This window comes from Maniola hyperantus, chromosome 2 (assembly GCF_902806685.2).
Source record: "Maniola hyperantus chromosome 2, iAphHyp1.2, whole genome shotgun sequence".
Taxonomy (NCBI): domain Eukaryota; kingdom Metazoa; phylum Arthropoda; class Insecta; order Lepidoptera; family Nymphalidae; genus Maniola; species Maniola hyperantus.
The window spans coordinates 4,970,506-5,258,863 of NC_048537.1; the positions used below are offsets into that span (position 1 = coordinate 4,970,506).

Sequence of the window (288,358 nt, forward strand, 5' to 3'; positions counted from 1 at the left end):
ACTCGCACTTGACCGGTTTTTATTCTGAAGTTAGAAGTTACCTGCTCGAAAAGTAGGTACCTATATTTAAAGAATATTCGTATTTCAGTAAAATCAACGAACAATCAATCAATTTATACATACATATATTATTTTGTAATATACACTTGAGCTTTTTTTTCACTTTAACACAAATCATTATTTCACAAAATTCCCTTAATAAGTATTTCAGGTAAATAATAAACATCACAAATCACAATCATATTTAAATATGTAGATATGGCTTTCTAAGCTACTTCTTTGCGTTGCGTAAAAATACACATAGAAATAAAAAACATAAAATATAATAAAAGCGTCATAAATGACTGGTCATAAAAATAAAATAAGATTTAAAATACAACAAAAAAAGGTAAAAAGTAGTAAGTAAGTACATAGTTTCACTGGACTCAACCATGGATATATCTACCTTTATGTTTATAGGAAGAATATATTCTTAGCATTAATATTTCCAATGAAACTACAAATTAAATACAATTATTAATAAAATATTCATGATTCATCACATATCAATAATTTAATACTACACATTGCACATCTTTACTGAATAGTCTTAACATCACAGATTGGCACTCCTTTGCAAGTCACAAACTTAATCATCTCTTTCCAAATGCCACAATACCTATTTGTCTTTTGTACAAATATCCCTGTCAGATAAAAAATTCAGGCCGGAATATCGATATCAGCGACGATAATATTATTGATTAGCTCTTGTCGAGATGTCGGCCGTCATTTCTGATATATTTGGGAGATACCTTCATTCCTATTACATAGTTAAAAATAGCTTTTATATAAAATGGTTTGGAAAAGTTTTACATTCCGATTCATAGTTCATTCGTAAAGTACTGTCGAGGTATTTTTTTTAATTATCTAATGTATCTAATCACATAATTCTTCCATCGTTTTATACTGAAAACTAAAATTTGCTAACCACGAGACCAAGAAATAGTAAATAACAGTGGTATATTATAATATTTAGTTGCTATTTCATTTATTTTGAGCTAAAGTCATGGTAACTGTACAAATCATAATATCATCAACCATAACATTAAAAGACCATACTTCAATATTCTATGATAAATAATAATTATGTGTATAGATACAGAAGTTATATTTGGAGGTAATACAACACCTGTTGTCCCTTCGAGCCCCCTAAATATGTATGGCAATCTTACTATCAAACTTAGCACTTGTTCATAAACACAAAATCAGAAAAATCTTAATTTATCTAAACTTTAACCCAACCCATGCAGCTATTTTAGCTGCCATTCATAATCAACATTTATGTACAGCGCGCGATTTGAGTGCCACCTAGAGAAAAGCGCTAGCAGTGTGATTCTGATTAGTGACGTAGTTACACGCTAGCATTGCTCGTTATTTAATTTGGCCGATACCCGGGTCCTAATGGCATCAATTCGCACGTCATAGTACACTATCTGTCAATATTTATAATTTTTTAAATGCTTTTTAACATTTAGATAGCTGAATGTCTGTCCTTTTTGCATGGATGCTTGATAGTAATATACGGGATACCCAGTTCGAAATCGTTTCGTGGCCAATACCTTAATTGAGGCTTTTGTTCGGGCCGCTCCTCGGACACGTTAAAGTAAGCAAAAAGAACGAGAGCAGTGTAGCTCGCAATGAATATAAGAACGTGCCACACACCGTGCATATATGGGAAGTCTATAGACAGCCAAGCCTCGCAGAACAATCGGTCTATGATCCAGGAAAATATTGCTAAGAAACAAACTGCTACGCACCGCAGTCCCAGCCTGTAGACACGAGGGCATTTAACTCTGCAACATAAAAAATAGGTTTTAGTTTTTTTATTAATATAAAATATTATAGAATTGCCAATTGCAAAAAAATTTTTTTGTCGTGAAATGTGCAAAATCAACTGGCTCGATTGAGATGAAACAAATGCTTTAATAAAGATAAGACGGTTGATTAATATCCACTCAAAGTCCAGTCAACTCAAATTTTGCGCAACAAAAGATGTTTGGTAAGATTGTTTAATATTAAGTATGTACCTAAAATATAAAAACCTAACTGTGAGTTTGCACTAACGAATCGTTGACATAAAAACACGTAATGTATTAAACTGTGTTTGCATTGTCTTAATATAATTTGTTGAAGAGGAACTTTTTGACAATTTATAGCCATCTTGAAATCTATCAAAGAATTTACCTAATTTGCTGCAGTTCGAACGAAAAGTCAACAAAACTGGTTATGAGATGTGAACATACATCGATCTGTCAAACACTAACTACTGTCTTCACTTCACATGCTTAATGTTTTTGGAGCAAACTTATGATAACGAGTGAAACTTGCGCTACGGCAGCAAATCTATACGGACGGGAAGCGCCTGGGGCGCTTGCTATGTCAAACTAGGCTTATCTACATTTTTATATGAGTTTATAATCTATAATACCTATGTATACATCTGTAAACACTGTCATGGACATCATGATACGGGTCTCTTCTCAGAATGAGAATGGATTGGCCATAGTCCACTACGCTGGCCAAGTGCGGATTGGCCGACTTCACACCTTGAGAACATTGTGGAGAACTCTCAGGCATGTAGCTTGTGGATATAATTATACCTGTAATTTTCTAATTTATACGCACCTATTTAGTTCTTTGCATAAAAACCCGATAGCTGGCAAGGCGAGAGTCATCAAAGCAAACGCATTGGCTTTTGGATGCATGACCAGGAAGCCAGTAGACACGACGGAAAATAAACTGGAATAGAAGGCTAGCTTCCTCCTGAAATTAACAAAAGAGGATCACATCAAATTATGTATAACTAGGGGCCTAACGCCGCAGTTAGGTACAGTGTGATTGTCTGACACTCTCTCACTATTGTCTGAAATGCACTGTTGCAGCAGTGGTAGCATAATTTCAGCCAATCACAAACATTGGTGCAATCCGCAGCTGATTTGGGATTATCCTTTGTTGCGGACCAAACCGCACTAGGTACAAACGGCTCCACTAACCGGATTCGGTAAATGATTCGCGATATCGCGAATTGTGTGGCCGCTGTCAATCGTATGACGTATCATTCCGTACTTGGGTTGATATAAGTTTTTTAATCCCGTAGGATCCCGGGTTTTTCCGGGATATATCTAATTTACATGACAGGGAGGACTATTCGCTGTCATAGAATGTCGCGTCGCGGCCGGCTGATTTATTCGCCAAACCCGAAATATTCGCCGAATGCCGAACTACCGTAAGCTCAAACTCGAATAATTTGCTCAATCCCGATAGTGGAACCGCACCAAGTGATATCAGAGGCCCAAATAATTTTATATTTTTTGCTAAACATACTGATATTTCGGTAGATATTTGAGCAAGATAAATACAGTAAAACTATTGAATAATCTACAAAAGCTATTATATTGTATAAGTAGGTACCTACAGGTAGGTACATATTATAGTCCGCGACAGGTTGAAATGGCAATCGGGTTATGGAGGCGGGGGCACGGAAGCCCCGCACACCCCGACGTCACCTGCGCTCGCCTGCACCGGGTTAGCGAGGGGGTAATGCGGGTGCGGGGCGTTCCCTCCCCGAATGCCATCTCGACCTGTCGCGTATTATACCTACTTAATCAATACCTATCTACCACAGTAGCATAGATACTGAAATTAATAAAATGATAAAAAAAGACAAATCCTTCGCAAGTAGCAACTGAAAACTGGGTGGGTATGCTCGATAAATAAGTATACCTATTCAATAGCATAGTTTTCAAGTTTTTGACAAATCTTTACTCCGTAAAAATGACTCACTCTTTAAAATAAGGACTAAAATCGTACTTTGGACATAAAATTTGACACAAAAAGTTAAAATGGCGCGTGAGGAGTTAAATTTTATGCGTTAAGGAAAAGCTGGCTGACTGATCTATCAACGCCAATTTTTTCCCAATTCTGGGCGAATTGGGAAAAGAATTGGTATGCAGATAGCTTTTATAGCATTCACATCTGATAAGAAAGGATTTTTGAAAATTCAACCTCTAAGGGCGTAAAATAGAGGTTTGGTGCAGCAGTCCACGCGGACGAAGTTGCGGGCATAAGCTAGTTAAAATATAAAATAAATATTTAGGTATTATTTTATAGATTGGTTTGGCATTTATTAAAAACAAATCATGAACTGATTTCCTGTAATCAGTGATAATAGGAGAATACCTTATCAGCCTTTGTGTGGCAACTAATAATTCGAAGGACAAATAAAATAAAAACAAATCAGTAGCAATTATCACGATAATATAATTTAGCACGCAGTATGTACTTATGCACTGGATGTTTCTGCGTAGCCATTCGTCGACAATGTTTTCAAAACAAAGGCACGTTTAACTTTTATACAAAACTATATTTATAAATTATACCTATTGCATTGTAGCGCATTTGTTATCGTCGTTAAAATTATACAAATCACATTTTATTTTTAATTCCTAAGAGCGGTTACGGTGGTTACGCACTCATCCGATCCTAGTCCGTGATAATACGTTCCTTTTTGTTTTGTATGGGAGCTTATGGTTATGTTATGACATAAGTCGTAGATAATCGCTGGTATTCTCACGGATGACGGAAGTGCAGTGCGTAATCGCCGTTAAGAATCCCTAATCTCTATGCATCTAAACATTAGGAAAGAAGACATGACAACAGATGTGACATTATAACTCAATATGCCGTACTGTCACTACTTCCGTCCGTAGCAAATAGGTACATGGACAATATGGGAAGAAGCAATTAGGTATATTCTCTAGTTAGGTTTTGTGCTTACTTCTCTCGTTTTTAAACTTATTTGATTTGCATATTTTTTATTATATTAGAAAACTTAAGGTAGGTAATGAAATGGTTGATAATGATGATGACGATATCTTATTTAAAAAATATATTTTTAAAAATAAAAACGTAAAATTACGATGAGCGATGAGTACATAAATAATATGAAGTTGCCACATTCGTGATAACAAAAATAGGTTGATGTAGAAACAAAGGCGGGATTGGCAATAGGCGTGCCGGCAACTGGCAACGCAAATTACTGAATACCATACTCGTGTTAGTACACCATGACCAAGAGCGTTAATTCATGCTCCTAAGTCATTATCACTGGAAACAGAACTGTGAAGGTTAAGCGCTATAATAAAAGAAAACGGGTTTTAATTTTTTCAAGCGTTACGAATAACGGTTATTTTGTTTTCGCGGTTTATATATAGCAAACAAAGGAACAACAAGCTTACTTTTAACTTTGATATAAATGAATAATCAGTACTTAAGAGAAATTCGCTATGGCTTGCTACTTTTAGATAAATGCTGGAAAAGCAAACTAATTTGTATTAAATAAAGTATGACTGTGACTCTTATGTGTACTAATCTTGAATATAATAATTATTTATGTATTATATTTGTCAAGATATTCTAGATACTTCTTGAACCAACACATACAATTATCAAAAAACTTAAGTAATTTGATTAACTGCTCAATATTATAATATCTCTGCTAGAACTCTTACATCCTCTCCCATTGATCAAGGTCACTGGTAAAGATCTCTTATAGAGATAAGGGTTTCTTTGTCAACAATTTTTAATTTTTCTTCTTTTTCTTACATTGCTTAGACTACTAAGTAGTTAGTAGGTCCAAATCAAATAAAACTTACCTTTTCCCTCCTAGGAATTTGGGAAAATATCTCTTAGGGAAGAACATTGCAAAAGCAGCCATGAAAACCCATAAAATTGCCAGTTCATCCAAAAGTTGTCCTAAAAATAACAAAGATAAATCAGTAAAATAAATTATGCACACAAAACTTTCCATAACAATTTTTTTCATTTACTTTTTTTTCTTTCACTAATGGTAAAAAGATAACTAATATACAATAGCACTTATAAATAATGGTGTAGCATAGTTGATATTTGAATACAACTTCCATCTAGATAATATAAGAGACATCGTAAACATAAACACCTATATAAATAAAAATGAATCGCCAAAATGTATGTACGCGAATAACTCACAAACGATTCTTTTTTTGTTGTTTATAATTGTCAGGGCAAGGTTTGTATGAAAGATTTTTTTTGCTAAATCCATGGGAAAATACAGTTCACGCGGGACTCGGACAAAGTCGCGGGAAACAGCTATCAGTACCCTTATTATAAATGCGAAAGTGTGTTTGTTTGTCCTTCAATCACTTCGCAACGGTGCAACGGATTGACGTGATTTTTTGCATGGGTATAGATAAAGACCTGGAGATTGACATAGACTTTTTATTCCGGAAAATCAAAAAGTTCCAACAGGATTTTTAAAAAACGAATTCCACGCGGACGAAGTCGCGGGCATCAGCTAGTAGGGATTTAAAGAGAGGCATAGTTAACTAGACAAAAGGAGGAATAGGTAGGTACATATGAAGTGTAAAATAATTCATTATTATTAAAAGTGTCACGGTCTAATTAGTCAGCAGTTTATTGTAATAGTTATAATATATGTACTGTGCAACAATTAAGTTTATTTTTAAATGTTTTTTCTGCAATTACCAACTCGTTAAAAACAGTTTATGAACTTATTATACTTACAACCCGTCGGAAATATCTGAGAACCTGGCTTAGTGACGTCATGCAACGCGCTTGCGTTGGCAACGGTACTGGATAGGCGGAAACGGGACGAGCTGCGGGAAAGCGCATTCCAGCGAGGTGCACAGATATTTCCGACGGGTTGTACTTATAGAACTAGATGATGCCTATAACTTTGTCACAGTAAATTCGGTTTTTAAAGCTCCTTTTCCTCCTCCTTCTGTCGTTTTTGATTTTCTGGGATAGAAAGTACCTAAGGTATATCTGTATATACCAGGACGCAAGTAACTTTGTACGAAATAGATGATACTTGCGACTTCATTAGGTTTATTAAAAATCCCAGGGAAGTCTTCAATTTTCCAGGACTAAAAGTAGCCTATGTCAATGCCCCTGGGATTCAAGCAATCTATGTGCCAAATTTTGTCAAAATCTGTGAAAAGGTAGCAGACATTACTAGATTACTAGATGATGCCTGTGATTTCGTTCGCGTGGATTTAGGTTTTTAAAAATCCATGGGAATTTTTTATTTTCCAGGATAAAAAGTAGTATATGTCCTTCCCCGGGATGCAAACTATCTCTATACGAAATTTCCGCAAAATCGGTCAAGCTTAAAAGCTATCAGACACACTTTCGCATTTATAATATTAGCATGGGTATATTTTTTTTTCACTTACCAACTAAGCTCAGTGTAGCATGAAAATAAGCTGAGCTCATTCCAACAACCATCAAGAGTACCCATAGTACATTTATACCTGGGTTAACAAACTTTGAATATTCTTGGAACAAATGTATTAACACTGGTGGCAACAAGAGAAATAAGACATTGCTGATCTGAAACAATATTAACAAAAATAAAAAATAGATCATAAAGTAAAAACAATCATTTACTAAACCTACAAATTAATTCTAAGTTTACATTCTGGAACAAACAAATTTATTGTATTACCTAGACATTTTTTTAAAATATGTTAATGCAAAATAATGTACTATGTATAAGACCTAATCAAATGAGAGGTAGGTACGTAAGTATTATGAAACAAAACAGGTTTTTATACAAATTATACCAATATAATCTTCATGAACAAACTTAATCCCTCCTCTTTAGTGACCTCATAATTAATTTATTGATAACAGGTTTTGTATTTAAACCATGATTATTTGAAGGCGGAAGATTAAAGGGAAAGCAAAGCAAGATAATTATGTGGCAATATGCAAACCAGGAGAAGCCAGGGCTGTAGCAGTTTTAAATGTTTCACACATGTGTGTGCTTATGATTTTCTGATTTATTAATAAATTTTATTATATTTGGATAAAAAGACATGATATTTAAAGATCACCCAAAGTTAAGTAGGTAGGTATAGTCAAAAAATTCAGTATTAAAAGAATGAATGTAGGGCTATCCATAAAATATTATAAGCCCTTAAGTATATAATGGACACAGTCATTGATGAAATTAAATATTAAGTACCTACCTACTCATTATTCAAAAATTCGGTTACACAATGTGGAATCATATTGGGGACCAATAAACTAATATCAAAAGGAAGTTATTTGTTACTTACTGTGTTAACGAATTCGGCAATAACAGGGGATATAGAATAGTTTGATTCACACCAATCCACTGGCGAGCTGCCACGTTCTAAGTGCGACCACATTTTCTGTCCCAACCCAATTTCTTTGTTTACAAGCGGCGTATAATGTCGTTTCGATGAAAATTTTTAACAGAGATAAATAAAGTCACCAAAACTGTAGTGAACCCATAGTACGTATATTCGTGTGAAAAGCCCCGATTTCTGTGATAGGATTTCTTTCTGTAGAGACACTTTATAATTTAGATTCAAGTTCCAAACGCAAAATATGTTATGGATTTCTTTAGTACAACAAAAGAAACATGAGTCTCCAGTGAAAACAAGTTTACGAATGTTTTTAAGGTTTTGCTTTTGCAAAACATTGTACAGGCGGATAGGTACGTCATACAGCAGCTGTCAAACAATCACAGACCGTACCCGTACCGACCGTTGCCAATGTCATTTCTCTGTCACATTTCTACTTGTTAGAGATGTCTTATAGTCGATATTTTTATTGCTTATCGATATTTTCTATCACATTATTTTTATAACCTTACTAAGTATAGTACAATACAATCGGGGTATAAAGCAAGGGAACGCCCCGCACACCCGCGCTCAAAAAAATCAGTATGGCAGCCCCAAAATTAGAATGACAGACTTGGAATAACCTAATATCAAATTTGATACTTAAGACTTACTTATTTTTATTTCTGCTCTATCAAATTCAGTTTTTCCAGGTATCTCATACTAATTTCAGAGCTACTGTACTGGTATCTTCGCCGCGCTTTTCCAGTCTATTCTTTCGTTAGGCAGACTCTACGCACTTGCAACATGCATCATGTAGCAAGTTTGCTGGCACCTCTAAAATCCTTTCTGGCGCGTTTTTAGTTTAATGCAAAACATTCCAATGAAAACGATGTTTAATAAAAATAACAGGTAATATTAAGTAAAATAAAAACTGACGTGTTACTTGTTAACTGTTCTACCAATAATTTACATTTTGCGATCTTCATATTTCTGAAAACCTGTTAATCTTGTTTTGTATAATTAAACAATATGTAAAAAACAAAAGCACCAATCATCTTCTTTTTATTTTGCTTTATTACAAAAGCACCAATATTTGAGTAGTTTTAAGTTGTACCTATTCGAAATAATACCGATATCGATGAAATCAAGTACAATAGCACAACTCTCGCAGTGACGTCACTCACCACAGACCAATGATAAACGTCACATACGAGATCACGTTCCAACTCCAAATCACCAATATAATAATCATTATAACTCATTTAATTTACTGTTTAAATAACGTAATAATTTCTAATAGTTAATTATTAATTTTAAGTATCTCAGGTAAAATACAATTTTTACGTGCAGTATCGATTTTAGGTATTTTTGGCGGTCTGCCAAACCGTGCGGGAAAAAGAGATTGGTTGATCCATTTTTTAACTGGTTTTACGGCTCTGGGTTCTATCCCTTTTGAACTTATTGATTGATCCGCCTCATTTCCGCCATAGACTAACTACTATTTTCCCGTGATACGCTCTCCTACTTTTGGTTTTTTTTCTCAAGTCGATTTCCGGCTAATTTTCTGGTTACTGTAATTCCAACTTGTAAATGATTATATGTCTATCCAAATAGATAACTAACCGTCGCAACAGGTATATTTTTTATACCTACCATCACCCAATACAGATTACAGTCCTAGTAGGTACATTGGTTGGTTGGCCTGATAATAATTTACATCATAATAGGTACGTAAACTAAGTAGCCTAGTAGTAGTAACAGTCTAGTAGGTACCTAAAGTAATTAAGTTAATCGAGTAGGTAGTTTTATACCACATATAACAGGAATATAATAGCCTAATAGGAATCACGATAAAAGCACAGATAGGTTATATCGGTAGTAGTATTAGTTTGCACTTTTCACTCACCCTTCATCATGATCACTGAACCCATCAACGGCTCACTACGGAGTACGGGTCTTCTCTCAAAATGAGAAGGGTTTTGTTTGGCCATAGTCTACCACGCTGGCCAAGTGCGGATTGGCAGACTTCACACACCTTTGAGAACATTATGGAGAACTCTCAGGTATGCAGGTTTCCTCACAACGTTTTCCTTCACCGATAGGTAAAGAAAGGAAGTGCGTGCCCGGATTCTAACCCCCGACCTCCCGAATAGGAGGCGGACCTCTTAATGACTAGGCTATCACGGCTTCTTCTTCGCTCTGGGCTGGTTTCCGCACTTAAACGTTTCCGTCTGTTGTGCGTGGCTATCACGGCTATCACTCACTCTTACCATGACCGTATAACTACTTACCTAATACGTACTATAACTTTTGTGTAGTGTTTTTTATAATTAATGATCTCTTCTTCGTCTTCCGCATTCGTTCATCGCACGTCGCCGTTGCGTTGAGTCGGTTAACTATTTTATGTATGTACTTGAAGAAATGAAAAGATCCGTAGGAGAACCAGAGTAACCGACATAGCACAGCGGCTGGCGAAGCTGAAGTGGCAATGGATAGGGTACATAGTTCGAAAACCGAAAGACGTTGGGATCTCAAGGTGCTGGAATAGCGACCTCGCACCGGAAGGCGCAGCGTTGAAAGATAGACATATCCCTGTGTAAATACACATAAGCACATAGGTAGGTACCCACTTATTTTCTAAGCCTTCGCGATTTTTATTACCATAATATAATTGAAAAAATTACTTAGTTCTATATAAAATAAAAACAAGAAAGTCAAAATTTTTGTGAAATTACACTTAATTTTCAAACAGAACCATGACAAACACTAATTATTACAAGGACTCTGGTGAGCTATTTAATTTAAAAACACTATGAAATCTAAGTGCAATCATGTACATGATCATCATTCAGAACATTACACAAGGAAGAAGTACATGTATTATGCATTCAAATTTATATGTGAAACTAGCTGATGCACGCGACCTCGACCGCCTGGATTAAATTTTTTAAAAATCCCTGTGGAAACTTTGATTTTCCGGGATAAAAAGTAGCCTATGTCACTTTCCAGGTCTACAACTATACCCATGTAAAAAAATCACGTCGATTGAAGGACAAACCAACAAACAAACTTTTGCATTTATAATAGGGGTAGTGATAGGTAAGCCCACCTAGGCGAAGTAGGTGCGGGTCAACTTGTTATAAATGTTTATTTAAGTTATAAATTATTTTAGAAATAGTAAACTGGTCAGAAAATAGTTTAACACTAGCCGCAAATGACGACCTAAATTTTTCAAAGTATTGGACAAATCCACGTATCGATGTTGAAATATCAAAAGGCAAGAAGTTAAGAGAACAAAAGTTGAAATCTCAACCAATTGCACGTGAATACGATGTTGTCGATATTCATTTCGACAAGCTGCCGGGTTCAACGAATCAATTTCACAGCAATACAAGGTATTAATAAAATTAGTACCTATAGTTGAGCCATTACAAACGCGGGAACTTAGTCATAAATCATTTTTATCGGACCTCTCACTCGCACTTAAAGGCCTTATGGAACTCGCACCTGATGTTCTGGTGTTGTGTTTAACAGTAAAAAAATGATTTGTCGATAATAAATTGATAACAAGTTGTAAAGAGCGAGGGAAAGGTTATGCTACCCCAGCTACCTTCATTTGGACGTCATCCCTTTATCGTTGACGAATACTGAGCATTCTCACAACCCTATGATCGTAATGATTTATAACTTCGCACGTTTTTAATGGCTCAAGTATAGGCAAGATAAGGACTAAGGTAGGTATAAAGGAGCTGGTGAATAAAACGGTATAGTTATACTTGTAATCAAAATATATTTTTTAATATAAATCTGTACTCATTTCCATACAAAATGACCTAAAACTGTACTAAAACTTTCATAGAATACAAACTAGAACTCATTTTCAAACAAAACAGCCTAAAACCGTGCTAAAATTGAGTTCAACGTTCAAGATTGCGATCGATATGGTATAATTACAATAAATATTTTTGCTTTTTAATTTTATCTCGTGCGATTTCACCGTTTGATTCGCCAGCTCCTCTTTTATAATACTGAGATCAGTGGTATATTAAGAGTATACCTACTGCTTTACTGAGGCGCTCATGAGGTAGGGCATGAGTAGCGGGATAGTGACGTTTGAAGTAACAATTAAGGAATTTAACGTCGCCAAAGAAATTGTAGTCGCTGTCACCCTGCAGCAACCTGCTTCCTTCACTACGAGCCGTTTCAGTCAAGCGGTACACCTATATTATATTACTTATTAATGTACCTAATACTTATTATGTTATGTCGACCACTCGAATCTAACCAAATAAGCGGCTTCACGCTACAGAAAGAAGAAAAGACGTAAGAGTCCTATGAGGGATTTCAATAAATCGAAACTAGCTCGGCCAGCCCAAAAGAAATGCCCAATAAGAATTGCTGAACTGGCCGTACCAACAAAGCGCCACTGCATTGAAACTTGGAGAAATAAAAGCGAGACTCTTCCTAGTTTTATGGTAAGTACCTAGCTGTGAATAGGAAATTACGTATTCAAAATTTTCTAGATGAAAGGACATTAATTGATAAGAGCAATAAATAATCATACACAATAGTATTTACTAATTGATAAAACCAAAAAAAAAACGCGTTATCTACAAAATTAATGATACTTGTTTACTACATTTAATCATAAGTAACTTTTTAACCAACAGTTGGAAAGACTACGGCAGATAATTATGGATGAAAAACCTATAGTGAAAATACACGACGCAATAAACTGTTTCAGGGCACGAAAACCATCAACCAAGTCAAGGTGATAATTTTATGCAAAGTTCATAATCAAATTTTATTTAATAATTAAAGATAATAAATAAAATTGATGGCAGGTCAGAAAAAATACAACACCCAAATGTACAAAAGACAAACTTAGATCAGGCAAGATTACTATGTGGGATCTTTGGATATAAGATAACAAGAAAATTACTTTCACCACTTAAAATAACACTAAATCCGCAGTAAGTATTTAATAAGTAAAGAAAGCTATGTTTCGCAGAAAAGATTAATGAAATATCATTACTGTATTATTATATTTCAGACTTAAAAACATATCTAAAATAGTAAATGATGAAATAACACTTATTCTATCCAAAAGACGCCGAACAACACATGAAATAAACAGACATATTCAAGCTGAAATTGCAGATAAGGTTAGAAATGATAATTTTTTTAACGAGAAAAAGAATAAAAGACATTTATTTGGTAAAAATTGTTTAAGGTAACGATTTGGATAGCTGATGTTCTCAACGACGCGTCTTACAAGTTATTACTCGAAGATTTCCAAGGTTAAGAATGTTTCAAAAATTGTAATTAAATTAATAAAAACGTTTATAATGGTGATTTTAAAATAATGAGAAAAAATATTTTAGAACTGGAAGAGGAAGAAGGGGTAGTATGGGAATTAATCGATGACTTGGTTGATAATTCTGTGGTATGCATTGTGCTGAGTTATTATTTTTACAGACTTGATATTCGGCATATACTACAAATTGAGACAAGCAAATTCTGTTGCAGATTATTTCTGAACCTGAGAGTTTACCGAGCCTAAATGAATCAAAAAGCATATCAGAGACCTTATCTGATTTACCATTTGGACTACCAACTATAAAGAATAACGAGCCCAGTCTTAATTTTGATATTGAACTTGAACAATCTCACATGATACATGTAATACTAATTAACATTGTAGAAGACGTCATTCAAGATGAAAGTATTACAATTGAAAATAAAAATACATCAATAGAAAATGAAACTTGTGAACTAGATAACAGTAATAACGTTATAGATAAACAAATATCTGAAATAATTACTGAGGACCAAAATAAAACTTTGGACATTAATTTAGTACAGGAAGATGCATTTGTTCAAGAGTTATTGGTAAATGAAGCCAGGGCGGATTTGCAAAATGAACGTTATATTAACAGTCCAAGCGAAAGAAAAAGTAGTGATAGCGCAGATATTAAAACAGCAGTAAAAGAAAACACATTTGATTCGGATTACACACAATTGGCTAAAGCTAAAGATAAATATTCTAGGACGCCATCAGAGTATGCGTATAATACAAATGAAATGCCAGATGCATACAAACATAATCAAAGTATCAATATAAGTACTGTCAATACTGCTAAAGCACTAATAGATAATATAAATGCTGGAGATATTGAACAAACAAATAATGAAAACCGTTTATCTGTAATATTGCCAGAAAAGAAATCCTTGGAAGATACGTTAAATAATTCAAGCACAAATAATCAAATTAGCAGTGAAAATATTAACGAAATAGTTGAAGAAGTAGATGATACTGTGGATAAAAGTCATATCGAAATAGCAAACATTAAAGAACTATTTGCCGAATCATCAACCGACGATACTCTTACTAAAACTGACATAAATGACGAAAATATCGTAGACAATGTTGTTAACACCAACGCTGGCAATATTGAACAGACAATTAATGAAAACCATCTGTCTATAATATTGCCAGAAAATATTTTTTGGGAAGATGCGTTAAATATAAATAATTCAAGCACAAATAATCAAATTAGCAGTGAAGATATTAACAACATAGTTGTAGATGGTACTGTGAATAATAATCACATCAAAGTGGCAAATGATAATGAACAATTTGCCAAATTATCAACCGACAATACTCTTACTAAAACTGATATGAATGACGAAAATATTATTGATAACACCACTGGCCCATTAGAAGCAAACGACTACACTCCTGATGATAGCATTAAAAAAGTAAAATTTTCTGATATAAATATCGGTAATGATTATTTAAAGGGACACTAAAAAATTATAAAATACATTTCTAATTATACAATGTGAAATATTATTATATTATCTAATTCGCTCTACACATAAAATAATTTTTTATTTTTATTTTCAGGTATCTACGGAGCAAATGAATTAAATATAAGAAGGTACGAGTAAACCAATTTAACTGATATAGTATGGACAAATTATTTCTATTAATTGGGTATTATATAAAGTACTTTTTTATCATGTTTTACAGTAACAATCCGATGAACAATGGTATCTCTGAACATGTTGAAAGTGATGCCCATAAAACATCAAAAGATCTAATTACTCTAAAATCTAATATTCATTTCGCACCGCCAAACGACAATTTGCTCAGTAAGTAGTTATCTATATTAATATTACAAATAGAGCTAAAGTTTGTAAGTTTGTTTGTAGGAAGTAATTTCTGAAACCACTGAACCGATTTTGAAATTCTTTCACCAGTAGAAAGCTACATTAATCTTGAGTAACAAAGGCTATATTTTATTTCCAAAAAAATTGAGATCACTACAAAAATTGTAATAAACTACCCGTGCGAAGCCGGGGCGTGTCGCTAGTTTATGATATAGATTATTTATTTATTAGCCAGGAGTATGTTACACTTATATTATTTTCCTAGGTGAAGCAGATGAACTATGGCCAGTTAATTTGTCCTTTTCAATGGTAAAAGTCACTTTAAGTGTAAGTAAGTCAGTATTATCTTTAGGAAAGATAACCGAAACAGAAGAAAAATATATGACACCACCAGAAGAAAAAGACGATATGACACTTACAAACTGTAAAGAACCAGTAGTAAATATCCTACCAGGACAGCAACTACAAAATGTAAACAATTTACTGTTTAATGAGAATAAAGGTACAGATCATGTCGAATCATTTCTTAGGAGTGATGATTCTTCAGAAACCGAGTGGGAATACAAAAACAATAAAGATAACAGCGATACAAAAAATGATTCTATACTAATTTATGACCATTCCTCTGAAATACTCAAAGGAAAGAATATAATTACAGAAAATGAAATCTTGAGCGATATAATAGATTTTAACGACATTTTAAATGAACCTACAATCTTCTCGGACCATTCTACTTCTGTTATATTTAAAGAAAAACATATTATTAAAGAAAATGATAGCTTGAGAGAAACAATGTTTTTTTCAAGAATGACTATTGTTCATTTACCATTTATCGACATAAGTCCAAAGATTTTTAAATATAAGCCGTTCACTAATGAGAAAATAGTGCAAACAGATAAAACGGCTGTTAAAACCATTGAGTTCAGTAAGTAATAGCAGTTTAAGTATGTACAATTACTTGGTCAAAGGATACCTTCAACGTTAACTATATTGTAATGATCGTAATTGTAGGAACCATTGCATTACGAATGAAGGCTGATTTATACTAGACCGTGTCGGGCCCGAGCCGTGCCGCGTCCGAGGCATCAGAACCCCGATTGTGTAAGAAAAACGTATTCATCGTTATCGTAATCGTCAATAAATTCTGCCTTTTTATTGGTTGATTCACTGTTTACATTTTTTCACAGCCAATCAAAGGGCAGAATTTGCTGACGATTACAATAACGATGAATACATTTTTCTTACACAATTGGGGGTCTTATTGGGATTTTGTATGAGGTCACATCAAGCCGGGCCGTGTTCGAGTCATCCGAGCCTCGTCCGTGTTACGTTTCTTCATACAAAATTGCAATCAGTGGATCGTCTGCGCGTCGAAAGTGGCACAGGTCGGGCCCGGCACAGTCTAGCATAAATCATCCCTGATGTGAATTTAAAATATGGGTACGTAACGCAAAATAGTCGAAGTTCATTTATGCTGTTACATTACAGAATTATGCCCTGCAGTAGACAGTAGACTTTTCGATAGGTTGTGGTTACCCAGATTTTAATTGTATACCTCCATAAAATCAATACACCTGGTATATAGGCTCGCATTATAATATGAGCCTATGAGTATAATTATATTGGATAATGATATAACTATTTAATAACAATTGTATAACTTAATTATTAATAAATCAATAATTATAAAATGTATGAAACAGCTGAATATCAAATAGACAAAGTTCGCAAATGGTGTCAAGGGTTGGAGAATGTCATTAATAATTTGGAGATATGGTCATCATGGATAGAAAACACGTGCACTTACATGATGTATTTTAAACTTAACGGTAAGTATAATGTACGCCTTGTTCCTAGAAATAATAGAACATAAAGGCAAACATCCATTGCTGCGCACGGACGCGTTACGCGCTTTTATTTTTTAGGGTTCCGTACCTCAAAAGGAAAAAGGAACCCTTATAGAGTCACTTTGCTGTCTGTCTGTGCGTCTGTACGTCTGTCGTGTCTGTCAAGAAAACCTATAGGGTAGGTACTTCCCGTTGACCTAGAAACATGAAATTTGGCAAGTAGGTAGGTCTTATAGCACAAGTAAATGAAAAAATCCGAAAACCGTGAATTTGTGGTTACATTACAATAAAATGTGTTCATGAACAAATAGTATATTTGAATGTAGATAACGGGTACATACCACGGTTATTTGATGTTTTTATTTGTCGATATTTCAACCTAATTGCACGCGTCGTGGTCACGTCGGGACTGCGGTGCTACGAGAGACGAAGTTCGAGCAGTAAAGGGCAGTAGCGAACTACCCTCTTTTTTGTTCTTCACGAGGTTTCCGGCAAATTACACTCACAAGAGTAGTGATTATATTCTCTTTACTCACACCGTCACTTAACTTTCGATGTCGTATGATGCTGTCTTGGTTTGCATAATTCTCAGACTTTAAGAAAAGTGAGTAATGTTTTTTCGTACCTTTAGCAGCTGATATCTTTAAATTGGTCTTTGGTCAAGCTAGCAAATATGCGAACGTTAAAGGTACATACAAAGACTACTCTACCCCACACATTTTGTTATTTAGAAAATAAGACAATTTAGAGCCTCAATAGCTCAACCGGTAATGGAGTGGACTGAAAACCGAAAGGTCGACGGTTCAAACCCCGCCCGTTGCACTATTGTCGTACCTACTCCCAGCACAAGCCTGACGCTTAGTTGGAGAGGAAAGGGGAATATTAGTAATTTAACATGGCTAATATTCTTTAAAAAAAAAAAGACAGGTCCGTCGCTTCGGGGATCTTGGTCTAATAGTTTGCAGCCCACGCAATATGTGAAATGGTCCGACGCGACAGTTGACGTAAAATCACATACAGTACAGTATAAGTCCCGCAAATTGCTATTGCGTTGGAACCATGTCTCATTAACATCGAAATGACGTCATTTTGACGTCAGCCGAAATAAAAATGTACCTACCATCAGCTCGAAACTTCAGTCTAGTGCTGTCACTACAATGGCGGCCACGCGCATTTGCAATTTGCGGGACTTATATCGAAGTACAGACGTACTCCGTGCAAAGGATGCACAGCAGTAGAACAGCGCCTTTATATTGCAAGTAGTTAATTGAGTATTTTTTATGCAGAATATAAATCCCGAAAAACAAGACCAAGTACCCAAAAATGGATAAAATTTCAAAAAGATGTCAAATTGGATGCAGTGGTGTGGTTTAACTTAAGCAACTATCTTCAAATTGGACTGAAGAGCTATAGAAACTACTATAACGGTTCTAGGGTAAGATAAGGCCAGGAATATATTATTTAGAGATCATAAAGGACCAACGCTTGGTTGCAACCACAGTTGCAGATATTTGGTGCATAAGTAATATGCAGCCTTAGGCACAAGGCACACCGGCAGTGCCGAGGCGCGGTGTCTTTGTTGATAGCAAATCCGAATAAGCTTTATTTACTTAGGCATAGCGATGGCTGAGCGCGGCCTTAGTGTTTTGTTTTATACCAATTTCAACAGTATAGCAAAGTAAACCTGAGTTTAGGTAGTTATCCCAAAACACCAAAACACTTCCGTTGGTTGGCGATGACCCCAAAGTGAAGGTCTAAAAGATGTCTATTAACTCTTGATTTGAAGGAACTTAAAAAACAAGAATTCATAGTGCTATGCCATTTATTAGAAAAAGCAATATTCGCACAGTTCCATCATGTTGTATATTAATAGAATTTACCGTTTACTTACTGACTAACCTTAAATACCTGATGGGTAATAAAACTTAAATAGGATGTTCAATGTTTATGAGTCTCTCTCCTATCTATATTAGGTTTTCAATGAGGAAGTTTCAGTTCCATATAATTTTCATAGATGGCGCTGTTTACTGCACCCACTAAAAACGAAAAAATATAATACCTATATCTATATGATTTAGCCAGAATGTCAGCATTTTCGTTGCCAATTATTCCAGCATGCTCTGGTACCTAGCGTAGAACCACCCGGTATTGGGCCAGGGTGTCTCTGCAGTTTTCAACCAGTCTTGAGTTAACAACCTCAGAGGACAGAGCTGAAAAAGCTGCCTGGCTGTCAGTATGTTTTATTGACGTTGTTGTTTTGCAGGATGATTTACGCACAAATTATTATACCGTATACTTTCGCTCGGAAATTATTTTTTGTTTTTAGTGGGTGCAGTAAACAGCGCCATCTATGAAAATTTTATGGAACATTCTACCTGAAAATTCCTCATTAATACCGAAATTTTATATAAATTCTATACATGCACAATGCACACAGGCTCCTAACAGAATTGATTCAAAATTTTCTGGAGTGTAGACATGAATTTATAGATAAAGATGGATCAATAGCAACTACATTCTACTTATTTCTATACCATTTCGACTATAAAATCATAGGGTCCTTCAAATAGGTATCAGGAACGTTTGATCTATCGTTTGATCTAAAGTTTGATAAACAAGCTTGGGAATGAGTTGCTTAACGTCTTTGTGATAGTTCTAATAAGTTTCAATAATTTTGTTAAGTGGTGATAATAAAAAGAATACCCGGCTGAGTTTGTTGTGGGCTCTTCTCAGACCTGGGCGCGTTTGGAACCCTCGTAATAATTATCACCACTATATCTTACAAAACCAACATCTAACCATCAAAAAGAGTAATTTATTACCTATTTTGAATAAATCATTTGAGTTTGAATTTGAATATCTCTATCTATACATTCGTGAGTGCAGACACCCTGTGAAAACCTCCTTATAACTAACATTCCTTAAAAAATCAGTTCTTGCAATTCAGTCACTTAAAATGCACACTAACTTGGTTGAAATCGTACTTCCTTATATATGAATCGCGACAAGCTGCTAAGATCCATTTTCCATTAAAAGCTAGATCCCTTATTCCATCACAATCCGATCCAGTCAGCTGTACCCTTACTGCAGCAAATTCGTCTTTAATTGATATGACAACACAATTCCCATCTTGCCTTCCGATTACGAACAAGTGGTTTGTTAATGTTGCCATGCAAAACAATGGACTCGCCGATTCGTGTATTTCTTTGATTATTGTGCCATCTTGAAGATTGAGGAGTACAAGCTGAAAAAGTTTGTAAGTTAGAATATGTGCCCATAGATGTAGGTAAAATTGATACTATGCAATATATCGAAATATCAATTGGTTTGATGCAAAAGGCGAAATAAATTGTCCCATCATATTACGCTGGCGAATTATTAGGCTCAGCTCAGGGTACAGGCTACACGACAAGCCGAGTTTCGCTTTGAGGCTCCCGCAATGTGCTTTGAACTTTACAATTTTGGCAGCGTGACAGATGTTTACATCAGTAGCAAAAATAATTAAACTATACCTAATACAATAGAGACAGAAAAAAGCGAATTCCAATTATTTATTTGCAGAAACATATTTTTTACATTGACATTTTTATGGCCTAAGAGCCAGCGCGTGCCATACCTTAAGATTTTTTACACCTTTATTACCTGTTATCTCCCAAAGCCACCAAGTTCCAAAAAACATACAATCAAATGTTCCTCCCAGTGTTGGGGACTCTGCCTATTTTATAAAGTTTCTCTAAACTTTCAGCTTTTATAAAATAAGGAAGGTCTGGCACGCGCTGGCTCTCTCTCTATTAGTCTTAGAGTAAATATTCTTACTCTGAAGTGTTTTCCGGTAAAACCTTTTTACCTAACATAATTACGCAAGCAAAATTCTTATTGATTAAAATTTAAAAATTTATCTAATCTGCAGAAACCGTTAAATAATAATTTCTATTAATTCTAGTTGTACAAATATGAATAAAACAAGTAGTTCTAGTTACCCTTCCGTCTTCGCAACCCATGACAATAGTTTGATCAACGACAGTACAGGCATTACATGCTGATGCCACTTCCTTCCTAAATAGTTCTTGCCTTTTTCCCACATGGGTGCAAATTATTAATCCGTTTTCACAACCAACTACAAGGACCTTGTTTCCCGTTGCTATCTGGAAAGTTCAGGTCACTTTGAAGATGTGTCAGGTCTCAGCTCGACTCTCATAATTTGTGTTTTAAGCCTATTATTTTTGAAACTGATTAGATAGACATTACATTGCCCATATGAGTGAGCATTTTTTTTTTAAATTCAGGTACATGTTAGCCCTTGACTGCAACCTCACCTGGTGGTAAGTGACGATGCAGTCTAATCTGGAAGGGGTATGGCAGTTTTTAATAAGCCCATGCCTTTTTGGTTTCTACACGGCATCGTGCCGGAACGCTAAATCGCTTGGCGGCACGGCTTTGTCGTTAGGATGGTAACTAGCCACCGAAGCCTCCCACCAGACCAGACCAGAAATTTTAGAAACTATAAAACTCCAAATCCCTGATTCCAAAAACCCATGGGTAACAAACTTTTAAATACATAAGAATTTTTTTCAAAATTTTTAAACAAGACTGCGTACCACATTGTATTTTACATTGAAAGTGTGAGAACAATTTTTGTGTTTAAATAGCTAAAATATTACTACCCTACTTAGCCTAAGTAGGGTTAAAAGTCACCTCTCTTTCATTCTCAACTTCCACTTCATCAGTAGAGACTGCAATGGCACAACAATTGATGGGCCCATGTCCTTCTATTAGGTCGCCCAGGCATTTTGACTCACCAATGTCCCATAACTTTGCAAAACCATCTCTGAAAAGACAGATTACTGTTGCTTACTCCAATATTTAATTTATCAATGATTTATTAGTCAGTAGTAGATGCCCGCGACTTCGTTGGCGTAGATTTTTTAAAAATAGAGATAGCGAGCAAACGAGTAGGCGGGTCACCTGATGTTAAGTGATTACAGCCGCCCATGAACATTTGCAGAGGAACTGCCGATGCGTTGCCAGCCTTTCAGGAATTTGTTGGTCTGCCCCTTGCATTAAGTACATTTAGGTTTTTAAAAATTCTGTGCTAACTCTTTGATTTTCCGGGATAAAAAGTAGCCTATGTCATTCTCCAGGTTCTCTTGGCACTTGAATGACATTTATAAGGGGGGTGCTGTTGGAGAACGAAGGCTTAGAATATTCAAACAAGGAAGGGGACACTTGACAGCATTGTTAGTTTTGATGTTCGCCACGCGCCAAGTTAGCCTTGTCGCACTGTATCTGTGAGTCTTGCACCTAATAGCTAGGTTGCGAGCTCACTCATCCCTATACTTCAGATTTTTTTAATTACCTGCTAACAGAGATTACATTCCTGCCTTTTTCAACTATGCAGACATCAGACACTGACATAGTATGGCCTTGTAATGTTACTGGGTTTATTCCAGACTCGGCTGACCAGATCCTGCAAGAGCCATCAGCCCCCGCAGAAATCACGACTATGCCAGATGGGAAAAATCTGCACTTGTAAATTGGACCACCATGGCCGTCCAGGTCCAAAAGAGCTTCATCTGTGAAGAATTTTGCTGTTTAATATTTATAGTTGTTTAATCATGCACATTTATATACCTTCAAGGCAAGAGTGAATAAGCATTTTCTAGGCAAGTGTGCTCCAACCTAGACCTCATATTCGGTTTTTTTAAGCATAGTTATCGTTAAACACAAGCATCTCACAAATAACAAAAAAAGCAAGACAAAAATATTACATTCATTAGCAGTTATACATAATGGGAGTTTAGACAGAAAAGTAATGTGTTGCATCAGTTCAAAAATATTTAAATAAAATTGAATTTCGCTTTGTAATGCATAATGGCATCCCATGGTGTATTATTGATAAAATTTAAATTAATCTAATATGTAAACTATAGACACAGTGATTGTGAAAGCTTCAGGAATATTGTGAATTGTGAAAATTTATGTTTGTTTCAATCAAAAGCAATAATAAAAAAACATCAATGTCATTCGCCAGTAACTATACATATTAATACATATTATACTCTGTCTGAACTATTTATATTTCACCCTGGCATTATTAAATTACCTCCCTCATTTCAAATACCATAATATAATTTAGTACACACTGCAGGAAAAATAAAATTATTGAAGTCTTACTTGTTCTTGTATCCCACACCAAAAGTTTATCTCCCTCACATGAAGACACTGCCAATGCATTTTCAGCCAGTGCAACAGATAACACTGCTTTCTTATGAACATTGTGTGCCTTCGTAGCTGCCACAAAAGCTACCTTCAACCCAGATTCTGTGTGCTTCAAAACCAGGCATAAATTAGATTGAGAAACAAATTGGTATGCCTCAGAGAGATTTATCTTTACTTTCTTATCAGATTTGTTAAGAGTCGTCCATACTTTATCGTGAACACTGTTCGTGTTTAAATATTTTGCCGATATCCAAACTTCATCATTAGGCAACCTACAATACAAAATCGTAAACTGTTATGTATGACCACACAAAAAGATATCTTAACAGCATAACATAAGTTTCACCAGCTATGTGACTACTACCTATTGTATGTATTCATGAAGCTGTTCAAGTATAACAAATGGAAAGCAATAGTTTATATACCTGAGAATTTCGTGCCAATCCCATTGAATAGTTACCACCGGCATTAAATTGGACATCGTAATAAAATGGTGAAGACAGCAGTAGCAAAGTTTTGGTAAAGGGCTGTTCCTCAAAATACAAGTGTTTCTAAAATTTTAGATTATATAGTAGGTACCTTGTAAAAATTGAAATCCCTTGAGTCATTATTCAAAAATTCAATGAAAAAGTGATGAAAAACATCAAACATTGTACACAAACCATAGAGTAAAGTAGTATGTTTCCTTATGTTAAAAGTACTCTGTGGTAGTATGAAACTGACACAAACTGAGTACTTAATTCTATGACTTAATTACTATAGGTACTGGCATTGTAGTAATGCTCTGTGTCAAGACCAAAACAGTTGTCATAGAAGGCTCAAAAGGGTTAGAACCATAGAGATAGTATACATAGAGGTAACCATAACGTGTTGCCGCTCTTGTACATCTATGTGTCAAAGAGGTATTGTTATCTCCGTCTTTTTCAGGGAACCTCCATTCGTGTAAAAGCGATAGCTCATATAAGTCTAGCAACGTCGCTCTATCGGTGAAAATAGTGACCAGTTTAGTTGACAGATGCCCCCTTAAGCAGACAAAACATTGGGGTTTGATGCAATATTTATTAAAAATATTTAAAAAGCACATAAGTCTGGCTCAAAAGTAAGCTTAAAAGTGAAAACAAAATGTGTGACGGTGTGTTTTTTACCTCCAAATCTACGGAAGGAGGCGTAAAAGCTCCAGAATTGTATTTTCATGGGTAAGTCTTTAATAATTATTTAATCGCTACCAATCGCGATTTTTACTCTGAAAATCGCTGAAAATTAAAGATTTGCATATTATAAGTGTAATCATCTCTTGACAAAGTAACAAAATCACGTTTCATAGCGTAATTTAATATTTATTTAATGCATTATTTTAGGCCTCATTTGTAGTGATGTGTGTACATACTTTATCGATAAAATTAAATTTATCGTTTTAATAATATTTGCATACTTTTGTAGATTTCCAAAATGTCATGAAATTAGAAATGCGTGGATCAGGGCCATAAAACTAAAAAACTGGGAGCCAAAGAAATATTCTCGCCTATGTTCAAAACATTTCGAAAATCCAGTTAACTATATATTTGGTTTAAAATAAAGAAATTAGAATTAGATGCAGTACCAGTACATTTGAAGGATATCCTAAATAGTTAGGTACTATCAACCAGTATGTACTAAGCACTTTCAATTTGTATGTAGGTAGCCGGTAGGTGTCTACTACTAGATAAGTAGCACATTGCAATTTTCTTGATTTGACCATAGTTAAACAAAAAGAGACCAACTATTAATTTGCAGTTTTGAGGAAGTAAATTATTCCTTATGTTTTACAGATTTTTTTTAAATTATTGTTAAAAATGCAAAAATCCCTATGACGATCATAAGGATTTTTGCATGTTTAAAAGCATGACAAATAAAATTTTATTTCAGGTTATAAAGAAACTAAAACCACGTCAAGAGCTGGCTAATAGTGAAACCAAAACGAGTCTAACTTTATCTACCTTAGAAGCCTTGGGTCTGCTGATTGTGAATAGATACTAGGCTACCCAGGCTGGCTGCCAGGTAGGTATAAACTTTGTAACAACTAATCACTAATCCAACTCCTCAATGTCATGTTGCAAGAGTAGGCAAAGACTGTTATTGAGGATAATTTTTTATTCAATTATAAACTTTTAGAAGTTCTTACTTTTGAATCGTCAAATGCATCTATTTTTGGTCAGTAATAAGGAAAATAGAACTTACCAGGGCCACTGTAGTTCATCGTGAGTCTTATAGCTTTTTAATTTTATTACTTGTTTTTTTTAACAGATTGTAAAGAGAGTCGCAGGGAGTCGGATGGTGTTGGCGCAAAACCGTGGCGTGTGGAAATCCTATCCTAGAGAGTATCGAGCAGCTATAATATGCCAGCTGATTTCAACCTGATTTGTTTCACGTATAAAGACGATCCTAAAACAAGTCACATTTCTTATCTACCTACATTTGAAGCGGTGGGAAGTAGAACCAATAAATTTGAATTAATAAAAATGTGTTTCCTTTTATACTAAGTACTAGCTGATGCCCGCGACTTCATCCGCGAGGATTAGTACCTTTCCTTTGTTACTTCTCCGTCCTTTCAAATACATCTATGCCAAAAATCAAGTCGATTGATTGTTTAGTTAGGGCGTGAAGGAAGGACAAACACACTTTCGCATTTATAAATAAAAAATATTCGAAGAGATTTACTGTTTTTTTAATGAAAGTGTTCCGTCATCTGAACATAGAGAATTAATTTAGCTGTAATATCGATATCCTTAAAAAATTCGTCGTCCCAACCGTAGATGGGTGCACACAGTGACAAAATGACTCACGCACGCATAAATGAATTGACACGCATTTGAAGCTTAGTATCCATCCAGGTAATCATTCATCTAAGGTTAGAACCCAGAGCCGTATAACCAGTTAAAAAAAAGTTGTCATGGACTGGAAAAAAAATGATAGGGCGATCGCAATCACCTCTGATTGGCCGATTCAGGCCTTCAGTCGCTCACTATTGGCTACAATGCGTTGTTGCAACAAGAATACTATAAATTCAGCCAACCACAACATATCAGATTAGCTGAAATGGCCAATATAATGGCTGAATATTCTCTGATGTGACAGTTTATGAATCACAATATGTCAATGTGACAGTTGACATTGACAGATGACAGATTAAAGCTAAAGTGGGCGAAGCAAATTTTATTGTTTTGCTTTTTGTTCGAGAAAATTATTATTCTTAAAAAAAAATATAATTGTTAAAACAAACATTCCTTGTTAGAAAAGTTATGTCATTTAATCGTAGTTTACACTGTGAAAATGCATTTTTCTATTCCTGATTTGCAACAGTTTCGTGACGATAATGGGAGCACTTACACGGTAAGTAGGTATCTTTATTTCATTAATCATGTAAGATAAAGACGTTCTTTTCGTCTCAAAGACTATACTCTCAATAAATGTTGCTTTAATGTGTTTGACCTTTTAAATTCTGTGTAAACACTTCTATATTTTGTCGAATTTGAGTCAGATCTATATATTTTTAAACTTGTGTAATGTTTTTGATTCTCAAGGGCTTCAACATCTATATTGATGGATTTTTTCACTGTACGGCTCGTTATAAGCAACTGCTTAGTCTTCACGAGCAACTGCAGGCTCAATACCCGCATTTCAAGTTACCACAGTTCCCTCCTAAGAAAATATATTTAACTAGTTCTCAGTTGGACGAAAGGAGGATTCTGCTAGAAAAATATGTTCAGTCAGGTAATGTGTAGTGTGTATAACATTTGGAGATAATTTGTCTATTTTTTTTTACTAATGTATAGTGTTTATTTTTAGTTGGACAGAATACAGTGTTTGCAAACTCAGGTATCCTAATAACATTCCTTTTTTCGGCTCAGCAAGAAACACATTCAGTGAGAGTTCATGTAGTGGACATAGAAATATCTCTAATGAATGGGTACAGAATACCACTGTCTGTGTCATCCACTGACTCATCCAGTACTGTTCTAGATATTGCTTGTAATTATGTGAACTTATCAAAAGACTTTACAAAATATTTCTCCTTATACCTTTTTAATTGGAGCTGTGCTAAGGACAGCCAGCCTTGTATGAAGAAACTAGAGGATTATGAATCTCCATATATTTCTCAAAAATATGTAAGGCCAGAAGACAAAATTGTTTTGAGAAAAAGGTAGCAAATGAATTATAACATTTTTAAATTTATTTTGTATTTTTGTAATATATATTACTTGCTTTTTAATTTATTACTTATTCTAGTTTACGTATACTACTTAGCTAATTGATAATATTTAAGTAAAATATTGTACTTCTTATTTGATTTTTTTTTATTTCATAAAGTGCTGACAACGGTACTTTACTATTATTACAAGCTAGCCTCTCACATAGGCATAATATTATATACTTATAAACTTACTTATACCTAAGAATCGGTCCATTGACTTATCATAACAGATATATTTATTGGAAGACACTTTGTTCTTGTGTTCTTTAAAATTTATTTGAAATGAAGATTTTATGTTTATTTATAAGTAGATATGTAATCAATTTAATGTTTTAATTTTATGTACAACTGTACAAACATAATTTTTCAGCTACTGGGATCCATGTTATGACATTGATCTGATGATAGATAGAGTTTCACTAGACTTATTATACCTTCAGCTCATTGAGGAGTTAGATTTGAGTTGGATGACGGCTGATGCAGAAATTAAGCAAATCCTTTCTTCATATGAAGCCAAGAAACAAAAGAGAGAGGTAAGTTTAAGTTCTTGATGTTCAGATTATAATGTTACTTGAACTCATCATCATCATGATCTACCCATTGCCAGCTGACTACAGAGCATGGGTCTTTTCTCAGAATGAGAAGGATTTTGGCCATAGTCTACCACGCTGGCCGAGTGCAAATTGGCAGACTTGGCACACCTTTGAGAACATTATGGATAACTCAGGCATGCAGGCTCCTCACGATGTTTTCCCTCATATTATGATGTTTTAAAGCAAGTGATATTTAATTACTTATACACACATAACTCTGAAAAGTTAGAGGTGCATGTCCAGTATCGAATCCCCAACCTCCGATTAGGAGATGGACGTCCTAACCACTTGGCTATCACAACTTGAACTGAAGGGAAGTAAAAATCTAGCAAAATTTGTTTCCATAGAAAATTTAGTGAAAAGCTACATTTGGAACTATTAATTGTTATAAAATTATAATAAATATATTATGTACTTAGTGTGTTTTCTAGGGTTCCGTACCTCAAAAGGAAAAACGGAACACTTACAGGATCAATTTGTTGTCTGTTTGTCTGTCTGTCAAGAGACCTACAGAGTTCCTGTTCTTCCCGTTGACCTAGAATCATGAAATTTGGCAGGTAGGTAGGTCTTATAGCAGACATTCGGGGAAAAATCTGAAAACCGTGAATTTGTGGTTACATCACACAAAAAAAATTAAATTGTGGTCATGAACTAAATATTAGTATTTACAACTTTCGAAGTTAGATAACTTTTTTTTTTTTTTTAAATAGATATAGCGAGCAAGCGAGCAGGCGGGTCACCTGATGTTAAGTGATTACCGCCGCCCATGAACATTTGCAGCACCAGAGGAGCCGCCGATGCGTTGCCGGCCTTTTAGGAATTTGTTGGTCCGCCCCTTGAATAACCCCATGTTATAATCTAGTGGGAACACCGCCGATGGGAGTTGGTTCCACAGTTTGCAGTTTTGCACGTGCGTGGAAAGAAGGATCTGGCGCAGCGGACGGTCGAAGTGCACCAGACACCCAGATGGTGAGGGTGAAATTCCTTACGGTGGCGTTGCGGTGCGGTTGTAGAAAAAAGAGGGTGGAATGAGGTCAAAAAGCTCTTCAGAGCACTCCCCATTATACAGGCGATAGAACACGCATAGAGAGCTAACGTCTCTGCGGTGCTCCAGGCTTTCCAACGAGCCGGTTAGTTTGGGATCGTCCACAAGTCGAACAGCCCGCCTTTGGATCCGATCAAATGGAAGGAGTTGGTACTGGGGTGCTCCAGCCCAAAGGTGGGAGCAGTACTCCATGTGAGGGCGGACTTGCGCCTTATAGAGTAGGAGCCTATGCTCGGGCGCGAAGTACCGCTTTGCTCTGTTGAGCACCCCAAGCTTTTTGGAGGCTAATTTGGCCTTGCTTTCCAAATGATCGCGGAATTGAACCTCGCTCGAAATGTGGACTCCAAGGATCCCAATGCTGTTGGAAGGTGTGAGGGGAGTGCTCTGAAAGAGAAGAGGCAGTGTAAAAGGGGACTTCTTGGCAGAAAACGCGCAAACCTGTGTTTTAGTTGGGTTAAATTGCACTAGGTTTTGTGCGCCCCATTCTGACACTCTACCTAGGCAGGTTTCTATGTCAGACACAAGTTTGGCTCTACACTCCTCCAGCACTGCGCGAGAAAGCTGTGTATGTAACTATATCAAGTGGGGTATCATATGAAAGGGCTTTACTTGTGCATTCTAAAACAGATTTATTTTTATGCGTCTTAGTTTTTGAATTATCGTGCAAAATGACGAACAAATACGACTGTAGTACGGAAGCCTCGTTGCGCGAGCGTGACTCGCACTTGGTAGGTTTTTTTTTTCGTTTATCACCACTGCCAGTATAATCATCATAATATGGCCATCTCCAGGGTGCAAGTCTCTGTGTAAAATTTTGTTCATTCAAAAATCGATTCAATGGTTCAGCCGTGAAAAGTAACAGATACGTCTGTTTGTCTGTTTACACAGTTTTGCATTTATAATATTAGCACGGATGACTTATCAGTTCATGAAATAAAAAAATCCAAAACATCCTTAGTATTTTAATCCAGGAATATGATGCGTTTATAATTTCGGCTGTGTACATCATTTTGTTATTCAGTGTATGGCACACGTAGGTATAATATGTTTTGCAGTGGTCATGTGGCATGTTAATCAAGTAATAGATATTATCATATGTATGTTATTGGTGCTGTGATCAATGCCTCCAGTCAGTCGGATGATTCAACAACAAATGAGCTCATACATTATTTCACACCTACTTTTACTTGTTTAGTATTTAATACTTAAATATATTATTATTTGCTTTTAATGATGATATAATGACTTTACATAGTAGCTAAGGAAGCAACTGAATTAATACTTACTAGTCTTTAATATAATACTGGTATCATACAACCCACTGAAAGGTATATTTTGGAGAGTCAAAATAAGGTTGTATTCAAATAAGCTGCAAGCGTGAAATCACACAAATTCCCTAGTCTGGCACTGCTATCGCGTAACTAGTTTGAATCTGGAGTTTTTGTCAACTTCTTTCCAGTATATCGAACTTGCTCGGACTCTCCGCCACTACAGCAGCATACCAGCCGGTGAAGCATTAACGGACGCAGTGAACGTGGGCGAGCCTAATGGCGCCACTATACGAGTTCGAGTCTCCCTCGCCTCCAAAGAGTTGACTCTAGCGAGTGTGACCCACCCGACTCACGAGCAACGGTATAAAGTCACACGGATGAGGTGCTGGCGTATAACTACTTTACACAATGTGAGTATTTAATATCGATGACTTTTATGGCGCAGTTGGTGTATGATGTGGCCTTAATAAATGGGAGGTTCCAGGTTCGACATTACATATTAATAAATATGTAAATTCTACTGATTTTGAAAAAAATCTGGCAGGAAACTCGGCAGTAAGAGTGCTTACTTCTAAAGCATCATTTTCAATAACTTTAACAACCTGATTGTAAATCTGCAATCAGCTTTCTGATTAAGAGTAAGCCTGCACTGCGAATTTTCACCGAGTGATTTTATTCGTAGAATTCTGTGATTTATAGAAATTGCATGGAGCCGCACGCATTTACGAAAAAATAAGCACGAATGGATTCATACAAATTCCATGTCACAGAATTTTGTGGAAAAATCGCTTGGTGCAGGCTAACCATAAGTTTTTATTTTATTCTTCTCTTTCGCTTCGTTTTCTTAGGTTATTCCTTTTGAGTTGACCTCATTTTTCAGGTGGAGCGATCACAAACAAACGGAGATGACTCTCTCCTAGATGAGCCCAGTAAAAACTTCGAGTTGTCATTTGAATATCTACTAAGTAAAGACAATTTAGTATGGGTGACGCTGCGGACTGAACACGCTATTTTTATTAGCGTCTGTTTACAGGTAACAATTAAGTTTGTTTACAAGTTCTTTGCGTATTTTTTTTCTACAAAAATATTGATTTTATGTGCGTGTTTTCAGTCAATAGTAGATGAGTTGATGCGTCAGAAGAACGGAGAAGGGCCAACGTCGCCGCGGTGCAAGCGCGCTAGTCTTACCTACCTGCGTCGCGACGGCTCCACGCATCTCATCACCCCATCCTCCTCTACCGATACACTCAGCTCTGTGGTGAGTGTTGCCATTTGCCGATCAATAGAGCACGCCTTGATGCGTCAAATCCCGCGGCTTATAGACATCTGGATAATACATAGTACACTGAAGTGTACAAACTGTCGGACGTAAGTCGCGGACGCCCGAGCATTATTGCAAGACGATTATGCACACCTATCAGTCGTTCCATAGTCGTCGCATGGACGCGTTCCATAGTTTGTTCACGCTTTACTATGGTTTATTTCATTAAATAACAAAAAATATATTTCATCTTTTTTAGAATGGTGACTCCTCGGGCAGTTCCAGAGAAATATTCTCAGTTCAGAAGCTCACAGAAAAATTCGCATCCGTTGCATTCAAAACAGGAAGAGATTGTGTGGAAAATAACGCTTTTGAAGCTATTGGTGATGAAGAACTTTAAATACACTTGAACTCATTCTCTTATACTTGTATTATCAGGGGGCCTAGCACCAAACTTTGTTAGTCATTTCAGATTTGCTGACACTCTGTAACTATTGGCTAAAGGACACTAACTTCGTTTGCGATGTTCTTAATGTGATAATACTATATTTGGTGCAACGAAAACTGGTATGAAAAATACAACTCTGGGACATACGAATTTATAAGCCAACTAAGTAATATAATGGATGGACTACTCATGAACAATTTGTGTTAGAGATAGAGATAGTCGGCTTGTAATCGGCTAATATTATAGATATATAATAATACTATTTACATAGCACGCTACATGGCATGCCATAGAAAATTGTAGCGCCCCCCACTGAGTGTACCGGGAATTAAAATTGACTGTCAAATAGTCTTTGTGTTCACAAATGTCTTATATCGCTAACATTTAGTTCCGAGCACGCTAACATGACGCTCACCGCTAGTATCAGTGCCAAAATAGTGATAGTCCAATTGCTTCAAAAACATCATCAATTGTATATCTAGTAGTCATGTAAGTCCGTACAAAATGACTCCTTACGTGCTCCGCGCCATTTTAACTCTACTGGGTCAACTGTCATTTGAAAAGCACGTCTTTAAAATAAAGACTAAAATCTAAAATCGTACTTTTGACATGACATTGGATACAAAAAGTTAAATTGGCGCGGGAGTTTTTTAGGCGCAATAAAAAGTATTATTATAAATGTGTATCTATGGCTAATATGGTACTGTATTGGTGGTATGGTACGTTCAGTCTTTTTTTTTTTTTGGTTATTGGATTACACATTAATTGCCAGTGCACTTCATACACAATTCAACTTTTTCCAAAGATTAGGTCACTGAAAAAGTTTGTTGCCAATATTATGATATACTTAATTAATTTAAACTTACTCTTATTATATCTCAAATATTATGTACATACTTTGATTTTTTTACACTTTTTCAATATTATACTTACCTATGTTATAAAATATTGCTATGATTGTTCATATTTTAAAGTCTTTCTTTTCCTGGCCATACACTTGCCATAAAATTTATTAAAATCATAGGAATTAAAATTGTAGGTAATTATGAAAGTTTTTAAATTGATACTGTTATCTGTAAGGAATACCAATATGTAAATAAATATTAATATGTACTACATGGAAGACTTTGTTTACTTAAGGCCAAAATAGAGTAAGTATATCGATTTTTTATTGAAATATGGTATTAGATACGTTATAAAATTTAGTGTTTACAATAGAATTAAATAATCTTTCTCAAAAATAATGACAAATTATTATTATCGCCTTGAGTGTCTATCCACTATGTGGTAATGATTTGTCATTTTTTATTATAAATATCGTATTACTTATATTATGAGTAGAATTTAGCCAGCAGTAGATCATTTTATTTTGTGATCAAAACGATTTTCTATTCAATAGCTACCTGTAAGTTTTTTTAAGTAAATCAATTCTACTCAAAGAATAGCTTTTTGTTTATTTAGGCAAAAGCCGCAGGATCTTAATTAAATCATAAGTTTTATATATGCCTACATAAGATGTACACCTTTTCTTATTTTCTTAGCTTGCAATCAATTATATTATGTTATCAATTCAAGTTATAATCTGTACAAAACGACTTTCATGCGCCCTTTTAAATCTGTCAACTGTCGTCTCAAAAGTAAACCTTTAAAATAATATGGACTAAAATAGTACTTTTCCCGTGAATCTTGACCGAAAAGTTAAAATAGAGCATGATAAGTAATTTTTACGCATTACATTATTTTAATGAATTAATAAATTGTCTTTCTAATAATGATCAGTTTTGTAAGATAGAAACGTAGGCAGGTATAATATGATCTTATTTATTAAATATTATTTATGAAGAATTGGGAATTACTTCATGATTTGGGACCATTTTTTGTAGATTGATTATCTATTTATCTGCCATTTTGGCCATAAACTGTATGCCATAATTTTATTTATATTTTAACACAAATTCTTTTAATAAAATGTTTTACAACTGAATGGTGTTTACTAAATTGTCATTTAAAATAAGTTAGAATGTAGTAAGACAAATTCTATTGGATCGATGACTTTTATTGGTTCGACTTTCTAATGGATTCATTAAAAAAAACTTGAATGAATACAGCTAAGTTTATTAAATAAGTATGTAGTTAAATATTAATTAAACACAGACAAGAGCTAATATTCTTTCTCCCATTTTTCACGCTCTTCTCTTTCTTTCTTGACCTGGTCTACAATTGGTGAAAGGTAAAGTTTGTCCTCTTCATATTTGGTCCACTCTTCTTTGGGCAGAATGATCTTTTGCATTGATAACTGCATAGCGCGGATCATGCGGAAGTTACGCTCGTCTACTACATGGGCAGGAAGACGCCGTAGTGCTTCCTGAACATCCTCCGTCTCGTACAAACAGTCATCACGTTGTAGACCTAAAAATATGATTTTATTCATTAAGTTGATAGCTAGATTGGTTACCCATTTAAGCTTGATGTGTTTTACTTACCGTACTTATTAAATCCTGATAGATTATAAGCCCATTTATTCAGGCTACCTGAAAAACATTTCGTTATATAATAACCAAATACTAAGACAGAGAGGCTATCTATAAAATGTAACACTTACTACGAAGAACGGCAGTGGTTCTTAATGCCATTTTGAAGAAATTATATTAAGTTTCTTTACGTGATTTATGCAGGTATCCAAAAATTTAAAAGTCGCAATTCCAATTCCCAATTTCGCAATAAATTGAGATCACTGAAGAGAGAACTGAGATTGTTCGTAAATCGTTGGCCCTACCGCGGTTGTTTGACAGCTACAATGTCACGATCGCAATCATCTCTGATTGGTTAATGCTCGCTCACTATTGGCCACAATGCATTGCTGCAACAAGAATCGCACAAATTCAGCCAATCAGAACAATTGAGATTGTAATAATGATTGATGCAGGTTTTAGACAATCGCCCTAAATTCAACAACTGACAAGTGACAAATTGACTGTTGACACTTGACAGCTTATTTTTCATGTTCTCAAAATGTTATTTTTATTTATTACCACAGAACCTTTGATGTTTGATCTCAGAATAAAAACCTGTAAAAGTAGCCCTAATGTGACTCTAAGGCCGGCAGTGTGGCTAATTCCGTTGTACACAATCTCTAAACTAAACTAAAATGGCACGTCTAAATCTATTGCTATCCCTTTCACAACGTTGCTTGCGGAAAAGGATAGCACTAGATTTAGACCTGTTAATTTAGTTTAGTTAAGATTAAGTGTACAAGAGAATCGGCCCCAATATACGTCAGGTTTTTAACCGACTTCCAAAAAGGAAGTGGTTCTCAATCGTAGACAGAGTAATAAAGGTAGATACAGGAACGTTTGCTTTCTCATTGACACTAAAAAGAGAGCACAGACAAAGTTACTAATGTGATAAACAGAGACGCAGCTAACCTATTTTTTGTCCCCTATCGTGTAACTGGTATGGTAACTTACATACAAGGCATATAACTTTAGTTGCGAAACAAACTTTGAGAATTCGTGGCGAAACTAATTGTATTTCTCATTAGTTATTTACTTGTTTTCACACAAAAAACGTTTAAAATACAAATATTGTTGATCGGTTAATACAAATATTGACTACTACAAACAATGGTAATAATAGGCTACTTGACTCATATCTAATTTCGTCCAATAAATGATTATTTATCATAGTATTTTGCTTAAGACAACGAAATATATCAATAACAATAATTATTAAAAACGCAGGATGGATATATAAATCCAATTTAAAAAAATACATTTTTTATTTTTATTTGAAATGCAGAAAACGCTGTCAGCCATGATGTGACGTCATTAAATATGTAAACAAAGAAATGTCATCCCTATGTCACGCGGGGACTAACGTAGTATCAATATATATAAAATTTAAAGTCCTGACTAACTTATACATCAACGCACAGCCTAAACATCTAAACAGCTGGTCCTAGATACATGAAATTTGGTGGGTGTGTTCTTTGTAGGTAAAGAGAAGGTATCCACTAGGAAAGGATTTTTTGAAATTCCACCCCTGAGTGGGTTAAATGGGGGTTTGAAATTTATGAAGTCCACGAGGGCGAAGTCACGAGTATAAGCTAGTTTTTATATATTTCTAAAAACTCATAGTAAACGTAAAAAAATATCGTTTTCTCTTTATAAATTGAATAAGTTATTAAGTAAGACTTACAACAAAGTGATCTTTGCAAAAATAAATTTGGGTTGAAGTCGTTAGTCATATAGGATCCCTTTAAGCAAGTCTTCGCGTGTTACGTATATATATTTCACTGGGCACTCTAATCCACAACTTTCCTGTGGTCTTTATCGATGCGTTTTTTACATTCTCGGATGATACAATAGGCTACTTGACACTTTTTTTAAGTTGGTCTTAAATGGTTAATATTTGTCCTATTATATCAAAAAAAATAACACTATATTTTTTTGCGCCCTAAAAACCGTAAAACTTTAATTTAAAAATATATTTTTCTTAGCCACGTGAAACCACTGTCGGCCATGTTTGGCCGATAGATTATCTGTGCTCTGACGTCATGCATTTGTAAACAACAGCATAACCTCCCAAAGTTTAATAAACATGACTTCTATACTAGTTTACATGAAAAATATAGTAATTATCGTTATTGTATCATCCGAGAATGTAAAAAACGCATCGATAAAGACCACAGGAAAGTTGTGGATTAGAGTGCCCAGTGAAATAAATATACGTAACACGCAAAGACTTGCTTAAAGGGATCCTATCCTATATGACTAACGACTTCAACCCAAATTTATTTTTGCAAAGATCACTTTGTTGTAAGTCTTACTTAATAACTTATTCAATTTATAAAGAGAAAACGATATTTTTTTACGTTTACTATGAGTTTTTAGAAATATATAAAAACTAGCTTATGCTCGTGACTTCGCCCGCGTGGACTTCACAAATTTCAAACCTCCATTTAACCCACTCAGGGGTGGAATTTCAAAAAATCCTTTCCTAGTGGATACCTTCTCTTTACCTACAAAGAACACACGCACAAAATTTCATGTATCTAGAACCAGCTGTTTAGATGTTTAGGCTGTGCGTTGATATATAAGTTAGTCAGGACTCTAAATTTTATATATATGGATACTACGTCAGTCCCTGCGTGACATAGGGATGACATTTCTTTGTTTACATATTAATGACGTCACATAATGGCTGACAGCGTTTTCTGCGTTTCAAATAAAAATAAAAACTGTATTTTTTTAAATTGGATTTATATATCCATCCTGCGTTTTTAATAATTGTTATTGATATATTTCGTTGTCTTAAGCAAAATACTATAATAAATAATCATTTATTGGACGGAATTAGATATGAGTTAAGTAGCCTATAACGATAATTACTATATTTTTCATGTAAACTAGTACAGAAGTCATATTTATTAAACTTTGGGAGGTTATGCTGTTGTTTACAAATGCATGACGTCAGAGCACAGATAATCTATCGGCCAAACATGGCCGACAGTGTTTTCACCTGTCTAAGAAAAATATATTTTTAAATTAAAGTTTTACGGTTTTTAGGGCGCAAAAAATATAGTGTTAATTTTTTTGGTCTAATAGGACAAATATTAACCATTTAAGACCTAAATACTATCTGTCCCGGCTTACTCACGTGTGTAGTCGACGTTAGCCCGACTAGTTTCGAACCCATCCGGGGTCCTTTTTCAAGGGAGTCCGTCCGCGCACGCGCCGCGGTTTTGACTGAACCGCGGCGCGTGCGCGGACGGACTCCCTTGAAAAAGGACCCCGGATGGGTTCGAAACTAGTCGGGCTAACGTCGACTACACACGTGAGTAAGCTGGGACAGATAGTATTTATAATGGAAATCACTCACGGTAGTTTAAACGCTAAAACATTTAAGACCTACTTAAAACAAGTGTCAACTAGCCTATTGTCGTGTTATTCATCGTTACGTCGTGCTATCGCTATCTCATACGCGGTTACACAGTACTTAAATCTACCTATTATTCTATCAACGTTCTCAATTCGGACCAGTTTTTTTTTGACTTTTTTTTATTTTTATGTATGTACATATTATGTACATCGATTTTTCCAGGTTTCTGGGTTGGAGGTTGGAGCCATACATTTGTTTGAATGTACAATACACGTCCGGTAACGTCCGTCAGGTAACCTGATCGCTCAACTTTTTGATTTAATTTCAATAAATATTACCTAGTTAGCTAAATGCATCTTTATTAATTAGATAATTATTATGAAGGCTATTCGGGCAGATAAACACAATCAGTACCCTCATTACAAATGCGAAAGTGTGTTTGTTTGTTGGTTTGTTCTTCAATCACGTCGCAACGGTGCATAGGATTGATGTGATTCTTTTGCATGGGTACAGATAAAGACATGGCATAGGCATACTTTTTATCCCGGAAAATGAATAAGTTCCCACGGGATTTTTGAAAAACCTAATTCCACGCGGACGAAGTCGCGGGCATCAGCTAGTATAAAATAAAAATATGTTTACGGGTCACAGGACTGAGCTCAGAAAAGACCTGACGCAAGAAACGGACGTGTATCGCCGTGCCTTCAGGTAAACTGACCGGATCAGACCTGATGAAAAAACCTGACGCATATCGACGGCCTAATACGTACCTACATTCAATTCTTATTTTTTTCACGGATCCGTAAAATTACAGATGAGTGCACAAACGTCCTTAGACTATTCAAACTCTATGGTCCATACATAGGACTTAGATGTCATTTGTCATAGACGTAGATTTTGGCAAGTGTCAATGTCACTGTCAGTGTCAACCGTCAAGTGTTGACACTGACAGTGACATTGAAAATTGACTTAACAAGACGAAAATCCTTTCTTTGCGAAAATTATGGAAAACAACTATGAAAAATGAAAATAACCACGATAATGTCATAATTTATTTCAATATTTTATAATTAACCCTAAAGTAAACTATCCTGGTGCTGAACTTTGGTCTCTAGCGAATAACAGTAAGAAAAAGAATTCTCAAATGTGATAACTTGTGTGTAAACTGCATTGATCGATAGCAAATAGCTTAACTTTAGTCCAGATTATTTTTTTATTTTCCAGATAGGTACTAAGCAAACAGATATTTGTAATGTTGTAGATAAATACGACCGACGGCGAGTGATAACACTGCGTTACTCGTGCCCGTTTCGTGGCTCTTATCAAGCTACTTGTTTGCTAGTCTTCGTGCCCTCGCTCGACCCCCTAGTTCCTTGGCCCGCTTATCACAATCAACATGAATAAAATGAGACGACAGAAGGTAATTATTCCACATTCTGTTGTACGCTCACGCACGATCGCACATCCGTAACTTTCAAATTCGACTTGAGCTAAGTACAACAAATAATTTGTAAGTTTTTCTAAGTTCAAGTTAGTTTTTTAACTTGTGTTGTGATTTTCTCTCCATCCTGCATCCAAGAGGAGGAATGCCAAGTGACTGCCGGGACTGTTTGGGAATTCGTTTTCGAATTAACACCCTGCACCAGACTTGGAAGTGGCTGCATCAGACCATCGCCCTACATGAATACTTGATCTCCCTCTCCTCGGCAGACACTGACGCCGTATTATCCATGCATTAAAGTGCTGAACATTTTAGTGCTTCTGTTTCAATAGACTGTTATTTTAAGAAATTTAGACTTAAAAGACTGCCTGTCAAAGGTTCATACAAAAAAGAATCAGTTTCACAAATCATTAAAAATGGCACAATCGATGATGAGAAAGATTGCCATGGGCAACATGTTTGTTCTGGTTGGATTGACGAGAAGAACTAGTTCACGAAGCCTAGTCACAGGCAAGAACTTGACCAGCAAGAAGGTCCGCAACGAGTTGCCGCCGGAGGGGGAGGTCACAAAATCAGTGTTCATGTCTCAATCGACAGACATCTATACAAATTTGGCTCTGGAGGATTGGATGTACCGTAACATGGACTTCAGTAACCACCATGTGATGATGGTGTGGCGCAACGAGCCTTGTGTAGTGATCGGTAAACATCAGAATCCTTGGCTTGAGGCCAATGTGCCATTTTTGGCCGAGAAAGAGATAGCATTGGCTCGACGTAACAGTGGGGGAGGCACTGTGTATCACGACCGTGGCAACCTTAACATTACCTTCTTCACACCTATCGAGAGACATGATAGGAAGTACAACTTGGAGCTCATCAAGAGAGCACTGTACAGGGGATTTGGAATCAAATCTGTCATCAATGATCGCCATGACATCATTGTACAAGACAAATATAAAGTATCCTTTTTAAAACACATTAATTTTTGACTGTTTTTTACCTAAAACTTCGCGCATGGTTCACTCGATTGAGTTATAACTTTGAACAGTTGTTGTTGGCACTTGCGTGAAGGTGCTTCAGGCCATTGCAATGCAAGCTGGGCATTAGTTAGCTAGTTTCTTATAAATTGAAGTTAGTAGCAGCACTTGTGTTAATAATATTTTTAAATTCAAAAAATCTTTTTGCTATTTTAACATTCAATGTACTGTATTAGTAAATTACCTCATTGGTCTTGTGGTTAGCATGTTCGACTGCAGATTCCTGGCCCTGGGTTCGATTCCTGGGTCGGGCCAAAAAGACTTGTTTAGTGTACTATAACTAAACAGTATTAGTTGATTTCCTTAATGGTAACTGTTAGATCTCTGGAACAGCTGCTAGGTTATCACGTTTGGTTGGATATCACCACTGCACACTTCTAGTCAATGCCAACAAGGCAGATCTCAGCAAGGCGCTAGCCAAAAGAGAGGTGGGTAGTTTGTACATAATAACTCATTTAATTTTATTTTCTTCCTTATCATGAGTGGTTTTTAACCATTATAATCAAGTAACGTATTTAATTTATTAATAACCTTAGGGCTTTCAAGATAATAAGTTAAATCAATGTTCCAGTACATTTTTTTCCTCCATATACTTAGTACTAATAATATTATTATGCAAAGCTTTTGTATTCATAAACTTCATGAATTTTCACGAGTTTTCCAACAAAAACGAGAACAATTCAATCTTTGAATATTTTCTTTTTGCTTCAATAGAAAGTAAAATTAGTGAGTAGTTGCTGAAAATGTATTGTAAATTAAAATAATAGAAATTATAATTAGCCGTTTCCGTGTGCGTATTTAAGTACCTATATTATGTAGGTATACCACCTGATAGTGTAATATTAACAAAATAATGATAATCTAAATATATAAAAAGAAAACTGACTGACTAAATGATCCATAAACGCACAACTCAAACTATTGGACGGGTTGAAATTTAGCATGCAGATAGCTATTATGACGTAGACATCCACTAAGAAAGGATTTTTGAAAACAATCCCTAAGCGTGTAAAATAGGGGTTCGAAATTTGTGTACGCGGACGAAGTCGCAGGGATAAGCTAGTGACTTATCAATGACTTATAATAATATGGACTGTCATCTTTTTGTCGATTTCGTTTCGTGTGGTAACAAATCCCTACTGAACCTGTTAAAGGACGATGTCACTTAATAAGGTATATAGTCTGTTTTTCTGTCTGTCTATTCAACCAATTGAATCAGCGCAAAATATAACTCATTTTTTATGTCACATCTCTTCCAGCGTAGGTACTTGTATTATATATTATGTCCATTACAGTGTCGCCTAAAAGTATTTGTATAAAAAGTATCGTTTATTTACACTCCTTTTTATTTGCCTTAGGCAACAATGTATATTCCTATTATTTCCCAACACTGCTTTGAATTGCTCATGTGTGTCACAGGTCACCCGGCTTCCATATTATGAATCATTTTATTGTCTTTAACTATTTAATATGTATGTTTACATTTATTACTACTTTGTAAAATAATACGGAACCAAGAACTCCTAACATTGGTCTCGGTCAAGTTTGATGTGTTGTAGAATGCAGCGCTGAATAATTATCTAAATAATAATAATAATATTATCTTAATATATGTATTATGGTATTAATAGATATCATTATCTAAATAATAACTAGGTAAAATTAGTTGTTTAGCAATGGAGATCATTAACAGTTTTATCGCGATATTTCCGAGATCATTTTGAAACCTCAACTAAACTAAAATTGATGGCCATTTTAATCAACTAACTACTGTTTTTGAGTAACCAATGATTTGGATCAGCATTTCAGAAGCCTGTGTTTAGTCAATAGTGTAATCTTTTTGATTTATGTTATCTGTGCCACTAACACTACCTGTTCAACTAACATTAACCCAACCTGTTCCTCCCGATACATTATGTTAAGGACACTTAATTTTATATAGCATGGCATACTGCAGACGACTGCGACGCCGTCGACGCCCTCGCCGGTCCGGAACCTGGCGGATGTGGACAACAAGGTGACCGTGGAGGCTCTGCAAACGGCCATCGGGTACGAGTACCTGAGGACGACAGCTCTGCGCTTGGTTGACGGGGGCGAACGGCAGATCTTGAAACAGAGAGGCTTCCAATTCGTAAACCCCACTGATGACTGGTTCCCTGGTAAGTTTTTTTAAGCTCTAACTATTCTGTTATTTAATAAATACTAAAAATTATAACTTTTATACATATAGGTAACTAAAGTATTGGCGGACTTAACAGCTTCAGTAAGTAAGTACCTATAAAGCGGAATAAAACCAACTGAATCGAATGTTCCAACGAATGACGACTACTGATAATAATTATTACGTTTTTCAGTACAAACAGAATTGTCAGTTAGATAAATTTATTCATCCTTTTTATTATTAAAAAGTGTTTGTGGAAAAACTGACCCTTGTGGAAATATTGACTGGGCTGGGCTAGCGTTCGAATTCAATAAATCTATCTGTAATCTGTGGTTAAGTTACCGACGTTGTTATTTCTCGAAAATTAGTCTTATTTTTTGGCAAATTACAAATTTAAATAGTTATGTAACTTATTGAAAGATTAAAGATAGATTGAATACTTATTGAAACCCCACGCGACGGTAGTTGAGACAACCTTCCGTTTTATAATGATTTATGTTTTCGATTTTAAGGTCTTTCGGAGGTAAAGAATGACCTAGAATCATGGGACTGGACGTACGGTCGAACGCCCATGTTCACTGTGAGTCGTTCGTTCCCCGTGCCCGCGGAACTCCTCGCTCCGCCCAGAGTGTACTCGGCTACCCAGGAGCTGGTCATCACCATGACAGTGGAGAAGGGCCTTATCGATGACGTCACGCTGAACATTCCTCCCGGCTTAGTGGAATCCGGTTTCCATGGGGAGGCGTCCGTTATAACTCATCTCAAAGGAAAGAGGTTCACTTCGGAAGCCCTTTCGGCTCTCGAGGACGCGATGTTAACGCGTCGCTCCACCAGAGACGTGAAAAAGTTGGACGACAAAGAGCAGTTTGTCGCTAAATGCTTCGATCAAATCGTTAATACTATCTAGTTTGTTTTGTATAGACCATCCATTAATTATGTCGCATTGAGGCGAAAAAAGGGTCCACTAGTTACTGTGACAAACAATATTTTTATCGATAAGTAGTATAGGAGATTGATACCTACTTTATATTAGGGAGCTAGATTCACTACTAATGAATGAAAGCGAATATTAGTAAAACGATAACAAATTGAAAAACATGTGTATACACGTCAAGTGAAGACTTTGGGTTGTATTTGTAGATAGGTATCGCTTCTACTCTCGTGCGTTTTCTATCTTACTCATCAGTGAGAACTGATTTTATACGCTAGGTAATGACGTCAATGTCCTATTTGCGATTCTGACGAAAACATCGAGCGGAAATGCGAAAACTTCAAGTTTTTCAAGTAAGAATTTAGGAAGCAAGGGATACTATACAAAACTGTGTTCCTGTCACGTGATTATTGGATGGTTTCTTTATATCCAGTAAGTGCTATATTGTGATAAGCTAACTGTAAATACAAATGTATATTATCATCATTGTATAAGTAGGTGCGTTGTTATGCCAGTGGTTGTAGGTACCTACCTAAATATCGCGTAGTGTATGATATTAAGATATAGATGGTTCAAAGGTGAAATAGTCGACTGTAAATACCTCGTTAATATGAAATGTTTGTAAAATAAACAAAAAAAATGTATTTTTGTACTAAAGACTTCTTTAGCGTACTATGTCTGCGACAGGTTGAAATGGCAATCGGCTATGAGGCGGGGGGGACGCCCCGCACACCCGGACCTGCGCTAACCAGGGACCGCACCGGGTTAGCGCGGGAGCTGTGCGGGTGTGCGGGGTGTACCTTCCACAATTGCCATGTCAACTTGTCACGTGTCACTATACCTTTGTTAGTAATATAATTGATAAAAAAGTTCATTTTGCTTGGTTATTATGTGTTCTTTTTGTTTAGAGTTTTATTTTATGTTGTTATGGTACAGCTTCACTATCGGAATTTGGCAATTATTATTCGAGTTCGGGCTACAATAGTTCGGTATTCGTGATTTATGGCGAATGTTTTGTGTTTGGCGAATTTTTAAATAAAATTGCAAATAAACCGGCCGGCAGACGCAACATATGGCTGTGGCGTATATCCCGAAAAAATAAAGAGTTCCCGCGTTTTAAAAAAAAACATATATCCACGTTTAATACATTTGGGTTAGTCGAAGCGAATGTGTCCGAACGATACGTTTCACGGCCACACAATTTGCGATATCACGAATCATTTGCTGAATCCCGATAGTGGATGGTTACCATCAGAGGTGCGTAACGCGGTGTTGCGATACTGCGAATTTGTGATGTTTTAATTAACAGAATTGACACATTCGCGGGGCCGTCGCCTGACGCAATACTGAGTCGCGCGCCTCCGATGACTATTTCCACGGGGACACGGCAATAGGACGAAACTACTGAACTACTGAAATTAATAAAAAAAACAGAAAGGGTACATGCCTAGTACATAAAACGGTTTAAGTACCTAATTGATTTTGAAGCAAACCGGTCAAGTGCGAGTCTAACTCGCACACGAAGTGTTCCGTACTATCTATCGTACAAGATTATGTACTTTTTAAATTACATGGCGGCCATTTTGAAATGTTTATTATTTGTTGTTATAGAGGCAATAAAAATACACTATGAAAATTTCAACCTGTTACGTTTCATGAGATACAGCCCGCGGACAGACAGATAGTTGGATGGACAACGGAGGTTTAGTAATAGGGTCTCGTTGGCATCCTTAAGGTACGGAACTCTAACAAAGAATGATATTTTATCGCGACTTCATATCGCAGCGTCCCGTGTGAAATAGCAACAAATTACCCGCGAGTCGCACGCCTGTGCCGAACGCTACAAGAATGCATCATATCATTTGTTTTTAATTGTATCTATTCATTAATGTTACTTAGAAAACATGTTAGGTATTTAGTTTGTATATCGATTTTATGTTAGACTTCTATCAAACCTAGACCATTTCATCATTCATCTTCACACTAACATCTGCCCGAAACGGGTCCTTTTTTGTATGAAATGGACACACGGCACATATAAATTAATTTATTTTTAGGATTTTTGTGTTAATGCTATTATTATATTATTATGATATTAATTTTGATATTGCAGCCAATATTACTTGCTATGTACTAACAAATTCTATCTCATATTTTATTAAGCTGTATTGAAATAAAGCTTTAAAAGTTACATTGCAGTTATTTTATTAGTACGGATATTTCGATACCTATTTTAAGTTAGAGTAACTGCAAAATAAGTAGTCCAATCTGAAGTTGCAATATGGCTGTTCGGGCAGGTCATATCTGAGATCTGTAGAGCACACCTTAAAGTCAAGGTAAGACTCAGACTTAAGTTTCAGTTAAAACGAGACAGATTTATGCCAGTGACATAACGCTGTCTCGTTCTAGCGATGTCCTAAGACCCTTAAGTCTGAGCAAAGCCAAAATCTCAACCTTAGACTAAAGATTAAATACTTACAAAAGCCCGGCTGAGATCTGCTTCTGTAAAGCGCGCAGTGATAAGCCTTGTGTTCAGATTGGACTACTTGCTTTGCGCGTAGGTACTGTACGAACATTTAAAAGTACCTAATCTCAACGTAACATTTTTGCTTGACATCTCAAGGGGAAGGTTGTTCATTGATGGATACACAATGTGTTGATTACGAAAGATCGTACACTAGTAGTAACTGTAAGTACCTTTAGGTATTATAGCTTGAACAGAGCAATGTAATGTGAAGGATCGTGCGCGCACAAGTACCTACTGGATTAACGAAAATATGCGCATTTGTCCTCGCACAATAAAAACTTGCTTGCGTCTTGCTCTTCCTCTCGCTTTCTGTAGAAGCGGGTGGTGGTCGTTGGCCGCTGCGTGCAGCCAGTTTGCGCTCGATCTCAGTGCGCGCGCACCGTGCGCCATATTGATTTATCACGCGTTGTCATGACAACCGCGTAAACAATATAATCGCGGGAGTTTTTCATTTCAGTGGAGTGTTTGTTTATGTTTGTTCTGAGTTAGTTAGGAAAGTAAGTATTAATAACTTGGAATATAAAATATGAACTGTAAAAGATACGTATGTTCATAATAGTTAAGATAGTAAAAATAAGTAAAAATATCTGCCTAAAAGGCCTTTATTTTTATCACATTATACCTAACAGAATGAATTCAGAGGAATTTAAAAACCTAAATCTAAAAGATCACACAGAATATCGATCAGTTACCTAAGTACGAGTAGGTACCTACCTATATTTTTATTTGCTCCTTATTGAATATCAAGCTCACAACAGCTTTACATTTTACTAAAACTAGATCTCGTAAGCTTGGATTTAGATTTTTAAAAAACTAATTATCCGGGATAAATAATAGCCTAGGGCCTAGGCCCGTATCCGGGATGTAAGCTATCTCTGTCGTCAAAGTCGGTTAAGTGGATGGGCCGGAAAAAGACAAGTAACTAACAGACAGACACACACTTTCGCATTTTTAATATTAGTAGATATGGATGAGGTTGGATAGAATAGAAATATTTTTTATTCAAATAAACTTTTACAATTACTTTTGAATCGTCAAATTCATCTGCCACTGGTTCGGAATAAAATATAACTGCCTACCTATAAAACAAATAAAAATACAATATTCAATTGATTGACATAAAAAACGCAACTTGGGCTTAAACGGTAGAAATTGAGCTTCGGTGCGCGTTGAAGTCTTTTCCAAGCGCGTTTTTTGCGGAGCTTATTTTATCCGTTGAATCGATTTCACTAGCTGTATCAAAGCTTTTAAAATAATATTGTACCTAATAATAGATGCTGTTTCCACAAAAAGACATCAAGTTACAATAGTAATAGTATAGCGAGTTATAAGATCTTGACTATTACTTAATATCGTTTCGGTAAAAGAAATCAAGTTACTAATTGTCTATATCTATACATTGAAATCCGACGCTTATATTTTTTGTTGGGTTTACTAGACTAAGTTTTGACTTACCTAAGTATTTCTATAAGTATAAGTTTCAAGTAAGCTGTGATACCCTAATGGTTAGGACGTCCGCCTTCTAATCAGAGGTTGGGGTTTCGATCCCGGGCACGCACTTCTAACTTTTTGTTATGTGTGTTTTAAGTAATTAAAATATCACTTGCTTTAACGGTGAAGGAACGTCGTTAGGAAAGCTGCATGTCTGAGAGTTCTACATAATGTTCTCAAAGGTGTGTGCAGTCTGCCAATCCGCACTTGGCCAGCGTGGTAGACTGTGGTCAAACCCTTCACACTCTGAGAGGAGACTCGTGCTTTGTAGTGAGCCGGTGATGGATTGATTATGATTATGAGTTTCTAGGTTTGGATATCCTTCAGTAGAAGGCATCGTTGGTCGGTCGAGGTCGATGATTATAGTAGTAAGGTAGACGTACCATCTTACCTACTTCACCAACCTAATTAAGGAATTTCACAACAGAAAAATTGCTCTTAAAGAAGGAAGGAAAACTACGTGTAGGTACATAGGTCTACCCATCGGAAGCCGAGGATGGTAATTGGTACTCACTACTCGTATATCTAAGATATAAAAAGAGCTACATTCATCATAACGATATGAGTTTAAAAATGGCCGGTCCGCATGCCTCTAATGACTAAGTAGATAACCATGAGGTATACCTACCTACCCAGTTGTTTAGAGACGCAACGGTTAAGCAACATAATTACCAGGACATGGTACCCTCTGACAAATCTAGGTTACAATAATAGTCTGTGTAATATCATGTTTTAAAAGAGATACATATGTTGGTAATCCTTTTAATGAATAGATATACCTACTTAAGTATTATGTAGTTAACTTGTTGCAAAAATATCTTTGAAGTGCATCTTATATAAAATACTCTCGTATTACATAGTTGGTATCTACATATTTAAGTAAATATTGTACAAATTAATGCGGTAGCACTTCTCCAGATTGCTACACCGCCATATTGTACCTAACTATTTGACTACTCACGTAGGTGTATGTGTGCATCCTTTGTATGGGCCGTTGAAGAAGCATAAAAGTAAATGTTAAACTTAACTAGATATGTTACATAACATTACCTATCTTGTTCAGTATCGGAACCTGTTTCAAGTTAAGTTTTGTGTTTTTTAAAAGACAAGGTAAAATGAATTTGGTCGTGAGTGGAATAAAAACATATTTTTCTTGTGTGTATCTATAATCGTTTAATTCATCTCTTGATAGCGACTGGCTCTGGTTTCTTCCTCATGCAGATAAACAAAGAAAACTGGTCTTAGATATACATTTATTTATAAGTGGCCGGTCATAATAATTAGATTGCATGCAGATAAAAATATGCAACTATGCTTTCCCTCTTTACTATTGACGCTTTATAGAACTTGCTAGCCTTGAAAGTGTTGTTTGTATTCTTCCTAGTCTAAAAAATCTAGTTTCCATAGGTAGAAATTTAAAAAGACAAATCCAACAGCTGTTTACGAAAGTAATCTTTTTTAATTATAAACCTAGAAGCACATTGAATAGGTAGATATCTAGAGGTATGGTTATCGTGCCTGTCTACTTATCTAAATATGAGCTAGTCTATAAATCAGCCTGTGTACGTCCAGCCTTCCCGAGAGCACACCACTACACGATCCTCCGTTTTTCTCATCCACCTACGTAGGTACCTACTTACTTCCCGCGGTCTTCAGTCCAGTAATATGACCATATAATTATTTACAATTTCTAGGTTGCTCGTTGCTTGCTAACCCATAAAAATATATGCAACCATGCCCTTATGCAAGACCCGTGCAAGCATATCGGCTTCTTTTGCATTATAATTAGTATGATCATTGATCAATTAAGAAATCGCGTGTGGATTATTGGTTTTACCAACAGTATCGTGGGATCTATCGTTGTTAAGAGATATTTTTCCTGCTTAAAGCAAAGTTATACCTATTTTTTTCGCAGTCTTTTAATAAATGATATATAAGCACTTTAATAAATAGAATAAACATTTAAATATAAAATAAAAAAAATATAAACAGAAGCCTCTTACAGTAGGTACGCGGCGAAATAATATAATGTACATCATTTCGTACAATGCCTTTAGAAAGAGATAGGGGTGTAGAGCATTGAATCTGTCGTTGAGACAGACAAAACGTCGCATAGGTATGAGTGACGGAGACAACGAAAGAAAACTTAAAGTTACATTCAAACGTCAAATTTTTTTTTCAAACTTATAATAAAACTAGATGTTACCCGTGACTTCATCCGCGTGGATTAAGGTTTTTGATAATTCTACGAGGACTCTTTGGGTTCGGAATAAAAATATCTATCCTAGATATATAGGTACGTAGGATATATATTTTTATCCATTCTATTTGGTATCTATACCAAATAGATGATGCATGTGACTTCGTCCATTGGATTTAGGTTTTTTATAAGCAAGATTTTTTTGGACTATCCATATGTTTTACAGGATCCGATATTGTATAGACCCAAAATCGTCTCAGCTATAAGTACCTAAGTAGGTGCCTACCAAGTAGGTAGGCAGTTTGCGTTGTATTTAGCTCCACTCCACAATAAACAAGTCAAAACAGCTATAATAATCTGAAATTTACAGCGCGAGCGACAACGGCGTTTTTAAACATTTCGAAACACAACAATACCAAATTGATCATTGGATTGCGAAATCGTCTGACTCGTCTTAAGTTATAACTGTACCAAATACTGAATTGTTTGTTGCAACAATGAATATTCTGTATGTCTTTTTATTTCGTTCCATTGGGGTAACGTTGCGTAAGCTATTACTTTATCGTGATCAGTCCTTACACAGTTTGCATGAGCATAACTAGTACTTACTTTCTATACAGTCAGCAGCCATATCCATATCATGCTATTTTTGGTAACGATCACTCGTCTTTCAGGCGCCATAAACACTTTTAGCAACCACTCAGCGCCGGAAGAGTGGCATATTTAACTTCAGAGAGTTGCCCTCTATCCTTTGAACCCCCCGAAATCCATATCCGTTATGGTAACCATTGTTATTTAATATCTACCTAATTAAATAAACATGACGTAATTACCGAATAAAATAATTATTATTTTATTCGGTAAATACATCTCACATGTAACTCTATACCTAACCCTTTAGACCTATTTATAGAGATCAAGAGTCTAGGACTTTTTTATTAATTTTATTATTCTTATTCCAGGCGCAGTAAAGAAGAAGAAATTGAAAAATGGAAAAGGAAAAGATCGTGTTTAAGGTAAGATAGAAGAACTTCACCTCTTTAGGTAGAAATACCATCTTATAAATATTAATTATAGCAAAGATATTTTAATACCTACTTACCTACCTATGTAAAAAATTATGGTAAGTAATTTGTAGACTAGATATGGAAATTAGAATTCGCTTCGTTCTGGCGATTTGGAGCGTACAACGGCGTACACCAGATGTAATTTTTACGTATTTATCGGTAGGATAAGCAAGTGCTAGCTAATAAGTGCAAGTGCAAGTAGCTAATTCTGTCTTTATGGAATGCAGGTACGCCAATGTACATACGTAGAGTAGTAACGTAGAGTGATCTCTATTGACCTTCTATCAATAGCAAATCGATTTATCGCTATAGTCATCGATTAAGAATCTTTGAAGCAGGTCTTGCGACTCGCGGCGTAGGCGGTGCGAGTGTTATGGCACGCAGCGGCGCGGCAGCCGGCGCCGGCGCAGATCGGTGGCTCACACTGAACCATTGACACGAATTCGACATTATCACACGGTCACATTTGTCATCGAAATACTTAATGTCAATTTATGATCGATATACCAATACCTAAAGTTTATTGAGCGAAAAGATATGGAACACATTAGACAGGACCACCTTGACAGATTTGGGCGTCTCAAATCTGATATAGGTGCTTTACTTATATGGTTAGGCCTCGTTGTTATGAGAAATTTGGCCAAAGGCTGTAAAATATATCTATAAAAGCCGTTAACTGCATTGTATTGGAAATTCCATAAATGAGTCAAGTTAATATGACTCGAACGAACGACAAAAAATTGTAAACTTTAAAGATAAAATACCTATTATATTTTGAACATGTACCTTTAATTTTAGTAAGTTGTTACCTACCTAGTTGGTTGGTTGTTGACCGGTAAATCTAGCTTAGCTCTTATCCGTGGCGTCGCGGCGATAAATTAGATATAGTTAGGTTTAGTTCATCACGACCTTTCGTGGTAAGCTATAAAGGAAGGTACCTAAATAGAAATTTATTAGTAGGTGTATATCCTCAGGTGAATTAATTATTATTGTAGAAACTAAACAAAATGACTCTAGTGAAATTATTTCCCACGGTTCATGAGCTCACCGGAGATCCTTTAGATTCACATATTTTATTTATGTAAATTCTAAACACTAATGAAATGTAACACCTTAGGTGGGACTATTGGCTTGAGGTCAAAAGTTTGGAACGCATCGGAGTTGATTGTAAATATTCTGATATTCGAACTATTGCAAAATTGCGCATTTTCTTGGCGTCAATCAGCAATTGACCTTCGTTGGCCGCCAGACAGGCTGAGAAGATACTCGTACAAGAATGTCGATAACAATGGACCATGTATGAACAAAACCTATAATAAAAGTAATAACATAACTATGTAGACACATAAAATGAATGTTCAAGTTTGCACGGTAATCTAAGGGTTTGTTTAAACTTTAAATCAGTTGAGATTTAGATCACTACTTCTGTGATTGCTACAAGTTACAACTTCCTGAAAAATTAACGACTCTATATCTACGTCTATATATTTTTTTTTCAACTACATGTTAGCCTTTGATTGCAATCTCACCTGGTAGTAAGTGATAATGCAGTCTAAGATGGAATCGGGCTAACCTGGAAGGGGTTTGGCAGTTTTTATTAAACCAATCGCCCTTTGGTTTGTACCCAGCATCGTACCAGAACGCTAAATCGCTTGGCGGCACAGCTTAGCCGGTAGGGTGGTACCTAACCGAAGCCTCCCACCAGACAAAAATATTGTACTGACTCACTAAAAAAAATAGTGTGTCATCACAGTATAAAAAGAGACACAGTAGTCCGACGCCTTTGATCTAGTGGTAAATGACGACCACAACTCTGCCATACCTATAAGTCCTGGAATTATTGGGGCGGCCGTCTCAGATCACACTCTTAACGTCCGATTGCTCTATTTAGTGGCTTCGTCGAACCTCTGTAGGTTATACTTTACTTACTTTATGATCCCATAGAGATATTAAGTAAATTATAAAAAGGCGTGGATTTGGACTGTCACTAGTAATTCATGGCATAATACTTATTGTAATATTTGAAAGGAGCAACCGCTGAGCTTCTTGCTGGTTCTTCTCAATCGGAAGGGCATTCCAAACCAGTGGTAGATTTTCTTGACGATTCAAAACCACTTGTAAAAGTTTGTTTGAATAAAAGGTGTTTCTAAATATACTTGTAAAGGCATTCCACATAAGTCATTTAGGTATGAACAAGTTGCCATGTAAGTGGATATCTTAAACGAATTTAGTAGGCAACGTTAACCCTAGACTCAAATAAACAATAGAGCTGTTTATATGCTAATTGGAAATCGTGAACAGTCGACAGTAGATTTGTCATTTTATCAATATGTAACGCTATATCGTGTCTATCCGTGATCTATTATGTATTATTTAACATATTATTATTTATATATCACTTTGAATAGATAGCAGACAATTTTAATGAAGTCATTGAACAGGCGTGGCACCCGACATAAATCATGTGATTTATATACCTAACTTAGATACATCACAAATGTCTACGCGTGGATACTTTTATAGTAGAGTTGATAAAGGGTAGATTACTACGACATCAATGGTAGTAGGTAGGTACCCTTAGATGACTAGCCCCACCTTCCATTATCTCAAACAAACTTATTAAGTATGTTATTGCCTCTGACTATATTGTATGTACTTCTATCTTTCTTGTACCAACATATTCTTGCAAATAAATGATTAGCACCGACCCACTACTGAGAATGGGTCTACTCTCAGATTGAGAAGGGTATAGGACCGCCACACTTGCCAAGTGCGGACTGATAAAGTTCTGCTCTTCGACAAAAAATCGGCCAAGTGCGAGTCAGACTCGCGCACCCAGGGTTCCGTACTCGGGTATTTTTTTCGACATTTTGCACGATAAATCAAAAACTATGCATAAAAATAAATAAAAATCTGTTTTAGAATATACAGGTAAATATTCATGTGATACCACTTTCATATGATACCCCACTTGGTAAAGTTAGCTTACTTTGAAAATTGAAAATTCGAATTATTTTTTCAGTAACACATTTTTATGTGATGTAACCACAAATCCACAGCTTTCGGATTTATTCCTTTACTTGTGTTATATGACCTACCTACTTGCCAAAGATTCTAGGTCAACGGAAAGTACCCTATAGGTTTTCTTGACAGACACACAGACAGACAACAAAGTGATCGTATAAGGGCTCCTTTTCTTTTCAGGTACGGAACCCTAAAAATACCAATGTTTTATTAGTTTCCAAAAAAACTAAATTAATATTGTTGTGGTCAGTAATTTCGGCGTAGTGCATTGCGCCATCCGTGACCGTGGATTGCCTCAATCGCATTTTTCATAGACGTAGCTTGGTTGGTGTCCACTAAATAGGTACTACGACTGAGGTTATTAGCACCCTAATGTAAAAATGTATGTAAAATTGCGGTAGGATTGCTTGAGCAACATTAATAAAAATTGTACGAACCTAAACCATGTACAAATTACACTTAAATTATCCAATAGCGCATGAAATATAGCATCGTACCGGTACGGTCACGTAGTCTTGCTGGTAAGGTGGTGACTAGCCACGGCCAAAGTCTCCTACCTGACCTACCCGAATATCAAACCCGGAACCTCTTATTTATAAGGACAGCTTACAGCGCACACATCAGTACAGAAAAGTAAGCCTAGCATCTTTTGGCCTATAGTATATACAATGCACGCTATACCACCAGGGCAAATACATCATCATTAAAGCTATTTATTGATTGATATTGAAGTTTTGCTCGCGGCCTTAGCCTGTAAGGGCTTGGACCCACACATAGTGCGGCATAAGAGGACACACTAAATCGCGCGTTTATGTACGTACTCATTATGGTATACTTAGGTTGTACAAAGCACGTCAATTGCGATGGTGTGCAATTTTAGCAGCGCTTTCTGGGTGCTTCGTATTGTGAAAGTCTTCATACTTCACCAGTGCCTTGTATTTCAATTTTGAACTTAAAGCCTCAGCAGCTCCAGCCTCCACGGTCAAGGAAAGGACTGAAATCTGGAAAATCAGCGAATCAAACCTAATCCATTGCACTAATTGGGTATTTGACTACATCAATAATAAATTATTTCTCAGTGATTATTAAATAGAGGGTCTTCCAAAATACGTAAAATCCACGTCCTTTGTTGGTTTTAAGTGTAATAACCATTTTAAATTATCGATTAAACTAAAAAAAGCACGTCAAATGATTGTGACGTCACACAACGGTATTTCATAGAATCGCGCATACTAAGCGCGCGTTTTGACGTTTGATAAAAAGTTACTGATTTGACCAGTTGTCAAATACCGTATTGTCGTACCTACTCCTAGTACAATATTCACGCTTATAGTTGGAGGGTAGTGGGAAATTTTAGGCCCTGTTTCCACCAATCAGATTCGTAATGGATGACGTGTAAAGAATTATCACGTTATCTGTTATCTTTTAAAAATCTGATTGGTCGACTGAAAACATCTCCATGTGCTCTCTTGGGAGGAAATCGGGCCTTAATCACGTTAAATATGGCTATTGGCTAGTGCTTATAATTCAAGAATCTTCTAATAGCCGTTTTGAGGCGTTGTCCGGTCACGGTTTGTATGTGTCCAGGCACTAATTTTGTATCTACTTCAGTATAAAGCATCGAGTGTATAAAGTAACGTTGGAAATCCATTATAAATGATTGTCGACTGGGAAATGCCACTGTGAAGCTCAACGCCTTGGGCTTTCAAATAAATAATGTAGTTTCGTAAAGGTAGCTAGCTAATGTAATAAATGTGCTTTGATGATGATGTAGCCTTGGTAGATTGGAATAGTCAACAGAGTTTTAGGCCTATTGAAATACGCTACGAAAATGTTATAGGTTAAACTATAAGTTACGAATATTAAAGTACCTTTTTATCTAGGTAAGTACTTAAGTACTATTGGGTTATTACCCTGCTCCCTGCCCGTGGTCCCTTGTGCGAAATTCGAAAGGCTGTACAGATACTACTAGTACTAGGTACGGGTAATAGGTAAGCATAGCAGATTTTTTAAAATATTTATAAGACTCTAAATTGTCATCATATTTTATAAGCATGTCAAAGAATTCCTTATTACATAAGGATGTGTAATAAGGAATTCCGCCGGAAAAATAACTTTAGTTTTGCAGTGATTTACCATAAAGTTTACAAAAGTGGAAATATGTGACATTGGAGAATTCCGGAGTGTTAAAATGTTACATTAAAATATTATGTCGAGTATGTATCTACCTTCGATGAAGACTAATAGTTCCCCTTCAATGTATTACCTAAAAAAATTGAAGTTTTTATACTGTCTTGAATTTACACACACAATTACAATGTGATTGTTATAGGGTGCTTACACCGGCTTTTAGTGAATTAAACGGGCGGCGCCAGCAGTTTCTAATGATTTATGTAGTTTTTAAAATGTGTGAAACCCACTTAATCCATGCTAATATTATAAATGTGAAAGTGTGTCTGTCTGTCTGCTTGCTTTTCACGGCCCAACAGTTTAACCGATTTTGGTGAAATTTTGGTACAGAGTTATCTTACATCCCAGGGAAGGACATATGCTACTTTTTATCCCGGAAAATTAAAAAGTTCTTACTATCACTCATTATTATTTAACAAATAGAAAGTTTTATTGTAATATTTCATTAACCCTTTAGATATTTGTAAATAAATTAATGGCCATGGTTATTGGATGAGGATAGGGATTAATAAACGTTGAATGTAAGGTTGTGCCTCATGCGGTGCCTGTGCGGTAATTGTGTATGGAAGATAAACTACCTATAGATCTGCCAGCTAGATCGCAAAACTTAGTCCTCAAGGAAAGAGTGCGAGAACTCGCACTTATTAAGGAATTGAATATCATTATTAGTATATGTAACTACCGAATGCCACAGAAGTGGCTCATTTCAGCCCCAGCTAATTCACTAGATATACCTACTATAATATGAATGAACTGGTACCAAAGACCACATGCGGGTTTACTTCGTGACTACCTACATATCATTCTATCTTGATGTCGTGTTGTCGCGGCATACCTCAGATTCTATGTTCATTAGCCTAAATTCTTCGTAGAGCCTTTGTCAGTCCTGTACGGCTTGCCTTCATGCATTATTGAACTAAAACAGGACCCTCTAATTAATCGATGGTCGAATGTTTTTAGGCTCTACAGTCTACACCCATTATATATTAAAGCTTTTATAATCATTAATTGGTTGGTTATACAATGTATAAATCAACTAGCTTATTCCCGTGACTTCGTCCGAGTTGACTACACAAATTTCAAACCCCTATTTTTCCCTTTAGGTGTGTGGGGTACACCCGCTTCATATCCGGATTGCTATCTCGACCTGTCGCGTACTATACATAGGTACCTTTTTAAAAAAAGGCTGCTACGATACAATGTTGGCATCGCTCGCCTCCACGCATTGTAGCCCTAGCGCGAAACCTTCGCCTTTACGTCGCCGGTTACCTCAATAAATTCAATAATTGATTATGCCTGCTTTGTATAGTGACAATAGCGTTTAATCAATTGATTATGCAAAAAATATTATGTTTAACATCGGAAAAATATTAAAAATTAATATTTAGTACAATATGTACTTAATTACCTTCTTGATATAATCAGCAGAAGAGAAAGGAATCTTTGTATTTATTTACTTGAGATCTCTTTTAGCAATCTCTGCTGAGAATGTGGGAAGAACAAAATTTTAACTTTACGATATTAATATTATCTATTTAGATTATCGTTCTAGATTATTAAAGTAGGTAGGTATCTGTACTAGATTTTTTAAATGTGTATTTAATAAATTAAATATCAATACACAACTTGCAAAGAATAGTTCAAAAACGATGTACCTACTTAGATATATCTATGTAGATTTTTTCGAATACATTTAGACAGACCGATATGATCGCTGTAAAATGTAAAGTACACAATAACATTTAACATTTACATTTCCCAGTTTTTCCCTATCCTAAAGAGATACCTTATACAATAATCACCTTGAATTTAGCGATGATATTCTTTCAGTAAGAGACCAAATGGTTCGAGGTCACGGCTACGGCTAGGGTTGCGAGCGGAAAAGATAAATCTATTAATATAATTATAACATTTATGAATAATATAGTCTTCCCGATCGTACTTCGGCCACGGCGGCCAATCTCCACATACAATAGTCGTCTGCGTGGAAATATTGTAGTGCACAAACACAGGTTCCATCTCTATTTCCTTACTCTCTTAGTCGATGGGATGGCAAATTCGACACGAACGGAGAGATATCATGTGCAGTACCTTTTTGTGCTGTTCGAGGTACGGAGAGAAACATCCCAACTTAGTAGAATTTCTTGACTGAAAAGCCCAACTATTTTTGGCCCTAACAGAGAATTGAAACCAAGATCTCGTCAGCCGCAGTCAAACATGCTAACCACTAGACAACAAGGTAGTTTATCGTAGGTACGTAGGTCCTACCTATTACCTACTATCAGATAAGTGAAACACACTTACTCTAACAAAACCATGCATTTCCATTTGGTATGGAAACCTAATTTCGTCTTTTAATTTGTTACATAAATTAAAGCAATAATAATGGGTAAGTAGGTAATTGCTTATGGTGGTGTGGACTTCGGGATTGAATCGCATTCATAGATAAATAATAATTATTATACTCTTATTTATCCATACTAATCCATACTAATATTATAATTGTGAAAGTGTGTCTGTCTGTCTGCCAGCTTTTCACGGCCCATCCGTTTATCCGGTTTTGATGAAATTAAGTACAGAACTAGCTAACATCCCGGGGACGGACATAGGGTAGGTACTCTTTATCCAGGAAAATTAAAAAGATCCCACAGGATTTTACAACACCTAAATCCACGCGCACAAAGTCGCAGGCATCATCTAGTTTCTATATAACTCTTTTTAACATTTATTAATTAATTTCCGAAAATCTTACCTAATTAATAATTTTAAAAACTATATTCTCACGTATAGGCATAGTGTAAAAAAAGTTACAATGTTTCTGAATCGGCAATTCTTTCTTCGTGAAATGAAGTTGACAACCCTGTATTTTGAGCCGGCGCTATGGGTCAAGGTCCTGTTAATACAAAAATCTCGGTTATATTTTAACATATTCATACATAAGTACCTAACACGAAGCCGGTTACGCCGTTTCGAAACTTCTAAACTAATTAATAAAACAAAAACATCGAATAATAAGCTAAATTAAGTTCGTATATTAGCATAATGGTATAATGCTTGTAATATTTTAATGTAACAGAAAACTTAACATAAGTACCTACACCTATCTACTTAAATAACACAAGATTGCCGTGCGCTACAAAATCTATACTATTTATCACCATCCCATCACCAGCTCACTACTGAGCACGGGTCTCCTCTCAGAATGAGAAGGGTTTGGTCATAGTCCACCACGCTGGCCAAGTGCGGATTGGCATACTTCACACACCTCTGAGAACATTATGGAGAACTCTCAGGCATGCATGTTTCCTCACGATGTTTCCTTCACCGGTAAAGCAAGTGATATTTAAATGCATAAATGCACATGATACTACCTAACTCCGAAAAGTTTGTGGAACTTACCCGGGATCGAACCCCGACCTCCCGAATAGGAGCTGGCTGGGCTTTCAGTGCGTTTTAGGGTTCCGTACCCGAAGGGTGGCAACGGGACCTTATTATTAAGACTTTGCTGTCCGTCCGTCCGTCTGTCAACGGGCTGTGTATCTCATGAATCATAATAGGTAGCTAGAGACCTGAAATTTTCACAGAATGTGTATTTCTACTGCCGCTGTAACAACAAATACTAAACTAAACTAAACGGTGGTACCTATCTATAGATACATTAGTATATAACACAGACGTTTATCCATCGGTGGTATATAAAGATGTTAAATTCGATTAATAGTAATTTCAAATACCTAACTATTATACCTAGTAGGCCGGTATTGCTCACAGCATTTCCGTAGAGCCCGTAATAAGCGGTAGTATATATCCGTGTAATCCATATCCATATAATAATCCATACTAATATTATAAATATGAAAGTGTGTCAATCTGCCTGTCTGCTTGCTTTTTATGGCTATGTACAGACTACAGGAGATAGCTTGGATCGTGGACACGCGCATAGGCTACATTTTATCCCGCAAAAGCAAAGGATTCCCACGTGATTTTTAAAAACTAAATCCATGCGAACGAAGTCGCGTAGTGCATACTAATCCATACTAATATTATAAATGCGAAAGTGTGTCTGTCTGTCTGTCTGCTAGCTTTTCACGGCCCATCCGTTTAACCGATTTTGTCGAAATTTGGTACAGAGGTAGGCAGCTTGCATCCCGTGGAAAGACATAGGCTACTTTTCAAAGAGTTCCTAGGGGATTTTAAAAACTGCAACTCACGCGGATGAAGTCGTGGGTATCACCTAGTATTACATATATTATTGCACTTACTGTATATGTAAACGTATATATTTTTATAGACATGAGGGAAGTAAAAGGCACAACGGATTTAATTAATTTTCAATAGGTGCGTTTTTGTACACAGAACGAGTAAGTAGGTACTATTTTTTTGGATTCTTACTTTGAATTGATCAAATTATTAGCTAGCTGACTCACCTGGCTTTGCATGGGTGGGCTCTTGATTAAATGTGAATCTGACCGTCATAAAAATCATCCTCGTGACTAATTGACAGTAAAAACTGCAAAAAAAAAACTCTTAAAAAGTATATAGAAGTTTTAAGCAAACGCACACATAAACCATGATAGCGACTTTGAAAGTGTGTCTGTCTGTCTGTTAGCTTTTCACGGCCTAGCAGTTTAACCGATTCTGATGAAATTTGGAACAGAGTTAGCTTACATCCCGGGGAAGGACATAGTCTACTTTTTATCCCGGAAAATTAAAGAGTTCCCACGGGATTATTACATACACACGGACGAGTCGCGGGCATCATCTAGTAGGTACCTAATATTTACCTAGAACGTGCCATTTCCCTAATATCGGCCTTATATTATGTACCTTATACCCGCTAGTTTAGGTTTTATTCACGTTTTTGTCACTTTACTTTTGTCTAATTTGTTTCGTCCTTTTATTATGAAGCCCTCGATAGTCGATACGTACCTGCAATATTATACTTGGGTGTCTAAAGACAGTAAAATATTGTAATCAAACCCGCTCACATGGAATTTTGTTTAGGGACAAATGCATACTAATTACACACCACAGGTCCATTACAATCTATTGTATTCTAATTCGTTTGCCTACTCAATTATTCGAAGGTTTCACCCGTCACGATCATCTCGGTGACATAATAATGGCTAATATCGACGTAAGTGTAATAGATTAACAATTGCCTTGACTTCAGGTTTTATGACTAATCCGCATTGTTATTTTAATAAATATGTAACTGTAACATTTCCGGACTTCTCTCTGACTGAATATCAGTGGCGTGCACAGGACTCGAGGGCAAGGTATAGGCCTATAAGAAAAACTAATGCCTGCATTTGTTTTACTGGCAGTTCATAATGAAGAATGAGCATGGAACTATTTCTGTTAGGGTAGGCAGCGCTACTATGCGTCTATGATCTGCACGTCATTCTGAAGTCTGAATATAGACTAATATACTTAGATACCTAAGTAAATATTAAGTTAGCCTATCACACGAAGCACAGTCACAAAAATGAATTTATTATCAAACCTACGAAATCTTAATTCAATAAGTAAGTTTATAATCTTACTAGCTGACCCGCCCCGGCTTCGCTCGGGTGGAATTTAGAAAATAGAGGTGGGGGTTGAATTTCCAAAAATCCTGGAACACGTATTTCTTCATTTATGACCGAAAACCCATTTTTCATGCCCTACTTTCATGCCCTATTTAACCCAGGGGTAGAATTTCGAAAAATCCTTTCTTGGTGGATACCTACTGTTTACAAAGAATACACACTCCGAATTTCAAGACCAGCGGTTTAGGCTGTGCGTTGATATATATTTCAGTCAGTCAGTCAGGACTGAATTTTATATATACAGATTAGATGATGCCCACGAATTTGTCAGCGTGGATTTTTTTAAAAAATCCCATCTTTGATTTTCGGTGATAAAAAGTAGCCTGTGCCCACAGATAAGGGAATGTCTGTGCCCGTCTCTAGAATGTAGGGTAAGCTTGTTCAGTAGTGTGTATCATGTCCGCAATTCCGTTCAGATTAGAGTTAAGACGTTAGACGTTCAGTGTTCCCACGGGATTTTTATAAGCTAAATCAGTTTTAAAAATCTCGTGGTGAACTCTTTGATTTCGAGATAAAAAGACTATGTCCGTCGCCGTGATGTAAGCTATCTCTATAGCTTTCGTCAAAATCGATAAAAAGCATGGACCATGAAAAGCTAGCAGCCAGACACATACACTTTCGCATTTATTATATTAAGTAGGTATGGATTAGTGTAGTAATTTGACCTTTTTTACAAACTTGTTGTGATTATGGCGTGGTCCGTCTGAATATACACGAAATTCATTTTAATAAACTTACATCACATTTTTGTACAAACATGTCTAAGAATCAGTTTTTCCACATGATGGCCCATTTTTATCATTGGAGAGTAATTAAAATAATCTCATTTTCAGTTAAGACAAATATTTTCTGGCGCACAATAGGTACAGTACATAAACTATAGATAAAGTTATCTGAAAATAAATACGGAGCTATGCGAAAATAGCATATCGTAATACTATTATGTTGGCTCAAGACCAACAAGTAAACTCAGACAAAACAAACAATCAAAACTAAAACGTCTAGAATGGATATGATGTATAAAGAAATATAATATAAGTACCCTACATAAGTATTTACTTACGCTCAAATTACGCCGCTTACTGAATTAGCTGAAGTTAGTTATATCTAATTCTAGGACGCACAAATATCTATTTACATACGTAAACTAAATACACAAATTACACCAAAATACACAAATTGGTTTGTCTTAATTACATAAATATACTAAAAATAAAAGTAGATAAAAAAGATATTCAAATAAAATATGTTGACAGAAAAGGCCAAAGAACCTTTGATATAAAAATTAATATTCCGAGCAAATAAAATATGCAACAATAAATCTGAATTTCGCTTTAGATACTTTTAAACGATGCGATAATGGGCTCTTTTACATTTATAAGGTTATGCGACGGCAACATAATTTATTGTAATAATTATCTGTATTAGAAAAGGTCAGTGTTCAATATCTATTCATTTCGGCGCTACAAGTTCCTACTTTAACTACATACATATTATATTAGTTACGCGGCGTCGCGTCGCTATGGGCCTATTAACGACTATTAATGACTTAGATACTGTTAGGCATTTTTTTCACACAAGAAGCTCGTAAATAATGACGAAATTTTAATGTCAGGGTCATATGCTTGAAGGGAGAACGTTACTTATAATAAAAAAGTCGAACAATCGGCGTCAATTATAATACCTAACATTTATAATACAGTTCACATAATAGCAAAATCGTGATGCGTTTTTTTGATGTCTCTTCAACTAAAATTTAATGCTGTTTGGAAAATCCTTTGATTGTTACTATTTTATATTGTACATACTTACTATATCTATTAATATGATTTATTCCTTTACTTGTGGTATAAGACCTACCTACATGCCAAATTTCATGATTCTAGGCCAACGGGAAGTACCCTATAGGTTTTCTTGACAGACACATCAGTCAAACAGACGGACAGACAGACAACAAAGTGATCCTATAAGAGTTCTCTTTCCTTTTGAGGTACGGAACCCTAAAACCTACTAACTAAGTAGCTATTGCCGCAGGGAACTTGTTTTGCTAATAACGTAACAAGAAGTTATAGTTATTTGTTGTATCAAAATGATTTTAGCGTTATAAAAGCATTGCTTATTTTTCATTATGACTTGCCGGTGAATAACTAACTCCCTACCTAACTATTTGCAGCCTACCCTGGCTATAAATTCTGTAGTTGTATGAATTCAAAACACATATTATACACAATATGCATACCGCATACTATGTATATGAGTAGTGAGTACCCACCTTCTCTTTAGGTAAAAATTAGCGATTGCTGTACCTATGCATTTTTTTACATTCCCTATATAATTACATGATCTTACCTTTATAAAGGTGTATAAAATGCAATGATTATTATTACAGCAATACCTAATTATTGCATTATTCATAAGTATTTCATTGGATAATTAAAAAGATACACTTATTCTATATCTATCTTTTTATACATAGTTATAAAATGCCTGGCTTAGTCGAAGGTTAATTTTATTCGGATAACCAAGGGATAACCACATAATCTAATAGGTAGGTAACAAAATTATCACATGACACTTAAAAAAGTAAACATCATGTGATAATGCGCTAATTGGAACTCTGTTTACGAACTAAATATTTTTGTAGTAATTTAGTGTACCTACTTAATAAACAACTTAATAATTTTTATTTTTAAATTATAGTTGCTCATTAAACTTTATTATTATTGCTAAGAGCTATCATCATATAGGTAGGTCATTGCATAATTTGAATGCATTATTGATTCATAGTTTATACTTAGCTGTATAAACGATGCCTTTGACTTGTATTATAAAATAGGTAGGTAAGTCTTTCTGTAGCATATAGCGATGAAAAGTAACCTATGTGTTAATCCAGGGTATAATCTATCTCCATTCCAAATTTCAGCCAAATCCGTCCAGTAGTTTTTGCGTGATTGAGTAACAAACATCCAAACATCCATACTTTCACATTTATAATATTATTAGGATTAGGATTAGGATGAAGATAATCTATTGCACTGTTTGAGCATTTATATCTCTCGAATCGTTTTATCTTAGTACCTAGGTATATGTCGAAAGCGATTTTTCCATCACTGAATAAACTAGTGTTGAATTGAGAAATAAAGCTTGACGATAAAAACAGCCCTAAGTGTTAAGACAGACGGACTGCAAGCCGACTTGCAAAATTGCAACTTTGCAGTCGGCTTGCTATAACCAAACTGCAGAGAAGTCGGTGTGAACTCGGTGTACAGTTTTAGTTCGGGGACTCAACGTGAACTGTACCGTGACTGCAGTCAGCGTGCAGATCTAGTAGGTAGGTACCTGTTCGTGAACACAATGTCAACTGCAGTCGCCGGAAGTCCCTGTGAACTCCGTATACCTACAGTTCAAGTTCGGGGAACTGCAGTCAGCGTGCAGATCTAGTCGGTAGGTACTTAGGTATGTCAACACAATGTTATGAAGCAGTCGGCTGTACTCGCTTTGCAGTCTGTGTGCACTTCTAGTGGGCACGCAATATGAACTGCACGCGAACTATAGCTGCGCAGTCGGTCGTCTGCTGCAGTTGCGATGCAGTAACTAAGACAATTTTATTCCCCGAATATTAGATAATTTAACCATTAGGCACAATATTGCAAGCAGAGGCGGGCAAGACCCGACCTCCTCAACGGGTTATCAGTTATCGCAGTGATAACAGAGACAGAGTTGCGACCCGTTTCACTTCCACTATCAAATTACGGCGACGCGACGGTACAAAGTTTATTTGTTACCTACTTATTATTTGCTATTGGTACCTACTATCTACCTAACATTTTAAATATCCTATCTGAAAGTTATTTTGGAGCTCCTAATATAGTATGTATAACACATAGGTATAACACTTGGTACCGATATTTATTTTGTCAACACATTGATTGGTAACATTATGAAAGGGATAGCAATAGATTTAGATGTGTCATTTTAGTTTAGCTTAGAGATTGTGTGCAACAGAATTAGCCACAATACCTACTCTATTTTATTTTTACTGGAGGAAATCACTGCCCCAAAAGTGTGGAACTGAAAGAAAATGTTCACTCGGCAGTTATTATAATTTGCCTTTGTAGGTACACATATCAAAAAGCGTTCTAAAATAAACCACAAACAACCAGATTCAGGCTTCCGCAAGTTATCTAAATAAAAATTAGATAAGTAACATGGAAAGGCGTGTTTGAAAAAAGTCAAAGTAAAACGCAACAACAATTTGATGAGAGGCTGACCACAATCACGTAACCACGTAATTTAGCATCTCTTGCGCAGCCAAAACATCTCAAAGTATAACCTAGCATACAACAATAGATTGGTACTGACTAGATGATGTCTGAGTTTATCTGCGTGGATTTAGGTTTTTGAAAATCCCGTGGGAACTCTTTGATTTTTGGGGTTAAAAGTAGCCTATCTGTATTTTCGGGGATAGAAAGTAGCCTATCTGTAATTCAGGGTATACCTACACTATTTTTGGATTTTTGAAAAACCTGAATGTCATCTAGTCTTATTTAGATAAAAATATGTATCTTTGTCAGTTCGTTACTTATACGTTCGCATATCGTTCATCCGAAGGAGTTGAATCTTACGGTACCTACCTACCTAATTGTTTTTGACTAAAGGTTCCGTCATAGTAGGCACCATGCATCCAAGATATTATTATAGGAGCACCTGCAGCACCTACCTATCATATACGCGTATATTAGTGTAAATAAGGGTTATGTTAATTAGTGAATTGAAATATTATGTACGTGGTGAGAGCAAGTTAGTGTAAATAATTTCATTCTTATCATTGATCATTGGCGGCAATAACCCTGCTCTGTTATCGAATGACCTAAGCAGACTAATTATATCAGGTGTTCTAAACGTAAATAACTGACAGTGCACATTATAGACGACAAGTCGAGATAGTAATAGAGGAGGGAACGCTTCGAGGGCGTTCCTTCAACAGTGCGGGCGAGCACGGGTGATGTGCGGGGGTTCGCCCGCCTCATACACCGATTGCCATCTCAACCTGTCGCGGACTACAGATGTAAGACACCTACCTACTGTATAGCAGGCAGGGACATGGTAATCAGCACACATAGGCGTAAAATAGTGTATAGTAGACAGGTTAAGTGCAAATCAAATAACTTTGGATTATACAATACTTAATACGTTAAGAACTCGTACAACTACACGATTTATGATTCTAAAACCTTAGCCAATCACAAGGAATGTCGGCAGCGACGTGTTAGAAAGGGGTGGTCCCATCAAGGGGTGGTTTCGACATCCATGATCCCATCGAACGCAGTATTTATGACTTTTGGTGTTGTTTTTATATGACAAGATATCTTCAATATAGCTTATTGAATTTTAATTATTATGAACTCAAAAATGAGCATTTCTAACACATTTTTTATTTTCCTCGATAGTGTAATCTCCATTCCAAACAGCTAAATCCATCCAGTTGTTTTTGCATGATAGAGCAACACATATACACACACACATAACTTAAACTAAACTTAAACTTTTATAAATAACATTAAACTTTAACTTTTATAATATTAGTGTGATTTAATATAAGTACTTACCTACAGCAAATTGATTGATTAACTGGACGCGTCACGGCAGCAGGTGAAATATCTTAGTACCTACAAGGGACAGTATGAAGCTTGTTGGACTGCGGACCTTGCTGCCACACGAGTAGATATAGACACTCATGTGTTGCTGCGTTGTGCAATGTGAAGTCTTCTATGCGTCGCGTACAGTAGTCACGCTTTATGTTTGACTACGACTTTAGTACAAATGTGTCGCCAATTTTGTAATTCACCTCTTAAAAACATATTACGTAAATGGGGTATTTATAGATAAATGTTTAAAATTATCGTAAATTATTTTCTCTGGTATTATACTATTAAAGTAGCTATGTATCTATTATTTATTTTATATTTTAGAAAAAGTTTATAAATAATTTAGATATTTAAATAGGTCCTTAATTAAATTAAAATCAAATTATGTAGCTAAGTAAATAATGATTTAAACTCTTCGTTAGGATTTCGATTTTAAGAAAAAAGTTCGTGGGAACTCTTTGTTTTCCAAGATAAAAGTACTAAAGTAGCCTTTATTTATCTCCGGGATGCAAACTATCTCTGCACCAATTAATGATGACCGCAACCATTTTCCAGGTTTTTTTAAGAACTTTTTGATTTTCCGGTACAAAAAGTACCTGGCTTATGTCCGTCCCAAGCTATTTCTGTACCAAATTTCGTCAAAATTGATTAAAGGATGGGCGCCCCGTGAAACGGTAGCAAACAGACACATTTTCGCATTTGTAATAAATATTAAGTAATACCTACGGATTATAATATTCGCAAGTAGATACACATACTTACACTGTTATATCTAATTAATTACTATCTTCAATAATTTTGCAAACTTTGTTATTGTAGATTTCCATTGCGAAGAGCGACATTTTGACCCTGCTTTACGGAAATGTTAATTAACTAAGCATAAGTATCTAATTTAAGCAAAGTTAAAAAACAATAACATGCAGAGTCACAATGACACCCGGTATTATCAGTTTGTTACTAACCAACTGTTTTTAAAGTGAGTAATAATTTATGAAATACCTACCTACTACCGATAAGTATTTTTGGCTTACAAATCTGCGACCTTATAGTTTTGTACTTTGCAAAGGAAATGAAAATAATTGTGGCTTAGTGCTATTCCTGGCTAATGTTGAATTTTTTGGTGAAGGTTATGGGTACCTATACTTAAGTAGGTCTCTCTATACAATAAATTTCAATAAATGAATAGGTTCTTTTTCATCTATACTTCTATCTATGCTATTATATAAAGAGGTAATGTCGTTGAGTTTGTTTGTAGGGGGGTAATCTCTGGAACTACTGAACCGATTTTAAAAATTCTTTCACCAGTAAAAAGCTACATTATTCCTGAGTGACATAGGCTATACGGGATCTTTAAAAACCTAAATCCACGCGGGCGAAGCCGCGGGGATCAGCTAGTGTTAGATAATCTGGATTTACAGGCACTCTACGCACTATAAAGCTATATTCTTAGTTAATTTTTTTACCTATGTTTTTACTTACAATTACTAACAATTTGTAACTTTATAAGTTGGACTTGCAAAACCAAGCAGTTACCGAGTTAAGTAAGCCTTGGAGAGCGTTCTTTACATAGCTTAGGTAGTCATTAAATAACATGAATTTTAATAATTAAATGCCGACAGTATTCAAATCGCAAATTTCCTCATATTCCAGTAAATAAGTGAAACTACTCCAACTAGTTTAGAGTAGGAATTGAATAAAATACAGACTAATTGCAACTTTCTGATATTAGCAATCTGCGATATACTTAGGGTAGGTAGGTATGTTTATTGCAAACGAGTTCATAAAACATACCGCAAGTAGGTAATCTAGATAATTATAAAGAGTACCTTCTTACTTAACAATTTCTCCACGTTGTTATTGTAAGAGCCATACAAATTCTTGGCCATACCTACCTCAAAACTACTTTTTCTGCCTCTACTAATTGAAGACACACATAGATTTGCACGTAGCTACTATTATACCTATCGTAAATGTGTGGTAAACAGAGTCACGCATTTTCACTCACCAAGACAGGATAAGTGGATGTCTGAAAACATGTTACTCGTGCATGAATATAAGTAGAAATTAGAAAAACTATTTGGTCGATTAATATTAACAGCGAATCGAAGCGAAAGTCAAATATGATTCGACCTTAAGTTCACAACTGTTGCACCTAGTAGATAAGACAAAAGCGCAACGGGTAGGGTCGGAACCTATAACCTTCCGGATTTCAGACATCTTGCTGACCGTTGAGCTATCAAAGTCACAGCCAAAGCCGTTTATTCAAATTGGATAGGTATCATTGTACACTTTTGACTATCAATTGTTGATGTTTTTTTTAAAAGTATATTAAGCATGTTAATTGACTAATATTCCCCTTTCCTCTCCAACTAAGCGTCAAGCTTGTGCTAGGAGTAGGTACGACAATAGTGCAACGGGCGGTTTGAACCGTCGCTCGTCGACCTTTCGGTTTTCAGTTCACTCCTTTACCGGTTGAGCTATTGAGGCTCTAAATTAGTCAGATAATTATTGCTGTAGTGATAATAACTAATTACGTAAACCTAAAACTAAAGCTATGAGGGTTTCGAACGCGCCCTAGTCTAAGTAGAAGCCCATTACACTCTGCCAGGTATTGAGGCTATTAGCGGTAATTGGCCCAAAATACTACAGACATAATAATATACAGCTATTAACATTGTGGCTATTAATTTGCACTAATTGCTATATTGATTTTCATCTTTAATTATAGCCAAATTAAAACTGATATGCAAATTGTTCTGCGTAGGAGGATGTCCGTCAAAATGGAAAATCAAACCAGCAATGCTTTATCTAGGAAGTTCTTATGCAATTATCTTAATTACGCATGATGACGGTATGTATTCTTAATTGCTTATTCATTAGTTCAATCAAGAAACAATCCAATTTATTAAAGCGTCCATTTAATATTTTCTTTTATTGTATTTAATATAGACCGACGAGATCGTTCCACAATTTAGAGCCTCAATAGCTCAACCGGTATAGGAGTGGACTGAAAACCGAAAGGTCGACGGTTCAAATCCCGCCCGTTGCACTATTGTCGTACCTACTCCTAGCACACGCCTGACGCTTAATTGGAGAGGAAAGGGGAATATTAGTCATTTAATATGGCTAATATTCTTTAAAAAAAAAAAAAAACACATACCTAAGTAGGTGCATAGGTATAAGCGAGGCTTCGGCTAACTAACCTAGCCTACACCTACTAAGTACAACTTCGACTGAGCGTGTCTACAAACTTCTAAGACGATTTTAATTGAACAAAAAAGAATAGTCGTGACAGCAATATATGGGATGCCTCGTACGTGGCATGGCTCGCGCTCGCCACGAGTTGGCATAAATCATCCCTAAATGGGTTTACGTTACTTCATTTTTATAAACCTACATTTGCATACGTTATAAAAATTAAAAAATCATCCAAATTAACATGTTATTGACATCATTCACATTATTAGAATAAATATAAATGTAGGTGTTTTTGAAGCAGTATATCATCAGCAGATAATCATAATATTGGATTACGCTACTATGAGAACGCCGACGCAAGATGTGCCCGAGGAATTTGTAATGGCTGTGTTATACTGGTTTCCCACGGTGCGTGATTCTACGGATTACCACGCGGCACGGCCGACGACCACGAACAGCCAGGCACTGCGCAGGCCCGGCTCTGATCCGTCGGCGACGACGGGCGACCCTGCGCTACCACGGACGATACTCTTCCTTTCCGGTGCGGGCTGCTCCGCGTCCGTTTGCAATATCATGCACCGTGGGAAGCCTGATATCTACTCGTGTGCCTGTACTATAAACTTACTTGATTAATATTATTAACCTTTATAAAAGTACACGTTTATACGCTATTACATCGTAATACTAGAGCCGGAAATACTATGTAGATAAGTGACATTTGGAGACTTCAACTTGGTGTGCTATAAGGCTTCGTACAGTATAAATAGATCTCTGTACAGTATACAGTCTAACCGGCCGGCTAAGGGCTAATAGCAATAAAACTTTTTAACAATAGTGTTTTATATTTTGAACAGTCATAAGTCCTAATACGTGGAAGTAAAATTATACATTTTCACGATTTCATACACTTTTCCAATACCTTTTTAGAATATTGGTGAAATGCGGTTATTAAGTGAAAAATTGAATATCTAAGACCTAAGTCATCACAAAAAGTAACTTTAAGCTGCTTTTAAGTAGGTTAACAGACAAACTTGTGACCTATTTAATGTTGTTAATTAAGTTTAAACGCAAAACAAGTAACGGGTATAAAAGCAATAGTTTGTTACCTTGTGGTTTGCGATCATCGTAAGAGGTTGTACATAACATGTTCATTTTGATAATCACAAGCAGCATCTTGAGATCGTCTATGAGTGAGGTCAGACGATTGCGGGTGATGAATGTTGCCCCTCAATCAAGTCTCTAATTTCACTGACAGGTACATACTTAGCAAGTATGTTTCACGCGTTATTTGGCAACTTTGTTTATGGTGAGTAAGTAGGTTCGCTTTTTGTTACACTACTCACCCTTTGAATGGAACTTCCTATCTAATGGAAGGGATAAGAGGCTTCGAGCCACTATACCATTTCAGTGCAGGTTAGCGGGTTACACAAAAATCCCACATGATATATTTGTAATTTGTAACTGTTTGTTTCCATAAAAATAAATAAATTAAATTAAATAAAAAAAAAACAGGAAAGCATTTCTTTAAGAAAAATATTGCGGGTTTTTGAAAACCATTTTTAAATTTTTACTTTTCTTACCCGCGAACTTTGGTGCCATCCACGGAGGAGAGATATATTTCTCTAGTCCGTGGTTCCATCCATGCGCGCTGACAAATGCTAACATTGCCTCAGGATTTCACTTATAAAATGTTTAGAGACTGTACAGACGATACAATTGCGTATCTAGGTACCTATGCTCTTATAGAAACAGCTAAGATTTATAATACAGAAGTTTGTCTATGTATACAATCCAATATAAGTCCTGCAAATTGCTAATGCGCCATTTTAGTGACGTCAGCACTAGACCGAAGTTTTGAGCTGATGGTATATTTTTACTTAAATATACGTCAAATTACGTCAAAATGACGTCGTTTCGATGATAACAAGACATGGTTCCAGCGCAATAGCAATTTGCGGGACTTAATACAATCCATCAGCCTGTATACCGTGTAACATAGGCATCTTCAAGACCGGGCTACCAAACACGGTCCTCCGCCCTTGTCATCCACCCGCTTTTCGCCACCTTGTTCAGGTCATCGGTCCAGCTGCAGCGGGCTGGAGGTCGTTACCACATTGCGCTTACCGGTAGGTGGTCTCCACCCGTCTGCCTCATCGGTTCTGCGCAGACATAACCTGCCCATTGCCACTTCAGCTTGCTACCTAATCCTTTGAGCTATGTTATTTTGCAAACTTCCTCTATTGTATACCTACATATATTCTTAATTATGTTTTAAACAATATGATACCATAATGGCAATATTACGTTACATTGTGGCTTGCCATAATGTAAATGGTCTCATGCGCTTTGCAATAATGATGATGGTAAAGTGTGTTGAGATCATCGAGCGGGGTCAACTAAGTTCAGTGAAGCCACACCCGATTATGTACTATTGAGAGTAGGCCTCGCTATGTCCCAAAGCCAACTTTGGTTAATGTTTAGTCTCTACTTTGTCTTTAAAGTTTTAAATATTACTTAGTTACTTTGTCTGCTTCAAGAATATAATAAGATGATTATTGTTCATGATATGATTTAATGGTAAGGGGGTGTGTTGAATGTTTATTTAAATGAAACAATTATAATCACTACCCATATTTTAAATGCGAAAGTATGTTTGTTGGTTTATTGGTTTGTCCTTCAATCACATCACAATGGGGCCACGGATCGACTTAATTTTTTTAATGGGTAAGTATACAGTTACCTGGAGTGTGACATGGGCTATTTTTATCCCGGAAAATCAAAGAGTTCCAACCACACGGGATTTTTAAACCATAAATCCACGCGAATGAAGTCAGGGGTATCAGCTAGTTTATTATACTTTTAAGATTTACCTAATTAGGTACTAGTATTTTATACTTAAGTAAGGCGGACTACGGCCCTTTTAATTTTGAGAAGGTGCTCAGTAGCGCAGCGGGCCGCCCACCATAGGTTGACATGATGATGCTAAATAATGATCTAAGTAGGTACCTACCTACGTGTATTGGTAGGTTTATTCAAAAAAAATGCAGATTTCTATCGAGTTTTACACAGTTTAAACAAATTGTTTAAACAAGTTTAAGGTTCAGCTTGAGCCGAGACTCACGCGCGCGAAGATGAAGGCTAGAAAATTTTAAGAATTCCAACAATTTAATCATTTTGGACCAGTTTTGATTCTATATTTTATTGGGCGTTGCGTTAAAACGATCATAGAGCAAGTTTGCGTCATTTCGTGACCCGACTCAGCACCCATTGACGCTGATCCGCCATGAAGATTATAATATTATCGTAACCACGTCACGTGTCTGTTTACGCGATCATTTACAAAAATAATATAGATAGTTATAAACAAACAACCGTTATTTGTGGACTTTGTCCAAGATGATTATACAAACATTATAAAAATATTTTTGTAAAAGTAGGTGTTGACTAAATCTTTGTAGATTTGTAACCAGTCTAATAAGAAAAGAGGTAGTCCACAGGTTTCTATAAATTATTGTACCTAACTGTCAAATATTTTATTACATTGTATATTATTGTTATGATATGCTGCCGGAGTAAAGCTTATTTCACATTACGGGATATAAATTATATTATAGTCCGGTCAATATTGGTGTTCCCAACATTCGTACTAATTGTTAGAGTTAAAATAGAGTAAAAGTAGTGTGAAATAAGATTTAAGAAGTTTACAGAAATTAGATTAGACATAAATTCTTTATTATAACGACGATAAAGATATAAATACATACATAAAAGGATAACGTCATATCTATAAAGAACATATCGCAATGCACAACCGGTCTATTTCGATATGTCCTATACAGTTGCAACTTTGAGACACGACCTATGACTTATGTTACCGAAATTCAAAATTGCATCGCAACTAGTTTCGTATTTGCTACGAGGTAATAATTATGAATATAAATCAAGTAGGCATTTATTAATTATTACGAAACGTGTCACCTGGGCACAGAGAGACATACTCGTAGATAAAAGTTTTACTTTAAAACAATACTTGTTTGATGGACTACTAAGTATATGAATGTTCTACGGCGGAGAAGACTATTTACGGTTAGCTTTAAACTTTGAAAAGCAATGTGAATTACATTCCTGAGTCATGATTACGTCCATGATTATGGTTAAAGGTAAAATAGTTCAAAATTTAACAAACCTTGATTTTGTACAGCCCATTTTGCTTTTATTGACAGTCAAAGTTTAACAATAGCCGTAACGTTAATTTAACCGACTGTTATACTTACGACTGTTACTGGACCTAAGTGGTACCCAATACTAAGTCAGGTTGTGTAAAGCAATATGAGTGGCAAGTAGATTGACTGGAGAATACCTGGCCAAAGAAAAACATCGTAGCTCAAGAATTTACGCCAATGGTACGGAAAAGTACCCGATCTTTATTCCGCGCAGTAGCGTCGAAGTGCAGATAGCCCTAAATGGTTGACAACCTCCAATAGGAGACGGCACTACAAGAAGTAGAAGTACTTAGGTTATCGTTATTGCCTATCTATCCATCAGCATGTATGTTCCCGCTGCAGGACATAGGATATTTCGGGAGCGCCCATTGCACAGTCCTCCGCTTTTCTTTGCATCCACACGCTTCCCGCCACCTTCTTGCCCGCGTCGTCCATTCATTACATTGAAGGTCGTCCCACACTGCTTTCCGGTTCGCGGTCTCTACTGCAGAACACCTCTGACCCAGTAGTTATATTTTCTGCGATAGACATGACCTACCTAGGTACTGCCTCTTTAGCTTACCTATCTGCTATATACAGAAGGTTTCGTAATACCAGATCTGCAGGCCTATTCTGCATCTTTGTCATTTTTCAGTTAGTCGATAATTTCTCTTCTTAAACAATTAAGGTCACGTGATTTGGTCACGCTATCCCGTATCGTATTCAGTGACTAAGTAAGTGAGTTAAAGTGACTGGTCAGCATACCTATCGACTAAGATCCGGAACCAGATAACCGAAACATGAGTAATTAAATATTAAAAAGTAACAGTGGATTTAGAATTATAATATGTTACCGTGATATTTAAACCCAAATGTCTGTCAGCCAAATGAATGCGCAGGCATATCCTTGTAGATAATCTTAAGCGTTCTTAATGTCACGCTGTAAATGATAGTCTATTCTCTATATGAGGCAGATCGCGATGGCAAACAGAATAGAATATAAATAGGATAATAAACTGACAGTGCGTTGTTAACTTTAATATGAACCACTACCTATTATGGATGTTGGTATGCCATAATCCATACATCTTCCAGGTGAGCACATTAGGTATATCTTAGAATATTTCGTCATTACTTACTTTAGTACCTACTATCAGATTCAAATTTCAGAGGAGGTCGAGGTCAAGATCAATCGTCGAAGCAAATAAGTATATTAAGTTTTTAAATAAAGATAACTGATAAGCCATGCTATGTTTAAACATAACAGTTTTCCTTTCTCCAGTTTGTACGACTTACCTTCAAAGTAACATTACTACAAAACTATTTTAATTAGAGTCTGCTTGTATTTAAAAAACTTGATGGTACAAATTTAAGTAGGTATAGTTGAACTTTTGAAGTATTTATTTAGTCCTAGTCTAGTATGTTCGAGTACTATTATATATTCTGTGGTTCGAGTACAATTCAATATCAAAGGGCATGTACATTAAATACAAGTATCCACACTTGGTGACTGATAAGATAAGCATCCGTTGTTATATGACGTAAAGTTGTAGTACCTAATAGATAGTTTTTATCATGGGGCTATCGGAGAAATGGTTCGACCTAAGAATTTTCCGCTTGCACTTATAAAGTATGATGTAAAATGCCTAGATAAGAAATTATATTGCAGTCGTATGTTAAGATAGAGCTAACATTGTAAGCACTAAGCATATTTGAACTTCATTACTAACCTATCTGTATCTATTGCTAGCTACTCCATAATATATACCTACCTACCTTTTGGCCAAGTTGTACCTACCGGAACAAAGACCAGAATAGAGGCACTCAATAAATATGAAAAATTGAATATGAACTTTAGAAATAAATTCAGAACAAAACGACTGACGTTTAACTATCTATATAGTTAAAATTGAAGCCTTTTTATCCTCAGACAAGAACTGCTTGGTTCTGGAATTTCTAATTTTATAATCAGTGATAATAAGTGCGAAATCATGGTTCTTCTTTTTAAATTCTTTACGTCAATTTGTAATCTGTCAAATTCAACAATTGACAATCATTTAAAGTGGTACGTGGTACCCATTTTGAAAAAAGAATAAAAGTTTTTGATTTTGACTTTGATTTTAAAAGATAGAAGCTCAAAGCTGTGAGGATAAAAGTTTTTCTTACATAATACATAGCGGTCGTTTAGGAAACTCTTAAATCAAGCTAATAACCGCTCACGGACTATGTTGCCGTTGAAAGCGTGTGTCTTCCTGTGTTTGTAACCTTATCATAGACCAGATCTCGTGAAAGTCACCACAACAATAGTGCAGGAACGACACAGTTGGTTCAAATGAAATACGAGTATGATTCAATAGGAAAGGGGATCTTGATACGCACGATGTGTGTAATAGAATCATTAGTGCGTCTAGAAATTGTGAAAGCACACATTCCTCTGCGAATTCTTTCGAAGATTAAGTCAGAAAATCTCTTAACTCTGGAATAAAAAGGATTTCTTCTTCTTCAAAAAGAACTTCTTGGAGCATCAGTATTCTGTAACCAGCTTTGGCCAAACCTGAAAAACAATGAAATTTCTAGTCAAGTAATATTTTCAACTGTGGGTACCATTTAGCATAATATTTATGCATAACAATATGACTATTATTATACAAGTTTAACAACTCAATGTAGCTAAGTATACCTAACGTACGGAAGTCCTTTTCAATGCTTCAGCGCTTCGGTACTATCAATATAATAATATGTAGTCGGAAACCATATTCCTTGTGCGTATACCTACTGCATAGTGATGCTGCAGTTACATAACAGCTAATCGCGAACCAAGAAGCTAGTAATTGTATGCCTTATTATCGTGTCATGGATCAGTAAGTAGATGGCCAGTAAGCAGTGGCGTAGCTACCTTGGGTGGCACCCGGTGCGGAAGTTGGTGGTGTCACCCCATTGAAAGTAAAAAGCAGTAAATTTTTAACCGACTTCCAAAAAGGCGGTGGTTCTCAATTCAGCCCGTTTTTTTTTTAAATGTATTTTCACCGATTTTTTCGAGGTTTCTGGACCGATTTGCAAAATTTTTGTTTTGATTGACAGGGGGTGTTTCCGTGGTGGTCCCATAAAATTTCTAGATCCAACTCTTCAATCCTGATGCTGGAGGGTTACTGCCCGCTTAAGTTATCAAGATTCAGGAAGTGTTCATAGTGAATTAACGTTGTATTTACTAAGCAACGACCTTATGCTTGGACTCCAAGTCCCAACTCCTCAAAGTTGAGAGACCGGGTGGGTGTCACCCCAAAAAAGGTGACACCCGGTGCGGCCCGCCCCCGCCGCCCCCCCTTTGCTACGCCACTGCCAGTAAGCCGCACTTAGTGCATCATTTGAAATTGTTTCATTGGAACAATGGGGTATTTCTTTCGCCTGGCATGGCAGGGCAAACTGCAAGGCTGCCACCCTTACAGATTTGTAATTCCCAAATCCCATCCTGTCCTGTCTGTGTCAGCAGTGAAAACTTCTTTTGGTGCGTTGGACGATTTTGGGATGAGTGAAAATTTCAAGGTCGCGTCACTGACATGCTAATGTTAATAGTGCTTGGAGTGCCGATAGATATAAAAACTAATCAATGGTTTTAAGTTATAAATTACCTATGCAATTTTAATTAATGATAAGTATGATATTATGTAACAATTAATTGAAAAATAAAAAAAAACACAGTTAGGGTAGATTAGGTTAGAATCTCCACTGATTGCTATTATTTTAAGTATTCTTTGATGCAATGTTATCAATAAAATTCAAGTCAAGAAATTTTGTCGGCTCTATGCTGTGTACCTAGCAATTAGGTTTGGGATCAAAGTTGTTTTGACTATTGATTTGGTTAGTATTACGTGGTATTACGTTTAATACAGATGGCAGCCCTATTAGTCACTCAAATCATGAAAGGTGAGGTTCCGCATGCCTCTTTCCATTTACAACGTTCTCAATTTGCATGCTCTATGTATTGGGTGATATTCGGTAGCGTTAAAAGGATGTTACGCAAAACGTTTACCTAGCGGAATTTCGTTCTCTCAACTTCGAAGCGAACCTATTTCATAATTCAGTCACGCTTGAGAGTGGAGATTTACAAATAGGAAAAGGAAATAAGTTCTGTCTAACTACTTAATTTATCATCATCATCATCATCATCATTATGATCAACCCATTGTCGGCTCACTATAGACCACGGGTCTCCTTTCAGAGTGAGAAGGGAATTGGCCATACTGTCTACCACGCTGGCCAAGAGCGGATTGGCAGACTTAATCCATACTAATACTTATATGATAAATTCCAAAGGATTTTTAAAAAGTGAATCCACGTGGATAAATCTGTTTATCTGCTTCCTTTACACGACCCATATTGAAAGGTACACAATTAGCTTATACTTATATAATTAGCCGGCGACGGACATGCTACTTTATGTCCCGGAAAATCAGAGTCCCCAAAGGATTTTTAAAATGTGAATCCACGTGGATAAAGTCGCGCACATCATCTATTTGGTACAGAGATAGCTTCTTGGATGCTACTTTTTATACCCGGAAGTAAAAGAGTTCAGAAGAATTTTTTTGTTAAACCTGACGGGGTCGAACTGGTAGACATCTGCCACAATATCTACAGTATTAGGTACACCTAATAATATTGCTCTTGACAAGGTATTTTATAAACAAAAGATCAATTACAGACATTTAACACATACCTGATATTAAACTTAGTAATTCCTAGTCTTTGTTATTAATGGCATACCACTGCGACGCCCTTGCAGATGTTAATGTCATGACATTTGTAGTTCCGAGATCGGAACAGAGTTATCGACAATGCCTCTAACCTTATTTGTGCTGTCGTGAAATGTCTGATAGAAAAAGTAACATCATTGTTTGTTAAAATACGAAGTACCTACTTATCTAGATAATTTCAAGGGTGTAAGAATTAAGAAATTAGGCTACGATGTGCTCTATACTCGCATAACGCAATCATTCGTGCTAACATTTCTCTGAAGCAAGCTGCTCATAGTTTCACAGCCTTGCTTCGAGTTGTTCAGCTTTCAAGTTATCTTCCTGAGCTATAGTAGGTAGAATTCAATAACTGCCTTCTACATTATACTTAGGTTTTGTGTAAGGTATGTACAGTGGCGTGCAGGTCATAGAGGCATAAATGCACTGCTTACCCCAGTTGTAATAGCTCAATACAAATTTTACATTATGACCTGCCAGTAAACAGGTCCCTACCTAACTAATGCCTACCCTGGCTTCAAACCCTGTGCACGCCACCGGGTATGTAAAATGTAGATACACGCTACACTTTGCACGGACCGGGTCCGTGCTCCTGACAGAACTTGGTCACAGCTCGATCTAGTATCAAGTCAGGTTCAAGGCTGGGTCGAGCCCATGCTCCATCTGAGGTAGAAACTATTACTATCAGTCTAACGTCCAGCACGGGTTGGCTAAGCGTGAATCATACGTAACACTAAGTGTATTCATTTTCCAATATGGTCTAATTGGTTTAGGTACAATCAGTCAAACTTATCTCTCTAATCAGTGCTGTTATTACAATGATAATATCAAAATGACAAATTTAATTGATAGGTTCTAGACCTTTTGACCACTACTTTATAAACAAGTCAGTGGTACTATGTCTGGTAAAGAACTATGCTTAGTGCTTCGTTAATTATGTACATTTTGAGTCAATTTTGTCTGTAAATATGTAGGTTTTTAAATCAAATCAGTTAAATCTTAGGTAACTTGCTATGAGATAGCAGTTGTACCCTTATCCCTGTTTGATTACCAATTTACTATAGTACCTTGCCCCACGTCACTCAGATGGAATTTTTGATAATAATTTCTTGGCCTACGTCTACGTTATAGGAAAGAAAACTTTCATGCAATAATCTCAAGTTTCTTAACTTGTGGTTTTAGCTTTTACTGCTCTTACGTTGATAGGTATGTGAATCTGTGTGTGTGTGTGTGTGTGTGTGATAATAATTACTAGCAACCCGCCCCGGCTTCGCACGGATAGCTTATTACAATAATTTTCGTATGTTCTTTCAACAAACAACAAATCTTTGCTCTTTATAATATTAGTGTAGAAGTGTAGATATATCTACTTACCTGTAATTTCATTAGGTATCTATAACGGTTGATACAGTACACTTGAATTGCAGAGAACATTATATTAAGTATAAATTTTAGTAAGTTTTTGCGAAGAAGCTCAAGTCGCCGGTATCAGCTATAGTGTAACATATTATCGCGTGTGACCACGTGGGACAAGCAATAGCAGTTACATTTTATATCACGAGGGGCATAGTAACACAGATATTAAGTTGAACAAAACATCTGATAATGATATACAAACAGTGATTTATCTCGGAAATGTAAGATCACGCGAGGTTCACGCGTCTACGCATCACTTTGTATTTTATTTATCTACATTTGCACACATACCTAGGTGTCTACTGAAATATGTTATAGCTACCTTCCTATACCTACTTGAAGGATTTGCGATCAAATGAAACAACTGAAAGATAAAGTAAAAATTAATTAATTCATTTTCGTAATTCGAATTATAAATAAACAACGAATTGAAACAAAACAATTAAAAAACTAAAATGACCCACCGCGGCGAGCCATTGTACTTAACTAAGATGCTGGCAGCATTGGCCCTTTGGATGGTTAAACTAATTCTTTGTCCAAGGTAACTGCCAGCTCTTAGGTCTCCGGTCAACTCGATAACCCTTTTTTTTAAATCGCCTCTAAATGAGCTCGAGTTCCCGGGCCCCACGGTCTCCATGCCAAAAGCTGTGCCAAAAGGCACAAATATGAAGCTTCCATCGAGGCCTTCATATGTGCGCCTCTTGGCCCATTGAGCGCTGCTGCGGTGGCAGCTGCACCCGCCATAGAGAAGGTCGACTGAATGTGGGATGCAGCTAAAGTGTCTGCACACGTTGCATAAAGAAAGTAGGTAATGTAAAATACATAAGTATACTTATTTTATTGAACACCATAACAAGATTTATTATACCATTGTAATGTAATGTATTGGATATGGGTAGTACAACAGGTGACTTTTTGTAAAATAAGATACAACAAAAATACCTATTTTTGACTACCTAGTACTTATACTTAATTCCTACGGTTTCCTCGTTGGCTAGGAAAATATGGAATGCCCTTCCCACTTCAGTTTTCCCCTGAAATACCCTCCACTTTTAATAAAGTTACCTTCATATTATCAACAGTGAATAGGCATCTTCTAGGCAAGTGCGCTCCACCTTAACCTAATCATCACTTGCCAGCAGGTTTAAATGAACAAAAAACCCATGTAGAGAGAGAGTTTATGTCCAAATCCTAAATTACAGCACGACAACTTTTATTGATGGGAATTGGGACCATTCGATTATAATTGGCAGTTTTGTAATATGTTTGCGTGTTTGCAAATGGCTTGATTACATCGTCAAATAAATCAACGACCTAAAAATGGTCACAAGAAGATTTCGTGATATTTTTTTCTCAACTTTTTATCAAGTGCAATTTTAATAATTACTCACACATACCACAGACCAAGTGCAATATTATTTATGTAGGTAGTTAGTAGTTCTAGTAAAGTCTACCTAACGAAAGATGAGACTGAAAACGCGTGGCAAATACGACTGTGTACGGAACACATCTAGCAAAAAAACCGGCCAAGTGCGAGTCAAACTCGGTGCGCGAGTTTGACTCGCACTTGGCCGGTTTTTTTGCTAGATGATGAATGCAACTATCCGTGTGGATTTAGGTTTTTCAAAAAACCAAAAAACTAGATATTCTATTAAATTTTCCGTCGTTTTAGATTATGTTTCAGTTTCAGCTTATTTCGTAATGTGAACTTTATGAAGACTCATCTGAATTAATATTATGATCTCATTATTATGAGGTTGCTAATACTTACTAAAGTACATACTACTATATTTATGGCTCCTGGCTTGGCTTGCATGAAATTAATCTCAACCTCGATCTGTATCTCGAGTTGCGCGATTTTAATTATTGAAGTTGTTATGTACATCTCAATCAATTAGTGGGTTTGTCGTCACTAACAAATAAACTGGATCAACAATAAAACTTTCTTAATAAGTAGAAGAGATACCTCCCTTCTGTAAAGCATGCATAGGTTATTGCATATTTAATTAAAATAAACACAGTTAAAGTTTTTCAACAGTTAGAGACATCTACGTTTTAAGTAAGTAGTTAAATGTCTAAATGGGATTTTAATTTCAAAGAACTCCTGCAATCACGGCGCAATTAAAAATTTTGCTTCACAATGCATTTCTCGAGAAGTTGCTATTCTGCAAGAGTTTCTTCATTGTGACTACTGTCATGTCGCCATCAATGGTTCTGCGTTTATTGACAAACAGCTTAAAAACAAACGTGTAAACTTAGATTAATAATGACTATAAATCTATGCGTGTAATTAAATAATGTAGGAAAATCTTTTACATAAACATTTAAATACTTACAACGAACAATAAGTTAGGTAGGAAAATATCATAATATTATTTAGAGGTAGGTACCCATAAATATTGTATTATCTATACATTCTACACAAAATTGTTAAGTTGTTATTATAATAATATAATTTTTGTTGCATATTTTCCCTATTTTGTAATTTATTTAAAACCATTCTGTTAAAATAAAAGTATCTACAACTAGGTGCCTATAATTAACTAAATGTTGGATGTTTTGGATATACCGGTAATGAGAATTTAATAATAAAGAAACCTCAATAGTTCAACGTTAAATAAGCGGACTGAAATCTGAAAGGTCGGCGGTTCAACCTCCAACCGTTGCATTATTGTTGAACCTACTCCTAGCACAAGTTTTAGGCTTGGTTGGAGGGGAAAGGGGAATATTATTCATGACTAGCTGATTCCTGCGACTTCGTCCGCGTGGATTTACGTTTTTTTAAATCCCGCGGGAACTCTTTGATTTTTCGGGATTGTTGTCGTTGCTTGGTACCTACAATATGAATTCACTATGAACACTTTCTGAATCTTGATAACCCAGGCGGGCAGTAACCCTGCAGCATCAGGATTAAAGAGTTGAATCCAGAATTTTTTATGTGACCACGACGTAAACTTTTTTTGTTGATTTAAAAAAAAAATTGCAAATCGGTCCAGAAACCTCGAAAAAATCAATGTAGAAAAAAGAACCACCTCCTTTTTGACAGTCGGTTAAAAACCGATGACCTTGAAATATTTACGGAACAATCTTTAAAATATCCCCTTTCTAACAAAAAAAGAATGAATGAAATTGGACTACGCGTTAATGAATTACAACTCAGTATACATTTTAACTTTCGTCCCCTCTCCTACGGGAACCATGCTGAATTTCGGGATAAAAAATCCTATATTCTTCCTCATAGTATGACCTCAAATCGTACCAAGTTTCATTGGAATCCATTCAGTAGTTTCAGCGTGATGCGCGGCCGTGATACAGACAGACAGACAGACAGACAGACAGTAAGTAAAGTAAGTTAAGTAGGAGCCCGTTCACTTGCAGGTCATAATGAAAAATATGCATTGAGCTCATGCGCTATTACAACTGGGGTAAACAGTGCATTTATGCTTCTATGAAATGCACGCCACTGGTTGTAGGTATATCCTATTGAAATCTATTATCCTGATGATGGGCAAGCTTGCGCTAGTTTAGCAGCATGTTATAGGTATAATAGCTCGGTTTGTCTGTCATCTTACGAGTTGGTACGTGGTTAGGTACATCAAGGACATCTACTCTTAAAGATGTATTTCTAAGAATCTACTAATAGCCTGAGTAGGTACCTTTTTGAACAATATTCCATTATGTATTTCTATGCTGGTGTTATGTGTTTCATATCACCTTGATCCCAAATACATCCATACTAATTTCTATAAATGCGATAGTGTGTCTGTCTGTTATCTTTTTACGGCCCGATTGGCAAAAAAAAAGCTTATTGCGTCCCGGTGAGGGGTATAATCCTAGATACTTTTTACACCGAAAAATCAATGCTCTCACAGGATATTTAAAAATTCTAAATCCACGCTGACAAAGTCGCGGGCATCATCTAGTTAAGTTGTTAAGGACTGTGTTTGTTTTTAGTAGCTAAATTATAAAATGTTTTGTTTATTATTGTATTTTATTTAAACTGGAATCAATCATTTTATTTATTTTGTTTTGTTTTTACTAATCAATGCCTTACTTTTTTTATTTTATTAAGGGATAGAAAATTATATTTAAAAAACTTAAATCTAAATTAATAATTCTGTTTTATGTTTTTTAAATAAATACTACGCTACATTTAGCATTACGCTTAATAGCCTCCATAGCTCAACAGTTATAGGAGCGGACTGAAAACCGAAAGGTCGCCGGTTCACATCCCACCCGTTGCACTATTGTCGTACCTACTCCTAGCACAAGCTTTACGCTTAATTGGAGGGGAAAGGGGAATATTAGTCAGCAATTTGGCTAATATTCTTAAAAAAAAAAAGCTTAATTTAAGCTAACACTAATAAATAAAGGATATCTATATTATTATGATATGTTGTGCTAAATAATTTTATAATACTTAAGTAATTTACCTACTGTTGAAGCTATAACAACCGCCATATTTCTGGGCAACCGTCTGAGAAACAGTTAGGTAAAACTCGACTCGTACCCACATAAGTTTGATAAAGATTTGTACGTGTTTTTATAAGATATTAGTAAAACATCATCCTTTGAATTTATAATAGCGACATAAGAAATATGACTGTGCAGTTTTGTATGTGAGTCATTCAAGATTGCCGTCATCTTTTATCCGCGTGCAAAAGCAGGATTCCATTAGCATTCATCGCTCAGGTCTCGAAGCCTCAAAGCATATCGATGTGAATGCGAATGTGAATGTCGACCGGCAAGATTATCGGCTTGCGAAATATTCGCTATTGTGTTCGTATCAGGCGCCACTACCATGGATAGTGATGTTCCCATAAATTCAACTAGGTACTAGGATTGTTGGGACTTTTTTTAAAGACGCTTTAAGTTGATCAATTTTATTATTATTAGATGATGCCCGTGACTTCGGCCGTATGAATTTTGATTATTTTAAATCTCGTATTTTACTGTATAAAAAGTAGTAGGTCCTCCGTCTCCGGAATGCAAGGATAATGAACCGTGAAAAGGTAATAGAAAGATTGGTCTGATCGAGACAGCCTCGTGGTGAAGATATATGAAACCTTCCAAAGTAGTTTTCCGTACTGTCGTTTTGCTACCTATTAAAACCAAGTCAAGACGTTTAGAACTATGATTCTTTTCAGACAACTTGAATCACAGATGATCTGTGACTTGAATCAAGGAACTAAAAGCTTTCGTTTTAATCCACCAAAACAGGCAAATCTGTATGGTAATTGGTACAGCTTGCAGCAGACGATAGGTATGCACCGCCCATCCTCCCACTACTAAAGGAGCAGGAAAAGAAAGCACACTACCAACACACAATACCACACCTAGAAGACACTCAACGTACATCACTACGACATACACCGAAGCATCCTTAAGAGATTTAGACTCTAAATAATATCTGTCCACGACTGTACCAACGTGTTTAGTCGACGTTAGCGATAGATTTAGACTCCATTGTGGAGTTCACATCTCCTGAGGATACTTGCAAATCTTGCACAACTTCAATTCGTTCTAGTAAAAATATTTATCCTTTGTCAGTGCTCAGTTGTATCTTACGCAATTAAAATTATACCTACAGCTAAATCTGTGGCTATACCGACCGATGATTTAGAAAAGTACCTATCTACCATTCTCGAATATTTTTAACGCCCAAGTCGCAACACTATTCATTTACGATTAAATCCGCCCCAACTATGTTATCCGATTCAAATAGGCATTCAAACACTAGAAGCACGAAGCCTTGCCGGTGCTTGACGTCCGTCACTCTTGTGATGACTGGTGTTCTGGGTGTTATTGTTCCAGTACATTATACCTACAATCTACATGCATTCCTGTCATTGTTAGTTCGCTTTACAGTTTACACACTAGATTGCATCTAAAATAATAAATACGACGAACGCTTCTAGAAAAGGGAGGTAGTGCCCCGTCCCTTTGTTTGGCTCGCCAAGACGAACAATAGGTAATTTTAATTGCGTTAACTTACTCTATAATACTAGACTAGACTACTAGTTCAAGCTGTGGTAGCCTAGTGGTTAGGACGTCCGCCTTCCAATCGGAGGTCGGGGGTTCGATCCCGGGCACGCACCACTAACTTTTCGGAGTTATGTGCGTTTTTAAGTAATTAAAAAATCACTCGCTTTAACGGTGAAGGAAAACATGGTGAGAAAACCTGCATGCCTGAGAGTTCTCCATAATGTTCTCAAAGGTGTGTAAAGTCTGCCAAACCGCACTTGGCCAGCGTGGTAGACTATGACCAAAAACCTTTCTCACTCTGAGAGGAGACCTGTGCTCTGTAGTGAGCCGGTGATGGGTTGATCATGATGATGATGATGACTCTATAATACACCTATCATTCTATATTATGTTCTATTTATAGCTCTTAAATATCTTTTTTAAGCGTAGAGCGGGAATAAAATTGTTATCTACATTATTATTGTATTTACCTAATTAAGTACCTAGAGTTATTCATAAAACAATAACAGATTTTACTTCTGTAGCTAATGCATTTTCGCCGCTTTATGGTAATTGTCTAATTCAAGGTGAAAACTAACTGCAGTTATAAAAACCTTTCATTGCTTTCGATTCATACTAGGTATTTTATCAATACAGAATCTCTATATCCGATAAATAATAATTTTTGGCTTCAGTTTATTTGTAAAACATAATTTTACATATTCGCAAGTGCGTATCATCAGATGGATTTATCAAAATTACCATTAGATAGTAAATATAAGTACTTGCCTTTTTGGTGTCCAAGTGCTCGAGTACTATAGTTAATTCATTTGTGAGCTTTTCAAGTGTATATGGTGATTTTTAGATTGCTAGCAAGTAGGTATTATGATGATTCAATAAAAGTAAAGCCCAAGAGCGTTACTTGTTGGATAAAAAATCACGTTATTGTTTTGTGATACTTACATTCGATATCTTGGTTCAACAGAACGCGACTCCAGATAAGTGGATATCCCAACTAAATAACTTATGTAAATATTTTGGCCAATTATGTTTTTCTACTAAAAATGTTATTCAAAGGTTAACCACTAGTAGGTACTATAAAATTGAAAAATAACTGTGTCTGTACATACCTAGGTCATAATGACGTCTACGTATTCATCGTAAGTGGTTCTACGTCGGATTTAGTAATTTAGGATTTTTCTCTTTTTCTACAATATAACAATTACATATATAACCAATACACAATATCAGCATCATCATCATCATCATGATCAACCCATAGCCGGCTCACTACAGAGAACAGGCCACCTCTCAGTATAAGAAGAGTTTTTTTTTTTTCAGATTCAGATTTATTTATTTGCTTTCATGTACATTTACATTTATTGATGGTGGGTGCTTAAAGCTAAAAGCTAAATACATGAGACCCTGTCAGGGTATTGCAAATACAATTTTAGGTACAATAAAATGGTAAATATTAAAGATACAATACGAATAGGATTAAAATTATTAAAATTATCATTACTAGATATTAAATATTATTCATTTGCATGCTTATATATTAGTTTGGCCATACCTAGAAAGAAAGAAAGAAGAAAGAAAGAAAGAAAACTTTTATTTGATCACAATACCTACTACAATAAACCTTAAAAGCTAATTAAGTTAATCTACATAATTAAACTAATAACAAAAAAATATAATAATAAAAAATAATACCTATATATATACAAGTACGTGTGACCAAATATAGGTCTCCCACTCAGCATCATGCTGCAGCAAGCTGCAGCGCTGGTTTTCAGTGGGAGCCTTAACAAGTGAAGTCACGGACGATTTACCTAGTACAGTATATTATAAAAATAAAATACCTAGTCCACTCGCGCTGGTTAAGTGCGGATTGGTAGAACATTATGGAGAATTATCAGGCATGCAGGTTTTCTCGCGATGTTTTCCTTCACAATTACAGCGAGTGATATTTAATTTCTAAAAACCGCACATAACTCAGAAAAGTTACAGGTATTTGCCCGGGAACGAACCCCCGACCTACCGAATATGAGGCGGACATCGTAACCACTAGGCTATCACGGCTTATAATATTAATATCAGTGTACCTTACGTATATAAATAGGTATTAATATAGGTACTAATTGAGATAAACAATTAAGCCAAAAAGGCGTTTTATTTGTTTGTTAATTAATTTGTTTATTTTCTCATTTGCCTTGATGGTATCTACGGTGGGAATTGCTTTAACACCAACTGACGGCCACTTTGACCTCAACTGTTTAATAGCAGAGAAAATTGTGTGCAAAAGTCAGTAAGGTATGTGTACAATGTACATGCGATATTAGCGTATAGGTAAATTACTTAGCTTAAAAAATAGGAGTATCCAATAAAAAGTTATTTATAGACGTTGGAACATAATATGCTGGATAATATGATTGTTTGCTAATAAATTTTATATTAATGAAATATTGTATATATAGGAGGAAATAGGAAAATCAAGGCCTCCCATGATTTTCCAGATACCAATTTATTTGAGAATATTAACCAAACAATGGTTTCTTTCCAATGCATATCTAGTAGAATCTACGTAAGTATATTATTTTTATAGATATTCATATTATAGCTATATAGATAACCAATACATATCCGACAAGTTCAATCGATTCTTTGCATATATGCATATGGCATTAATAAAGAGTGCTCTTCAAATGTCACATGAAATGAATCTTTTTATATTTGCATTAATTAATCCATATTAATCTAAACGTACCTACCAACATTAGGCAACAATAATTAATCTGCAACATAATGATTATGTTGAAATTAATTAATTAATTAATTGCTGAAATTAATGTGTGGTATTAACCACGTGTATTAAATTTGAGTGTGTCAAGGCAAAGCTATCTTCCCATTGACTCATCTCAAGGCGTAGGCATTCTTATTGTATGCCCAAATTAGCAGGAGATTCATTATTTTCAAAACACCCATTAGGCCTATTCATATCTAATACCATATAATATATTTTTTAATGTGTCATAGACAGCGATAAATTGTCGAATAGTAATTAATTATTATAAATCCGTGTGGAATGTGATGTGACCCTGCAGTGCAGCGGTGCGAATGCTCACCTTGCCTGAGATCCTCGCATTAGAATAAGATCCTACAACATCATTATATTTATAGAATAGCTGGTTCGCTGCGGCTTCGCTCGAGTGGATTTTTTAAATAGTAGAGCTTCTTCATTATAGCCCGAAAGCCCAAATACATATAGTTAGAACCTACGATATTTTACTTAAAACATCTTAGGATATAACTTGAAAATGACGGACTTCCATACAAATTTCATCGGCTATAAGGTATACCTAATAAGTCCCCTAGGCCCTTCGGGTGGAACAGGGTGGATTTTCCAAAAATGCATCTTAGTGAGCGGTTTAGGCTGTTCGTTGCTATATCAATCAGTCAAGTCAGTCAGGACTCAGGACACAAGTATTTTTACATAGATATCTCAATTCAAACGGCCTATTCGTTGACGTTAGGACGGCAATAGATAAGCCGTTGCCGTATTCGTCTAAATGATGAGATTGCTTGATTTTTGGTCGTACGAATTTGATGGACAAATGATGGATTTAGACAAATCTAAATCTAAATATATAAAAGGAAAAGGTGACTGACTGACTGACTGGCTGACTGACTGACTGACTGACTGACTGATCTATCAACGTACAGCTCAAACTACTGGACGGATTGGGCTGAAATTTGGCATGCAGATAGCTATTATGGAGTAGGCATCCGCTAAGGATTTTTGAAAATTCAACCCCTAAGGGGGTGAAATAGGGGTTTGAAATTTGTATAGTCCACGCGGACGAAGTCGCGAGCATAAGCTAGTCTGTGATAGTTTGAAAAAAACTTATGTTGTAGCACCCAGATACACGTAGAATGTATCTGTAGGCTAACAACAACAACATGATATGGATAGATAAACGATTTTTTTTCATGCTTAATGTTAAACTATACTTATAAAAAAATAAAGTTAATGGCTAACTTACTTATATTTTTAGTAGTATCTACGAGCTTTCCGTATTTCATTGCAATTTATCATAGTCTTCTTGATAAATAACTAAACGTACGTGTAGAGGTCAACAGCTATTTTCCTTTTAACGAACTATCCTATATCAAGGACAAATTATTATTATATTATTTCTACGCAAAGAGATTTCATATTACTAGAGCAGAGATTATAATTCCTCGCCCAGGTAAAACGTGCTCAATAGGTAGGTGTGACACGTGTAGGTAGGTATGTAGTATGTACCTACTTCACTAAAAGATGACTTGTCTAATTCAGTAAATTGGTGCTGGGCCAGCTTTTACTCTATCTGTCCAGAACATCGCATCTTTATGAAATTTTTTTATTCAAGGCAATAAATCCAGTATATTAGATATTGCATACAATCAGACGTTACTTTGCAGAAGACAATGATAATAATGTTAGACGAGGAATGACGAGCTTAATTCGCTATAACCCGTCAAAAAAGACAAATCTGACACGATACACGATATGGACTGTCCACCCTCCTACTACTAAAGAAGCACGAAAAGCAAGCAATACACACCACCAACACTTCACCACACAAATCTTCTAGAGCACACTAAACGTAATATGTTTCTTTCCGACGCTTGTAATTATGTACAATACCTCTGCCGACACCAAAACAACCTCAGGAGATGTAAACTTGACAAAACACAACTGCAAAGTGAATGCAATTGAATTTATCACAGACATAACTGTTACGGTAAGATTTAAAGTCAATTAGTCCCAAACTTATGTCTTTATATTCATTGGGGGGCGCTTTTTTGTCGACTGATGTAAATAATTGCTGCTCCATAGTCTAACTCAATGCTTCTTCTAATAAGGTGCATAGTAATCAGGTGCGGTCTTCAAATATTGCTGTTATTATGAAAATAACTTGACAACCTTCACCTTTAATTTGAGATGCTAAGTAGTTTTATTACTTTAAAAAAATTTGGTTGATATTAGTAGACCCATAAAGAGATAAATGATTAATGTGTGTGTGATTTTCGTATCAATAAAAATAAAAATAGTTAAGCTTGGTAATTAATGTAAGAAGAAGATATTATAAATCCTTACATAATATATTTATAGACAAAAAGGAATATTAAAAGTTTAATAATTATTAATTACTTAATCCTCTTTTGTCTAGACAACTAATGATGAGATGTTGAATAACAAAAAAACTTTTTAATTGAACTACGGACTATAGGACTAGGTACCTACCTACCTCATCGGGAATAGTTCACGACCACACAGTGAATCATCAGTAATCTATCTATGCGTTTATCAACCTATATTATTTCATAAATTTTAATTTTCTTATGATGCTATTCGCGTTGATTATAATTTCTTTTTATTAACAGGAGTAGTACGTACATAAAATATTGTTTTCCTGAGAATAGTGTGAAAGTTAAGGAGTCCTATAGGTTCCCAAAATATCTACGTGGACGAAGTCGCAGTCAATACTTTATTCTAGCAAGTGAGATTGTGAGGATGTTTCAATAATACTTACTCCTGTACATATTATAATCCATCTGTATAATCTTTTGGTGCAACATAAGAAATGATATTTCACTAAGTCACAATTTATTTGTCACTAGCTGATGCCCGCGACTTCGTCCGCGTGGAATTAGGTTTTTATAAAAATCCCGTGGGAACTCTTTGATTTTCCGGGATAAAAAGTAGCCAATGTCACTCTCCAGGTCTTTATCTATATCCATGCAAAAAATCCATCCACGTCAATCCGTTGCACCGTTGCGACGTGATAAGTACAAACCAACAAACCAACAAACAAACACATTATAATAAGGGTACTGATAAGCTTAACTATAGCTAGATACTTATCAGTTACCTAAGTCATGAAAATCAAGTGTTATTAACGATTTAGGATAAAATAGAACGTGTGCGATTGTTGTATGGGTGTTTCGGAATGTATTTATTACTCACGGCAATTCACTGACAATTTGCATGCAACATAGGTTTAAGAACGCTTGTTTTGCAATACAAATATACCTACGAGCAAGTATATATCCATTGCTATCATTCCATTGAGTAAATAATGGAATTGGGCTACGACCCTCAGCCATGAAATCGCTGTCGATAAAAATCCAATTGCTTAATTTACCTAAGTACACTTAAATATGCCATAGAAAGTATGGTTAAAAACTAAGTATGACCTCGAAAATACCCAATTTTCAAGTCACGCATTGTGCCCATTGCTGCAAAATATACCATTTGTGGCACAAAAAGATAGAAAATTTAATAATAAATAAATGATCTTAACAAATTAAAAAGGTGCCGATATTATTAAAATGTCAAAGTACATATCATAGTAAGTAAAAAATGCATCATAGGTACCTTTTGAAAAGCTAAAATATATTAAAGTATTTTTCAAATTATTTCAACATCAGCTACTGCTTCATAAAAGAAAACAACCGTGTGATTTTATAGCACGCCCTTGAAAACAACTTGTTTTGCAGATCATGAGGCGAACGCATCTCAAAGATAATTTTTATGAATTCTAATTATTATCATTATTATTAGTGAAGGCGGGAATTTAAAATAAATAATATAGTCCATGATTAACATTATACCTACTTACGCTCAATATACCAAAGGTTACATACCTACGCAGACAATTTTAAAATAGCTTTAGCCAACCCTGGTAACGGGCCGCCATTTTTTGAAACAGGCTCTAAGGTATTAAAAGGTGGAGCAGAAATCTCAATATTTATGTAATGTCGTGCATTTATGTTCGCGTGTCACATACACAAGCACGATCGTCTCCACTTTTTAAAATACAATTGCATGGAGCTTAGCCTATCTAGAGTTTTATAATATTCAGTTATGTATCAACTTAATTATTCATATTTCACAGTTATTTATAATTCACTCTACTTAATATTATAAATGCGAAAGCGGCGTATCTGTCTGTCTATCTATTTGTTTGTTAGGTTTTGTCAAATTTGGTACGGAGATAGCTAGCATCCCCAAGACGGGCAAAAGCTACGTTTTAGGATTCCGTGACTCAAAAGGAAAAAGGAACCCTTATAGGATCACTTCGTTGTGTCCTACCCGTCTGCCTGTCCGTCGTGCTGTCTGTCTCTCTGTCTGTCTGTATCTCTGTCCGTCTGTCGTGTCTTTCAAGAAAACCTATAGGGTACTTCCCGTTGACCTAGAATCGTGAAATCAGGTAGCGAGGTTTTATAGCACAAGTAAAGGGAAAAATCCGAAAACCCTGAATTTGTGGTTATATAATAAAAAGTACACCAGTCTGACTCGCACTTGGCCGGTTTTTATCCCAAAAATCAAAGAGTTCATAGAGGATTTTGTATTAAACTAAATACTTATACCTACATACGTGGTCAAAGTCGGCTGGATCATCCAGTTTTCTTATAATATCAAAGTAAAAGAGTAAAAATAAATATATACCTTTATAGGAAATTAGTTGTAGTAAAAGCTAAAATAAATATAAACAAAAGTAAGAAATAGAAAATCAAGAAAAGATAAGTATACGATACCTACATAATTGCTCTACACTTACTTACTGTAGAAACCTAAACTCAGTCCGTTTTTCGTATTGTTATGTATGTACCTAAAAAAGATGACTTTTTATGTAAGCCAAGTTGGTCCTGCCAGGTTCTGCTGCCATACTGAAATTTCCAGTTGTCTACATGAAGGAGCTTCATCAGTTACGTAATAAGTTGTTGTCTAGTCACGATTCATGCATAGATGATTATGTAAGGTAAATCAATCAGCTTCCATATCAATAAATATTATACTATTACATACTTAAATAATAAGTATCTCCATAGGTAAGTACTTAATCGTATATCGGTAGGAGCTAAGGATGTGTGCACATTGCTTTGATTCATTCACGCGTTGACTACACAAATTTCGAACATCTATTTTACCTCCTTAGGGGTTGAATTTTAAAAAATCCTTTTTTGGCGGATGTTAACGTCATATTAGCTATCTGCATGCCAAATTTTAGCTTAATCCGTCCAGTAGTTTGAGCTGTGTGTTGATAGATCAGTCAGTCAGACAGTCACTTTTTTATATATATTTAGATTAATTAATTAACTTATTATAAAGTAACAGGAATTGTTTTGTGCGTTTAACATACCTAACCGGATATTTTATTACCTCTACAATAACTTCAAGACAAACGTTACTTAGCTACTACCCACGACTTCTGTACTGTAAGCCTGTGTTATTGTAATCTATGATATCGTGACCTGTCATGTCTGTAACAAATAAGTTAATAAGTACTTAACTATTCTTCCGGGTAGTATAAAACAAAAAAGTATGTATTTCACGTTACTTTAGAAGGAACGTACTTAGTGTAGGTAGGTATGTTCCTACTTAAGGCAGCTTATATTTGCATCTGCACTTAATCTTAATCACCGAAATAAATAAAATAGATTTTGTAAATAATATGATGCATTAAACGTCAATTTAAAAAAAAAAATTTTTAATTTTTTTTTTAATTTTTAATTAAACGTCAATGCGAAAGATTGGTTTATTTTAAACATATTGTATTCCATTATGTGAAAGTCCTTCCTATGATGGTGGAGCTTAAAATCTGAGATTTTTTCATTTTAGTGTCAGCGGGCCCTTAAATATATATTTATTTCACTTTAGTATTAGGTATTCCTGATTTATCGTCTTGGATTTTCAGTGCAAATTAAAAACTAAATAGGTACAGAAAAAACAATCGCAGTCTTAAAATCAAACATACATTTTCATAGGTAGGTATTCTTCGAATTAATAACGTCCTTCTTTTCACTAAAATTCTAGCCAGTCCATGTAATAACCTGCCTGTAGCTATACCAACTCGAACCGGATACTTATTTATAAACAACTTATCCAACTCGAGAGCATCGCCATTTATATCTAGCCCACGATTTCTGTAAAGCCATGTTAATGTAATGTTTTTCGTGACCTGCCATCTGTCGACTGGTAATTGATGGAGCTAAAACAGATCGAAGAATTCGATAATACGCACTCCTTCGTACCATCGTTCATTATGTTAGAATTGCAAACATATGAATTTTTTATTCATGTTTAAAGGTTTCAAATTAAACCTTTAAACATGAATAAAAAATTGTACTTATAATTTTAAATTCATGTTGTATCTACCTCATATCTACCTGTATATATTTTTTACTCAAAACTTAACAAGTAGGTTGTGGTTTTTTATGAGTTGATATACGAAATATTGTGTATTCATAATATTACAACCTCCCTCCCTCATTAGTTTAATTTTTATAATAGCTCTACCAAATTATGTGACATCATATGACGCAACAACGTGTAAAAGACATTTATTGCTTCAATTTTTAATTATATCACTAACTATTAGATGCGGGAAATTATCCTAGTGTTTCAAATTTCAAGTCTTGTCTTTATCAAAGGTCAGTTACTAAGGCTCAACATTTAGTAGGTTTACGTAATATGTATGTATACCAAGGTACCTACGTTTTTTTATTAAACTGTTAGTAACATCGCACGTCTAAAATATCAAGTATTAAGTAGGTATACTTTTATTCTTGTTACAACAGCGTGATGGGCTTCAAAGCTCTCTTGGGAGTGGCAATGCCTTTCCTGTGGATTACTAAGATAATTTTACTACAAACAATAATAATTCGTCGTATGTTTTGTATTCAGTGTTGACTGAAGGCATGCAAAATTAGCTATCAACATCAAATCTGCTTGACAAAGCGTATTTGTTCTGCTGCATGACAAAGCATTCTGTTCATTATACCCAATCAAATTATTGTAAATTGTAAGTTGTAATGTAGTAATTTGTGGGATGATTCACTAAATATAATGTTTGGAGTATGACCGGCCAACAATGCGGATGGCATTCATGAAGGCGTCTAAAAGTTCAACTTTAACCGATATACTGTGCCCCTGCGTATGCGCAAACAAAATGAGAATGTCAGACAAAGGTCGCTCTGATGCCTTTGATGTTCTTTGTCTTATTGTGTTTAAACGTGTGCACGAGCTTCTTAGCACCTATGTAATAATTTGTAGCTATAGTACCTACTGTGCTAATATTAAAGCCTTGTTGGTATAGCCTAGAAAATACTAATGGATCCCTACCAGTAAAACCAGTAGATTTGAATTCTGCTGTGATATCATATCAGCGTTTTTTTTTACTTTAAAAAAATATGTGATCAGTTGGGTACAACAACGTGCTTTGCAGTGAATGAAGCATCTCGAAATAAATTCAAACTACTTAATTTTTGAAATATAGTTAGTTAGGTACTTAAATAGCTGCTGGATATTCACTTATGGACGCAAGTTTTCACAAAACATGGTATTTACACAACACTAATATTATAAAGAGAAAAAGTTTGTGAGCTTGGATGAGGAGGTAATATCCGAAGGTATTCATTCGCGAAAAAATAATTTCGCTAATGGATAGCTACATTATCTCCGAGTGCTCCCGGCTCTAAATCCATATTATTATTATTATAAATGTGAAAGTGTGTCTGTCTGTCTGTCAATCTGTTTGCCTGTCTAAATGAAAGAGTTCCCACGGGATTTTTAAAAACCTAAATCCACGCTTACGAAGTCATGTGCATCATCTAGTTATAATTATATCATATCGCGGTAGAAGTTGCGAGCAATCGTATACTAGTAGCTACAGCTAGTACCTATACAAGAGCTACTATTTCAGCAAATAAATGTAGAGCGTATTATTCAAGATGTTTCTATTACATAAAACCCGATAAGTAGAAGAATTTCTTTTAAGAAAATTAGATTCCAGTCCACCGATTGAGGTTCTGACTTTTGACATAGACGCAAACTTATAATATTGATCAGTGTTACGTTTTCGTTGTTAGTCATCGATGTCTCTGTATATTAGTCAACACCTGCTTATGCAGTGTTAACTGTGTTATGTATATTATTATGTTGATATTATGTTTATTATTTCACGCATCTATCAAAATATAATTACATTCTCATATATTAATATTTATACATAAGTTTATGACTGCACAATTTAATTTAAGATTTTTTAACTAAAAATATTACAGTAAAACTTATAGCTAACTTTATCATGCCCGCTTTGAATGGTGCCAAGAATACTGGCAGTTTTTCCACGCTAGACAGCCCGGCTGATCCTTAGCGCAAAAAAACCAAAGATTATAATGGCTGTTAGACAAGGTTGAGGATTTTATTTGTGGTGCCCTCATTTGAATTGATGAATGCCAATCAAACTCAATAAAAACTAATATTTGTGTCTAAGTATAACTTGCCAGATTTCCGTTAAAATGTATACTTTCAAAGTTACACGGGCTCAAGAATTTATACACAAATCTTTAAACACGTTTAACTTTAAAACTATTTTAGGATTTGTTAAATTATATTCAATCCGATGTGGAGTTATTATCTTTTGGGTACCTATTCCTAGAGATTTCATACAAATTTTTAACATTGAAATCTAGGTATATTGTTTATAAATTAACCAATAAACTTATCTGTAGATGCATCATCATTTTATTATATCAAAAATGATATTTATATTTAACTGTTAAAAATAATTTTATTGAAGTGCTAAGATAAGATAGATTAGATGGTATCAAAATAGATATTTCAAAATAATCTACATAAAAATTGTATGGGAGGTGTGTGTATTTGCAATACTCAAAGGCTAACCAGTTAAAGGTTACGCTTTTAATATAAATAGAAATAGTAGGCGATCTTAAACTTTGTGTAATAATGTAAGTCACCTTTTAATGTTTGCAGGAATGAGTTATGATTTTTGAATTTGAGGTGAAGGCGAAATCAACGTCCGTTATGGAGCACTGTATAGTGCCGTAGACTAGGTTAAGAAATTTTTACCCGGGCCTCATTCACCAAAATCACTACCCATATTATAAATGCGAAAGTGTTTGTTTGTTGGTTCAACAAACAAACGCAATCAATTCCTTCAATCACGTCGCATCGGAGCAACGGATGACGTGATTTTTTGCATGGGTATACAGTTAAAGACCTGGAGAATGACATATGCTCCATTTTATCCCGGAGAATCAAGGAGTTCCCACGGGATTTTTAAAACCTAAATCCACGTGGATCAAGTCGCGGGCATCAGCTAGTCTAAATATATAAAAGGAAAAGGTGACTGACTGACTGACTGACTGATCTATCAACGCACAGCTGAAACTACTGGACGAATTGGGTTGAAATTTGGCATGCAGATAGTTATTATGACGTAGGCATCCGCTAAGAAGGGATTTTTGAAAATTCAACCCTTAAGGGAGTAAAATAGCGGGGGTTGAAATTTATGTAGTCCACGCGGACGAAGTTGCGAGCATTAGCTAGTCTTTATATAAATTAAATTGAATATAAGAGACGGACAGCTCAGACAGATCCGCCACTGTCGGGAGTGAGCAGGAGGCTTTGCAGAACTAGTTATTAAACATAAAAAATGGATGCGCACGCTGATGCACGATCTCACAAGATAAATTGGCGTGAAACTTGATTATACGTGTGTCTAAATATCCGATAGGTATTTCAGAGACAGCTTCTAGATCTATCGATGGTCGCGTCCAGCGCACTATTGCATAATATTTATATAGATATTTCATGCGATACCCTGAGAATACTTCTCGATTATAGTTTGACTGTAACATTAAGTTATATTCACAATACACAATATACATTATTCTGAAATATTTTTATAAGTTACAGACAAAAAGCTTTTAAAAGCTTTTACAAGCTTTTTGAGTACGCTGATGATGCTCTTCTAAGCATGATGCCATCAATATAATATTTAAACTGTTACAATCGCACGATTATATATTCATGTATAATACCATTTATACGGAGAATATAGTAATTTTACTTGACAATGCAATATAAAGATGACGTTTTGATGAATGACTTGTTGATGTCGAGCCGCGATCCCGTTTAACTCTTTTGTACTGCAAAAAGATAACAGCAAAATTAAAAGGTCCGATTTTTCAATCATTAAATCAGGTTTCCGAAAAACGGAACCCTTATAGGATCACTTTGTTGTCTGTCGGTCTGTAAAGAAACCTATAGGATACTTCCCGTTGACCTAGACTCATAAAATTTGGCAGGTAGGTAGGTCTTACAGCAGACATTCGGGGAAAAATCTGAAAATCGTTAATTTAGGGTTACATCACACAAAAAAATTAAAACTGTTAATGAACTAATAATTAGTATTTTCAACTTTCGAAGTGAGTGACTATATCAAGTGGGGTATCATATGAAAAGTCTTCACCTGTACATTCTAAAACAGATTTTTATTTATTTTTATGCATCATAGTTTTTGAATTATCGTGCAAAATGTCGAAAAAATACGACTGTGGTACGGAACCCTCATTGCGCGAGCCTGACTCGCACTTGGCCGGTTTTTTGTATAGGAAATCTGTCAAAATATCAAATTCATTCCCCAGATAAAAGATATTTGACGATTAAAAAATCGGCCCTAAATGAACCTATATTTTGCTAGCTTGGGTCAGTGGGTTACAAAACGAATATATTCATTCAAGATACGACAGACGATGTGAAAATTAAAATAAAGTACCTTGCTAAGATCTTTCTTTAATGTACTCTTAACTTAGTGGCAATCGTTAACACTTACCTTTTAGCTACTATTTTAGCTATTATTTCTTCCGCAACGGACAACGGTAATGTTATTTTATAGGTACCTATCTCTATCTTTATGGTTTTATTTAATTGGATAGGTACGGATCTATTATACCCTTACTACTTCTTTACTTCTTTATTCCTGACATCAGGTTAAGCCACGAATATTTATCAGAATTGCTGAGAAAAATCGATTGCGTTTCTAGTTAATTTGAAGCAATAATAATTGTTGATAAAAAAGTATCTCTATATAAGTACAGTTGTTTACAATAGCGTTGTGCTGTTAGACTGTATGCATGTAAGTAAACCGTTAGCAAATGAATGAACGCTATACTTGTTTAATTCAAGTGTTACAATAGAAGCTTGTGATTAATTCTATCCCGTTTCCATTATTATGGACGATACGTGATAATAATATAAGAACAGTAATCAACTAAAGAAGCTACTAGCTCAATCACTTGGTTAATCAGTTTTGAAGACATAATCAATGCTTAGAAAAATACATGCTTTTTTTACATGTACATAATATAAAAAACGTGACTGATCTTTTAATGCGCAGCCTAAATTTACTGGAGTAGTTCGCTCTTTGCAAGTTATATTAATTGAAAATCGGTATTTGGGCTTTTGATTAAAAATGAAGAAATACATGTTTAAGGATTTTTGCAAATTCCATTTGAGCGGATCCGGGGAGGATCAGTTAGCTAATGGTATCTATGCATATTTCATAACTCAATGATTTTCTTAGCGTTACTAAAATCACTACTTAAATTTAAGATTAATTGTTCAGAATTTTCAAGGATTTTGGTTGCTTTTAGCAACCTTTCATGAAGAGAAAGTAGATTGTTTTAATTTATGAAATTATAATATAAAGATATAAATTTTACATATAAGACCCTTTTTAATAAAATCTTTAATTAAGAAAAGCGGCTTAACTTTTGGAATATTTTCGGCAAAGATAGCAGCAAGACAATAAAATACCACAACAAACATCCAATTACACTTCCGCGCTACATTAACACAGAGATTACTTATCCAAGTAAAGTGTCCGAGGTCAATTGAGACCTCTGTTAAAGAGCGAAGTCGTGCCTTTTTGGTTTTGCATAAATAGAGCACGCAGTACTGTACAGTGAACATGATCACGAATATGCTCTGCATTTGTAATGAGATATTTTATGGAAATACTAAGTTATGGATTTTTTCTGCTGACGTATACGGAAATAAGTAGACGACATTGGACTGAAGATTGAGTGCTGTACACTAATAAAATTTTATTTAGATAGGTATACTAAAATGTTCAGCAATAATAGCAGGATATTAATTTGGTTTAAGATGTTATAAAACGACTACTTAGCGTTTTTCCGAGACTTGTCTGCGTGGATTTAAGTTTTTTAAAGGTAGAACCTGTTTCTCAAAATTACTTCTCAGTATGAGCCTAAGTTTGTGGAAGTGCATACCTAGATACATCTATAGTATAATATCTATGGTGTTTATTCATACACCCAAGTTCTTGCAGTTTTAGCTATACTTGCTATGCCACGTCATTCCTCAGTCCACTTCTTCTCATAAGTGAAGTGGAAGCTTTCCATATCATTTATTAGTTATCTCGATAACAATTTTCAAGCAATATTGCGAAAAGGTTACTCATGAAACCAATACAATTAAAATGAATTACATAACAATAACATCTTTGTCGATAGTAAAAGATCCATTTAAATATGATTTATTAACCAAGCTAACAATTAGAAAAGTTTGCTATTGCATAGATCCGGAGGCAATGGGCACACTGTGCGTTCCCACAATGGGAATTGGAACAACTCTTCAAGTTTGCTCAAGGAAATGAGCATTATGATATTATACGTACTGCGCAATTAAGCAATAGGTACCTACTAGTGTTAATATTTTAATGGAAAAGTTTTATTTTTAACCGCAATAATAAAATAGGTACTTTTACTTAATGGTCGTAGGGGTCTACAGCGTGAGGCATAAAAGCTAGCCAGTTGCACAAATTATACTTATATTATGTTACGATAGCTTCTATTGTGGAAAATAGTAAAAACCGGCCAAGCACGAGTCAGACTCGCGCACCGAGGGTTCCGTTCTACAGTCGTATTTTTTCATGATAAGTCAAAAACTATTAGGCATAAAAATAAATAAAAATCTGTTTTAGAATTTACAGGTAAATAAATCCCTTTCATATGATACCCCACTTGATAAAGTTATCTTACTTTGAAAGTTTAAAATACTAATTATATTGTTTATGAACACATTTTAACTTTTTTAATGATTTTTAATGATATTCGGATTTTTCCCCTTACGTGTGCTATAAGACCTACCTACCTTCTAAATTTTAATGATTCTAGGTCAACGGGAAGTACCCTATAGGTTTATGACAGACACGACAGACAGACAACAAAGTGATCCTATAAGGGTTCCTTTATATAAAAAATAAAAAAACATTCAACATTCCCTGTACAAAAAAACTTCTAAAAAAGAGTATTTTTCAACGTTATTTAAAAAAAATCAAGGTAGAGCTGAAATATCAGCTCAATAGTTTTCTGTTTCCTCGTAATTATATATAGTTACTTATGCAGAAAACGATAGTACATAGAAGTTCGAATTTGGTGTTGAAACAAAAAAAATATGGTTTCGTACTCCAAGGGTGCCGAACTGTTTGTCAGGCGCTATCATTTTATTTGCGATTTATTTTTTGTCGCCTTGATGTAGCTATGGCATCTACATATTATATTGGTAAGTGTTATTTATTTACAACAAGATTTATATTGTGTGGTGTACAGAACCTTTTGTGCGCAAATCCAACTCGCAATTGGCTGGTATATTATTAATTAATTGATTACTTTCTAAAATATCAAATGCCTAGGAACATGTCAAGTGAATTTTAATTCGATTTAGAACATAACTGTGTTTAACTGCACGATAGTGAGTTGCATTTGAAATGTCGTCAAATCGTCGATCAGCGTAATTGAACATAAAAATGTACCAATAATAATAATAATATTGTAAATTAATAAAACTATATGTAATATAGTTTTATTAATTTACCAGCTTTTGCTCCAGACTTCATCCACGATATCCATATCCATACGTAATATTATAAATGCAAAAGTGTTTCTTTCTGTCCGTCTATCTGCTAGCTTTTCTAGCTGCTTTCTTTCTGCTAGCTTTTCCGCTAGATTTTGAAGGGACACTATACAGTTAGCTTACATCCCGGCCGAATAATATAGGCTACTTTTTATCCCAGAAATCAAAGAGTTCTTCAATGGGTTTTTGAAGGGCCATCCGTCTAACCGATTTAGTTGAAAATTTGGTACCTACAGCTTGCGTCCCGGAAATTGACATAGGTAACTTTTTATCCCGGAAAATCAAAGAGTTCTTACGGGTTTTAAAAAAAGAACCTTAACCCACGCAGATGAAGCTGCGGGCATCATCTAGTTGCAAATATTTTCGAATCGTGCACAATTACTATTTGTAATCTCGAAACAGAAGTCCAACAATTAAGTACAAAGCGGTCCACCAAGCTATGTGAACATCCGAAATTATCTCGTATCTTCTGGATATAATGGGTTGCGTAAAAATATTCTCAGGGTACGGTTCTACACAATGTGGTGGTGTAACGGAGTGTCATCTAGCAGTCAGTTGTACGCGCAGGCCCACACTAGCAACTCATGCGATTTTCTTGCGGTTTTCTTGGCCGATTATACGCAGGTGGCGCGCCTATTCCCCGCCCGATTCCATCTATCGCGTTTCCGATCTACCTGTGACAACTTTTATACCTACTGATTCACGTGTTGAATATTTTGTATCTGACTGTATTACTAAATTTGTGATGTGATGTAAATTTATTGTATGTGGCTTGTTTGTTTTGGTTCCCTATTATGTGAAAAAATATTCATTGATTTATCATACTCGAAATACCTACTTCGTCAAATAGAATAAGTCAATAAGTAGGTTAATTATACTTTTACTATGAGCTATTTGTAAGTATTTCTTACAAATAACTCTTTTTACTTATTTAGGATATGTATGTAGGATGGATTGCTAATTTGGAACTGATAGAAAAGGTTAGATTAGCGTTTATTTTTGATACACTCACGAAAGATTGGATTAAGTAGGTACGTACCTACTATCGCACATATTATTTATACTGAAAAATTAATGTTTGGAACGTAGTTGGTTCTTTCTTCCTAATTTTTAATGCTAAATATAAATAGGACTTTTCCCACTCGCAAGTTAAATTTATTATAGCGGCAACAATTTTTTTGTTATGTAGAAAAGTAACAGAGATAATTATATCAGAGATTAGTGAGATAATATATTTATTACGGGACATTTAAATTTTTCAAGAAATATTATAAGCCGTTCATACAAAAGAATTTTTGTTATTTGTCACCGTTCCTCGAAATAAATAAAAAGAAATACGAAATATGATAATAAAGGTGTCGTGTTGCTGATAAATGATTGCGATAACTTGAAAAAAGAATTCCGAATTTTATGTGCGATCAACACTGCGATAGCGTTACATGTCACGAGAATGAATAAAAACAAACAAAATGTCTTAATAATTGAGCTTAAACTTTAATATTCGTGGTTTAACTACCAGCATAACAAAATTTTAAATTACTTTTTCATAAGTCAACTTTTTTTGATTTTCAATTTCATCGTAACTTTTACTAAGTATACTTAATATCTATATCGTTATATATTATTTTATAGAAATAGGTAATAACAAATCGCAACAATCATCATGCGATGTGCCTAAACACCACCTATTCGTATTGTTTTTAATTAAATAAGTATGTTATTTTTTTATTATTTACGTTTTTCAGTTTCTGTGAGCTGCAAGTTATTCAGCTTTATTTTTCGAAAGCTCATCAACGAAATCGCCGAAGCGATTTCCCTTAAAGTATACTCAGTAATCAGTAAATCACTAACTGTCAGCCAATGCTAATAACACGTCACAGTTCAATGCTCTAATAACTCGCAGATTATTAATTACAAGGAAACTGCAATTATGTATGTTTCTGGCTTCTACGCGTAGACAAGTAATGTTTGTATTTTAGACTTTATTGAGCCTGTCATAGTACCTCTTCCTACCTAATATTCATTGCATACCTACACTATGAAACATGGAAGCCAATACTACATAGGTAATAAACAGGATTCTGCCAAGAATTAATTAATAATTATCCATTCGTGATCCATCGTGCACGGTCGTATCGGAAAACTGTCAATGTACCTAATACAATAGTTTTTCTGCTCGGATTGGGCACGGGCTCTATCTACGCTTGCTGTAACTTGCGAAATACATGATTATGTAAAAATATAATATTCATAGTACCAACAATGATTAGTTGGTCATCTGAACACATTTGGACAGCTTAAAAGGTTGTTAGCCCTACTAACATTTTAACGTAGTCACCGCGAAAGGGCATTCTTCGATGATCGTAATTCGAGCAACCTGTCCATCTCGCAACCTTTAACTTATCGCCTTAATTCAGTGGGAACATCGTAATCTTCTTTGGTCTTGTTATCTAATTTTAGATCAGAAATAGGCTTATGCAATTACGTACCTACCTACTTACTTTAATTTACATTGCATGTTTGATGTTTGATGTGAAAAAGATTCGACCGATATGATATGAGCAGAAGAAACTTCTTTTTTTTATAAATTACTGATGTTTTTTGCAAAAGAGATTGCAAATTGATCTAAATAAATAGCAACATCAAATGACCATTGATATTTTAATCAAATTAAATTTTAAAATGTATGTAAACAAACTCAGATGACGATATACTATTAGATTTGATATTCAAATGTATTAGTAAAGGTATACTAAGTTCTGATTATTACTCTATTATAACTCTATAGGTAACATCATACTGTAGTGTAGACACAAGTATATAAATAGTTACAATTTATTTATATCTGTAATCTATGGAGAATAAATTGCCTGCAATAGTTATAACGTAATTTTAACAAATTGTTATTATAATAATTGCCTTGGTTATGCAAGGGTCACCCAAGACTCGTAAGATGACGTCGCCATTTAGGTATATGTATACCGCCGAGAAGTCAAGTTTGATATCTATTCCAAAATATATGGGACACCAACTACTTACTTACTATTAAAAACATCATAGGTAGAGTTACAAATTGTACATATTATAAGTAGCTTATATTATTTCCTTTAGTTCTTCGCGAATGTAGATAAAACTAGTGCAAGCTTTTTGCTTTTAATTGAATCACCGCAGACAACAGTGTTTTTTCCGACAAGTGCACATACCACAACTCCCGTGTATAATATTCTTGTTTCAAATAAAGAAGCGAAGATGCGAACTTCTAATAAATAGGTATGTCTTGCTTTTCGTGGGAAGTATAATTAAGTACAAAATTCGCGGATAAGTCCCTCAACATCTTTGCTCTACATTTATTGAAGAAGTGAACCGGCTCTGATGTAAATGCTATGTTTATTCAGATTTATACACAAACGTGTCAAATTAATTAATTTATTATTTAAATTCGCAGACAAAGTGTTTAATTTTATGTACGAATATGTAAATAAGAATTTACGCGACCGCGGCGTTCGACGAAGCATAACGATGTTACTAGTTACTACGCCACGTACCGCTACCTAGGCGTTGTGGGTTGACGCTCCTCATTAAAGTATTAGACCGACAAACTGCAAGGTGCGATATGCATTTTGATGCCTAATGGCTTGTAACAAACTGTTCGACCCAATAGTCTGAGTATAATGTATCAAATCCTAACCCCGAATTTCACGTGGCAATAATTTATACATATTGAATGTGCACGAAAAATTGAGTGCGCAATTGCGCAGACAAAAATCACAAAATTGTATTCCTTTTTGAAACACTTCCTTGAATTAGGGTTATTTATATTATAATATTATGTCGTTAAATCACGAACTAAGTAAACATAAAATCACTAGGGTTAAAAAAATTGTAAAATCAAAGTACCTTATCGTAATTCGTTACTAAACATACAATTAACATCAGCCGTGAAATTGTGCCACGACTAGGAGGACATCATAATTTACAAGATGAAGTTATAATGACAGATATCGACATACCTATTTACTAAGAAATATTTAAACAAACATTAGCAGAATCACAAGATCTTCTTATAGATAATAGAAACATAATAGTATCATCAAAATGAGTTTTAAGTAAGGGCTTGAAAATTTAATAGAGATAATTTGTAGTTATGTATTCAGGTTTCAATAACACTTTGAAGCGTAGAGGTGCAGCCAAATAATAGGCATACCTTGCTAAATACAAACCTACACAAGTACACGTACATAGATCAAGGACTGCATTTGTTATTTCGATTTGTGTGCACAATACAAGTGATTACAAGAATTTGTAAGCTTTGATTTCATAACCCTATTAAGGTATTTGATATTAAATTTTTTAAAATATCGTCTGGTGTTTGATTTAAGTATCTAATTTTCTTTATTGAGCATTACTTACTTAGGGCGATAAGCACTTTTGGCCGAGATTATCGGTCGGTTGTGTCAACGCCATTATTATAATAGAGAAACATAAATGGACTAAAAGCCAGCGCATGCCAGAACTTCGTTATTTTATAAGAGCTGAAAGTTTATCTGCGTATTGTCCCCAACACAGGGTGGAACGATCAGCGATTATAAAGTTTGGATCATGGTGGCTTTGGGAGATAATCAATCATCAATCAATCAATCATCATCAATATCAATACTTATAATAAAACTGTAACAGGTCAAATTCTGTACATTGAAGATATTTTGAAATTTTTTTTTCGAGGGCACTCTATAATCGATACTGAACCCAAAACTGTAATTTTTTTCATTTTTGTCTGTCTGTCTGTCTGTCTGTCTGTCTGTCTGTCTGTCTGTATCACGGCCGCGCATCACGCTGAAACTACTGAATGGATTACAATGAAACTTGGTACGATTTGAGGTCATACTATGAGGAAGAATATAGGATACTTTTTATCCCGAAATTCAGCATGGTTCCCGTAGGAGAGGGGATGAAAGTTAAAATGTATACTGAGTTGTAATTCATTAACGCGTAGTCCGATTTCATTCATTCTTTTTTTGTTAGAAAGGGGATATTTTAAAAATTGTTCCGTAAATATTTCAAGGTTTTTAACCGACTGTCAAAAATGAGGTGGTTCTTTTTTCTACATCGATTTTTTCGAGGTTTCTGGACCGATTTGCAAATATTTTTTTTAAATCAACAAAAAAAGTTTTCGTGGTGGTCACATAAAAAATTCTGGATTCAACTCCTTAATCCTGATGCTGCAGGGTTACTGCCCGCCTGAGTTATCAAGATTCAGGAAGTGTTCATAGTGAATTCATATTGTAGGTACCAAGCAACGACTTTATTCTCAGACTTCAAGTCTCAACTCCTCAACCCTGATGATGTAGGGTACAGCACTCCTAAACTATAATGTTTCAGGAACTGCGGATGATGCAAAATTATTTTAGGTACCAAGCATAGGCTACATCATTGAACTTCGGATCCTAACTCCTCAATCCTGATGCTGCAAAGTACTGAAGTCCTAAATCGTGGGGATTTTAGAATTTCTGATAGTGAATAGATATTTAAAAAAAAATTAAAAAATTTGAATCGACTGTTAGGCGGAACGAAGTTCGCAGGGTCAGCTAGTAGGTAATAAATGTGTAAAAAATCTTACGTCAAAGTATAATTTTTTTTTTATATTATATTCTTCGGAATACCTACTTAGTATTAGAAATAACGTCATGCATTGACAGACAACCTTCAACTTTAACCATTTTTTAAACTTTAAGGATGTCTGGTAGGGGGTTGCCACCATATTAAGTATCTGGCAATGCATGACGTGATTTCGAATACTATTTCGAAAAAAAATAGACTTTGTACGTTGATATATGATTTTTTTACACGTTTATTACCGGTTATCTCCCAACGCCACCATGATCCAAACTTCATAGTCGCTGATCATTCCTTTCTGTGCTGGGGAATTTACAATGTTGCTAGGAAACTTATCGAGCGATTACAGATAGGTTTGAATATCGGTTTGAATTATTAATTTCAGATTAAAGACGATCTCTCAAACCCTGTCTATGACATTTAAAACTTTTTAATCTTAAAACAGTGACTTGGAGTGCTAAACAAACTTTTGTATCGATCGATGGGCATGTTGTATGTGTAGTGCATAAATTGCAAAACTGACACTAATGGGTTACTTGAAGTACCAGCTCGTTCAGTAATAGTCTTTATTCGTCATTTACGCATAAATTTGACTCTACCCATTAATTACATGATTCAGATGACGGAGATTACTTTCGAGTGATTATAATATATTAAAGTTCGCTTACTCTCATATTCATCAAAGTTTTGCAAGCGATTTTTATCAGTAGGTACGCCTCTCAATTGAGATGATTATTATCGGTAGTTAATCATCTTCACCAAATTAAAAGAGGTTGATTACCAAAATATGGTCGATCGTGGGAAAGACTGAAATTATTAATTGACATTGCTAGCACACTTTATATTTATTGTTTTTAGCTTACAAAACTACAACATCTTCAAATGGTTAGGCCCAAAAATACAGGCAGTATAAAATTAGGTTACAGAGATTTAATGTTAGTGTCCACATCAGAAGTAGGTATAACGGTTCGTTCTTCATTATTGGATTCTATGTATTTATTTTTATTAAGACTAGGCACACATACATCTACGTTGAAGGAAGAACATCCTCAATTAAAAGTTAATCGCTCACGTCATACAATATTTTATTGCGTAACATGGGGTCTGATGGAAGTAGATTACCATCAGGAAACCTACAAATGACCTAAGTTATCAGCGAATCTGTTGCATTAACGGCACATCAGTTGCATAAAACATAAAACACCCTGTCCGTTGCACAATCACGTCGACTTCAGACTTCACTCTCGTTGCCTGTCAGCCGCCATTGTCGCGCACGCGCTTTACCTACTGAGAACGTTCCCGCGTAAACGGGGCAAAAAGCGCGGGAACCGCGTTCACAATAATGGCCGACTTTATACTGCGAATGTTATCTATTATAGTTACCTATACAACACTGCGATTGTTCTCATTATTTGTTTCATTGTACTATTTAGCTTGTTCAACTTTAATATTTTACAAAAAAAAAAAGTTAAATGGTACCTAGCGCATGCAGGCTTGTTTAAAAGGATTTGTTTAAATAAACATGTTAATACAAAAATACATATTTATCAATTTTCCCATTACAATTTAGTTATAAAAAACCTTTAAAATTAGATTAAGTAGGTCGTTGTCGTATAATCTAAAAAAACTGTAGGTACTTAGACATTGTTTAAAAATTCAACGGGAAATTCTGAGTCATCAAACTTGCATTTATTGCCTGTTTACGCATCCTGCAAATTACTACTAAAGAATTTGTTGCAAAGTAACAAGCAAAACACAATAACAAGATTGTTTCTTGTTACAAACAAGCCACATAATTAATCAACGATTCATTCATTGTCAGTGCTGAAGACTGCGATTAGTGTTCGCTGCATAGCCCAAGGTGCACAGACATTTGTAATGGACAATATTGGGCAATATTAAAATAACTACCTATTAACTAATGTGACATAAGCTATAAATCAATATCATGGATTTAAGTCGAATATGCGGTAGTTTTGAAACATCTTATGCAATATAATAAGTAAGAAATTTCTACAAGATGGTTAATGGCAATTACGTACTGTATGGAGACAGACCGTCTTCTGAATCTGAAACAGTAGACGATCACGTGCAAACTCGCACAGCCGAGAGAAAAACTAAACGTAAATCAAGTAGAATCTCAAAAGATTTACACCACAATCATAAGATAGACGATATAGACAATGAGACCGATGCAGTGAAGTACGAGAAGAAAATAAAGGAACCACGTCTTCTCCGTTACGTTCCAACTACTGACGTAGAGCAAAACTATATAACTGAAAAATTCGAGACTTATGATTTGAAGCCCACTGAAGAGCTTCCGAGACGACATGCTTTTACAAAGAAACCTAAGAATCCAACCGATGGGTCGGTGAACTACGCATATTCCCGTTCGAGCAGCAGCTGCAGTTCGCCTAATTTGCCTACGATTTCTGAACACGGTGAACAGTATGGTACATATCGAGTGCGATCACCACAACCGTCTCCTATCAACAATCCGATCACGGGTTACGAGACGAAGCTAGACAAGTATTTCGCTAAACCAAGGGAAGTGCAGACATTCACAGCAAAGGTAGGCTACGACGTAAGTTGTACTTTATATGTAACTGAATGATATTGCATAAGGCGTAACGTTCAAGTTTTCCTTGTTTGCTAAAAAGCTATTGTTGTTCTTGCTAAAGTCGACGTTACATGACGATAAGTAAGTACATTAGAAAAATAATACGTTACTTAGGTAGGTATACCAACGTTGTAAATGAATGCGTGGTAAATAGTACCTAGGTAAATCAATTTTCCTAGGCTAGATATTAATTATAATAACACCACAAACATTGCTAGCTTCTATGATACCAGCATAATTTTCTATCAAAATATTCAAGTAGTTTTAATGAAGGGCTTACAAGTCTATAAGTAATTTATCTCTCCACACGTGTCTAATATGGATTATTAAAGGAATTAAGGTATAATCATATTCAGATTTCAGGCCATAGTTTTATAAAATAAGCGTGTACCCGGTACATGTTATTTACAGTTATGTTTTACAGAATACTGCTAATGGTTTAGTTAAAGCAAAAAAATAACTTAATCTTACTTATAGTCAGAGTCTTAATTTTTATAATATAATCATATAATAATTGGCATCTTTTTTAATTCTTACTTTTTATCTGAATATAATAGGTATTAACATTAATTAAAGCTAACAGTTAACAGCTAAAGATTAGGTATTTTACCGATTAAAATGAAACACTTAACACTTCTTTGCGCCACGGAGGTCATTTAAATATTATGAAAATATGACAATAAATTATTATAAAATATATAGTAGGTGCTCTGTTTACATATTAAAGTAGGTAAACTAAACGATCACATAACATTAAGTATGTTAACAACAATCATAAATTTGGATTTAAACAGTATGACGATATTATCATTTTATCGAGGAAAATAAAAATAAAAAGTTACATTTGTTAAGTCACATCTTGAAACGCTTAAAAAATGTTAAGTTTAGGGTACAGGGAGGTACTCCCTGGATACACTGGAAGGATACACTTATTTGGTAAATATTATGAAAAGTATTCACGAAAGAAAGTAGTGTTAAAAATTATGTGTAAAAACGACTTTCTTCCAAGATCAAGGGTCAACTCCCAAGTCACAGCTAAAAATTGCCGGACCATTACATTATTACGATCTGCATAAATTATTTCGAATTTTATGTATTATATTGGAAAAAGCTTTTTGCTTTCGGAACATGGGTCAATTAACGAAGATTTCACTTCATTCATTTTTCAGGACGTTTAGGGTTCCGTATCTCTAGAGAAATAAGGAACCCTTATAGGATCACTTCGTTGTCTGTCTGTATGTCTATTTCTTTTGTCTGTCGTGTATGTCAAGACCTGTCAAGGGAATCAAAACCTACAGAGAACTTTTCTTTGACCTAAAATAATCAAATTTAGCAGGTAGCAATGTGTATATAGCAATAGTAAAGGGAAAAATCCGAATTCAACAACATAGAAACATCTCCCAGTTTTTCTGTGGTTGGTAATTACAAGGTTCGTAGCTCTATCTAGCGATACCTGAAACATAACTGGAGATTTTCCTATTCGTTGCCCCAAGTATAGTTTCGCACAGCAATATGTTCTTCCAACGTTTCTAGGCTTAATATGAAGTGACAGCAAAGTTGGTTAAAGTAAATAAAACTTATACCTACTTATGTGCAATATTTGTCTTTGTTGCAGGGTTCTCACCCAGACAGCCTGTACCGGGTATCATCGGACAGTGGCACTGGTGCAGACAAATTCATGAGAGCTCTACGTCTTCTGCGATGGCCCCTAGCGCTCTTCACTGTCTGCGTGGCGCTTGCTGTATTCGTCTACTTCCTCATGCCGGGTAAGATTAATTATTTTTCATAATGCACCTAGTTATATACCTTCGGCTTCACCTTTATTTATTAATATATAAATATATAGCCTTGACCTACATAATATTATACTCTTGGTTACCTGAGTTTTTGAGGTACTGAGTAGTTTTGAGTGGAGATTAAACTAAAACTCAGCATTGCTCTTCTGATTTATTTATTGTACAACTCTTCTATCTTATCTGATTTTTTGTGTACTAAGTATATCTTTTCTTCATTATTAAGATTTAGTATGTTAGTACGTTTTCATGTTACAAATTTTTGTCAAACTTAACAAACAATAGTTACATCATACTTGAATGCTTTAAAAATACCTTTACCTTCTAATTTGTTAACAACAATAACTATAGTCTATAGACTGACTGATATTAAAAAAATAACATTATCGTCTTTATCTCCAATCATTACCAAATTCTTTTTTTTTTATTTAAATATATAATATCCCTTTCTATTACTTTCACCACTTTTAATATCATTACCACCATCGTTTACCTTTCGTTAATGTTGTACATACTAAGCAGACTTCAAAAAAAGGGGTTCTCAATTCAACTGTGTGTTTTTTGTATGTTTGTTACGATATTAGTCCGTAAATTATGAACCAATTTGGATGATTCTTTTTTTGTTTTGTAAGTACATACTTCAGAGGTGGTTCCATTTCAATTTGGTAAATATCTAATGAATGACTTCGGAGATGGAGAACGGAACTCCTCAATGGATAAGAGGAATTTGCTCGCAATCAGTGTACTTAATACATTTTTGGTGCTTCCACTTACGCAATTGGTGTTTATTCAACTTAGATGGTAGGTACAAATTATTTGTTACGGTTCAAAGCCCGCTCAACGGTACCACGATTTCTGAACTTGCAATAGATCAATGATAGATATTTTTTTAATAAAAATGGCGAGCAAACGAGCAGGCGGGTCACCTGATGTTAAAGTGATTACCGCCGTCCATGAACGTTTGCAGTACCAGAGGAACCACCAATGCGTTGAGGTATGAAGAAAATGGGCCGTAGGTTTGAATTTCGAGTCTCATTTGTTAGAGTAGGTACTTATAATCACCCGCATTCGTATCAGTAAAAGGACTTACAGGTACTATCTATGAGTCAAAATCATACGTTGAAATAAATTTTATTCATAGGACTGCAAATTGCTTATGGTATCATCGTCTGCCAAGCGTACCTACAGTCAAAGTAGTATATACAACTATTTTTATGTCGCCAGATAAGTAGCAATTAAAAACGAAGAAGGCGTTAAAAAGTTTCAATCAATTGTGTTTAATGAAAATCTCAAACAATATTTCACCGCAATTTCCGATTGTGCCGAAACCTTCGAAGGTGCTAAAAAAGTTTTAATCGTTGAAAGTTTAAAGATAGCCTAAAGCTGACGACAAGATTATTGCACGTTAACAGGTTATCCTCTTAACAATACAATTAAAGTTTTTATAGGAATTCAGAACCAATTAACCAAGAAATTTGCAAGTGACATCCGTTTTATCGCTAACATAATGCTTAAAAATATGATAATTAAAGGAGAGAAGCGCCAGAGCGTCGTAAATAACTTTCTAACCGATTAAATGCTTTTTCATGAGTGTACTTTGTTACCTATGGACCTTTTTGGGAATCATTGATCTCATAATAAATATTCAGACACTTTCTCGGCCTGCACGCGAGGTGTTAAGAGGTATCGGTAAAAATTATAATCATATTTTTTCTCTTACGGCGCTGACGAGATTATATAGCCATCCTCGTATCTCCTTAAAATGCTTTGAATTGGCTCTTTTTTTCAAAAGATTGAGCAAAATGAAAGTTGACCTCTCAACGGCTATTGTGTATTTTTGCAAAGTGTACATAATTCATGAATTTTACACAATGAGCCCTCTGAACCAACTTTCTTTTATTCTTCAACTCTTTATATCAATATTAATTGTCATACCTTCGGTCGTCAATCAATTTCAAAAGCCTTCTTGCAACAGCGAACCTGATGCGACTGAGTAATAAATCCTAGTAAAGTTTGGCTTTCATTGCTTATGTTATTAATTTTTAACTTTCATAGGTACTTAGTTTGGTAAATTAGGTACGTAAGATTTACCTTTTGCATGGCATTTATTTTATTCGTGCCTTAAAATAAGTATCTACAATTTATTTCCAATTAAAATGACTAGCCTGAGGTTTAGGTACCTAATAGGAGCAGTTAATTGACTCACATGTAAGTTGCCTTGTTGTAAATGTTGGTTTAATGTATTAAAGTAATTTAATCGGGCTTGTGTACCAGGTCATAGTAAATTATATGGGTATATATATTGTACTCAACGAGGTCATAATATTAAATATTAATTTATATTCATAGAATCAGATGTAACAACATTGATTTTTAAGCTAAATTTTTATGTAAAAGTTCACTTTAAATTTTATCCATCGTACCTAATAGTTATGTTGACGGCAACTAGAATATGACGGCAAAGAGAATACCTCAAAAATCAACAGCAATATTGTGCTAAACCAAGTAGTCTTGCTGATGCAAGTTTCACTAAAAACTAGAATAAAATCTGGCAACAATTGTGAAATTGATAAGGATTAATGACGATCAGGTCGAGCTCATCTTACGAGGGCGTGCTAGTGACTTTTTGAACCCTGCTTTCACTGTCGAGCCATCTCCAGTCCAAAATTGCTTCCTTTGTTGTTACGTCAACATTAATGTTATATGGCTCTCATATTCTGCATATAGACGTATCACCAATTTATAACTTTGTAGCTGTTCAGTAAATATAAAATTGGGAAAGATATTTCGTCTAGATTGGTCAGGTACCTATTATAGGTCATACAGGAAATAAGTGTAGATACTTATTATAAGTTTGCAAGCAAATAGCAATCATCATCATCGTCAACCGATAGACGTCCACTGCTGGACATAGGTCTCTTGTAGAGACTTCCACACGCCACGGCCTTGCGCCGCCTGAATAGCAATGCTGCCATCCTTTTTCTAAATAAAAGCGGTTAACAGAATATTAGGTAAGCTGTTAATAAGATGTATCGTCAAACAACGAATACATTTAAAAAATGAATGTTAATAATGCTACGCAGGTAGTAGTACTTAGTTAATTTTTTGTTTGGTCCTAACGTAACATTTCAAACTTTTTTAGAAATTACCATGTTTTTGGTGATAAGTAACTCACAAACTACTCTTCTGGGTTAGCCGCTTTTTAGCAAAAGGATGGCCAAAGGGAGTCCTCAGCTCAATCATCTGTTGACTAGCGACCCACCCTGGCTTTGCACGGGTAGCTTATTACAATTTTCGTATGGCTCTTTAATTTGTTTGAAACAAAATATAGCCTATATCACTCAAGAATAATGTAGCTTTCTACTGGTGAAAGAATTTTCAAAATTTATTCAGTAGTTCCAGAGATTACCCCCTACAAACAAACTTACAAAATTTACCTCTTTATAATATTAGTATAGAAGTATAGTAAGTATAGAACTGTCTTTGTTTTAATTAAAATCTGCAAAAAATATATTTATTTACAAATGTTCGAACGAGCGAATAAAATTCGCAGCGCCTAAATTTGTTGTAAGCAAAAAGTAGTATTTTGTTTGCATCAGGTGCTTAATTCTGGTACATTAAATTATTAACTTTAATTGAACTAAATAATATGTACTTAAATATTATAGACCGTATTTAACTAGTTTTGCCAGCAGCTTTATCTGCGTGAAGTTCTGCTCCAGTTGTAGGTCACGTCTCAATCGAATTCTGAGCTTCTGCGTAAGTTCAAACAAACAAATGGACCGTAGGTACAGTAGCTGGCAGAAAGTATTGTCCTTTGATCGATTGAGCGACCTTTAGAAAGAGATTTTGGCTTCGTAGAGAGTTTTCTCTGTCACTCATACCTATGTGACGTTTTATCGGTCTCAACGACAGAGACAACGCTCTACGAAACCTTTGCAAAGGTTGATATGTACAATATTTCCTGCCGGCTACTGTACTTGTTAGGACTTAGAAAGTAAGGATTTACAAGCAAAATACTTTTAGTAACGTATACGGAATCAGAATCACACTCTGTCATTCGCTCTGTTGTCTGTTGCAAACTCTCTCGGGATAATAATCACGCGTGATTGAAAGCAAAATGAATAAAATAATAATTTCTAAACTTCTATAACACAATGAAATTTAAAATTAAAAACTGTTTCTTTCCAGTAAACATGAATGCGGATTTGGATACAGTCAATGCTACGTACTGGGAGGAGGGTGTATCACAAGCGCAGTCACACGGCGTTACAGAAAAGAACCATATAAAATTCGTCGAACAAAGCAAAGGAACAGAAAAATCACGGCCTCGTGGTATGATATCTTTCCTCTATATGTTGCCAAACTACGGGTACCAGGGTACGTTTGAGTTAGCAGAGATAATGAGTTTCATTGTTTGCATTTTGTAAATCATTTACAATGGGTACACGTAATTGGAATTTGGAAGTGTATTTTCGAAATATCATCGGGAAATATTAGTTTTTGGAAACATCGGTATTTTGCCATCTGTAGATGAATGGGTAGTTCACGGATAGTTCACATTTTGTTATCCGTAGTATGTGTTTACTCAGATGTTCTTTGGTTTGGTTGGTTCGTAATTTGTATTTCTTGATTTATTTGATTTGTAAATCTTTAAGCACTATTATTTTACGATTATGATTCTCTTCCCCAAATCAATTTTTATTTATGTAGTTATCTGATGGAATTTATCTGTTGTTCTCACTGTTTTAAGCACATTATATTATTATGTTGAAACCGCAAAAAAGGATTATCTAAAATTGCTCTAGCATAAACTATAATATCTATAAATACAGGTACGAAGACGCCAGAAATCGATTTTTATGATGCTGACAATGGCCAAAACTCTGACCTGACTACTTTAATAGACATAATAACAGAAAGAAGTCTGAAAAGAAAACTTCCAATACCACCTGTCTTCCCTACACATATATCTCTGGAAGTACAATATGGAAACGACAGGGTTGACTCAGTGAAAACACGTTCCCCGAAGTTACTAAAATATACAACCACTGTAACTAGTGATTCAACTTTAAAACCACATATCACTCAAAACCCAGAAAAACCACTCGCTATTTACTTCAAAGACGGCAATGGAGTGACCACAACTAGTACAGAGGCTGTTCCGGTAACAGAAAATTTTGCAAATGCAGAAACTTCGAATGATATTAATGCTTACCTAAAACAACAAACAAGAAAAGGGTCATCGACCAAACCTGAAATTCAAGTTAATGAAGTGCCTTCTACATCTTTACCAGTTTATGAGAAGCCAAAGTATACCAAGCAGAATTATTACAATGCTGAACCCATTCTTCCACCTGAAGTCCAAGAGTTTTATGATCGTCCCGTTATCGACAACGACGTCAAATTTACATCAGGTCACTCAAAACTTTTCGGTATTTCTATAGAGGATGCAGAAAATATGAAAGCAACTACCCAAAACTCATTGTATAACACAAGAGTATCACCAACTTTACCGACTTGGCGAAACAGAGAAGATGCCACCACAAAAAAGTATCCGTTAAATGGTAACTATGACGGTAAGTTTTGAGCTGTTAACATTTATGCAAAGGGTGCTTGCGGTTTCAAAGTCTAGTATACAGGTATGCACTAATTATATTGTATTGTATCTAATTTAGTACTGAGTAATAGTCACTTAGCACAGGGAATATTTCGTTATAGCACTGTTTGTATATTATGTACCTTGTATCAATATAAGTGTTAAATTGTACGTCTTAAAATTCCGTATAGGTATCTAATACCGAACATAGTCTATCCAGATGAGAAAATGGGAAAATAAGCCCAATACACAGGTATAGGTACCTACATAATATCGCCAACTTGTAACGAAAGCTTTACTTATCCAGATAATACCTTAAAAATGCTTACAATCATTTCATTTTAATTTTTAATTAAGTAAAACCATTTAAATTGTCTGTGAACAACCGTAACGGCGGCGTAAAGTAACCTCTTGGTATGCTCTCATTGCAGTTCCACAATGCCGTTCCACACGTCTTCCTTTATGTCGTGGAGTCCTGCCGTATGACTTGGCGACGGGTCCTGCCTCCGTCGGCGATGTCGACGTTACCACACTACTTCCTCAGATCGAGTACCTCGTTAGCACTAATTGCAGTCAACGGGTCCGACACTTTGCTTGTGCGCTACTAGAACCCGAATGTAGCCCACCACCCTATTCGCCGAAATTGCCCTGTTACAACTTTTGCAAAGGTTTGTTAAAAGAAATAAAACATATTATAAAAGTACTTAATGTTATTACAATAAATAATAATCCTTGAGTAATCTAAATATATAAAAGGAAAAGGTGACTGACTGATCTATCAAGGCACAGCTCAAACTACGGGATCGGGCTGAAATTTGGTATGCAGATAGCTATTATGACGTAGACATCCACTAAGAAAGGATTCTTAAAAATTCGACCCCTAGAGGTGTAAAATAGGGGTTCGGAATTTGAGTAGTCCACGCGGTTACAAGTTAATAGTTATTATACAATTATTATAATAAGAATTGCGATTGTTTAGTTCAATATTTTACTATATGCATGTATCATGAAAACGATGATATTATCAATCCATTATGATCATCTTTACCTACCGCCCACTAGGTAGGAACTGAGCAAGAGTTTCCTCTCAGATTGAGAAAGGGAAGACGATGACTATATAACAACGATGCTCATTATAACAAAGTGCAAATGAAGAATTGTTGTGTGTGTGTGTGTGTTTCGCAGTCAAAAACAAAATTTTTAAAAGACTATCCATACAATTGTGGTTGCTACTGTCTTTGTTTTATTATTTTAAGCTATCGTGGATCACTGTGAGAGCCTGATACCCAGGGAGTTGCGGACGATGTTCTCCTGCAGTCAGTACTCCAGCCACAACTGCGCCAGTGCGCGAGCACCGTGCTTTGCACGCGAGCTTGCGTGTGGGGACGGTACCTGCGTGCCTCGGGATTGGATCTGTGATGGTACCAGGGACTGTGCTGGCGGAGAAGATGAGGCGCCTTGTTCCAAGTGCGATAGCAGCGAGTATCGGTAAGGTTTTATTTCATTTATTTAAAAGAAATATAAATTTTTAATATTAAATTTAAATGATCACTCCGGTGCATCAAAAACTTGATCTGGTTTATCCGTACACCGGTGAGTGATATTTAGAAAATACGTCATAATAATATGTACTTACTTAGATGACGCGCCTTGTTCTTAAAGGTTGTGTGAAGTCTGCCAATCCGTATTGGACCAGCATGACAGACTAGGGCCTAAACCCTTCTCATACTGAGAGGAGACCCGTGCTCAGTAGTGGCCTGCCGATTGCTTGATCATTATGATAATGATGCTGTTGATACATATCCTGTAAGAATTTTTGAAAGTAGGCAGATCATTCAAAGTAGCACAGCTTATTTCTTTCTTGCTTCTGAATCTAATTTCATATCCTTGATAAAATCAATTAGGTAGTTACCTACTGTGAAAGTTTTGAACGATTGTTGTTAAAAATAGAAAGTTTTATTTGTTGGCGGCATAACCTGCCTTGTGTCACACCTCATTGACTCATACGCAAACTGAATGTTGTTTAGGTTTTTTATTTCTGATTAGAGTGAAGCTTTTGTAATAGGTGCCCTATTACAAAAGCTTCACTCTAAGGATTTTTATAAATACCCTAATTTATTTGAAGAAGTTATGTTAAAATATATCTTGTTTTACCTATAACAGTTGTACTTCCGGGATGTGCATTACAAAACGCTGGCTGTGTGATGGCTACGCGGATTGTCCTAGTGGCGAAGACGAGCATGAAGAGTTGTGTGAAGGACGTAGACTTGTGAACTTGCCTAGAGAGGAAGACATCAATGAGCCAGGCGAGGAATCAGCCGGTTCAGCACCCGCACCTTCCGTCCGCAAGCCTAATAGACTTCCTATGATATATCGCAACGGTTTGTGCTGAATATGTGTACCTATAGATATTATATTTCTATGTCTTTTAAACATTAACGCGAGAAAAATTCTTGTGCCGAGAATCGAGATTAATAGTAACTAGAATCGATTATTTCTTGAAAAGGGCAAAATGAAAAATGACCAGTTAACCCCTTCCAAACAGCTGTTACAACATAAAATGTTGGATATCTCCTCTACGACGTTGCCCTTTGAACATCACCATAATATTTATATTTAAATTTTGGACATTTGACTCAGATTTTATATTTTGCCACGTGCGCAATTTCACTAAGTACCTTTAATTTAAATTACCCACTACTACTACTACTACTTGAAATTCTTTATTATCTTTCTACTGAATTAATGATTAAAACAGCCTAATTTGTTTCAATTGTGCATCCAGGTGAAAACGACAATAGCAAGGAGCTATTAATGACCAGTGACAGCAATAATGCCTTCAGACGTAACTTCACTCGACGTCCTTCACCGTCCCGACTTTCACCATATAAGCGTCCAAAACCTCCAGCTGATTTCACACCTGATCCCGAAGAACTATCAACAGTCCGGGTTACGCTAAAATCATCACTAGCTAAAACGGCAAGAACACCTAAGCCTAGTATGAATTATCAAAACGCAAAGCAAAATGACGATAAGCAAGATTCATCAGAAGATATCAACATTGGCGACTTAGGGTTATTCGAAGATATTGAAAAAATTAAAACCGATGACAAGGAAAAAAGTAACGATAGAGAAAAAAGCGAAGAAAAAGAAAAAAGTGATGAAAGAGAAAAAAGTGGAAACATTGAAAAGAAACACGTTCCCAGACAAAATGTACGCAAGCAAGTAAACCGAGTGAAGCCAACAGACGCACCCCCTGCTAGTACAGCGCCTACTCGTTTGGATAGAACGCTAAATAAACTTGAACGAGCTATCGACGGAGCTTCTCTGTTAAAGGTAGATATATTTATTTATTTTTTGTTTCTTTTATTCCAAAGTAATATGCATCATATTAGACTTTCTCTTTCATTAAGATCATACCAAGTTCTAAATTATCTTTTACAAAAATGAATATAATACATATGTAGTTTGTAACCTATGCATATGCACATCGTTCATCCGATCGAGTGAAACATTGTATAGTTGTTATTGATATTTCCGTGGAGATTCTGCCATAGTAGCATCAGCATATTATTATTATAAGTGGCGCGCTAGTCACATTGCAATGCTTGGCAGAATTTACTAGATTCTAATAAATTAATAACATTTTTTAATAATTCCAGAAAGCAGCCCAATCTCAGCGAGAAGAAATGCAAGATTCGCCTGAATCTAACAGCACTTTATTTGATAATACAGAGGAATTAGCTTCTAGTGGATATAACAGCGCTCACGCATCGCCCTGCCCCAGCGGGGAACTACGTTGCGTTGACGGCCGATGTATCACATTGTCTCAACTCTGCGATGGAACTATCGACTGCTCTGACCATGCTGATGAAGACAATTGCTATACCTAATGCATTCACATATTCATATTCGTCAAATGCAGAACTTAAAAGGCATTATCATTCTATTAAGCTCTGTCTTACCTTCATGGTTGAAACTTGAAAGTCATATTATATTATCACCGTATAGTGAATTATGATGCAGTTTTGATAGGATATGCTTGCGTTTACCTGAAAAATGAAAGGCACTCGGCATATTTTAAGTTTATGACGTACCAGTGCTTATATGCCGCAATGAAGAAGTAGATAGGTACGACACTGCTTCGTATGAAAGTAGAATTTCAAACATACAAGGAATAATAATAGAATTATTTAAGCTTGTGTTGTTATTTTTTATCTACTTACCTACTTATGTTACTTACGTAAACGAAATTTAATCATTTCACTGCGAGCTTACTTCTTAATTAATTTTAAGTTTTCTTACGGTGCTATAATATTATTTTTACTGCTTTATTTTTTCGTTGCGCTACAGTTAAATTTAAGTAAATGAAATAAATAGTTCGCTTCATTTAAAATTTAAATAATATTAACTTTAGAAATAATTCGATATAAATAATTTGATTAAGTACCTACTTAATGTTAGTAGGTAGATAGTTTTTTTGTTAGCTGTGATAAAGCAATGCATGTTATTGGTAGAATAATAATTATGAATGTTTAAGTTAATTTTCAAAATATGAATAGGAATGTTTTCGTGCTTTTCATTTTGGACACGAATAATCTTAAAATTAAAACACAAATTGATATGATTATTATAGGAGTTATTTTGCGAGCATGTTTTGTTAAAATTAAAACATATACCTACCTACCTATATATTATTTTGCGAGTATATTAGATAATTTTGTGTTTTAGACACACAGAAAAGTAAAAGTAAAATGATTAGATATGTAGGTACTTATTATCTGAATTAAAATTAAGTTTTCCCAACATATTGTAGGTAGGTATATGGAGCTACAAAATTTTTGAAAATATACTTATAGCTTGATATACCCGACTCGTAGGTACTCGTTCTGAGATTTTGGTTAGGTATAACAATAACACACAACTTACGTGTAAAATAACACTTGATATTACTCTGGTAATATACTTATCTACTTATTGTGTAAAACGTCATATTTTAAGTCTATTTTTAATTATATAAGTAATACTACTATAAATAAAGTGTAAAAACGTTAGACTAATTAGTTATAAGCAATTTTGTATTTTTAGAATAATATTTAGCTATAAGCAATTTTGTATTTTTAGAATTTGTAAATTTTTGAAAGGCCTTAAAGGACTGTTATCCAGGGCCGTAAAATAAATTAAAAAAAAAAACCATCTCAGTCATCAATTTCATACAAAAAATTTGCTTCTGTTGTCTTAAAATGTAAATACATACTCTTCGGGATTCCCGTATTAGAGCATTAATACAGGGCCGTAAAATAAATTAAAAAAAAAGAGCATTAATATACCCTTCATAAAGCATCTCCCTACCTACTTTGTGCCTACAATAGCTGTAGACTCCTAATTTATGACTTATTGTTCTGTAGTTGCTGCTGTGACCATTTCAGTCATCCATTTCATATGAAAATTCGCCTGCCTGCCTGTGGCAAAGAGTACCTATATAATCACTACGTGCCTGTTGGTGCCTGTGGCATGGTGAATAGTCTAAAATGTAAATACATACTCTTCGGGATTCCCGTATTAGAGCATTATTATACCCTACCTACTTTGTGCCTACAATAGGTGTAAACTCTACTAAAACGTAATGATTACATACTCCTTAACTCTTTGTCACCTAGCTCTGTAGTCCTACAGATACCTACCCACCTTGTTGAGATTAGTTTGGTTTGATATCCGAGGGTCCTTAAATTATTGGTACACAATCTATTGTACGTACAAGAGAAAATTGAACTATTTTTTTATAAATGCAGAAAAAAAATTATCAACTTCTAGAGAGCGTTCACAAAAGTAAATTGTAAAAGTTGTGGAAAGTATGGCATTAGACCTATCAACTAAGATTAAGCTAAGTTTTAAGTGATTAGTTATTTTATAGTTCTTGATAAGCCTATCTTTGTAAATAATGTTAGAAATATTTATTTATTGTGAGATCTCTAAGTTGATTTGATTGGTTCTTTGTTATATTATTTTTATTTTTAAGTAAGTAAGACACCTATAGCTTAACCAATCTGTCTTTATCTGGGTATTCTCAATTATTCGTTTCATGTACTTACCTAAATACCTAAGTTTTATTTTCATCACAAAAATTACTTACTTATACTTAGTTGCCTTTTGCTTGTGTCTTCAACCCTTTACAGAACTTTCATTACAGTAACAACTTTTAATGAATAAAGTTTTTAGATTTCGTGAATCCAAAGTAACGTCATAATACTATTTTAAAATAATTAGTTGCAAGTATTTCGATTTAAAAGTAGATATCTTTTGACTAGGTGACTTTCTAAGAGAATCCACTTTTTGTCTGTATAAAACAAATGTTTGAATTTAGTTAAATAGGTAGCATAGTATAGTTTTATTGCTAGCTATAGATATACCTACCTAGTATGGAAACTTTTCTAATTTTGATAATAAATAGTATGCCATGTTTTATTACTTATTTTCCTTCGTGAAATACCTAGTCATCCCAAAACGTTGCTGCCACGATAGAAAAAAAATGACAATTGCGTGTTAGTGCACGCAAGGTAGCAATCCGCAGCCATGCTATTTACTTGCTGATAACTTTATCGGTATACTTAGCTACCGCTTAAGAAATAAGTACCTAGTAGGGTAGGTAGCTATACTTAAGTAATTAAATTACTTACTAAAAACTGTCGAAGTCTCATAAAGATTTTAAAATATCTATTTAACAAGGTAATATTATCACTCGAGGAGCTAACTTTTATTTTTCAACTCACGCTTTTCACGTTCATTTGATTTTTTTTCTTCAATATTTATATAAATATGCCTCTTTTAGCGTTTAAACTATCGTGAGTGATTTCCATTATGAATATAGGTCCCTCCATTCCCTACACCTACTCACGTATATTTAGTCGACGTAAGCCCGACTAATTAGTTTTGAACCCATCCAGGGTCCTTTTTCACAGGGACTCGGTTCCCTGCGCGTCGCGGTTGAGACTATGTCGACTAAATACCTACACGTGAGTATAGCTGGAACAACCTATATTTATAAATATGCCTAGGTATGTGTAGTGGTTATACTTAGGTTGCTATAACTATACTTCAAGTACTTCAACTTTTTTTTATCGATTACAAGTTGACTTTGCCCTTGACTGCGATCTCATCTGATGGTAAGTGAGGATGCAGTCTAAGATGAAAGGGAGCTACCAGTTTCCGGTGCGAGGTCGATGTTCTTGCACCTTGCAGTCACACGCAAGACCGTAGCGTGTGGAAGTCTCTGAAAGAGACCTATGTGATGATGATGATGTTGATGAATTATTACCTAACCCTCTAACAAATAAACCTGGAATAGCGGTGGAATAGTTATACTCTGTTTTGTCTTTTTCCTTCAAATGTCAAATTACTGATGACAGAGAAAGACAAAACAGAGTATAACTATTCCACCGCTATTCCAGGTTTATTTGTTAGAGGGTAAATGTCTACCCTGACTTCAAAATCTGTGCACGCAACTGTTAGAGGGTTTCCTTATCTAAAGTGGATAAGTATTGCAAAATAATCCACTTGCAACTCCTACGCGGATTAGTCATCTCGATCTCAATTCTCGAATCACGAGGTCGATGAATCTATAAATAATTAGGTAAGCAAGTAGGTATCTATATTTATAATGAAATAGCTGTAACTGGACGATTTCAATAGGTATATTTTGAGAATTTCAATTGGAAGGAGCACTAAATCTCTAAATATATAAAAGGACTAGCTGATGCCCGCGACATCGTCCGCGTGGATGTACGTTTTCAAAAGCCCATGGGAACTCTTTTATTTTCCGGGATAAAAGAAGGCAGGTCATGCCTGTCGTAGAGGTGATGGCCGTTGGAGCCGGAAAGTCCTTGAGTGGAGACCGCGTAGGTAGGCAAGCATAGTGTGGGACGCCCACCAGCACGATGGACCGACGATATAAAGAGGCTGGCGGGAAGTGGCTGGATGAGGAAGGCTGAGGACCGGGTGTGGGGCGCTCTTTAGGGAAGGCCTATGTCCTACAGTGGACGTCCGCACGCTGATGATGATGGAAAAAAACACGTTGATCCGTTGCACCCCCCACATGTCCCTATCCGCCTTCTCCACTCCTGTCTCGCTGGCGAATAAGTTTGGAATAGAATAGGATTTCGATGAAGTGCGTGGATTTTTGTGAACGGAGTTCAATCATGTAGTCGTGGTTTGGTGCAATAGTACATGGTACAATATTAATTTACCATCAACAGTTCCTAAAAACCCATAGATTAGGAGTGCAGTACCCTGCAGCATCAGTATTGAAGAGTTGGAACTTGAAGTTCAATAATGGTATATATGTTTGGCATCTACAATATTATTTCACAATCAACAGTGGCTTGGGAATGCAATACCCTGCATCATCAGGTTGAAGAGTTGGGATATGGAGTTGAATCATGAAGTCGTTGCTTGGTAGGAACGTAAGCCAGAGATTTTATTTTAGAGGTTTATTCTAAGCGTAACTTTTATACCAATTCAACATCGACTATTCTTTGAAAAGAGCAACCGCCGAGCAACCGCCGAGTTTCTTGCTGGTTCTTCTCGGTAGGAAAGGCATTCCGAACCAGTGGTAGATGCATCCGACTATTCGTAAGTACTTGTAAAAGTTTATTCGAATAAAAAACATTTTTATTTTATTTTATTTTATTTTTATTCCTAAAATAGCTGATTCAAATCTAGAATTACAGTAGCTACCCGTCATCATGATGATGATGGTTGAGAAGTTGGGACTTGAAGTTTAATCATGTATAGAACGCGATAGGTCGAGATGGCAATCGAGGTATGCGCTAAGCCGGTGTGGGGGTGTGCGTGGCGTTCGCGTCCCCAAGCCTCATAACCCAATTGCCATCTCGACCTGTCGCGTACTATATCTAGTCGTTGCTTGGTAGTGTACCTACCTATTAATTCTAATTTTGACTTCCTCCCTGGCACAGTGGTAAGCGCGTAGCACGGTAATGTTGTAGTCTTATCAATGGGAGGTCCAGGTTCGATTCCCGGCAATGTCAGTTACGAATTTTATAATTTCTAAATTTCCTCTGGTCTGGTCTGGCTTCGGCCGTGGCTAATTCCACCCCACTGGCGAAGTCGTACCGCTATGCGATTTAGCGTTCTGGTACGATGCCGTGATCATAGACCGTATGTCTATTCATCTATGCCTAGATAAGTTCGATAAATCGCACACGCCAGCTTAAGCTGAGCTGTACGTTCAAAGATTCTTGTATATTCCGGGTTTCAAGTTAAATGTACCTAATATTGATGATTGTAATGTCTGTAATTCCTAAACTACAAAAATAAAAATATTAAAAAAACCGACTTCTAAAAACACTACAAAGTAAAAAATAACTTTTGTTTCTACACGTGTATATAATATGTCGAAGACGGGCGAGCTTCACACTTTGATTTCTAGTTTCTTTTATTATGCTCGCCCGACTTCATACATTCATACACGTGTAGACTGTAGAAACAAAAGTTATTTTTTACTTAGTCTTTGGAAGTCGGTTTTTTAACATTTTTATTTTATTTTAAGCTTGTTAGTGTAAGTAGTTTTTGCTTGTAGTAGTAGTAGTAACATAATTATTATTATGTTACTACTACTACTACAAGCAAAAAATATTATATTATATTATTATTATATAAGTATATACATATATATATATATTGAAGTATTATGAGTTATGACAAATTAGTTGCCTATACGACCATGTAATATGAGGATATGAGTATTTGAAATTGACTTACTACATGAAATCGTGATAGGTACATTTTGATAATAGATTTAAAGGACAGAGGTCGTAAAGGATATAATTTAACTTTATAATTTATCTACGTAGGTACGTACCTATTTCATTCACAGAATCAACTGGTTACCTCACCGATATCAGTGTTTTTGCGCAAAACAAAATTCGCTTGAATTGCATCTCGATCGCCTTGTTTTGTTTTCGGTGACGGTATTCGATTCGTTCTTGATATTGAGGTCGTACAGTTTCCTCTTCGTGATCAAGTTATACCTACCTAATAGTCTAAAATATAATAATAATAATATGTCACGTTATTAGGAAAAAGTCTTGTCGGTGTGGAGTGTGTGGTGTGGAGTTATTAATAGATCCAAAATTGACATGAAATTCGCTAGGTATTTATTACCTACTCTTATATATGTATCTGATATATGATTTAAGTTTTTAAAAATTCCGTGGGAACTCTTTGATCTTCTGAATAAAAAGTAGCCTATGTCACTCTCCAGGTATACCCATCCACAGTGGCGGATTTGTAGTCGGCTGGCCGCCCTAGGCCCGGGCCTACTGGGCCTTAGAGCAAATCCGCCCATTGCCCATGAAAAAAATCACGTCGATCCGTTGCTCTGTAGCGTCGTGATTGAAGGACAAACCAACAAACAAACACACTTTCGCATTTATAAAATGAGTAGTGATGACTTGAGGTGAAATACCTACCTAGCTATTTTGTTTTAGAATTCCGTATCACAAAAGGCAAAAGGAACCCACAAAGGCTATAAAAGACCACTTCGTTGTCCGTCTGTCTGTCTGTCAAGACCCTTATTTTTCAGAAACACGTGGGCTGTAGAAATCAACCTTATGATTCAAGTCAAACAAAACAAACATGCAAACAGACCGACAAGAAAGCGAGTTAATAAAAACGCATTCATAATTTTTTTATGATAGTGTCGCTACTAGAATACTAGATGGCATTAACAGTCGCTTCAGTACTGAATTGAAATTTGAAATACATATCTTTTTCGTCACCGGGCAGTAAGTCAACCGTGGCCTAGTTGGTCGATGGCGCTGCGGGAGCGATACAGAGGGGAGAGGCAGCTTCGAATCCTGCCCGTTCCGCAATTTTTGCTATGTAAGTACCTATTTGGGTGTGGTGGCGCTCTTTAGGGAAGGCCTATGTCCAACAGTGGACATCCACAGGCTGATGATGATGATGATGAAGTACCTATTTTAAATTACTAATAACTAGCTGATGCCCGCGACTTCGTCCGCGTGGGATTAGGTTTTTATAATAAGGGTAGGTACTGATTAAAACGTGTGAAGTTTTGAACGCCTTCGTATTATTATGCATGCATTATAAATATTGCTATGTTTAGAAGCTATTTTGGAGTCTCTGCCGTCATGTGTTATGACGTGACCAAGGCCTTACATCTGCAGTATTCGAAGCAGGTGTCGTCGACCGCTGGCTGGCTAGAAAGCCGTGAGTCAGCGAATGCTGGTCCCGGCTGCCTTGACGGCATTGACGATGAAAACTACCTACTGGGTATTTGTGCTCCATAGTCCATAGCCTTATAAAGTTTAGGTAGGTAGGTACGATTGGTAATAGCTAGGTATTATGAATAATTAATTAAAAATACTTTTTAACCGATTTTCAAAAAAGGAGTTGAGTTTTTCTACCTCGTTCACCGAAATCTTCGAGATTTCTGGACCGATTTGCGTAATTTTTTTAATCAATAGTAAAATTTTGCGACATTATCCCATAAAAATGGGATACTTTTTCCTGGAAAATCAGAGTTTCCACTGGATTTTTAAATAGGTACCTACCTGAATGCACGCGGACGAAGTCGCGGGCATCAGCTAGTAATTTAATATTACAATCACATTAAAAATTAAAACACAAGACTAACTTTGTGATCCTAGCTCGAATATGTCGGATTCGACTGGATTTGACCTTACCAAGTAATATATACTTTAAATAGGATCATGGAATCAGGTTGTGAACAAGAGCGAATGAAAGTAAATAAACATTGCATACCGAGGTAAACAAACTTCGGGACTGGTTCCATGCCTTGTAGACAACTCACTCAGTACATTTAAAGCGAAAATACTTTCTAAATATCTGCTTGTCTATGTGTGCTATGTGCGTGGTGGTATTTAGGTTCCATATACCTACCCACTTTACATAACAGTTTACAACACTTTAAACCCATGGAACTAGGAATCCTGCTTATAGCTTATTGTGATTTAATTCAGAATTTAAGATACAACATGAGGTTTACAAAAATCAGGGTGAATCTAGGCGTTTATTCTACGACTAATTGTCCTTGGTATCCACAGGAATCCATACCTAGGTACAAAAACTTATCCTAGAGCAGGATTTTCGTAGAACCTAATAGGTTAAGTTCGTATCTAACGAACTGCTGGATTTTGGCCGCCCTTTCTTGTTGGGCTGTGTCCGAACTAAGAATGGGAAAGCCTGGGAAAGCCATTATTAAAACGAGTCAACAAAGATAAGTATTATTTTTGCACGGATGGTTTTTTCTTCTGGCTTTACACAGATTAGCCAATGTCAGGTTGCACGGCATTTTTAGGGTCCCGTACAAGGGTGCCAACAGGACCCTATTGGCACCTACCACATTACTAAGCCTCTGCTGTCCGTCCGTCAACCCGTCTGTCTGTCTGTCAGCGGGCTGTCGTGAATCGTAATAGGCAGAGAGTTTAATTTTTTACAGAATGTGTATTTCTAGATATTGTCACTAACAATAACAACGAATAATAAGAATTTCAAAATAGCCGCAATCACCGCAATGAACAATAAAGTATTAAGTACAGTACCTATTTCTTGTACGACGATATGGTAGGTACCTACCTACCCTTCGTGTGCGAGTGCGATTCGTACTACTGGTTTTTTGTAGACCGTGTAAAAACGTCTATCTATTATATGCGACCTATCTAACTAACCAATATAATATCCTAACCTACTCACTAATCTAAACGAAGTACAGAATATATAGGTAGGCTACTACTAGTAGAGCTAGGTACCTAATCGATTAGGTAGATGGTAGTAGACCTATTACAGATAGGTAAGTAGGTACTTACGTACTTAATTACGTAAAATACGTTTGTATCAACGATATATTATCTCTAACTTTATTTACCAGTTATATTAACGATGTTGTGTTGTAAGGGAATGCGTACTACTTATGGCTTTGCTGAACTGAGTACTCTGGCTGGTGAATCATTTCTCGGAATTGACCTTGCTATGAGTCATTCGTTGGAAGGCAGAGTCGGGGATACCGCGCCTGTCTGCCGGCTGCTTTCTAGACGCACTCCGTTCACTGTGAACGCTTTTATAGATAAAGTATTTTGTGTTAACCAGTTACTCAATTAAATAATTTTAAAATGTGTTTCTTCAAAAAGCGAAGGAAAATTAGATAGTGTGGGGTTCGTACAGGGACTCTGATATTTGTAAATATTTTTGTGAGTTTCCAAAGTTGGATATCATGATAACAACCATGACGTCATTTATATTATTGAAGGTAAGATTAAAGATGATATGTTTCAAAATGCATTTACTTATTAAAATACATGTAAGCTTTATTAATTGTATTTGATGACTAATTCTTGAAAAAAAAATTAATGAGTTTCTTATTTGACTAAATTCGATAGTTGACGTTGACGTTTACCATGTAGTACAAAAATGTACTAGCATATAATTATATCTATCTCTTTTTAATCCGTTGCAAAGCCAATCCTTGTAAGAGAGATAACAATATTGAACTAGAATGTAAAATATTCAGGCTATTTCTTATTGCATTTGCCATAGGTTAGAAAGAAATAGAAAACAAAAAGTTGTTTGTCAGTCTATAGAGTAGAGTTGATCATGTTATTGTGACATCAAAAGTTTTTGAATTAGCTAAATAAACAAAATTTTAATTGAAACAATTGAGAGTGCTATACGTTCAAGCTATTAATTTATTAGACGTGCCTTATTGTATATTCGTGAGAAATGCTACATCGATCATCTGTAGTTAGTGACACTTGTTGAGCAAGTTTTACTTTTCAGACAAACTCTTTCTTGTTGAGGATGAATAGAGAGGATAATGTAAACTGGTTTCACGGAAAGATATCACGGGAAACTGCGGAAAAACTTCTTAAAGAAGGTAGGCTTTGTTTGAGAAATATTTAAACGGTTTGAGATTAGGTGAACCTCTGTTTAAAAGTTGGGTTAATCTATGTTTCAGAGGGCGAGGATGGTGTTTTCTTAGTTCGAGAAAGTAATACTTCTCCTGGGGACTATGTACTCTCTGTTCTACACCAGGTAAACTTAAATTTGATGAAAGTATCAATGTTTCCAATATTGCACTCACATAGGTATTGTTAAGCTATCACAAGTTAACGGAAACCAATCATGTCAATCAACTCTTAAAATGCAAAGATTAGGGAAGTGTTTAATAGTATAAAGTTAATTATTGTAACTTTAATTGAATATTATGCTATAAAAATCAGCTAAAACTTTCAATATTACATACTATCATAGTTCTAAACTAATATTATAAATGCAAAAGCGTCTACTTATCTCTGTCTTTTAATGGCCCATCTGTTGAACATATTTTAATGAAATTTGGTACAGAGATAGCTTGCATCCCAGGGAAGGACATAGGCATAGACTTTTTATTCCGGAAAATAAAAGAGTTCCCATGGGATTTTTTAAAACCTAAATCTATTTTTTATATGTTTTTGTTACAGAAAATCAAGAGTTCCTATGTCATTTTCAAACGTCCTAAATCCATGTGAACATATTCGTGTGCATCATTTATTTAGCACAGTGATAGCTTGCATCCCAGAAACAGAAATAAATAAATAAAATAAAATATCTTTATTTAACAAAAACAAGTTATTTTGGCGTCACACTAGGTTAAACCTGTGATGTGGAGACCCTAGTGGGTTTTACTAGGCTACTTAGGCTACTTATTTATCCTAAAAAAATTATGAACTAAATATTTTAGGGTGAGGTTGTACACTATCAAATAAGAAGACATGGTGAAGATGCATTCTTCTCTATAGAGGAACATACAACTGTGCATGGTTTGGACACCTTGATCCAGCATTACCGAGGAGATTCCAATGGCCTCGTCACTCGGTTGTCTGTAGTGTGCAAAGGTGAACCACCACCGCATGAGTCTAGAACTCAGGGGACAACTAATTTACTACATAGGTGAGTGGTCAAATTTTTCTTTGAAACTCTTTTAATTAAGGCTTGTGCTTAAAATGCAATCACATCAAATAGTAGGTGATAATGCATCCTATGCTGGAACATGCCTGCCTAGAAGATTCTGCCTATTCACTCTCAATATTATAGCTAGTTGAGAAAACCAGGCTTTCCATATTCAAGAGATTCTAGAGGTTAGAAATGAGAAAATCCTTTCATACGAGTCTGAGTTAGTTCGATATGTGCAGCTGCATCCACATATTATAAGAACCTCTCAGAAAACTTTCCATCCCACTCTGTGAACATCAAAAGCATCCAATACATTTAATTTGGCAACATTCTGACTGTGTGGTCTTGTACAAACTGTATGAGTAGCCAGCGTCGTCGGCAACTGACAGACAGGTGATAGGTCTCTTGTAAGGTGTACTTCCACATGTCGTGGTCATGTGACTCCCTGCGATTTTCATTTGATATTGTCCATCCACCTAGTGGGGGCTTTGCCAATACTGCGTTTTCCAGTGTGAGGTTGCCATTCCAGCACCTTGAGACCCCAACATCAATCAGTTCTTCAAACTATGTGCTCCATTACCACTTCAGCTTTGCAACCCATTGTGTTAAATCGGTTACTCTAGTTCTTCTATGGATTGTCTTATTTCTGATTTGATCACCTAGAAGAACTCCGAGCATCTTCATCACCCACTGAGTACTCTGAACTATCTTATGAGACCTATAATATATAAGCAGACTAAAATCAAAAAGCATACAGTAGTGATCCTACTGATACAATAATGCTTTCCTCTAGGTGAAAGCAATCCATTAAATGGTCTTTGTTTTGTCCATTTGACATTAACATCTTACACCACCTGTATTATTATAGTTTTAACTTTTAATATAATATACGAGTACCTTACTTATTATATTTGAATTTACTATATCTAATAATACAAATAGTACAAGTACTTTAGATAAAGGTATTAAACAATAATTGATATAAGCTTGCATTATTAATAGCTTTTTTTTACATTAATTGCAAATAAAACAAAATCTTTGACTCATCCATTTATTATACTGACTACAAAACATAAATAACATCATGTTTACAAATATTCTTGTTTTATACTTTATACTAGTTTATGCTCACGACTTAGTGCTCGTGGACTACACAAATTTCAAATCCCTATTTTACCACCTCGCGAGTTGTATTTTAAAAATTCCTTCCTTAGCCGATGTTTACGTTATAATAGCTATCTGCATGCCAAATTTCAGCCTGATCAGTCCAGTACTTTGAGCTGTGCGTTGATAGATCCGTCCGTCAGTCAGTCAGTTTTTCCTTTTATATATTTAGATAAAAATGAATATATAAAGAAAATGATATCCTTTAGCGTTCCTTCCAAGTACACAAATTGTTTATTATGATGTCAATAGCATGGCAATGATAGCTGAAGGAGGAAGTCCTATTAACCAACGAGCCACACAAATTGTCCTTAATTTTTCTTTGTTGTTTTATTACTTGAATGAATGGAGCCATTTGATATGAGGGTTCTATTGAAATCATTGTATCAAGTGATATAATTTGATCAATTAAAGTGCCTGTAAAGTAGGTAGGTATATAATTTATTATTTTTGTTCTTCTTGTTTTTTGAGATAATTTTAGTTTAACCAACTTTTAACAAAATTAAGTAAATTAAGTTCGTATAATAATAGGTAGGTACCCTACTACTTAGCTAATGTTCACACTGTTATTATAGCAGTGTGTAGTACCAATATTATAATTTTCATATAACAAGGGATCAGCTTATTCCCTGATTTCTTTATATACTAGGCAATAAACTGATATAAATTGAAAGTGGTGATTTAAAAAATGTCATTGTTCTGGAGGTCAATGGCCTTGTGTATTTTGCTGTGTTGCATTAAGTGATGAACTGTAAACAGTGACAAGTTTATTGATAATTTCCTGCTTACCGAGACCAATATGCCCATACAATAAAATATTCACTGAGAAGGACACTGACCAGCAAGATAAGGCCAACTTCATTCCAAATAAAAATATAAGTATTGGAATGCAAAATATATTATAATTTATACAAATAGACTATGTGTTTGAATATGTACTATTTGTTAATTGTCATTAGCCCATACAGGATAATATGTATTCTTAGCTTCAAAGTATAGATATCTACATTTAGAGTGATACTTCAGAAGCTGGCGATTGAGGTGAAAACTGAAACTATTATTACAGACTATTACAGAGTCTAAAGAACCTGTATGATGCTAAAATCTATAGACCGTACGTTGAATTTGCTCAGACTTAGACGCAGTTGAAACGAGACATCTGTATTGTTTTAACTATAAGTAAAGTATGAGCAAAGTATAAAGTACATTCTATAGATAGACAGACGCCTTACATGAAAATGCGGCATTTACTTCACGGACCGGGAGCTTATCTAACAACGCAGACCCGTACTTGAAGGCCTGCAGTCTCTCTCGTGTCTTCCATTTACATACCGATAAAGCCCAACACAATCCGCCAGCTTGGTCCACCCGTAAATAGTTTCAGTTAGCTCCATAGCACAGGAATATAGGTACCAGCACGGATTTAGAATCATGAGCGAAAATAGTAGGAATACTTGCGCACGTACTCAGCAGTCAGTACTTATCCATACACCGTAAAAATGATTGGCGTGTGTGCGGCAGTCTGTACGAAGCGGTAACCAATGCGGGAGGCAGAGTATGACGTCACATATGATATATGACAGCCAACCAATCACCTGTCGCGTCCGCCATTAGCCCCCAAAATTAGTGGTTCTAACGTGTTCTAACGCGTTCAAGGTTCATGCCTTTAAATGCGTTCCAAAGCCTATATACCAAAACCAAAATCCTACCCTGTATATTTGATCTTATTAACGTGGATTTACCAGTTTTTTATGTATCTAAATTCTAAGTATACTACTTCAACATGACTAATTTCCATTTCCTCTTTCAACTAAATTAGAGGAAACACGAACTAAGTACCAAAAAAACGTGTCAACTTTAAAACATGAGTAATGAAATTTTTATTATATTTTGGACCTTGAAAATTACTTTAATAGCCAATAATGGTCCTTAACAGCTTCCACAACACTCGGATATTAATCTAAAGTACAAACACAAACATAAGTGTTAATGTAATTAGTGAATCATTAACATAACATTGTGATTCATCATCACCAAACATTGCACAGATGTATCTCCAATTGTTGCTACCACCAAGTTATTGTCACTTGAAAACATTCCCAAGGTATGAGTAATATTATCTGTATTTAATGTACTCACATGTGAATATTTACATTGTCTGATCATATCGTAAATCGTAATACATAATAATAATAAAGACGTATATTTAACTAGATGATGACTTTTTCCGCGACTTTTTCCGCGTGGATTTAGGTTTTTGAAATCCCGTGAGAACTCTTTGATTTTCCGGGATAAAAAGTAGCCCATGTCCTTCCCCGGTTTTTATTTATTTAAACAACTCAGTACAATCAACAGTAATCAACTCTCTGGAATCCTGACCCCTAAACTATGTATGCAAGCTTTCTCTGTACCAAATTTCGTCAAAATCTGTTGAACGGCTGGGCCATGAAAGGCTAGCAGACAGACACACTTTAGCATTTATAATATTAGTATGGATGTGAAGTAGGTATAATATACCTAAAAGGCCATGGGAATTTCACATGTTTTAATCTACGTTCTGTTACAAATTATATGACTAAGAAGTATGTGTGTTAGCTGTGTATGAATACGAAAGTAGACACATTGGATATTAAGTTGTAATCAGCATCATCATCAGCATCAGCATTCTATGACGCAAAAATATTTTAAGCTATTATTTTATTTGCTTGTCGAAATTTTCTACTATTTCCAACTTCTAATTTACGCTTACCTACGCTTTTATATTGCTGGGCTATGGTGACTTAAAACTACAATACTTTCAATAAAAATAGACTAGAAACCTCTCTTATGACAAAGCGGGCTTCCAAATCTTTCTGAATCAATGAGACATACACACCTGTTATTGAAAATCTACTAAATATGTACATAAACATATGTATATAAACATTTACATATCACACACACACACACACACACACACACACACCCACAAAATCATACACCCACACACATATGCATACACGCCATGTGAATTTTTATTTTATTCTATTTTATTTTACTTATTTATCTTATTTTATTGTTTAATTTAGATTTTATTATTAAGTAATAGTTAGATACTCAATAATTGTATTGTAAATTAAAAAAAGCTTATGTAACAGGGAAGGCACTGGCTCCCATGACACAGTTTATACTTCTTTGGGAGCCAGTGGTCAAAGTCTTATGTGTCAAACCTTTTTTGCAAATAAAGATATATGTTATATGTTATATATGTTATATGTTATATATGTTATATATGTTATATGTTATATATGTTATATTTACCACAAAAACTTTAAACGCGGTTTGAGCAAACGTTAAACACATTTAGCCAATGCAAACGCGCGTGTTTAGGGCTAGTTTGAACATTGTTTAAGTTTTTGTAGTGTATTGTTAGACCATTAATATTTGTTTCCTTCACCAGGGCGACAGAAGCAGGTGACTTCAACATAGTATCTCAACTGCTCGCGTACGGCTACCGTAGCCGGGACGCAAAGAACCAGGACGGGCAGACTGCTGTACATATAGCCGCGAGGGCTGGGCGGGACAAAATCCTGGCCAAGCTTATAGAGAGTGGCGCCACCGTCAATGTCCGGGATTCCTTTGGATACACGCCGTTACATGTAAGATCCTATTTTTAAAGACCACACTGGAAGTAGTTGATTTTAAGACACTTCAACTTTCGTAACTCATTCTATAGACATTTTAAGCTCATAATAACCTTGATAATATTGGAGCTGGCGAACAAAACATAACGTAACAATGGACACGAAATTCAATTTTAAAGGGGGAGCAAAAACCTATAAGAAAGCTTCAACAGCTTTCAGGTTTTTGCGCCCCCTTTCAGTTTCGCTCAGTTTCGCTCTAGCAAGCAGAAATCTCCGCTCTAGCCAGCACACATCTCCGCTCCAGTCTAGCCAGCACGCATCTCCGCACAGCTTTGGTGGATATACCCTTGCTGAAAAACATCTCTTCTCGTCTGCACTTCAGACATCTCCGCACATCTCCGCTCTGGTGGAGTCCGGGCCTTAGGCCGTTCTTCTTGGAAATAATTTTAGATTTGTACTCAGTGGACTAAAAAGATCCAGATTAAAGAAAAAATATTTTGATCAGAAGTGTAACTACACCGTTTTATAAAATAATAAAAAAAATATATAATAGTTATAAAATAGAAAATAGTTTTGTTCGCCAGCTTCTCATTATGGACTTGATGGATAACTGACAATGACAAAAAATAGGTATATAGGTAGAGCTTCCTCCTTTTAGAAGCCACTTAAAAATGCTGGGATTGTCATTTTATCTATCCTCAATATTTCTAGTACACTTGCCAAAACAACTTGCCGAGCACGACCGAGCTGCTGATATCGAAGGGCGGCGCCAACTACCAGATGCGGCACGCGCCCACCGGCAAGGTGCCGCTGCACGACGCAGCGCAGAGGGGCCACATAGACTGTATAAAGGTACTTACTGTGCACTATAATGCGCAACAACTATAGACTGGTATGGTAATGAGCCATGTTTTGAAGCATGCTCGTAGATTTCGTGCTACTCAAAGATGCGTAAGCACCGCGCTACGCGCATGCGTGTATACACAAACGAAATTTGTCTTCACTTTTCAAAATAAGAATGTATGAGCTTTTCTTATCTGTACCTATCTATAAATTTATGATTTTTTTGGGTAATGCGTTTAATACGTCATGTTTAATCAAATAGATGGAAGCGTAGAGCAACAAAGGCGCCAGGTGTGTCTATCACAGAATATAAAAATATCTTCGGTGCATGTTTGGAATATTGTGTTAGTGTTCCCATTCGATGTCAACATGAGGTTACTCAAGGGACAGATCAACAAATTCCTGAAAAGTCGGCAACACATTCGCGGTTCCTCTGGTGCTACAATAATGTTCATGGGCGGCGGTAGTCACTTAATATCAGATGACCCGCCCGCTCGTTTGCTCGCCATTAATATAGAAAAATGGTACAATGTACACATTATAACTTGCACAATCAAAACTTTGCTCACTTCTCAGCTTTGTCAGTATATTTCTGCAATGATTCCTCTTGTATATAATAAATATAATATAAAATATATATATTAAATATCATAATATATAATATATATATAATAATAATGATGATAAAAGTGACATTTTGCTTACAGGTCTTGCTAAAACTAAAGGCGCCAGCCCACCCTAGAACATTAGCTCACGATACTCCTGCTCAACTAGCCAAACATTCTGGACACACAGAATGCTACCAATTACTCAGTAAGTGGTGTTATATGTATGTCGCGATGCCAAAAAAATAATGCTATAAATCATCGATATAAATAACAAGATATGCCCAAACGAACAAAATTTTTCTCTGTCACTCATACCTGTGTGACATTTTGTCAGTCTCAATGATGGAGACAATGCTCTGCGAAACCGCTATCTCTTTCTACAGGATATACAATATTTTCTGTCGCGTACTGTACCTAGTTTGATTTTAGCCAAAAGTAGTTGAGCTACTAACAAAGAACTAGACTAAAATACATCAAATACCCATATTATAAATGCGAAAGTGTGTTTGTTTGTTGGTTTGTTAGTTTGTCCTTCAAGTACGTCGCAACGGAGCAACGGATCGACGTGATTTTTTTAATGAGTATAGTTAAAGCCCTGGAGAGGGACATACTCTAGAGAGTGGCTAATTTTTATCCCTGGAAATCAAAGAGTTTCCACAGGATTTTGTAATACCTAAATCCACGCGTATAGGCCTCAGCTAGTAGAAAATGAATATGATTTTGTTGTTACAGAAAACCACATACCCGAACAGCCAAACACCACGAAGAGTCAGTGGTACCACGGCACGCTCAATCGGGACGAGGCGGTCCGCACTCTAGAGGAGTACTGCAAGCACCACAATATACGCGACAGGGCTTCCGACGGCGTCTTCCTAGTGCGCTACAGTGAGAGGCACACTGGCGCCTACGTGCTTACTATGCTCAGTGAAAACTTGCCGTACCATTTCATTATAAGGAAAGAGGTGAGAAGATTACCTTTTTTTGACTATATTATATTCCTATTGACGCAATAGCAATTTGCGGGACTTATAGTGAAAACTGTGTTTCATGAGGCATTGGTACTGATTCTGAGCACAACCTAATTTTAGAGTATTCGCATTCTTACTAATGTAATATGAAAAGGACAGACGCAGTTTGACAGTTTTAAATTTAATTTTTAGATGGTGAAACCCGTGATTTTAGCGCACAGTCGCGAGCCTACTGTTTAAATTTGTAGCGTGCACTAAAATTTAGAGTCTTTAAATGTTAAGTTCGTGTTCTGTCCCTTTTTAGCATTGTTAAAAAGAAAAGGATGCAGATACTCTAAATTTAGTTAAGAGAAAGACAACGGAATCGGTGCCAGTGTCTTCCCATAATCATATTATCCTTAAACAACAAACAACTACTTATAAATAAAAACATCTTGAAACTGAACAGCAATTGATTCTAAAGTAAAGTGTAGGGTAAAACAAGCACTGCACCTAATATTTGGCCATTTTATCAATTTTTGAACCGAGAAATACAGGCCTAAGGATCAGAGAAACTGAACCGCGAGGAGGCGACCCGTACTCCTAAATGTAACCACATGTGTGTGTACCCGAATACCATGGACACAATTGTACCAGGAAAACAGAACCGTAAAAAGCCTTTCGACACTAGAATTTACGGGAATACGGCAAGCAACAGTGGCGTGCACGTGGTTTAGAGCCAGGGCAGACATTAATAAGTTTTGTACTGGCTAAAAAATAACGATCATTGAAATATTTCAATTATGGTAACTATTTCTAGGGTAAGCAACGCTTTTATGCCTCTATGAGCTGCACGCCTTTGGCAAGAAAGTAACAAGACTCCTAAAGATGGACCTAAAATGAATTAAATAATGCAGATATTTAATAAAATGTTCTTGTTACAGAACGATTGGCTGTTCATAGACGACGGACCTTATCTAGAATCTCTGGAGAGGCTAATAGAACACTACAGTACTGTTCCAGACGGTCTCCCCACCAAACTGACTACGCCAGTGCCTCCCAAGCCTAAACCACCGCTACCTGAGGTTTGTACATAATCTAAATATATAAAAGGAAAAGTTGACTGACTGACTGACTGACAGAGTTGATAACGTCGTTTGATAAACGTGTGTATTGATGATTACCGTCCTCGGCTATCTTAAGTCCCTCACCTAACGGCTCGGGTCTCAATGGCACTTCAGCGGTAATCACCAACATTACACACTTGTACCATAATGTACTATTATATAACTCAGGTCTTAAAATTAATAAGATAATTTTTTCACAGTTTTCCACCATGCCACGGACCAAGAAGGCATCACCAAGTCGAGTAGCGTTGAACCAATCCCTATCGTTAGTTAAACACGACATATTGAACGACAACCAATCGGTTAACAACAACGCCTTCGAACTGTTAACCAGAAACCTCTCGTTCTCGTCGGATTTCAACAACGACAGTATGAACAACAACGACGAAGCACCCAGTGAGTGCGACACATACAAAGTGCCCGTCAACAACAGCGCAGTAGCTACACTGGCGGAGAATTACAATGAGATATCCATTAATTCCGAAGGACAGCTATCCACACTGCAAGGTAACAAGAATTTAAAAAAAAAACGCTTTTTCTTGGGTCTCGCGCTATTAATAAAATAAGTAAACTTTTATTAAAAAAATTAACAATTTTAAATGTTCCAATTTGATGTGGCACTCCTCCATTTTCTTTCAAAAAAAATGAGTTGGGTAATCTTAAATATATAAAAGGAAAAGGTGACTGACTGACTGACTGAATGACTGACTGACTGACTGATCTATCAACGCACAGCTTAAACTACTGGACGGATCGGGCTGAAATTTGGCATGTAGATAGCTATTATGACGTAGGCATCCGCTAAGAAAGGATTTTTGAAAATTCATCCCCTAAGGGGGTGAAATAGGGGTTTGAAATTTGTGTAGTCCACGCGAACGAAGTCGCGAGCATAAGCTAGTATAAAAATAATACCTATGTATTATTTTAGAAGTGTTTACTCAGTCATAATCGATTGATCAAAATTAATTTTAAAAATTATTTGGCCACAAAATATGATTAATTTAGGTTTGTTCCTCAATGCAAATATATATAAAGTTCAGTTTTTAATGAATTTTGGAATAAATTGGAAAAATTATAATTATTAAATGCCGAAACGCACTTAATTTTAACTAACCATGCCGTCACAATCTTACCCTTCCAAATACTAATATAATACGTAGAATATAAAATGAATAGTTAAACTTATGTTTACATCTTTATTTCCAGAGTTCATACCGTTCAACGAATTAACATTAGGCACGGTGCTAGGCGAAGGTGAATTCGGTTCCGTTCTGCGAGCCGTGTACTCGCCGCCGGACCAAGTCCCCATACATGTGGCAGTGAAGACATTACACGTGCAACACACCGACACTAACAAGCAAGAGTTCCTGTCCGAGGCCAAGCTCATGATGTCGCTGCAGCATCGGTGTATAGTGCGGCTTATTGGCGTCTCTTTGGTAAGAGTCATTTATTTTTAAAACTAAATGATTCCTGTGGATTCAGATTTATTAAAAATCCTGTATCCTGTATGTATGTAAAAATCTTTGATTTTCTGGGATAAAAATTTTGCCTATGTCAATTTCCGAGACTCAAGCTATCTAAATATATAAAAGGAAAAAATGACTGACTGACTGACTGACTGATCTATCAACGCACAGCTTATAAACTACTGGACGGATCGGGCTGAGGCATGCAGATAGCTATTATGACGTAGGGATCCGCTAAGAGAGGATTTTTGAAAATTCAACCCGTAAGGGGTGAAATAGGGGTTTAAAATTTGTGTAGTCCACGCGGACGAAATCGCGAGCATAAGCTAGTTTCATTTAAATCGGTTAAACGGTTGGACTTTTAATTTCTAATTCATTGTTAGTCAAAATCCGCCACCTTTCTAAGTAATGATTGTTCAAAATTCGCCACATTTCTAATTAGTTGATGTTTAAAATACCACACTTCTTATTTTATTAATAGTTATTCAAAGTCTACCACATTTCTAATTTAATTAATTGTTGTTCCAGGGCCCTCCCCTCGCTATGGTCCAAGAGTTAGTTCCCCTGGGTTCGTTACTAGATTTCCTGTTAAGCAAAGCGGAGAAAGCATCGCCGGGTTACGAGTTGCGGTTATGGGCGTGGCAGGTCGCTTCCGGGATGAGGTATCTGGAGAGACGGCGATTCGTGCATCGTGATCTCGCCGCCAGGAATATCCTGCTGGCTTCCAGGTTAGTTATTCTAAATGGTGTTGGAAATCAAGTTGTGTGTTTGAACTGAAATGGAATATTTACATCATTCCCTGCAATAAGCAAAGTTCTGGCTGGTAATGTAAATTTTGAAAATCGGGTTGTTTGTGCGCGAAAATATCGTCATGCCTTCTTTATCCACCGCCGGCCCATAACTAAACATGGGTGTCCTCTATGAATCTAAACTTTAGATCACAATCCACCAGGTTATACTCGGCAGGAAACATGAATGCCTAAAGGGCATTCATAGTTAGAGTTGCATTTGCTAGATCGAACCCCGGACCCGCCGAATGAGAGACCGAACCGTCTTAATCACTAAGCTATTACCGCTTTTACCTCCAACACCTCTTATTTATAATCGTGAATTAAAGTCTAACATCTCACGATAAAAACCTCCAACCTTCGCTAGTGCTTGCGGTCCTGTGTTACTGCAGTCAGTCACCTCGACCTCCCACCACTTAATCCGATGGCTGTATTTAACATTTTTTCTACAGACATCAAGCCAAAATCAGTGACTTTGGTTTATCGCGCGCACTGTCCACTGACAGTTCGTACTACAAGGCGAGTCGCGGTGGCAAGTGGCCCATCAAGTGGTACGCGCCCGAGTCCTACAACTACGGCACGTTCAGCCACAAGAGCGACGTGTGGAGCTACGGCGTCACTCTGTGGGAGATGTTCTCGTATGGCAAGCAGCCGTATGGCGAGATGAGGGGCATCGAGGTGAGTACCACCATTGACAGTTTATGTTACAAGGCAAGTGGCCCGATCAACAAAAGGCCTCTAACTTGTGTGGTCCGATGTTAATTGCAGCAATGATATTCAACTACGTATTATTTCCACAGGCCATACAAGTAGTGGAAAGCGGTCAACGGCTCGAAAGGCCCGAAGACTGCCCGGATGAGATCTACCAAGTGATGCTGGACTGTTGGGCGTACAGCCCCGACCTGCGACCCACTTTCAGCAAGCTGGACGACGTGTTCTCACAGAACCCTGAATACGTCAACATCAGCCAGCTCGCGGCGGAGAACGAGAACGTCCATGTTTAGAGAATCTCCTTACATAAGGTCAATTAAATGGTATACGTACCACTAGATATCACTATACCTGCAAATAGATAGAACTTGGACGATCTAACCTAAGGACGCGCCTCGCATGATTATTCCCCTCTGTCAATAGTAATGGATTTTTAATCCACTGCGTTTATAAACACTGTTTGCGGAATCGATTTTGTCATTGTCAGAATCGTTTTCGATGTGTGACGACGTCTTACACGCTGGGTGAAAAATGCCTGTTTGTGCCGTTAGTGAGTGCAAGAACAAATCAAACACATCAAATTTACAAAAATATGGAATTTCATTTCATAAGTAAGTATTTTTGGTGTAATAAACGCTTTCTATAAATTAAATTACATAAATTATTATAATAAAATAACAATCGAGAACTTTACCGATTCAGTAATTGAGTACGTAATAATTCGGTAGAAACGAGTCACACTCCTCACGAGACTATATTTTGTTTTTTCTAAACAATTGCAACCCTCGTTATATACAAATTAGGTTAAAATTTGAATACGCGTGAACAGCATGAAATTACGTAGTAGTAAAAATAACACTAGTCTCGTGGGAAGTGCGGTATACTAAAGACGGAGAGCCAGCGCCCAAAAAACTGTTTGAATTTACTAAGGCTAATTTTTTGCGCATACTGACCAGCTCTGTCCCCATATTCTGCTGTCTAACCATTACAACTTTTATTTATATGCAATATACAAGTTATATATCAATTTTCAGCCTTAGTAAATTCATTTTATTACCTCGCAGGTACGACACCTTTGATAGCGCACCTGAGTCACTGTTCTCAGGTTCACTTGACTGACCGCAGTATGTTTGTGTACGCAACCATTCTAATGAACTATAAAAAAATTAGCCTTAGTAAATTCAAACAGTATTTTGGGCCCTGGCTCTCCGTCTATAGTATACCGCACTCCCCACGAGACTATTGTGTTATTTTTACCAAATTTTTCAGTATTAGATTTAATTGCATAGGACATAAGGTTCGATTTTTAAGAATCATGTGATAGTGATTGTGGTTCGATTATCGATATCGATGAAAACATTTTCTTTATTATTAACGACTAAATTACCGTCTTCAAGTCAAGTAAAGAATAGTTATTATTAATTACCACAATTTTTTCGCTACCTATACTTGTAATAAAACTGGTCGATTTCTGTGATTTCACGTACTTAATACATTTAAAAAAATATTAAAGCAACGCAATTTTAGTGATAGGCGAGAAACGGGGTAGGGTGTCTCTGAACTGGGTAATTTGTAGCTAAAAGGTGTACCTTTCTCAAGGATGAGGATTAGGTAATAATTTATCATAATCGTTTTATTTTTACAGATTTCGATATTTTTACAGAGAGAATCGCCAAGAATATACATAACATTAACCTAATGGTAAATAATGACGTGTTAAAAATAGAAGAGGCCACCGTGTGTGTTTACTAATTTATTTTCATAGTATCATATCTGTCTTATGGAATTTTGCTGTGGGGTAAAAGCGGCAGGTATTGAGAAAATTTTGCATTGCTAATTTGTAAGGGCAATACGTGTAATATTTAATAACTTACATTTAATTTTTTTGGACAAAGAGTACACCATATTGGAATTACCATGTAAACCCAATGTGCAATAAATAAATGATTGATTGGAAAGAAAAAAACATTTTATTGATTGATATACCTACTAATTATGTTTGGTAGGTTTTTGCGCGGTCAGGTTTATTTTGTATTATATAATAATATAAGTCATTAATAAGCACATTTTCACTATCGAAATTTTAAATGAAAATTTCGTTATATAAAAAAATACAAAAGATTAAAAATGATATAAAATAAGTAAAAAAGTATGTGCATATTTTTTAAATAAATATTTTTCTTATTTTTACGTTGCATTATTAGTTTTTGGGATAATTACCTATTAAGTGAGGTGAATGTATGCAAGAATACGCTACGCTGACCAAACACTGGTTTTAAGTAATTAAATACGAGTAATAAATTCTTACTTCTACTTTTGTTTCTGAAAAACTATCGATATATTTTAAAATATCGATACGGTAGCATCGCAAATCAATTTGACTGTCTTACACTCGTAATGTCTTTGTATGTTGATGTATATAACTTATTAGTGTGCGTAAAATGTAGTAGTGTTGAAGATTTAGATATGTGTGTGTTAATAATGACACAAAACTTTGTTGAGTGAGTGTGTCAAGTTGTCTATGTAGTGTTTCCTCGTCCCGCACCAAAAGTGACAGAAATTTTTATTCGTAATATTAGGCGCGTTACAAGTCCATAGGTTAGATCGTCCAAGAGATAGAACTTGTCTTAAGGCTGAGATCAGTAGAGTACTTGAGATTGCTCAGACTTCACAGTTAAAGCAAGACAGTGTTATATCTGACATTTTCATTTTAACTCTAATAGGTCTGAGCAAAGTCAAAGTACGCTCTATAAATCTAATGCTGAGATCTATAGAGCGCACTTTGACTTTGCTCAGACTTAAGATTGAGTTAAAACGAGACAGATTTATGTGAGAGATATAGCTAGCTCTGTTTCGTTTTAACTCTGTCTTAAGTCTAAGCTAAGTCAGAGTGCGCTCTGTAGATCTCACCCTCAGTCTAAGTAGACGTAATATAAATTCGGGTTTGCACCAATAAGATTGTGCTTTGCACGTCGTGTTTGGCGAAAATTATTGTATCGTCAGTACAGACATCTACATGGAAAAAGATTAGACTAAAATACTCTTTACGGTAAAAGTTTTGTTGGTGTGAACGCGTCTTTAAAGGTACTCCAAAAGGTTTGAGTGAATAGAAGTATGACAATTTAATTAATTAATTATTTATAATTAATTGCGCTTTCTGTAGGCTTAGCATAAAATTTTACATCTCACTAACGTTGATAGAATTAGTTTCGAAACATAATAACATCAGAGTAAAATGGGCGTAATTCCCTTGGTTTAAAGTCGAAAATTCAGTACCATTGATTTTATGTTCACAAGGTTTGGAGTGCTGGCTGTAAATGTATGAACTGCCAGCGCTCCAAACCTTGCGAATAGTTAAAGGTCCTTTTTGCTGTAGCGCCAAGTGCTTCGATGCTCGAATTTTACCAACGTTGGAGATGTAATTCCTTAAGCCTACTGTTATCTCTCTATTTTGTCTACATTGGTGGTAAAAGTAAACTACCGTTTGATAAGGAACATGCCATGATGTGCCTGATAAGTGATACCTAATTAAGTTTGTAGTATTCTTAGGGGGTAGTCCGCAATATATTGAATTAAATGTATGGAACGCTTATTCCGAATAAAATGGTGTTCTAAGTTTGTATAAGCAAAAACAAGTGCAGCCCACAAAAAAATTTGTTCGGAAGGACTCGTCTAATGTGTAGAAATACATAAATTGTAAATGTTCAAATCTTTGATCGTGCTTTTATTAATGATGTTTCGTATTTCTTTCGTTTTTTTCTTATACCGCAATATGAGCCCAAATGATTAATATTTAGCTTTAAAATTAAGTATCGTGTTGGACGCACTAACAGTCACAGTCGCATTAACTTTTTTTTGCATTTAAAATTGAACACAAACAATCGACACGTTTAAGGCCGACAACTACAGTGCGTACTTTGACTGTGCTCAAACTTAAGTCGCAGTTAAAACAAGCTAGTTGTATGGCAGACATAAATCTGTCTCTTTCTAACTCTAAGCAAAGATTGAGCAAAGTCAAAGCACGCTCAACAGACCTCAGCCAAGGTAACTTTGTGAATAGGACAGTTTTGCTGTCCTATTCACAAAGTTCCCTGCAGAAAAGGATAGCACTACATTGAGACCTGTCAATCTAGTTAAGTTAACAGATATGTATTCAACCGAAAATAGACACAATCATAAGTAGAATTGATGATGGATGGCTGGAGTGAAGACTTCGGCGGGGAGGGGTGATGCACGCACAACAGACGGAAACGTTTAAGTGCGGAAACCAGCCCAGAATGAAGAAGAAGAAGAAGTAGAATTGATGATTTTCAAGACAAAAGTTGGCTTTACTTAGTGACGACGAGTGCTACGCAATTCTCTGCAGTACTCTGCATTCTATAAACTAATTTAATTTAGCATAAGTAAATAACCAATTTTTTTGTTGATTTTTTTAGATAAATCACTCAATCCACATATGAATTATTATACGCGTAAGTGCACATTTGTGCTGTAAAATATTGCTTTAGGTTTTAATTGGCTTTACATATTGGACGTAATAATATTATGTCCCTTATTATCCAATGGATAGTTGCAAACGCGCAGTTTTTTTCGTGCGGAAAAATATCGTGGCATTAATTTTTCTGTCAAATTCGATGTTTTGAACGCAGCGAAAGTATCCTGCATGAAATATGCCTGAATGAAAATATACTTTTCGACAAAATAGTATTTTATTTATGATCAAAAACGACGGCGACGGAACGTTTGTTTCTTTCATTTAAAACTAGTGTTAATGTTGTTATAGGTATGTTTAATAATATACTTATTATATTACCAATGTTTAATAAACCTTTTGATACAATCTGTACATTCCTTTTTTGTAAAAAATGTTAATTAATGAAATTTTTCTATTTAAACATTTATTCTTATACAATTTATACTTTTCGTTGCAAATCGTACACATGAAGTTATTTTATTTCATAGATTTTTATTCAAACAAACTATGATTTTTGAAAAATATTTATAAAATGTATAATTTATAATTACCTATAGATTTTACATATTTTATAATTACTAGTTCAATAAAGGGTATGTTAAAACAACGAATACAAAGGAATGAGGCCTAACAGGTAATGTGAAATTTTATTGGCTAATTGGAAGTAGCGCAAAAGTGGCCTAACTTCAGAAAACAGAAAAATAAGGGCATGTTATTAAAACGTCTTGAGAAAACTGAAACATTATTTTGAAATAGTGTAGATTAGATTGCTTTTGTGCTGATGGATTCAAATTAAAAATCTTATAAGTATTGTGTGAAATGGAAGCTGTTATTAAATTCGCCATGAAATGCCATAGTAATTTTTGTCGTTCAATTATTGCCATGAGGTTGTGTTATTTGATGTACAAAAGTTTTATATAGTTACCCAAATTATCTGTTTAGTTTATAAAGAATTTATATTAAATTCTATTTTACGAGTCTGACTAAGCGTATGATTTTTTTATAATAAATTAACAAATTTTATAAATCATTGTGTTAAGCGAATGTGATAATGGTATTTATGAAGTGAATAAAATATTCCATATTTTTGCTTCTCATACGAATATTTGTTTTATTTTGATTTTCCAGTGATACATGCATTTGACGATTCAAAAGTACTTGTTTTTAATTGAATAAAAAATATTTCTATTCTATTGTAAAAAAACAATTTGTTGTCCATTTTGGTAATAAACTCCTTGCTCTGTTTGATTAATTAAAATAACTTACAAATCTTATCTTATAATACATTTAATTACTTAGATAAGTACATAATTTTACTAATTGTAGGGACACTCAATTTTATTCAGTCGCAACTCGCAGAGCAGGACAAATACATAATATCACAATATTACGCAATACTTTTCAGTCATTATAGTCCATTGTACACAAGGCAGCGACAGCAAATTGTTTTCGCTTACCTGTCCTAATACTATTTATATAAAAAAAACAGGTAGGTATATTTTTAAATTAGGTACCTAATTAAATGATGTCTGCGTAGATTTAGGTCTTTTATTCAATCCCGTGAGAGCTTGGTTTTCCGGGATGAAAGCCGTCTCCAGTATACACGCTATCTCTGTACAGTACGCAGCAGAAAGTAATATACATCGGCCTTTAGAATGATATTTCAGCTTTGTAGAGCGTTGTCTCTGTTACTCATACCAATATGACGTTTTGTCGGTCTCAATGACAGGGACAACGCTCTAAAAATCTGCTATCTCCTTTTAAATGTCGATGTAGGCATTACTTTCTTTCGCGTACTGTACCAAATTTAGGCAAAATCGCTTTAATAGATGGGATGTAAAAGGTGACCGGATATTCACACTTTTTTGCATTCATAATTTTAAGTTTTAAATATTCAAGCGACATTCATTGTATGGAGGAGGTGGTGTGTCCCCTCGATCCTCGCGTATAGCGTCCACCTGTAGACCAGCGATGCCAAATATGGGAAACGGTGGATTTCGCTCCGGTAGAGATAGCTGTCTTCGATACAGCGGTGGAGTCTCTAAATCTGGGCTTATAACATTATTCCAAAGTAAATTAGCTCGTATATCACATTCAGTTCTCCGGTTCCTACGGCGTCGTTGAGCCTGCGGACGGGAAAACAAACTCCTGCACGAACACGCACATCGTAACCACAAATAGGTCCCGAGTATGCCCAACGCCAAACCGATTTCAACACCAATCACAAAAGCTTGAACGGCGGAAAAGTCCCGATCGAATTTCTGGAACGGCGTCAAAGGTTTTGTATCGTTCGGCTTCGCTGGTAAAGTTTTATTTTCAACAGTTATATTCCATACTTTATCAATATCCACTGACTCTCGTTCGATTACCATGGATATAATTTTCTCAGATTTCCGGAAAGACTTCTTTTTGCATTGCTTTTCGTATTTAATATTGTGAGAATGTATCCACGTCTCGACGGCGATAAAATCGGGGTTGCACTGCCAGTATTCATTTCTTAGTTCTAATCTCTCCAACTTTCGTATGGGTTTCAGTACAGCTACCGTGATGGTGACGATATAATTTTCGCTTAGGTCTAGCTTCTTTAAATTGGGCAGTCTACTGAATAGTCGTTCTGGTAACGATTTAATGCGGCAGTTGTTAAGATTAAGGACCTGGAACAGCAATTATTACAATAAACACCTATCAATTTTATCGTTCCATTAAGTTAAGAATTTCGACTTACGAACTCAATGAAGGCAACACTTATCATTGCTTAAGTTCTAAAAGCATGTATTTAAGTAATTTTTTGCTGATAAGTGATGCCATTCGCTAGAGTCTTTGGGCTAATCGGAAAGAAGTAAACGTCAAGTAGAAACTCAAAAGGAATAAAAAAACAGTCCTAGCCTAGCATAGTAGGTATAGTACACGAGAGGTCGATATGGCAATCGGGGTGCGGACGTCCCGCACGCCCGCACAGCCCACGCACTAACCCGGCGCGGGATAGTGTGGGTGTGCGGGGCGTCCTCCCCGCTTCTTACCCGGATTGCCATCTCTAGCTGCCGCGTACTATACCTATTCCTCAAACAATTCAAACTTCAAATCATGCGTTTTCGCGCTGTCCTGTAAAGTTGCTAATTTAGACTTAGGTAGGTATGTGCGTGATGTAAGAACGGAAGCGACGTTATGTATTTATTTCAAATTTCAACTTACTTGTAACTTTTCATGCATTATAAACGGTTCATTTTTCACTGTCTCAAAAACGTTAGATGACAAATCCAATATTTCCAACTTCGGAGTCTCCCAAAATACATCTGATGTTATAAACCTGAGTCTGTTGTTGCTGAGGTCTAGGTTGGTTAGATCGTTCAACCCGGCGAAAGCGTGTAAACCAATCCAGAATATAAGATTGTACGACAAATCTAAGATCCTCAGTGAACTGTATCCAATTTCCTGAAATCAAGATCAAATTGTTTTTATTAATATTACGCCTAGTAGATAAGTAAACCTCGTCGATTAGTATTTATTTTTATAATTATAAGGAACGAAAACAACCTACCCCAGAGTTCTCCATAATGTTCTCAAATATATATATATATGAAGTCTGCCAATCCGCACTTGGCCAGTGTAGTGGACTATGGCCAAACCCTTCACATTCTAAGAGTAGTCCCGTGCTCGGTAGTGAGCCGTCGATGCGTTGATGATTATCATAAGCACACACTTCACCACAAGCACACCCTGGGGAGTTATTTGCTAACCCAGAATCATATACATCCAAGCAGAATCATCACTGAATGAAAGCCATCAAGCTCATTTGTCATAATTTTAATCCATTGAAGGTATGCTCCGAAAAAAGATTTTTACATCGCTTAGTGAATCAGCAATGTAGAACTAATCAATGTCAAACGTCATTGGCGAATTAAATTGCACTCGTTTGATGCAGTTTTTTTTAAATAAAAATGGCGAGCAAACGAGCGAGCGGGTTACCTGATGTTAAGTGATTACCATTGCCCATGAACATTTGCAGTATCAGAGGAACCACCAATGCGTTGAAGGCCTTTCAGGAGTTTGGTCCGCCCATTGAATAACCCTGTTGTAATCTAATGGGAACACCGCCGAAGGTAGTTGCGACGATTCACCCCGGTCGCGCTGATGGGAAGTTATAATGATGTTTGCCTAATATGGGACGCGTTTGTCTTGCTAGAAGCCAATATTCACTTTTGTTTCAACTACTTTATTGTTGTTGATTATCTACATGCAAACAAATAGTAAGAAAACAAAAACCTACCTTAAAACAAAAGTTGTCCAATTCATTTATAACATTTCGGCTCAAACTGTACACTTGGACCTCTTTAGGCACTCCCACGTCCACGCTGACAATGTTTTGGTCCACACACACGGCCCTGTTTAGCCCATTGTCCATATCACAGTCACATTCTTTAGGACAAACCGTAGTCCCACAAAACCCAAAATGCAACCAACACAACCCAAACAATATTAACCCCCACATGATTTCGTATTAATTACTACCATTGTATGCATCCTGACTTATTCGTAATATCTGGAAATGCACTGACGCATAGAACTGGAGCAGTTTTCGTTTAAACTGATAATAAGTGATATCGCACATGATAAGATAGCTAACGTAAGCAGTTATCTTTGTCTACTTCACTTCTATAGTAAGCAATAAAAATAGATTAGAAATGAAACACGCAATTTTTATCAAGATGTTTTTGTTTATTTTTTGTGCTTTTACATCAATTAACATCTACCTATTGATGTCCAATTAACGAAAAGTACTTATCTTTAGAATCTACCTAATAATAAAATCATATTTTTTCTCAGTTCTGTTCAGCTGTGCATTGTCAATAATGAATTTTAAAAGATTTCACTTTTTTTATCTGTTCTACAAATACCCAAAACGCATGATACCGTAGCCGCCATGTTAATTGCGACTGTGACGTCACATGGATTGAAATTGTAATGTATTTCACTAAGAAAACACCGTTGCTTACCAATCCGTGTGACGGCATGATGGCTCTCAACCTAAGAGGAAAGCGTTTTTATGGCGGAATTTGAAATGCAAAATTTAAATGCATTTTTATTGCACTTATCAACTGAATAAAATTTTTGTAAATATTTGTAAGTTTATTATTAGGTACCTACTTTAGAATCAAATCAAAATACCCCATTCACATTCTACCGTCCTATTTCTAAAGACCGGCCAAGTGCGATTCGGGCCTCGCTCTTTTAGTGTTCCGTACATAATTATAAACAATTTATTTTTAATTAGATACCTATTATTTAATTAAATAAAACTCAAAAAAAATGTTTGTTTTGGTCACAGCTTACAAACTACTTAGGTAATGATATTATGTGATAGATCCCATCACAAAATTGAGACCATTCTCAAACACTAAACTAGTTAGGAATAATATGAAATTTCGGTATATTATGTACCCATAATATGCTGTATTTAAACAATAAATACTGAAGAAATTATGTACCGAACTCTAAAAGAGCGAGGCCCGATACGATTTTTCATTTTTTTATTTAGTTACCTACCTAATAAAAAAATGTTAATAAGTCTTTTTTTTAAACAGTCCCAAGTCCAATGAACAAATTAACTTTTATAAATAAGCAACTTTAAGGTTGTTGGAAAATAAATACAGGTCATTTCGATTAAAAAAAACAAAAACAAATATCATAATATACCATAATTATAATTTAACTGTACAGAATATTTTGCCTATGTTGTGTCGAGTTCGTAGTGAAGCTTTTCTTAATAGTGTAGTCGATGCTTATAACTGCATTTCTTACATCATATACATAAGTATCTATCGTTTCAAACGCCCCAGCCAACCGGTCCACAGCCAAAGCCTAAAATCACCATAGTATAATTTTTAATACTTCCTAATCGTTTTACATAAGAATTTCATTGAATTATCTCTCAAACTTATAACCACTTATAAACAGTAACAAAATGGTAACAAATAAGACTCGTAAATTGACAGGTCCAAATCTAGTGCTATCATTTTCCGTAGGGAGCATTATGAAAGATACAGCAATACATTTATAATATGGGTAGTGATACAAGTCACACATACATACCTGTTTATGTGACGCTCGAGCCATTCTCTCCATAGCTTTGGACTTCATCACCGTCGCTTGCGCCATCTTAGCCAGCGCTGTCGCTTGTTCTTCCATTGCGTCAGTCTGAAAAAAAATCGGTCAAGTACGAGTCGGATTCACACACGAGAGGGTTTCCGTACCATCGTAAAAGTAATAACACTGCTTAATTTTTTTGCGATTTAACCACAAAACTCACGGGTGTTCAGATTTTTCTTGTACTAAAGACATTGCTTCCTAACTGCTAAATATCATGATTGTAGACATAGTAGGTATGCGACAGGTGGAGATGCTAATCGGGGTGGGGACGCTAACGCGGTGCGGCCGAGCGCGGGTGACGTGCGGTTGTGCGGGCAGCGGGGACGTCTACACTCCGATTGGCATCTCGACCTGTCGCGAATTATACACATCACACTTCTGTGACAAAAATACAGACTCCAGGTGACAAAATACTTAGGTACTGAAAAGCTAGGTTCAAATTACCATTTTCTCCACACCAACATGGCTGGCGACGACACAATTTCATAAATAAATCGAGTGATCTCACGTGGATCTCACACATTTCCTGCTGAGTAAGCAAATGAGAACCCGAAATATACATGTCGATGTAGTGTGTATCGATGTACTAGCCGAGACGAGTGATAAAGCTCAAAGACTGAGTTGAGAATGATCCGTCGGAGAACCAAAGTGACTGACATAGCTCAACGAATTAGCCAGCTGAAGTGGCAGTGGGCTGGCCACGTCTGCCGCAGAACCGATGGCCGCTGGGGCAGACGTGTTCTGGAGTGGAGACCGCGTATCGGCAAGCCCAGTGTGGGACCTCCCAAACTCCAGCTGGACTGACGACCTTAAGAAGGTAGCGGGAAGTGGGTGGATGAGGAAGGCGGAGGATCGTGGTGGTGGCGTGCTCTAGGGAAGGCCTATGTCCAGCAGTGGATGTAAACAGGCTGATTGATTGATTGAATAGGCCCATATACTCGTTGAATAGGCCTTTTTAGACCTAATTTATCTAATTGGAAATCAATCCAGGGAAATCATAATAACCACATTGCTTTTTTTAAAAATTTATTTTACGGGCCCTGGCACCGTAGATAATCTATGCCTGGCATGGCACTGAAAATTTCAAACACCGACCAGAAATAAAATTGAAACCAAAGAAAAGAAGTACATATCAAAGAATTTCTAAGTACCTATATAATCACTACGTCAATTTATTATAGGTATTACTCTATTAACTATACTCAGAATAAGGACTGTTAGAAGTAGCCCTATTGTGACACTTACTGTTAGAGCGAGATAGCTAAATGCATTTAAGCTCTTGTTAGAACGTGACAAAATGATTATGTTTTGTTCTTATCACCGTGGCCACTTTTTTTTGTTTGTCAAAATGTATTTGTACGTGAGTAATTGACAAACAACGTGAAGTGTAGAAGGAATGACATTTCACAAGTAAGAAAATCTGCTTGAGCGAGAGGGACTGAGGGGGCCACGCTAGTTGCAAATCTGGACATATCTGTGTAACTATATGATTAACTCTCAATTATAGTAGTCTATGCACTACGTTTTGAAACCAAAGAATTTGCATGAAACCATTGAAACATCACAGTTTTTTTACCATGTGAAACCATTGTGAAACTCACTTTAAACATCACAGTTTTTTTTGTTCTTCATACTCTAAGGGTGGTCTGAGGCACAGAGTACATTGAATATATGGTCTGAGGTCAAAAATCAAAATAAAACGTAGATGTACCTTGGTGTGTGGCCTTGGTACTCTTTTAAAAATTATTGGAAATCGGGAAATGTGTGTGAAACGTGTGTTGTTTACATGTTTTTAAATTGTTTTAAAATTTGATTGATTAGAAAATGGCAGATATTAATAGTTTATTTGAATGCTTTGATGAACCGACGCAAAATGAATCTTCTATTCAGCTACCGAACATCAAGGAATCCTCGTAAGTGGCTTACCTAACCTGTAATTATTCTCATTTTCCCAATAAACCATGATTTTACTTTTTGGTGTCTGTGTATTATTTGTTAGCTATGTATATTTGTATTATTAAAATTAGAGTTACTTTACTCGTAATGTATTGAGAGCTCAGATGTTTCAATATAATATTATTGGAAAACAAAGTTGGAAAAGCACATTGCCAAATTAGAGCATATCTTGAACCTCTAGAGTCCTAGACAGGTAAGTCTGATGTATGTACTGTGTAAAGCTCCTAAACAACTTTGGAACAACCAAGTAATACATAGCTATTTAACCGACTTCTTATATGTATAAATTTCCACTTGTTATTTTACTATACACGGACTACATTATTTTTATTCTATATTTTATACTTAAATAACTAAATTGCGTAGGGTGCCAGATAAACCAGCAGAGATTAGCAATAAGCATCCACATGAAGAAGTAATATATGCAGATACCTCAAAAAAAGTCAAACAGGATGATGACGATGTTGGAGAAATTACCAGTGATATAAAGTAAGTTTTCCTAGTGGCCCAACTGTGCAACTTACATTTACTTTGGTTTTCTTAACAACATTATGGTTAAAACTGGGGTTCCCTTTTACTTTTTGCTGTAATTCTTTGAGGCTTATAAGAATGTTTCATCATAGTTTGGTTTGTATGATGTACCAACACATACAGTAGCCGGCAAGAAATATTGTACATCAACCTTTAGAATAAGATTTCGGATTTGTAGAGTCTTGTCTCTGTCACATACTTATGTGACGTTTTTGTTGGTCTCAACGACAGAGACAATGCTCTATGACTTTTCTTAAGATTATGTACAATATTTTTGATTTCTTTATTGTCGCTTCACAGCTTAGATCTTCTAGCTTCAAGAATAGTAGTACATACTCTAGAAACACACGAAGGCTGTACTCATGAAGTTGCAGTACCACCAAACCTCGAGTATTCACCTCTCTTACCGCTCACAACGGAGCCTGCTAAACAGTACAGCTTCATACTGGATCCATTTCAAAAGGAGGCCATTATGTGTATAGATAACCTACAGTCTGTGTTAGTATCTGCTCATACATCTGCAGGGAAGACTGTTGTTGCTGAGTAAGTAGCTTTAATTTGTTAAAACCTATTTAAAAACCAAAATTCTGTAAATAATACATAATGTAGTGGACATATACTAAAGATAAGATAAGATAAGATGTTTAAAAAAGCTTTAAGAGTATTGAGAGTTATTATTAGATTATTTAGAGTTTAATCAGACTCCAATGGCGCCGATTCTGCTGTTTTTCTCTAAACTAAATTTAGAGTATCTGCATCTTTTTCTTTTTTAAATTGCTAAAAAAGGACAGAACATGAAGTTTACATTTAAAGGCTAAATTTTAGTGCACACTACAAATTTAAACAATAGGCTTGCGACTGACAGCTAAAGTCACAAGTCTGAATTAAATTTAAAGCTGTCAAACTGTATCTGTCCTTTTCATATTACATTAGTAAGAAGAGGATGCAAATACTCTTAAATTTAGTTGTTTTCAGAATCAGTACCAATATTTCTGATAAGACAAAATGCATGTTAAAATTGTAAAGAACTCAATACAACCAATTTTACATAATTAATTTAATTCAAAGTTTAAATAAGTAAATTGCATCTTTCTTTTCGCACCTTAGCAATCTCTATCTTTTATTATTATACTCTATCAGTTACCCTTATATTGAAACACTATATAGCGTAGCAACCACTCTCAATAGCAAAACAATACGTCATTATTTAGACCCCAATAAACATTAATTTCACTGACCTTATACACCATACTGATAGTCGTAAATATTTCGTACATGCACAATGTATTTCTTAGAAATGTGTTCATTTGTATGTTGTAATTGCCCAGCACTTGTTTACTTAGTGTACTCCCTACTATAGTCTTATTGCTACTACTTGCACTAACTACTTATTTGTAAAATTATATCGTTTTCTTTCTCCGTTTGGCGAAAACTCTTTATAACGCAATAAAATAACCTGTTCCCTTCAGTTTCGCTATATAGAGTTTACACTTTAAAAATGGCCAATTTTCAATCTTCCTGCGATAAAAAAACATATAAAAAAATTGTTTCTGTAAAAGAAATGTATAATATTGAATGTCTTCATCAGATATGCAATAGCAGTTTCGCTAAAGAACAAGCAGAGGGTAATATACACTACACCTATCAAGGCCCTCTCCAATCAGAAGTACCGGGAGTTTTCTGAGGAGTTCCACGATGTTGGCCTCATCACTGGTGATGTCACAATCAATCCATCTGCATCATGTCTTATTATGACTACAGAGGTAATCAACATTTTCATGAATTTTTGACTTGTGAAGATAAGACTTTTTTGCATCTGTGTGTCCATTGGGAAAGTGGTGATCACATTACAACAATTTCAATTGATAGGATTGGCTGAATTTGTGATATTATTTCTGCAATAATGCATAAAAGCCAATAGTGACAGAGTGTCAGCCAGTCAGAGGTGATTGGGACCGTCACACTAGCTGTCATTTTTCCCCTGTTGAAAATAGCAGTTCAGTATTATTACTGTTAGTGTCAGATGAAATGTACTCTGGATGTCTTAACGACTGTAGAAGAGATGTATTTGTGTGTACTCTGTGGGAACAGAAAGATTGATGAACCAATATTACAAAGGCACAGACACTTCCCTGCCGCAACAACCAAATAGATAGATAAATTGCACATTGTGCAGGTTCAACATTCTTTTTACTGACATCAACTGTAATTTTGTTACCAATGAAACTTGTGAAGAACTATTAAAAGTGGCTTGTGCGGTACTTGTACTCGGTCAAACTTTGACACTAGATAATTAGGTACTACTAAACGTATATTCACATACACATTTCCTAGTAATTATCTGCCACATTACTAATAAATAGTTATTTTATAATTTGGATTTGATTTATTGTTGATTTTAGATTCTGCGGAATATGTTATATAGAGGCTCTGAAATCATGAGGGAAGTTGGATGGGTTGTCTTTGATGAGATCCATTACATGAGAGACAAGGAAAGAGGAGTTGTGTGGGAAGGTAAAAAACTTTTAACTATTTACTTATCTCTTTTAATTTTCTAAAAGCAACAATTAAATATTTTTTGTATGGAATTAAAGAAATAAAACAATGCAACGCGAGACACTTTTTATCAAAATAAATACTTTCCACATAATATTTCTATGCAAAGCAATAAGCAAAGCAAAAGTTACCTGTCTTGTCTCTAAAATCAAAACTCTAAAATATATTTTGATGTAACAGCATGTAATGGGGTGACAATAAATACTACTTACGTCAGTATTATTCTATAAGAGAGCAGACAAAACGCCGGAGAGACTTCCACACGTAACTTCCCGCTAGATTTGGCTTAATATTCTCCTTTCCCCCTCTAACTAAGACTAACTAAAACTTGTGCTAGGAGTAGATACAACAATAGTGCAACAGGGGTTAGAAGGGGAGAGGAGGAGGGGGTTCGAACCGCTGACCTTTCGAATCTCATTCCGCTCCCTTTAATTGTTGAGCTACTGAAGCTATAAATGAGGTTTCCAGAAACACTGATCCTGTTGCCGGACAACGTGCACTACGTGTTCCTGTCGGCCACCATCCCCAACGCACGCCAGTTCGCGGAGTGGGTGTGCCGCCTGCACTCGCAGCCGTGCCACGTGGTGTACACGGAGTACCGCCCCACTCCGCTGCAGCACTACATATTCCCCGCCGGCGGCGATGGCATCCATCTTGTCGTGGACGAAAAGGTCTGTAAAACCATGTTCAGTACCTAGCAGGAAAGATCACACATCAAACTTTGGATAGAGATAATCGACTGCTTTGGCTTGAGGTTTGTTAGCAACTCGTCCCATTCGCAACTCGACCAATTCGCAGCTTGTCCTATTCGCAGCTTGTCCTATTCGCAGCAAGTCCCATTCGCAACTCGTCCCGTTCGCATCTTTTCCCGTTCGCATCTCGGTCCATTTGCATCTTGTCCCGTTCGCGTCTCGGCCCATTCGCATCTCGTCCCATTCGCATCTCGGTCCATTCGCATCTCGCCCCATTCGCATCTCGTCCCATTCGCAAATAGTCCCTTTCACTACATATTTATATTCGCAACTCGTCCCGTTCTTGGCTCTAAGTTAGTTAGTTTGATCTAGGTAAGGTTTGCTTGCTTACCGGTCGTATCTACATAGGGTATTGGTTTCATCTCTGTCTTTGAAACCGACAAATCAGCGACAAAACGTCATATATACTCATTTGACGACAGAGACAACGCTCTACGAAGCTTAAACTGCCTATTATCTCTTTCTAAAGTTCATATTTCCTGCTAGGTGTATTTTTTTTGTGGTCAAGTTGGATATACATAAGTCACGAATTTGTCTTTATTTGAGGATATACACCCTTATGGCAAAGATGATTTGTAGGGCCAATTCAAAGAGGACAACTTCAACACCGCAATGGCAGTGCTAAGCAACGCCGGGGAGGCGAGCAAAGGCGACCAGCGCGGGCGCAAGGGCGGCATGCGCGGCAACACCAACACTAACATATTCAACATCGTCAAGATGATCATGGAGAGGAACTTTGCGCCCGTCATCATATTCAGCTTCAGCAAGAAGGACTGTGAGCTGTACGCTATGCAAATGGCCAAATTGGATTTTAATACAAGTGAGTATTTTAAGAGTTGATGGTCCGAAGAGGTACGAAATAGGGTGTTGTAGAGAAATCGGAAAGGGGCCTTTGCCCAGTCGTAGGATAGTATACAAACTACAAGCTAGAGGCAAAATAATTATCGAAAATTCTTGTTAAAAAACCGGTCAAGTGCGAGTAGGACTTGCACACGAGGGGTTCCGTATCATACAAGATTATGTATGTTTTAATAATAATAATAAAAATAAAATAAAATAATTTTATTTCAGGCAATGACAAAACAAGTTACAACCCATAACAATATACACACAATATGGAGCAGATTACATTAAATATTAGAATTGAATTGACTAACAATGTGGCTAATTCCTTTGTACACAATCTCTAAACCAAACCAAAATATCACGTCTAAATCTATTGCTATCCCTTTCATAATGTTGCTTGCGGAAAAGGAAAGCACTAGATTTAGACCTGCTAATTTAGTTTAGTTTAAAATTTACATTGCGGTGTTTTTGAAATTGTTATTTATTGTTATAGCGGCAATAGAAATTCACGTTTTCTGAAAATTTCAACTCTACCTATTACGTTTCAAGAGATACAGCCCGTGGACGGACATGCGGACGGATGGACAGCATTCTAACTTAACTTTATGTCACAAATGTTTTTGTTTTGAATAATATTTTTCATAAATTTCCTTTATTGTTTTTAATATTCTAGTCTGTACAACTTATTTTAGGCATCAGTAGCATAACCTAATTTTGGCTGTAAAATTTGGTGAAACAATAAAAGATTTATCCATACTTAATATTATAAATGCGAAAGTGTGTCTGTCTGTCTGTCTGTCTGTCTGCTAGCTTTTCACGGCCCAACCGTTCAACCGATTTTGATGAAATTTGGTACAGCGTTAGCTTATATCCCGGGGAAGGACATAGGCTACTTTTTATCCCGAAAAATTAAAGAGTTCCCACGGGATTTAGAAAACCTAAATCCACGCGGACGAAGTCGCGGGCATCAGCTAGTTATTATTACATTGAAGTCGAGCGAACGTTATGCGTCGGAGCGAACGTTATGCGTCGATTTCTAGTTTCATATTATGATAGAATGATACTAAACCTATTGTCTGATAGACGTTTAAAGAAACTTCTTTTTTGAACAGTTGAGGAAAAGAAACTAGTGGATGAAGTATTCAACAACGCTATGGATGTGCTATCGGAGGAAGACCGCAAGCTACCCCAAGTCGAAAATGTCATTCCGTTACTGAGACGCGGTATTGGCATACATCACGGAGGGTTACTGCCCATATTGAAGGAGACTATTGAAATTTTGTTCGGCTTGGGACTTATCAAGGTATCTTTTTTATACACTAGGTGTTTTATTTGGTGCATAATTTTTTTTATTTATAGGATGGGGTGTGGTAGTTTCATTAAACCCATACCCTTGATCGGTTCCTACGTGGCATCGTACCAGAACGCTTAATAGCTTGACAGCAACGCTTTGCCGGTAGGGTGGTAACTGGCCACGGCAGAAGCCTCTCACCAGTAAAGATCTCTAAAATAAATGAGAAATTCTAGAGTGAATTCGTTATTTTCTGGAAATGGATGGATTAGTTACTTTAGAGTTACATTAGTTAGAGTTATAAAACCAAATTAACTGATATTTTTCTTTACAATTATTGGTACTTTTATTATATTAATTGAATAATATTACGTTAGAATTCTTATTATTTCAGGCACTTTTCGCGACGGAAACATTCGCTATGGGCCTTAACATGCCTGCGAGGACAGTGGTCTTCACAAACTGTCAAAAATTTGATGGAAAAGACTTCCGCTTTGTGAGTATTCCGCACATGTAAAAACCAAAGACGATTTTTTAAAAGACCATTTTCTTTTAATCCAAGATTTTATTATTGTTTTTAAGGTTCCGTACCTTAAAAGGAAAAAAGGAACCCTTATAGGATCACTTTGTTGTCTGTCTGTCTGTCTGTCTGTCAAGAAACCTACAGGGTACTTCTCGTTGACTTAGAATCATGAAATTTGGCAGGTAGGTAGGTCTTATAGCAGACATTCGGGGAAAATATCTGATAACTGAATTTGTGTTTACATTACACAAAAAAAATTAAATTGTACTCATGAACTAATAATTAGTATTTTCAATTTTCGAAGTAAGTCAACTATATCAAGTGGGGTATCATATGAAAAGCCTTCACCTGTGCATTCTAAAGCAGATTTTTTCCTGCATTATCGTGCAAAATGGAGAAAAAATACGACTGTAGTATGGGACCCTCGTTGCGCGAGCCTGACTCGCACTTGGCCGGTTTTTTAGTGTCTGGTTGATTTTATAGATAACCTCAGGAGAGTACATCCAAATGTCGGGGCGCGCGGGTCGTCGCGGGCTGGACGACAAGGGTATCGTGATACTGATGATTGACCAGAAGGTGACCCCCAGCGTCGTCAAGGAGATGGTGCAAGGTAAGGCCGACCCCATCAACTCGGCCTTCCATCTCACGTATAACATGGTTAGTTTGCTGTGCACTCCAGGTATATGACAGGCTTAAACAATTAAAGCATTGAAAGGTTGAAAAATGCATTGAAATATTGATACTTACATTATTTTTGTTTTACAGGTTCTAAATTTGTTGCGAGTTGAAGAAATCAATCCAGAATACATGTTGGAGAGGAGTTTCTTCCAGTTCCAAAATCAAGCGGCCATCCCAGATCTTATAGACAGTAAGAATATTATTATTATCCCTGTTGCCCTTGCACTATTAATCTCTGGCATTTGCAGTTTATTGTATAGACACCTTTATAACAGTTTTATAGCAAAGCAAATAAAATGTTTAGTACCTGACCTACCTAATGAGCTTGCTTGGCAATAATTGACATCATTTCCATATTACATACTCTTATACTAAAAACTTACCATTTGTACATGCCCATGCTTTACTGACTTTTATGTTTTGTCATTTGTACGGAATTACGTAACAGAGATAGCACTATGCTTACTTCTCTCCGTGGATAGAGTATAGAAGACGCCTTCCTTAAGAGGTTTGTTATTCACAGAGGTAAAGGCGAAGCAGAAGGAATACGATGCGCTCACAATAGAGCAGGAGCACTCGATCGCTTCGTACTGCAATGTGCGATCACAGCTCGATCTGTTGGGCGCGCAGTTCCGGGCCTTCATCACGCGGCCGGAGTACTTGAAGCCGTTCCTGCAGCCGGGACGTCTTGTCAAGGTATAGGTGACCGCCGAGGATATTATAAGTCTAGTTGAGCAAAGCTCATTTTTAAGGTTCCGTCCCCAAAGGGTGTCAACGGGACCCTATAACTAAGCCTCCAACAGACATGGCTGTCCCGCTGTCCGTTCGTCTGTCTGCTAGCGGATTGTATCTCATAAGCCGTAATAGGTAGAGAGTTTTTCACACAATGTGTATTTCTATTGCCGCTATAACAAACTAATAAAAAATTCCGCAAAATGGCCGCCATGTAAATTAAAAAAACTAAAAAGTACATAATCTTGTACGATGTTCGGAACCCTTTATGTGCGAGTCCGACTCGCACTTGACCGGTTTTAAAACCCCGTGAGAACTCTTTGATTTTCTGGGAAAAAAGAGCCTATGTAACACTCGAAGTCCTATACTCATGCAAATAATTACGTCGATCCGTGCTCTGTTGCGTGTGATTGAATGACCAACCAACAAACAAATACACTTTCGCATTAATTATAATATAGGTAGTGATTTCAAACGTTGTTTTCAGGTTAAAACAGAAAAGTACGAGTACGACTGGGGCATAATTGTGAATTTTAGGCACAAGACTGGCAAAGGGAAAAAGGGACAGAACGAAAACCCGCTCACAGCAGACACTGTCATCATCGTCGATATACTGCTCCACGTCAAGAAGTCCAAGCCAGACGACGCTGACACCAACGCGCCTTGTCCGCCCGGAGAGGTGAGGGCTATTTTATATTGGTACTGGGTGATAAGTATGCAGACCACGTAGTTACCAGCATGCAAAGTGTGGGACGACCTCGGACTGATGACCTTGAGAAGGTAGTAAGAGGTGGATAGAAGAGGAAGGCGGAGGATCGTGTACAGCAGTGGACGCAAACAAGCTGACTGATTGATTGTTTGACTTGATGATGTCGGCCAGTTTGTCCGCGTAGATATAGGTTGTTCAAAATCCCGCGGGAACTCTTTGATTTTCCGGGATAAAAAGTAGATATATCCATCCACCTGTTGATCTCCGGGATCCAAGCTTTCTCTGTACCAAATTTCGTCCAAATTGATTATGAGAATGGGCTACTAAAGGATAACGGACACAGATATACACACTTTCGTATCTATAGTATGAATTATATTACTTTGGCTTTTGTAGATGTTTTACACCTGTTTACAATCCCGATCAAACTGTGTTGGTCTATTCAGCCAACCAAGTTAAACAGACCATTTTCATCCATTTCAGCTCAATATGTAACTATTCAGCTCAATATTATAGTCCATATTCCTCTTGAGATGCTTTCAGTTGACCAATCAGATCCATAATAGATGACGTGAAATTTTTTCTACGTCATCTTTTAAAAATGTGATTGGTTGACTGTACACATCTTTCCGTCCCGCTTAGGTGGAGATTATTCATTTTACTTTGTAACGATCGCTACGCTTTGACTGTGCCGCAATGTCCTTTGAATCTAAGAATGCCATATTTTTTTAGGCTGGCGATGTAGAAGTAGTACCAGTCCTTCACACTCTGATATACCAGATAAGTTCCCTTCGAGTCTACTATCCCAAGGATCTGCGACCGCCGGACAATCGCAAGTCCGTGCTCAAAACCATAGGGGAGGTAAAGAAGCGCTTCCCTGAAGGACCGCCGTTGCTAAATCCTATAAAAGACATGAAAATCGAGGATTCAGTGTTCAAAGAGTGTGTTGATAGAATAAAAGTTTTGGAAGAGAGGTGAGAAAGAGATTTTTAAATAAACATAGGAAAATATTCCATTGTATGTGTATAACACTAACGACTCTCAAAACCATACCACAATAGCAAGGTATCCTTGCAACTCAAGTTAGTTACACCCCATGCAGCACTTCACAGTTTCAGCTAGGAATGTCACACACAATGCCTTGCCAGCGATAAGAACTTCGTTCACAGCTCCTTAAAGAATTTATTCAAAAAGATATATACGTATTCTACAGTTTTGGATGATTGGATACGTGTAGTCATAGTTAGGACAAGGAAAAGCAGACGATTTCGTCATAATTTGTATTTTTTAAATTCAATTTAGGACCGCACGCTTGACTACAATCACAGCTGATGGGATTTGATGTGGCCTAGATGGGACGCGTTTGCGTAGAAGGTTCCTATTCACTCTTGTTTTAATGATACCCGGATTATAATTGGCAGGAAACATTGATTCTTCTGATCCTCCACTGATCCTGATGTATTCCAAACCCTAGCCATGCGTATAAGGATTGAGGAATGATGTTAGCGTTTCGTACGCGTAGAAGGAATGTTGACGACATAGGGGTCGAAACTCGTCCGACGACAAGATCGAATAGCTCCTGAGAATTCATTCCTCCTTTCCGAAATATAATATTCTGTAAAACATCCGATAGCCCGGCAACCTTGCGGCGGTGATCAAGACTCACCAAGAAGTATTTAACATAAAGACTAATTTGTAGAGCTAATTATAGCAACTTATAAGTTCTTGATTGAAGTCACTTTTATTACGTGTTTTAGATTATATGCGCATCCTTTACACAAAGACAAAAACCGTGGCGCCCTGACAGCCGCATACGATAAGAAACAAGAAATATTCGAAGAACTATCACAACTCAAGTCTGAACTGAAGAAAGCGAAAAGCATACTACAGATGGAAGAGTTGAAGAAAAGAAAACGTGTTCTACGTCGATTAGGATACTGTACTTTAGCTGATGTCATAGAACTAAAAGGCAGGATAGCTTGTGAATTAAGTAGGTAAGTTGAAGGAATGCATTTTTATAATCTCTCCAAGTTGCCAAATCGATTTGATGGTATTATTAGGTGGGTAAAGCAGTTGGATAGTTCAGATGTTTGATGCACGAATTATTGCATTATGGTCAGCCGCATTTGTCAGAAAGTTTTCAGACATGTTGCGTGCGTACAGTGGCCGTGCTTGCCTAGAAGATGCAATTCTTTTTTTTATTCACTAAAGGCATGCGCTTGACCGCAATCGAACTTGATTGAAAGTGATGTGGCCTAAGATCGATGTCTCGCCAGGGCCACCCATGTTTCACTCTAATACAAGAGTACTAGTCGGATGATACACTTAATGAGTCCTTTGAGCTTAAGCGGCATCATGCGATCGCACAGAACATCCGTGAGATACGGCCATTTCGGCCAAGCAGTGCTTATATGGGTTAACATTTCCAATTACCAGTGAGGGACCCGTGATATGCTAGTGGGTAGGACGTCCGCTTCCTATTCGGGCGGTCAGGGGTTCGATCCCGGGCACGGCCCTCTAACTTTTCGGAGTTATGTGCGTTTTAAGAAATTAAATATCACTCGCTTTAACGGTGAAAGAAAACATCGTGAGAAAACTTGCATACCCGAGAGTTCTCCATAATGTTCTCGAAGGTGTAGGTGAAGTGTACAATCTGCACTTGGCCAGCGTGGTCGACTAAGGCCATAATCTTCTTATACTAAGAGGAGACCCGTGCTTTGTAGTGAGCCGGCGATGGGTTGATCATAATGATGAATTCCCAGTGCGGACGAGTTACTGCTGACGGAGTTGATCTTCAACGGCGTGTTCAACACTTTGAGCCCGGAGCAGAGCGCGGCGCTAGTCAGCTGCTTCGTGTGCGACGAGAACTCCAGCCAGTCCTCCGCCACCGGGGACGAGCTGAAGGGAGTCCTGAGACAACTGCAGGTATTGATTTTAGACTTATTTCCTGGGACAATGGGGATCCACACTGCCAATTTATCCCGACAGGTGGCGCCAAAGCGAACCGGCAATAGAGGTAGTATATCATCTATGGAAGGCTATATAGAGCTGTCAAACGCCATAATTTTAATTGTACGAGCATCCAGATAACAACATACATCTTTAAATAATTCATCAAAGGGTCTTGTGTCGATATCAACAATTCTTAGCAAAGCTAGCAAGCAAAACGAACAATGTTGATTTTGACATTGACATTCGCCGGTACTCTTGTGGCGCCCTCTGAGATCAGTTTTGCCTGTGGATCCCCATTTTTACAGCTTTTTATCTCGAGCAGATTCCGAGAAAAAGACTTGAACACGCAAAAATTCAAACTCAAACCATTTATTGAAATTGGGAGCATTGTACTTTCAACTTTCGAAGTTAATGATTTAATTGTAATAATAAATTACGTAAACTTACTTACATTAACTAAAGATCTAAAGTTACAAGTTAGGGTCCCAACCTTCCATTTTGCGGAACCAAAATATTATTCCGCACTTTGCAGGAATACGCGCGCCGCATCGCTAAAGTGTCGATTGACGCCAAGATGGACCTAGACGAAGACGAATACGTGGGCAAGTTCAAGTGTACACTGATGGACGTGGTGCTATCATGGGCCAAGGGAGCCAGCTTCTTGCAAATTTGCAAAATGACTGACGTCTTTGAAGGTGAGTTGTAGACCTTACAAGTCTGACGGCCGTACTTAATAATCAATCTATCCGTAATCTGTCGATAAGTTATTTCTGCCGAAATTAATAATCAATCTATCTGTAATCTGTCGTAAAGTCCGAAATTAATAATCTATCTATCTGTAATCTGTCGATAACTTACGGCTGAAATTAATAATCAATCTATCTATAATCTGTCGATAAGTTACATTGTTATATGTCAAATATTGTATTGAATTTTTTGACAAATTATTAGGTATAGTCCATACAAAATGATTTCTCACGCGCCATTTTAAATATGGTTTAACTGTCATGTCAAAAGGATGGCTCACCTTTTAAATAAGGACTAAAATCGTACTTTAAACATGACAATTGACACATAAAGTTAAAATGGCGCGTGAGAATTTAAAATGTATGCAGTATACAATTTTTTTACTAAGTAACGAAGTACAATTCTTGCAATTCACGAAGGCTAGCAAACTTTACTTGTGGTAACGTTGTTTACATGGTCATTGTGTAAGTGTGCGTGCATGTCGGACCAATCAGTCACGAGCAAGCGCTGTCAAACGCACACATTTAGTGTACCTTACGTATACCGATACGACTTAAACACAAGCATGAGTCAACGGCCTTCGTGAAATGCAAGAACTATAACTTCGGAAGAATGCACAATGCGAATCAATACGCAGGTTTTTGTGAAGCATTGTGTGAGCTCACATATTTTGACGATGCGGCAACGCATCTCAGTTTTGTGTTTTGGCCCTAAATCCACGCGGACTAATCGTGTGTATCAGCTAATGATTTAAAACTGTTCAATGATGTCCTAGGTTCAATAATCCGATGCATGCGTCGTTTGGAGGAAGTGTTGCGGCAGCTGTGTCAGGCCGCTAAGAACATCGGCAACACGGACCTTGAGAACAAATTCAGCGAAGGGATCAAGATGTTGAAACGAGATATCATCTTCGCTGCTAGTCTCTACATGTAAACTACTTGATCAAGTAAATTTTTTTATGTTGGATCTTACAAGGTTTGTTTTATTTATCCCTAATTCTGCATATTCCTTAAAAGTAGCGTTTGCGTTTCTTCCGTCGGTATTTAAAATGGCCGCTAAATAAAACAGCTTTTTAGAGATCGCCATCTTCAATAGAGGATTGTAAAGTATCTTAGTATGTTAGTGGCATAGATAAAAGCTTTTAGTTTTTTTTATTTTTAAGTTTTTTTTACTTTTTCAAAAATGAAACTCCGTGCACGTTTATTTTAACCGCGCGTAAAGGTAACACGCACTATTTTTTTTTTCATAACGAAAATTTAACAATTCATACAGTCAGTTATTTTTGGTCCTTATGTTGGGAAAAGTGTTATGAATTTATAATTAATTATTTATTGTATCGTGAACAAAAAGGAAATTCTATGGAAGATTAAAAAAATATAAGAAAAATAAGATAAGGGCAATGAGTTAACGCAAGGAGAAAGAGAAATATTTTCCACAATGTTATAAGAGAACTTTATTATCGTAATTACTGTTTAAGTGTTTATCTATAGCATGAACTGACAAGTAACAAAAAGAAACAGTATTATACTAGAAATACACTAGAGAACCATGTTCACAGTCGGCCGTGCCCAAGTACACAACAACTATATCGTTTATAATAAGTAATGAACTAATTAATAAGAAAAGATAATTCGAAAACAGCGACATCAAAATTTGCCTCTCACAAGTTTTAAAATTTCGAATAATTCTAATACCTAAAAAGCGTAACGCTTGGGATGATTATAGAGTGATTCGAAACGAGATTCGTATGAAATAAACACTAATTATATCTTGTAAAAAATTGTACATACGCTGATATGAATGTTGAACGTGGCATAAATTTAGAAATCACTGTTCCTTACATAAATTAATTGCAAATACGTATCTTAAAATAGTAATTAAGGGGACCTCTTTTCATTTTTAAAACAGCTAGTTGACAAATAGTTGCACACGAAAAAATTCAGTACAAATTAAGTCATGAAAGATGAAAAGGGATCTTGTATATTGTATAATGAGGATATTATTATACACTTATTGATAATTTATTTTATAAAGCAACATAGTGTTACGCATTGTATTCTGAAATATGCTGCTATGCTTAAAAAAGACGGTTTTTTTGACATTTTGCTAAAATACGCTTAAGACTTTTTCTGCTCCTGCAAAAGGATCTCTGTCTACGTATCTTACACGTTTTTTCTTTCCGTTTTTAAGATCGTAACGATCACGAAAACTAGTCCAAAAACGTGATTTTAGCAAAATTCTAAAAAGCCGTTTTTCTTCCGTTAAAAGGCAATATGGCGCGACTATCCTGCCCGCGTATTCGTGGCGTATTATAAAAACAGGATGGGTAAAAAATTATTGGATTATAAAGTTGACCATGAAATCAAGGTCCCCTTAATTAATGCATTCGAATAATATAAGATCACAATTGAAAATATTCCAAAAAATTGCTTACGCTATAGTCTCTTTGGTGCCTGAATTGATATGTCCAATAACTAAACGCGAAATGAATTCTAACTCGGTCTAGCTATTACGTTTTGCGTAACTAAACGAGGTATTTGTTTTGTATCTATAGTACAACTAAATCCCGCGAAGTGCAGTGCACGCCGCCTATGCTATGATACATATATACTCTATTATTATCGTTTAATACTTAGTTAGTTACAAGTAATACTCGCTCCGCGTTCGACTGCTATGGAAGACTCGACGCTTACTAGAAGCACTTTTCAATACATTATTCCAGTCGTTCGCCACTCACCAGGTGAAACTATAACGCCATACATCGACTCCTTACTGTTATATTTATACAAAATGTACACAATATCTCAAAAGCGTCCCCACATAATATATTTACGCCGGTCGTGAGTATGCGCTCGGTGCGATAAACGTGTAAATGTCTTCAGTATATTGATAATGGTGAATTGATCACAGTAAATCATATTTTAGTATTACCCAATACCTATATTATTCTTTATTGGCATCATTGGCAAAAAAATTACTCAGCTCATTTATAAACTCTTAATTTATATTTAACGTAGGCAGCGCTCAATAATAATTAAAGAGTTTTGAGATAACGCTTTTTAATGATGATTTTTGATGGTGATAATTTTCCGACGAAGCTTGATAGAAATGAAGTGTAAAGCACTTCTTCGAAATACAAATAATTCTGAATAAAACAGAGCACCCAGAAAACATTACTGTGATTAATTACCCTTCGATCGGACCTTGAGCATGCTATTGTCCTCTGTTTTGGTACTAAGGTATTTCGACTATCGGTCCCATGTAACAAAATCCATAAATTATAGACTTGGCTGTGGTTTGGCACAAATTGCGAGACATCTTTACATTTATATATCTCTGTACTATTTCATATAATTGTTTCAATTTCATGACTGTTGAATGGACAACAGCAAGCTCTTTTTAAGATTAAATACACGATATTAAAGTATTTTACGATGAATCTGACTTTAAATTCTATATAACATTTACGATAGGTACAAACAGATTATTTAAACTTTAGGTAAGTATATAGTCCTTACAGAGATATTTAATAGTATGTATATAATGAGCTATAGTGTAGGTACATAGATTGTAAATGCGAACTCGATCGCATCTTACACCAGTAATGTAAGGTGCCATAATGTGAGCTAATTTGGCGATAGATGACTATGAGGCGGGTGTTTAAATTGAACCCTTATTACAAACCATGGTGGCAGTCTAACTACTAGAAAATATTCGCATTGTATATTTTGTTATAATTTCAATACCTTCTATCTAAATAACAAATGGATCACCCAGATTCCTGGAAACAGTAATATGCCCGGACGGGAGATGTTCCATTGATACGTTTCAGTCACTGACTTACCATACCAGCAAGACCCCCAATCACGTTCAACAAAGTGTATAAAGCAACCAAGTGCTCAAGTGATTACAGGATTTTTTTCTGCCGTGAATTTATTGTTATCTGTCGCAATGCCGCATCGTTCTGATGTTTTTTTGAATTTTCTTAGCGATTTTTGTATAGTGTCTTGCTTGTATAGAAGTCAATGGTTTGGGTGTATAGTAAAAGTGGTAGCCGCTACCGCCTCTTATTAATTAAAAAAAAACAAGTCAATGGTTTGAGTGTATAGTATCACTGGCTCCCGCTTCCAAAACAATAAAAAAACCCTTCGCCCGAACCTACCTTTATGTCAGCTAGGACTAAATTAGCTCCTTTATTGCATTGAGATCGATACGATTTGGTTGAATGTAGGACAGAAGAAGTCGAATTCGAACTACATAATGTATGAACATTTGCAACACACATTACACGTTAGAAGTAGGCCCTCATATTAAATATTTACATCAAAACGAGAATTGTTTACAACATCTCAAATACTTACAACATTATTCGAAGATTAGGCGAGAAAATTTGCTAACGATTAGATGAACGGGAGTCGCCAGAGAGGACACCGAGAGATACTTACCTCTTCACATAGATAATAAATATTCTAAGATAAGTTTGTTAATATGAGATTCATATGGCGTCATTTCTAGTTCAACCCTGTATTGCATAATTTAAAATATCTAATTTACAACTAATCATAGTGTATGCTTTCATCAAATAGGAGGAAATGTGGATTTCTGGCAAACTAAACAACATACCTAGTTGATATGATGCGTTTTTGGAATGCGTGAATTTAAAATGTAAGAATCTTAATTCTACATTGTTTAAAACTTAAATGCACTATCGTTTTATGGAACGAACTTAGGTATAGGTTAAAAATACATCAAATATATCTTATGTAAAAATAATAAATTTCAAGGCGGTCGATAGGAATGTAGTCATTTTCACATATTATTCTCCGATCAAAACAGCTTTTATTATCTCAGTATCAACTCTACGATGCTTACTCGTCGACTCGTTAATATTATTCTAATAATGATAATTATACACAGGCACACGTAAATATAGCAACATAAGGTCTACAAACCAAACCTCTCTTATTTACATTAAATAAATTAGTCTATGCAACTAGTCAATAAGTTTGCAATTAATATGCTGAACAAATAGATGTCGAGAAATAAATGTGTTAGGATCAACATAGGTAAATTTTTCTAAAACAGTTTTAAACGATATTATTATATTACAAATATTATCTTTAGATTATCTATTAACATTAGCTATAATTTATAAGATCTCCGAGTTTGTGATAATCCTCAATTAAATTTAACAAGATATTAGTTACCTACCTATTTACCGATTGCGACCTCGTCACAGTTACATTATGAGACTCAACTTAACAGAGAGGAAAAAATATTTTAAACATTATCTTAGCCTAGTTCGAATCGATAATCCTGTCTCAAAACAAGATCAAAAGTTCACTTGGTCGGACCAATACTTCAGTCGGTAAAATTGATCAAAACTTTAAATATCTCGCATACACCACAAAAATAAGCCAAGAAAGGCCTATTCTTCTGAGGCATTCCTCGATCCGCTTTGACACACTACTTCTACACTTGATACAAACACAATTACAACAAATTACTCAGATATAAAACCTTACACATTATAAAACGTATTTTTGTTTATCAACGTCCAGACGCCACTGCTACAAAACGAAGATTTTTATCATTTTCCACATTCATTCAAGTGTACTGTACTCTGAGTGCGAGTCCTCTAGTAAACGAAATTACTATGAATCAATACCTTAGTAAATTACGTTACAGGCCCATATTTGAAAATCGTACCATGGCAGGCGTCCCTCTAAGTCTAGGATTTACTGACAATCGTTTTCACACTCAGGGTACAACTGCTGTGTCATAGCGGTATACGCTTGCGGTAATAACAGTAGGTATAATAATATTATACTATAGTAAGAATACCCCAGCTCGGCCAGGCAATACGAATACGAGCCTTTCAGCACAACTTGCATAAAAAAGTTCACACGAATAGTCTTTTCACACAAAAACATCGCTCGAACACTGCGGTACGGTGACCCGCGAAGCTTTCCGTTTAAAATGTATATAACGGCATTTGGAATTAAACATTATTTTCTGTGATATGGAACTCGATATGGTAGAAAGCTTCATACGGCTGGGAAACCTGCGAGCAGGTATTGGTTTAGAATATGTAGGGGGTTTTGGACAGTCACGTTGTTAGAGATAACAGGAGCCGCAGAGCGAGAGTAGCGAGCACTGCGAACAGAGGCCGAGCACGGGCGCCGCGGCCGCACGATTGAATCTCGATTTCCTGAAAGTAAAAATTTAAGATAATATTTTGGCGATTTTTCGGTTATATTGGAACTGTGTCATTTTCAAGGCAACCATCGCTGTCAATTCAATCCTAATAATTAATTAATTGTGCGTGCTCGCGCGTCAGCAATGAAGGCACGACCAGATAAATATTATGACGGGATGTAAACGTACTTCGGGATGGTATGAGACGCAGGAGGGCGGGCGCCGCCGGGGCAGCGCGCGCGGCGGGCGGCGGCACGCGGTGCGCGCGCCCGCCTCGCGCGCTCGCACGTCCAGCCGCTTGGCGCCGCACGGACACAGGGTGTCCACTACTAGTAGAATTAGGTTGCTGTGAGGGATCTTCTGAACACTGAACGGCCTGTCAACAACAATCTCATATAATGATCAACGTATAAAAAGAACGAGCTTTTATCCAAGCTTGATGTATCAATCAACCATTATTTAATATCGATGAATTAACAGATTAACTGTTTGAATTTTATCAAGGTTTCAAATTCTTTTATCTTCCAGTACCTACTATTTAGTTGTTAATATCTTGTAAATCCTGTTTGATTCTCAATATTTAAACTTATCTAATTGTCTATTCCATTTAAACCAAAAATAGCTTCTTACCTCTCACACCCAGAATTGTGGCAATTCGTGAGCTTTCCCTTCAGTGGTTGGGCAGCATTGAGCCTCGTGGACTGTAGGGTGAATAATTCAGCGCTGGTATCGCAAGGCCGCACGGCGGCGGAGCGTGCGGCCTCTCGCGGGAGCTCCCGCGGAGGCCCAGGGCTTGGAACGGGGACTTCGTGCCGGTCTGCGGCGCCTAAACCGTCGATGATGATTTCGTAGGTGCCACGGTCTCGATCCAATTCATCTTCGTTATCGTCCTCGTTTTCGTAGTCCTCGTAATCTGTTGGGATGAGAGAATTTCACAATTTTTCAAAATTTGCAACGAGAAAATATATGAAAACAGTTTTTTATTTCATCTTTCCCCCCAAACGTACCAATTTCTTCTTCAGGATGTGGTCGTGGTCGTCCGTATACAGTATCCCACAAAGGAAACCACACAGCTAATAAGTTGGCTACGTATCCTCCAAGCCAAGACAAGGGCTTCATAGGCGACAACTTGTTTGAATTTCCGCTAAATGGGTTCCTTGAGTCGGGACAGCGTCCTTGATGATCGTGAACAGTGACCTTTTTATAAATTCTATCTTGAACGAGCGAATCCATGATTGTTCCATCGACCTGGCCAAAGAATCGACCTGTTTGTGACGCATCTTCCGACAGAATTATAAACCCGTTATCGTCCAAAATATAGCAGTCTAACTCGTCGCCTGCGCACGTTTTCTTACAAATACTTCCAGCTGTGCACTGTAAAAAATTTAAGTGTTAGATGAATATAGGACAAAAATTACCTATTCATAATTAACAAAAAAAAAAAAAAAACCGAAAAGGGAAATCAAAACTAACCGTTGATGTGACATTCAAGAAATGTTTAGCAAGAGAGTCCAGTTGGAAATGCAACCCTACTACTGCAGCAGGAGCTCGGTGCCCCCTCGATTCGACGAACACCGCATGAGTTGCCAGGACCAGTGGAGTCTTCCCGCTAAAGTCTTCTGCTTCACTTCCATCACGGAAGGGTACAGAAAAGACAAAGCTTTCCGGTTCAATAGAATGATGTTCCACTGCACGGCGGTACCACTCCGAATCGAAGGCACGTGCGTGTCTCTCGCTAAAGTGTCTGAAAGTATACCATTAATAAATAACTCGATCCAGTTATGCTTAAATGTACCATGCCACGTGCAATATTGCATAGATTTTGAAAACATTAAATTTATTTAAAACTGGATTGTGATTGCTCATGCTTTTAAACCTGATTCTTGTAACTGCCAGTTTGTGCTCTTTGCTTCAGAGCTTTGACACATTTAGGTTGTGTAAATGTATTCTTCATTCATTCATAAGCTGTGATAGCCTAGTGGTTAGGAGTGTTAGGACGTCCGCCTTTTAATCGGAGGTCGGGGGTTCGATCCCGGGCACGCACCTCTATCTTTTCGGAGTTATGTGCGTTTTAATTACATAATTAAATATCACTTGCTTTAACGGTGAAAGAAAACATCGCATCGTGAGGAAACCTGCATGCCCGAGAGTTCTCAATAATGTTCTCAGAGGTGTGTGAGATCTACCAATCCGCACATGGCCAGCGTGGTAGACTATGGCCAAAACCCTTCTCACGCTGAGAGGAGACCCGTGCTCTGTAGTGAGCCGACGATGGGTTGATCATGATGATGATGAAATGTATTCTAATAGAGCAAGACCCCCGTGCTGCCAAACCGTACTGATCTTCTGAGTAACAAAATGTGTGGGATAGAGTCGTGTTCTTTGCGTTCGTACCTTTAAGTTCGCATGTCTGCTAGCTTGTGCCAACGGCCAATTTAAAAATATCAGCTGCAAAAGGTAGGTATGTAAAAATATTACTCACTTTTCTTAAAGTCTGACTGCTGATAATTAAAGTCTTTAAAACTAGAAAGAAGTTTAATCATTTTATTGAAATACATACGGTTCAGAAGAATCAGCCGCCCTGGAGCTATTGAAGTTTTCAGTCCATTTAAGAAGTCCACTTCTAGTTGCGATGAACGATAGAGTCACCACGAACTTGTGGAATCGCCCTTGCCTGCAAAGATACATTGTATGAGACAACAACAATAACTTATGGAGAACACTTTAAAATTTCGGATATGTCATCAATCTTTCTTAGCGTTTTTACCATGTACCGCCAAAAACCTCTAGTTCCAAGTTCGACCTTTTTATATTTATGAACCTAGAAGCAACTGCCTGCTGCTTCGCTCTTGTGGGGATTTTGAAATATCTGGCCGTATCCCTGGGTAATTATAAAGCGAATTTCTGTGCAAAATTTCAGCTTTCTGGGTCCAAGGATTTGAACTGAGCATTCATGAAGCGGTTAGGGAGTCAGTTAGCCAGTCAAGAGTTCTTTTTATTATAAAAATAATTAGATTTGTCCTAAGTAGTCTAACTTTTCACATCCAGAGAGATAGAAGGAATTTTCGAAGATTCAATTTTTTTGAGAGCTATCATTTAAAGGCGTTTAAATATATAAACTTGCCATAATGAAAATGACATAGATACAAGAACTTAAAACAATACCAGCTGAAATTCAGGGTTTTGTACTAGATTTTTATGCTATGGTTTATTTATCCATATTAGTATCATAACGGATCGGCGGGATTTTTCGCATGGATATAGTTAAGGACAGCTGGAGAGTGACATGTGCTACTTTTATCCCGGAAAATCAAAGAGTTCCCACGGGATTTTAAAAATCTGAATTCACGTGGACGAAGTCGTGGGCTCAGCTAGTCCAGTATAAAATTTATTTTGTACTATTTCGTAAATTTCGTGCAACTTTATCATTGTGCATACAAATTAGTACGTCAATAATAGTAAAACAAACAAAGTAGTACATTATGTACAAAGTCCATACTCCAAGCAAGCTAAAACCTGTTAAAAAAATCAATTAAATTTTAAATCTAGTGTACCTGGATCCTTTGCAGCTGTAAATATGTATCATAGAAAACAATATGCATCCTAAGCTAGAAGTTCTTCCTTTATTGAAGTAACTTGTAACTCAAATATCTTAAATTTACTGCTGGTGCTTATTGCTTTCTACTGAGTTTAGTAAATGTTCAGGAACCTTTTTAATAAATTTTGTCATAGCTTTTTTGGCGCTAATTGACACACCAACAAGCGATTGTGCCAGCGAATATCCATTTGCCACACATTTAAGTTTATAACGAACATTTTAATACAAGAAAACCAACTAGGTAACCTCTATTGTTTTGAAATGGATGTTGTCTAGATTAACAGGGGAAATATGAGCATTAGCGCTATTTCAATAAGGAATTAGCACCTAACAGTACAAAATGAAAACTGGTAAATGATGGGAAAGAAACCAAGCTAGCAATTTACGCTCAAATCTGGGGTTTCACTCAAAATTATATTGTAACTGCTAAGGGCCATTAAATGCATCACACATTTCTATTCTACAAATTAGTAATGATATAATTTTTTTATCTTCTAAGTAGTTTTTTTTAAATCTAATATTTATCTACGCGAAACAGTATGGAGTTTTGTTTGTTACGTTACCTTGTTAGAAGTGCCATTAATGTTGCTATCGGGCTATCGTGTGACAAACACATAGACATTAGTGATCAAAATAAACTTAAAAGAAAGTGCGTCGAGATGTTACTTAAAATCTAAAAGTGCAAATTATCATGCAACATTTAGGTACAGTTTTGCCGATCAATGTTTTATTTTATTTTTTCAACCGAAGCCTATCAAATAGTATCAAAGATTTATATATTTTGATCTGCATATTTTATTGAATAATTGGCTTGCGCTTGACCACCATGTCTGATCATACTAACTGGTGGAAAGTAATTTGAGCGCGTTTGCCTAGACCCTAGAAGATCCACCCATCTTGCATTGAAAGTATGCAAGTATTGATGTGGAACTTTTTCCCCGAGAATGTTTTATATCTAACACACATGCTATAGACGGAATTGATACTTACTGATTGTGATGGCTAGCGTGTCCAGTGTGAGCGTCCAATTCTTTAATTACCATTGCATCACGGACCAGCGACTGCACTAATGTTTTGTCACCTGTAATTTAATAAAATGTAACTGTAGTCCTCTATCGTTAACATTCATCTGAATTGCAACGCAAAGAAAATGTGTTCCTAACTGCATGATAATTTTAACAAATATCATGCAGTGATGGAGATCTTATTTTTTGATCAGCTGTAGAAGTTTCTTGAGAACTTTTACGACGTTTAGTGTGCGCAAAACAAGTATCTACCTAGTCCAATATGAAGTTGCAATATGGGGATGTGCGCAAGTCATTGACTAAGGATAAAATTCACAAGCCCGCCTGAAATCTGTTTTAACTGATTGCGGTGAATCCCAAAGGCTTTTGCAAAAACGAGTTCGCTCGCAAAAAAAAATGTTTGGAATGACGTGTCCTTGTGCTAAGTACTACTAGACTCGTCTAAATGTATTGCCATCCTTTTTAGCTGGCCACACAAAATGCTTTTTCATCATCATCAATTTCTTCCTATTTAGTGTAAGCAGTCGATTAACTCACAATAGTAGGAGTCGCGGTCCTGTTTCTTGTGCGCGTTGTGCAGCGTGAGCGCGCGCGGGCGCAGCGACATCCACTTCCAGCCGGGGCGGCCGGCGCGCGTCAGGAAGTGGACCAGCTGCTCCTCCGGCGAGTTGAACGATTGATCCGACGTTGACGCGTATTCGCAGTACACCCTATAGCACATTATCTAGCAAATATTTTTATCACCAAATAACGAAATAAAAAGCGGTGACGTGGGGCACCCGGCATACGCAAAGTTTCTCATGGGGGTAAACATACGCGTTGCCCAGCCAATGAGATAGATTTCAGGGCCACGTGAGTTCGTTTCACTTTTTGCGAATCATAGGTATCCCAAACGTCCATTCTTCAACTTTGCTTCATAAAATATCAGTCTACTTCGTACGCGTGGATTAAGGTTTTTAAAAATTCCGTAGAAACTGTTTGATATTTCGGGATAAAAAGTAACCTATGTTATTCTTCGTCCTTTCCTTTCAACTATCTCTATGCCAGAAATCAAGCTTATTGGTTGCTTAGTTAGGGCGTGAAGGAAGGAAAGCCAAAAAGTGTAAAATCTGCAAAATCCATTTGGCAGGAAAAGCCGTTTAATGAAAAAAATATATACTTTATTGTACACCAAATATAAATATGTAGATAACAATTTTAAATCAATCAAGAAGAAAAATACACTAAAACACAGTAAAAAGAACTTACCAGTCTGGATGAACTTTCCAATTTTCTCCTTTAAAATATTCTGTGACTGCATGCGAGAAAGAGTAATTAATATTAAGTACCAATTAATTTATAATAAATGAATATTATATAAGAAATGAAATTTATGATTTTTATAAATGTCGGCCAGTACTATATTATTTTTTGCTCGTCCAAAATACATATAATATATTGTGAGGGTATCGTACCTATAAACGATACCATTAAAATTCTCTGAGCAAATCTACTTCTACATTAACTTTTAGTTTATTACTAGGGCATTTTCAGTTCTTATGACAGGAATTGAGTCTCGATGTAATGGAAAACTTGAGTCATGATTGCCGTGCGTGCTCAAAAATCGGCTAATGGTGGCGGAATATTAGGTTTTCCCAATTACATAATATACTACCTATTAATTTTCTACCATGTGACTGATACATTTCCACTCAAACTCGAACTCAAATAATTTATTCAGATTGAGTATTATTGTAATACACTTTCTGATTGCCACTTGCTATCCTATCAAAGCTGTTTAGCAAACAATTCTCAGGTTTTCTTATCATTTAATTAAGAAATTGATTTTTCAATAAGTTTACGTTTTATGAAAATTTGAACTTGTTGAGAGACATCTCCAATGTGTCTTCTTGTTATAAAACGTACACAATTACCAATAAATGAATTGCTAACTTTACTTTACACCTAGAGGTGGCCATTACAAGTTTATTTTTGAATGTATAAACTAAAAAAACTGAATGATTCTTCGCTGAATCGTTCACTTACCATTGATAGGGCTATGTTTGATTTCCTGTTCGGCTTGCAATTCATACATGCCGTAGCCGTCTGGTAACACAGCAGCCAGTGAATATGGCGTACCGTCGACAGGACTATAGAAATATCTCTGTCGCCGAGTTGCTACCCGTCTCATTCCCTCATATTGTACTTTAACACCCATCTCTGTCTCGCCTTCTCGCTGCTCTATCATATCGTGACGCAACTGCAAATTAAAGACGTGAATTTTGTTAAGAGCTTCCGACACGGTCGGTTTTGTTTTGCATGATCAAGCTGCTTAACGTTCGCATCGAGCAGATTAATGCGACTGTCAAGCAGCTTAATCAAGCATACTTTTCTCATAACTCGAACACTGCCCAAAAATCGCTTCAATAACGTAAGCACGTAAATGCTTGACTCGCAAACATTGTAAACGGTCAAAATGCTTGGCTCAAGCAAAAATCTACGTGTTTGATGACCGTCTGGGAAGCCCATAATATAGCAATGAATGTAGGAGGTTTTTAAGCTGCCCATATTGAAATATAGCATCACATCAATATTAGACTAGATTGTAAATAATCAAATGTATTTACTTCGAAAAGTAATGAAGTAAGGTTGACTCTTGCATTTTCGTCATAATCCACGAGGAGCTCTACGTCTGTGATATCGACACTGGAGTAAAGAGGTCGTAATGTCTCTGTATACTGAAAATAATTACACATATTACAATAATAGTACCTAATAAATATGAATAAAAATAGTTTCAGGCTACATCAATTTTTAATTCAAACATGATCATCGAAATAAGCTAAGTAGAATTTTCACAGGCAAGAAGGAAAGTTCGACGTTTCAATATTAGAATCCCAACCCAGAAATATTAAGTTTCTCTTACCTCCTCGTTTGTATGCTGAAATAGAGGAAAATGTTTGTATGAAAACTAATTTCAAGATGATTAATAATCGAATACAATTATACAACATTTCTAGACTAGACTCACCAAAGGTCTCAAATCAGGATGATATAAAACATGCCCGTTGTTATCCAGCATAAATGAATAACCATTTACTCCCAACTGAAACAAGCATGACCTATGAAAAAAATGCATATTTTCGAAGACACCTGATCTACCAAAAGTCTTCATGTAGGATGCTACTAAGCATGACAGAATAGAATGAAATAGATAGCTTTTGAAAGTCTTCAATTGAATACGACGATCAATATAGAAGTTTTGCCGCGAAATAGATGTTGTTATATAACAGGGCTACTACTATGTATAGCGGACAACTAAAATTTTAGGCGAACCTCTTTATAATTAGGACCATTGACCGTGGTTCAAAGTGATATGCTAATATATAGAGGAGACATGAACGCGCCAAGAATCCATCCCGCGCAACTCGCAACTTCAATATAAACGGCAAACGAATTATTTTAAATGCATTTTTTTCTACACTGGGGAATGGATCTGTGTACAACTATTTTGAACTATGAATCTACTCAGCTACTCTATTAATGATACGATAAATCAGACGAAAGAAACATCCGATATTACCTTGTAAGGTGGCACGAGCTTCTTTATTTGATCGACAGGAACATCCGTACCAACCACGCCAAGCAAGTTAGCTTCTCTTTGCTAAAAACAACAGGAAATGACGAGATTTAATTAAGCAGGAAAATTAAAATTAAGAATATTTAATTCTTCAATGATAGATACCGTGTGGTTTCTTCTGTCGAAAATAGGAACTGTTACTGATGTCATCAACTGGCCCATTCCATCATCATCTAGGGTACTACTCTGTAAGGTAAAAAATTGTTAACTATGTTAATAAATGAAAAATAGAGTAAGACCAAAGAAAAGATGGACGGATTGCGTGAAAGAGGATACGTGAAAAATCGGTGGATAATGCTTTGACGGATGACTTATGCTAGTGGAAGAAGAAGACATGTGCCGACCCCACATGTCGAGGGATAAGAAGAAAAAAAGCCATCTACATTTATTTATTATGTAGTTAAACCTTTTTTCTGAAATAAGGGCTATTTGATGTAGTTTAGTACTCCCGGAATTATTATAAAAAATAACTTTATTTTAAGTAGGCGGTTGTTGCTAGCAACATTTTCAGCAAAATGCAATTTTTCTAGCCTGTTTTCTTATAAGTTGTGTTCTCACCCTTCCCCCGATGTAAACAGGGCTCCAGTGGACCGGGTGCAACGTCTGGTACATGACCATAGGACGTGCTAGCACTTCGACGAAATGCAGCACTTTGTGGCCAACCTCGTCATGGTCGTTTATCGTCACGTGAAAACCTGGAGAGAAAGAGACGCATTGAGTTAAGAGCCTAAAAGAGTTTATCTGCAAAGCACGCTAAGAGTCTGCCGAGACTTTCGATGCATATTATGTGCTCCTGCGCCACTCTAATGCATCCATCTACGAAAGCGCATTGTACACCTGAGGAAGCTACTTTTATTCCGGTCAGGAAAGTGCTGCTTTACCTGCACACTGCACACCTCCAAAAGGGAATAAAAGAAACAGTGGGTGGGCTGGGCCGGGGCTATCAGTACCCTTATTATAAATGCGAAAGTGTTTGTTTTTTGGTTTGTCCTTCAATCACGTCGCAACGGTGCAACGGATTGACGTGATTTTTTGCATGGGTAGGTATAGATAAAGACCTGGAGAGCGACATAGGCTACTTTTTATCCCGGAAAATCAAAAAGTTCCCATGGGATTTTTAAAAACCTAATTCCACGCGGACGAAGTCGCGGGCATCAGCTAGTTATTAATAAAAGAATACGACTAACCTTTATTATTACATGCCATTTCCTTCATAGTTTTGCCTGCGGCCGCATCTCCCCCTACCCGGTAGGTGAATATGCGTACAGGCATATGCGGCCAGTTCCACGCGCGGAACACGGCTGTCACACCTCCCGCGCCTCCCCCGGCACCTATTACGGCTATCGCTTGATTGCATTGACAACCCAGACCCGTCCGGTTATACTGAAAATGGTGAGAAAGACACATTACCCAGATATCTAAAAGATACCTAGCTACGATTGGAAAGTTGCTTCTTCTTATTTTGCTTTATGGCTTTCAGTAGTGCCACACCGAGCACAATGCACTTCGCCAATGTCACGTAGAAAAAGTTGCTTCTCTTCACGATGCAATAGAATCTTTTGAAAAATATTAGACCACTTTTCAGATCATATCATTGGAACTGGTACTTATGACCTTTCGAATTTCAGTCGACTCTCTGTATTTCATAGAATTATGACTTATGCTATAATACATATTGTGTATCTAAATATCTATGGCATTCAAGGTATGAGGTGGGAGGACGCCCCGCACGTCACCTACGCTCGCCCGGGGCGTTCCCTCCCCGATTTCCATCTCGACCTGTCGCGTGCTATACGTGACGTGACGTGATAGAAAATACATTTCTAATCGTCGTTATTAGTAGGTACCTATTTAAGAAAATATAGTCATAAAATATTAGCTACATTTGCTATGATTTTCAATGTACAAGTGACCATCGAACACGTCGATGGAGGTGTTATTGTATATATCATAAAAGCAATTTTCATACCCGGTAGAGAATCTCAAAGGCCGAGGTGAGAGCGCCGGTTAAATTGGCCGCACCGCCGGTAGCTTCAGCGGCCCACACAGCGCTTTTCAGCTCTCGTATTGTTTCGGGCACGGCCTGGAAAGAAAAGTTATTTTAAAAGAAAAACTTAACACATTTTTTCAGTAACTTTAGATGGTTTAGACACAAGGTCACGATGAGCTGACGCAGATAAAATGTTCATAAAAAATGTTCGTCTATTTATTACTACTTATTACTTTGACTTTTTATTAGGTAGATTCTTGAAACCTTCCTTCCTTGAACTCTATTGTTTACGTAGGTAAACAATAGAGTTCAAGGAAGGAAGTTCTCTCGGATAAGGCTCCTAAGAGCTAGCGCGCACCACGGTAAATTTCCGTACATTTTTTCCTATAGAACTACAAAGAAGTGCGTTCCGTTCCGCGTATAGCGGAATTAATTTCGCACCGGATTTTGATAGATTTAAATTCAAATTTACGGATTTTAAAACGCACGCAACTTGCCGCACTCTGGCGCGCGCTAGCACTTAATATCTACAGAGAATACCCGCGCGAAACCAGGTCGGATTATATTTATTACTAGCTGATTCCTGCGACTTCGTCCGCGTGGATTTACGTTTTTCAAAATACCGCGGGAACTCTTTGATTTTTCGGGATTGTTGTCGTTGCTTGGTACCTACAATATGAATTCACTATGAACACTTCCTGAATCTTGATAACTCAGGCGGGCAGTAACCCTGCAGCATCAGGATTAAGGAGTTGAATCCAGAATTTTTTATGTGACCACCACGAAAACTTTTTTTGTTGATTTAAAAAAAAAATTGCAAATCGGTCCAGAAACCTCGAAAAATTCGATGTAGAAAAAAGAACCACCTCCTTTTTGACAGTCGGTTAAAACCGATTACCTTGAAATATTTACGGAACAATTTTTAAAATATCCCCTTTCTAACAAAAAAAGAATGAATGAAATCGGACTACGCGTTAATGAATTACAACTCAGTATACATTTTAACTTTCATCCCCTCTCCTACGGGAACCATGCTGAATTTCGGGATAAAAAGTATCCTATATTCTTCCTCATAGTATGACCTCAAATCGTACCAAGTTTCATTGGAATCCATTCAGTAGTTTCAGCGTGATGCGCGGCCGTGATACAGACAGACAGACAGACAGATAGACAGACAGACAGACAAACATTAAAAAAATTACAGTTTTGTGTTCAGTATCGATTATAGAGTGCCCTCGAAAAAAAATTTTCAAAATATCTTCAATGTACAGAATTTGACCTGTTACAGTTTTATTATAAGTATTGATTGTAGCAGTAATGAGAGCAAGGCGAGAGTCAAATAAAAGAAAAACCTATTTATTACATTGTAAAACAAAAATGGCACAAAAGTACAACTACAAACCATTACATTAATAGTTAAAACGTTTCACGTTCAATATGCATTAGTATGTACTACCTACACTGCGAAACATAGAGGCAAAGGTGAAGATGGTTAATAGAGTTGCTACAAAAGTGCAACGCGAGCCAGACACTTTATGTTGCCCGTGAAAGGGTCAAGGATTTGTGTCACGAATCCACTTAGATATAAGGCAGTTATAGGTGTCTTGCGACCGGTAGTGATATGGACTTTTAGTTTTGAAACATGTGTGACTGTAGGGATTTACCATCTAGTTACCTGTAGCTAGATTATTAGACAAAAGGGAACTGAAAAAAATTAAGCTGATGTCAGTTTTTTTTAGTTCCTTTTACTTTGAACATGTACAACTTAGTGGGAAACCCTTCCCACAAAGAGTATATAATATAGGTATAACCACTAGTTTCCCATTTTACAAAATATCGCGTCAAAAGCAAAACAGTACTTATAGAACATTATTACATAAATATATTTGTAGCCAAATAAAAAGCTGTCTATGACTTTAGGGAAGGAGGGGAGGTTTCAGGTCAATAATTTCAATCTCGCGACAAGTCAAACTAGTCATATAGAATACGTCGTATGAGAGAGTGTGAGCCAAGTTTCCAACTCGCGATAAAGTTGCGGCCTCACTTTACCTGTCAAAAGCTTACCCGATTTTCCACATATAACGTAGCCTGGAAGTTTTATGAGTGGAGTAGATGAATATATGTAACATTATGACATCTACTTTGCAACTGACTTCAAAATGGAAAAGTTCCCCATAATACACATCCTCGAGCCTAAAGCTTATTTCACACTACGGGATATAAATTATATTACAGTACGGTCAATGTTGGGAACACCAACCAACATTGACTGGACTATTATATAAATCATATCCCGTAGTGTGAAATAAGCTTAACTTAAATATCCGTGGATTTACATGTAGGTATTTCAAATTTGAAAATTAATGTATTTTTCTTTCTTTGTTATTCTTCTATCTACATATTTACATAATATGAAAATACTTGTTCGGACTTTGTACTTAGGTACGAAGTATGTACTTCCTAACTCCATTGTTCCTCCTGAATGGCATCTATCGGCCTCAACCGCTGGCGTTGGTTGGTTTGGGCTTTTGAGGTCTTGAAAGATTTTGGAAATTTCATCTCTAAGGAGCTTAAATAAAGTTGAAAGTGTGTATAAAACTTCATTATTTTTCAAAATATATCCATGAAATAGTAGTGGTACTATTTGAGTTTTCGGTTAAAAATGAAGAAATACATGTGTTTCAGGATTTTCGCAAAAGACATAACCTTACCGCTATTTAAAAATTCCACTCTAGCGAAGTCGGGGCGGGTCAGCTGGTGCAGGTTTAAAATATATTCACCTTTGGTAAAAAACGACTTTCCGACTTCGAGTAGGCGAAGGTGAGTAAACTCAAACGAAAACTTTTCACTTTAAGAAAAGTGTGCTCTTCAAATTCCATCATTAAGGTGTGGAGCGACTGAACGATTGATGAATACCAAGAGATGTTTCCCGCGACACTTCAAGGGCGTTCTTTTGTATTCATAAGACGCCCTCTATTGAAAATATCCCTTTAGTTACCGAAAGCAATAAATAATGAACATAGAATAACGGGAACTTTTCAAGAATAATGTCGTTTTCGTTCTTTGACTTTTGGGTCCATTTGCATGACAAGCGGTTAAAATTGAGTTACGGTTACGAACCACACTTTGACAATAAATAGAAGAAAAATGGGTTTCGATGATTACTTTCGGTCAAAATTACACCTAGAAAATTAATCATAGAGGTGTGAACACTTACTTGTGGTACATTTCATGTTTACCGTAACGTAACTTTAACCGCCTGTCGCCCAACTGGACCTTAATCAGATCAATATAATCCTATTAAAAGGGAGATGCTTATCGGCGACTCGGAACTTTGATGGAAATTAGTTTTGATGATAGAACTTGAAACCGTAAGTTCAGGAAACATGAGATTTCGTATAGACGTTTTCCCTACCTACCTAACTGGGACTACTAAGATAGGAAATGAATATTGGAAAATTGCACCCAAAATTATAACCGGGGTGGTAGATGAGTTAGCTAGTAGATACATAAAATTCTTATATCCAATCAATCCGTAGATGCTAATTATAATAATTTAAAGCTATGCTATCTGACTTAAAATATTTATACTGTAACGGAATGATGGATAAGATGATCGTCAACTTCTTTTTCTTCCGCTAAAAGATGTACCTACTAAATTGACGGTAAATTGATTTTGAGCCTGAAAAATTGGCTCATACATCAAAATAGCCTATAAAAGTTATGAGTGAGACACAAAAAGCTTCCATTTGTCAACGACCACAAAATTAAACTTCGCGATCGAGAAAAATATCGTCTTAAAAGTTCCAAAATTTCACCATTAACGTGCGTAGAGTAGAGGGACTGAGCAAATGATGAATTTCATGAAATGTTTTGCTGGAAAAGGGCGTACTTTTGTATTCATAAGGCGTTTCGGATCGAATATCCACTTAGTTTCCGCAGAATAAATAATACCAAATAAAACGGTCGTTCTTTCAATATAATTTTAAATAAATGTTCTTTAAAAATAAGCATTCGACTGGACTCTCCCTATATTGGACTCTAAAATAATTTTACGTATAGAAGTAGGTACAAGTTTCTAAAAAAAATCAATGAAATTGCATATTACAAAATGTATATTCGTAACACAAAATTCTAGGGGTTGTAGGGAAAACGCTCTACATGATTATTTAACCTATATCTTGAAAACGATACATAAACGAAATCTTATTCAAGGATTCATTTAGTTTAAGCCGTGGCTTACGTGGAACTGTAGAGCAGCTTCTCTCTTGTGCTTACGTGGGTTCCATCTCCGAATACATAATAGGTACCATTTCGAATGACAGGGAGCTATAAAGCCTTCATTTGAGGTAGTAAAGTTAGGGTGAGTCCATAGGTGATAATATTTCCGACGATCTGATCCGACGCGACGTTGCGTATTTTCCCGCGATCATGACTGGTTTGAACGCTTCACTGTATCATTTACCTATATACTCCTGTACCGGTCATTTACTTATTGCCATAATAATACGATTTGACTAAAATGTGTGTCCAAATGTGAGATACTATGTACATACTTATGAGTTGATATGATTATAATTGATTAAGTGTGGACCCACCTTTACGGAATCATATTATGTGTCCCATTTTTAATGGATCTCGGCATTAAAGCGCGTTTGATTGAATCTATTAAGGCGTGTACACACCGATCTGATAAGTATCGGGAACGCGGCACGCAATACTTGCATTTGGTTAATTCCGTTCGTTAAAATGGCCACCGATGGTTTATTAATTAAAAGTGAGTTCGAAGCGTTTAACTTCTTTATTCAAAAGGTCTAATACTTTTGCTATTTCGAAATAATTAAGTCGGTACCTTCATTTTATTTTTTGATACATTTCGTTCGAAGTTTACAAGGAATTAATTTTATTAATTACTAGCTGATGCCCGCGATTTCATCTGCGTGGATTTAGGTTTTTAAAAACCCCGTGGGAACTCTTTGATTTTCCGGGATAAAAATAGCCTACGTCACTCTCCAGGTCTTTAACTATACCCATGCAAAAATCGCGTCAAACCGTTGCGACGTGATTGAATGACAAACCAACAAACAAATACACTTTCACATTTATAATATAGGTAGTGACTTAGTAAAATTAATTATTCATTAGTACTTTTGCGCCGCCCATGCGGCACGCACTTACACATAGATATATTATGTATACATAAGTGCCATCAAAGTTCAAAGATGTCCTGTGTTCATAAACAGTAGGTAACTAGCTCTTACTCAGAGAACACACTTTGCGAGCAAACCACGTACTGAATTCTTTAAGTGCACTTTAAAATCACTTAGCACTAAGTAGTAAGTACACTTTTATGAGATTACTTACTACCTTTTATCTAAAGCTTTGCGCGCATGGTTTCGCATATCCACTAATAAATGGTATTAAAAGGACCATAAAGAACGTTGAGTTTTGTCTAGTAAGACCTAATACCTATTTAGTTTCTACACAATTAGGTATATTCCGGCATCAATAGTTTCTACGCAATCGCATCTATTTCGCAACTTCCACAATCCGTTATAGCGTAGGCACAAAATAATATTATACATAATATCATGGAAATGAAACGCAATAGGTACCTAGGTATAATTTGGATTTTGAAAGCAAAAGTTTTAGAGCAAGGAAATAATTTGAGGAAGCAAGGAAAGCATAATTTATCTGCAGGTACGTAGGGTTGATAAACATTTGAATATTTCGTGAATTAGTCATATTTTTTAAGTGTACAAATATCTTGATATACTTACCTAGTTCAATTTAATTTCAGTAAAATCGTCAATTCAAAATGTACTTAATTGAACGAAATTCTTAAATAAGATTACGAAAAACCGCTAATTTTATAATAGAAAAGTCTCGAGTATTTTAAAGTTTGCCTTGATCTAGATCCTTTATTTTTTTGTGTGGCAACCCTAGCTCTATTTAACTCATTTCTCGTGATGAATTCCACATGACGTATGTAAATCATCCATTGTGTTACACTCGCAGACAAGGGGATATGCAAGTAAGCCCAATTTCAGGACCACTGCGTCTGCTAGGGTGATTAAATATCAGTTTACGCGTCAATTTTATTCAGGTGTTGCAGTGGTAATAAACTCGATTGTACGATTGATTGTACATCGGCTTATCTTGCCCGCTATATCAGCAGTGTCACACACTGCCTCGTTAGTCTAGTAGTTAACATGTTTGACTGTGGTGTGGATAGCGCGGGTTCGATACCCGTATCGGGCAATAAATAGGTATTGGGTTTTTCTGTCAAGAATTTCTCAGTACGTAGGTACAGGCCTCGAGGTAGGAAGTTCATGGTATTTATTCTACCCCGTGCATCGGAGAGCAAAACCGATTCAACGACGGGATCATACGCATCCCGTCGTGTCGGATTGCTGTCCCATTGGGCTACGAGTGTGTGAGAATAGAGAGTGTTTGCCCTTGAGCACTATAATAACGCCCGCGCTGATGGCTAAACTCGGTGAAGATTGGATGCCGAAATCCGGTCAGAAGGACATTATCTTGCAAAATTACCTATCTACTTATTACCTACTTGACAAGCATATCACAATATTTTGTTCGTGCAATTTCATTCCCTAGCTAATCTGTACCTAATCAGCAAGTATTGTTACTATGTCTTCGTCGCGGATCTTATGTCTTAGTTGTGTCCAAAATGTTTTGAAATTATTGCTATATTTACTGGAAAATGAAGATTAGGGTCGGTATCCACCGAAACATTGGCAGATATGTCTTTACCAATCAGAATCTTAATAAGTGCTCAGTAATAATATTTTCAGATATTTTATTTTATTTTATTCATCCTTAAAATGTAAGCAACAGTAGACCTTATTAACTATCTTTGTAATTAAATTAGATTGCTGTTATTATTAATTAATTAATGCTTAAGACGTGCAAAAAATTATCTTGTCATCTTTCAATAGTAACCGCTCCTTTTAAATAGATACCTGGCTGTATACTGAGTTTGTTGTGGGCTTTCTCAGACCTGGGCACGTTTAGAACCCTCGTAGCTTTAGTTTTTAAGTTCGCGTAAAAATTATCACCACTATATCATCTTACAAATGCAACAACGGACTTTCAAAAAGTGTAATTTATTACCTGTTTTGAATAAACCATTTTATTTGATTTACTTAAAAGACGGCTAAAAAGAAGCTTACCTGGGCTAAAATTTTCGTATAACACGGATGGAGTTCTGACACGGAATCGCTGTATCTGTACACGTTGACGAAATCGTTCGGGCCAAGAGTGTCGAGCAATGCGGAGACCGTGGACTTGCCGAGGTGGCGGTTCGACGAGCTGAGTTCGTCTGAGTCGTCTAAAAGTATCACGAGGTCTTTGGGCGACGTGGCAGCTTCGACGAACCAGTTTGACGATCGAAAGTCGTAGAAGTCTCTTGCGTGGTGAGAGTAGCCGTCTTCAGGGGGCCAGGACATAGCTGTTGAAAATATAAAGTTTAATTTGCTTTTATCTCAATATTTTAATATTGTTAATATCAAAATTAGAAAAGAAGAAATTCTGCTTCTATAGGTTAGTATACTAAAACAGCCGTGTTCGATGTTGCTAGTGATTGCTGTAGACGCTCCTAAAAACTGCCTAGTATTTAGATTTAATATAAAATTATTATTTCAACATGCTGGGTATGGCTACGGTTGACGCGACAGTACCAAACAATAATAATGTAAATGTTGCACAACCTGTGCAACATCGACAACAGGGTGTCGCTGTCACAACTCGGCCACACCACCCTTACCAGTTACTTACCAGGATATCGCCTCATGAAGCCAGTGGACGAGGCGTAGTACTGCCACGAGAGGGTCGGATCGATTTCGTAATTGTTCACAAACAAGGGATCCAAGTGTTCCGACCATCCGATCTGATTTTGAACCTCACCGTCTGAATTTATGAAACAAAAAAGTATATTAGTGAACCTAGGTAAAGAGGAAGAAGGGTAGAAGGGTCAAAAGGAGATTGAATAGACACCTTCTGGGTAAGCGCGCTCCACCTTAGGCTGCATCATCTCCTGTTTGGTGCGATTGCAGTCAAGCGGAAGTAAAAAAAAAAGTACCTAAATACTATGTAAGTACCGATAAAAATATTAGTCCTGACTCGCTGACTAACTCACTCAAAAACTTTTGAACCTAAAAAGCTGAAATTTTATGGCGATTCCTTGTAACGTACCTAGATACACAAGGAATAAGAAAATGGAATAAAGCCGGATTTTTCGAAATTCCCACGAGAGAGCGAATAAAGAAAATTAATTATATTTTCGCCAAGCGGAGCCGCGGGCGGTAGCTAATATGTAATTATACATATAGCCGTAGGATTTAAGTAATAGGTAACTTTAAATAGGTATCTACCACTTCTACACGAGCCGGCACTGCAGCTAAATTATGTAATGGTTATGCTACATTTTTGAGCTGTGATTGCTGGCTTATAAAAATAGATTTAACTAAAGAATCTCGTTCGAATATCGTCCCCTTGGTTGTAAAGATTCAAAATGAAAACTTATTTATACTTAAAATATTATAGTTACGAGTATTTACGTAAAGAGCAAAATTTCAAATTCCCCGTCATGGATGTAAGAAATAATAATTCTTATTTCCCAGTAGGTAAAGAGTTTGATTAATACATTTAGACAGTTGCACAAACTTAGCTCACTAACAACTAAAATTCAATGTTGGTTAATTGCGTTAATCTGACTAAAAGCATTGATTTAGAACTGCATACTAACTTTAGATTGGCTATTCTATGAATAGGTATATCTTATAAGTTATATTAATTATTCTTGATGAAACAATGTCAATGTAACAGCAGGAGAGTAGAAGTAGGTAGTAGAGAGAAGCTTCTTCTAACAGATAACTATCCAATTTTCTAATTTTCTATTTACTGGTCAAGAAACTAAAACGTCACCTGACGCACTGAGCACCTGTTCAGAAATTACTCATATTATAGTAACTGCATACCCACAATCGGATATTTTACCATTTTTTGGAAAGTATCTTAATTTGATCCTAAAGTGATATTTAACTACCAAAAAAATTTACAAAAATTTTATTCGATTCGATCGATAAGTGCAACAAAAATGCATTTAAACATGCATTCCCACCGCGAAAACGCTACCCGCCATCTGTTTAGGTACATGAGCTGTCATGACGTCACACGTATTGGTAAACAACGCAGTTTTCTAGTGAAATACATTACAACTTCAATCCATGTGACGTCACAGACGGAATTCATCATGGTGTTATCAGCTTCCTATAATATTATAAACTGATCTTATATGTATATAGGTATATGTATTTTGATTTCTCTCGCTTGGTGTAAAATACCGTATTATACCTGAAACAACAAACATATGATATTTACTTAATAAGCTGGAGGGGAGTTTTATATCAATCTTTGACTTGGTAGTGTTATCTAAAACTAGGTAGGTGCAGTTAGAGAATCCACTTTGTTCATTGATTCTGCTATAGCTTAGAAAAGTTTCCCCCATTACCAACCAAAACTCAATGTAGGTTAATTGAGTTTAGCCGGCTAAAAGCTTTGATATAGTGCTCACTCGTGATAGCTTATAGTCGCAACCCCGAGTGCCTATAATCCTGCAATATGTATTTATAAAGTTGCATGATGCATCTACCTACTAGGTATATACCTATTGCTGTTTTTTTAGGATAGTATATTATCCTTTCTAAATTGTAGTTTTATTGGTAACTAGATGCTTGCGACTTTGTTCACGTGGATTTAGGTTTTTGAAAAATCCCTTGGGAACTCTTTAATTTTCCGGAATAAAAAGTAGCCCATGTCCGTTTCCGAGATGCAAACTATCTCTCTAGTCTGCACCAATTTCGTTAAATTGATTAAATGAAAGGACTGTGAAAATGTAACAGATAGGCAGACACCCTTTCGTATTTATAATATGGGTGTGGTTACAGTAGGTTAATGTATTCGATCGGTAAACCGCCCCCCGATTGTGTAAGAAAAACATATTCATCGTAATCGTAATAGTAATTGACAGCAAATTCTGCCCCTTGATTGGATGAATACTCTAATCGCATTTTTTCACAGCCAACCAAGGGGCAGAATTTGCTACCGATTACGATTACGATGTATATGTTTTACTTAGACAATCGGGGGGCTGTATTTGTGTTCTCGTTCATTCGTGTTCTAGATCATAGATGCTTCTATCTACTATTTAAACAGTCACGTATTTATAAAAGCGTTAACTGTTATCAGATCATAGGAATCTATAATGCAAGTGTTAACAATGACGTGTTAACATAATATTGAGTGAGACGAAGGATCGCATAGATGGGTTATACAACTCAATTTACCTACATCTATCAAAGTTCTGCCACAAATCCAAGTTACATATTTGGTAAACCGTTGCTTGATCGACACGTTTACTCTGTCTTACTTTAGGTACATAACATAATATCCTCTGCTACTGCATATTTGTAATAAACCATAGTACAGGCTTGGAATAGTTCAATATTTAACTGCAAAATCATTTCCAAACTCTTTCGTACTCGTGTAACGCTACGTATAATTTAAAGGCAATATTGACAAACGAAAGCTCTACATGCACAATAACCTATATGTTTTAACAGTCATGATCGATTCAAGCGACTCATTTTGTCCACTGATTGTGTCGGTTGATTTAGTAAATGTCGCTGTGAGTCGGAACTGAAAGCAAAAATAGGCAAGTCCATTTGTTAATAAATCATGTCACTCTAAAGGCTTACGTATATTACAACTGCGGCGAGGGGTGTAGGAACACCCAATTTCACCCGGGTCCTGCTCCATATTAGAGATGTGTTAGATCAGAATCTTAGTATAAAATAAAATATATTAACGATCTTCTGACTGACAGACAACGCACAGCCTAAACATACTTACAGATATACATTTCTCGAGTGACCAGGGTGTACCTACTAAGGATTTCAATATTCAATACTCCGATATTTAAGGCACGTAAATCCACGCGAACGGAGTCACGGGAATAAGCTAGTGCCTTGTAGGTAGTATGATAAACCTTCGACCAACGTACATATATTTTTAGATTGTCCGTCCAAAATGTCGTGTAGTATTTCGTTAATGTACAGGCGCATAACCCAATATTGACGCAATTTTTTTCATTTTACCTATCGCCGAAAAAAAAAGCTAAGTATCATTCTTTCCAACATGTTTCCAACGATTTATGTGATTTATCTATGGATTGTCAATGTCCCCATATCAATAATGTCACTCCGAATATTGATCCTGCACATCATAATAGTCCATTATGACTATTATGATGTACAATATCTAAGAGACCATTGAAATCTCGTATGCGATTTAATATACATACTCGTAAGTAGGGCATAAATTGTATGAATATTGTAATATTTGTGTTACAGCGTTTCCTCTCGCCTCTATGCGGGCGAGCCTTTAAGCGGTGGCATATACCCCTCCACCCCGGCCCACCCTTGCATGTCAACAATATATTACGTGTCATTATTTAAGGCGAAAGCCACTGTCACTCTGGCACCCGTTACTAAAAGCAACTGGTGTTATTAAATATTACGGATAGGCAAATTGCTTTTCCATTAAAAAGCTACAATATCTATTAATATGACCATTATGACCTATCTATTGTATAATTTATAATTACTTAGTAACTCACTCACGATTTTACAATCATCTTTTTTGTACGTATGTTTACGGAAATTACACCCTTCTAGTATTATACTAGCTGACCCGCTCCTGCTTTGCGCATGTGGAATTTCCAAAAATCTTGAAACATATTTCTTTATTTTTAACTGAAAGTCCAAATACATATTTTCATGGACATAATTTGAAAAATAACGGATTTTTACAGACTTCCATCCTCTTTTTAACTCTCTCACACGGGTGAAGTTTTCAAAAATTCTTGATTAGTGAGTTCTTACGTCATAAAAGGAATCTACTTTCCTAACCCCAGTGCGTTGATAGATCAATCAGGACTAATCTTTTTGTAGTAGGTATTAGTAGGTATGTATAGGTACTAGCTGACCCTCCCAGCTTCACTCGGGTGGAACTCCTGAAAATACCTTGGGGGTGCAAGTTCCAAAAGTTCGTGAAACGTAATTTCTTTATTTTCAACTGAAAGTCTATACAAATTTTGCTTCAAAATGATATATTTTAATCCCCTATATTTAACCCTCAATTTTACGTTAGGGATAGCATTCCATAATATGCTTTCTTAGTGAGAGGCTAATGTAAGCTACTGTCAAAGTTTCACGTTTCTATAGTGGTTTAGGCTGTGCGTTGATAGATCAGTCAGGGAAAAGTCTTTTTATAATAGATAATATGAATTTCACGAAAAATATAAAACAGAGACTATTTTTCACAACTTTCCAAATACTCCAAGCTTTTCTGTCTCTTGAATATCATTCAGAGTTATTCAATTAAGAGCTGATGCACTAATTTAGGTTCTATTCATTCGAGAAACCGGACGTCATTTGGAGAGGCCACTCGCCTAATTGGATTAGATATCTGCTTATTCTAAGATGCAAGAAATTCAAGACTAGAATATTTTTTATTTCATAAGACAAAATAATTTTATAGATATACTGCGAAGCATAGTACGCGGCAGGTCGAAATAGCAATCAGGGAGGGGTCGCCCTGCTCACCCGCACAACCCCCGCAATAAAACCCCCCGCCTCATACCTCGGCTGCCATTTCGACCTGTCGCTTACTATAGGTAGTTTAGGTGTAATTTTGTTTCAGCTCAGCAGCTGAATATTTGCTTCATCTTTGAGTGATAAAGTGGATAGAATGATTTCCTTACAAATCCATTTTAGTTTTTTGCTGATTTGACCTATAAATTCAATATTGGATTGTTCCAATATAAATTAATAATTAATAATATTGTTATTAGTTTAAGAGTCGGAACCAAGCATAAAACGTGAGAATCCTTCTAGATTTATTCTAGATCTATTTTCCGGGATTTTAGCCTTTCCGGGATCAAAAATCAAATTATAGCGTTTGCAAATTTCCTATTAAAACTACAATGAACTAGATTTTTATCGAGGAAATTGTAACCAATCGTTTTTCTATTTCGTGCGGAATTCAGATGAATTTATGGTTTTTGAATAAAAAGTTTCTAAAAATCTTGCATATTTAAAAAATGAGTCTATGCTATTGTCATTAAATTTTTAGGGAGAATTGAAATGTAGAAAGGAGCGTGTTTCGTCTAGATGTTTCAAGCGAAGCGGATTGGCGTCACATGGGAATATTTAATCCGCGACATCTGGCAACATTGTGCGATTCCAGAAACGTTTTACGCGCTTATAAAATTTTTGCTTAGCGAGAGAATATCGCGCACGATGTCAAATTGTCGTTAATCTCTGAGCCTAGAAAAAAATAACGTTCAATTGTTTTCTAGCTACAATATACAAATAAATATTTAAAAATTGTGTATTAGAAATAGCTTATAGCTAGTTCTTTTAAATTAAATTTTAAAAAAACACTGCTGCATATCTCTGATCTACGTCGTTAGCTACGCCGTAGGCTATAACGGTACTACAAGAATTGGAGCAAAGACGTTTTTGGCCTTCTAATGTCTAGACGTGTGGTGCAGATATTTGTATGGACAAGCCAGAAGATTTGTGAGTATTCCGGTTTGCTGCCGAAAATAATGGGATCGCTTCCATAACATTATCCGATTTCAGATGGAGTATAATCACAAAAGTGATAGCCCCTAGTGGTTAAGACGTCAGCCTTCTTTTCGGGAGTTCGGGGGTTCGATCCCAGGCACGCACCTCTAACTCTTCGGAAATAAGTGCGTTTTAAGCAATTACCTAAACATCACTTGCTTTAATGGTGAAGGAACACATTGTGAGGAAACCTGCATGCCTGAGAGTTCTCCATAATGTTCTCAAAGGTGTATGAAGTCTACCAATCCGTACTGGACCACAGTGGCAGACTAAAGCCTAAACCTTTCTCATTCTGAAAGGAGACTCGTGCTCTGTAGTGGGCTGGCAATGGGTTGATCATGATGATGATGCTGATGATAATTACAATGCATGGGAGTTTTGCCTCGAAACCGAAAATAGAGACAACAATGTATTGTTGATTCGAAAATATTTTACTTCAGGCATCAGTTTTCCCTTCCTCTTTTAATATGAGCATCTTTAAGTCAAGAGTGAATGGACACCTTCTAGGCAAGCGCACTCTATCTTAGGTTGCATCATCACTTGCCAGCAGATCTGATTGCAGCCAAGCGCTAGTCTATAAATTAAAAAAAACACACCTTCCGGGTTAATTCTCGGGGGCATGAGCACTGCACTGTAGCTCGAGTTAACGGCGATGTGGTCGAAATGCCTGCTCGGTGACAGTAGAAGGCGGCGCGCTCTGGCAGCCAGCGTGCCATCGTCGGCGTGCACGTTCAGCCATCGCGCGTCGTAGTACGAGCCCGGGGACCCGTCTATACTGCTGCGGCCTGCTGACAGTGCTGCTGCTTCAGCCGAGTCCATTATGCGCTGAAAACATTGCTAACTTTAGCACACGAAATCCATACTAATATTAAATTGCGAAAGTATGTACCTTTTCATTCGTCATCCATTAAACTGATTTTTGCGAAATTTCAAGCGAATGCACATACTCCACCGCCCCCGCGCATCTCAAAATACTAGTACTGTTATCGTCCACTTATTTAAATGAAGCAGTGATAGCCTATAGTGGTTAAAGTTCAAGTGCTGAACTTGACTTTCATACATTTTTCTTCCTATTTGGGAGATCGATCCCGTTGGGGATCATATTTAAGGTTAGATCCCGGGCACGCATCTCTTAACTTTTCGGAGTTGTGTGCGTTTGAAGCAAATATATATCATATACTTTGTTTAAAAAAATCGGCTATATCGCTTGTGGTACAAGTACTTATCTGCGACTTTCCCCACGAGGTTTTTTAAATACATCATATATGATAAGGTAAGTAAAACTGCAAAGATAGCTATTAACTTGCAAGTTTTATATTTAGGTAGCTTCGTGTAGCATACTTACTACTCATAAGAATAAACTTAAAAATGATAGATATAATAATTAGATCGGGGCATTTCTACATTTATGAAAATCACATTTCCACGTACTTTTGCAGACTTGCTCAAAGACGCATAAAAATGTAATTATACTCTTCAGTTTCCTTTGAAGTTTTTGTAACTAAATTCCCTTGCATAAAGAGCAAACTACGTAATTATTCTCTTTCATACTTAAAAGCAAACTTGGATGGAGCCCCATTACTCTTACAAAGAAAAGAGTCTCCATAATGTCAAGCTACAATTGTTTACATTCTAAGTTAGCTTTAAGAGTGTATCGGGAACACTCTCCATAGAAATGCATTTTGTTTCCCATATCAAAAATTCAATGTAATTCACTAAACACATTTTACAAATTAATATCTGTGAGCCCGTGTAACTCTAAAACTATAATTGTTACGGAAAGCTGGCCAACGACAGACACAGATATTAATTTGTAGAACTTGCCTACAAAATTTGCTTGTACGGATTTAATTATAGTTATGCTGTGTCTACTTATCTATGGTACTATAAGCTTCTGTATAAATAAGCCCAAATTTGTGCAAACAATTAAACCAGTACAATTTTCAAATCTCTCTAGTCTCAGAATTCTGAAATTCTTAGTTATTTTCCTACAAGTAGGTACTGTTTCTATAAAGCAACTTCAATTTTCTATCAGATTATCTAAACAGGTACCTACCTCTGATGTTTATTTTGAACTCAGTTAATTGAATAGAGAAATATTTTATTAGTTCAATGGTTAAGAACAAAAGCACCTACTTATTGATCAGAATAATTCGCCTCGCTAATTGCCGCCGATTGTCTCCGCTTCCTTAACCCCATCTTTGTGTTCGATCCTCCTCAATCCAAAATTTTATAACGAAGTATTTCCGTAAAGATTCACCCAGACTGTCCCTTAATGGGAAGAGTTATGATTTAGCAGTTTCAGTACCCGCAGCTCAGGCAGTTAGGAAAATCAATATACTCGCATCATGACCCTTCAGGGGTCAAAAACCTTATTTTAAGATCAAGCCTCGCTGCCATGTGACCTCTCTTATATTCACTATTATGTTTTAAATTAATCAAATACATTCTCTGTTATACGTATTATAAAAAGAAATCTATACACATAAAAATAGTTTTAACTTTTGTTGGACTTTTAGGATGAGATAAAATTTGTCATTGCGAAATTTTAATCATAAAGAAGTTTGAAATAAGCTTAATTTAAAGTAATTATTCGTACATTCATGTGTTATATCCTATCTTATATGTCATAAATGCATATTGTTGTTATAGGTTTATCTATTTTATTAAGAATCGAGCATAAAAAGTAGTTGTGAAGTTTTGTCTCGAAGTGCGCCTTGTGTTTCTAAGCACACACAAGAAGAACAAAAGAAACAATAACGATTAAAGAAATGGTCTACACTGCTTCTCACATTATTAAACTTGCGATTTTTATAAATAGATTGTGCCTATTTATATGTTCAAAATGCAGCAAAATTTGCATTCACAACATTTCGTGAACTACTTATTTCAAACACATGATACGTTAGCTAATGTGGTTAGCCAAACATGTTATTTTATGATACGTAGCCAATCATTGATTGCGATCTTACTTGGTGGCAAGTGAATCAGTCTAAAATGGAAGCTGGCTAACTTTGAGAGAGATATACCAGTTTTTATTCAACCTTAACCTCTTATGGATTTCTAGTGTCTATCGGAATGTTATCATTTGTAGGTTGTAATCCTTACCTACTGATGTAGATTTGAAACAGGTACTTACGTATTAAACAAATTTTAGAAAGTTGGTAAATATTGCAATATTACAGACAAAAAAAGGTTTTAATTGCTCCATAAAGCGGCTTAGATATTTTTATGAGAAGAATTTCTCTTCAACCCTTTCTTTATTTCGTTAATTCCGTGTCGTAATTACCAGCTCGAGATATTACGTTTAGCAAGTTCGCAGAGAGGTCCTGAAAACAGTTTATAAATGAGAGTTTTTAGTTGCGAGAGAGAATAGTCCCATCGGAGGAACAAGCTCCAAGTAGAGACGAAGTAATTAAAACTTCCACCCGTCCTTATAGTGTTTGTAGACTGGACGCGCTCTCACTGAGATTTATACAAAAACGCTAAGTTATCCCATCTTATTATGCCAAGTGGTAATATTTCCAGCGTTTTTATAGATGTCAGATAAATACGAAAACTTAATAGGATAAAGTTTAGGCGATGATTTATTTTTCCGTCTTCGTAATCATAAGTACCTAGTTGGACAACTGTATTTACAGATGAGTGAATGAAAAGCTAGGAGATTCAAAATAGTACCTACCTACCTACTTTTTCATCAAGCACAATTTTATTCGAATCGAATTCTAAGAAACGCTCTATCAGAACTTTAATCCTACAGCTCTTAGATTCAATAAAAGCTCAGTAAAGTGGTGATATGCCCTCGTTTATGTACTATATGAGTATTTACACAGTGGCGGAGTACGAATAGGCGGTATCATAATAAGTTGCGAACAAGACTCGAGCCAAAGCGGCTGGAACTTGGCTTGACAATAAAGTTGAAAAATCGGGGGGATTGCCGCGGGCGTCGCCAAGAAAAAACGACACCAACATTTCGCACTTAATGAAACTGTAGCTGAAACAAAATAAAGGAATTCCGCATTTACAGAGAACTAGGTATTGTTTCAGGAATACGGAGGCTTTCATCGTGAATCTTAATGGCTACATTAAAATACCTATTTGAGGTGGTCTTATCCGATTTTTAATTAATGTTTCAATGTGAATCTGAAAACTCTTATAAAGGGAAATAAATCAAAGAAACTGAGTCTTCTTTGAATCCAATTTATACTTAGTATATTTATTATTTTAATGTAAGTCAAATTGAATAGCTCTAGACTGATCTTGGATCGATTTGACTGACTCTGGAGATATCGACTTTATTATTCTTTTTCTGTTGTCCATGGTCGAATGGGGTCGGTTCCTAAATTCCTTTTGGGTACATAACAACATGTGGCTACAAATTTATATTCGGAACAAACTGAAAAAATATGTTAATATAAGGCACTCCTACATTTTCAATGAATTAAGGTTTATTTACAAAATATCTACAAAAAAACCTTCTGAAGTATCTCTTTACTAACAGGTATAGATAACTATATTTTTAGAGCCCCTTTGGAACTAATATTACGGGAAAGCTCTATAAATGAAATAAATAAATTTCCTCCAAAACTTTCGTTACTAATAAAACTATTGGTAAGGCTACAACTAAATAATTAACTGATAGCTATAGTTACTCAAACGTTCAAGAACTTTGTATCTAAAGATATCGATGGTACTTTTGTGATATTTTAATACTTAGGTACTTATTAAAAAATTTAACAATACTTAGTCACCGATGGATAATTTAAAACTCCGAGGATCTTAAGAACTTCAACATAACGAGATTACAGGGCGTTGGCATCGAACCACGCGCTCCTCGCGGCAGACATATTGCATAAAGGTGGTTCCACATCGAACCGAAAAACTGCCGAAGCCTTAGAAGCAAAAACATTCAATTGGTATGTTTTGTAACTGATATTGTACGGAGATCTATCAGTAGGCCAAAACTATAATCACAGGATAGAGACAGATGGATGAAAAAATTAACTGAAGCAGGCCCGGGCCCACAAAAGGCTATAGTGTTGATGATGATGACATCTTTTAATTTGTGATAAGTTAGCCCTTGACAACGATCACACTTTAATTGATTACCTAATGCTTTATATTTCTTGAGACTTGCGATCTGCTACACTCTTTACTACTTACTGTAGTTTTTTGTATGCCCACATATACCCACATATATTATTAACTTAAAATGTAATAGAAGCAGCTGAGAAGGACGATCAAAATTTTGTAAAATTTGTTTGTGTATGTAGGTATCTATGCATTGTATAATTTACACATAAAGAATATTTTGTGCACAAAATACATACCTATGTGAATTTCTACTTATAATACATTGAATGTGACAAAGTCACTCATGATTTATTTGGACAAGTTACGAGTAGGTGTGTATAGTTGTGTAGTATTTGTATTTGCCGGTGTTGTTAATCGTAGATGTGAATGAGCCTTTATGCGAGCCCTCTCGGTGCGCCCTCGTATAAATACTTTCAAGTCATCCAACTACTTCAAACTCTTTGCTAATTTTACTAGAAGAGAAACATTGCTACTTTTAAAATTCCTATTTTTATTTTATTTCGGTCCGTGTGTATGTTATTTTGAACGCCTTCTAACGCTTGTTTAAAATGGTTTGTTGAGAAATAACAGATAATAATTGGTTTTGGTCTGTTAGTATCCATTTACTACAAAGATTCACCAAATCACCTATCTAATTTAGATTTCCCTGTCATAAATGTTAATCCCATAGATTAATAATTGGTTTCGCTACGCTCTGTTAATCCACTTTTTAATTCTCGCAGTCGGCTTAGGTACATTTTTTTCATTTCCATCATTAAATGTTTAATTTGTACATCATCTACACATGTTTCATCAAAAATTACTTGACACAATTATATTTTAAGGTCATAAATAGGTTTGTATTTAATATATCACTAACAAAATGTACTATATAAGTTATCCATATCAAAGGCTCTACACGCTAAAGCGTGCTTTAAATTCCTTAGCGTAAGTACGCGTACGTGAACAAAATTCAGGTGAAATTACGAAGCTATTGCCAGCGTCGGTGGCAGTCACCGATTGAGCAATAAATCATATTATTATAATAGCCTAGCTATAATGTAAACAGGCCACCCTCAACCTCGGCCTCCCCGCCCGCTATCCAAACAATGCTTCATTTAACGAGACAAAAAATGTCAAGCAACGTTGACAAATTAAAACTCATATTGGTATATCTAAAGTAGTATTGCCAGCAAAATGTAACATTTAGTCATAACGTCGTACTGTAAGTCGTAAGCCGATTTACAGTAGCCGGTAAGAAATATTGTACATATACATCGATCTTTAGAAAGAAATTTAGGCTTCGTAGAGCGTTGTCTCTGTCACTCATACCTATGTGACGTTTTGTCGCTCTCAACGACAGACAGCAGTTTCGTAGAGCGTTGTGCTCTACGAAACTGCTATCTCTTTCTAAAGCATATGTACAGTATAAAGTAAAATGTACAATATTTCCTGCCGGGTAGATGCTTATTGCTAACTAATAGATATGACACCTTTTATTTTGGACTTGCGTAGGTTCACAGTATCAATAATTCGAAAGTACCTGGGCGCGACTGAACATCGCGATTGTCTCTCGAGTTCTTCCCGCCCGAATTGATACTTATCCAGATAAATTTGTAAAGTAAAACATTACCTACATAGAAAATTCGCTTAAAGTATACACGATGAAGCATTTCGAAGCTGTAGGTATAATAAATCGATTAGATGTAGTTTCTGTAGGTATGATCCACTTTTTTGACAGGATAATAATATGTAGTTACATCTGTTATCGGAGCAATGAACCAAAACGCGTACTAATATAAAACAGTTGACCTAATTCTAACTGTGGTAATGCTACACGTTATAACCATATTCCATAGTCACCACAAATTTCTCAATATTAAGTAAACCTTTCAAAAAGCTACAAAAGCTTTATATACCATATCTTAAAACAAAACCAATAAAACGGTTAAACATTACTAGATATTATAAAAGTATATCTATTAAATAATATACTGTAAAAAAATCAGCCTGCATAAAATGTTCACCTATACTACTGTACCTAATTGCCTATTGTTTAGTGTAAACCCCTAATTTGTAACGGCTAATTTTAAATGCGTTAAATGAGATTAATTAATTGACAAAATCGGTAGCGAATGTGACAAATGGGCGTGAAATTCTATCCATTACTAGAGCATTTAACCGGCACGCGTAATACAAATAAAACAAGCAACCTAGTTTTAAATATACGCTAATCGCTGAATACAGGCAGGTAATTACCCACCTAGTGCGTACGTATAAAATTATCGTATAAGCTAAAGTTTTAGCACAATTCTTTAACGTAGATTTATACTATGCTTGACGAGCAAGCTCTAGAGCTATAGACTAGAGCATAGCAATATTATTAGCAATGCTCAACATTGCATTAGCCAAAAGTTGAATTTAGAACTTCTTTATTTGCTTTATTGCCATAGTCAATACAAAATATATCTACCTACATACTTCAATTAATGCAATGTGTAATTTTAGCTTGTTCTTAAAAATTCTGGGTTCATGCCTGTAACATTTATGATACCTTTTATGTAGATCATATCATAGTTTATTGCTGTAAAGCTTAGAAATGATGCAGTTATATGAACTTCATTTTACCTCCAAAAGGAAAACAATGAAGCATCCTTTGATATCATTTACGAGCGCAAGCAACCTCGAGTAGCGATATACGACTTGTAGGTATTTCTGTTGCAAGGCGCACCGCCAAATTCTTGAGGCATGCCACTGGGTGCAGGGTGCAAGAAATTGGGTGGCGCAGGGGGCGGAGGATGAGGGAGGTCCCTGCAAGTAGTGCATTCCCCGACCTTAATGTCGCCATCAGCAAATTGCGAACACCATCTGCTGGCGACAAGAAATCTGTGACAATTCCTATACCATCGGTTTGTGGCCGCGAGCGACAACCACAAACGACGTTTATTCTGTTCATATAGGTTTTAGTGTTTCATAAAAAAGTGCATTTTTGAAGTTTCCTGAAAACATCTGCACTTTGGTGCGCAGGATATTTTAGTTGTAATATACAAGGGTTGATATTGTTACTGGTATCGTCGTCCATAACCGTATATATATAGTGCCACTGAAGATAAAAAGAGCTTGCCAAGACCTACTTGTATAATAAAATTTTTTATAAATATGTCGCGCTTTTTTAAAAATTATTATTGTAAAATTAATATCTTGCGAGTTGACGCAGACGTTTGAACCAAAGACTTCTTTTGGGACAAATGAAGTAATTTAAAATGAAGATCTCAAAAGAGGTTAGGAGCAGAGATCAAAGTCAAGTGTCAAGTTGATCAAAGTGTCTGTCTGCTAAGCATTTCGCGCTTTGATTAGCCCTTTTCGTAGTCAGCAGTTCGCGGATTCGATTTCAGACCACTGCGGATTTATATTGAACTTGAACAAATCTTTGCAGCTATGATATCTTCGCTTTCATTTGTAGTTTTGAAAGTTTCATTTATGAAATAATGATTTAAGATTAAGTGCTTTAACGACATAAGATAATAAAATAGGGGTCCAACTTCACCTCTCGCAGTAACTCAGTCCGGTCGTGAGCACGATCCTTGCGACATATCGAAATATTGATAGTTTAAAATCATCGTATATTAATCGTGCTATTCATAAAGTATATAATGTTTCACTTGTGGTTTTGTAAGCTAAACAGCTGTAACATTAATAAACTTAAGTTATATCTGGCCGGATAATCTCAGGACTAAAATGGTTTTCAAAAAGTTTAAAATTTAAGGAAGATCCCGATTGTTCTTTGTCAAGGTAGTTTTTCTTTTACTATTTTTTTAAATTTCACATACCTATTGGTATAACCATGATATTCTGGTTTATTAAAGATACATCGAGTTAAATCAATTTTTGTGCCTTAACAGAAGATAAATTTTAATAGGTAGATAATATTTATTACACTGTATTAACTGAAGCATTTTGTATAAATATTGTGTCCGTTCGTTCGTAACGTTCAACGGCAAATAACTATTATCAGATCCAAGTTAATTAACTTAATTCGAAATAATAAAATTAAAACGCTCAACCTGTGCAATGACGACACAAGTACAATTTGTGAAATTGGAGTTATATTATCACAAATTCTGCGTAAATAATTATTGAAAGTTGATATAAATTATGTCGGCAAGCATTGCTTAGGTTGAAATCGAACAATGATAAATGATTTATGGTAGAACCACATTATTCACAGCTGCAATAATAACTAAAGACTCACAAATTAATTTCAAATGTTGGTATTTTGCACTAACTAGTTTTTCGGACCTCTATTTATTATTTCACGTGACCTAACTTAAGGACCTTAAGAAACTTACATACTTTTAAATTAAGCAAAGACGCAAGGCTTACAAAAATTATAAGCATATTGGTACGAACCTACTTTGGAATTTGAACAATGGATTGAAGTGATATACGATACTTTATAAGAAGAGTTTCCATCTAATGATGGTATTTTAAAGATATCTATAGGTACTCGTGTGTATAAATTTAATGATTCGTTTTCCGCTATAAAATTACATTAGATTTCGATACAGTGGCTAATAGCTATCGGATTACATTCGGAAGCTTATGACGAGACACTTAACCATTCAGAGCTCGAATTCCTCGTGTAAATATTGGACAGATCCAGAAATGAGTGTGTGTGTAACTGTCGCGAGCCGGGTTATTAAATACCACTGAGTTATAGAACATAGAGATGCAGGCTTCGTACATTAGGCCTAAAAGTGCACTTTTATATATTACTTATAAAAATTCGCAATAGAAATTACGACGACCTCAAGCTACCCGATGGACGCCGCTGTACACAAACGGTACAACACCATGTTTAGGATTGGCCGTCTATAGGCTGAGACGACGATAGCAACATAGATAATACATTTTACTCTTGTTACATCTTACAATTAATTTTTAATGCATGTCATAAATGTATATCCTAATTTCCTTCACAAACACTTTGAAAAAAATTAAAATTAAAATCTAAAACAATTCTATAAAGGTTCTATCTCTACCCATGTTATACATACAAAAGTGTGTTTGTTTTGTTTGTTGGTTTGTCGGTTTGTTAAAGACCCAGAGAGTGACATAGCCTACTTTTTATCCCAGAAATAAAGAGTTTCCACGGGGTTTTTGAAAACCTAAATCCACGCGAACGACGTTGCTGGTATCAGCTAGTTATATACAAGATGAAGATAGCGATATTTTAGAAAGACAAAATAAAAACTGATACATTTTGAATTTATTAAATGGCTCATAGCGCGATTGGTCCTCTTGTTTTAGGCCGTTTTGCGGGACATCACCGCCTCTAGTATATGACACCTCTCTGTTAAATACCATCCCGCGGGAGTGCACCGTGACCCATATCTAGTGCAGCACCCGACTTATACGAGTGGACTTTATTGATTCGCAGTCTTGAGACGGTGTTTTGTCTCCCTCGCTCCTTGTGCAAGTCCCGCAGGCTACTTACTCAATATTCCGAAGGCGACGCCTGCAGTAGCTTAAGTACGCATTGTATTGAATGAGGTTTTCACGCGCATTGTGAATTGTTTTGCATCTCTGACTGTATGTAAGACATAATGGCTTCTTCCAGTTAACGTAACACTGGCAAGAGCAATGTGCTAATCTAGCACTGCTAAAGAACAAAAATAAGAAGAAATCCAATACTTAATGGCAGAGTGAACTAGAGTGACGGAACTCTCGGCTTGATTTTGAATCTACAATATGTCAAATATAAGGTGACGTAAAACCATAGTAAAGTAGGGCTAAATTAGGGCTACCTGCGTCAAATGTACTAAACTTTGACGCCTGCTAGTGACGGCGTAGCCTCGATGTTTTGCTAATGGTCTGTATGCGTGATTAGAAAAATTATAATTTAAAAATAGTATATTTAGAAAATATAGTCATAATTTGAAGTAAACTAGTTTTGAAACTTTAGAGATGGTGTTGTCACTTTAAAACGACTGGACCGATTAAGAGGAAACTTTTGCGATGCGAAAATTTTATTGCTCTAACTTAGATTAAAATCGGTACAATTCTTCTAATGGATTGACTTACTACCTAGATTTACTTGAAATAGTAGCATCTACTTACGGAAATATGGCATTACTGTATGATACTCTACAAGTAACAAACATTTTCAGTTGATATTTTTGGAAAACATGGGTTTTTTTTTATTTTTTAGATCTAAATAGGTGCATAAACATAACATACTCTTTTAAAGTTTTTTGTCAGATTTACAAAAGGCAAAAATGTTCAAGCATGAAGGAGCAGAATTTATGCAGCTGCTTTAAAACGTAAAGTCGGATTTTAAAAATGAGGTGCTATTTCCTATAAATCCCGAAATAAATTTGTGCCTTGATTAAATTACGTCTTTAAAAATTTATGGATGAGTAATGTTAAGAAAAATATTAGGAATGTCTTCAGTTTAAGGGTATAAATTATGTTTTATGTTATTTGTTTATTTTAGGCTTATACTAGCCAGGCATACTTTGAACTTCCTATTATCTTTGGTGGTTTTCTCAATTGAGATGCATGGAAAGCCGTGTGTTTTCGTGATCTTTGTTTCTTCTATATGTTTCTGCGTTTTGTATTCTGCATTTGTTGTTTGCAAATTCTCGTCCCAAATAAAGAATAAAGGTGGTTCCATGTTCCATTGGATGTAAAATTACAAGGATTTACACAACTACATTTACCTATACTTATTATTCAATGGGACCGGAGTGACGCTTTATTTTGATATTGCTCAATAATAAAGTATACAAAATAAGCCTACGTTACTGAGGGAAGCCCTACGACGCTACACAGCGTAGCGCGTGGGCGGTGGTGATGCTACGGCGCGAGCAAAAGGGCAGAGGTGAACAACCTGTTGTAATACGCATTTTTTTCCAGCTGTCATAAATTCTAGTATTTTTTGCTTATTAGTTATTGGCACAGGGTGTCGCGTTCGATGACAAAAAAAGTTTACTGGATGATATCCGCGACTTTATCCGCGTTGATTTAGGTATTTAAAAAACCTGTAAGAATTTTTTAACAGTCCGGGATAAAACTAGTCTATGAGTCACGCTTTTTCTGAACCAATTAGATGATGCGCGCAACTTCGTCTATATGGATTTAGGTTTTTAAAAATCCCGTGGAAACTCTTTCATTTTCCAGGACCAAAAATTATGTCAAAAGTTATGTATGTGTGTTGAGATGCAAGCTATTTCTGTACCGGTCAACATCGGTTTAACAGATGGGGCGTAAAAAGCTAGCAGACAGACAGTCAAAGTAACACACTTTTGCATTTAACGACCACAATATTATCTTGCTTGAATGAACTTGAAAAAACCTGGAACTTGAGAACGCACTTGGAGACGTAGTAAGTGCGTCTTCACGCAGATAAATATTCGACGAGCAAGTTTCATAAGGTATATATGTCGACGTTGTGTGTAACATGCCCTATTGGAATAGCTTAAAAAATCTAAAAACGTCTAGCATAATATTATACCATTACTAGGATTAGAGCACACAATTCGATATCTAAACTTTTATGAAATGCCAATAAGATATATTTTGAACGCTAAAAGCATATATTTCATTTATATATCATCGAGTAATGTGAAACGCTCTAGAGGATAACATTGCAAATAATATAACGAGGATCGTTATTCTAACAACCCTTGACCCTTAGCCATTCTATTCATTCCACCTTTATCTCATAGTTTAGGCCGTTATCCCAAAGTATTTTAAGGCATGTATGTACTTATATTGATATAAGTATTTACAAAACCTAACCTCGTATATAATATATTCTTCTGTGTATTCATATGTATCAAATTACCCAAATTTTTTTTATGGCTCGGGCACACGTTCAATACCTACTCCACCCTACGCTCTACGACAAGACGTGCATTTACTCAAATCAATTTACTATAATTAACTCAATCAACTAAAAATAAACTGCCGTCCATCTGCGGACAATATTTCTAAAAGGTTTTTGGTTTTAGGTAGTTTTGTCTTATGTCCTATATGTATATTTATTTTAGTTATAGTTTTGCGTTCAATAGAATTGGCACTAATGACAACAGTTCGTTGCGAAACGGTAGAATTCACAAAATATACGCAACAGTGAACCCACGGCAATCGTTGGCACCATTCCACTAATATGATTTCAATTACATGCTGCGACAGAATGCCCTTAAATACCTACTTTTTGAAAAAATGATTGTTTCACATCTGTATATATATAAAAGGAAAAGCTGACTAACTGACTGACTGACTGATCTATCAACGCACTGATCTATCAAACTACTGGACGGATCGGGCCAAAATTTGCCATGCAGATAGATATTATGAGGTAGACATCCGCTAAAAAAGGATATTTGAAAATTCAACCCCTAAGAGGGTAAAATAGGGGATTGAAATTTGTGTAGTCCACGTGGATGAAGTCGCGGGCATAAGCTAGTCATATATAAACAGGTAATGATAATTAGTCTTAACTTGTGAATATTCCAATCTAACTTGGATATAAAACTAAATAACTTAAATAGATTACTATTAAAAGAAATACTTTATAGTCCAACCGCATATTATGTTATTCTCAGCAATGATTTATTTATAAGTAGTAAGTACGCTTCATTTGACGCTAGAAATCTAATTATACTTTGATTTATTTCGCGTGTGAATAAAAATATTTATTCTGAGTTTTGATGAATTGGCTTTTTATTTTTTGTTACCGTTTTGTGTTGTACAGAATAGACGTGCAAAAACATGTACACCGAATTCGTAATCCCAGGCAGTGGAATTACAATAGTGCCGTCAGAGTGCACAAAATTCACGCAACAATGAATCCACGGCAATCGCTGGCACCATTCCACTAATATGATTCCTTATACAAACTGGAACGGACAGATATTGTAGTTCATTTTCTAGAAGGACTTTTTTTGAAAATTGTTTTCGAGTGACCGTGGATTGCAGAAAAATTACTATCCATACGTATTACGATGACGTTTTGTCCAAATGTAGTTATCGGTTGCAATGTGTTTTGAGGCTGTTAAGCTGCTTTATGGTTGGTGAGCAGAGCATGAGCAGAACCTTTCTTATTCGCGGCGTCAAGTACGTCTCATCATTGTTTCCCTCGAACATTCCTTCCTTCGTGTTCGTTCCTTTGTGTTCGTCGAACGCTCGAGGGGTGCTCTAAACGTGCTTGTGTGTGAATTTTATTTGTTACACTCTCCGCTCGTGTTCGGTTCGCCAATGCAGTATACGCAGCTTAATGTAACTTAAACTTTAATTTAGCGATTATGGCCATCTGAACTCAACTAAAAATGCAATTTTAAACTTGTTGGATATTATTTAAAGTACAATAAGATTTATTTTCGTAATAGCGCACAGGAAATAATATTTTTGAATGTTTGTATGAGCAAGGTAACAAAGTTGTAAAATTTAAAATAGCGTGGCTCCATTCTTGCGTGACATGGCGAGCTAAAACTATTTTTACTGTGTTGAAAATGGTAAAAGCGAACTTTTTGAATGGCCTGTACGCTTAGTATAAGATTTTACGTTGCTAGAATTCGAGAGTCCAAACAGAGTAACGTCAAAGTAAAATAGACCTAAAGCGCCTTGAATTGAAGTCAAAAATTCAATGCCACTGAAATCAGTTAAGATTCAGTTTACTGTAACGCAGAAGAGTTTCGACACTCGAATACTATCAACGTTGGTGAGACATAAAATCTCGTACTAAGCGTACTGATTGGTAACATTTCGTAGTAGGTACACACGTAGCACGACCTCTACGACGTAGTAGTGAGGACGGTGGAAATTTACTACATACTAAAATAATAATCATTATTATTAATGTCATTTTTTTTCAGCAAATCCCTGATATTTATATTTCAGGGTCCTTGAGTGTCGGAAAATTTAATTATATATATATTTTAACATTTCAAAGTTTATGTATTTAATGTCAAGTGTTACAACAGCATTCGCATATTTATCAGCTATCATATTGTTATTGCAGCTTTTAGATAATATTATTGTGTGCAAAAGCTTTTTTTGACTATCTGTCAAAATTAGCTTTGCACATAATTTCCCTATTTAGGTAGTTAGTTAGGTATATCGTAGAAACCCAGTTCATAAAACAATTAAAAAATTAGAACGGAGTCAGTAGATCCTGGCCCCTTTCGTTTGTATTAAAAATATACGCACGCTGCGCCGCCGATGGGAATTCGTCCCGGGGTACAAATCACGAAACATTCCAATCTCTTCGGTTAATTGAATGCTGTAGGCCTTCATTAAGTTAGGAGGGGGTGAATTGACAAAAAAGGAACTTTTACTGAATGGTGATGGCGGAGCTGGAAACAAAAACCGCAAATAGCATTTAGGGGTTGCGCGGTTCGTATAATTGCGCCTTAATAGCTCAACGGTGGATGTTTACAACCAAAAAAATTAAAGATTCAATCTCATCTTCCTACAAGTAGCTCTGCTAAATATCGTGCCTGCTGCTCAAGAACTTTTTAACTAAAAGAAGTATTTTCGCACATGACTCACAGTCACTTTTCCATAAACATTGATTGCCGCTCTTTCTCAAATCTGTTCTACGCAGAGTATTAAATGTTTTACCAGAACACTTAAGTACGTTCTTAACGAACTTTTAGGAGTCTGAGACGTTTTCAAGCATTTGCTGAGTAAACATCATTGTTATGAAAATGGTTTTTACATTTTAAAATTTTACAATGAGACTATTATGACAGTTTGGAAAAAAGTTCCAAACTTGAGAGATCGGAAATGGCAACTAGGGATTATTTAGTGCAAAATAGCAAATAATACCAATAAAACGAAGAAAACCGTTATATATTGAAAAACGTAGGGAAATCTTTCATCATTCAATCGGTAAAGATAAAACATTGCAATGGAAAGGATCAAGGTAAATATCGGGGAAGGTAAACTACGCGAGGAGTTTGTGCAAAATCGTCAACTTTGCATCAAATTGAAAGTTCAAGCGGAAAACGGCCGCAGTCGGATTAGTTCGAGATTCAGAAGAATTCCAATATGAGGGGTACGGGCTTGCGATAGGGGTACTGGAGGGGTGAATAGGGGCGTATAGACAGTAAGCGTCGGTACACGGCCCTGCTGGAATATGTTGATGCTGTCGACGTCTATCTGAGGGAATTATTCACACAGGCTACATCTTAATGGTCACGCAACAGGTCATCACCATGCATGCAATGCGAAAAACATATCAAATAGGGAACCTGCCCCCTTTCTTTGAAATATGTTAAAAGGGAATAGGAAGCTTCTAAGTAAGAGGCATCTCATTGTAAAGATAACCATTCTGTAACTGTAGCTTTTACGAGCAAAGCGATTTGTTTCATTAAAAAAACAAAGACGAAGAAATTTTTGAATTTTTGAAGACAAAGAAAGAAGAAGATTTTTTTTCAGCGGAAACGGAGCGAAGAATGCATATTATTCCTTACATAAATTAAATACTATCTTTCAATTACAAGAAATAAAAAAACTGGCCAAGTCATATTTTTTTGACATTTTGCGCAATAAATCAAAAACTATTATGCATAATTATAAATAAAAATCTGTTTTAAAATGTACAGATCTTTATGATGCCCACTTAGTACCTATAGTTATCTTACTTTGAAAATTGAATATACTAATTATTTGTTCATGAACACATTTTAATTTTATTTTTTTGTGATGTTACCACAAACACGGTTTTCGGATTTATTCCTTTACTTGTGCTATAGGACCTACCTACCTACCTACCAAATTTCATGATTCTAGGTCAACAGAAGGTACTCTATATGTTTTTTGGCAGACACGACGGACAGCCGGACAGACAGACAGACAGACAGACGACAAATGTGACGACGATGTGGTACAAGTTAGAAAACTCAAATAGGTCGCTAAGGCTTTGAATTGCAAAATAAATTCTTATAAGGCTTCTGTTAAACGATACTTATTAGCATTAGAGTAATTTGATTAGAGAAGACTGAAGACCTAAAGAAAAGCGATCATGATGTAACAAAAAATATTTGTCATAATTCATCTAAGTATTTCTACACATCAAGTTTCATATTCATATTTGCCTACTAGCAGTTGTGACTTATGAAGTTGCCATTTTGCCCCCTTTTTAGTGCCTATAAGTTTCGGGTTCCGGGGATAAAAAAAATGCCTGGGCCATAGTCCATGATTTGATTACTCTTTGAGACATCATTGCAAAGTCCTTTACCTGCCTGCGCTACTGTCATTTGTTCAGTTCTTTTAAAGATTAATTAAGGCAAATAGAGTTACAAAAAAGTACCTTTTTGGATTTTGATAACTGGTAAATAAAGGTGCAAATCAATGACATTCTAATAAGCATGTCATTCGTGCAAATACATTAAAACGCAATCTAGCATTTGAATCGACTATATCCACCAAATGGTGAGACAGAGTGTTACGACCATAGGTCACGACTCACGACAGAATAGTCTTCACCATGTACGAGGAATCTACCTATTCAAATTATGCGCGAAATTCTATAATCCCACGCTTGGTACGTACTTATAACAATCAGTTCGCTGAGTTTGACTTATTTTACCTATCAAACAATAAATTTAAAAAGGAATTAAGAAACTATCATCGTAAAACAAAAAAAAAAAGTAGCTAACATCTAAATATGCATGCAATCATACACTCCCATTTACACACACACACACATGCACACATACTCATAAGCACACACTCACACACGCATACACACACACATACAATCATACACACACTGTTGTAATTTTATTTTATTATTGTATATACCTACATTTATTCTAACTCTATTCTGTTAAAATAGTTTAATTATAATTTTAAGTAATCTCTTTTGGCCTTCTGTTATACCTAGATTTAAATTTAAATAATAATTATGTATTTACGCTGTTGATTACTTTCAAATAAACAAAAAAAAAAAAAAAAAAAAAAAAAAAAAAAAAAATATGACGTTGAATGCGTTTTTTTCGCGTTATAGCAGTATACCTACACCAAAACATAGTCAAGCCTGTTGGCTTTAACAGATAAGCTGTGGAAAAGGCAGATTTAGAAATCTATTTACTTACCATAACAGCGTTGATCTTGAAATCCATATGGTTTTTGACTTCGGCGGCCAGTTCGCGAACAAGCAACAGCCCGTCTTTGCGAACCACCTCTACGTTGTATTCATGGTATTTCTGTTAGACAGAAGAAAAGACATTAGAAAGACCGCACATTAGTTTTTTCTTTCCATACACTGCTAACAAGTACCTAACACTACTAAAATAAAACTACCGTAGGTATAGGCTATTACACAAACCTTAGTGGTCTGTGGGCTATTATTATCCTAGATTCTTTTTATTGTCGTATAATAAGTATAGGTTCTTATTAGGTAGCTAGTCTTTCCTTAATTTATTTATGTATTGTGCTGTAGTTATGAAACTATCACATTTTAGTATTAGGCGTCTAGAGTCGATTTTTGAATTCACTTGTTCCGTCGAAGAAGTTAACTGTTTATTTGACCGTCACGGCCGAGGAATAGATATTCTATTGTTAACCTAACAAAACTTACGAAATATACTCATCCCATTCCACCCCAATATTGATAGATTAATAACCAAAAAAATTGAATTCATATAGCCGACAAATATTAACCCAATACACATTAGTCTGTGCCTTGATTACATGTTCAATTTGGGGTTCAATGACCCGGTATATCAATAGTAATTCGGGGCGGTATTTCAACAAATAGAGCACTAGTATAATATCAGCACCGAGCAGGCTCGTAATTTAATGCTTTCATGAAGGCAGATAAACATCGGCAGGAGTGTATCGCGCACATTACGAGTATTTGTGAAAATTACAACAACCCGAATCCTATCATCGTGGCTATAAGTATATCTGAAATAGGTACCTATTTCTGATCACTCTAGTATTAGCTATTGCTAGTACTAGAGTTATTAGTGCACTAGCTAGTAGTAGTTGTTTGACAATTACTATATTATGTACTTGTTGTTGTACTAATTACTAAGTAAAGGCAAAGCTCATACAATTGTATTTTAAAAAGTGACGATAAAATCGTACGCTTGTGTGTGTGACACATACGCATAGTGATTACGGCTACATAGATACTGGCGCGGGGTTTACGCTCTTTTTGCCACGAGCATGATTCACAAAATGGTAATGGTCAGGGTTGGGTATAGCTAACGTGTTCTATAGGTACAAGCCTTAACAAAAGTTGCATATAGCCCGGAGTATTTGGTCCGGTCAGACCATATTCGATCGTCTGTACGGTTAATGTTTTTTTTCGTTCTCACTTGGTGGTAAGTGATAATGCAGTCTAAGATGGAAGCGGGCTAACTTAAAAGAAGTATGACAGTTTTAAAAAAACCCATACACCCCTTATCGGTTTTACACGGCATCGTATCGGAATGCCAAATCGCTCGGCGGCACGATTTGCCTATAGAGGGGTAACTAGTCACGACCGTAGCCTCCCATCAGGCAAATAGGCATCATCATGCGTAAGTATCAGCTCATATTATAAATCATATTTGGAAGCTCTAGTTTACACCGCATTAAGCGTTGAATTATTGGGACTAACGTGGCGTCGTAGACCTGTCAAATTTAAAAATGGAACGAATACGTCCGGAATTTCGCGGATGCTGGCTGCCAAATTATTGTTATTCGGCAAAGGCGCTCGCCGACGCCGCGCGCCGCCCGCCCCGCGATCTATGTTATTGAATTTTGGATTGTACCCGATGTCGCTTTTGTTGTGCTATCAAATGTAATGAGATATAATATTTTCCGGTTTTTTGTAGCATATTAAATTTATTTACTTACTAAAGTCTAGCAAAGATGAAAAATATTAAAATAACTACTTATTTATTAATATAAAAATTAATGCGTATTCTGTCCGATACTATGCCTTAAGCGCATCATTCACCCGAATGAGACTTGTTGTTGACAATGGCGTCGGGTTTATATCACAGTACAATCAACATATAATTTTATATGAACTAGTCTAAATATAAATACTATCTGTCCCGGCTTACTCACGTGTGTAGTCGACGTTAGCCCGACTACACACGAGCAGATAGTATTTATAATGGAAATCACTCACGGTAGTTTAAACGCTAAAATAGTCTAAATATATAGAAAAGGAAAACGTGACTGACTGACTGACTGATCTATCAACGCAGCTCAAACTACTAGACGGATTGGGCTGAAGTTTGGCATGCAGATAGCTATTATGACTTAGGCATCCGTTAAGAAAGGATTTTTGAAAATTCATCCACTAAGGGGGTGAAATAGGGGTTTGAAATTTGTAAAGTCCACGCGGACGAAGTCGCGAGCATCAGCTAGTTTTTTATAAAAATCATATAATTTTATTTTAAAGTAAACTTAACTAACTTTAAAGTTTTCACTTTTCACTCATTGTTTGTTACATATACTACTATATACACTTAAGCTGAATAAAGTGAATAAAAAAATTAATTAAAGCCAAGTACCGCAACTTCTCCACTTTTACCCAAAATTGCATTTAAAAAGTAATATTACCTATTTTAACCTTTAAACTATCGTGAGTGATGTCCATATAATATCTCAAACCCGGCTTTACTCACGTGTTTAGTCGACGTTAGCCCGACTAGTTTCGAACCCATCCATTCCTTTTTCACTAAACACGTGAGTAAAGCCGGGTGTGAGATATTATATATAGGAGTATTACCTCTTTATTTTTAAGATAGCGTCTAATTTAGGACGAATTTCTAATTAATAGCAGAAACTTTAGGTTAACCGTATAACAATAATAGGAAATTGGAAATTAAATGGCACCCTACATAGGCCTCGTACAATGGCAGTAAACCTTTTTACTGCTAAACAGTCACCTAATAAAGTTCGTTTAAAGTATCCCGTGAAGTATCCGAGCGTGGGAGAAAAATGGCGGACAGAGACCACACATACCAGAGAGTGGTAGCATCACTAGAACACAAATGTCCTGGAAAACGTATCTATATAGTTTAATAATATGTGTAGTGGTGGTGGATATGTATAATCTGTAGAGTGGTGTACAAATTTACTAGCTGTGCCTTTTATCTATATGTATACTAATAATACAAAGAGATATTGGTTAGTTTGTGAGTTTGTATGTAGAGGAGGGTAATCTCCGAAAGTAGTGATCCGATTCTCAAAATTCATTCGCTGGTACCTATTTTATTACGCGGATTACTTAGTTACTGCAATAAGCAGGTATGTCAGACTACTACTTAGTTGCACTAGGGTTCCTTTGACAGTCAAAATACCTAGTTTGCCCCTATCACCCATTTGCTGAATAACTAGCTTTTACCCGCGACTTCGCCCGCGTGCGATTTTTAAAATCCCGTGAAATTTTGATTTTCCTGGACAAAAAGTAGCCTATGTCAGTCCTCGGGATGCAAATTTCGTCATCTGTACCAACGTCAAAAAGTTTTCGTCAAAAAAGTTGCCGCGCGGCACTCAACCGCGCCGCGCCGGACCCCGGATGATTTCTAAACTAGTTAGGCTAAGGTACTTCGACTAATTACGTGAGTTTACTCTAGTCGGTTATCAGTTATATTTATAGTGGATATCACTAACGATAGTTTAAACGCTAAAATTTCGTCAAAATCGGATGGGCCGTGAAAAAGTAACAGACAGGAAGGCACACTTTTGCATTATATCTACGTAGAACCAGGGGCAGCCAATTATAGGACCACACTAAGGAAACAGCTCACTTTTGCGCTAGTGAGGTCATTAAATTAATTAAATTGCACTCGGGAATTTGAATTTCGTTTTATCCATGGAGATGAGGTTATTCCGCGTTGCGCCAAAATACTTCATATTCTAATGAGCAGCTTCACCGTGTCTACTTCTGTAGAAAGATGGGTCAAGTGAATTTTAATCTGTATACACTTTTTTTTTCATTTTCGACTCCATAAAATTACGAATTATTTAATTACCACAAAAATTCAAAGGTCGAATACAGGAAAGGTTTATTTATTTAATTCGAGACTCAATGCTCATAGCTCAACGGTTAAGGAGCGAACTGAATTCCGAAATACGGTATATAAAAATTAAATATACATTTATTAATCATATATCACTACACGAGTTCAAACAAGGATGTTTGATAACTTGAAACGAGGATGTATATAAAATGTAATATTATATTCGTGTATCAGAAAGATCCGAAAGAGTAACCGGCATAGCTCAACGGGTTGCGAAGCTGAAGTGGCAATGGGCAGGGCACATAGTTCGTACAACCGATAGACGTTGGGGTCTCAAGGTGCTGGAATGGCGACCTCGCACCGGAAGACGCAGCGTTGGAAGAGCCGCTGGATCCAGGCAGCGCAAGACCGTGGCATGTGGAAGTCCCTACAAGAGACCTATGTCCAGCAGTGGACGTCTATTGGCTGATGATGATGATGATGATCATTAAGATCTAAAAGCCCACGCACAATATTATCCATATAAAACCATACACACAATGTTGGGTGTTTGTATGATTGATGGAAAGGGTACGACTCTTAACAATGAGAACTACGTCACAGAACATGAGAGTCGAGAAATGAATGAAATAATAACGACAGGTACTCAATTTTAAAATCGCCCTTATTAATTTTTACTATTATTATGTTAAAAAGGTTATTTCATGAAGTGACTATTGCGCGTTCTCTACCCTCGGGGACACATTGGCCGACAAGGAAGCGAAATTCAATTAAGGCAGTTAATTTAATCCGCTCTCTAGTACCCACTACCCGCCCTCCTTATGGGCCATGATTGGATGTTGTTCAAACGATAGCTATTTCATCGTGAATCTAAACATCAAACTTTCATATCGTAAACATATTATTAACCGTATCAATCACTTCCTTGATTACATTGAACTATTTGGGTACACAAGCTTTAACAGAAATAACATTTAACATTACTTCATACTAAGGCCGAGAACAGACGACGCAATGCAACCGAGACGAAACACGACTCTAGTTTAAAACATTGGCCATTATTCTGTGATGAAACTCTGCGTTTTTTATGTCGAGTTCTAAAGTAATAAGTACTTATTATGTAAGTTGAAATAAAAATGTTTATGGCTTACGATAATAGCTAATTCTTGTGTTATACAGATACGAATATATTTTATAATTTTTATAGTGTTTTTACCTACACTTGAATTTAAAATTATTAAATATTTAAAATTATTTAGATACCTACGAATATTTCTCAACCTCCAACATAAATTTAATGAAATGTTGTTTATTCATTTGATAAATCCAGTTTCACACTTCAGTTTCCTAATTACCGAAAGATAGTTTTAAAGCAACTAATCAGTGATGTATTTCAAACGCGTCTCACACTAGTTGTGGTTTCATATAAGACAATGTAGGCATGAAACTGAAAAGTAACTCGAGTTGCAGTTTCATCACTTTTGAGTTGCGTCGTGTGTTCTAGACCTAACGGCCGATTACACGATTACGCTTACCGAACAGAACCGAACGTTAAGTAACTGTTTTTTTTACTTATGGCAAACACTGAGAATTAGCGTCTCGAACGCACATATATATTATGTACGTTACATTTTTCGATCGAGTTTCTCTCGTAACTAAATTGTTGGAATGGGCACTTTTCATTTCTCCACAATACAATTAATATTGGCAATAAACGCTTATTCTAGTGTAAGATACGCTCGATGGAAAGAATAAGAAAGAAAGAAACCGATTTAAAATCAAGTCTAACTTTATTTCCATAAAAGTGTATTTTTCTCATTGCTTGAACTTGAATTCATAAATTCATAAAAGATTATGTTAGCCCTTCCAGTTAGATTTAAATTAGGGATCTAAAATCATTGTTTGATCTACATTTAATTCAATGGTACGACCTGAACAGGCATAGCAAACGGTTTTCCACAATTTATTCGTATCGGGTAATATAAGGTATTCGAATCTTTAAATTATACTAGTAGATACGTATGTGAGTGTATTATATGACATTTCTCTAGAGACTTAAGCCTTAGTGTGGATGTGCCTTTAGCGTAAATTTTTCGCTCAGTCTACATTATATAATATCGTTGCATAACCCATTTCGACCTCCACCGTCTACCTATTGTTAGACATTGGAAATGCCGCAATGTTACACTAAGCTAGGTCATACTTGCCGATCTAGATTTGTTCGGTAAACATTTATCATAATCTAGCTGATGCCGCAACTTGGTCCGCTTGGAATTAGGTTTTTAAAAATCCCGTGGGAACTTGGCAATTTTTAATTTTTTCTCTCCGTAAGAACCATTCCCGTACTTCAAGGAATATTATAAAAAAAGAATTAGCGAAATCGGTTCAGCTGTTCTCGAGATTTGCGATCAGCAACACATTCAGCAATTCATTTTTATATATAGAGATTATGATAAATAAATATGTCAATGGTCGCGTTAAATATAACCTTCCAAACGTACTTACCATCTTATGTATATAATACTTACCATCCGAATTTTTCAGTTCACATAATATTATGAATTTTGACCAAACATATAGTATAAGCCAACGCACATTTGTGTTGTTACCTAATAGAAAAGCCAAATAAAAGGCGAATACGCTAAGTCATGATCCGTGGACCCGCCGCGTCCCGCCGCTTCTACCCTGGACAAAACTTTCCACTCCCGGCCGCATTCATACCGTACCATTCACAAGAGAAGTCCATTTAGCTGCAAAAAACTGTGCAGAAAAGGGTTGGTCGTCCCGCCTTGCCCGATATCACCGATAAAAATGTACATATTTATGTACTTTAGAATTTGTGGTTCATATCAATTTATTACATTATGGACTATGGTACGTAGATACCTACCTATGCGGTCAACTAAGATATTAGACATATTGTGGTTTCTGTATAGCCAGCCGCATTTGATTCGACCGATGAAGGTACATTGTACAATATCATTGCATAAATAGAATATTATATCAAAGCATGATCGAATCGATGGGATTTTTTTACACGGACGATATAGTTAAAGAAAAATCTTTAAGCTGTATGGTTGGTTGAAAGGAGAAATAATATATTTAACGGACTTACTCGTTCTTGAGTAGGTTTATTTTATTTTGTAATTCTTAACAAACAAACAAACAAACAGACCTGTATTTGAAGATCTGTATCTGTAGTAGGTACTTTGAAAAAGAAAAAGGAATATCTACCTATATACCTCCTAGTTCCTACGTATATTGCTTTTTTTTTATTTATAGTAACTACTGAAAGGCTTATTAAAGCAATATAGCTGCAGTTAGTGGAGTTCAAACACAAGATGACAAGTATTCATAAGAGATTCTACATAATGGATATACTTATAGAGCAAGATCCCACTGTCGCCTGACCTGCCTTATTTTTTGAGAAACAAAATGTGTCGGATATAGTAGTGTTAATGTGTACGCATATCTGTTGCGGCCAATTTATAGGTATCAGCTACTGAAAGTACCTATTTAAAAAATTAACTCACTTTTTTTAAAGTCTGACTGCTGATTTTCATGTATTTTGTACATAATATTGTTAATAATAATTAATATTAAATACTGCCAGACACTTCTTGTTGGCGGTAATTTCCGCCAGACGCTTTCAAGTTCGCAAAAAAATAACATCGTTTATCTTACTTATAGTCTGAGTCGTATTTTTCATATTATCTCAAGAAATAAACTTAAAAATCAGCACTCAGACATTAAGAAAAGTTAGTATTGTATTTACGTGCTTTTAGCAACTGATATAGTTAAATTGGCCCGACTATAAGTTAGAATTTATGCGTACATTAAAAGTACACGCTAATACTACTCTATCCCACAGATTTTGTTTCGCAGAAAATAAGGAACGTCTGGCGGCAGTGGGATCTTGGACCATTAGTAAAGCCAAGTTAGAGCAGCCATTTATACTAGGTAGGTATACAGACACACGAGAAGGTAGTAGGTACGAGTATTTCACCTTTGATCTAACGCCACGGCCGGCAAACTTTCCTCCACAAACATTTGTTATAACTTACATAATATATTATGCAAAGCTTTTACAGATAACACTGTATATTCTAATATCCTTTATATTTTGTATGTTATCTAGTTTTATGGATCAGTTAATAAAACACGTTTTTAACAATTTCAGATTTAACGAAGTAATAGAATATTTTTTAATTGTACCTACCTAATGTGTACGTACATAAATATAATATAATTATATCGTATGATTATATTATATTATCGTTGAAAGACCCGCACTAAGTGGACGGACGACATCAGGCGAGTCGCAAGCAGCCACTGGATTCATGTGACGCAAGTCCGTGGCATGAGTGGAAGTCCCTACAAGAAATCTATGTCCAACCGTGGACGTCTATCGGTTGATGATGATGATAATAAACGTCTCTGGGATTGAAGAAATGTTTTTCAATTAATACTCATTACTGGTAACCTATATTATTATATGCATATTTTTTGCGTTACACATCTTAGTGATGCCATGCCAAACATAAGTAGGTAGGTAATAGGTACATTGATGTTCTTGTTGTAGCAGCTATCTATAGTAGGTATATATCTGTGGGTAGATAAATTACTTGAAACTTGGAAGTGCAAGCTTGTAGTAAGTCTTTCAAGAAGTTTCTTAGAATTCTCACGTTGAGTTGAGTATCGACGCTACTTTCCACCTTGTTCTACTTTTAACGCAGATAGTAACCCAAACCACTATAGGGGCATTTCATAAAATGGCGGCGAAATTAGGTTAAACTCCGTCTACACTGAGCCACGGGAACATCCGACAAACGGACAAAACACCTTTTCAAAAGATTAAATGTGACGAGCTGAATCCGACCCTATTGCCATTTTAAATATTTAATAACTTGGCTAACCGCAGGACGCTCAACGATTCACAGTCGGCATCATCGATTTAATTGTTACTCAATATACAAAAATACTCGTAGAAGCTACTATTTTAATTTACGATTTTTTGAATTTTCCTACCTACTTCTTATATAGAAATTACAATAAAATTTATATTCCAAAGGTTGTGCATCGCCATTCAGCGTGGCAATGCCGTGAGCTTGAAGGGCACCTTTGGCCCCGAAGGAACTAGGCGACTTTATAATATCCTGAGGATGGAGGAAGATACGTGCGTAGAGTGTGATTTTGGGGATCTTCGTGGTGTTGCGGAGTAGTGATGCGATTTACTTGCTGACTCTTGCTGCTTGTGTATAGTAGCGTAGCAGGAACGCGGCGCGGTTATAAATTAAAAAAAAACAGAATTACCTGATTTAGCGGACCGTAGCAAAATAAATTTAATTAGTCTACCATGGACTTTATATGCCTGTTTCGATTTAGTTGTGCGTTATTCTGCCATTTATAATAATTTATCATATCAAAAAGCCATTAAATACTCAGCTCTATACATAGCTAGACGTTTTAGGTACCTACTAAAAGTATATTCAAAAACTAGACAATGAAAACAGCTATTTATCATAGTAGTAGTAGTAGTAGTAGTAGTATAGTAGTAGTAGTAGTAGTATAGTAGTAGTAGTAGAATCATTGGTATTTATTTATATCGAGTAGATTCCATGAAACCACACTTTCGGATGAGAGTCAGCGAAGTATTTCATTACCATGTCCACGTTTGTGATAAAACAATCAAACTTCTCCCGAGATCGCGCTGAAAGTAATATAATGTTTCGAAAGGAAACTTTGCCATTGGAACTTATTCAATATTAGCGGCGGCGCCAGGAGCCAACTACCTACGCCGTATCACTACTGCGATAAATCATTTATATTTACTAACTCTCATTTACTAGCTCGCTTCTTCATTTTCCTTCTTAGTTAATTGGTATTTTGTTAAATGGAGTAGTAGTATTAACCATATTAGTAGTATTTTTCATATAATTAAAATTATCAACGCATTTTACTAAGTACGAAAATTGAGTCAAAATAGGTAACCACTTGGCATGTTTTGCGAGTTTTATCGTAATTTTGATGATAAGAAATAATGGAGCCAAAATACTATCAGTACCAAATTTTTAGTATAATATAATAATACATTTTCCTGATAACCCTAGTAGGTATTAAAATTAATTACAACTTACTGCGACTGAAGTTTGTTAATAGAAGAATACCTAAGATAATTTAGAAAAAATAGTTTCTTAAACTTACTGCAGGGAAAGCGGAATTAAGTAATTAGTGCTGAAATTTTCAGACAGACATCTACCTAGTCAGTCACATAAAAGTCAGCAAATAATGAGTCTGCGCCGATAACCTTGACTCTTGAGTAAAGCTGCCAACTAACAATAACCTTCATTTTGTGGTCGGTGGATACCTGATACGACCTATGGCATTACCCGAACACTAAGTACTTTAATAAGTATTCATAAGTTCATTTACTGCTGAAGTAAATTATATGGATCTGTGGAGGACTCCTTCAATATTGTGGTTCCTATTAAGGGCGCGTTCCCACTGTGTCGTAACGATAAAAAATCGTGCAGTTTACAGCGTGTCGTGGCTAGTATATTTTAAATAGAGGTGTTCACATATATGACGGCACGACTCTTTCACACAAAACAACAACGACGGTGATGACATAGTGAGAACGCGCGGTAAGGATACCTATAGTACGCGACAGATCGAGATGTCAATTGGGCTATGAGGCGGGGGGGGGGGGACGTCCCGCACATCCGCACAGCCCCCGCTCTAACCCAATGCGGGCGCCGCTGTGCGGGTGTGCGGGGCGTATAGGTGGGTACGTGTCAACATTTGAAAATATTTTCTTTTATTTTCCTGAATTTTTAAGTTTGTTTGTAACTACATGATGCCGTGGCTTAATTCGCGTCGTTTTTTAAATCCCGTCAGAGCTCTTTGATTTTCCGGGATAAAAAGTATCTTAAGTAAGGATGTAAGCTTACTTTGTACCTTTCGTCAAAAAAAAATCGTTCGGTTAAACAGGTGGGCCGTGAAAATCTAGCAGACAGTCAGATTTCACATTTAGGTATAATATTTTGATTGGGTTTCTTAGTAGAATAGAATCTTTGCATAGAACTTCACATTTGACACCACTTATAAGGAGTCTACGGGTTGATTCGCTATCGAAGGCCACCGTTAATTATCGCAATGGTTAGTGTACTTGTGAGTACGGCGAGTATATACCAGTATACGATATCCCCCTGCTCGGAACTGGGTCGCGAGGAGGGCCGCGGGAGAGGCACTAGGAAGGGGGCCCGGGGTGCGAACTCTCTCGTTGCGTTTTTGTAGCGGCGCGTCCGACCGATCGGCCCACTGTTGCCCCTCGCTTCGCATCACTTCTAAAGAATACCACATACTTCTCTCAAATGCCGCCGTAAAAATGCGTTTACTCACGTTTTGTATTTGATTCATTTTTGTGAAGTGCCGTCCGAACTCCCAGAGGTCGACGCCGAACTTTAGCGCCCAATTTTTGACTCTGCAATGAAAAAAGAGCGTTAGACGTACATTGCACACGTGAATTCGTACATCTTCTCACGAGTCGTTTGTCACAGCGTTTAATTAAGTGTGTGGGTGGATATATGTGCTCGTGCTCCATTTAGACGTAAAAAGCTTGTCGGAATATTTCAAGAAAGCTCGAAGGATTACTTGTTTTCTCCGTAATATAACTTGTATAAAGGAACAAAGATTCATTTCTCGGTCTACCCGTATTTTTTCTACTTAGTACATATTTCAATCTGGGTCAGCGATTTTCCTTTATGCTAACATTTCATCATGCTTTTTTCAGGACTTTAAAAACACTGATTAATTACTGGTTACCATCTACAAAGGATAATACCAACCCGTTATTTTGTAACGAATTACTGCTGAGATCATATCACATAAAGCTACTGCTAATGTTTCTTTTGCGTGGTCACTTAAGGCTCTCGTTTTTTGTCTATATTTATTTGTTTTTGTACACATGTATCCATGGTGTTTATTATTGGATTGGTTATATTCTTGCGGATTTAACATCTCATTATCTGAAATCTACTTGTAATTTTGATATTAAGGAACACAACTTCATAAACACCTAAATGTTATTCAAAAGTGATATTTCAAATCAGATGTTTGCACAATAGTTAAAAGCTATAGAAACACAAGTTGCACAGCAGTGTAAACAAGGTGTGCATACTATGTTTTACAAAAAATCACTATGGGATTGCCTACGTAGGCGGTTGCTAAGTCTACTTCAGGAAAAAACAGACACAAAGCCTCTCTATACTATGACCGTGCGTCCGTCGACAAGTCTATTTTATGTCATGAGAAAAAAAATCTAGACTCTGTGTCATAACGATCTCTACTGCACAATAAACGCACTTTATTGATTTGACTTTGGCTTTAACTAAAAACTCTTCATAAGTAGTAACGCCCTCTACTGCGCACTATACGCACTTTGTTAAATGACTTTGGCTTTAACAAAAAGCCCTTCATAAGTACTAACGACTTCTACTGCGCAGTAAACGCACTTTATTAATATATCTTTGACTTTAGCAAAAAGCCCTTCATATGTAACAACGACATCTACTGCCCAATAAACCAACTTTATCATACGACTTTAGCTTTAACAAAAAGCTCTTCGATATGATCGCGACAAATACTTACAAAAAATTACTGTAATATGGCCCAAGACGTATATTAAAAATGAGAATGATTCGACAGGAAATGTGATTGGGAAAAAGCGGGTTAAGCATTTTTTCCAGTCGGCCGGGCACCCCTTATAGCAAGTAACTGCGTCTGAGGTAACATTCACATTTATTTGATCGCAATATGAGATGCGAGCAGTTATTAGAAGGAATGGCCAATTTGATTTTTATAGTTACTGATATTTTGAGAATATTGCATTCGTGTTATAAACGTTAAATAAACTAAAAAAACAAATCTCACAATAAAGTGGGTTAAAAGAATGTTTCTGTGCCCATACGAATACTAACTAAGTATCTAATATTAATATTTTAGGTTGCGGAGAGTTTCCAGAAGGAAAACTCTAGCTAACTAGTTTATCACTTTCCAAATCTCGTTATAAAGTTGTTCGAAAAAATGTAATTGGCGCCCAAGGAGGGCTTTTCTAAGACTACCTAATATTTTATATTCGAGACTAAAAACTCTAATAGTTAACTAGTTTATCACTTTCTAAATCTCGTGATAAAGTTGGTCGAAAAAAACTCATTAGTAAGCGCCCAAAGTAGGCTCTTCGAAGACTAACTACGCACTTGATATTAATATTTTAGTCTGCGGAGAGTTTCCAGAAGAAGACTCTAATAGCTTACTAGTTTATCACTTTCGTAGCAATTATGTCTTTACTGATCTTTTTCAGATCAACGCTGCGTAAACAACGTAATCATTTTGATTAATAATTTCCGACAAAATTAGGCCACAGCGCCCCCCAAGGACCAATTTAATTAACGTGTGTAACGAGCCTTGCGAAGCAGGTACGACGGATGGCGGCTCGATTGAAAATGTTTTCCTATTTCATACGTAAAATCTTTTATTAATAAACGTTATAAAATCGATTTTATTAAATTTTAACCTAATAAACTTGTGAAACCGAACATGTCACTTTTACATATTTGTTTTAAACATTAAAATTATTATAGAAGTCATGTTTGAGAGACTAAGTTAAGGTAAAACAGAGTTTGGAAGATTTTAATAAATAATAAATTTCCATATTTTCTAACCACTGCAAAATGTCTGGGTCCCACATGAAAAACAAAATTTAAGAGTCGCAAACAACCGCTGGTTTAGGTAAAGTTAAATTAATCATGAAGATTTCTTTTGAATAAAATTGAACAAAAGAATTGAAGAATGAACGATTTAAATCATTCAACAATAAATTGCCAGATATAAGTGAATACCTACATGGTTTTACAGCGAATCATCAAGAATAAAAATCTGTTTTTGTCGGTCTCGCATCCACGAATACAAATAACAGTTCAGTGCCTATTTTTAGTATATACTCGTTTCTACTATTGATATTCAAGTCAGCATTAGTATTAGTCAGTAAGTTAAGTCGATGCCTTAAAATCAGTTAATTTAGACTATTTTATAGTCATTCATATTAGACGATGCTCGTGACTTCGTCCGTATGGATTTAAGTTTTTTTAAAGCCCGTGGCAACTCTTTGTTTTCGGTGTGAAAACTATGACCGTCTCCAGAATGCAAGCTATCTCTGCAGTCTCTGCTAAATTCTGTCAAAATTCGGTTGAATAGATGGAATGTGAAAAAGTAACAGACAAGCAGACAAACATTCGCATTTATGATATTATTTCTATAACATTTATTAAAATACCCGCGACTTCGTCCGCGTGGATTTAGGTTTTTAAAAATCTCTCTCTCTCTTTGATTTTCCGGGGTAAAAAGTCCTATACTCTTCCCCGGGACGTAAGCTAACTCTGTACCAAATTTCATCAAAATCGGTTTAACTGCTGGGCCGTGAAAAGCTAGCAGACAGACAGACAGACACACTTTCGCATTTATAATATTAGTATGGATCGAGACTGAAAACTGACATAAAATAAGCAAGTTATGCGATCATGAAAATCTAAAGAGTCTAAAGTTTTTATTCATATTATCTTATTCTTAAAAGAATTTAAAATACTTAGTTTCATTTAAAAGATGCAAAGCTCTTTTGTAACGTCAAAAGAATGTTGTGAGATATTTGTTCAGCATCTATATTGACTGCAGTCAAGTGGAGATAATACTATATTAAAATGTACCTTCCTATAAAAATTTCAATAAATTCAATTTTGCGTTCAACTCTAAAGATCCTTTTAAAATCGTTCCCATGTAACATGTAATGGCAAAGGATTCTAAAATTGGGACACAATTACGAGACACAATTCTCGGCACTCGGTAGGTAGGTACGCTCGGTGGGCGCTTAGAATCGGCACAAAAAAAGTCTTTTTGTATACTTACACACCTCTTCCAGCGTACTTGTATATGCCCCTTTCAGAGATCACATCGCATCCTTTGATCGCATTAAATTCAAAATTCGCCCTTTCCAAAAAATAACAGAGGTTTTGATTTTATACCCGACTACGGCAAAGCCAAAAGTAAGGGTTATGATTTTAGCAGTCTATGTATGTATGTAAGTATGTTTGTAACTATTTTGTGTGTTCCACTGTAGCGGCTATTTTCTTACTTTTTAGTTTATTTAATTTATACCTAGTCAGGTTAAAGTTTAATAAATTTTTTGCCGAAGTCGGGTTATAGTTTTTCCAACTTTTTCTTTTTCGTCTAATTGGCAATCATTTACAACTATAGTCCGCGACAGGTCGAGATGGCAATCGGGGTATGAAGCGGGGGGCGCCCCGCATACCTACTCGCACGTCAGCCGTGCTCGCCTGCACCGGGTAAGCGCGGGGGCCGTGGTGCGGTTGTGTCACGTACTATAAGTACCCTTAAATTGTGCATTCTGCACTCAAGCTAACTGGAAAAGCGGACCTTTTGTAATGGATTTCACTAGGTATGTGGCGATGACTGACGCCAGCGGATACAACGACGATCAAGACTCAAGAGTATGGTATGCATTATACTGTGTCCTGAAGAAACCCCTTTTGATGGTAAGAGTTTGTACAGTTTATTGGCTCCCGTTATTTATGAAAAAGAGGGTGTTTAAGTAATCTCAATAGATGATTAGCATGTGCCTCATACTTAAGAAGTATAGCTAGAAAATCACAGACAAACCTACGGATAATCCAAATATTGAGCTGGCTGGCATGTTTTAGTTTAGTAAAGGTGAAAAAAAATAGGATTTTCTCTGAAAATAACTGAACAATGATAAATAACTGACCATTAGTCTCTTTTAAATGCTGTCCTTTTTTAATAAGTTTCAGTTGTTTATTATTTCTGTCAGTCAGATTTGGCAAAATATTCTCATTAAAAATCAGGAATGTTCTCGGCCATTGTTTTCACAAGTTAGGCCGGCGGCGTCATCAGTTGGGAATTATTTAAAATGTTCCCCCAACACAGCTCGGCTCTCAACGTTAGGTGCTCAAAAACGTTTTAAAGATCCCTTTTAAAACACAATCTTCATGAGTTTCCTAATTGTTATATTTTTACCTAAAATCAAAGTATTAAAATAAAAGTTTCATTTATTTTCGTGTCTGAGGTTCTGTACCAAAATGGTAATTTATTTTTATCCACCTGATAAAGTATATCAGATGACATCGCTTCCACCACTAAGCTAAGCTGATTCTTAGTTTCATGGTTTTTACAATATGCTATAAGCTCTCGATAGCATCAGTTCAGAATTATACAAAAAGTTTTACGGCCGCACAAGCCAACTGTTGGTGTCAGGTGCTCACAGGTTTCTAAGATGACTTCAAAAATTGAATAGTAGAGAGAAATCCGACTCTGCATATCAACTAGGTACTTGCAATCCTTGCAACCATTTTGTAAGTATCAGGGTACGCCCAAATAACATATTAAATTAAAATCATAGTTATATAGCCTGGTTAAAAACCATTAATATACATATTATAATATCATTGTTTATAACATTTTTTTTTTTTTTAATATTCAGATACAGGTTAGCCCTTGACTGCAATCTCACCTGGTGGTAAGTGACGATGCAGTCTAAGATGGTAGCGGGCTAACCTGGAACGGGTATGGCAGTTTATAATAAGCCCATGCCCCTTTGGTTTCTAAACGGCATCGCACCGGAACGCTAAATCGCTTGGCGGTACGGCTTTGCCGGTAGGGTGGTAACTAGCCACGGCCGAAGCCTCCCACCAGACCAGACCAGAAATTTAGAAATTATAAAATTCCAAATCCCTGCCAGGAATCGAACCCGGGACCTCCCACTAATAAGACCACAGCGCTTACCACTGCGCCAGGGAGGTAATTACTAGATAACGACCGCGATTTCATCCGCGTGGATTTATTTATTTTTAAATCCTGAGTAAACTCAGCCAGCCCAAACGCTTGGACCTAGAAAAAGAAAATTTTATAAAGGGGTTGATCTTGTAGGGGTAGAAACGGAAAAAGTCGGAGTTTTCGAAATTCCCACGATAGTAAAAAGTTGCGGGCATTAGCTAGTTAGTAATGTAATAATGAATGTATGCGGCCCATGCCCTCTCAAGTTGCATCGTTGCCGACATCAGCTGGGATTTAAAATGTTAATCCTTCACCAAAAGTAGAGACGCCCGAATTCCGATATTTACAGAGAGTTCTAAAACCTCTCACTATGCAATTCCCTTTGTACGGATAGGGTATTTTATCATATACGAGTATATATTACATATGGGATCAACCACCTCGCCAAGGAAGTCTGACGCCAAACTAATTCAGATTAGATTTCAGATTAAATTTCTTAAAATACTTAACAAACCAAGGGAGTCTACATTATTAGAAAAAACCTACATTCAAAATCTTCAATTTCTAGACCCGACGACGCTTTGAACTGTACGTGTGTATATCAGACACTTAAAAATCTGAAACTGACAAATCAGTTTCTTCTTTTAATTATGTATATGTTTCTAAACGTTCCAGAAGAAAAGAAATAAAAGAAACAATACACTGGACAAAATCACACTTATTCACACCGCACTAGCGTACACAGTGCGTATGTTCGCTCTTTGACCTGAACTTTGATTTTTCAGTCAGTCTCTTCTTTTATCTAGGTGTTATAAATAGATACCTACCTTACATAACGTATCTAAAAGTAGAGGAAAGAAACAGTACAATGAGCCGAACACACTTATTCACACCGCACGAGTGAAAGCCACTCGACGAGTGTCTTGTAGGGTAGAGTCCGTTAATATTTTCTATGACTAGAACCCTATTTATTTTGTGCCAGAACCAACCAGTCGACGCTAGTATCCGGTCTGGAGACGTATTATAAATATGTTTCCTGCTTTAAAATTTTAATTATAATTATTACCTACACTATGAAAGCTTTCGCGCAAATGTTATAAGTTGATTAGATCTTAAGTCTAAAATAGTCGTAATAAAAAATTGTCTTATCCTGCCTATTGTCTTATGCAGGCAAAGCTGCGAGCATACGCACGTAGAGTAAAAAAAAGGAGTTTTAAACACGATTTTTGTATTTAAAAACAAGCTAGAAGCTCCTCTTTGGAGAGAAAACTCGATTGCGTTGAAAAACAAAGAATAACGGATTAGCAGCGCAGAGATCCGCTTAAAATATCTTGTTACTGTAATCGGTTTAACCCGGCTCGGGAGTCTCTAAGCGAATAACCCGATTTGACTCTCACCTGATTTACGACTACGTAGATTGTTACTCTTAGCCTCCAATATTCAAATTTTACTGAAAATTTTATTTTAGATCTTAGAGTTAATTTTTGACTAGGTTCATAATTTTGTTTGCGATGTTGGACATATGATTAGTCGAAGTAAGCTCGACTAGTTTCGAACATTCCGGGGTCCTTTTTCAAAGAGCCTCTACTCGCGAGTGAGTTTAGTGAATAGTCGGACACATATTTATAATACGTGTCCGACTCACAATAGTTTAAACGCTAGAAAAGTAAAAATATTTATAAAATAAAAATATTAGTCAAGCAATACTTAACTACTCTACACTCAAGTGGAACAAGCCGTCCTACATAAAATAAATAATTAAATAAATTCATCCATTACAATAAGTTCAATTGTCAGTTGATTGTCAGGCACTCGAAGACCAGATGCTTGAACTTAGTTCATTAAAACGATGATATCTGTTTGCAGTCGATAGTTTTATTAATCAGCGTCGAGCAGACGGGGTGTCAGACGCGCCCTTACGTAAGCCTGCCTCCGTAGTACGTCGCCCGCACCGGCCCCCGCCCGCCCCCCACCTCTCTAGATCAATACCCGAGCCTTTGACATGTGCCCCGCGTGCCGCTCCGCAAATATTTACGTTGTGGATACAGATCATAACTAGTTTCATTTGCTTGTTTGTACGCATGATAGAAGATTTTAATTGACAGGATTATCGCTTCATCAATCTAGACTCAATAAGTACTGGCAAAGTTTTATACGCGAATGCCGTGTCTGTTGGCAGTTCCGTTTGATCGTACCTATTTGAATTTTTATTTACCACTACATGATGCCCGGGACTTCGTCCGCGTGGATTTAGATTTTTTAAACTCGTGGGAACTCTTTGATTTCCAGGCATTAAAAATGTAGCCTCTATAGGTATATGCGTCCCCAGGATGCAAGCTATCTCTGTGCCAAATAAATGATGTCCGTGACCTTCGTCTTCGTGGATTTGTGTTTTTTTTTAAAGAAATTCCATGGAAATTTTGATTTTCCGGGACGAAAATACTATCTGTACCAAATTTCGTTAAAAACGGTTAAACAGATGGGTAGTTAAAAGCTAGCAGACAAACACTCTTTCGTATTTATAATATTAGTATGGATATGATAGTAGTATGGATGGATTTGGGTGTAGAAACATTTAACGATTCTTGTTTCTAGCAAGCGTTTTCCAAGCTTTTTTTAACAATTATTGCTTTTGTGTCCAATCTTACTTTAATGTTTAGTGATCATGCAGCCTTGATAACTAGAGCTAACCAAGAAAAGGTATGGCATTTTTATCATAATCAGAGTTTTATCCGTAATCGGTTTCAACACGACATCGTATCGAGCAACGCTAAATTACTTTGATGATAATAAACAGCAGTCCACCGTCCAAGCCTATTTCAGGATAAATTGAGCCAATTTAATGCCTGTTCCTAAATCAAACTAGAAATTTAATCCGAGACCTCAAGCTTGAAAGCCAATAGTTAACCCGCAGAGACCGACTGTACTTGTATCTCTGGGCAGATCATTGTTTTATATAGCATTTTTAGTAATTATATTTTTACAAATAATTATTTTTTAGTGATCGAAAAATGTCATTATTTCCATTTGATCTCGGGACTTCAACTACTTTTTTCCCACTTTCGATTTCCCACTTTTTTACGATTTTCCCACTTTCTCAAATAACATAAAAGGAAAATCATTAGAATTTTTCAAAATAATTCTAATCTTAACAACATTATAAAATATATCAAAGTTCGGATGTTTGTTACTCCTTAACGCCACAATGAACTGATTTGGTTGTTTAGAATATAGATATCTTATACCCTGAAATAAAAAATAGGTTTCTTTTGTCCCGGAATATCAAAGAGTTCCCGCGGAATTAAAAAAAGAATCTGACAAAGTCGTGAGCATCATCTAGTTGAATAAATCAAAGAAAATAAAAATATGTGATGATTCCATAAAATCACTCGGAAAGAGTTTGTGTAAACAAAATTATTATGTCCACGGAGCAAAAAAGACAAATTAGATATCATTGAAAAGGTCCTCGCTCGGGGTTGCGGTTTTGGAGGTAATTTTTTTCTTTCCCGCCTCAACTTCCGACTCGGATGTCAACAATAATTCTCCCTGGTAGATTCCTAAATGTAATATATTATGTGAAAGGAAATAAACCAGGTAGGTAATAATGGGGGTTTCAAAGTTAACAAAAGTATTTTTTGAGCCGTGATTACCTAGTGGTTAAGACGTTCCGCTATTTTAGCGATAAGGCCGCCTATTTTACATGCTATCTTTGTTATATGTCTATTGTTTTGGTTTTGGTGTACAATAAAGCATATTTTACTTTTACTTTTACTTTACAACAGTTACGTAAGATTTGCGTCGCTAACCGCATCGCGTCTCGCACCCTGTGATCAAACGCGCAGGTGTGGCCATATCTTTACGTCGTGGTTTATGTGCGTTGTATTGTAGTCATACATGACCACAACATTGACATTCCTAATGAAGGTCTTACATATTCATCGATATAGAAAGTAGTAATTCTTATTACATCTAACAGGCCCCGATTCTCTAGTCTCTCTCTAAACTAAATTTAGAGTATCTGCATCCTTTTCTTTTTACTAATGCTAAAAAAGGAACGGAACATGACTTTCACATTTAAAGACTCTAAATTTTAGTGCACAATACAAATTTAAACAGTAGGTTCGCGAGTGCGTGCTAAAATCACGGGTTTTACCATCTAAAAATTAAATTTAGAAATGTCAAACTGCTTCTGTCCTTTTCATATTACAATAGTAAGAAGAGGGTGCGAATACTCTAAAATTAGGTTGTGCTTAGAATCGGTGCCAATTAGTACTTATTTCTTTGTACATAATATATTGGGAAACGTCAAACGGTTCGTAAAATTTCCTGTGTTAATACACAGGAAATTTTACGAACCGTTTGACGAGCTCATCACTGGCTTATGGAAAATCCTAGGTAAGTATATAAAATAAAAATAAAATAGGTACCACACAATAAAATCAATTATAACTATGACTAATGTAGGTTGTGGTAGAAATTACTATAGCGGAATAAATCGTGGTGCGATTTATTGGAAGTAATGAAATGGAATCGCGTAGCCTGCGAATTACGCCGGCCGCTACGACGATGCCACGAATACCATTACAATGGTGAATATGATTTCTGCTCCTCAACAATGATACGAGTTTAAAGTATTTACTATTAAATGATAAGTGTATTAAAATTTTATAAGTTGAAATTAAGAAAAAGTCTAAAACAAACATAAAATTTTAAAAATTAATCTTCTTGCTTTTATATTTTGTATTTGATTGTTTAGAAAGAACTAAATAAAAAATCTACATTTGTCTGTGTATTCACGTTAAATGTTAGAATTAATATGAATTTCAATGCGGTTTTCATAATCATTAAGATTGTTTCACGATATTTTGTATATCTCACTTTTATTAGTCAGTAGATAAGTAAAACCCGTACTCACGGAACTGGGTGAGTTGTTAAGTTATATTTGATAATTTTAAGTTGTTTTAAATCTGTATTACCTTTTGAATTGAGAATTAGCTTTAACTTTTTGAATTATATTCTATTTCTAGAAAACCTATTCATTAAAACCATTTGAGAGATAGCAAATAAAGTATTTAACAATATTTGAGTGGGCGATAACAAACGCGGGCGTTTGTTGTTAGTTACATTTTTCTTATTTATTTATGTTCAGTATACAATTACTTGTATACTTCTATAGTGTAGGCGTATATAAGGTAACTCGGTCTACCATACAACGACGTTCTGCTGATTTTCAAAAGCAAAGGTCAAATGCACCATTCCATTCACAATTAAACGCCTGCTCGAAGCCCACGGCCAGTCTTTATAGTATTATTAGGCTTGAAGTCAAAATGCAGACCCTTTTGAAGGGGCCTACGGTTAAACTAAATAATAAGGAATTGAAATAAAGCTGCAAACGTGAAATTGTAAAATTAGATCGCACTTGACCAAAACCACGAGGCCATTTGTCACAAATTGATCCTTCCAAGATTCTTCCGCAACTTATTCATTAGAATAAGAATTCGAGTTTGTGGACCTTAGACATTAGTCTAAGGTCCACAAACTCGACTGTCACTCGTAAACTTTTTCGTTTAGCAGCCTGCGGATGGAATCCATCACTGCCATTAATTATATCGATGCTGCCATTATACATTTTCATCCAATATAATATTGGTGAATCAACGATACACTACGCCATTCGTAGTAGAGCTACGGAGATAGCCATCTTACTTCCTGAAAATTTCTAAAAATCTGTTCATCAATCAGAATATTAAGATTGCTGCAAAATCTTGATAATTTTAGAATTCGGTTGCAACAAGGCAATACATCAACAACAAATAAGTTATTTAATAATTAATTTAATATCAAAGTGATTTTTAACGTACATTACGTTGCGCAATGTGCATGATCTCACTGCATGATTGTGAGAGGTGCCCGGAGACTAGTATAAACTGGTAGTTCAAGTCCCCGCACACCAATCGCCACGCCCACTTTTAGGTAATCTAACTAAATAAAATAAGGTGAAAAAAATAGTTGGACTTATGCGAATGTGTAAATGCACCTTTACATTCATCTTTTATATAAATATATTATAAAGGATTGACTGACTGACTGATCTATCAACGCACAGCTCAAACTACTAGGCATCCGCTAAGAAAGGATTTTTGAAAATTCTTCTCCTAAGGGGGTGAAATAGGAGTTTCAAATTTGTGTAGTCCACGCGGACGAAGTCGCGAGCATAAGCTAGTTATTTATAAATTCGGTAAATAATATACTTTCTGTGTAAGTCTACTCTGAGCTGAGCTGCGAATTGACGGACGGATAGACAGACGGAGATGGTAAAACTATAAGGGTTTTTTGTTGATTACAGGACCCTAAAAAGGCATTAGAAATTATGCAATTAATAAAATAAGCCATTTCTTCCCTTTTTCTTTTCGTTTAAGACCAATTGCATACAGCAGGTGGTTAAAATTACGTACGTAAGTTACATACAGTGACGTAACTGAGGAATAAATTGGGCGTAATGACAGTTTTTGTATAGAAAACCTGCCAAAATACCAAATTTACTCTCAGATAAGACTTATTCTACATTTGTGAAATCGGCCCTAAGATACATAACATTACGTAACTAATTTTTGGCGGTTTTGACATATCGAAACTATTCGGTCTAGAGAATCGAGAGACGCGGCATGTCGGTCTATCTGAAGTGTTTTCGCTGTAAAGTTGCTAGTTTTGACTTACCTTCGTGGTGTTATAACTAAACGACGATAAGTAGACGTAAAAGCTATGTCAGAAGTTATGGAGATTAGTTCAATAATAAGTTTTCTTAATTTATATACATTAATCGAGAAAAATCGAGAAATTATCGCTGTCATTACTTTTCAATTGAAAGCACCGGACAGATAGAATTAAAGCGGCCACATGAGTTGAATGGAGGCGAAAGGTAATTATTGTACGCCCACGATAGTTTACGCTTTTACTGTCTGACTAATGGAGAGTAAAATTGCTTTAACTCCTACAACGTAGGTGGAACGACTTAATTGATGATTTCTCTCTCTGCGTCGTATAGCTCTCATTGCTGAGGGCGGTGATCCCTTCTCATTAATCATATAAAGCAGAGGTTCTTTTGGGATAGTAATGCAGTGATTTCCAGGTGCAGTGATTTCTGCATACGACTTGATTAAAAGTTCAATTTGAACTATTAGATTTCAACGATTACTGTTCTTCAACGAGCAGATGTTAGTGATAATAACCGGCAAATTAATATTTTACTGAATACAGGTATCATTTGTTTTTTTATCTTTATTTTGAAACATAGCGTTTTATATCTGCTTATAGCTAACTTTATTGTTTAAAATAATATTAACATTGAGTACTAAGTAATAATCCTGATAAATTCCATACTAATTTTACATTAGAAATGCGAAAGTGTGTCTGATAGCTTTTCACAGCCCAACGGTTTAACCGATTTTGATGAAATTTGGTACAGAGGTAGCTTACATCCCAGGGAAGGACATATGCTACTTTTATCTTGGAAAATCAAAGAGTTCCCACGGGATTTATAAAAACCTAAATACACGCGGATGAAGTCGCGGGCTAGTTCGCCATAATTGTGCTTATTATTTTTATAATGAAATTGTCGTGATGGTAAAAATATCTAAATTATCAAAACAATAGGTTGAATATTCCTTCCTTACTTTATTACTTCCTTATCAATCAATATCTGGTTCCTTAATTGCCTGTCAATAATACGCTGAGTTGAATACAGCGAAGCCTATGTAAATACTGTTCTAGGACCTTACACTCAGTACCTAATTTCTTTTATATATATAGTTAATAGTTATAAGGATATAGGTAAGGTAAGAAGGTTTTCGGAAAAGGTATGCATCATTTCCTCTACCCGACTATTGTGAAATTTTAGTTACGAATTTTCGTAGCTAAGGTGCTACGACGTAGCAACTAACGTTTGAAAACTGAACATCAAAATTTGAACTAATATGGTATTAATAAGTATATGAAAATTTACTTTTGGTTAATTAATTAATTATTATATATCAATGGTCATAATATTTTAACCATTAATTAATATTATCTACATTCAAAAATCTACAAGAGAGCTTATTTTAAGTTACTCCGAATGCATAATCATATTACAAATAACAAATTAAGTTGTTATACTCGCAATTTACGAAAGATAGATATCATTAATTCTTAGATCGTACAGTTTCCAATCCATACGTTGTTCTATAGTTTATAAACCAGAGCCCTCAGTTAGGAGTATGTTTGGCAAAACGCCGCGCCTGTTAAACAACGTGTGTCCTGCAAATTATTACACCAGATTTATATGACTTACAATATTATACCAGATGCATATGCTAGGTGCTTCTAGATTTATGCTTCTTTGAACTAAACATACTATGTATTAATATACGTTCTCGTAACTAAGTAATTTGGATGTTCTAATAATATTCATGGAGCATTGACGAAGCCCTATTATGTAATAATCTTCCCAGAAAATTGGATTTTTTAATTCTTATAATATAACTAGGTAAGTCGCATCCAGACCAGTAACAATTAGCATTGTGTGTTGATCGCTGCTTGAGGCGTAATTGACTTTCGTCGCAAATTCAAATCTTTTTCTCATAAGGACATCTATAATAATAATTGACGAAAAACTGTAACTCGACGCAATTTTACATAAGACGTACTAATTTAAATAAGTGTGGAATGTGGAGTGTGGAATGTGAATGCGGCTAAGCCTAAACAGTTTCTTTATGTTTCTAATTTTCGTTGGCTGACTTAAAAGGTAGATAATCGCAGTAAAGTTCTCGGAACAAGCAATGCGTTTTATCCGGCGCTTTAGACGTTCTAAAGTTTCATTGTTCGTTGGCGACTGGCGTTACATGTTATGCATCGTACATCACTTATGCAATTTTGCGAAAAGTAACTTAATTACCTTATAAATCAACTTAGGAAAAATAGATTAGAAATCTATAGATAAAGAAGATATAGGCTTTCACCTTAGGCTGCATCATCTCCTGTTTGGTGTGATGGTAGACAAGCGAAAGCCTAGTAAATACATATATGGTTTAAAAAATATTTTTTTCAAAACTTTACTGTGAGTAAGTCTGTGGCGCATGTGTAAGACCTGCACGGTGGTGGCGCGAGCGCAGTGGTTAGTACGGGATCTTGTTATCCTAAGATCATGAAATCTTAATTCGATAAATGTACTTAAACATAAATTAAATCTGCAGTTCTTAGATTATATTGTTTTTGATGATTAGATAAAGGAAACTATTTCTAAAAAAACACTAAAATTCCATTTCCTCTATAGTAGGTATCTTCTACAGTTTCAAATATAGTGAGTGAAACTTCACAGTCAAAGTCGAATCATTTATTCAAATTAATGTACCATTGTACACTTTTTGATTGTCACCGTTAAATTTGTACGATAATGGTGATAATTAGTTACGTTAACTTAAAACTAACGCTACACGGGGTTCCAAACGCGCCCAGGTCTGAAAAGAGCCTATAGGTTTCTTAATAATATCTTAAATAAATATATAAAAGGAAAAGGTGACTGAATGACTGACTGACTGACTGATCTATCAACGCACAGATCAAACTACTAAACTGATCGGGTTCAAATTTGGCATGCAGATAGCTATTATGACGTAGGCAACCGCTACGAAAGGATTTTTGAATATTCAACCCCTAAGGGGGTGAAATAGGGGTTTGAAATTTGTGTAGTCCACGCGGACGAAGTCGCGAGCATAAGCTAGTTATGTATAACTTTAAGTTAATCTACTGTATACTCTACTGTACTGTATACTCTTAAAATAACGATTCTATGTTTAATTAATTAAAGATATAAAGTAATGTAAGTAGAGTAGTATTCTCTAAAGTCCACTTCTTTTAGAACTTAGGCTTACTCACAAATGTATCCACTTTATTGTATTGTATTGTAATTTCATTACATAATGATATCGCTGAAAAGCTAGGAATTTTCCAATTTTCCACGACTTATTTTAAAGGTTCTATGAAAGTAAATATTCACTGAAAATTACAATACAGTTGAACAATGTTTAGTAGGTATTAGGTACCTAAGAACAATTAGGCTACTTAGTACTCAAAGAGTGTCACGATCTGATAGAGATGACAGCCAAATAAAAGCTTTTGAGAGGACACGTTAGAAACAGAATAGAGAAAGCTCTACGAAAAAGAAATTAATCAAATGGGTATTACTTACTCATTGTGGGGGATATCCTCGAGCTGGTTTGCAAGCGCGGCTGCCAGCAGGGCGAGCAGAAGCAGCGGACGCCGGGTCATGGTGCCTAACGCCATCGCCCTCCCCACATGACAAGAGGAACAACACACCACTGACTCCCCTACATGGAAGCACACCACCGTTCGCACTGCACTGCAATGTCACCAGGACTGAGTCATCGGGTCGTGCGGCGGACTGGACGTGGGGCGGGCGCGCCGCGGGGCAACAGAGTGTCGCGCGGGAAGCCTCGCGTACCGCGCGCCCCGCGCCCGCACCCCGCCCAGCCGCAGTGACGCTGCGCGCGAATCATACGCCCAATAACGCAGCCTTATTATTGAGATTTATTTGATCATGCATGGGGTTGATGGTCAGTGACGACTCATCCTTTTATTACGCTCTAATCGAATAGACGACAGCTAGGTACACATATCGTGTTCTGTATCAAAATATGAATTCATTTCATCCACATCTGGCAAGAACTTGGTCGTGCTGAGAGGTTGTCGTGAACGGAGTACGAAGCGGAGGGTGTCGAAGACGCGGTGGTCGAGGTTCAGGCTGTCGACCGCCACGCACATGCGTGGGCACGCCGCCAGCAAATCCTTTATTGATTCCCGCGCTCCCGTTTTCTAAGGAATGTCGCAGGCGTTGTTGCCGCCAAAATTCCGCCCGCCCCTATTATAATTTGCACTAAGGATCTCCATAAGCGGCGCAGATTGCTTTAATTTAATGGAGCAACAACAGATAACCATCTCGTTACACCGGCAATGTTGGTTACGAGTATGTCAAAAATAATAATTGGTTTCATGTTCATTTCTTTATAAGCCTAATTGGATCAACGAAATGAAAACAGTCTCGTCGTTACAACGAACAGCTAAACAGATTAAATCGGTAGTTTTAAATCTTTCAGTTCATTACATACCTAACCAGAATGAGTGCAATGCAGTGAAAAATTGATAAATAATCCAGAAACTCTGAGGCAACTGATTCGAAGAATAATATATTTCCAAAAAAATTATAAGCGACCATTCGATTCGACATTTAGCTTAAAAACTGTGCTGTTACGATGGGGTCAATGCGGAGAGGTGCAGTGTAACAACTCACTATATCGCACTCGACATAAGTATCTCTTCCGCATGAATGACGTTGACTCCATTGCCAAGAAAAACACCTGAGTAGGTACTCAATAAGTCAATGTCTTTATTGATTTCATAAAACCTATATATGGACATTCTCATAATTATTCATTTAAAGATTACAGAAAATCAGTTATTACACAGTTCACTTTTGCAATATTATCATTATCTTAAAATCTTAAGTTTTGTTTTAATAATTCGAGTACCTACAAAAAACTCTTTTGTTGAAGATAATAAACTAACTATTGTATCAAAATGAAAACAACAACATACATGAAAAATATTTATTTTTATACACGTAGGTACAGGTAAATGTGTACAACGTTTCGAAACAATTCGTAATTTTAGATCATTTACAATCGAGTAACCTTATTTGTACCTATTTATTTGACCTGTAAAAACGTCAAAATATTCACTAAAAAAAATTCTGTAACTGTAGACAAAAATGCAACTTTGCTTAAAATTTATACCTATATGTTTTACGACATTATGTCAGTTTAAAATTGTACAAAAAATACAAAAGTAAATATACTTTTGTCAATTGTGCGTTGGCTTTGCGTTTTATTCTCGGAATACTATAACCTATCGCTATATTTACAGAATATTAAATTACATAAGCATAAATTAATATGAACTAATAAGTACTCTGCACAAAATGTCACAACACTAATCACTAATTTCATTTAACTGAGGTCAGTTTTTCTTAGTTCGGATGGTGGGATACCTACATTACAGATGTCCGTTTGTACTATAACTTGATGTTTCTGTCGCACTGCCAAAATTAGTTATCATAGTCGCCGTACTTAGCTGCTGAAATTAGTTAGCGAAACTGAAATGACCACAAATGAACACCTGAGATATCCTACTACTTCAGTATTTCGTCCGCTAAGAGTTTGAGTTTCGATCGCTTAATGCAGTCTTCAGTAAACGCAGTGACTTTATTCAAAGATCACAAGAATACAATTAGGTATATAAAAATCTAAGTAATCTCATAAATAAATGCCTTATCTAATATAAAATCTACTTAAATAATTTGTACAATAAATCTGAGTGTTTTCACAGACTTCAATTCTGGTGAAATTAATAATTATTATTTATAAACAAAATAAATAATATGATAAATTAATTATGAATAACATTCGACCACAGTCTTTAGACGTGAAAATTGTAACAAATTGTATGCGGACAAAAATAGAAGCATGTCAAAATAGGAACCCGAAAAATAAACGTAGATATTTCAACGATGGATATTTTTTAATGTTAGTTGGTCTATACAATTAAAATTCAGTATAAGGGCCCGCACAGACGACGGACTATTGTCCGAGGAAGTCAAAAATGGATCATATAAGACTTGCATCGTATAACGCACACAATGGACTAAAAGTACGGCGGTAAATAAGACGAAGGACTTTTGTCCTTCACGGACAATAGTCCCTCGTCTGCGCAGGCCCTAGCTCTCTGATTTCTTATTTACACTGTGACGTTCAACTCAGTTGAGCTGATGTTGATAGTCTTCGTAAAACATCATCGAAAGGAGATCTGAGTCCAACTACTGTAGACAGACGTCTAAACATAAATAGCCATGATTTTCTTTACGACGAATGACAAGATAGAAGCACTGTGGAATGATTTCAGTATCGTTTCTTACTAACACAAAACAATTCCGATACTAGCACTTCTCTACATACTTGCGCACTGACCAATTTGTAGGTTCATCTTCCATGCTTTGCCCGAATACACAGTCGACTTTTTCATACATTGAATCCGTCGATCGTAAATCGGTCCTATTCATATAATAACACCCATCGAGAATGTAGCCTCCAATATAACCAAAATTAAATGAGATATCTTAATTTACGTTTCAAGTAATACTGTCTTAAGGTGTTAACGTTGATCGGTACTTCGAACCTTAAAACATCAATGACGCACTAATCTCAAACTACAGGGGATACATACGCACTAATGTCAAACTACATTTGGATCGCACAATTCATGTCCGAAAGTGAATAAAACCACTAAGCACTTATTCAACAGAAAAGCAACTTGATTCGCAATTTATAACACTAAATGTTATCGTCCTGGCAAGATCAATTCACTTTCCTCAATGTCGGGATGAATCGCTTTCATGTCCTGAATCGCGACCGTTTTCTCGCGGCGAGGCGCGATGGTCTCTCTCGTCTCTATACCTGTCCCTTCGGTCACGCTCTCTCGACCTCTCTCCATCTCTTTCCCTGTCCCTTTCGCGGTCTCTGTCTCGGTCTCGGTCTCGATCCCTATCTCGATCACGATCTCTTTCTCTTTCCCTATCATCATCGCGATCCCTTCGGCGGTCGTAGTAATGATAGGAGCGGCGAGATTTCCGATCACTTGGCGTTACTACCTCTACTTTTATGTTCGCTGTTGCGGTAACCTGTAAACACATTATTTATTGTTAAATTAGGTATCGTAATTTGTAGATAAAATTTAATATTTCATATTGTATTAGCACAATAACGAATTCTGAATGTAAGGTTAAACGGGCCATGTCTACTTAAAATCTAAAGATACGAGGGGAATAGCGTTCTCTATGATCCAATGCTTATTAATCATTATGCATATCAAATTTTCTACCATATACTCTAATGAATAAAAAACACTAACCTTGGTGGTAATAGCTCCAGCGTGCGACGATTTCGAAGTGGGCGTTGACCTACCAGAAGTAGAATCACTTCCATTGTACGTAGTCGTTTCGACTACTACCTCTGGTTGGACGACGATGGACTGCATGGATGACTGCACCGAGTGGTTCGAGCTGTGCCAGCTCGAAGGCTCTTCAGTTATGGTCGTTAGAGATGGTCCGGAAGGCCGTGGAGCCGATTTGCTGGTTCGACTGGACTTATCGCCTCCGTTTGAACCTGAACTTGATTTCCGAGGATGCACGGGAGAACTTTTCGGTGACGGTGTTGATAGACGTTCGGGATGCTCCAAGGGTTGCACCTGAACAATTTGAAACATATTTTATAGTTTAACTAGCTTATTCCCGCTTAGTCCGCGTGGACTACACAAATTTCAAACCCTACAAAATATTTTACACCCTTAGGGATTGAATTTTCAAAAATCCTTTCTTAGCAGATGCCTACCTCATAATAGCTATACATATGCCAAATTTCAGCCTGATCCGTCCAGTGGTTTGAGCTGTGCGTTGATAGATCAGTCAGTCAGTCAGCTATTTCTTTTATATATAAACACATATTATGGACATATTTTTTATAATTTTATCGTAATAAATCTAGCCCAGCCTAATCGATGCACAGAACAAATTTTCATTTTATGCTTAGGAGTCATGATTTTGATTTTTCGCGTTCGTGGATCGGTTTTTTTTCTCAAAATAAAGACAATATTGCAAATAATATAATCGAGTAAATTTCACAAACCTCAGCGGCCGGTCCCAATATCGACAGTATAATGGGGAAGAACAGCAATCCGTCAACTAGGCCGACGACCACAAGCGCAAGGAGCAGCCTTAGGAACAGTCGCGCTACAAAGCCAAACTCGCTGGCAGCCAGCATGGAGGCTGCCAGCGCGGCCGCCAGCGCGCCGTGCACCACTGGCGCTAGCACTGACTCCAGCGCCAGCGACGCCCGGCGACGCTTGCAACCTATCGATGTTACGAAACCCTGTACAAAAATAATTAAACATTTTAATGTGAGAACAGGAAAATCAAGGAAAAAACTAACAATCAATGGGGACTGCCGACACAACTTAAAACTATGAAATAAAGGTTTTTTTTTTTGGACGTACTTAATAAAAATTAAACCTTATTAGCAAAAAAAGCCAGTAACATTAGCATGTCACTGACGCGACCTTGAAATTTTTACCTAACCCAAAAAAAAGATTCCTATTTCATAAAAATTTCAATCTTGTTACACTGTTGTTAAAAGTTATTTTCGAACTGCCCATTCATGTCTTTATCATGGAATATTAAAATGCATAAAAATAAAGACTTTGCGTTTCAGACACCTAAGTAGGTATATAGGTAATTTGGAATAGAATTTGAGACAAGAAACTAACGAATATAATAATACGAATGCTTTCTACTCACCAAACACAAATGAACAGTAAAATGTACGCCACGGCCGACAGCCAGCACCAGCAGCACCGCTGGCATGGCTGACAGCTTGACGCCCAGAACTGCCATTATTCCCAGTAGTTGCAACACTAATGTGGCCAATGATAGAGTCACTAACACCGCCGCCCACGCGTTCAACAGCAGCACCATTACGGCCTAAAAACAATGTGACTATTAGAAATGTCTAAAACTTATGAAATCTAAATATATACCTACATACAAAATTATACTTACCCGTGTCTTTTGGCTTTGCCGTAGTCGGGTAAGAAGGAAAATGTTACTGACTGACTGACTTTCTGGTCTATCAACGCAGAGCTCAAGCTACTGATTGGACCGGGCTGAAATTTGGCATAGCTAAAAAAGGATTTTTGAAAATTCAACCTTTAAGGGGGTAAAATAGGAGTTTGAAATTTGAGTAGTCCACGCGGACGAAGTCGCGGGCTAAGCTAAAATAAGTACGTAAATATATAAAAGGAAAATGTGACTGACTGACTGATCTATCAAAGCACATCTCAAACTACTGGACGGATCGGGTTAAAATTTGGCATGCAGCTAGGCTATTATGACGTAGACATCCCCTAAGAAAGTATTTTTGAAAAATCAACCCCTAAATGGGTAAAATAGGGGTTCCAAACTTGTGTAGTCCACACGGATAAAGTCGCAGGCACAACTTAGTCATTACATATTTTAGTTAGTTTGTAATAATATTGTGAACTTACAATGAAAACAGCACCCAACGCACACGCCAGAGCCAGCAGCAACGATGTCCTCAAGTACAAATACTGCTCCCAAAACAGAAACGGTATTCCGGAAGGAAAGTTCGGTAGTCCTTTAGCTTCGTATTTCAAGCATAGCTCTCGAACAGATCGTATTAACGTCTTTATACTATCAGTATCACTTAGTCCCGATAAATAGAAGGGTAATTGGGTATAGATTAACGGGGATGATTTCTTAATCTCCAAATGGACATCTTCGGGAGAGTGAATCCATCTTTGTGGCTGCGGTTTCAGATTTCCTTGCGATGCTCCATACGCCAACGCGTCATTCGTCGCCCAAGCAGATAGATAATTATAAAATGCCTTTGGATTTATAATCCCATCTTTATCGACTAATCTGTGACCGGAATTTATGAGCGATTTGTCAATTGGATTGTCCACATGACCAGTCTGCACCATGAGCTTATAAGCTAATATCCCTTCATCGCTTGCGTTCTTGCACCAGTATTCTTGAGTAATACATCCACTCGCTACTTCTTTATCGAACGCATCCTGTAAATCTATTAACCAGTCGCGGAATAGCCCCAACCAGAATTTGGTGAGACCTCCATTATCGTTTTTAATAATATTCGGTATTCTAACAAACTGGTCGTGATATTCGTACATCAGTTTCTGATTCGTGGGATATTCAAAATCGCCCTGAGTCACAGCGTACATGTTGTAGAAACCGAAATATTTTTCTTGGCGCGTAAGAAATTCGTGTTCGTCGGTATGTTCGGGCACTATGTCTGTGAGGTCCAATCCGTCTTTGACTTTTGTCGCTCCCCAAACGCTGGCTAATATTACTGCTATTAACGCTAACATTGATGTGACCTGTAAAAGGACAGTACACTATAGGTGCATAGAATTTTGTTACTTCCATGAGTGGCGAGAACAAAATATACTCAAAGCATTATTCCCATGCCTGCTAGATCAAAATATTAGATTCGAATATACATATTAAAGTCTAATATGGTAATTTCTTCTATTGTGTAGATTAATTTTATTCTGATATGAATGATATGAATGTACCTTAACAGCGGGGCGCATGATGAAGGGCGCATACTGGTTTTTGACCCACTTGGTGAGCGATAGACTGAGACAACATGTTTTTGCCTGGTCGCCCGACACATCCGGATCTAATGGTTGCCTTGTAGTATCTAGCCTAGTATTCTGCAAAAACAGGAAGTTATATAGATATAGTTAGTGACTTTAGATTCAAGTATGTGAATTAGATTAAAGCAACGACGAAAAAATTTTACTCGTTTTTGCTTACAACTGTGTTATACTAATTTGACAGCCTCATACAACAAGATTTTTGATTGAAATAGCACTTCTTCTTCTTAAATTATACTGAATGTAGTTCAATGGTTTTAATTTCAATTCCATCCGAGCCGAGCCTTGCGTATAGTAGTGCGATATTGTCAAATCACTTCCTTGGATAATTTATACAGTAATAAATTAGCGTACTTTGACAAGAACTGTGTTTAAATACTCAAAAACTTACACTCAAAGCTGTTAATAATTTACTATGTAGATGTTGGTATCGAAGGTATATGAGCGTCCGAAGACATTAAAGTTATACCTTATCATTTTTCCCACTTCTCGATTTCGCTCGTTCTGGAATCTTTTTCTTGGGCAGTGGACTTTCAGGCATCAAACAGCACAAGAGGTCGGCCCGCGCAGACGATCTGCGGCGCAGGTCCAGAGAGATCATCGCAGGGAACACCAGCAACATTGAACCCAGGTTGAACAGAAGCAGAATTGCCGCCTACAATGTAGAAATTGTCTTTAACGTATTATGTCGGGTATTTTAATTTGTTTCATCGTCACAGGTTTTTGTCACGATTCTTATACCAAAATGGCAGACCATTAGTTGGAAAAAATCAGTGTAGGTACACTGTACATGGATTTTTGATTTGGTTGTGTTGTAGATACTAATATATTTTGTTCGAGGGTGTTAAACTCTGTCTCGTGTTGTTTTCCTGCTTGAAGGTCGTGACTCCTTTTCAATAATTAATAGGGGTCTTAAATTGTTAGTAGCGATTGTTAAATTACAATTTTCTTCCACATTAAGGACCAGATTAGATTTTGTGTCAGATGATAAAGGAACGTGACGTGGGCGTGACTCTTTGTCTGTATCACCTGGGTTCCATTTCCGTCGCTCTTCGCAAAATGTATGACTGAAACGAAACTTTAATCATAATTCTCCTATATTACTAATATTTACCTGTAAACAGAATACCCGAAACGCCGGTATAGGCAATAGAGCTGCAGCTAAGAACGCCATAACATTGCACAAGGAGGCCAATAGGACGCTCAATCCACTCTTCTTTAGCACCAGGCCTGTTCTCTCTTCTCTTGGCACATCTCCCGCTTGTTCCACGTACGTGTGAGTGAGAAGAAACATATCCTGAACACCTAGTCCGAGAGCCAGGAACGGCACTATTTGAGTGCTCGATGCATTGAAAGGTATGCCTGAAAATATTAAATTTTAGACGCATTAATTTTAATCGGTACCCTTATTATAAATGCGAAAGTGTGTTTGTTTGTTGGTTTGTTGGTTTATTGGTTTATTGGTTTGTTGGTTTGTCCTTCAATCACGTCGTAACAGTGCAACGGATTGACGTGATTTTTTGCATGGGTATAGATAAAGACCTGGAGAGTGACATAGGCTACTTTTTATCCCGGAAAATCTAAGAGTTCCCACGGGATTTTTAAAAACCTAATTCCACGCGGACGAAGTCGCGGGCATCAGCTAGTATAAAATAATGGTGGCATGTCTTTAAGTGTACTTTTAACTCAACAGCTTAAATACATTGGCAGAGTTTCACGAGATCATGAACAAAACAAAAGAATGCCAAAATAAGAAAAAAGAACACGGCTAACACAAAGATAAATTAAAACAAAATAGTCACCTAATAAAGCACAAAATCCTAAGCCAGCGGCAACTGTGATTGAAAGGAGCAATACTCCAGCTATACCCACTCCAGCTTGTGAACGAATTGGATCTCGCCATTGAATCAATGTTACGGCAACATAAATTAACTGAAAATAACGTAAAAACATGATAACAAAAGTAAATGTAAAAGGCAATGTGGATACGAATACGTTATCAAAACACATAATCCTAACTAACCATTTGTCGTAACAATCCTCTAAATCTCACGTAAATTTAATTTGACAAAATAAAAGACAAATAAAACAATGACCTACCATAAACATGTATCCCAAAATAATATTCTTTAGTGACACTTCAGAGAATTTTCCAAGTATGTCATTCAGAGTTGAGGTTGAAAACGGATAAAAGCTATACGCTGCCGATACCGAACTTGAGCTTGTTAACTTTTTTACTTCCTGAAATAAAAGTGTTCCATTAAATACATAAAAAATACCAGCATTGACTTCGATAATAAATAAAATACAATCCCATTAAAGTAGCATTAGTGGAGAAAGTAAAAAGAATTCTTACAGCAGCGAACTTTCTCTGCCAAGCGTCCAATACGGCGGCAGCTTTTTCTTGATTCCAACCAATTTGGTGTACTTTGTAATGGTCGGCCCAGTATTCGTACATTTCTCGCTCGCCCATTAACTGTACCACAGTCTGCAGAGCGCGTGCACTTCGCAGGGCTGACGTCGAGTTCCTCGTTGCTCCTCCCACGATTAACTGTTCCGGCCAGTGCATGTACGCAGCCGCGAAACCGTAGCATCCGTGTGACAGCTCCGCTGCTACATCTGGAACCTAAGAACGCAAATATTAACAAAGTTGTCCCAGGTGTCCAAACGGTTACGTCTCAATTCCGACTAACTTCCTGAACAAAGCGCCAAAATTTACGATTACGTGGAATTTTCCATTTGTACGAGAATTATTGATATAATAGTGTCATTGTGACGGATGGTGCCGGCAAACGAGGACTATTGAAGCGTGTATAATGCGCCCGTATAATGCGCAGGTCCGACCGCGCGGGCGCTGGAACAATGCGCGCCCGTTCCTTGCCGCGCTCCTTCGCCGAACGTGGGTGGCACCGCCTCACCTCGTGCACAAAAACGCACCCACTCGACCGACCGCTATTTGTTTAACACAACAATGATCCAAAAGACCAAACAAAAATTCATCTTTCGCTTTAAATATTACAAGAAACTAGAATATCCTCTTGATTTGTTATGTGTATAAATGATTTCTTAACTATTATCCGTATACATTCTTGTCCGTTGGTTCGTATTGAAGTGATTGAACCGAGATTCAACTTTCTAGAAGGCGCAAAACAGTTCAGCCGGGCAGGTAGCCACACCATCTGCCGCGCGGCGATCGCTTTCATCCCGTCCCTTATTACCGTTCCCAAAAATATTTTATTATAATGGAAAGTAAAATTTATGCCGTCGCCTCGATAGAGTTATTTTATTTTCCTTGATGCTATACGATTTATTTATGAGCCAGTAAAACTGCCATAAATTGAACTCTTCATGAACGACACAGGAGTCGTAGTAATGTGGCCCTAATGCGGGTCTCACGCGGCCGTAACAAATGAATCGTACGTCTCAATCATTATTTTGGGCACAAAAAATGCCGGTAATTTATGACTTTATCTCTAATGGCAACGCAGGCATTTTAAATTACACGCTTCGAAATACGTGTGTTATTGAATTATACTTTTTCATTATTGAATTTATTCGTCTGAAATTACCGCATATGCATACTTAATGACAGAGTAACTCGAAAATTAGTTTCAGATATACGTTCAATGTTTGGTCCAATTGGAAGGAACAACATCAAACCGAACATCCTTAGATTTTAAGGATTGGTCTAGCGGAGACTAATCCTTAATTTAAGCGGACATAATAATATTTAAAGAGCTCTGCATAGCATAGCTACAGAATCGTGATATCGTGAGTAGTGTGAAAGCCAAACTACAAGCATAAATGAATGGATGATGAATGATGATGCAAAATCTGCAAAATCAATTGCAATACCGTTTCCAGGCTAGCGCATTCCGATAAACATCTTATTTTTAGATAGATTACTGATGATTTGATGACTAATACGTTATAACTCATCACATAAATTATAAACATCAAACGAGTCGCAGTGGGTCGCTGGATTCAGGCGACGCAAGACTGTGACGTGTTAAGTCTCTACAAGAGACCTATGTCCAGCAGTGGACGTCTATCGGTTGATAATGATGATGATGATGATGATGATGATGAAGTTATAACTCATCAGTCACGTACGTATCGCTTATAAACAAAACAACTGAGTTTGAAATCTCACTTACATGTCCGGATTTTTTGTTCGGCGCCGTGTCTGGACAATGGGGATCGGTGGGGTCTAAGCACGGCTTCTTCATGTAAGCGGAAGTGATGCCGGCTCTCTTCATGTAAGCCTCCATTGTGCTCAGCGGGAACTGGAACTTTAGCTTCTTCACTTCTTCCAATACTTCTAGCGGGTTCAAATGTGTCCATTGTAGTTTGTGTTTGAGATGACTGAAACAAATTATCTCTTTTAGTTTTATTCCTTTTGTCAATCCTTGTTGTCCACACTACACTCAGAATTCCACGAATGACGTCGCATGTTTAATTTTACATAATATCAAAGGAGTTACATAATAACTGCTAGAAGTCGAACCCACATACATAATTATCTCTACCCGAGTGCCATGATGAATTCAGTTAGGTACAATCAAACATCGAAAGCGAATAGGGGTGGGAAAAATTGTCATACCACTTCCCAACTAGGTCGCTTAATTATGCCTCGTCACTTAGTATCAAGCGATATCACAATTATTTAGTCCCTAACTTGCAAATCACACTCCAAAATTTTCAGAGCAATTAAATAATATATCACTTGCATCAATAGGCTAGTTGACACTTTTTTTAAGTTGGTCTTAAATGGTTGATATTTGTCCTATTAGATCAAAAATATTAACACTATATTTTTTTGCGCCCTAAAAACCGTAAAACTTTAATTTAAAAATATATTTTTCTTAGACAGGTGAAAACACTGTCGGCCATGTTTGGCCGATAGATTATCTGTGCTCTGACGTCATGCATTTGTAAACAACAGCATAACTTCCCAAAGTTTAATAAACATGACTTCTATACTAGTTTACATGGAAAATATAGTAATTATCGTTATTGTATCATCCGAGAATGTAAAAACGCATCGATAAAGACCACAGGAAAGTTGTGGATTAGAGTGCCCAATTAAATAAATATACGTAACACGATCCTATATGACTAACGACTTCAACCCAAATTTATTTTTGCAAAGATCACTTCGTTGTAAGTCTTACTTAATAACTTATTCAATTTATAAAGAGAAAACGATAATTTTTTACGTTTACTATGAGTTTTTAGAAATATATAAAAACTAGCTTATGCTCGTGACTTCGCCCGCGTGGACTTCATAAATTTCAAACCCCCGTTTAACCCACTCAGGGGTGGAATTTCAAAGAATCCTTTCCTAGTGGATACCTTCTCTTTACCTACAAAGAACACACCCACCAAATTTCATGTATCTAGGACCAGCTGGTTAGATGTTTAGGCTGTGCGTTGATATATAAGTTAGTCAGGACTTTAAATTTTATATATATGGATACTACGTTAGTCCCCGCGTGACATAGGGATGACATTTCTTTGTTTACATATTTAATGACGTCACATTATGGCTGACAGCGTTTTCTGCGTTTCAAATAAAAATAAAAACTGTATTTTTTTAAATTGGCTTTATATATCCATCCTGCGTTTTTAATAATTGTTATTGATATATTTCGTTGTCTTAAGCAAAATACTATAATAAATAATCATTTATTGGACGAAATTAGATATGAGTCAAGTAGCCTATTAACGGTGAAGGAAAATATCGTAAGGAAAACCTATCCTGAGAGTTCTCAAAGGTTTGTTAAGTCTGCCAATCCGCATTTGGCCAGCGTGGTGAACTATGGTCTAAAGTCCAAACCCTTCTCATTCTGACAGGATACCCGTGCCAGCCATGGGCTGAGATGATGATTTCGCAAATAAAAAAAATACTCACGGTACAAATATAGGATATTCGGGACCAAGCAGCTTGGATCCCTCCCAGAAGCAGTCAAGCGGCGTGATGATGGCACACGGGATGACGTTGTCGATGATCGACTCGATGTGGTGGTAGCCCTCGAAGTCCGGGATACTGGGACTGTAGCAGAGGTCTTTGAGCCGCCACTCGATGTCGTACATATGAATAGTAACGCGGGTCGCGGCGCTCACCACCTAAAACAAATTTCAGGAAAACTATAAAATAACTGGCTGATGCTCGCGGCTTCGATCGCGTGGATTTAGGTTTTGAAATCCCGTTTGAAATCTTTGATTTTCCGGGACAATTTCCTATGTCACTCTCAAGGTCTTTAAATATACCCATGCAAAAAATCACGTCGATCCGTTGCTCCATTGCGACGTGATTGAATGACAAACCAACAAACAAACACACTTTCGCATTTATAATATTCATTCTATTGTCGTCTCAGCCGCTGGGTATCCACTGTTGGAGATGGATACAAAAAAGTTTTATTTTTTAAAGTTAAAGTTAAAGTCTGCTTGACCAAGCCGATGGATTTTGGATCCTCCCAATAATCTCAAGAAAATCTTAGTCATCATGTGTGAAAGTGTTTGAGATCGTCGGACTAACTTTATTTGTATGCAGTTAAAAAACTCTGACCTTTAAGTGTTCTAAAAGTGCACCGGCGTGTAACAAGGAGACGTCTGGATCTTTGGCAGTCTGTATCACGAGCTGGTGTGTCGAGGAGTCAGCTTCTCCCAACGCCTGGGCAGTATACTTCAGTTCTGCTTCCAATCGTCCGCCCTCTGCAACCAATGACTTATACTTAAACAAATGACTCTAATCTTATGGAGTCTTTATTGGGTTGGAAAATAAATTTGTATTTACCTACAAGCCGCTTGACCGTCTCGGAAGCTCTTTAGCTAGCTTAAAATGTAAATAAATCGCTGTAATCTACTAGTGGAAACGTGTAAGTGGCGGGCTTTTATTGGCACTCCAGAGTCCTGACCTACTTACATTTGGTTTCTGAAGTGTTTTACGATTTAATTTTAGTCCACGGTTCACGTTCTCACAAACACGATTGAGCGACGTGTGCGTGTGAGATGCTAATTCTTTAGTCACCTAAGGGAAAATCGAGTAGGTGACTGACAAGATAGCCCTCAATATTTTTTATAAGATGATTGTATCACTACCCATATTATAAATGCGGAAGTGTGTTTGTTTGTTAGTTTATTGGTTTGTCCTTCAATTACGTCGCAACGGAGCGACCGAATTTTTTGCATGGGTAGGTATAGTTTAAGACCTGGAGAGTGACATTTATAGGCTACTTTTATCTCCGAAAATCAAAAAATTCCCACGGGATTTTAAAAACCTAAATCCACGCATACTCTTCAAACTCCACCCTCTTTTTTCTACAACCGCACCGCGCGCCACCGTAAGGAATTTCACCCTCACCATCTGGGTGTCTGGTGCACTTCGACCGTCCGCTGCGCCAGATCCTTCTTTCCACGCACGTGCAAACTGTGGAACCAACTCCCATCGGCGGTGTTCCCACTAGATTATAACATGGGGTTATTCAAGGGGCGGACCAACAAATTCCTAAAAGGCCGGCAACGCATCGGCGGCTCCTCTGGTGCTGCAAATGTTCATGGGCGGCGGTAATCACTTAACATCAGGTGACCCGCCTGCTCGCTTGCTCGCTATATCTATTAAAAAAAAAATATATACTAAGTCGCGGGCATCAGCTAGTAGATGTACAAAAATAATATAAACAGAATAAAATTCTTCAATCATAACGTACCACATAGTGAAACATTTGTTTAGATCGTCATCGTGCACGTCCGTCGTCCATAGACATTTATACTGATGCATAACGGTTTACAACTTTGAACCGTTTCTCAGAGCGTGGTATTTACGTACCTCCCATGGTTAAAAAATGTAGGTACCAAGTTTCACAATAAATACCTAATACTAAGTATAATACATATCCAAACATATGTAGGTACAAAGTAACAAATAGCCAGAACTTAATTCGTTTTAACTCTTTGACAGAATGCTTTTAAAAAGGTATGCAAAAATGAAATAGCTCTAGCTACTCAGCATCATTCGTGTACACTGAACATACCATGATTTATTGATTTTTAAATGTCATTTATTTTTATAATAATTACAAAAAGTTATGCAACAGTTTTTCAAGATAACTTATTGCTAACAACAGTATTAAATATTTGTTTGTACAGGCTAAACACCTTTATAAACATATACCTACATCTACATACGTAGTGTACAGACAATTAGATCCTATTTTATATTAATTTACCTATCGCTAAATCATAATATTATCTGAATTTAATTATTATCATATTACTGAACATACCACTTACCTCCAGAATTAAATTAATAATATAATATCATCAAAGTATCTAAAGTGTTTGTACAATTTATTGGCAAGTTAAGGGTAGGCACATTGCAGTAGGTGGTCTGTTTTAATTAAAAATGCCTAAAATGCGTAAAAGCGATACAAATTGACATTTATATTTTAATGTAAATGCAGTAAAGTTGGTATTAAATTAGTATTCTGTTTATCGCCCGGATGGCCATCGTCGGGCTTCATTAAAATAAATCGTCGGTTAATGCGATTGTCGCTACACTCCGACATCTTAATTTACTTATTCATGCTTCTTACTAGTGCGTATCTGATAGTGCCCATCGGTGCCTTTCATTTACATAAGCTTAAACAGTAGTCTTTGACTTTATTTGCGTTTGAGCTTAAAAGCGGAGGGAATAGAGTAGAAAAAAATATTAAACTTTTATATGGCCGCAACGCCCGCGGAGTGTAAAGGCGCCAAGACGCGGCTCTTTTTATCGAATTAACTCAGTTTTTTTTACTTGGACATACGGTTGAAATTGTTATAAAAAAGCGTGCTCTAACGGCTCTTCGCGTGCACGAGTTGAAACCGCGAGCCGCGCGCGGAGCCGATTTTCAGCCATGGTCACCCTAACCACTAATAAGAAGGAGCAGTCGCCGCCACACGGCGCGCTTGGTCTGCGCTGACCCTTATAAATCGAAGGGATTTTAAGGGAAACTTCTTTAAATTATTATTATTATTATTTTATCTATTAATTTGTTTACAAAAAGATGCTTATAAGGTTTATTACGATTATGGTGTAAACATAAACTCGAAAGTAATTAAAAATCAAAATTAAATCGAATAGGTATATGTACTTAGTACAAAGTATGTAGAATATATAACAAATTACAATGAATACACCATTTCATCAGATATTGTATAGAATATGCAGCTATTTTTTAATACAATAACTCGATATTGACGTGACGCTAACGAACACTTGGCTTAGATCAATGCATTATCCCCATAGGTTGAAAATTAGAGATAATATTATGAAGCTTCACGGTGCTTCCGCTTGATAATATAGGTAGGTAATCGACTTTCTTCCTAGAGGTTAACTTTTTGCAGCAACGCAGTATATAGAGCCTTTTATACCGCAGATGTATAGTAAAAGTAGGAAAGACGATTGCTAATTGACACATCTTGTTTTTAATTACGTTAAAAAGCTGTCCCATGCTCGTATTTCAAGCCAGAGAGATGTCATATTATTACAAGAACGCGCAATATCCCGCAAAATAGTCTAAATCAGACTGTCCATTAGTAAAATGACACTGGTGCTAGACTTGCTTTTACCTACAGTACGATTCAAACTTAAATGCGCCCCTGAAGTTTGCGCACGACGACGTTGCGCACCACACACATTTTGGGTGTCCGGGGTAGTGGGGAGGGTAACAGTGCACGTCTCGCAACTTCACGGAGACATTTTAAGGTTGAATCGTACTGTACATGTTTGGTGACAAACCGTTCGTGGTCCCATCGCTTTGTCCTTGGTACTAGTGGGTCTACGGTGTACCTACCACCATATTCCAAACTTATACTTTGGAGTCATAGACGAATGCGCATTTTTATTGCCTGATATGCCTGCGGCTTTTGCTCCTCCACTGTAATATGACATCACGCTGCTTCAAGGTGACAATTTATTCCCCTATTTTTTCAAGTCAGACCACGAAGACTACAACAAAAAATGTATTCTAATTTCAGCTTATCCCATCAACGCCTGTAGCTTATTGGAGTGTCGACATATTTGTTATAGGGGCGGAGTAGTCGTGATAGTTAACTCAACACAGCTCATTTATAGAAAACGTGACAGCTTTGTGCGCCCCAACTAAGCTTCTCCTAATTAAAAAATATTTTTAGCACTTTTAAAATATCAACACGCGTCACACGTGATTAGAATAAACATTATTAAAAATATTTTTTATTTACTGGAAAAATTAAACTTAAACTCCATGAATAATTTCTAAGTCTAAAGTAACTAGGTACCTCCAGGTACGATACCTCTAGATACCACGAGTAGGATGAATGTATTAAGTTCTTTCCTAATTCCCACATAATCTTAGCTAGTGTTAAATTTACAACCGAATACCAATTACGTTAAAAATACGTTATCGTTGCAAACTAATGTTAATATCTAGGTAATTCCATAAGATCATGTTTTAACTCATGGAGCTACGTATAGACTTAGCTTTTAACTTTAAAACTTTACATGTACACTGGGTTCACTCTACATTATCTGAAGACGTCACGAGGATTCGTTCCAATTAACAGCTTTTAACTTTAAAACTTTACATGTACACTGGGTTCACTCTACATTATCTGAAGACGTCACGAGGATTCGTTCCAATTAACACCCAGCTTCGTGATTTATAGCTTGGTGTGTTACATTTTTAGGGTTCCGTCCCATAAAGGGAAAAACGGAACCCTTATAGGATCACTTCGTTGTCTGTCTGTCTGTCTGTCAAGAAACCTAGAGGTACCGAGTAGCATAAACGTCTTTGCCTAGAGGGTACTTCCCGTTGACCTAGAATCATGAAATTGGGCTGGTAGGTAGGTCTTATAGCACACGTAAGGGGAAAAGTCCGAAAACCGTGAATTTGTGGTTACATCACGAAAAACAAATTAAAATGTGTTCATAGACAAATAATTAGTATTTTCAACTTATAAAGTAAGATCATTATTCCGTGTGGTGTATTATATGAAAGGGCTTTACTTGTACATTTTAAAACAGATCTTCATTTATTTTTATGCGCTTTTTGATTTATCGCGCAAAATGTGGAAAAAATACTACTGTAGTATGGAACCCTTGGTGTGCGAGTCTGACTCGCACTTGGTCGGTTTTTTACACCAACATGACTTTAGAACGCAAGGTGTTAGACAAAAAAATAATTGACAAGTCAATTTTGCAAAAAGTTAAAGTTAAAGTTAAGTACGGGCTGCACGAACGAACTTTTGACGTGGATGCGTCTATGTTTTTTGATATAATGAAATACATACCCATTTGTAAACAATCTGAACTAACATAAATCATAATAGTAAAGCGAAGTTCAGTATTAAAACTGGTTTTTAAGGTTTGATGAAAAATGGAAACCTTCCTAAGAAATAGTACCTACCTACATACTTATTAATTGTATTAAAAAATATTAGAAGAAACAATTTAAATCGACTCGAAATAGCAAATTCCTCCCCTTGAGAATTGTGGACAGGATTCGTTCTCATTAGGATGTTTAAAAATGTTTATTCTAGGAAGTGGCATTTGTATTTTGTAAGCATTCGTGAGAGACACGTATCCTAAGCTGTCGTGAACGTCCTGACGTGTCACGTGTGAGCGTGCAGTAGTTAACACCTCGTCGCCATTCGAGGAATGCTATTATTTATTTTTGGTCGCTAATTTATGGTTACTTACAGTCAATTTGATGTCACTAACCTTCCAAGTTCTGAAAGACAAGCGCTTTTGACCGGTTAGCAAAAATACCAATCATTTAGTAAAATAATCGTAGAGCGTTCACAAGCTTTTGGAAAATTAAATGAAATTAATTTTATGAGATTAATTTATTTATTTTATGTAGGACAGCTTGAGCCACTTATGATAATATGTCAAGACTCTACATCGCACCGGTTCAGAAAGCAGTTTCTACTGAGAAGAGCCGGCGAGAAAGCCAGCAACTGCTCTTTTTTACAATATCTAAATATATAAAAGGAAAGGGTGACGTGACTAACTGACTGATCTATCAACGCATAGCTCAAACTACTGGACGGATCGGGCTGAAATTTGGCATGCAGATAGCTACTATGACGTAGACATCCGCTAAGAAACGATTTTTGAAAATACAACCCCTAAGGGGGTAAAATAGGGGTTAAAAGTTTGTGTAGTCTATGCAGACGACGAAGTCGCGAGCATAAGCTAGTTTACATACAAAATGATAATTCTAAAATTTATTTAATTGTGCAACTGCCATACCCCGTCCAGGTTAGTCCGCATCCATCTTAGACTTCATCATCACTTACCACCAGGTGAGATTGCAGTCAAGGGCTAACTTGGCTTTTTCGGAATCCCCATTTTGAAATCTAAATATATAAAAGGAAAAGGTGACTGACTGACTGACTGACCGACTGATCTATCAACGCCCAGCTCAAACTACTGGACGGATCGGGCTGAAATTTGGCATGCGGATAGCTATTATGACGTAGGCATCCGCTAAGAAAGGATATTTGAAAATGCAATGGATTTGTGAAATAGTTTTTAAATTTGTGTAGTCCACGCGGACGAAGTCGCGAGCATAAGCTAGTAATAGATAAACGATTATTAGACCTGTAGGGTCTGCTGATGGTGCCCCAACACTGGCTCGGCAATGCACGCGAATAACTGTCACTCGTCTACACTCGCCTGTGGCTCTGGTAACACTGACTAGTAACATTGTCCATGAGCACACGAGACAGTGTAATCTGATACACTACAAGACCGATTCCTATTATTTGATCATTGAATACCGCTTCAGAAACTTGAGACTTGTTCATGTCGAGATTTATTGCGTTTATAAACAGTACCTATGTATTTATAACTATAGTACATCATATAAATTATGTAAAGTCACCCACTTAACTGTTATCCATTAATACAGTATCTAATTAGTATTTGCTTAATCAAGTGCGTATACCAAACTTTGGAAGCCAGTATTTCTCGGAACACTTTATATGTTAATGAACTAAAAGCACAAAAGGTAAACAAAGGTGATTTGACGCTTCACAACTTTTTGCGGGAACATCTTGCAAATAAAAGTAAAATGATTTTGCCACCTTTATCATGATACTGGGTGGATATAAGTTTTAGTTATTTATCTTACTAAGATCCAGTTGCACGACAAGAAGTAACGTTAAAGTTAAAAACCCTGAGTTCTGCAACCTGTTTGGCTTTTATTGACGGTCAAATAGTCAAAACGAGTACACGGTACCATACAACTGGGCCTTACAATGATTGCACATACCTACCTGATAGCACCAATGTTGCTCGATTAACTACTGTTTTAATAAAAATGTAAACGGTTTTTTACAAATGTCCATAGATAACCTTGAAACGTTTTCTCAATAAAGTTCGCATATTTTCACATAAGACAAAAACTTTAGACGCCGGGTGCTGACGATTAAATTAACGTTAAATGGTCTATCCCATAAAACAACGCGCCTATAAGACCGCAACTTTGTTAAATTTTGGTAATTTGAATTTTTTGCCCAAAACTGAATAATTGAAACGTACTCTCATGACGTATCTAGTATCTACTTTAAACCATATTATTTTGATGGGCTCAGTCGAGGCATACTCTTCAAAGTCGTCGGAGCTAAAGATAGCTGACCCCACTGGTGCCGGATATTGGGGATTATCATAAAGCAAGTGGATCGGAATCGAGCGTGGTGAGACCGCACAGAGCGCCTCTATTTTAACACCTAGGGAGACGTGGGCGCGATTTACGACACGAATGATGCTCCAAAACAAACTTACATTAGTATTTTGTACTTTTCGAAGGGGCATCTGCCATTGCCAGGCATTGTCCTGAAATCCACCTAATTGAGCTTCAGGTTCTACTGCTATTCAGACAGCATAACTCAAACATAATCATCACCCATATGCGTGACAGACCTTTCTGAGGGCGCGCCACTAAATACGGGCCTCTACCTGTCTCATTTAGACACTTCCTGACATCTTCAAAGGGTCGTCCAATGAGTTGCAAGTCGTCCCACGCTACGCTTGTACTTATACGGACAGTTAGTCGCCATCATCAACCGATAGTCATCCACTGCTGGACATAGGTCTCTTGTAAGACTTCACGCCATGGTTTTAGCCACCTGAATCCAGCGGCTCCCTGCGACTAGTAGTACTTCCTACAGGTGATATTACATTACCACATTAACCCTTCCATCTTTTACTTTTATTGAGAGGTCCTTCACGTCGTCTTGTCCTATCTTTAGATCCACTACCACTACTACTTTATTAATGCTAAAGCTTTCTTCATGATCCGCACCATCAATAACAAAGAAGTCGTCGCTATAATAATACAAATTAATCAGTTCTCGGCCCCTGGTTTATTGGATTTGTTTCAAAGCTCCCTAGTTCCTCCTAAAACAAATGAAAATCCGAAGATTGCGGCTTTGAATCTGGCAGGCTCGCCATACGGGGATAGAGTGGTGGAAGTTAAACACTTCTTGTCCTACGCGAAACGCCTTTATTATCTGCTAGTTACATACTCTTTACTTTAATATACTCTTAGATTACTACACCTCAACGCCACGACTGGTCATTTCTCTTACGAATACGACATACGGCCTACTTATAAAAGCCAATGCCAATGTTAATACTTCCGCAGAATGAACGAATGTAAGAACTTGTATTATAAAATTAAGTTTAAACAATGATAAACCAAAAGAAGACGAAGAATTAATGTATGTGGCTACTGAATGTGATTCATATATGTATTTTTTAAGATTTTATAAATATAAAGCTCCTATAAGCTTCATTTGTGGTCTTTCCGTTGACAAGAATAAATTAAGGGCTTAAAAAGTGAGCATATTCAAATTGCTGTACGGTAGGTATACAGTTTCAATGTTATCTGTTAAAATACCATGCTGTGCAATAGCCACGGGCAGAAAACACGGCAATACGGCAAGGTCACCGCAGGTTATCGCCGCAGTCGGCGCGCCGAGCTTTCACACTTGCCGCCCAAGTAAGCGCGGGAACAGTAATAACAACTTCAACTGGCGACTTGTTTGATAACAGACTTATCTTAATCTGTATTATGATGCTTACCTAGTAGCAAAGATAATATATACAAGTAAGATCGCTAACGTCATACATTCATTTAAAGCTTGCGTAAAACTCCTTTAAGTCGCCGGTACCTTGTAGGTCAACTCCTTATAGTGTGATGGCATTATTGTGCAAGCTAAAATGTGAGTTATCGAATTTATTTAGTGCCATCTATCGAACAGCTGATGAAACTCAATTTTATTTAGAGCCAACTCAAATTTTACTCAAATAATAAACGAAATCCAAAATCACAGGCAATCATCAAAGGGTCCGGTATCAAGCGTAGGTCAGCAGTTTGGCATCATCAAAAATCCAGGAGCAAGCACAAGTAATCGGGTTAGCAGAATTTCGGAGTTCATATAGCAGAAACAATTCACAAACGAAATAGGGAAAAGAAATAAAAGCACTCAGAAAATTGTAATACACCGTCAAATTCAACCGTCACCAATCCAAAGGCAAAATAATAATTTTATTTTCAAGTAACAAGTCATTTTGTTACGCCATCTACTGGAATTTTGTAATACTACTTCAGCTATCCAAAGCAAAATGCTATGGATATCGTAAAGTTCAATGAGTCAATAATTAAAATTAAGAATTAGCTTTTTCCGATGGTGATGTTGTGAAAATTTTGTATTTTGTTACTAAATATAAATAAATTTGATGAACCAGACAAGTAAAATATGATATTTCGTCAAATCCATAAAAAATATATTTCATACGAACCAAGTGACGCCATCTAGTAATAGTCTTGAACTAGTTACAATTTTAAATAGAGAGTGAGCGATCTGTACTTGTTTAATATATTATCTTTGCTAGTAGGTACCTACCTAAAAAAAGAGATTACTATTTTTGGGATTTGTGCATTGTAAAGCTCTCAAATAACCGCGTTATGGACACGTAAAAACTCCTTAAACGTTTAGAAATCAAAATTAGGACTTGACTTGCTTTTAAAGCAAGGAACTTCTAGGTACATCTTGCTTAGAGGTTCTTCAGGTGGAAATCGTTAATTTTACGGCATACGTTCCAAATCGAATATTAGGTACTTGCTATATTACTTTTAAAAAACAATGTGGCTAATTCTGTTGTACACAATCTCTAAACTAAACGAAAATGGCACGTCTAAATCTATTGCTATCCCTTTCATAATGTTGCTTGCGGAAAAGGACAGCACTACATTTAGACCTGTTAATTTAGTTTAGTTTAGAAATAGTGTACCAGAGAATTGGCCCCAATGTTTGCCTGCGGAACAAAAGTGCGGTGAATTGGTGATTCTCAGAAGGATGACTGAATGCATTCTGGCAACAGTCAATGCGAATGTCAAATCTTTCATTACATTCTCAACGCGTGCGCGTCGATAATGACAACATTTCTACTCGATGCGGTAGCGGACGATCAGCGCGCTCGATCGCAATGAATGACGTACGGGCGGGGTGCGGGGCGTGCGGTGTGCGGTGCGGGGCCGGTACGTGCGCGCGCGCATGTGGTTGTGGCCACCCGCGCGCACCGCGCGGAGCCCGTGTGGTCCTCCTCCGTCCCGCGCGGCCCCGCCGAGCGCTCTATGCAAATTAGCCCGCGTAGACAACAGATGGATGGCGGAATAAACAAACCGTGTCCTTTGCAGTCGATGCACAGCACGACACCAACTAGCTAGGTACTACTCAATCTTCTTGCATTTTTCCGACGCTATGGTTTATTTGTAGCCCGGACTACAACGGACGTCACGAAAGTTGAAAATGTTAACAGCTGTTACTGTGCGGATGAGGACAGGGCACATCCAGTATGCAGTTTATACACTCGCTCCATCCCACGCTGTACAGAGGATACCTCAGAACCTCAATTGATATCTTTAAAGTTTAAACCCACTGCATGCCTGTAAGTTTTGGGACGAGTAAGGTATGTGGAATGTGGATATCAGTTTTAGCTATATAAAGTACCTACATGTACTTTATTTTAAAACTAAGTACTGATAATACCTATATTCTACCCACTACCACTACTATACCACCAATCAATCAAGTCAATCCATCCATGTTTGACAATCAAGTTAATTACGTTAATGGGAACCTAACCATTTCACTCCTATGTTCTAATTTTATCAAAATCCGTAAACAATGCAACAAGCTTTGCAAATTGCAAGCGAAAGTTGTATACAGTTTTATTAGGAAATGGAAGTAAAGATTATAAAATTCTAGTCACGGTCGGTCGCTAAACTAAACGCTCAACTGAGAATCCAGTTTGTAGAGTTGTTTTACTCCAAGCTAGAGGATTTTATAGTGCGTCGAATTTTATAAGCACATATTCAACAACAACATATTCAGTAACAAACGTTTTTGTGATCAATTAAGTTGTTCGCAAAAATCTATAGCCTTACGGAATACATTCCTAAAAACTATTGATAAAAAATTGTTAACAGGCTCAACAGTTCAGTCCACTCCCCAAATGATGTTATAATGGTTTTTGTTCATGGCTGCAACGGTTTAAATGTAAAAGATCCAGCCAGCGTAGGATGAGCCCTGTCATGGTTTATATTCGTCTGAAGAGAGAAGACGTCTCAATCTCGCAGGGGCTCAAGAAATGACTGCGAGCGATGTAGCGACCGAGTCTCAGCACGACGTCCCTACACAAAAGCGAGCCGGACAATCAAACCCCAGTTTTTTGTGACCCGATAGATGTGTTATACATTTTTTGTTTTATTGGTCGTAATTTCACGTGGGGATATTTTATGAGCGGCCGCGGACCACCTAATTAAGTTGTTAGGTGACTTCAGGACGTTTCGTATTGTTTAACAGAGGCGGCTTTTGTACCCCGATAAGGCTTTGAGGCCGTTAACTGTGAATGTTTGTATTATTTGGACAGTAGCTGGTAATATCATAGATGGTTTTTTGAATTGTTTATTTGTGAGAAAGGTTTTGAATATAATTTTTATTTGATCGGATCAGTTTAAATAGAGTTCGAAGGCATTCAAGTTTGTAGATAAAAGCTCTTAAGTTATGAAAATTTAAGATTCATACGGATGTACCTCAGATTATCCATGTGATTACCTGTTTTTAGTAATTGAATTCAAGTACATACCTTCTATAGGCAAAATTCGTAAAGATACGCTTAAAAGAGTAGGTAGTCCAAGTCAAAGCCGAAAGTTGAATCGAATAAAAATCTGTATAAGAATGTGCAGGTAAAGCCCTTTCATATGATACCCCACTTGGTATAGTTATCTTACTTTGAAAATTGAAAATACATTTTAATTTTTTGTGATGTAAACATAAACGTTGTTCGGATTTATTCCTTTACTTGTGCTATAAGACCTACCTACCTACCAAATTTCATGAATCTAGGTCAACGAGCAGTAGGTAGTACCCTATAGGTTTTCTTAACAGTTACGATGGACAGACAGACGGACAACGAAGTGATCCTATAAGGGTTCCTTTTTTTTATTTTGAGGTACGGAACCCTGAAAACTATCCAAGTTAACAGTGAAAAAGATAATAATAATAATAAATACACTTTATTTGCACAACCACAAGAAGGATTACATTAAAGAATAAAAAACACAGATAGATAGAAGATAATATTATAGAGGCAGGTACAGGACCTGAATATGAATTAAACTTTCAAAAGAGCCGAGGCACAAGCTGAGGGCAAACGGACAGACGACAGGTGCATCAATAATTCGCCCACTTCCTCTCAGCAAATATAATATTATAAGCATTTTTTCGCCAAATTATATGTGGAGATATAGTTTCAAGGAAATCAAGTCGTAAGGTAATGTTACAATGTAACGCAGGTAAGACACTGACCTAAGATGCTTTTTTCGCTGTTATTTACTTACTTTGTTGATGATGAACAAAAAGTTAACAACCAAAATTAATGCGACAAATCATCTCTTATGAAGAAAAATTTATGTGTTTATCTTGTTGAATCTTATTCTTATAAGCCTAAAGTTATTGAACTACGAGTAGGTACCTACTCTGAATTTAGCAATTAGGCGAGTCAGGAACATATGGAACAGACTGGCTTATTAAGATCCTGAACTAATAGAAAGCTATCGATTACTTTCCTAAATCCTTCTTATTATCCTACTCTTAGTTAGAAATCCTTTCTAACTAAGAGTAGGATAATAAGTCTTTCAGTATGTATGTACTTGAGTAGTTTACGGCTGACGTTTGTGTTATATAAAATACTAGCTTATTCCCGCGACTTCGTCCGCGTGGACTACACAAATTTGAAACCCAAATTTTACCCCGTTAGAGGTTGAATTTTCAAAAACCCTTTCTTAGTGGACGTCTACATTATAATAGCTAACTTCGATCTACATGCTAAATTTCAGCGCAATCCGTCCAGTAGTTCGAGCTGTGCGTTGATAGATCAGTGAGTCAGTCAGTCGGTTAGCTTTTCCTTTTATATATATATATATATATATATATATATATAGATTATGATTTTTAAAGCATAACATTTTGGTATATCCACTATATACCTACATAACCACGTTACACGATCCTATAATATCAAATTTATAAGTAAAATTGGCTTACGATTGGAATCCAAGAACTCTCGACAAACCGACCCATGATTATTGATTACGGATCTAGTAAATTTTTTTTTTATTTTTTTATTTACTTAATAAGCAAACCATGGCTCCATAATAGGAACTTATTAAGTCAAAGAAGAATATAAACCTCATCTACTATTCCACCAAATATGTAGGCAACATTTTTACGACAGTAATAAAATCATGACAGTTCCTCCATCAAATCACTATAAGGATTGCCCAAATCTTAGGGGCAAATGTTAATTGTTTCTATTAGTTGCCATTGCATACCAATCAAGAGTGGTCTATTTATGGAACACAATGGGCAAGTTACCTAGCGAATAAGTTTTGCAACACTATATTTTATCTGGGACGATGAAATCGTAATCCTAACTCCTAATAATATTATAAATGTGAAAGTGTGGATGTTTGGATGTTTGTTACTCAATCACGCAAAAACGGCTGAACGGATTTGGATGAAATTTGGAATGGAGATAGATTATACCCTGGATTAACACATAGGCTACTTTTTATCAAGGAAAATCAAAGAGTTCTCGCGGGGATTTTGAAAAATTTAAATGCACACGGACGAAGTCGCGGGCAAAAGCGCGCCAGAAAATACAATTTTGTGTTCTTGCCACTAGGTGGCGCATTTCCGTTTTGTTTAATGTGCATCCTGTTATAGTTTTAAGGACGGCTCTGCCGTCATATACCTATCTAAATACCATATATCTGTCTCCGTGGACCATGATGCAAGCTATCTCTGTACCAAATATCAAAATCAGACAGACACACACTTTCGCCATTTTTATAATATAGATAAAATATATACCTACAGATAAATACATATTATAGTTACACCTACCTGTATTATACTTATATACTCAATTATCTATCAACAATCATTGACTTATATATTACTTCGTATGGACAGAGCTATAGAACAAACAAAATGGCACCGACTCAGTGGTGCTTTAGCACCAATGCAACCTCAGTGACGTCTGGATTTCAAACGGGTCGTTCATTAGTATCTAAGAGGTGGCGCTGATTTATTTGGTTCCAAAACCTTGAAAAATATTGTTCGCTTGACCATATCTTGTCATTTTTATCGCTGTCAATAATAAACTATTTCAAACAAGACGCAAAACTAACTCTGCGTTGGCATGTGTGAGGCTATGAGCCCGCTCTACAACTGTACAAGTATGACGTCACACCCGCATAGGAAGCACATCCTCAGTCCTCCGTCGGAGGTTAAAGTTCCGGGTGTTACCACTACAGCTATAGTATTAACGCAACTATTCCCGGGAACTTCCGGTTCAAATACCTTTAACAGGGTAATATTCACGCTTTATAGCTCTAGTCTAAATCTAAGCAGTTGGAATTTAGCCTTTACACTGAATTCTTGAACATATCACCTCTTTGTGGTACGGTGAAGTTGTTTACCTACATACAGTAGCGTGCAATTCATAGATGCAAAAAGGCACTGCTCACCCTGACATTTTGAAAATAATATTTTTGTTCATTTCAATCGGTTCAGAAATCTCGGAGATTTCGGTGTACATAGGTAAGAAAACACAAATCCTTTTTTAAAAGTCGGTTAAAAAGTAGCCATATGTTACTCCTTGGTTAAACCTCTACTTGTCTGTGAAAGTCCCGTCAAAATAAGTTCAGCCGTTCCGATGATTAGCCCGTTCAAACAGACAGACAAAAATTTTAAAAACGTGTGGTTTTCAGTAATGGTACAGTTCAAATAACCATATGAGCTAGATTTGTGGCAGTAGGTATAGATTTAAACACAAGTTAAATGTTTACCTAAGAGGTACCTCTACCTCGCCCGCAGATTGAGACCTACAGTATCAATAGCTTACGATATTGCTAAAGCTAGTCTTGAAAACTGGTTAGATAAGACAAATTTACAAAGGCACAGATACCTGTCCAAACTATTTATGAGATAGAATTTTACGAGTTGACAGCCGACCACCCATTGCACCTAATAAACAACGCGCAATAAGCAATAAATTGCCAATAAAACGTTAGAAAGGTACAATAAAACCATTTTGCAAACGCTACAAGAAATAATACATTAAAGTAAATATCTAAAAGCAATCAATGATAAAAGAGAAAAGAGATATAAAAATCAGCTATATATATATTTTATGTTATGTGAAGTGGCGATAGCCTAGAGGCACCAGTGGGTAAGATATCGGCCTTCTGTTCGGGAGGTCGGGGTTTGAACTTTGATGCCGGGCACGCACCTCTAAGAGCGGTTACGCACTCATCCGATCCGAGTCCGTAAAAAAATTGTGGATATAAAAAACTCGGACTGAACTCGAATATTGATTACGCACTAATCGGATCGCTGACCCAAATCCAAGCTATTCAGTGGACTTCTTTGACATCTACTTCATACGTCCGATTTTATCCGAGGTACATCCGCGATATTCTCACGGATGACGGAGAGAACTCGGATGACGGAAGTCGGAGCTACCATACAAATAGTTCTGTGACTACTTCGGAACGTATTTTCATGGATTCGGATCGGATGCAGTGTGTAATCGCCCTAACTTTTCAGAGTTACTATTGTACCTACGTTTTAGGAAATTAAATGTCACTTGCTTTAACGGTGGAGGAAAACATCGTGAGGAAACCTGCGTGCCTGAAAGTTCTCCATGATGTTCTTAAAGGTACGCACTCAATACGCACTGGGCCAGCGCAGCAGGCTGTGACCTAAACTCCTCTCGGTCTGAGAGGAGTTTAGGAGTTTACCCGTGTTCAGTAGTGGAGTGACAATGGGTTGATCATGATAATAACTTGATAAGTAGTCATCACTACTCATTACCTAAATATTTTGGTCACAAAAATATTAACGTTTTTACATTAAACTTTGATGCATTGCCCCTGTTCAAAGATCAGCTTAATTATAAACAACTTTATGCGACAAAGGCGTTTTTATGCGACATTATACCGTCTAACGTTCTAACTAATTGTAATCGAGCTATAACATTAAAATTTAAACGTCCTAACATCCTGCGCGTCCTGCATCAAAGACGTCGCGTCTGCGCACCGTGCACGTATAGCCATAAAATAGTTACCGGCTACAATAATTATTCATTTGGTCGAACTTAACTCGGTTCAATAGATTAATTTAAAAAAAATACGACAATCAAATGCACCGGACACTTATTATGTATGTATTAAAAATATGTTTGGAGAATTTAAATTCGCCATGTTTATCGTATAAGGGGTCTCATGTGCCGCGGTGCGCTTGTAGTGGAGACCCGATGCAAGACACGTCTCGGTAGACGGAAGCGGCTAAGCTCGGACATGCCTGTCCGCTGCCCCTCCCCTCACTGCATTGGTATTCAAAGAGAAGCGCAATGTGCCACAATGTGTTTATCTGATATACTTTTACGGTTTTAAGATTGTATAAAGTCGATGGACGTGCTTATTCAGTCAAAAGTTGAATAACTATTTTGAACCCCATAAAACGTACCTTGAACCCAGAGTTGGTCGACTCTCGTATGTATTTGAGCGGATTTGAGACCGACACAAAACGTGGAAAGGACGAGGATGGCCACAAAGAGGACTTTGCCTGCGTCCCCCTGTAGGAAGCAGCCCAAAATAAACAGCTGTTCCTGGAGCCACGCCCGGATCCACAGGGACGTTCTTCCACCTTCGATGTTACCCTGTAATAGGAAAAGACATTATCAAAACTCTCACTTTATGTTTATTTAATGACTCTATATGTATTAAGACAAATTCGAATGTAACAAACATATACCTAACAACTCGACGTAACACAAATAAAGTATGTACAATAGGTATCTACTAATAGGATATACCTACTAACAATGTAACGCACTGGCGATTAGCTCTTAGATACTTGAGGTGGTAGCCTTTGGCTTTCGATATCCTCTAGTCTTTAGTCAAATTCTAAATCAAGCTGAAAAAACAATGCTAAGTTGGAGGCTCCATTGAAGTTTTTATTGAAAAATTAAGGATCGGCTGAAATTAACTATAATCCCCTGATCGTTTCGTTTCGTTCGAACTAAGTGAGCATATTTGTTTTTATCAATATCAAGAAAAAAAATTATGACTCTGCAATTTACATTTTAGTGTTATTAGTAGCAGGTTCAATTTAGGGGGTCTCTAGATTATTAGGTTGCTCCTCGGGCTTCAAGAAGGCATGATTCACATAGTCACTAGATTTGAATTTTTTACTGTAGGAACTGCTAGATACATAAACGTTATAAGTATCCAAAGTTTTATGCATGTCTTGCATAATGAATCAGTAAACAGTAGCGTCTATTTTATCGCAAGATGAACATTCCACGTCCACAATGCCGAGCTTTGGCGGAAGATGTAATAGCGAAGTTTTAAACGTTGAAATAATTTCTCAGTTGATTGTGATTAATGAGAGATGCGGGCGGGCCGAGCGTGGCGCCATGAAACAGTCGCCGGCCACGGCGGCCAGAAGACGGACTAAGGGCCACCACACACCTTCACAAAATCCATCCCTCTGCCTAGACTTCCGTGGGTCGCGGCAAAAGCGACTGACGCGCGCGACGGTTTTTCACATACATAATACATGTTTAGAAATAATCCCTTCGGCCTCGACCCACAAATAAGGCCTTCAGTATCGGCGATCGGCGATTTAATCACTTTGCGGAAACTCGAAGCTTTATTCAAAGTCAATAGTTTAGTCTTCTTCTTCTTTTCGAGTCGACGGTCACCTCAAACACGGGCAGCCCAAAAAGCCGCAACCGCGATTGCTCGGTCGGTAGCGTTGTGCAGCTCCTCGTTGGTGCAGGCTGTCGGGCACGCAGGGCACCCAGTCATGTGCGCAATGGTCTGTTTCGGATGACCGCAGATGCACTGCGTATCATGTACCGAGATAAAGCCCCACCTCGCCAAATCCGCCCTAGACCTCCCCACCCCCGCTCTGAGGCGGTTGAGCGACCTCCAGACAGGCCAGCTGAGATTGTATCCTTCGGCTAGTCTCTCCTTCACGCTGGTGTTCGGGTTCGGGGTACCTAGCCGTGACCTCCACATAGCAAGACGTGTAGTTTCAGCGGACTGCTTGAGAGCCTGCACTGAGTGTAAGAAGCTATTCCTTGAGCGCAACCTAGGATGGGCCGGTTTATGACTGAATAGTGGGTGACGTCTATCCTGTGTCTGCTTTGTTCTTTCTACCGAGCTTGTGACCGCTCGACGCACCTCAGGGGGGGCTATTCCTGCCAGCTGGTGCAGTTTGTCCGTAAGTATTGGTTTCAGACAGCCTGTTATTAGACGGCAGGACTCATTCAGAGCTACGTCGATCAGCCTTGCGTGTGCCGACCGTTCCCATGCAGGGGAGGCATATTCGGCAGCAATAGTTTAGTCAGTGTGGTAATTACTTAGTTTCTCATTGAGAAACCACGCTGAGATTGCTGAGACACTATAGCGTTATCAAAATGCGACGCAGAATCGATGCAATCGATAGTAAAAATCTGATCACCAGAACGAAATAGTAAAGTGTGCTATAGAACCTAAGTACCTTGCAGCATCAGGATTGAGGAGTTGGGATCCGAAGTTCAATGGTATACCTAGTTGTTAACACAACCATAAATAATATTTATATAATGACATTAATTTGTTAGTGGCAACACCACGCTAGCAGTGTCTTACTAGTTACTTCGAACTTCGTAGTAACCTAAAATCAAAATGGTCGACCATCGCGAAACGTAGCAACATAAAGTTAAAAACCGAGTTTAAAACAGACAATTAAAATCAGTGTAATTCTCCAAAACAATAATAAAACCCCAAACACCACAAGTGAGTGAACAATAGTCTATGCTTAGCATCAAAAATAATACTGCAATAAGTAATACAAACGATTTTATAAACATGAAGATTTCGAAGGACTTTGCCGCTTCTGTCTCGTGTGTAAATACCCTTATGTTAAGAAAACTCGGCGTCTCGATTATGGAACATACGGCAGGACACGAACGATTATCGATTTGCGAACGCAATGCATTCCTAAATCAAGGTATTACTCGGTATCATTTAAATGGAACAGTTTTATTCCTCCTATCATGATCTGGAAACATTATTTTGGTAAGTAATTTCAATTCGAAATTCAAACATGAAAAACAAAAACAAATTCTTTAAAAAGTTTTTCTTAACGGCGAACACGCACTCAACCGAGCCGAATCCGTGAAAATACGGATATCAAGGATATAAAAAATAATCATTGACATATGTCATAAGCTACCATAAAAAACAAAAAAAACTTCCAAAACGGTTAGGTTAGTTAGCATAATAATAAAAAATTACAAAAAAAATAAAAACCGACTTCGATACACAAACACTAAAAATTGAAAAATAATTTAATTTATTACCGAATATATTATGTAACAAGAGTTGATATAGTTCCATAATAATATTTTTTGGTGCCGGTGCCAATTTGCTTCAGCTGCGCGAATCGTCTAGACTTCGATTTTTTATGAGACTCCACAATGGCACCTCATTGGCACCGACCCCAAAAATATTATTATGGAACTATATCAACTCTTGTTACATAATATATTCGGTAATAAATTAAATTATTTTTCCATTTTTAGTGTTTGTGTATCGAAATCGGTTTTTATTTTTTTTGTAAAAAAAATTTATTTCACAATTTTTTGTGGCCCCATGGTATTAAAATATGCTATGCTATGCCTGGTTAAAAATTTTCTGTTTACTAAGCTATTACACTGATCGCGAGCAATTTACTCTTATCCGTTGAGGAGTTCCATTATCTATCTTCGAAGATGTTCATCAGATCTTCACCAAATTTAAATGGGACCAACTTTGAAGTATACCCTTTCAAACAAAAAAAGAATTTTCAAAATCGGTCCAGGCGTCTTCGAGTAATCGGGGAACATACATAAAAAATAAAAAATAAAAATAAAAAAGATTCCGACGAATTGAGAACCTCCTCCTTTTTTGAAGTCGGTTAAAAAGCAACTAGAAATCAAAGGGTGAAGCTCGCCCGACTTCAACATACATACACGTGTAAAAACAAAAGTTATTTTTTACATAGTGGTTTTGAAAGCTTTTTAGTGTAAAATATTGGTGTACATACATAAAAAAACGGGCTGAATTGAGAACTACCTCCTTTTTGGAAGTGGGTAAAAAAAGGAACGTATTTTCACGGACTCAGATCGGATGAGTGCATATAACCGCCGTTAGTATACCTACTTATTGTATTTTTTGGTTTGTCACTTTTGCGTTGACGGCATAATTTATATAACTATCTTGTCGTACAAACCTATAGTGAATACCACAGAGTACATTGAATATAGGGTTTAGAGTTAACACTGAGAATTATTGCATAGCGCCATCTAGCGATATGTGACGTCCCTAAGCCGAGAAAAATCGCGCTCCTCAGGATATTTCTTAAATAATATTATTCTCCAAAGTAATTTCCAAAAATCAAATATTTATTGATTTGACTTTTAGAAATTACTTTGGAGACAGTGGAATTTGAATTACTTTAGGCAAATAAAACAACAGTTTAGCGATTAGACAGTTTTTTATAATTTCTTATATTAAATAGATTAAATGCCAACATTTTAATTATATCACCTTCGTCTTAATCTAAAATTTTAATTCAAAATGAGCATGGCACACTCGTCGGTTTCGATACACATAGTGAGGATCCAAAGATGTGTCTAGTCCAACAGCTGGAGTCCACGCAAGATACAGATCCATTTCTTTTTCAGGATTGGGAAATGAATGAAGAATTGTACCATCTTTGCCTGAAAAAAATTGTGAGAACTGACCATATACCGTTGCATAATTCATCATCATCAATGAGTACTACTACCAGCTTCTGTTTATGACTTTGTCGGCGAGGACTTTAGAATTGGTGCATATCTCTGTTGCTAATTTTCCTAATCCAAATTGTTTCTTTAATTGTGATGTGGAGGAGTAACAAACATCCAAAATTACATATTATCTAAATATATAAAAGGGAAAAGTGACTGACTGACTGACTGATCTATCAACGCACAGCTCAAACTACTGGACGGATCGGGCTGAAATTTGGCATGCAGGTAGCTATTATGACGTAGGCATCCGCTGAAAATTCAACCCCCAAAGGGGTGAAAGAGGGGTTTGAAATTTGTGTAGTCCACGCGGACGAAGTCGCTAGCATAAGCTAGTTTATAATATAAATAATGAAGAGCAACATTTAATGAAGCTTTTATTAGACCAAAGGTCAGATACAGAAGGAGACGTACTCAAGACAGCAAATATAGAGTGTGGAGCTACCTTACTATGAAGCCCTAACCACCAGTAGCTTAACAGATGGACTCAAGTTATTAATATATCAAACGTTTCATAACACTGTTAAAACTCCTCTTTTCGTGAGGAAATCTGCATCAGTTTTTAGCATAGACACGAAGGCGACGAAGACTAATTACCTTTGCTTTAAATAATAATTTATAAGTTGATTACTTACGAGTTTTACCGTATCTCGGCACACAACAAAATAACCTCTCTCACAAGCAGCTATAGTCCAAATCGTTAGGCAGATCAGTGTTCAGGGGTTTGCGCGTAAGTCCAGTGAGAAAAGCGAAGCCGTCGGAGTCCAGGGAGCAAGCAAAATCGTAGAATTTATCATAAAAACACAAACAGAACACATTCACGGATCACAAAAGGAAACAAAATCACAGAACACAGACCAATAACATCTGAAGTTCACCGAAGAAATAATTCTCCGAAGTAGCGCCATCTACTGCAAAGTGACGAACTATTTTTCACGAAGAAAAAAGATTTGTATGGGCTGTTAGGACACTGGTGAATACAATAAAAAACAAAGAATTCAAAAGTCTTCATAAACACGTCTCCTCGAGTCGTCAAAGTTATTATTCTGAGCAAAATTACACGGTTGATGCAAAAATGCTTACCGCGTTTGGCTCTCCTTATTTTATTTTAGCTATAAATTAAGTAATTAAGTAGGTTAGTGTAAATTTATGTAGGCATGTTGTTTGCCAGGTAACTGATGGAAAAAAAGATTAAGTCGTCCGACCCGCCTGTGGAAACGTGCGTAAAATAATTATACCTACATAATAATTCGAAGATATTGGTAGCTATACGTTTACAGGTAGTAAGTAGTAAGCGCAGCATAGAGATATTTGAGAAGCAATATTGAGCGAAGGCAAGAATTGAACGAGAAGTTCAGTCCTTGGACTGGTCGCCTACCTACACCTCTACTACCTACAAACTCCTCTTTCCCTCTGTTTTGATTTTGTTGAACCAACCAATTTCAGCTAACGTCTCAACATCCATGTCGCCGTTGTTTATCCCTACGAATGAAGCCAGAGTTCCTAGTGAGTCTAGGCGACCAGGTGTAGTCCAAGATATTGGTCTTGGGATGAGTCACCGAATTAGCCTAAGCGAGCTAATGTCTACCTGTCGTCCAATAGTCTTAGACTTGAATAAGTAATGCGCGAGATCTTTTAGTGGTCGAAAAAAAACTTCGGTAAATATTTACTTTATAGGTACTTTAATCACGTGTGAGTCAATTAAAAAATCCAGATACTTTTTTAAACAGTCGAAACCCTGTATTCCTTTACAAACAACAAAGTATATAAGTACTAGTGAGGAATAGTGCAGTTTAAGTGATCAGTACGTTATAACCGCGTATTACATAATGTCTGCAGCTAATGATGGTCATTAGACGTCGTCTGACTGGTGTGTATAATTCCAGAGAACTTCATAAGCATGATGACCTCAAGCTATTTGGTTCCGGACAGAACTTAGACATGATAATATCATCAAGGTGGGTTTAATATGAGTTACGTAAACACGTAGAATAACTATAAATATCAAAATGCAAGAAAAGCTAGTGATCAGATTTTAAAAAATCAAATTGAAAAGCGAGCACCTAGCACACACACAGACATGATGAGTATAGACAGTGGACTGTGTTTATCTTTAGAGATAGTAGTCAAAGTCCAAAATGTGACAATTTCAGTGTTAAAAAAACAGTAACTATACCTAATATGTAGTTGGGCCAACGTAAGCTTTCAAAGAAAATCCTTTAAGTTAGGCAGGTTAGGTACTAGTAGAAGTCAACCAGAGTTCTATTTAAATAACTTCTTCGAATGAAAATGAATTTTTCACAAAAAAAAATACCATGGCTCTATCATAAAAATTTTTGATTGTTAGAATATATAATATAGAGATATCATGTCAGATAAAGAGTATGGATTAAGATGATTTCCTTCGGATGAATGGAGAATAGACCTGAGGAGTCACGCTGGGTGGGCGTGACGTCACGCTTGGAATGCGCCCGCGCCGCGTCCCACGTGGAGTACGCAATGCTCCCGCCGACCAAACTCTTCTCACAATCTCCATTCATCTACAAGTGGACCTAACATACCCGCAGTCATATTGCAACGATCGAAAAATTTGTACGTTATCTTTCAATAACAAACTTTGAAATAAACAATTGGCTCGATCTAACCACAGATGCAAATCTCAGGATAGATAGATAGAGCATCCGTCTGAAAATTTTTGTTTAAAAGCATCTGCTTGTTACCTCTTTACCAGTAAAAAGATAGATGTTTTATTTTGTACACCCTGATCAGATTTGTTTGGAGACGAACTTATTATAATATAAGCATATGACACAAACAAACATAATATGACATAGGTTACTACGAGACAATCTCAAGTCCCACAGGAAAACAGAAAATTCTTCGTGGAACCTGCAGCTCCAAACGGTTTGTCATTGTACCTAATAACATGTTTAAATTAGCTTTTTTTAACATTTTTTTAAAAGCTATTACGCTAACATTATTGTAACAAACGTGTCAAGGGGATGACGCTGACGCGAGCGCAAATAACAGGATTAGTTTGTGATCTGCAATGCGGCGAGCACGTTGGAGACGTTTCCTGCTGATAAGAGAACGGGTCACCGTAAACGCGTTCTCACGTCTAGCGGCGCCTGGTTCTCGATAAAACATCTACATTGAAAACGTTCTCACAGCAACTGCACAAACGATAAGACCCTTTCACGGAAATTAAGTTGTCGACTGCTTATGACTACAGTTCTGTCAAAGTATTAAATCTACACCAATATCCAATGCTAGTAGGTATCATGACTTTGCCAATACTGCTGCACTCCATTTAATTAGGGGTTTTGACACCTATTTACACGATATTTTAGGTTTATAAAACTTGACAATTTTTTAATAAAAAATTGTAACCAAAATCTAGTCCACGCCGAGTCCATACTCGACAGAATAAAATATAAAGAAAATTATATATATATAAATTATAAACTTTTACGGTAATGTATTGCTGATACATGACCGTAAAAGTTACGTAAAACATGCGGACGAAGTCATGGCCATAAGCTAGTTGACTTATAAAAGAACAAGTGAATTAAGGAAGAAACTCAAAATGTAGATTAAGTATTAAAGAAACAATCTGTTGTTTACATTTAAATCTTTCACAGCCACTAATTCATTCAGTTATCGACTTGGGGTCAATCCTCAAATAGCGCTGTATTTTCTGCACCATTCAGAAGCCTTTTAGTTCTTTTATCCAGGAGACGTAAACAGTGCCCTTTATCAAGTCGCAGGAAACAGTGATGAGATAAATTTAGACTACATCTGGACTGGATGATACGCGGCCCGCCGGCCGACTTTGTGTCTTATCTCAGGTCGTGCCCGTTATAATTATATCTTTTTGATTGTGGGTAAGACGACTGGAAATAGTATTTTATATTAATTTAGGATTTAACAGCGTACAAACAGTGAGCTTCGTTCAATCTTATCTTAATTACCTATTGTAGAAGAAAAATTACCAAGTCATTATTAGTTATTTATAAATACTACCTAACGCATTCGTAATTTATAGTTATAATATAACGAAACTTCTCAAATCTAAGAAATACATGAATTCTTTTGAAAGAGATTTTATTTGGATCTTTCACAAGTTTCGTATCCTCTGTTCGTAGTTTTGTACTAAACCGCTGTTGTACCTTCATGTTCTGATGTAAATTATTTACTTTGTTTTGGACTTTGGCACAGTTCACGACAGTTACCCCCGTTCCCATTTGTCGTTTGTCACTTGATATTCCAGTTGCAGTACATTTGCACACAAAATCTGTTTCCAACAAGTGTGAATACAGATTCATATAAAATGTTATGCCACCTGAACATCCGATTTAAATCCGGGCCCAACAAAATCCAAGTGGGAACGGAGGGTGAGGGAACTTCTAACAAAACTTCGAGGTATCGACGTCACTGGCAGGCGTCAAATTTTAGGACATACACAGGTAGCCACAAGGTAGTCCTATTTTTCTTTGATTTCACGTCACCATAGCCATATTTAGTAGATTCAGGATCAAACTAAGAGTTTTCTCTTACTCCTCGGTGGATCCCTCTCTCTAGTTCACTCTGACTTTAGTTTAAACTTGATTTTATATAGTATTTATATACATGTATATTGTATATATTATATTATATTTTATAGTATGTACCTATTAGAGTGTATGTGTTTATATATACCTATATATATTTATATATATATTATATTTATAGCTACATTGCGACTCCCCGTCTTACAGTTCTATAAGTTCTTAAGTATGGGTTGCCTGGAAGAGATCACTTTAGTGATAAGGTCGCCCTTTGTTTTTTAAGTGTATCCTGTATTCTTACTCTCTGTAAATCTATTAACAATAAAGTTATTTTAAATTAAATTAAATTAAACGCAGTGTTAGAGACACCAGTATTACCACCATATCTCAAATCCCAATATATTTATTCTATATGTTTACTTTTATATTACTTTTTAGCGTTGTTGAAATGATCTTTTTTCGCTTCGGGGACGAGTCATTTATTGTAGCCACGTAATAACCAATATTTTTTGGTCTATGGGAGTAACCATTGATGTCGGAGGAAAATGTGTGTGAATCTGTTATTTATTATGGTCGGTCAACACTTAGAATAAGGACTGGGTCAAAGTAAAGCTTCAAAATTTGACTTCTCTAGCATTGGCAAACTTACGTAACTCCGATGCGTTATATAAATTGAAAAGTTATACCTACCAAGGCATCTCTACCTCTGTCCTCTATTGTAAAGATGTAATAAGTATTCCAAAGCGAGATTAAACAATCCAATAGTTCAGCTATCTTCATAATAATGCAATGAAGGCGTGGCCCCATCTTATTATACTTCGTGCTTAATCTACCCTATCTGGGCTATTATTGGACTAATCTGAGCATTGGTACATAATTCTCATTATTTTGACCTGTGTTCCAAATTTCAACAGCAAGTTTTCAAAATGTTGTTGAGATTGCAGTCTGTATTGAATTTATAATTTTCTTGTGAATTTAGAATATTATTAATGTTTACAATTTTGTAAACATTAAGTTTACAATTTTGGTACATAAAAAATAAAATAAATAAATAACTCAGCCGCTTACTTAAATTTAATTTAATGGTGCTATTTTGTCCAAACGATATTCAATAAATCTCTGTCAATAATGAGCACACATATTTTATTCAAATACTATAAATCTTCTTAATCCTATTTAAATTCTTGCCGTATAGTAAAATTATTCGGGTGAATGATAAAGATCTCTCCGTGACTCCCTTTCAATTAAATCTATATATTTACCAAGAGGGTTATCAATAAAATGATTTAGTTAACAGGTAAAGATTTTAATTCTTTTGGCCTAAGGAGTCGTGCGTCCACAGCAAAAAAGTATTTGTATCATACTTGTATCTTCGGTTAATTTTAATCTCAATGGCCACTGACAAGGACATTCATACGTGGTCAATTGGCCAGTCGGGCAGCAGGCAACAAGTTCTTAATGTCAATGATATGTGTGCATTATTTTACGTAATTTTAGGATTATGTTCACCGCTCGCTGCTCACAACTTCTCACGGTACTAAAATGTTCTGATTTGTTTTTCTTTTTCGTGCAAAGAAAAGTGCATTATTAATTGATTAAATTCGTGAAAATAGATATCTAACCTTTTAATTTTGTCTGTCTTCCTAAATCCATTACGAAGAATCTTATTTGATCGTAAAATTTTGCAATAAACTGAAAAATGAACGTCAATGGTCAATTTATAAACGGAAAGCTAATCAATACAAAGTCGAGAAAGTTGCCAAGATCCAAGTTAGGCGTCCAGCGGAACCGGTCTGAACGGCCATATGATGTCGGTCCCACCGATAATGCACTAGGTTACTGGAAAACATGTACATCGTTCAAATAAAAACGTACCAGCTGCTTACATAACTTAGAATTACGATTTTAAGGCGATAAGGGCTTAAAGATATTCATTTCTAATTGACCTGTATCTAGTAATAAACACCTATATTATCAATTATCCCAAGCATGGTGACAGAAGCTGATGCTTGACCAGCATAAAAAATACGATATAAACTCAGTGAAAACTTAATTTGCCGTAATCCGCTGAAACAGGTCGAATCTGTATGCTGCATATTGCATCATACAGATTCGACCTGTTTCAGCGAATTACAGCAAATTAAGTTTTTGGTTCATTGCATATCATGGACTTCCGCAAAGTAACGGCTGCTTCTATACAATAAACTCAATGAATCATCTTGAATTACCTTTCTAATAAAATTTAATAGAAATAACCTAAAGGTCTAGACACGCATATGGCAAATTACTGAATCGGAAGCAAAAGGTAATGATGGGGAAAAATGACAATGTGCACTGGTGTGTTCAGGCCACGTGTCGCGTTCACTGAGCTGGTAATCACCCAAATGATTCAACGTAATTCAACACTTGCGGTTACCCAGTTAAATTGCCTGGATTCTTTGCGGTTTGCCCTGATTTCATAAATGGAGAAATTGCACGCATGTTTAAATGAACATCTTGACGTTGTGGTTCTTGGTGATGTTGTTTTTAGTTTTAGGCGATAACTGAATTCTTATAATTTTAGTGTATGAAATGAACTAACGGAAATATGAATCTCTAATCATAGAAAATCATTGGAGTATGTACATATTAGGCAAAACGATCATGGGAAGAAGAGAAGTCAGTTAAGAAACCGCCAGTTGTTTAATAAAAGCACTCGGTTATTGTTCAGAGCTGCTGTATATATTCAGCTGTGTATAGCTGTGGATATATTCAGGTTGCCGCATTGACTACCTTCCATCATAAGATGATCTAATACAGAATTACACTAAATGACGGATCTCAATTCTCAACGGCAACTATTTGATCAGCAAAAATCCTTAGCTTTACGAGGATTACATAAAAAGATGGGATTAAAGCTTTAAACTTAAACATATAAGTCATTGATTTATACTGAGTGAAACCCCGTGTAATCTCCACAATTCCTTTAGATGTTGAATTCTAGAAACTTTAGATTAAAGAACTAATCGTTCATCAAAGATTTAACGATCTCGAGGATAAATAAAATCCTTTATGGTGCCGATGAAACTTTTGACAAATGGGGAATAATCTTTGTGGTGAGGAAAAGTACTTAGACTGTCAACAGATTCCGTAAGAGCTAATTAACTATTCTTTTCGTACAGAAAATACCCAGAAGTCCGATGCACATTTGAAAATCGTGGGTGTAGTAACAATCATTTATAGGTTTCGAGCGCAGCTGCCGACCACCGGCGCACGCAATGTTTGGAGGAAGATAGAGAATATGGCAGGAAGCACGTGGAAACGAGATAGAACACAACT

General features: G+C 36.3%; 13 protein-coding genes and 2 long non-coding RNA genes across 21 annotated transcripts in view; 8 read left to right on the forward strand and 7 right to left on the reverse strand.

Moving 5' to 3' along the window:
- Nucleotides 1–1,189: 1,189 nt before the first annotated feature.
- Nucleotides 1,190–8,544, reverse strand: bwa (alkaline ceramidase). The gene is made up of 5 exons (XM_034979275.2): nucleotides 8,163–8,544; nucleotides 7,275–7,431; nucleotides 5,694–5,793; nucleotides 2,665–2,802; nucleotides 1,190–1,832 (listed from the first exon to the last, which is right to left on the reverse strand). Exons 1-5 carry the CDS (start codon nucleotides 8,253–8,255, stop codon nucleotides 1,511–1,513), a joined length of 810 nt encoding a protein of 269 aa, XP_034835166.1. The 5' UTR covers nucleotides 8,256–8,544; the 3' UTR covers nucleotides 1,190–1,510.
- Nucleotides 8,545–10,878: 2,334 nt separating this feature from the next.
- On the forward strand, nucleotides 10,879–15,959 carry LOC117989351 (putative leucine-rich repeat-containing protein DDB_G0290503; the record flags this gene model as incomplete). The annotated part of the gene is made up of 12 exons (XM_069504942.1): nucleotides 10,879–10,982; nucleotides 11,368–11,590; nucleotides 12,505–12,670; nucleotides 12,866–12,966; nucleotides 13,040–13,168; nucleotides 13,249–13,360; nucleotides 13,429–13,495; nucleotides 13,580–13,641; nucleotides 13,725–14,982; nucleotides 15,106–15,139; nucleotides 15,232–15,353; nucleotides 15,637–15,959. Coding segments are annotated over exons 1-12 (2,628 nt in total), but the record flags the coding sequence as incomplete, so codon positions are not given.
- Nucleotides 15,960–15,971: 12 nt separating this feature from the next.
- On the forward strand, nucleotides 15,972–23,391 carry LOC138403212 (uncharacterized). Its single transcript, XR_011237489.1, has 4 exons — nucleotides 15,972–16,296; nucleotides 17,075–17,200; nucleotides 18,505–18,653; nucleotides 22,669–23,391. It is a non-coding gene; the product is annotated as an uncharacterized lncRNA (long non-coding RNA).
- Nucleotides 19,023–24,148, reverse strand: LOC138403178 (proteasomal ATPase-associated factor 1-like). Of its 2 annotated transcripts, none has more exons than XM_069502679.1 (6): nucleotides 24,017–24,148; nucleotides 23,393–23,709; nucleotides 22,575–22,791; nucleotides 21,914–22,046; nucleotides 21,199–21,363; nucleotides 19,023–20,462 (listed from the first exon to the last, which is right to left on the reverse strand). In XM_069502679.1, the coding sequence occupies exons 1-6, from the start codon at nucleotides 24,043–24,045 to the stop codon at nucleotides 20,166–20,168; spliced, it is 1,158 nt and encodes a 385-aa protein (XP_069358780.1). In that variant the 5' UTR covers nucleotides 24,046–24,148; the 3' UTR covers nucleotides 19,023–20,165. The 2 variants fall into 2 exon arrangements, with proteins under 2 accessions (XP_069358780.1, XP_069358775.1); XM_069502674.1 differs by having other exon boundaries at nucleotides 23,863–24,083.
- A 2,454-nt stretch (nucleotides 24,149–26,602) lies between these two features.
- Snx17 (sorting nexin 17) lies at nucleotides 26,603–34,270 on the forward strand. The gene is made up of 8 exons (XM_034979237.2): nucleotides 26,603–26,806; nucleotides 26,998–27,187; nucleotides 27,263–27,617; nucleotides 28,039–28,201; nucleotides 30,766–30,987; nucleotides 31,458–31,610; nucleotides 31,689–31,835; nucleotides 32,098–34,270. Exons 1-8 carry the CDS (start codon nucleotides 26,747–26,749, stop codon nucleotides 32,236–32,238), a joined length of 1,431 nt encoding a protein of 476 aa, XP_034835128.1. The 5' UTR covers nucleotides 26,603–26,746; the 3' UTR covers nucleotides 32,239–34,270.
- Nucleotides 34,271–34,385: 115 nt separating this feature from the next.
- On the reverse strand, nucleotides 34,386–35,046 carry LOC117991704 (cytochrome b-c1 complex subunit 7-like). The gene is made up of 3 exons (XM_034979308.2): nucleotides 34,889–35,046; nucleotides 34,770–34,817; nucleotides 34,386–34,695 (listed from the first exon to the last, which is right to left on the reverse strand). The coding sequence occupies exons 1-3, from the start codon at nucleotides 34,917–34,919 to the stop codon at nucleotides 34,448–34,450; spliced, it is 327 nt and encodes a 108-aa protein (XP_034835199.1). The 5' UTR covers nucleotides 34,920–35,046; the 3' UTR covers nucleotides 34,386–34,447.
- A 4,098-nt stretch (nucleotides 35,047–39,144) lies between these two features.
- On the forward strand, nucleotides 39,145–39,949 carry LOC117991714 (uncharacterized). Of its 3 annotated transcripts, none has more exons than XM_069502471.1 (3): nucleotides 39,145–39,290; nucleotides 39,391–39,586; nucleotides 39,746–39,949. In XM_069502471.1, the coding sequence occupies exon 3, from the start codon at nucleotides 39,753–39,755 to the stop codon at nucleotides 39,903–39,905; it is 153 nt and encodes a 50-aa protein (XP_069358572.1). In that variant the 5' UTR covers nucleotides 39,145–39,290; nucleotides 39,391–39,586; nucleotides 39,746–39,752; the 3' UTR covers nucleotides 39,906–39,949. The 3 variants fall into 3 exon arrangements, with proteins under 3 accessions (XP_069358572.1, XP_069358580.1, XP_069358578.1); XM_069502479.1 differs by having other exon boundaries at nucleotides 39,147–39,290; nucleotides 39,428–39,586; XM_069502477.1 differs by having other exon boundaries at nucleotides 39,159–39,290; nucleotides 39,371–39,586.
- A 74-nt stretch (nucleotides 39,950–40,023) lies between these two features.
- Lipt1 (Lipoyltransferase 1) lies at nucleotides 40,024–45,927 on the forward strand. 2 transcript variants are annotated; one of them, XM_034979248.2, is made up of 4 exons: nucleotides 40,024–40,566; nucleotides 40,965–41,072; nucleotides 42,587–42,803; nucleotides 43,318–45,927. In XM_034979248.2, the coding sequence occupies exons 1-4, from the start codon at nucleotides 40,024–40,026 to the stop codon at nucleotides 43,710–43,712; spliced, it is 1,263 nt and encodes a 420-aa protein (XP_034835139.1). In that variant the 3' UTR covers nucleotides 43,713–45,927. The 2 variants fall into 2 exon arrangements, with proteins under 2 accessions (XP_034835139.1, XP_034835145.1); XM_034979254.2 differs by having other exon boundaries at nucleotides 42,602–42,803.
- Nucleotides 45,928–46,576: 649 nt separating this feature from the next.
- On the forward strand, nucleotides 46,577–125,887 carry LOC117991091 (uncharacterized). 2 transcript variants are annotated; one of them, XM_034978652.2, is made up of 10 exons: nucleotides 46,577–46,760; nucleotides 50,917–50,970; nucleotides 113,646–113,796; nucleotides 118,015–118,158; nucleotides 118,659–119,402; nucleotides 119,854–120,090; nucleotides 120,679–120,910; nucleotides 121,586–121,803; nucleotides 122,208–122,758; nucleotides 123,085–125,887. In XM_034978652.2, the coding sequence occupies exons 2-10, from the start codon at nucleotides 50,944–50,946 to the stop codon at nucleotides 123,313–123,315; spliced, it is 2,535 nt and encodes an 844-aa protein (XP_034834543.1). In that variant the 5' UTR covers nucleotides 46,577–46,760; nucleotides 50,917–50,943; the 3' UTR covers nucleotides 123,316–125,887. The 2 variants fall into 2 exon arrangements, with proteins under 2 accessions (XP_034834543.1, XP_034834534.1); XM_034978643.2 differs by lacking the exons at nucleotides 46,577–46,760; nucleotides 50,917–50,970 and adding an exon at nucleotides 111,272–111,982.
- Nucleotides 125,888–132,443: 6,556 nt separating this feature from the next.
- Nucleotides 132,444–147,505, forward strand: Shark (SH2 ankyrin repeat kinase). The gene is made up of 14 exons (XM_034979727.2): nucleotides 132,444–132,728; nucleotides 133,256–133,352; nucleotides 133,434–133,510; nucleotides 134,199–134,407; nucleotides 139,014–139,212; nucleotides 139,909–140,049; nucleotides 140,748–140,853; nucleotides 141,381–141,610; nucleotides 142,540–142,680; nucleotides 142,923–143,229; nucleotides 143,929–144,158; nucleotides 144,717–144,916; nucleotides 145,429–145,654; nucleotides 145,777–147,505. The coding sequence occupies exons 1-14, from the start codon at nucleotides 132,693–132,695 to the stop codon at nucleotides 145,978–145,980; spliced, it is 2,403 nt and encodes an 800-aa protein (XP_034835618.1). The 5' UTR covers nucleotides 132,444–132,692; the 3' UTR covers nucleotides 145,981–147,505.
- A 3,927-nt stretch (nucleotides 147,506–151,432) lies between these two features.
- Nucleotides 151,433–154,745, reverse strand: LOC117992080 (SLIT and NTRK-like protein 4). The gene is made up of 3 exons (XM_034979739.2): nucleotides 154,429–154,745; nucleotides 153,354–153,593; nucleotides 151,433–152,815 (listed from the first exon to the last, which is right to left on the reverse strand). Exons 1-3 carry the CDS (start codon nucleotides 154,648–154,650, stop codon nucleotides 152,048–152,050), a joined length of 1,230 nt encoding a protein of 409 aa, XP_034835630.1. The 5' UTR covers nucleotides 154,651–154,745; the 3' UTR covers nucleotides 151,433–152,047.
- A 1,125-nt stretch (nucleotides 154,746–155,870) lies between these two features.
- On the reverse strand, nucleotides 155,871–156,617 carry LOC138404339 (uncharacterized). Its single transcript, XR_011238335.1, has 3 exons — nucleotides 156,469–156,617; nucleotides 156,252–156,356; nucleotides 155,871–156,020 (listed from the first exon to the last, which is right to left on the reverse strand). It is a non-coding gene; the product is annotated as an uncharacterized lncRNA (long non-coding RNA).
- Nucleotides 156,618–157,753: 1,136 nt separating this feature from the next.
- Nucleotides 157,754–171,555, forward strand: Mtr4 (exosome RNA helicase Mtr4). Its single transcript, XM_034979716.2, has 18 exons — nucleotides 157,754–158,221; nucleotides 158,631–158,753; nucleotides 159,096–159,338; nucleotides 160,384–160,558; nucleotides 161,198–161,309; nucleotides 161,820–162,022; nucleotides 162,683–162,923; nucleotides 164,062–164,252; nucleotides 164,635–164,736; nucleotides 165,247–165,420; nucleotides 165,529–165,631; nucleotides 165,965–166,137; nucleotides 166,661–166,852; nucleotides 167,615–167,856; nucleotides 168,640–168,876; nucleotides 169,645–169,807; nucleotides 170,367–170,529; nucleotides 171,357–171,555. The coding sequence occupies exons 1-18, from the start codon at nucleotides 158,133–158,135 to the stop codon at nucleotides 171,512–171,514; spliced, it is 3,084 nt and encodes a 1,027-aa protein (XP_034835607.1). The 5' UTR covers nucleotides 157,754–158,132; the 3' UTR covers nucleotides 171,515–171,555.
- Nucleotides 171,556–172,019: 464 nt separating this feature from the next.
- On the reverse strand, nucleotides 172,020–246,102 carry stol (voltage-dependent calcium channel subunit stolid). 2 transcript variants are annotated; one of them, XM_034979758.2, is made up of 25 exons: nucleotides 245,868–246,102; nucleotides 230,183–230,264; nucleotides 218,906–219,016; nucleotides 201,320–201,548; nucleotides 194,809–194,940; nucleotides 194,205–194,482; nucleotides 186,991–187,104; nucleotides 186,209–186,404; nucleotides 185,580–185,716; nucleotides 185,127–185,207; nucleotides 184,965–185,045; nucleotides 184,413–184,487; nucleotides 184,308–184,322; nucleotides 184,009–184,119; nucleotides 183,428–183,641; nucleotides 182,651–182,696; nucleotides 181,940–182,112; nucleotides 181,368–181,458; nucleotides 180,941–180,973; nucleotides 179,340–179,453; nucleotides 178,253–178,523; nucleotides 177,787–178,153; nucleotides 177,410–177,692; nucleotides 176,969–177,155; nucleotides 172,020–176,792 (listed from the first exon to the last, which is right to left on the reverse strand). In XM_034979758.2, the coding sequence occupies exons 1-25, from the start codon at nucleotides 245,960–245,962 to the stop codon at nucleotides 176,691–176,693; spliced, it is 3,618 nt and encodes a 1,205-aa protein (XP_034835649.1). In that variant the 5' UTR covers nucleotides 245,963–246,102; the 3' UTR covers nucleotides 172,020–176,690. The 2 variants fall into 2 exon arrangements, with proteins under 2 accessions (XP_034835649.1, XP_034835656.1); XM_034979765.2 differs by lacking the exon at nucleotides 180,941–180,973.
- Nucleotides 246,103–247,288: 1,186 nt separating this feature from the next.
- ptc (protein patched) overlaps nucleotides 247,289–288,358 on the reverse strand; it is a 42,790-nt gene continuing 1,720 nt past the window's right edge. The window contains exons 2-16 of the mRNA XM_034976423.2: nucleotides 276,137–276,329; nucleotides 259,572–259,717; nucleotides 258,912–259,126; nucleotides 257,155–257,362; nucleotides 255,354–255,623; nucleotides 255,098–255,238; nucleotides 254,800–254,929; nucleotides 254,112–254,359; nucleotides 253,467–253,652; nucleotides 252,914–253,054; nucleotides 251,846–252,715; nucleotides 251,100–251,282; nucleotides 250,432–250,674; nucleotides 249,659–249,994; nucleotides 247,289–249,428 (exon numbers count right to left, since the gene is read on the reverse strand). Of these exons, the coding sequence (XP_034832314.1) occupies nucleotides 249,120–249,428; nucleotides 249,659–249,994; nucleotides 250,432–250,674; nucleotides 251,100–251,282; nucleotides 251,846–252,715; nucleotides 252,914–253,054; nucleotides 253,467–253,652; nucleotides 254,112–254,359; nucleotides 254,800–254,929; nucleotides 255,098–255,238; nucleotides 255,354–255,623; nucleotides 257,155–257,362; nucleotides 258,912–259,126; nucleotides 259,572–259,717; nucleotides 276,137–276,329 (3,819 nt within the window). The 3' untranslated portion in view covers nucleotides 247,289–249,119. The remainder of the gene's footprint in view (nucleotides 249,429–249,658; nucleotides 249,995–250,431; nucleotides 250,675–251,099; nucleotides 251,283–251,845; nucleotides 252,716–252,913; nucleotides 253,055–253,466; nucleotides 253,653–254,111; nucleotides 254,360–254,799; nucleotides 254,930–255,097; nucleotides 255,239–255,353; nucleotides 255,624–257,154; nucleotides 257,363–258,911; nucleotides 259,127–259,571; nucleotides 259,718–276,136; nucleotides 276,330–288,358) is intronic.

Coding starts and splice junctions, on each gene's coding strand:
- LOC117991091 (XM_034978643.2), top strand. CDS start 111,431: ATGGTTAATGGCAATTACGTACTGTATGGAGACAGACCGTCTTCTGAA. Junction 119,403..119,853: donor GTTAAATGGTAACTATGACG/GTAAGTTTTGAG, acceptor CTCTCATTGCAG/TTCCACAATGCCGTTCCACA. Junction 121,804..122,207: donor TCCTATGATATATCGCAACG/GTTTGTGCTGAA, acceptor TTGTGCATCCAG/GTGAAAACGACAATAGCAAG.
- LOC117991704 (XM_034979308.2), bottom strand. CDS start 34,919: ATGGCATTAAGAACCACTGCCGTTCTTCGTA. Junction 34,818..34,888: donor AACCACTGCCGTTCTTCGTA/GTAAGTGTTACA, acceptor AATGTTTTTCAG/GTAGCCTGAATAAATGGGCT. Junction 34,696..34,769: donor ATCAGGATTTAATAAGTACG/GTAAGTAAAACA, acceptor TCATATTTTTAG/GTCTACAACGTGATGACTGT.
- Snx17 (XM_034979237.2), top strand. CDS start 26,747: ATGCATTTTTCTATTCCTGATTTGCAACAGTTTCGTGACGATAATGGG. Junction 28,202..30,765: donor CCAAGAAACAAAAGAGAGAG/GTAAGTTTAAGT, acceptor ACTTCTTTCCAG/TATATCGAACTTGCTCGGAC. Junction 30,988..31,457: donor GTATAACTACTTTACACAAT/GTGAGTATTTAA, acceptor CTCATTTTTCAG/GTGGAGCGATCACAAACAAA.
- LOC138403178 (XM_069502674.1), bottom strand. CDS start 23,918: ATGTCCAATTTAATGCCGGTGGTAACTATTCAATGGGATTGGCACGAA. Junction 21,364..21,913: donor AAGTTGAGAATGAAAGAGAG/GTGACTTTTAAC, acceptor TGAACTTTCCAG/ATAGCAACGGGAAACAAGGT. Junction 20,463..21,198: donor TGGGTTGCGAAGACGGAAGG/GTAACTAGAACT, acceptor AAACTTTTTCAG/CTTGTACTCCTCAATCTTCA.
- Lipt1 (XM_034979248.2), top strand. CDS start 40,024: ATGGCACAATCGATGATGAGAAAGATTGCCATGGGCAACATGTTTGTT. Junction 40,567..40,964: donor TTGTACAAGACAAATATAAA/GTATCCTTTTTA, acceptor GGTAACTGTTAG/ATCTCTGGAACAGCTGCTAG. Junction 41,073..42,586: donor AGGCGCTAGCCAAAAGAGAG/GTGGGTAGTTTG, acceptor AATTTTATATAG/CATGGCATACTGCAGACGAC.
- Mtr4 (XM_034979716.2), top strand. CDS start 158,133: ATGGCAGATATTAATAGTTTATTTGAATGCTTTGATGAACCGACGCAA. Junction 159,339..160,383: donor GGGAAGACTGTTGTTGCTGA/GTAAGTAGCTTT, acceptor TGTCTTCATCAG/ATATGCAATAGCAGTTTCGC. Junction 162,023..162,682: donor ATCTTGTCGTGGACGAAAAG/GTCTGTAAAACC, acceptor GATGATTTGTAG/GGCCAATTCAAAGAGGACAA.
- stol (XM_034979758.2), bottom strand. CDS start 245,962: ATGGCGTTAGGCACCATGACCCGGCGTCCGCTGCTTCTGCTCGCCCTG. Junction 219,017..230,182: donor AAATGAATCAAATACAAAAC/GTGAGTAAACGC, acceptor TCTGTCTAACAG/AAATACCATGAATACAACGT. Junction 182,113..182,650: donor TGGAAAGTTCATCCAGACTG/GTAAGTTCTTTT, acceptor AATGTGCTATAG/GGTGTACTGCGAATACGCGT.
- bwa (XM_034979275.2), bottom strand. CDS start 8,255: ATGTGGTCGCACTTAGAACGTGGCAGCTCGCCAGTGGATTGGTGTGAA. Junction 7,432..8,162: donor TTGCCGAATTCGTTAACACA/GTAAGTAACAAA, acceptor ATATTGTTTCAG/ATCAGCAATGTCTTATTTCT. Junction 2,803..5,693: donor AAATTCCTAGGAGGGAAAAG/GTAAGTTTTATT, acceptor TGTTAATTTCAG/GAGGAAGCTAGCCTTCTATT.
- LOC117992080 (XM_034979739.2), bottom strand. CDS start 154,650: ATGTGGGGGTTAATATTGTTTGGGTTGTGTTGGTTGCATTTTGGGTTT. Junction 153,594..154,428: donor TGGACAACTTTTGTTTTAAG/GTAGGTTTTTGT, acceptor TCTTGATTTCAG/GAAATTGGATACAGTTCACT. Junction 152,816..153,353: donor TAATGCATGAAAAGTTACAA/GTAAGTTGAAAT, acceptor TTGCTGTTCCAG/GTCCTTAATCTTAACAACTG.
- Shark (XM_034979727.2), top strand. CDS start 132,693: ATGATAACAACCATGACGTCATTTATATTATTGAAG. Junction 140,854..141,380: donor AGAATGCTACCAATTACTCA/GTAAGTGGTGTT, acceptor TTGTTGTTACAG/AAAACCACATACCCGAACAG. Junction 141,611..142,539: donor ATTTCATTATAAGGAAAGAG/GTGAGAAGATTA, acceptor TTCTTGTTACAG/AACGATTGGCTGTTCATAGA.
- LOC117991714 (XM_069502471.1), top strand. CDS start 39,753: ATGCCAAGTGACTGCCGGGACTGTTTGGGAATTCGTTTTCGAATTAAC.